At 35.1% G+C, this 261139-nt stretch overlaps 7 protein-coding genes, 1 long non-coding RNA gene and 1 pseudogene across 12 annotated transcripts; 1 reads left to right on the top strand and 8 right to left on the bottom strand.

Moving 5' to 3' along the window:
• Positions 1-4622: 4622 nt before the first annotated feature.
• Positions 4623-10895, bottom strand: LOC123542468 (cell death abnormality protein 1-like). The gene is made up of 7 exons (XM_045328359.2): positions 10849-10895; positions 9569-9646; positions 7352-8568; positions 6521-6659; positions 6108-6136; positions 5714-5800; positions 4623-5494 (listed from the first exon to the last, which is right to left on the bottom strand). Exons 3-7 carry the CDS (start codon positions 8271-8273, stop codon positions 5391-5393), a joined length of 1281 nt encoding a protein of 426 aa, XP_045184294.2. The 5' UTR covers positions 8274-8568; positions 9569-9646; positions 10849-10895; the 3' UTR covers positions 4623-5390.
• A 9291-nt stretch (positions 10896-20186) lies between these two features.
• Positions 20187-30468, bottom strand: LOC128551066 (multiple epidermal growth factor-like domains protein 10). Its single transcript, XM_053531387.1, has 5 exons — positions 29304-30468; positions 28537-28666; positions 22918-22946; positions 22545-22625; positions 20187-22335 (listed from the first exon to the last, which is right to left on the bottom strand). The coding sequence occupies exons 1-5, from the start codon at positions 29785-29787 to the stop codon at positions 22232-22234; spliced, it is 828 nt and encodes a 275-aa protein (XP_053387362.1). The 5' UTR covers positions 29788-30468; the 3' UTR covers positions 20187-22231.
• Positions 30469-34690: 4222 nt separating this feature from the next.
• Positions 34691-39531, bottom strand: LOC128551063 (uncharacterized). Its single transcript, XM_053531378.1, has 2 exons — positions 39430-39531; positions 34691-38682 (listed from the first exon to the last, which is right to left on the bottom strand). Exon 2 carries the CDS (start codon positions 38670-38672, stop codon positions 36540-36542), a length of 2133 nt encoding a protein of 710 aa, XP_053387353.1. The 5' UTR covers positions 38673-38682; positions 39430-39531; the 3' UTR covers positions 34691-36539.
• Positions 39532-65553: 26022 nt separating this feature from the next.
• LOC128551068 (uncharacterized) lies at positions 65554-74725 on the bottom strand. The gene is made up of 2 exons (XR_008368595.1): positions 74570-74725; positions 65554-66282 (listed from the first exon to the last, which is right to left on the bottom strand). It is a non-coding gene; the product is annotated as an uncharacterized LOC128551068 (long non-coding RNA).
• Positions 74726-81804: 7079 nt separating this feature from the next.
• On the top strand, positions 81805-119347 carry LOC123541695 (dymeclin-like; annotated as a pseudogene).
• On the bottom strand, positions 88057-102756 carry LOC123541697 (DNA ligase 1-like). The gene is made up of 2 exons (XM_045327227.2): positions 102631-102756; positions 88057-95541 (listed from the first exon to the last, which is right to left on the bottom strand). The coding sequence occupies exon 2, from the start codon at positions 95531-95533 to the stop codon at positions 94493-94495; it is 1041 nt and encodes a 346-aa protein (XP_045183162.2). The 5' UTR covers positions 95534-95541; positions 102631-102756; the 3' UTR covers positions 88057-94492.
• A 14588-nt stretch (positions 119348-133935) lies between the features above and the next one.
• LOC128551025 (uncharacterized) lies at positions 133936-136566 on the bottom strand. Its single transcript, XM_053531292.1, has 2 exons — positions 136381-136566; positions 133936-134993 (listed from the first exon to the last, which is right to left on the bottom strand). Exon 2 carries the CDS (start codon positions 134983-134985, stop codon positions 133936-133938), a length of 1050 nt encoding a protein of 349 aa, XP_053387267.1. The 5' UTR covers positions 134986-134993; positions 136381-136566.
• An 11004-nt stretch (positions 136567-147570) lies between these two features.
• On the bottom strand, positions 147571-192463 carry LOC123542025 (uncharacterized). Of its 5 annotated transcripts, none has more exons than XM_053531381.1 (4): positions 192252-192463; positions 183510-183597; positions 177318-178261; positions 147571-162182 (listed from the first exon to the last, which is right to left on the bottom strand). In XM_053531381.1, the coding sequence occupies exons 3-4, from the start codon at positions 178251-178253 to the stop codon at positions 162135-162137; spliced, it is 984 nt and encodes a 327-aa protein (XP_053387356.1). In that variant the 5' UTR covers positions 178254-178261; positions 183510-183597; positions 192252-192463; the 3' UTR covers positions 147571-162134. The 5 variants fall into 5 exon arrangements, with proteins under 5 accessions (XP_053387356.1, XP_053387360.1, XP_053387358.1 ...); XM_053531385.1 differs by having other exon boundaries at positions 177470-178261; XM_053531383.1 differs by lacking the exon at positions 192252-192463 and adding an exon at positions 184593-185387.
• A 33090-nt stretch (positions 192464-225553) lies between these two features.
• On the bottom strand, positions 225554-244106 carry LOC128551024 (putative methyltransferase C9orf114 homolog). Its single transcript, XM_053531291.1, has 9 exons — positions 244094-244106; positions 239070-239214; positions 236349-236488; positions 235164-235294; positions 234251-234268; positions 233715-233784; positions 229367-229574; positions 228541-228688; positions 225554-225680 (listed from the first exon to the last, which is right to left on the bottom strand). The coding sequence occupies exons 1-9, from the start codon at positions 244104-244106 to the stop codon at positions 225603-225605; spliced, it is 951 nt and encodes a 316-aa protein (XP_053387266.1). The 3' UTR covers positions 225554-225602.
• Between the last annotated feature and the right edge of the window lie 17033 nt (positions 244107-261139).

Below are 261139 nucleotides of genomic sequence, written 5' to 3'. Positions count from 1 at the left end.
TTTGCATGATTGAAAAAAAAATATTCGTACACACCCTCTTTAAATAAAGGACTTGTAACGAAATCCGGCAATGTACATTCGAAAGAACGCTTTTCATGATTGAAAAAATATATTCGTACGCACCCTCTTTAAGTAAAGGATTCGTAACGAAATCCGCCAATCTACGTTCGAAATAACTCTTTTCATGACTGAAAAAAATCCGGCAATTTATGTTCGATTATGTATGTATTCTCATACTGCTATTTCTGGCATTCTCCGGTTGCTAATATAGTTCATAAGCGCAACAAGCGGAAAATGTTTAATTCGCACATGGGAATGCATAATCATACGGAAATTGGCAAATGTCATTACGGTTCCAGTAAGTGCATCAAATTATACAAATATTCTATCACTCCTAACAAAACAAATATCCAGTGTTTAGTTTGAAGACAGTGTTTTATACCCAATACGATGTGGGTAGCTAATGAAAAAATACGTTAAGGTGCAATATGAAGTTTAATACGGTTGGGACACAGGTTAAGAAACCTCATTCAACTGAACATATTTACTTATTTATTTATTTGGGTTTTACGGCGCACCAACACAGTATATGTTACATGGCGCCAAACAGGACTACAAATTTTGGTTCCACATCGCATTTACAACTGAACTGAAACATGTTTAACAGTTAGAACAGTTAGAACAAGAACATCATCATGTTTAACAGTTACAGTGTTTGTTGAGACGAGTTTACCATCACACATACACAGTTATAACTCATACGATGACTTTCAAGCTTTTGGTTGTCGCGGAACATTATTATACGTATGGGCGAACATCTGGGTAGAATCATCAAACATACGTCGGACTGTTGGATGGCTTCCTTACATGTCAGATTTCTACACTAAAACCCATAAATACATTACAGAAATATAAAAGTGCTACACTTCTCGTGCTTTTAAACGCCAGCTAAAACGTAACTCTGTAACACTAGGATTCTCGTTGACCAGAAAATATAATAAATATAGCAACAATAGCTTAAAAGCAACATAACAGATAAGGGTGGATTTCTAGGATGCACAGAGCACCCCAAATACAGCCATAGAGTGAGGGAATACTTTTTCCAGCCGCTACATTAAACTTAAAGACTGTCGTTGCGATATTTAATAATATATATAAAAGGATCATGCGGGTGGATGACCCTGTTGTTATACTTTCTTGTCCTTTCGGATCATGGAACATGTACATTCATTTATACTATAGTAGAATTCCACTTAGCCGATCTGAAGGGTGTTGCACTTTTCATTACCTCCCATGAATGGTCACGGTCAAACCTAGTCTGCTAATAAATTGCCTGGTTGCGTAGGGTCTTTTTTTTCCCAGATCTTATTTCCTATCATGATGAAATATAACGTTGTTGGTGTGATTTTATTTAAATTTTCATTTTCAAGGAAAGCCAGACGCCCAAACGCACGCATCCATTATAGAGATAACAGCATTTCTTCGGCGTATTTTCTGAGATAACAATTCGAACACTTCCACATTTGATTTATATATTGGTTCAGCGTATAAATTTAAGATTGAATTTACCTGACTTGGTAGGCAAAACCTGAATGCCGAAGTGATGTCACTTGCATTTACACATTTCAATATTATGCGAGCTAAACTGGCTTAAAGTCACACGAGCTACTTGATATTGATTATGCAAGTGTAGGTTTGTATTTTTATGACGTCAACAAACGATATAGGAAGTTTGTAGAGCAGTCACATGCTAATCTTTCGTGACTCCGGAATAGTATCATCTAAACAACTGGGGCCTCCGTGGCCGAGTGGTTAGAGTCGTTGACTTCAAACCATTTGCCCCTCATCGATGTGGGTTCGAAACCTCATTTTGGGAGTAGAATTCTTCACGTGAGGAAGCCATCCAGCTGGCTTACGGAAGGTCGGTGGTTCTACCCAGGTGCCCGCTCGTGATGAAATAGTGCACGGAGGGGCACCTGGGGTCTTCCTCCACCATTAAAGCTGGAAAGTCGCCATATGACCTAAAAATTGTGTCGGTGCGACGTTAAACCCAACAAAAAAAAAAATCTAAACAACTGTTAACAATCGACTTTATTTCAAACTTATACAAATGAATCGGAAATTGAATCTTGTATAGCAATATAACAGAAACTGAATAATTTGACTAAACGCCTATTTTTATACAATAGTATATTCAATGGCGTAATACATAATAATAATAATACTTATTGCTATAACAATATTAATAATGACAAAAATAACAAAAAATGCCTTATTAACAGTCATGACCGCACCCATCCCCTTGAGGTCATTTTACCCCTATTTCGAATACCAGTGCTTAAAGCATCATATGGTACGCCCAGACGAGCTGCATATAGAGGTTCACCCCCACCCCCGATTAATGATGCCACCAGATACTATTTAAGAAAGAAATACTATACACTACCCACCCATAGAGCCTTACCAACAAGTGCGTTTAATTAAAAAAAAAACCTTGGAAATAAAAATGTTGTCAAAATGTAAAAAATTTACAAAAATTTAAGAACTATCACCTGTTGTTTTCGCATAATAAACAGTTATCAAAAATTTAAAACAATGTCGTGAAATCTCTGAAATACAGTGTCTTAAAATTTGTTTTTGAATGTGTCAAGTGATTTACTTTTGCGTAGTTCTAACGGCTATTCATTCCAAAGTTTTGGACCAATAGTACAGAAACGTTTTGCACTTGTTGTATGGAACAACGTAACGAATGTTTTGAACTGTCAAATTTCCTCCTGTTTTGCACACGTTTTTTAATACGTTGTACCTTACGTACCTCACAAATAGCTACACCATACAGTATGACATTGCAATAATCCAGATGCGAAATAACTAGAGACAAAACTAAATTTTAAGTGGCTGCTTTTGTTAAATATGTTCGGATGTTCTGAACACGTAGGTAATTCAACATGATCTTAAAAGTTCAAAGTTTCGTCAAGAAATCCACCGAGAAATCTAATTGTGCTTTCACGTTTGAAATCATCACCAACAATGTTAAAGGAATTTGTAAAACATTTGCTCAGTTGAGATCTGCTACCAAACATAATAAAAATTCAGTTTTAGAAGTGTTCATTTTCAGTTTGTTTCTATGCATCCAGTCATTGGTTATAACTGCGCACCTTACAAGGTCTACAGTCGCTTGTGATTCTAAGGACACAGATGTAGGACGAAAGCATGTATTTGCTATATGATCATCAGCAAAACCGTAGACTGATATGGATTTTGGAATGACATCAAAAAGAGTTCCAGCATAGGTGGGTTACAGCCACGGAATAAGGCAACTGCCCTGGGGCACACTGCATTCAAGATGGCGGTCTGATGAATATACATTGTTGATATTAATCTTACAAGTACGAGGCCTTAAATAGGAGTCTACCCATTGAAGAGTTGTATCACAGACGCCATATTGTGCTTTTAGGACATCTAGAAGAATGCCGTGGTCAACAGTGTCAAATGCCGCTCTTAAGTCATTCGCAATAAGGGCCGTGACTTCCTTTTTCTCCATACCACTAAGAAGATCATTGACCAACTGAAGTAGCGCAGATTCACAGGAGTGGTATTTCCTATATGCAGACTGGTTCTGAGGCAATTTTCTTGTTTGTTTAATCTGTAAAGAACAGCTTTCTCAATATATAATGACAATTAAAAAAATGGATGCAGTGTTTTCCAAAGACTTATTTCAAATTCTTGCCCGAATGATATATCAGATTTTATTCTGACTATATACTCATATCTTCTTTCAGGGGACAAACTCATTGACATTGGTTATATATAGTTCTAGGTCAACAGACATGATAGTTTGCCCTTGAACGGAACAAGGAACATTTTAAATCACGCATTGACTCTAGAGGCATCGCATGTTGTAAACAAAATCTTGATATCTTATTTCCTGAAATAAAGATGCAGAAGAGGTTTGCGGAAGTAAACTAGCTAAGTACTGTAACATCTCATTATATATCTAATTTTAGTTGCAGCTGACACCACTTGATTATTTATAATATAATCTATTTTTGTTTAAATTATTGAGACTCGAAATATATTATATTCTATAACACATATATATATATATATATATATATATATATATATATATATATATATATATATATATATATATTTCGTTTTTTCCATTATTTGAAACTATCTTAACAACGGCCAATGGAATGCTTAATGCCCAAACAATTCGAAAGTGAAATTTTGTCTACAGGGCATAAGTTATCTACATGTACAATGTATATAAGAAGAGAATCTACATGTTTTATAATATCACTTGGAAAACATTCTATGATAACATATTTCATTAATGATAAATCACATGGTATCATTATTTTCGACTTTTTAGTATAACTCTTACTACCATGGCTGATACTAACTTCTTACCATTCAACCAAGCTTTCAATGACACCTTTCAAAGTAATTTGTAAAGAGGCGGTATGGTATGGCTTATCAAAAGCGCTGCCTTTCTAATTTTAAATTAGTAAATTCATTAAAACAGTTTTCCAGATTTGTTGCATAAAAAATATAAATAAGTACTTTCGTTGGTTTGTTATTTAATTATGGAAAATAAAAACAAAATCATCACGGATAGTTAATAGAGGTATATAATTTATAAATCTGATTATAATAAAGGCATGTACAAAGTAAAGTTGTATTCATATCACTCAAAGTGCAAACGTTCATGAAAATGATTTCCTAAAATGAATCAAAAACAATCATTAACAAAACAAATAAAACACTTTCAAACTTTTTTTTGTTTAAACACACGTATTTGTTTTTAATCTAATTCATTTCTGAGACTTTTTTGTTTTGTTGATGTTCATTTTTATGAAACATTACCTACAAATAACACGGAAATAAAACAAATATTTAGCAAACAACATTTTTGTACAATACAATAAACATAATTGCATTTATACGTAGACAGGAAAAGAATCATAAAAATATAACAGATTTTAAATTAATGGCATAATTTCTTTGATGATTGTAAGATCATTGTAAGAGCGTGAAAAAACATTTAATGTAAAATCTGATAACACGAATATTAAGCATATTCACATAGATAATAAAAAATCAACAGGAATGCAATAATAAATTGTAAAATGTGTAACATTTTACAATTTCATGAGTTTGGTGCGACATTTATAATTCTGCCTAGTCTAACATTTATCACACATTATTCATTGTCAATTTAATAGGAATACTTTGTTGCAATAGTATCATATGCACATGATCAGGGAGTAAAATATGATATTTAAGAGATTCGTTACTGATATTATGCAGATATTGAGTTCTGCTGATGTACACAATAGTGACACATACGTTCAATTATTATGAGCATGAAAATGATCTGTCTAGTTGGTGCTGGCTACATCAATACGGCTGTATGTACTTGATTCTTTGTTACTCTCTTTTAATTCTTCGTAAACAGGAACTGGTGTATTTTCATAGTGAGCATCTGAAAACATGAGGAAAATATAGTAGCTATATCAACCACAATATAAGGTTAACATATTGTTAATTTAAGATTAAAGTTATATATTTAATTACCTTTGTAGAACATAAAACATTTAATGTGTACATAAGATGTCAAATTCGCAAACATTGCAAGCAAGTTACATTCGTTGTAATAATTTCCTACAAGAAATATACAAAATACTATGGAATAAATCGGTACCTGTATTTGTTGTTATATTCGCCGAGGCAGGAGTTGTTTTAACGTTATCGTGTGGGGCAGCTGATAACTCAATGGCATGTTCCTGCTCTGTAATTTACAAGCACAGAAAGGTAGAATATCAAAAATATCAAAAAACTTGGAAACTTGAAAATTACATGTTAAATTTTAGTAATGTGATTGCAAAAACAAGAATTACAACGTATATTTACAGTTTCAGTTAGTTGCAAACAAGGGTAAAGTAATAACTTGTAAACAAAATCATATTTCACCATCCATAACTAAGCCTAAGTACGGAGACGAAACATAAGCAATTGTATTGCTGAAATGAAGTCTTGCAAAGATCAAATGAATACCAAAGCTTTATCTATGCAGACAACAGAAAATATTGTCATACCTGGTTTGCGCTTTCTAATATGTCCATGTCTAGAAAAAAATGATATACTGTTTGATATATGTCTTATATTATATAATTCGAATATATCTTAGTATTACTACATTATCATATTTAACCACTCTAAAACAATTCTGTGTATCAACTGCTCTAAAATGTGCAATTTACGCGGTAAACTCTGTAAAAATAAAATAAGTTCAAGCTGATTAAGAAATCTGAATATAGGCAATACGCAATGTTGTAAGCTCAGTTGAAATGAGGTTTCCCATGAACGGTATTGGTAATGCATGTTAATGTCAACACCCTCTTGGCTCAGTCAATAACTGTATACTAAGTAATTGCTGTGGTGAACAGAAAATTCAAGCTACCTGTAACAGGATAACGTTGACGTATTAAATAACATAAATTATTCTGACCTTTGGTATCGTCTTATTATAATGAATATCCCAACAGCAACAAGAGTAACTGCCACAGACCCAACTCCAACTCCAATGAATGCACCGACATTCGAAGAATCATCCGTGTTATCACAATCGGATATGATCTTTGAGATAGCTGTAATATATCCGTTTAAGGGAGAATTATTGAAAACGTGCAGCATCATTTGTTTTAAAGCCATAAAATGCAATTGTGTTGACAATGAATCAAGTATAAATTGGTGAGTTATACACCAGAATATGGCAAAACACAAAATATAATAGTGTGTGGCTGGCTAATTGATCTTAATTTATACTATTTCGCCAGCACGGAAAAATCACTTCTAGAATGTCTTTGCTTTTTGGTGATATTGAATGTTAACAATAGGAAATCCGTTTCAGTGTCTTACCGAATACATATATAATACATATACCGAACATATTCTAAACATTATGTTGTAGAGAATAACCAGTTAGGATCAGAAGATTTGACATTTTTTGCATACTACAGAAAATTTAACTTGAAAGGAAAAAGCTGTCTTCACTTTATTTAATATATAAATCTCTATTTTGGTAATAAATTTTCCAATGTTATGACTTTTAAATTCAAGTAATGTACGCCTGTCTTTTACTTCAGAAATCACGAGTTATCATTTAACAGTTTTCAAATATAAATGTATGGAGTAGAAATGTTTCTCTTTTTTTTTTCAAAGAACTATGAAACAATTATTAAACTATTTAGACAGGATATATTGCCAAATTACTCTTGAAATTTATATGAAAAAAAAATTTAACTTACAGACAAATAAAATGGGAAAGCTATATAGTTACCTTTCATGCAATCATTTCCTTCAAAGTCTCCAACACAGCCGAGTTTACATGCACCATTTGCTCTTGAACAGATAATATTAATGCAGTTTTCACTGCAACGGTCTTGACACATTTCACCATGGTATCCGTTTTGACAATCTTTTACGCAACTTCCATTTGTATGAAAACACCTTCTACCTTCGTCATCTGGTAAACATGTCGTCGCACATGTCTTGTTACACTGCTCACCGTAATAGTTGATTCTACAGCCATCATTACACATCCCAGTTGTGCCATTACAACTTGCCAGCGCACAGGTTTTTGGACAATCATGTTCACAGTTGATTCCATACTTACCGTCGACACATTGATCACATTTACTTCTAGTGAATCCAGCCTTGCAATTGTGACAATCGCCATTATTTTTACAAGTGCCATTGCAACCTGATGGACATGGAATGTTACAATCAGGTCCATATTTACCATACTCACACTGATTACACATTTTGCCAGTAAACCTAATCTTGCAACTGTAACACCCACCATTTCTTTTACATAAATCATATGCGCAACCTGTGGGACAGTCGAAGTCACATGTTATACCGTATTTACCGTTAACACATTGATCACATTTATCACCCTGAAAATTTGATATACAGATACAACTCCCATCATCAAGGTCGCATTGATGATTGTCGCAGCCAAGTCCACAGTCGTGCTGACAGGATGATCCGTATTTGCCAGGTTTACACGAGGTACAGTTGTTATATGATGTGCACGTTTTACATTCTAATTTACAGCTCTGTCTGCAGTCGGTGTAATTGTAGTTATATTTTCTATCTACACATTCAGTGCATGTATTATATGATGTACATAACTTACAATTTTCCTTGCATTTCAGACTACAATCAGAATAAAACGGATAAAGGATGCTGTCATACATCCTTCCATTATAAAATCCATCTTTACAGCTATCACATGTGTTTGAGCTGACACAGCTTAAACAGTTACGTGGACATATTTGACAAAATTTACCATAGTATCCACTGAGACATTTGTACAGGAATGTGCATTTGAACAAGTCTGACAGTTGTTCAAACAAGCGTGAGTGCACCGATTACCATAATACCCATCAATACAGCCGTCTAAACAGTAATCACTGATAGCGTTGTTGTATTGACAAACGGAGAGTCCACCTTAACAACATGTACACCTCGAACATTCATTCAATGCAACACCTGAAATTTATCAAATGTGAAAATATAACATTTATAAATAATTCAATTTATCAATAAGTATTTGTTTAAATTTTTAATGATTTAAACGCTTCACTGGCATGTTACGACACTCTATCCTTATAAACGCGCTATATCAGGGTGGTTAATCTTCGGATTTTATTTACTTCACAACAGCGGGTGTTAAGTGCTGTGTGGCGGCCGTAAAAAGTTCCCACTTCATCTCAGTGTTGTTATATTTTCTGGTCCTTCTGGATCATTGATTTCAACTCATTTAGAGTTGAAGATTGAATACTGCTTAAGCCGGTGCTAGGGAGCGTGGGCAGTGTTGCTTTTTCCATTACTGCCCATGAACAGACTCAATCAAACCGAGTCTGCAATTTTCACTGTTTGCCTTGTTCTACGTGCTTCCGAAGGATCTACTTTCCAGATTTTATTGCTCCCGCTAACATGCGTAAAGTGCTACTAAAGTGTGACTTCGTATAATTTCACACGTGAAGTCCAGAGTAATGGCTCAAAAACTCACCAAACTATTACATCTATTGTGAATTTGGTGGTTGACAATATTTTAATTCTATATCAACACACAAAAAAAATCCTTACAATTAACCCCGGACAGAATAGGAAGTTCTTCTAGATAAAGTTAAATAGTTGAGGAAAAACGGAAATCTTTGTAATTATTTTCGATTCGATATTTCTTCTATTTCACTGATATTATGCTTAATTGATATATATCAATTACATCGATCTTTGACGGCATGAGTATGCAAATGTCATTATTCTAGTAGGGAAACAATTGCATATTGCAATAAAGTTTTATATGTCACTTTTAAATGTGTTCGAACAATTAGTCACATGTTTTGCGATTTGATATATAGTGATTACCATGTGTGAAGATTTAATTTGAAAAAAAAAACTTTCTGTTTTCATGAATCAGAGGAATACTACTATAATTATTAATATTGGATCTATGTGTTGAAAAATAAATTATACATTATCTTACCTTTGCTACAAAAATGTAATAATAATAATAATAGAAATGGCAGCCACTCCATCATGCCAATGCCGTAGTTATCTCACGCTGCAATGATCAATAAAAACTGCTTATGATATATAAGTGAAGACACGTAGGTCATTTCTTATATTTTTTTTAATTTTTGTTGCAAATTGTAATTTATTTATTGATATAGCAAATGATTATGACATTGCTTTCGTCTTCGAGTTGACAAGAAATATGTATGTTTATATTCTATTCATTAATGGATATAAATGAAAAGGCAATAAATATCCGTTAGAATATAATGGAAAAGATAATTATATAAAATGAAACATAGACAAAGACTGAAAAATTCAACGCATGTATACATATGCATCTTGCCAAGTTTTAAAACTATAAACGTGTCTAGTTTACGCTAAATTAATAGATAATGTTTAATGCGGATGTTTAAAATCTGTATTTATGTATTATGCATTGTGCTAATATTTGCACATATTTATCGGTTTCACCTGACTAGGATATCATATTTATAGGTTATTAGCTTTGTATCGGAAAATATGCACGAGTTCTTCAGCGGGAATATTGCGCGACTTTAGGAGCGCAATATTCTTCCGCTGAAGAACGAGTACATATTTCCCGATGCAAAGCTAATAACCTCTTTATTACATACGCATCTACACGTATAAATATTATGTAAATATCATAAATATGTTCAGTAGCCTGAAAAGGATTGACAATACTGAACTAAATAGAAAAAATAGTGCAACAACACACTGAATTTTGTCACGCACCCGATATGAAATTCAGGCGTCAGTGTATGGAAAAATATTGACGTTTCCGGAACCAGTGTAACTTAACGGAGAATAGAAACGAGTATGTAATAATTATATATACAGTTTCCCTTAAAGTCATAACACGATAGGAATAAAAATTGAATTTTCCCTGCAATTAATCGGTTTAAGCACCCTACACATGAATATTCAATGGAATCAAACCAAGTCAATAAGTTGAGTAAGCATTTTGTCAGTAATATTATCAAAAGCCTAATGATAGCCATTTACAAAGTGATTTCGTCATTTACTGTCATATTTTTTGAAGCTTATTTGCTAAACACTTTGTTGGCGCGTAAGACGGAAATGTATGTTAAAAATGAAACTTTATTTTGATATAAACTTATCAATTTGAAATGAAAATTTTAATACCAATAAATACCATGTTATACATTAAAAAATCCATATGAAATTTAAAAGGTAGGTGTAAAAAAGATATTGACAACTGAAAGTTACATCCAAGATTAGGTTTGATTATTCCTATTGCAACTCACGGAATAGACATCACTACCATTGTTTCAAAATTGCAATTGTCTTCAAGTACTATTCACTCGTTGAATGCGGAAGATTTAGTCGTTTAAGATCACACAAAATAAATTATTAGTTCTTCGCATTTTTAAAGAGATTTTTTTCTAAAGAGACGGGATAAATTTATATAAAGCGGGTGATTATGTAACACAATGTTTTTATTATTACCAGTCTGATATTACACGTGATTAGAACAATTATATTTAGTTAGTAGCTGTTATGTTAAAAATGTATATGATTTTTATTGTCATCAAGACTACACCTCACAACCTTATTAACGATTAAACTTTATATATGCATCGTCCAGATAGTGTCGATTGAATGACATAGGCCCCATAACTATTGCTTTTATTGTGATTAAACTATCCTCCGTATTGTGTTTTGCCATTTTTTCTTTTATTTTCAGCAATATTCTGTTTTGCGAATGTAGGCGACTAAAGACAGCACAAGTTGTAGCAAAATCAAACACTTCATTACAAACTTTATGACATACATATAGATTGCTCTTATAAATTGACTGTCACTTTGATAAAAAATATATTCATTTTTACTTAGCCATTTGTTTAAAAAGACTTTGTTTTGTGATTGTTAGGTAGTTAGTATCTCAGCATCTACAAATCATAACTCAAAGAAACTTTACACTTGTATTTGCCACTGAGTATAAACGTTTGGTGTCATTTTGATAAAGGGATCCCCCTTGATATAATACAAATTAGATTTCAAGTTCTGTTTCTTTAGTCACTTTTAAATACATTTTGTTACCCTTACTCTATGAAGTGGAAAGTCTTTCAACTTTTTGTCCGCCCGTTGGCATTCTATCAACAATCCCGTGCAACCAAAAGCAGATATTAATTTTGAAAATTTTTCATGTGTTTCTTGATATAATGTCTTAGTATAATCGACTCTGCTAAGGGTTGATAGGATTAGTTTTGTATCAGCAGTGAAAACGATTTTACATTTTTGAATATTATAAAACTTTCAGAATTGCTTAGTAAACTTAAAAGAAACAATTCCATATGAAGTTCTTTACACATCGAAAAAAAAGGTATTTCTTATTTTGTCATTGTAATTCACAATTTTTACACAAGAAAAAATACATTTCTGACCATGAAATTGACATTTTTAAGCTATTCGAAAAATACAACTATGACTCTTCCGTATTATGCATAGTTCGTATTCCATCTTATAAAACAAAAATGCGATGTTTAGGATTTGGCGGATCAAACAAGTTATAAAAAAAGTTTTCGTGCTTGACCTTGCATTTAAAAGCATATTAGCCATATTCTTTTGTTCTATGGATTAAATGGACAATTAAAGAAACATATGGTTTCAACGTGTGTATTTTTACTTTTGACATTTACCAAACTGGTGTGTATCATATTATTATAGTACGCACGTTATACCTAGGCAAACCTGAATAATAAATAGCATAAGACAACGAATCTAGTAGAAACGATTTTTAAAAAGTTTATATTTGGAACAATTTACATTTGTGGTCATGAAATCTTATTCCTCTACGTGGCTGTTTTAATTTGGGAAATAGAGAAAAGTGAGATTGACTTATAACAGATAAATAGACAGTAAGTGGCAAAATGACGTTCAAGTAAGAAATTAGAAGAAAGCAGTCTGACTGAAGTATATCTCCTATTACGCTACACTTAGGATCTGAGAACGAGCTATCGATGGCCTTGTTCTGACGACCCTTCCGCTAGCCAATCAGAGCTAAACTTACAACATTTTGCAAATCATTAGTTAGCCTTGATATTTGATATTTACAATTCTTATATCGTAATATGTTAGATAGCCAGTTAGTTCAGTCGGTAAGTCACTTGCCCTGTAAACGAAGGGTCCCGGGTTCGAGCCCTGGATTCATTGCACATTTTTCTTACTCTTTGACATTCGAACAAGTCGTCTAATTGGTTAAGATCAAAATAGATTTGCAAAAATATAAATAGCAATATTGGAAAAGTAAGATAATAAGACGTCCTTCTTTGGCTTTCGTACTGTACAAATTAGGAAGAGGTTAATATCTGTCTAGTGTGCATCTTATGGCCATTAAGAAACCTAAAAAAACACAACAAGAATTTAATCATCTTTTATATTATTTATCCTCCTTCATATTGAACTTTCAATTTTTCCAATAATCGGTATTATCGATTTTTTACACATTAAATAAGGAACGATAAATTCGATTTATTCGTTTTATCTTTTAAATGGTTTAAAATAACGAATTTGCTCCGGCGGCAATCTTTGATTTAATCTTTCCTCTAAATGATGATATAATTTTAAGATTTGTAAGTTTATTATTTCACTTACCTTTTAAACCATTTATGTTGCCACCCTTATTTTCCATTGAAGTTAATAGTAAAAGTCTAATTTTGGACAAAATTTAGGGTCATTTTCATTGATATATCGCTCAAAATAAGGAAAAAGGAAAAAATAATCGTTGCTGCAAAGAAAAATTAGTGCTCGACTGAACTGTGTATAAATAAAATTAATATTTTTATTATTTCGCTTACCTTTTGAGCTTTTTACACAATCACTATTACTTTTAAAATTGAGACTCGGGCCGGCTTGGAAATTTCCGTAATTTCCCGAATGCGAGAGGAATATCTAAGCAGACTACTCGTTTAAGTTAAACCTGTAAACTTTGTGATCTAAAAGTAAATGCCTATGTCCGAGTCATTTAATTATTAAATGTTTTAGATCATCATTATTTATCAGTTTTTGCTCCTTTTTTATAGACTGATTTAAACGTGTTAAAAACAAAACGTCTTATCATCACACATTTCGGCTGAACGAAGGAACAATAGATATACACAGGATTTTTAGTGAAAAAAATACACCTACAAGGATGAAGTTGTGTGTTCTTAAAATTAGAAAGTGTCACCTTGATTATTTTATTTGTTTTCTTTAGACCGTCAAAATATCACCCATGGTTATATAATTATATTTGAACCGTTTCATTAGCATGTTCACATGTACACGAGAATCTCCACAACTAGAGAGATCAAAAATGAAAATGTGTATAGCAGACATCTATTTAAATTATCAATTTTAAACCAAAGAGCAATAAAATGATATAATATAACAATGTAATATAATACTGTATTTTATAGTTCTTTGTTTAAACTATTCTTGCTTTCCGAATCGGGCGAATAATTATGCATCTGATGAATTTAAAGATGTTTATCCACTTTTCAAACAATATAGTTGGCAAATCAATAATTTTTCATTTTCAATTTATTGTTTTGTCAAAATTGTTGAAATATTTAGATATTCCAAACAGGTACAATAAATCAAACACAATTTTGTGTAAGCACTGTTTCTTAATTAGTGATCCATTGTTTGTTTCCCGTATTACCTTTTGCGGAAATAATCTAGAAACCATATTAGGGGGTATTAAATTGTAATAATGGGAACTGATAGCGGGTATTTTGCACCTTTATGACACTGTACACAATAAACATGTTTCGTTGAGAGAAAGGAAACATTTAATTGCAGCAATAAATAAAATAAAAATCCTTAAAATAGTAATAGTAATGTTTTATTCCTACTTAAACAAATTATGCTTTTCGCCGGCTACTTCAATTTAAGAGTATACCTCGCAACGAATAAAGATTCTGAAATAATATGCTCATGTTAAATTATATTATGCGAAGCAAAATAATCCTACTGCAAAAGAGTAAATGACATAATTATGTCAAATCTAAAGTCACTGGCTTCCAGATTTAGACTGAAAATGATCTTTCTTTAAAAGTGAATATATTATGAAAATGTAAACACGAGTTCCTGTTTTTCTGGACTATCTCAAAAATGTCAAAAAAGTATTATGATTAAAAGGCAGTTTACCTCCGGTATCCCATTACAAACGCCTTTCAATTCCAAATGCAACTTATTCTTATATGGTTCCATAACTTATGGAAAAAAAATGTAATTTTCTGATATATATAAACAGATTCTCTTTTTTAATTTCGCATCATCCGGATTTAATCATCTCATAATTATACCTACACGTTTTTCTACCACTAGTAGAAACAACTGTCCATTGAGCCATTAATTTGATATAGCTTAAGGCAATAAATATCGATTTTATTGAAAATATGGTTTATGGACCCCCGCTAAATTTCGGAGATGGACGTAAATGTACGGAAGATCACGAACAAAGTTGCAACACGGTTTCATTACAGCTGTCTCAATGACAGCTGTATGTGCCGTCTCAAAAACCTTTTAACCACCTATAGTAAGATATAATAATAAATGGTAATACAAGAGTACGAGAATGATACTTATTTGATAGATTTCACGAATTCACACTAAACACTTTCTTATGAAAAATATAATCTTTTCAAGAATTTACTTAGCTACATGAATTAGCTGACAGCAAGACTTATACTCTAGGGTCATACAACTCACTGTACATATCGAAATAAAAATGCTAATGGCTTTACTGCTGCTTAGTAAGGATTAATTACCCTCAACTAAATCGTAATTAAAGCATACTCACCAGTGGACATCAAATATTTGTCACCGGTCATACCGGGAACCATGATATCATTCAAATATTTTCAAAATTTGCAACTGTGACTGAAAACCATCTTGTTGAAAGTGCTGAATTACTATAAATACGATAACGTATGTACACTAAGGCTGGAAAGGTTTAACTGTTTTCGGCGCTAGGAAGGTAATAGAAGAATCTTTCGAAATTAACGTGAACGAAAATATTAGAAATGTGAAATGGATCGATTGCAGGCAGTTGAAGACATTTCCTCCAGACGTTGTTGTTAAGCGCGTTAGTGCCAAAATTGGTGAGAAAACATGGAACCCATTCTCCAAAAGATCAGATCACCTATGCTTTGATACGATAGTGCAAGAAGACGACGACAGGGATAATCATACTGCACAGAGCAATAAAATAGGCAAAACAAACACCAAGCATAAAAGTTCAGTTTACGTTGGCAAAAAAGAAATACACCTCAGAAGCGATCTACAGGTCGGACATATTGTGAAATATAAGGGACACGTTGGAATTGTTGTTTGTCTAGAAGACATAACTGAAGGTAGTTAACAGAATTTTAAAAATGGTATTAACGTTATTTGGGACTCTTGGGTCATTTGCAAAAGGTTCTCTGTTGACCTGTAAAAGAGAGGTTGCTGATTATAAAATATAACCCTGCACATTGTTGCCCCATGGACGACCGGGTTCAACGGGCGCGCCAGAGAGAAGGCGAACCGTCTGAACTTCGAAAAGAGAAAGACTTTCTCGAAAGCTGCATTCTCAAAAAGGTATAAAAACAGAATAATTGTTACGTTTTGAAATATTAAGCCGTGTAGATGGTTATTTAGTCCAAGTTTTAATATTAAAGTGCCAATTTAGATCAGTTATCATATTACGAAAGTCTGATCCTCGATATGACGTGTTGGCCAACACGACCGAGCTTTGGACTAATATAATTAAACCGATATGGAAGCACATGTACATTAATTTTATATCATTGTAACGCTTAAGAACTACAATGTAGTACGATTATTTATTTCATGGCGTATTAAATTAGGTATTTTTCAAACGGCGTTCTTATTGCATTGATACACTTCCTTCTTTATAAGCTTTTATACAGGGATGATACACTTGTTTTGTAGTACATGTATGTTTCAGATTTATGTTTTGTGTCTTATTAGAAATTGTTTGTATATGAGTAAGCAGTCTTTTGTATAAATAAATATCATGTCATTTTCATTCACAACATTTGTTTGATTTGTTTAGCATGCTTCAGACAAAATTATTTTTTGGATGCACCTTTTTGTATTATTCTAAGAGACTGATTTCTTGATGGTGCATTTCATATTTTTATGTTTTAAATGAAGTGAATGGTTTCTTTATGTAGTCTATGATCTCTAATAACCTTAAGAACAATATCATGAATAGATTGGTTTTTGACATATATGATATAAAAGCGAATGGCAATTTAAAAGTAAACTTTCATGGTAGTTTTGTTTTGGTTTTGTTTGGTTTAAGGTTGCGCCGACGCAATGAGGTCATGAGGCGACTTTGCAGCGTTGATGGTGGAAGAAGACCCCCAGTGCTCCTCCGTGCATTATTTCATCACGAGCGGACACCTGGGTAGAACCAACGACCTTCCGTAAGCAGGCTGGATGGCTTCCTCACATGAAGAATTTAACGCCCCGAGTGAAGCTTGAACCTACATAGGTGAAGGGCAAGTGATTTAAAGTCAGCGAACTTATGTATATACTACTTACGTACAAAAAGGTAAGGGTTGGTTCCCGGAAGCCCAAACATAGCCAAGGAGCAAAGTCAAATTTTAAATAAAGTCACAATCTGTATCTATGTTTAGCGTGCTTCAAAATAATCTGGTAAATGTTTCGACTTGTATGTATGTTTTATACTGACGACAAGTTAATCTGTGCAACCTAGAGCTGTACGAGAAAATTATGTTTTGTTCCCATGCTGAGCATGCTTCAAGCATGTTTGTTTTTCTTGCAAGCTTATTCATAGGCGCCGCAGGTAACCCATACGGGCGACTCCTCCAAAAGTTGGTAATGATAGGATCTTGGGAGGATAGTGTAAGACACAGCAGACGCTCAATTCCAGAAGCTTACCTGTTTCTTTAGCGAGCCAACTGTAAAGCATCCAAACACGTGGCTCTCATGTCATTGTTTCTAATTTTTAGTTGGAGGAGCTCAACACGCCTGGTTTCGTAGTCAGACAGTGTTATCATGCACTGGACCGCTGCGTCCGCTCTTGCTTCAAGCATTTGATTAAAAGTTAAAGTATTAGATCAGTAATGACACTCGGCCATATCCGTGTTAGGTACGTCGGCATTCTTCGGACGTAAATAAAGCTTAACGTGCACAAACCGGAAATTGTCGAAATAAAACATTTAGCTTTCCGTAAAAACCGGAAATTGCCGAAATACCACATGAAACTTGCCGATTGTCATTAAGGGTCTACTACCATAAATGTCTCAAGTTGTTAAGTGCAACCTAGAAGTATGGATGATACAGTTCTCCAATAAAACTTTTATTTTCCTCTGAATGTTTTATCTACACTTTAATCTCTACTTCAACGCAAAGAATCATTGATGTCGCAAAAATCATGTCAAGATTCAGCAGAAAACACTGCGATTACTCATAACATAAGATACATGTACATCAGTGTAACCTATCATATGCTATGTATTATTACATGTTTATCATTGAAAATGTTGAATTTAGGAATTTTGGAATGAAAAGTCACGGTGAAACAAATCCTACTGTGTCAGTATGTTGACCTATCTCTGTAAGACCTTCATGATGCTAAACATTTAAGGCGCAAGTTGAAACAGAAATGGCGCAAATAGAGACTGACAATAGACCATCAGCTTTACAGAGAACAGTGTGCAACAGTAAATAGGTTACCAAAAAAGGCAAAAATGCATTTCTTCTCGGATAAGGTAGAATCTTGCCGAAAAGATTCAAAGACTCTTTTCAAAATCACTAAGCATCTGTTAGGTGCTAGAAATGACATCACTTTACCAAAAGCTGCATCATTCAAACAACTCGCTCAAGACTTTAGTGACTTTTTCATAAGCAAAATAGACAAAATACGGACAGACATAGTATCCTGTTTTGTATCTTAAATAACTGATGACACTGAAATACAACCATCAATGGAGGACTGCCTAAACTGTTTTACTCCATACATCATGTATGTATGTGTATGTATGTGTTCTTTATGTTCATGTATGTATGTATATGTATGTGTTCTTTATGTTTCTGTAAAGCACTTTTGAACGTACATATTTTGTAAGAAAAGAGTGCTATATAAGTTAGGTATATTAATAATAATTATAATAATATTTAGGACGTTCCACGTGCAGTGAGGTTTCAGTAAGATTTATGCTTTTTTGAGAAAAAAAAATCATGTAAACTATTTGTCGAATGATGCGATAGTGGACCTTTTCCTTTGCTTAAGGGCGATAATAACGTAAACGTTGTACATCTGATTACACGGATAGTGTCCCATGGAGCAACGATAATAGTGAATAAGAGCTAGTTGGTGAAAATATCTGGTAAATGACAACCTCTATGGGCGTTCCCGATGAAAACAAAAACATGTGAAGCCGACTAATGGACTGAAAACATATCATGAATATCTTTTTAATATCTTGAGATAATATCCGGCATTCAACAAAAGAAAACAATTGTCGCTTTGCATGATAGCACCCTGTTACATCCCAGAATGGTGAAAGGGGCCTCACTGATCAAATGGTTAAAGTCGCGGAATTTGGATTACTTGCCATCGCTACCCTGGGTCCTACACCTAGCACTAGGTGTAAAATTATTTTGTGTTCCAGATGGAAAGTCGGTAGTTTAATATGTGTCTGAAATAATGCTAGGAGTGGCTACTGAGTTCTTCCTCAACATCAAAAACTGAAAAGTAGTCATTTGACAAACTTTTTGTGGTATCACTTAAACCCGGCAAAACATACATATAATATCAATGGTGTTGTGAAAGATGGATTAAACAAACTAGGTGCGCGAAGTTTGCCTTAGTTGCCATGGATGCTATGTAAATGGCAATTCATTAGAGACGTTCTAAACTTTTACGCTGGATTCATACTTCTCGACGATATATTTTCTCATTTTTCTTGTTAAAGTTAGACGACAATCACACACAAAAATCTGAATCAGATGATCATTAACACCGTTTTGTGACTCGTACAGCAAACTGTTAGTAAACCAGACGTTTATAAAATCAGTAAAAAGATCTTTTTTGAAGCATATTATGTAACCAAGAAGTATAATAGCAGACTCGGTTTTATTGAGTCTGTTCCTGAGAGGTAAAGAAATGTGCAACACCTCTCGCGCTCCCAGCAACCCCCGCCCCCCCCCCCCCCCCCTCCTCCAACCCCTCGCACCTGTGCAACTTTATTACACATAAGTTTAATGGACTCCATAACAAAAAAGTACCAGAAAATCAAGCAACACTGAATCCAGTCGGTCCTAAAGGGCGTCATGGGTGTTTTAAAGTATAAACTGAATCCGCTTTTTTGCATTCTGTGCTTTCAACAGATTTTATAAATCTGGTAGCTATAGCATTACAGAACACAAAATTTATAACCATATAACTATATTTCTGCATTTCAGCACTCCGTACAACTACTATAACTCTCATTAGGGGATTTAATTCGGTTTAACGACCACGTGACTTGTTGTGGCGAACGAATTGCAACCATTAAAATGCAAAACAAAACGGATAATGGTGGAGAGAATATTTATTTACATAAATCCTGGATCGAACATCACTTATTCAACTTTTCTTATAACTGGCAGAATTATATCTGATATAATTAACCCTTAGCCTGCTAAATTTCTATTATGAACTTGTCCATCTTTCAATTCGGACATTACCATTTACTGTTAGAAGAGGTGCTTATCAAAAGGATACTGACTGAATGGTGAACATTGCAGACCATGATCAGACTGCACGGATGTGCAGGCTGATCTTGGTCTGCGCTGGCCGCAATGGCAGAATCACTTGCCGCCAACAGGGTAAGGGTTACACTTAGTACATCAATGCTCTTTACAGACGAAAAGAATATGATTTTATCCAAATAGCTTGAATCTCACAAAACACATTTTTATAGTATGCGATATAGATCCTAAACAGGAACTTTTGTGCTCTTTACAGAACGTTTCCATACATATTCGTACAATTCTCTTTAAGTAAAGGACTCGTAACGAAATCCCGTAATTAACTTTCGAAAGAACGCTTTTCATGACTGAAAAAAAATATTCGTACGCACCCTCTTTAAGTAAAGGATTCGTAACGAAATCCGGCAATCTACGTTCGATTATGTATTCTCATACTGCTTTTTCTGGCATTCTCCGGTGGCTTATATAGTTCATAAGTGCAACCAAACGGAAAATGTTTAATTCGCATATGGGAATACTTAATCATACGGAAATTGACAAACGTCATAACGGTTCCAGTAAGTACATCAAATTATACAAATATTCTATCACTCCTAAGAAAACAATTATTCAGTGTTTAGTTTGAAGACAGTGTTTTATACGCAATACGATGTGAGCAGCTTGTGAAAAGAATACGTTAAGGTGCTATGAGGTTTAATACGGTTGAGACACATGTAAAGAAACCTCATTCAAACTGAACAAGAACATGTTTAACAGATACAGTATTTTTAAGACGGGTTTACCTTCACACAGACATAGTAATAACTCATACGACGACTTTCAAGCTTTTGGTGGTCGCGGAAGACTCAGGTGCCCCATAGAGCATTATTATACGTATGGGTGTATATCTGGATAAAACCATCGAACATACGTCGGACTACTGGATGGCTTCCTTATATGTCAGATTTCTACACTAAAACCCGTAAATACAGTCCAGGAATATTTACTTGATCGCATGTACCTTTAGCTCTCATTGATTTTAACAGTCAATAAAAGAATTTAACCCTAACAAAACTGTTAGAAAATGTCATAAGTACTTTATTCCCTTAAAACTGCATATATCTACGCTTGAATTAATAATTTATGAAAGAGTAACAGTATGAAACTATTGTCTCACAGTTTAAATGAAACATTAGAATTCCTTTATTTATTCAAACTTTACATCCGTCATTGAGATATAGCAATAGAAGGAAGAGGAAACTTATACAATGAAAATGGTTTAAGAATTAAAAACCGTCATTAACAAAACAAATAATATCTGTTTTAATTTGATTAATTTCTTAGACATTTTTTTGTTTTGTAGGTGGTGTTCATTTGTATGAAAAATCACTTATAAATTACACGAAAAAAAAACAAATACTTAGCAAACAACATTGTTGTACAATACAATAACCATAATTACATATATACGTACACAGGAAAAGAATCATAAAATAATAACAGACATAATAGCATAATTTCTTTGATGATCGTAAGAGTGTAAGAGCGTAAAAAACCATCAGTTTACAATCTGATAACACAAATATTAACTTTAGTCACAAAGATAAGAAAAAATCAACAGGAATATAATAATAAATTGTAAAATGTGTAACATACTACAATTTCATGAGTTTGGTGCAATTATAATAATTCTGCCTGTTCTAACATTTATCACACATTATTTATTGTCAATTTAATAGGGATATTTTGTTGCAATAGTATTATATGCACATGATCAGGGAATAAAAAATGATATTTTAGAGATTCTGTACTGATATTATGCAGGTAATGATATCTGCTTATGTACACAAAAGTGACAAACACGTCCAGTTATTATGAGCAACAAAATGTGATCTGTCTAACTGGTGCTGGTATCATCAATACTGTCATACGTACTTGATTCATTTTTACTCTCTTTCAATTCTTCATATGCTGGAAATTGTGTATTTTCATAGCCAGCATCTAAAAACATGAGGAAAATATAGTATCTATATCAACCACATTTATAAGGTTAACATATTGTTAATTTGAAATTAGAGTTAGTATATTTCCTTACATTTGTAGAACATAAAACATTTAATGTCAAATTCGCACAACATTTTAGGCATGTTACATTCGTTGTAATAATTTCCCACAATAAATGTAAAAAATAGTATGGAATAAATCGGTACTTGTATTTGTTTGTACATTCGGCAAGGCAGTGGTTGTTTTGACGTTATCGTGTATGTTATCTGTTAACTCATGTGCGTCTTCTGTAATTTACAAATACAGAATGCTGGAGTATAAAAATATCAGAAAACTTGAATGAATATTACATGTTAAATCATAATGAAGTGATTTTAAAGGCAACAATTACAATGATGTCTACAGTTTAAGTTTGTTGCAAACAAGATATTAACTTGTAAACAAAATCATATTTCACCATAACTATGCATACAGTACGGAGAAGAAGCAACAGCAATTGTATTTGCTGAAATAAAGTCTACAGAAATCAAATAAGTACCAAAGCTTTATCTACGCAGACAACTAAAAATATTGTCATACCTGGTTTGTGCTGTCTTACATGTCCATGTCTGGAAAAAAAATGGTATACGGTTTGATATATGTCTTAAATTATATAATTTGAATATGTCTTTGTAGTACTAACATGTATCAAATTTAACCGCCCTAAAACAATGATTTTACAGTGTGTATCAACTGCTCTTAAATATGCAATTGTCGTTGTAAACTCTGTAAAAAGAAAAAAAGTTCAAGTCGATCAAGAAATCTGAATATAAGCAATACGCACGATTTTGTTCGTTTTGGGGTTTAACACCGTTTTTCAACAGTATTTCAGATATTTAACGGTGAGCAATAAACCTAACCAGTGTACTTGTACAAACCTGTTCTCCACAAGTAACTACTAACTTCCGCGCACGAATCAGGGGGAGTAGAATGACGAATGATTTCAGACACAATATCTTTTATCAAATTGTGACGGAGAACATTAGCCTCGCCCGAGGATTAATCTCACGACCCAGCGATCTATACATCTGCGCTCTCCCTTCTGAGCTATACGGGCGGGCTAAGAATATGCACGAGATACTACGTAATAATATATGATGTCTTAAGGCCTCGTGCAAGCTCTGCGAAGTTAAATTTCATTGGTTTTCGTAGTTACCTTATATATCTTATGGTCTTGATAAAGTCTCATTCATATTCACGAATATGTCATGCTACCATGCTTTTCGAAAAGTCAACTAGTACGTGTATTTCACTTGAACAGATCATCATCAATCGTTTTACGTAAAATTATTTAAAGTAGAACAAGTAGAATGTCCACATGTCAACAAACACGTAAAAAGTTAAGAAATGCTGTTAGATCAATTGAATTGAGGTTTTCCATGAACGGTATTGGTAATGCATGTCAACGCCCTCTACAATAATCTATTTCCATCATCACAGTCCTCGTCTCATTTCTTTTGCTATAGATGAAACTGATATAAGTCAGACAATAATACCAGTTGTTAAATTGTAAGGCACAGAAAAGCAACAGCCAATATCTACGTTTTTGTGAATTAATATATATAAATAACAGTATCACATAATAAGACCACACCCTATAAACGACTGTATTTCCCCTCTTCCTCTTGCGAGTGATCAAAACAATAAACTGACAGCTAAACGTTGAAAAACAACATTTTAAAGTGACTGATTAGCTTTAAAGGTATATATATTTTCATTTTATTAGAACCTGAACATGACTTGTTTCTGTATATAATGTGCTAGTCTGATGACAGGTAGAATTATAGCAAAAACTCGATTGATCACTGATTTTGTCCAGAAATTATACATTGTCGGCGTCACAAGTACTTATTTTCTTGCTGGAAGAATGACCTATATGTAAATTCCACTGTTTCATGGATAAAGAAACAATACTAGTTTGGTAAAATTAAATAAAATCATCGATAAATTCTCGAATTTGTTTATAACCGTAAAGGAAAGAAGATTCAGTGCTATTTCCTGACTGTATGCATGCTTGCTTAATTTCTGTACAAGTGCTTGCGAGTTCGGTAGATAGACTGTACGCCTGTTTGTGAGTGACTTCTTTACAAAATGTCGGCGTTTCCTATGCTCCTGTAATATTTCTTCATATTTAGAACCCGCAAACAATGTTTAAAGGAGGGCGGTATAAAGCAGTCACCATGCGGTCTGTCTGTTCGATCTGTTTGTATATGTGTCCTCATATATTTGGTCGTGCAATTACTTCAATGCTATTGCACCTACCTCTCTCAAAGTTTTCATACAAACATCGGCCATATGTAGTTAATGCCCATCTTTTTACTTTCCTTTTTCTTTTTAAAGTTACACTTAAAGGAGAAACATGGTCTGTGTTTCGTGTCAGTGCCATAACTTCTTTATACATTAAGGGATTTTGAAATAACTTGGCACAAATGTTCACCATCATGAGACCGTAATGCGACGATGTCTCATACAAGACTATATTTTCTAGAATTTCAAACCAACTAAATAATATATAATCGCAACTGCAATTAATAACATGTGAGAAAATGAACAGTAAATGGGGTGAAGCGGCGCCAGATTGAATTCACTAATCCTTTGTAGATCGCTTTCTTGACAGCGTCGCACAGTAATCAGCTTTATTTTAGGTTTGTCTTTGTATTTTGCACTTTAACATGAACCTTGTCTTATTTTACTGAAAATACATTCTGAGAATGAAATAAGTCCCCATTTTACAAGCAGAAGTGCCATTAGAGGAAAAAAATGAGGGTCTATTACCTCACCACCTGAGCAAGAAGTGCTCTAGAAGAGCTTTTGTGATTACCCTGTGTCCGTCGTCTGTCGTTGTCGGGTATTTTTCCCGATATCTGGAGTAATGATGTTATTTACCTTTGTACAAGAACAAGGGTAGCATTAATAACCCCGACAATTACAGGGGCATAACTATATTAAGCTGTTTTGGAAAGTTGTTCACATCTTTATAAAACACTAGGTTAAACACTTTTGAGGTCAATAACATATTGTGTGAAGAACAGGCTGGATTTAGAACACATTATAGCCCTGTTGATCATATATTTTCTTTAAAGTTGTTAATAGATATGTATTTTGTCAATAATACAAAACTCTACTGTGCTTTTTTGGATTAACCGAATTTCCCTCAACTCAGTCAATCGTATTGCTCTGCGGCGAAAGATTCTAAGTTACAATATTGATGGTAAATGTTTTAAAATTATTCTCAACATGTATGATAAAGCGAAGTCTTGTGTAAAATCAAACAATACTCCATCTGAACTTTTTGTGATACAGGAGTTAGACAAGGTGAAAATCTCTTTCCTATTCTATTTTTTTATTCTGGAATGATTAATAGCTTTTTGTCTAGTAAATTTCATGGTCTTCAGTTATTTTCTGATAATGCTAGTCATATGTTAAGTGATAACGATTTTGAAGTTTTCTTCTTCAAGTTATATTTGCTATTGTATGCTGATGACACAGTAACCTTAGCAGAGACCCCTAATGACCTCCAGTCAGCTCTTAATGCTATTTCAGAGTATTGCACCTCATAGGGGCTAAAGTTGTCATATTTTTGAAAAATAAGAGAGGTATACGTAATGCTTCAGTATTTCAATTTGAGAGTGGTAATATTTTAGAAATTGCTGGCTACTTCTCATACCTAGGTATTCAATTTTCATTCAATGGCAAGTTCGGTAGAACTGAGGCTCATTTAGTTGATCAAGCACGCAAAGCTATGTTTGCAGTTATTAGTAAATTCAGGGAGTTTTTGGAGTAAGTTAATAAGCTCCAAGAAAAATAAAATTTGTAATATTTTGTACAGAACTTCTCTCACTGTCTCAGAGGCAAAACAAGAAATTTAACTGGTTATGTTATTTTAAAAAAAAGTCTTGATTCTCTTGGTATATCTAATTAGTCGTTAGATCAGAAGATTCGCTCTTGTAACTCCTTCTAAAATGCTGTTAACACTTGAATTAAAGATCGGTTTATACAAAACTGGAACTATTCAGTTAATAACCCAAGCAAATGTTTAAATTATAGAATGTATAAACACGAATTTGTATTTGAAAAATATTTCAAGCTTTTACCTTTTGACCTTAGCATTTCACTTTGTAAATTCAGATGCATGAATCATGTTGCCAATAGAAAAGGGTAGATTTGAAAACAATGCAGGAGAACAAAGTACTTGTCATTTGTGTAATTGTAACATATTTAGGAGATGAATTTCCTTTTTATTACAAATATATATTTCAAAGTTGATAAAAAATGTAATATATTTTTTTTTCTATCAACATAATATTCATCTATATATTTAATATATAGATGAATATTATTTTAAATATCCAGATACTCTCAAATTGTCTGACCTTATGAACAATTACAATAAGAATACTTTGTTAAAACTGACTGTTTTCTGTAAAAAAAATGATGTCTACTTTTAGATAAATAGTTAGTTCTCATCCTCCACATCATCAGTTACTTCTGCAACGATTTGTCAGATTTTACATGCCAATCTGATTTTGTTACTATGACTTGTTATTGTTACAATTGTTGTCAGAGGCCCTTATGGGCCTTGACTTGATTAATAAACTGTAAACTGTAAAAAGCAATGAAAACGACCAAATCCACAAGGACATATTCCTGGCGTGTGTGCGTTATCACTATCAAATGCAAACTATTTCTAACATCAGAAATAGCGGTAAATCTTGACAGTCAGTAAACATGTCGGCTGTATTTGTAACGATGACATGTTTATCAAAGTTTATTATTGAGAAACGGAGTTAAACCATTAGGCCATTCGGCTATTTTGTGCTGCTTTTGAATCTTGTTGACTGATTCACCATGAAGTTAACTCTGAATTACTAATAAGGACTTAATCGACTTTTCCGATAATATATTCGTTATCCTTTTCTATTTATACGTTCATCCGCAGGATACTTGCGGGTGAAATAGTTTTGTTTGTTGTTTTTAAATCAGAGGATCATTTTCTTGCAGACGGACAGACAGACGGTGGTCAACCTATAGTCCTCTCCTGTCTCATCTCACTGATATTTTGAAATCGTAAGGTAACATTACTTCGTGCGATTTCCATAGGGGATCGACGATTAATTTCTTGCAAGACATGGTAGGGACCTTGTGTATACATTCAGTTTCTAATTCGTATTTTATGATAGTATATAAGTGTAAATCCAACTCTGAACACTTGCATGTAAACGATGCTGAAGCATTCAATTAATTATTTAATTAAGTAGGATAGCGAGTCACAGACACTCGAATCCAACCACCCCAATGGATTAGTTTAAGCATCACATGGGGGGGGAGGGGGGGTCGACATTTAATGGCAGTATAAACATGACGACTGATTAAAAGAAACAATTTTATATGCATATTTTTTTATTTCATTTACGCATTTCAAGGACATAAATCGCCTTTTGTAATCGCAAGATGGAATACAGTATCATTCGCAAATACGAATTCCGATCAAATATCAAAATTGGCAAGCCGGCATACAGTAAATGTTTTTTTACCGACTAGAGAAAAATTAATTTCATTCAAAAACGCAACAGAAACAAAACATTTTATTTACATACGTTTATGGAGTATGCATACTTATTACAGAAAACAAAATGGATAATTGGATTACAAATCAATTTGGCGTGATATTCATCAATTTCTTGACATCGTCGAGAGAATTTTCATGCAATGAGTGTTATCAGTCAACATTTTTTAAACATTACCTGTCAGTTGCATCTATTATATCATCATATACACATATTTATGTTAGACTTACCGTTTAACTTAAATACACATAGAGTGTAAAGCCAAATAATGAATTTAATGACGATTCGTACCTTTTCCGTGTCATTTTATTGTTTTGATCACTCGCAAGAGGAAGCGGGGGATACAGTCGTTTATAGGGTGTGAAGACGGCTGCTGAGTAAAAAGCCGTATAATATGATATGAAACGTATAGGCAAAATTTCATCTTGACATTGGATTCGACTTGGCCTATGTGTCTTTCTGCCTGTGAATACCAGATATATTCTTTGGCTGAGTCAATAACTGTATACTAAGTAATTGCTGGTGAACAGAAAATTAAAGCTACCTTTAGCAGAATAACAATGTCATATTTAATAGCAAAAATGTTTCTGACCTTAGGTACCGTCTTATTATAATGAATATCCCAACAGCGACAAGAGTAACTGCCACAGGTCCAACTCCAACTCCAATGAATGGGCCAACATTCGAAGAATCTGCCGTGTTATCACAATCGGATATGATCTCTGAGATAGGTGTAATATATCGGTTTTAGGTAGAATTATTGAAAACGCTTTATCTTAAAGGCTTTAAAACCATAAAATGCAGTTGTGTGAATAATGAATCAAGTAAAACTAGTAAGTTATACACCAAAAATAGAAAATCACTAAACATAATAAATTGTGGCTGGCTAATAGATCTTAATTTATATTATTTTGCCAGCACGGTAAAATCACTTCTAGAATGTATTTGCCTTTCGGTAATATTGAATGTTAACAATAGGAAATCCGTTTCACTGGGTTACCGTTACAAGGAAAATATTCTAAATATCATGTTTTAGAGAATACCTTGTTATGATAAGATTGTTTGACAATGTTGCATACTGAAGGAAGTCTAAGATATAAATTTCTGTTTTGGCAATAAATTCTACAATTTTATGACTTTAAAGTTCAAGTAAGGTATATTTGCCTTATACTGCAGGAATGACGAGCTATCATTAGATAATTTTCAAATAACGTATGAAGCAGAAATTCTTTTCAAAGAACTATGAAACAATTATAAAAATATTTTTAAAAACATGATCATATTGCCAAATTACTATGGAAATAAATATGAAAAAAATGTAACTTATAGCGAATTGAAAGAGAAAAAAAATATAATTACGTTCTGTGCAATCATTTCCTTTGAATTCTCCAACGCAGCCGAGTTTACATACACCATTTGCTCTTGTACAGATTATATTGATGCAGTTTTCACTGCAACGGTCTTGACACATATCACCATGGTATCCATTTTGACAGTCTTTTACGCAACTTCCATTTGTATAAAAACACCTTGTACCTTCGTCATCTGGTAAGCATGTCGTCGCACACATCATGTTACACTGCTCACCGTAATAGTCAATTCTACAGCCATCATTACACACCCCTGTTGTGCTATCACAAGTTGCGAGCGCACAAGTTTTCGGACAATCGTGTTCACAGTTGATTCCATACTTACCGCCGACACATTGATCACATTTACTTCTAGTGAATCCAGTCTTGTAATTGTGACAATCACCATTATCTTTACAAGTGCCATTGCAACCTGATGGACATGTAATGTTACAATCAGTTCCATATTTACCATACTCACACTGATTATACATATTTCCAGTAAACCCGGGCTTACAACCATAACAATCTCCAGTATTTTTACAAGTGCCACTGCTGCAACCAAGTGGACATCGAATGTTACAATCAGTTCAATATTTACCATACTCACACTGATTACACATACTTCCAGTAAACCCGGGCTTACAACCATAACAATCTCCAGTATTTTTACAAGTGCCATTGCTGCAACCAAGTGGACATCGAATGTTACAATCAGTTCCATATTTACCATACTCACACTAAGTACACATATTTCCTGTAAACCCAGGCTTGCAATTATAACAGTTACCATTTATGTAACATGATTTATTTATGCAACCTGCGGAACAGTTTGTGTCACATATATCACCGTATTTACCGTTTACACATTGATCACAATTATTACCTTGAAAATTAGATAAACATGTGCAACTCCCACTATTAATGTCACATTGATGGTTTTGACAACCAAGCCCACAATCCTGTTGACAGGATGATCCATACTTTCCAAATCGGCAGGCGATGCAGTTGATATACGATGTACACGATTGACAGAGGTTATAACAAGCGTGTACGCAACGGCTGCCAAAATATCTATCAATACAGCCATCTAGGCAGTAAGCAGTTATCGAGCCGTAATATTCACAACGGTTAGCTCCACCTTTACAACATTCACACCTCTTACATTCATTCAATGCAACACCTGAAAATTATCAAATGTGAAAATATGAGATTTATAAATGATTCAATCAATCAATTTGTAATTGTTTAAATTCTTAATGATTTAAATGGTGCAATGGCATGTTACGTCACTCTATCCTAATAAATTCACATTATCAGAGTGGTTAAATTTCGGATAACTTGCTCCCGCTGATTTTCGTAAAGTTCTACAAGTGAGTTCGTATATTTTTACACGTGAAGTCCAGTGTAATGGCTCAAACAACTCACCAAACTATTACATCTATTATGATTTTTGTGGTGGACGATATTTCAATTCTACATCAACACAAAATAATTTCCTTAAACAGGTAAAATAGTGGAGAAAAAACGGAAGTCTTTGTATTTATTTTCAATTCGGTATGACTTATATTTATATCTCATCCATTGAGAGCCAGACGGGCTCATTAGCATATAGAAGAAGAACGTTGATGAGCCCGTCTGACGCTTAACGGACGATATATCAATTACTTCGGTCTTTGATGGCATGCGTACGCAAATGTCATTATTTTGCTGGTAACAGTGTATGTATTCAGTGTTAGAGAAACAATTGCATATTGCAGTAAAGTTTCATAGTTCTCTTTTAAATGTAATTCACTCTTTCTACAAACAAGGCAAGATATTTTATTATGTTTATTGAACGAACAATTTGTTGCATGCTTTGCGAGTTCACATATTGTCATATACTGATTACTATATCGCGAGATTAAATTCAAATAGACTGAATCTGTTTCCATGAACAGATTAATAATATTATAATTACTAATATTGGATCTATGTGATGATAAAAAAATATTATAGATTATCTTACCTTTGCTACAAAAAATGTAATAATAATAATAGAAATGGCAGCCACTCCGTCATGCCGATTGCTGTAGTTGTCGCACACTGCAATGGCCAATAAAAACTGCTAACAATATCTAAGTGAAAACGCGTAGATAATTTCTTATAAAAATTATTAATCTTTTTTAATTTTGTTGCAATATATAGATTGTTTGTTGATACTGCAAATGATTATGACATTGCTTTGGTCTTTATGTTGACAAGAAATATGTATTTCCACATTCTATTTAATAATGGATCTAGATGAAAAGGCAGTTCTACTTCCACAAATATCTATAATATTAAAATGGAAAAGAAAATTATATAAAATTAAACATAGACAAAGACTGAAAGATTCAACGCATGTATACATTGTACGTATGCATCCTACCAAGTATTAAAACTACAAACGTGTCTACTTTATGTTAAACTCACAGGTAATGTTGAATGCGGAAGTTTAAAAGGTGACCTGACAAGTGTTTAAAAATCTGTAATACAATTTTACTTAGTGTGCCTTGTGCTAATGTGCTATTAAAATTTCACACAACATTTTGACCCACCAATCAGTTATAATCAAATAGACCTACTTATCGGTTCCTTACACATTAGGTAAGTTGCACAGGGTAACACACATTCCCAGACCATCGGTGAAGTGGTAAAAACAGTTGGTTGCCAAAAGACCCACTTTCCCACTGCGAGGCCCAATAATTGACAATCGACTTCGGCCTCAGTTGTTAACTTTCCGAATTAAATTTTATATAAATTGTATGATTATATTATATTATATTATATTATATTATATTATATTATATTATATTATATTATATTATATTAATATATAAATATATAATTATTATTATGGCATACAACATATATATGTGTGTAATTATTTGCCATAATGATAATTATCATTATGATTCTAATCGTGTTAGTTGAAAGATGATTTGAATATTTTTCACTTGTGTCAAGCGGAAGTTCTTTTTTTAAAGGGGCGTTTAATCGGAATGAAAGTGTTAACCTATCACGAGTTATTTCTTTGCACATATAAAGCACTAACCATTTCAATGATAAACATACCAGTTAAGACACTTGAAATGAGTGCATTGCATTACAATGCTTCATTAAAATCACGGAGTAAGTGCAAAGAGTGAAAGGTGCAGAAAGGTAAAATGTGAGCTACGGAAATACAGCTTGCATTATAAAGAAGAAGAAAAAAATACAATTTGATATTTATATAGACACATTATTTCTTGTATGCAGTCCCTGTTTTGGCAGTTTTTCCGCTTCACTGGATGTGGGAAATCCATAGTTGGCGGAACATTGAATACTCGTTAATTTTGTACCTCTTCATTATTAAGTGGACCAATTATTCCAGTTATGAAATAATATGAAAATACATTTGTTTTGATGGAATACAAATGGACGGACAAAACGTTGTAAGGACAGCATTTATATATTATATATTAAATAATTCATTTGTCAAAGATGTTTGAACAATAAATATACATGTATTGCTCGTGATTGATGAAGTTTAATTGAACCACATAAAAAAAATTAACGATCATTTTTTCAAACTTAAAGTATCCATTTTATTTATGCGAATATCTCGCACCATTACAGCAAATTATTTTTTTCCACTTAGTTGGCGCGTAACACAGAAATGTATAAGGTATTCAGGAAGTTAAAATTAAAACTGCGTTTAAATATAAACTTACCAACTTCAAATGAAAAATTTAATACCAATAAATACCATGTTATACTTTTAAAAATCCATATTAAGTCTAAAAATTAGGTGAAAAAAAGATTCTGACAATTGAACGTTACATCCAAGATCAGCCTTGTCTATTCCAATTACAGTTTGTGAAATAGACACCACTACTTTTGTTTCAAATTGCAGTTGTCTTCAAATACTTCAAATTATTCAACCAGCGATGAAAATGCATTTTGTTGAATGCGGAAGATATAGTCGTTTAAGGTCACACAAAATAAATTATTTGTTTTTCGCATTTTAAAAGAAGACATTTTTTCTAAAGAGGCGGGATAGATTTATATAAAGCGGATGATTATGTAACATATTCCTTTTATTATTACCAGTCTGACATTACATGTGATGATCTGCTGGGTTTAGGGCATAGCGACCTTATCTAGCTATACATTAGGAAGTATGAATAGAGAATAATCTTCCTCAATTAAAAAAATTACTGTACAGATAGAACAAATGTGGTGTACTATACAAAGGTTAACTGGGTATTTATCAAATAAATTTTGGTCATGTTAAGGTTTGATAGGTGTTGCAAGTAGAGTAGAAAGTATTCAGATACTGATAGTTGATTACTTTAGTGTAGGTCATACAAAACCATTTAAGCATTTTATATGATATGGTCATTAATCAAGTTCTAGGAAAGTATAACGTTGAATACTAATCGTACAGAGTCATTTAATGCATAAATATTTTATGTTTTACTTTTTATCCATGTAAGTTTTAAAATAAATAGTCTATCATATTTCTTTTAGAAAGGGTTTCATTAATATTCTATGACAATGGATGTATATGTAATTTCATGAAAAGTGAAACTTAAATAAAATATTATATTGTGATAAAAACAATTAAATTTAGGAAGTAGCTGTTGTGTTAAAAATATGTTTTCTATTGTCATCAAGACTACACAAGCCGGCATATCCAAAAGCAGATATTAATTTTGATTCATTTTACATTTCATGTGTTTCTTGATATAGTCTCTAAGTATCCCTTCATCAGCTGTGCTAACGATTGATAGGATTAGAGACGTTCCTAGCACTTATATTGGGTTCATACTTTTCTTGACGATAAAATTTCTCGTTTTTTCTTGTTGAAGTTAGACGACAGTTACACATAAAAAATCTTTTTATATGTATCAGATGATCATTGATACCATGTTTGGTTCGTGTAGCAAACTGTAAACCATATGTTACGTTGGTGCTAAAGGGCGTCAGGGATGTTTTAAAGTATAAATTAATCCGCATTTTTTGCGTTCTATACTTTCGAAAAGTCCAACACATCTGGTTTATATAGCAATACAAAAATCTTACGACATTTATATACATGTATATTTCTGCATTTGAACACTCGGTACAACTACTACAAAAAACAAGAAAGAATATCCAACAGGGAAGCCACGTTCAAAACACGCAGCCTCCCCAAAGACACACACGAACAACCCTCGCAGACAACACAGAAAATGAAACACCAAAGGACAAAACAAACAAATATAGGAACACAGTGGGGCACCGCCTCAACTCTCGTTTGTGGTTTTAATTCGTTTTAAGACGTTTTAAGACCTCATGACCACATGTTGCTACGAACGAATTGTAATAACTAGAATGCAAAACAAAAACGGATAATGGTGGAGAGAATATTTATTTACATAATTCCTGGATCAAACATCACTTATTTAACTTTTCAATCACTTGACGCCAATAGGCTAAGGGTCAAATTGAGTGCATCAATACCATTTCAGATGAAAATAACATGTCTTCATCTAAATAGCTGGAATCTCACAAATACACATTTTTATAGCATGCAGATATAGATCCTAAACAACAAAAGCAAGAACTTCATTCTTTACAGAATATTTTCGTACATATCCGCACAAACTCTCTTTAATCCGTCAATTTACGTTCCAAAGAAAGCTTTTCAGGATTGAAAAAATATTCGTATTACTCTCTAATAAAGGACTTGGAACGTAACCCGGCAATCTACGTTCGATTATGTATTCTCATACTGCCATTTCTAGCATTCTTCGGTTGCTCATATAGTTCATAAACGCAACAAGCGGAAAATGTTGAATTCGGATACGGTAATACATAATCATATGGAAATTGTCGTATGTCATTACGGATTCACTACAAAATAAGCATTGAAAAAATAAAAGTTAATACATCAATGCGACTTATACAATATAATATATGGATGGCGGGAAACAAATCTCTTGAATCTCATAAAATGTACACACATTTTACCAGCTTGAGTTCTACATCAAAACACAGTAATGCAGGAATATCAATGCTGTTTCCAGAATGTTGGAAATGTTATGTGGTCATACAAACAACTTTAGCTTCACAAATATACATTTGCTGACTTTGGTCTAAAGGTGTGATTTCAGATATGTTACTTAGGTAAAAGTTAAGATATTGGAAAACCAAGTGTAACGTTAGTTTAATTGTTATGTGTACACTAAGTGCTTGGGGGTGGGGGTCGTGAGGTCCTTTAGACAGGCTCACAAGCACTTGCAAAGTGTTCGAACTTACAATAAGTATAAAGAAAACTGAGGTTATGGCAAAGGACACAGCGATCTCTTCATCAATAACAATCAACGGATACGAACTCTCTGTCGTTGAAAACTTCAAGTATTTAGGCTCAACTATCGTCAGCAATCTGTCTCTCGACCCTGAGATAAACACAAGGATCGGAAAAGCAGCGGCATTACTATCCAAGCTGACCAAAAGAGTATGGAGCAGCAAAAATCTGTCATTGAGCACAAAACTGAAGGTATATCAGGCTTGTGTCCTCAACATGCTGTACGGACAACCTACGCCAAACAAGAGAGCAGGCTTAAAATGCTCCATGTGCGATGCCTTCGGAGAATCTTGCATATCTCAAGAAAGGACAATATCACAAACACTAAGTTTCTCACAAGAACCAGATCCACTACCATCTCCTTTATGCTCACTGAGAGACAGTTTTGCTGGCTTGCACATATACGCCGCATGGAAAAGGACCGTACTGCAGTCAAAGAAAGTGTAAAGATCGCTGAAGACGATAGGAAAGAGATCCATAGAGCGAAAAGGACAAGGAGAAAGGCATCTACAGAACACAGGCACTGCATTTGTTTGCACTGACTGCTTAAAAGAGTGCCATTAAGAATCGACCTTCACAGTCACCGAAGGCGCTGTTCAACCAAGACAGACGTGCGCACCCATCGTTTTCCTAGACGGACGAAGGCCATGAAGAGTGGACGTGCTCGTTTTTTAACACCGCTTGGATCGAACTTATCATTCGCAATTTTTTTGCAGAAAAGGTAAGTAATTTATTAGTTGAAAATACTGAAACAATGGTGGAAGTATACAGATGGATTTTTATTTTGACAAATGTTCCTTTACGAAAGGGTTTACCAACATACACTACCTATTGTTGTAAGTTTAAACACTTTCAGGGTTTATAGTCTTGAAAAGTTACTCGGTGTCTCTTTTACAACTTTTTCAGGATGCAGCTTTCAAGAAAACCATTTGCTGGCCAGAAGTTACATTCTATACCTTGTCTTTCACGCGCACGTTGAACGCGTTCGTTCATGGGGCAACAGTGTGAAGGGTGGTATTTTATGATAAACAACCGTTCTTTTTTAAGATTGACTGTATACGTTTTGGAAATGGCACAATAGTTCTTGTAAACTATCAGTTCCATTTTAAAACTCTGTTCCCCACCTTTCTCTATATCTTCTAGAAGAACGACAATGCCACTTTGTCCCTTATATTCCACAATATGTCCAGTCTGAAGATCATTTCTGAGGTGTATTTCCCTTTTTCCAACGTAAAATGAACTTTTGTGTTTCGATTTTGATTTAGCTATTTCATTTGGTCGCGATTCATGTTTTTCTTGACTGCTGCCTTCTTGTACTTTCGTTTCAAAACAAGGGCAGTTGTCTTCTCGCACTATCGTATCAAAGCATAGGTGATCTGATCTGTTGGAAAAGGACCATGTTTTCTCACCAATTCTTGCTCTAACGCGCTCAACAATAACGTCGGGAGGAAATGTCTTCAATTGTCGGCATTCGATCATTTTAACATTTTTTGTATTTTCTTTCACGTTGAATTCGAATGATTCTTCTAAAACCTCTCGTGTGCCGAACACATTGAAACCTCTCAGGCCATAATGCACACAAGTTATTCTTCCTATTTGTGACTCCTCATTTCCAACGTGCTTTCCAGTTACTATTGCATAATGTGGTATTCTGAAATAATTGAATGATATCATGGTACCTGGTGTGATTTGTGACAAGTGGGTGACTTTGATTTCATCACAAGCGTATGGTGACATTAACCCTTTTACGACTTTCCCGATACCCCACTGTAGATACAGAGACAGGAACACCAAGATGAGCAACAAAGGCATTCCAAAAGGAGAACCGTTAAGTATCGGTGAAACAAAATGGACCAGAAGATATGATAGGCCAGATATAGTGAAATATGCGCCAAAATGGGTCCACAGAGTCACAACTTCTCTTTTGAAACAGGCCTTGCATAGTTTACCTCGTGAATGTTTTCTGTAATATGAAAATGTCATTGCAACAGTATGAATCAGATAGATTACCGCAGTTGATCCGATGAGTATAATCGGAAGGTGTTTTCCAATATCAAAGCCTACAGCAATCTCGTCTGTTGCGTTGTATAAAAATTGCTTAACGAATCGCCTAACTTTGCAACCTGAACCTGAAATTCTGCTAAAAATTCTGGCACAAGATTTTAAAGCGCCTTTCGCTTGAAAACTTTCCCCTTCTCCCAAAACACACCAAGAAGCGAAATGTTCACAATTGCAGGAAACCAAATTATATGATTCAAATTGTTTGCTTTCTTCTGTATTTTGTTGTTTTGTTACCATTGATTCGGCTCTTCTAATGATTTCCTCTCGGCTGTATCTAGGACGCATGTATTCTATTATGTGTATTTCATCATTTTTAAGATTGTATGCGTTTGTTTCCTCAATGATTTTAATCGTTTTATCTACTTTTGAAAAATGAATCAGAACAAGTTCTACCGAATTCCTAAAGATGTTGTTGACACGTTTAATAATTGCATGGTGATGATAAACTTTTACCAGTTTTCTCCCAATATTTAAAGTCAGGTGATCTCCTTGGAATCTTATATGTTGTCCTTTTTCGAACCAAGAAACGTTTTCCACTCTCCTTGATTTGTAACAGTTTGCACAACTCTTGACAGGTTTACCTGCACGTGTTGTCTGAGGCAAATGATCAATAATTTCTTCAATATCGTGTATTCCTATTTCCTTTGACACAGGTCTAGAATAGCTAGAAATGTTTTCTCCTAATTCTGCTCCGTATATTTGTCTAATTTCTTCAAAAACCTCTCCAGTCTCCACATCATTGTCATCCTCATGAAAATCATCATTAGAGTCTGAATCTGGATTATTTTGAGTAAAAACTACTCTATGTGAGAGCTCATTTTCTTTTTCGGGTATACTGTCTGTAAAGGATTCCGGAGTCTTCATGCTATTTATACTAATGCTGTCGAGAATAGCTGATGCATTATTTTCGTTGTCTTCAGTAGGTATTAAAGATGACGTGCTGTTCCAATGTTGCAATGCCATGTTTTACGCCCTGTAAATATGAAATTAAATGCATTTTGCTAGCAAGACTTTCTGAATATTCGAAACCTGAAACCCCCAAAACAACACGAAATATTGAAATTGTCGTTATGTAGGGGTATCGAGCTCAAATCTTGTTTTGGGTGTAAAATGGATACCGTTCGCAAAATATGAAGAGTGTTACTTTGGTTAATTTTAGTTATCTAAATTCAAAGGCACATCTTTCACCGATTTATTGTCATTATTTGCTTCAGTAAAAAGCTAATCAGTAAAAATGTTCCAAATGCAGAACGCTGTTGACAACGTTGTTAAGAGAATTTGATGATAACATAATTAGTAAAGAAATATATTACTATTGAAAATGTTGGTTTCTTCTTAAAGTTTAAATGAATTTGTTCAATAATCCATTGTGTAATAGTCACTGATGATTAATCTTAGGGGAAAAGCAAATAATAAAATATTTTCAAACTCAGTTGAGATAGTATGAATAAAGTTGTATGTTTCAAACCAAACTTTTACGTTTGCAAGAAAAAGAAAACTTCTAAATACATTACAACCGGCAAGTGGAATAATATATGATAAAGGCATATTATGTCAGTGTGTACCTTTGATTTTGAATCAAACGCATATCTAATAAAGCAAGATATTTTCTTTCAAACAAATTACGAATTTCGTCTCGTGATAAAGGTAATTACAAGCATAATATATGCATAATTACAAAGTATATATATTATATGTACAAACAGAAAACAACACTTACCAATATGAAGTACAAAAATGTACACACTTCAGAAAACCCTATCCTCTGCGCTCAAAAGTCTAACACGCATTTGTTTGCATGTCAGATATTTGTATCTATTCGACAGCTTTTGATACGCTTCTCTAAACATAGGCTTTAACTATATTTTTTTGTTTCCCCGTCCACCTTTATTGATTGATCTTACATTATTTTCTTGTACGTAAAATTCAGTTAAAGTATTCATTTTTGTACTTACTTTTGAGAAAAGGATTAGTTTTATTACTTTTGTTTCCATGAATTTTCATTTATAACACTGAAATATCTAAAACATTTCTAAAAAAGAAATTATACATGTAAAATTGCTTAAAACTTTCGTATTTCTATTGTTTACGGTATCCAATGACACTGATGATAACGCTGGGATGAATGTAATGTAGAATGTAGGGGAAGAGGAGAATGATGACGGATGATGATAATGTTCGACCCGTTAATGGCATAACCTCCAATTGTCTTGTTTACGCTCAATCTTGCGATTAGAAAATGTTTCCAATCGCAAGTGTAAACAAGATAATTTTGAGCTATGTCATGTATGCGTTAAAGTCAAATGTTAACATTAAAGTCCCTAACACCATTATTATCATTATTACATGTAAAATATTATTATTAATATATTTATTATTATCATATTTGTTATTATTATTTGTTTTTATAATAATAATTATCATTATTATCAATATCATTATCATGTTACATGTTAATAATTTTTATTATTATAATATTTTTATAATTATATTATGACTATGATTATGATGATGATGATTATTATTACTGTTATTGTTGTTGTTATCATTATTAAATGTATCATTATTATCATCATTATAGTAATTATTATAGTCATTAGTATTATTGTTATTATTATTATTATTATTATTATTATTATTATTATTATTATTAAGGAATGAAAAGCGTATTGTAATATAGGACGGCCTCAGTTGGACTTCCCCCAATATTGTCTTACCCATTTATAGATATGTTATTCATTACTACGCATTGCCTATACAAAATCACAATGTAGTCTTCACAATAGTTGAAATGTAATATGTACACCTGTTGACACTTTGTTAAAGTTACAGTACTATTAGTTGTTTATTTGAAAAGCTATTAACAAATAGTTATCGATGAATTCATAAATTAAACAAATAGAAGTTGTACAACTGTCATACTTATAATATATACACATGTTCAGTAAATTTTAAAAGGCACTTTAAATGTAACATACCTTAGAGGAGAGGAAATTTCTCCATAATTACTTCTGTTGTCACCGGTTCATATCTCAATCATTAGGGGTTTTTTTCAGAGCCGTTTCAAATGTTTGTAGAGAAGTCTAAATTTTAGTTTAAACGCTAATGTTTGAACAGAAAAAACGTACACTGAATTGTAAAATCTTACCATCAGATCATTACACTTACAACAAAGATATGTAATGTCTGAGATCACGGTTACGCCTGTAATATATCGGCAGATTTTTATACAATCTCACCAGCAAGACGTATGTTTATGACAACACAGAAAATGACGTCAGACGATCTACAGCTTTTCCAGGAATTAAAGAAAGTGAAAGCACACAGACTAACTTGAATGCGAAAGTCGTGTTTGCATTGCTCTATTGATCTTGTCAGTATTTTATGCACGAAAAGATATTTGCACTCGCAAAAGGCACAAATCCCACAAGGGTTCGTAACAGAGCAAATGTATATGGAGATTTTTTGAATCGTTACAATGGACCTTTTTGATGATGTCTAAAAGTGATATTACATGTCTCGATGTTTCCAGTATATGAGAGCTGAAGAACATGACATTTCAGAAATATTTTCAAAATGAATTTCGTGTAATAGGCCTAACTATTGATTCTATGGAAGCGTGAAAGGGCCATGGCCATCAGATGCTAAGACAAATATAACGTTACGGTCGCGGAAAGTATATGGGGTATGTTTTTACTCTAGTTAATGTACTTCTCCATACGATCAAGCTCAAATGTACGGAATAGGTCCATACTACAACAAAACAATAACATGAAGGCTGTTACATTACCAATATTCGCCGTTTACACAAAGACTGTTGTTGACCATATAATCAGAACAGTACCATCTGTGCATGATGAGAAGTTAAAATGGAGTTGTTTTATTTTAGTGTTATGACCAAATAACATAACTGATTTATAATTGGTAGGCTAGGAAAGTGATGTTAATGCATTACTGACGGGAAAAATAGGAATAAATTAATGAACTGTTGTGTAACAGGTCCCTGTGGTAATGTCAGCACATTTGTTTGTAAAATAACACTGTATACAACAAATTCGATGTCAAATATTTAACTTTACTTTATGAAATGGGTAAAAAAAGTATACCGGCTGTTTGTTGTGGTAACAATTGAAAACACAAATTAAAAATACATTTTAAAACGTACAGATAGTTGGTTGTGAATTGTAATTTAAATAAACTTGACATTCTTTTGGATATCTATTACAAAAGTATTGACAAATCGCCCAGTTTTAAAGTTTTTTATCTATACGCATTATATAATTAGCTAATGCTTAAATGGCAGGTTTAACATATCTAACTTACCCTGTGCAAATCATACTCGTCTTATATACGGGATTCATTAGAAAGAGAGACAAAACAAGGAGTAAGAGAATGAGATGGTATATTTATAATGCAAAGAAATGTCAAACAGCAAGGAATAACTCTCTAGAAGGAGACGTAAATATATCTATCTACACAGGAAACAGTTTCAAGAAACACTAGAAACTTAAACTTAAAACGTATCTATCTATTCGAGGGAGTTTAGAGGAGTAGGGTATGTTCTTTGAAGGGTTTTATGTTTTTACATATTTCGTCGTTATATCTCTTCTTTCACCCATATAAATCAATTACTCCTTCCAAATATTCATGTTTGTGCGCGGGCGGTGTGGGAGCGTGAGGGGATCGTGAGGGTGCGAGGGCTGTTGATTGGGACTTTAATGTGTTTAAAGTAGTGCGGGCGGGGGAAATGTCGGAAGGAAGGTAAAGATATACTACAAAACACGAAGCTATATCAAGGCCCACATGTAGTTCATGTATGTGTGTATGTGTGCTTAAGAGCGTGCGTGTATGTAAGAGATTGCGTATTTGTGTGCGGGGAAACAAGAAAAAACAAAAACTAATTGTATACAAATCTAAAACAAAACTCAAAGTATTAACATTCATCTCCTTTGATTATGAATTGTGCTATTAATAAGATACATAATATTATAATCTACAATGTATTTGTAACTCTCTATTTTAAATAAAACAAACGCCCGATTATTATAATATACTAGTGGAAAAAAGAAACTGTGCATGAGTATAATATGCTATAACTTAGGAGGTATATAAGAAATCGCAAAACAAAATTCAACAGGGTTTTATCTGACTTTTATTTAACGCCGGCTTAGTTGATATGGTTATTGCATCAGCAGCGTCATGAATAGAGATCAGTTTTCAAAGACGTTCTCTAAACAAAGTTCAGCTCATCGATACCTTGTATGTCTACCATTGGAATCGATGCATGCTTGGAAACGATGCCTCACTGATGCGACAAGTGTGCTGAAAAATGCCTGGGGAATACCATTCCAGATTCAGACGCACGTGACAGGTCGGGTAAAGTCAACGGCTGATTTTGGAGGCCACGTAAGTGACGCTGCATCTCATCCCACACGTGTTCTATAGGCGACAAATCCGGTGACATTGCAGGCCAGGGCAGCACATTCACATTATTCTGTATCAAGAAGTCGGTGACGACCCGCGCGACGTGCGGGCGAGCGTTATCCTGTTGCAGCGTGGCGTTACGTTGCTGCACAAATGGAAGGACGTGAGGCCGTATAATTTCGTCAGGGTAAGTGTGTCGTCCACAACCACAAGAGCTGTTCTGTCACGAGATGAAATGCCACCCCACACCATGACACTACCTCCGCCGAATGGACGTCGTTGAATCATACAGTGTCAAGGAAACGTTCACCTACACGACGGTACACTCTAGAACGACCATCGCTGCTGTCGAGATGTATCCTGGACTCATTCGTGAATAAAACATGTTCCCAGTCCTGTTGCGTGAAGTGTATATGTCGTCTACACCAGGCAAACGTGCTACACGATGACGTTTCTGGAGAACAAGACGTATGGCTGGACGTCCTGGACGTATGCTTTGTTCACGCAATCGTTTACGTACCGTTTGGGCACTAATTATTCTAAGGCCAGGAATACTTCTAGCCGTCAAAGTAGCAGTTCTGAGTCGTTCACGGAGATGAACCACCCGGATGTACGTATCCTGGCGATTAGACGTTATACGTGGACATCCTGACCGAGGCCGGTTTTTGGTGGTCCCAAACTGTTGGTACTGTCTCCACAAGGCGTCTACAGTATTTCGGTGCACACCAAATTGTCTGGCAACGTCAGTATGACGTACACCAGCTTCTATCATGCCTACGGCACGGCATCTGTCCGTTTCATTCAACCTTGGCATTACGTATCAAAGACGTATTTCAAAATTATCCTGGTTTGTGTCTTACAGGTATCAACACTATGCTTTTACACATGTTTAGGCGACAAACGTGTTTGCGAATGACTGCTGCCCGAAAAAAACAACATGAAAACGAAGACATTGGTCAAACAGACAAACTACCCGTGCAACTCATGCACTGACCAGTGCAAATGGCCGGGAAGGATTCACAGCTTAACAGTTTCAAGCTTTAATTCATAAAATTAAGCGATACATGAACATTTACACGTGCACAGTTTCTTTTTTCCGCTAGTATATATGTTTAGGAAACAAATACAAATGTGCCTCAAGTCTAAGAATAACTCGATTTGAGCTCACACGAATAAAAAAATAACGTGTTCTGAATGGTCAGCTTGAATGCAGCAGTATCACTACGGACTGTTTACGACATAGACAAAAATGTTTAAATTTCCGAAACAGTTTTTCTATCTATTTGACCAAAATTAATATTCTCACCTTAGAGAAATATCTGAGAGAGCAATTACTGCAAATAAGGAGTAGCAAGAAACTGATATCATATATATCGTTTTTCAACAGAACAGATTATTATTACATAAGTTATTTATACGATTTAAAATATTTTTATTTGAAAATGTTAGAAAAAGGCACGGGGTTTTACTCCGGTATTAGAAAAGAGGGAGAAAATCTCCCGCGGTGGTATCCCCCGTGGTAGCAAAAGAACCCATGGGAGAAATAAAAAAAAACTCCCATGTGAGGACCAACTTTCAAATTGTCCCAAGTATTCAAGATTTTTGGTATGTAAAAGGAAAAGGCCAATTATTTCTTCATGAGACCCGAACTACTGTTAGATGTTAAAAGGTCAATGAAAAGTAAAAAGAAATGTAGGTGCTTTTGCGAAAATTCCAGATTTGCAAATTAAACCCAGAAACTGTTCAAAACATAAAATAATAAATGCTGCATTTAGGGCGATTTTGAGAAACACTGCATGTTTGTTGCTCAGCCCTTTTACAATAATGTGTCTGATGGAACAGATGAATGACTGACTTCATTATAGATGGCTCTTCAAGACCATAGAAACAGATCTGTTCTAGTCTGTTTCACCAGATATTCAAATGCGATTCTTTTGCTGCTCTGCATTCTGCAAAGGAATAGTGATGTCTTGCCTTCTTAGCAGGATAAGATCGGGGATCACCCAATCTTTTTCGTATGAAAATATGAACTTCACTAGTGCATATTGACATAAAAATTTGACGACATGTAATGATGTCGTAATGTATGTACTGTACTTAGAAGTGTTCAGAAACGAAATCATTTGGACCGTTTTTTATGTTGTTGTGGTTTTATTTATCTAAGGACTTGTTACGAGATCTTCTCAAGTTCTTGAAATACACATTTTAGAAAGCCAGTGAAATAGTGTGAATTTTCAACGCTTGCAAATAAGCTAAAATGCAAAATAATTTTTATTCTAATAAAATTATCTAAAACACAGTTTTATAGAATTGACAGACGTTGCTAAGCTAATCTTCGTATGCTTGGTCAGGATTAAATCTGATTATTATCGTTATCTGCATAGAATTCATATTCACTTTTCTTCTTTAATGCTACTCCTTTCTACTACGGAAACATTCCTTAGAACTTCTCTCATTCCGTACTAGTATATTGCACGCGATATTTACTGATCTTTGAGAATATTTTGCGATGTTTTTTATTTCGCAATTTTAGGTAGGATATAAATGCCTTTTGGCAATTCCGTCTGAAACAAATATGTGTATTTTCACAATTTTAAATTTAAGAGAATTTCTGCATATTTTTGCCATATTATATACAGTTATTTGTTTGTACCTTTTCACAATTGTAGATGAAAAAATGAACCACTTCAGAAAAAAAGATAAAAAAAGCCCTGCTACATACGAAATTAATCAAAACCACATGAAAATATCGTTTGATAAAGGACATCTAAAATACTTTGCTATGAAATTATCAAAAAGGCTTATCTTATCCGCCACATGAGTGTTTGCTGTTCAGATTGCGTAAAAGGTTAAGGTGGAGAAAACATTAGGGGGACTCCGAGTGCATATATAAGGCAATGCTATATTAGTGAAATTTTGTTTCCCTGCAATGAGGAAGCCTTATTCATTATTTATGAAATATTACACGTTATTCCATTATTCAAGCATCATCAAAACCCGGCCATTATGATTTATGCCACCAAAAAATAAATAGTTTCTACTATCTCGAAATGTTTTAGACGACAGAGAGCGTTATGTTATTTTTTTTTTCTTCATGTTATTGCAGTTTCATCAGCCTCAGAGTGAATTTAAAAATGTCCATACAACTGTACTCAGCTCAACAACAATACCCTTATGCAATCCCGTAAATATGAATGTATCTCGATATGGCTTTCAACGAAATATTTAAATAGTGCTATTGAAGTAACTGGATGGGTACAGAATTATGAAATAGGTATAATTTGGTTTAAAATCATTGCACAGACATGAAATGAACAGAAAATGTTTTTTGTAAATACCAAATATTATAATCACAATATTACATCAGGTGTTTTCTATGTAAAAAATATTTTGATCTTAAATCGGAACAAACAAATATGTACAATATTCAAGATTCGGCTAAAGTATGAATTGATAAAAATTTAAAGATAATGTTAATACATAGGAGACGTTTGTTGAATTTACTTGATGTATGATAGGTAAAGAAAGATGAAATTTTGATGTTTCAGCAATGGAAACGTAGACTTATTTAGCTCGATAAATAGAATCCTCCGCAGAGCCTCGCATTTTATCATTTAATTCAACTTGTTTAATACATTCAATAAGAAAAGACGCTCATGTAATATAATCTATGTTTCATGAACAAATAAATCTTTTGTTGCATAAACAGTATGCATTACATTGAAAAGAGTTTAAAATCTTTGCAATATTACAAGATGACTTTATAACTCATGTTAAAAGTTTTTAATGATGTTAACTAAGAAGCACTCTGGCTTCTTTGAATATGAAAATTATAAACGAAACCACTTTTAAGGTAAATTAGACAAAAAGGTGGACGGAGAAACAAAGAAATATTTAATGTCCATATAACATGTTAAGTTTATCAGATGTGTTCCGGCTTGATATACAAAATTAAACTCATAATATAGTAAAGCTTTGGGGCGCATAACAGAAAACTGACTCTCCAGACGCTTGACCCCTCTGTAAATACACTTTTTGATTGTATTTTATACATTTATTTAGGATGGTTTGTTTGTAGTTTTAGAATACCATACTAATCAGTGAATGTGACTTTGATTTACTTGGTTAAAAGAAACTAGAAGAAAAACCAATATTAACGTCTTTGTACATTGTTAAAAAAAAACATCTAAAATTTAAGAACTTTTTTTAGAAATTTTTATGTTGAAAGCTGGTAATAAACATCTAAGGCTTAGAATTACGCTTTGAGAAACAAGAATCAAACATCACAAAATCATAGAAGGAAAGAGTTGTTTAACATGAATGTCCAGAAGTGGGGCACCTTTAGGCAGTCCTTTTCCGGAATTCAATGTTTATGTCAGTATAGTGATACTTGTTTCGAAAAGTAATATACATGTTTTACATGCTGTTCAATTTTCATGTTAAACAACTCTTTCCTTGTATGATTTGGTGTTGTTTGATTTTTGTTTCTCAAAGCGTAATTCTAACCCTTAAGGTGATTTTATTCTTTCCCTACGATGACTTTTATCGTTTATTTTATTCATACAACTTTTTACATGAAAATAAACTTATATATAAATATCAAGCCGGATTTCTCCCAGGCCACTCTACTGTTTACCAGCTTATTGATATATATGATCAGATTTGTAAGGCTTTTGACAATAAGAAATCGACATGTATAGTCTTCTGCGACATAAGCAAAGCATTCGACAGGGTGTGGCATAAAGGTCTTATCTTTAAACTTAAACAATACGGCTTTTCTGGAAATGTATTATACTGGTTCTCAAACTATTTGCTTAATAGGAAACAAAGAGTATTTGTAGGCACTTCATTTTCAGATGAACAATACTTAACAGCCGGCGTGCCACAGGGCTCAGTGTTAGGGCCTTTGCTATTTTTAATTTACGTCAATGATATAGCCGATTCACTAATGAGTATAACACGTTTATTTGCCGATGACAGTTCCCTAGCGATTAGTTCAAATGATAATAACTACATAGAAACGACTATTAATACTGATTTAGAAAATGTATCTATCTGGGCTAAACAATGGTTAGTGCAATTTAATCCGGCTAAAACGGAAGTAATGTATTGTTCTCTGTCAAAAAATAATAGAAATCGTCCTGCTATTTATTTTCAGAACGAACAGCTTCATTTTGTACATTACCATAAACACTTAGGTGTTACATTCAGTGACGACGGTACTTGGCATAAACATATACAAGATATAGCTTTGTCTGCATCAAAAATTTTAGGAACAATGCGTATGCTTAAATTTAAGTTAAAAAGGAACACTCTAAACCAGATTTATATATCATATCTGAGACCAATTATAGAATACGCATCATTGGTATGGGACAGCTGCACTCAATATGAAAAGGAAACGCTCGAAAAAATACAATATGATGCTGCACGTGTTGTCACTGGTTTAACCAGATCCGTCTCAATTAACAGACTTCTTCGTGAAATTGGCTGGATTTCTTTGTCTGATAGAAGAAATATGCAAAAATTGATACTAGTATTTAAATATAATCGTGGCGAATTACCAAGTTATTTGAATGACATATTTCCAGAAACTGTTCTTGATTCTAAGAAATAACGGTTGCTAGACGGTTGGAGATCTATTCAAAATCAGAAATACCATCTTCGATAAAATTGTGGAATAGCCTTGACACTGAATTACGAAATGCTCAGACACGTTCTTCCTTCAAGCAGAAACTTAAAGAAAAATACAAACCCCCACTAAGGATGGTATGGTCGTGTGTTTCTAAACAAATTTCGGCGATGCTCTGAATAAAGAGGACATTTAAAAAAGAAATGTTCTGCGTCTTCATTATAGAAACCACAGTTACAATTTGAATTATTCCGTATATTATTGTAATATAAATCTGAATTTAGATTGCTACATTTATTTCTTATGCGCGCATGGTGTATTTGCGAAAATCTGTTACCAGAAAGAAAATATGAAGGTATTTAAGCGTCTACAAATTACTGTTTGGTATAAATCAGTTATCCGAAAACGATAATAAAACATTATTCCAACATGTACAACACTTCATCAAAACAACAGCACGTTTCGGAAATGATAGAATTTAGGATTGAATTATAGGTATTCTGAACACCGCTGTTTTACAATCAAAAGCAGGTTGTGCTGATTGCACTTTAGGTGGACAGGGAACATTTATTTATGGATTACATATTTTTCTTAATTTAGATTTTTCTTCTTTTTTCATTTTTTTGTGTGTTTCTTTCTTTTTTTGTTTTGAAACACTTTACCTCTTGTATTTATTTAAATTCTCTAAATCATTTACATTACTATGACATACAAAGAAAATAATGCTCATTTTGTTAAATTTAATGTGACAAATGGGACGGGCCAACCTCTAATGTTGGCAAAACTTGTGGCCCAACTCTTTTGCTTTTATGTAAAAAGAAAGAAAAATATCAAACAGGGAATGCCACGCACCAAAAGCGCAGCCTTCTAATCATACTGTTATAATTGATTTGTTAAAATAAGCAATCCTTTTTCATTGTATGATTTGTGTATTTGTATTTGTATTTAAATTAGAAGCAATAAATATGATTAAATCAAATCGTTTATTTTATTTTTATCTGATCTGATCTAAATCATCAAAAATCTTATATACGTCAAGAATGACATTAACTCGCTTAGGCAGAACGACATAGATTAAGTAAATTAAAATAGAATAAAATTGTTATACAGAAACTTTTAAAAGGATAACTGTTTTTGTTGATTTTGGTTCTTGCAACAAAGAAGGAGTAGATCTATTCGTACAAAATATCTCCAAACTAATGCTGTGAACTTGATCCGAAAACAACACGATTTTTAAAGATACATGTATGTCTTGATGAATTATTACTATTGATAAAAAACATCATATGGTATAAATATGCACCAAAGTAGTTTAATTGTGCATTGATACTTGACTCTTTGCAAATCCTATATTTACACTACAGGGCCGTTTCAAGTTTCCCATTTATTTCAAACGTCTCCGAGAAGGTATTAAATGCGTTTGTTGAGAGGCATCTTAATACAAACAAACTTCATGGGGGATTCCAGTCCACATATCTCTCCTCGTATTCACAATGGTTCCTTCTGATGTTTTGTTTCTTTTGTTGTTGTTGTTGCTTTTTCTTTTAGTGGGGGTGTTAAATTTGGCCTTAAAGTTGTCAAATAATAAATCATTTTCTAGACAGGGATGGGACAAAACTGACACAATGTAAATTACAAGTGATCTGAACACAAATTAATGAAAATATTGGAATTATACATGTATTGATTTTGTGTTCAAAATTTTGTTGTTGTTGTGGGGTGAGCAAAATTGCTATTAAATATTCATTATGCTATTATTCATCATATTTTTGATGCATTTTCTACAAAATATATCTCTTTATTGCACAATGAAAGAACATTGATGTATGATAACAAGCTCATATAGACATGTCCCTTCAAATCTCAAAACAAAGTAAATGATATAGGTGACGAATAAAATTTTTGAGGCCTGCATAAAGATAAATGTTTTGAGCCATCAACAATTAGATTAAATAAAAATTCAAATTTAATACAATTTATTTTACCTTTTTGTACTTTGCGGCTTTATAGGCGATGAAACTATCATATGATTGCATATATGATTTTATTTTATTTTAGACATGCTGTAACTCTTAGATTTTGGATATTCAGTATTAAAAATGATATTGGCAAAACTTATTGAGTCTGAAGATTTGTTAAGTTGATATAATAAATAATAAGGAAGATTATCTTATCTAAGGCTGCATTGTGACTTGACCGAATCATGTTTTGAAATTACACCGTTACAAAACCTGAATGTTTCATAGGTATGATAACAAGCACTACTTTAGGTACTAGTAGTTAAGTTATCCCAAAGTTCAAGTTTCAATGTGAGTCATGTCCATGAACTTTAGTGTGAATATATTCAAAGTTATCATATGATACCATATGATCGGCTGTCTTTATACTGGTACAAACAAACGGAGGCCTTTATCAGAGTACTATTACAGTGATTGTATACTAAGATGAAGACTTTTATCAAAACATAAAACAATAAAGCAGCCAGAGAATGGACATACTACCGGTTACTGTCATCACATGTGATACTTTATTATGAGAATAAAGACCCACCACAAACTGTAGAACTCATTTTCCCGCCCGCATAAAGCTCGTGAAAATCATTCTGATGATAAGTTATACAGGTGTACTTTAAGATGACATGTGGACAATTTAATACCGAAGTTAATTAATGTGTTTTCACACATTCTGTAAACTTATTCAGTCCAATACTTTACGTTAGACCACGATAATCCGTAAATAGCCAATCGCAAAGCAGACTTGTACCAGTCTATATTTCATATACAACAGTAGCGTTGTATATATATCGGGGGAAACTTGGGCAAAAAACGCGTGAATTTCGTGTCAGTTTACCATCTAACAATACAGGCTAACGCCGGAGTTAAATGACCTTGCAATATTCTCACCAGTTATCAGTGGGATAAAAAAAGACTGACTTGGAGGTAAATTCAGTTGACAACGTCTAAATATTAGTAGTAAAGTAATTGTTTGTGCGAAAACAGTATAACCTCATTTGACCTTTTGACCCTTGGTCCGGACTGACCAATGCCGGACAATTTAAAATACTTTAAAAACCACAGATTTTAAACCAACTAAAAATTTTTAAACATATATAATATAAGATGAGTTTACAAAATAAAATATATTGTTTGAAAGAAAGAAAATTTACAGATAATGTAAATCCTCACTATGTTACAACAAAAAACAGGAGGTTAATGATAAAAGCAAAATGTAAATCTTGCGGAAAAACGAAATCAAAATTTGTTAAAAGTACTATCAAAGCAGGTAATTTAGATATTCACAAAGCAATGTTACCTTTATTACCTAAGAAAGGTTTAACACTTCCAGGATATAACTATTGTGGACCAGGAAATCCTTTAGATAATGGACCTCCTGTCAACGAACTGGATGCAGTATGTATGGACCATGATTTTTGCTATGACAGTGATGTAAAAAAGGGTACATGTGATAAGCAAATGCTTTCCAATTTAAATAAAACTAAATCAAAAACATTTGGAGAAAAGATTGCAAAACATTTAGTTGTAAAACCAGCCATCAAAACGAAATACACACTTGGTCTCGGACAAAAACAAAAATCAAAAAACGGGAAAAGGGGGTAGAGTATACCCCCGGCATCTATTCACACGCGTCCGTCATCTTTCTGTTTGTTCCCTGTCACTTTTCGTTACATATTTGCCCGCATCATTGAAGCTAAAAGGACCTTTTTTCCATATTTCAAATATTTGAAATTAGTTCCGCGGAATGGTATACAAAACGCCATATGACATGTATGGATTACTTGAATGGATCAATGCGCTAATTTTAGTTCAAACACCGAGTTTTTAAGACAAAGATTGGTTATGAAACAAAGTATAGACCGGGATTTTGTTCCAGTCAAGTCTGTTTTCCCTCAAAATTTCGAAAGACATAACTCTCTGAATTGTCTGCATATATTCAAGATTATTTCAGAATGCCTTCGTTTCATCCACTGTTATGGTCTACGGGGTGTTTCTTTACGAGAAGTTGATCTTAAAAAATGTTATCGTCTGGCAGAAAATTCGACAAAATTGGAGCTTGTGAAAAAGTTATAAATGTTATTATGTTTTAGATTTTCCTGAACATTATTTGTTGTTTTTACGTGAATCATTGTTGCAAGGGAAATAATCCGTACACATCAATAATACACTACATACACAATTACCTCCCTTTACCAACGAACCGCATCAGTCCATATATATGTGCAACTTCAACACGTTTTAACAAATTACACATCCTGCACTAAATACAGTACTAGACTAGTGAAATTTGCCGTCACGGTGGAAACAAACAAAAATGTCTTATATTCATTTGCAATTGATATTGTACATATCTCAACAGTTAGGTATTTTGGCTCATTGTTTTAAAATAAAATTTAGTTTATTTCTAACGTATTTAAAACACGTTTTCAACGTATAAACGACAGAAAATTCAGACTAAAATGTCAGGAAGTGCTATGTATATACAGTTAACTTGACCAATTCTTGAATATCATAAAAAATTAGTATGTTAATGATTTTTCTCGCACTGGTATAAAAGCTCTCCTATGGAACTTTCAACACCGAGATCCTATGTCCCGTATCGTCTGCAGCAGTGGTTCCAAAATTTGGATTTGGGGGAAAGGGGACGGACCTGTGTCTCTCAGAAAATTATTGTAAATACATCTTAGATATCACGTTTATTTTGCATAGTTTGAACGTAAACATTTGACACTATATCTTCTTTTATTGTTTGTAAAATAAACAATTTTATCGAATTAAAGCCTGTTTAATTCGACTGTCGTCCGGTTCAAACGCTTCAGCTATAATAATTTTTGCGAGGGAACCGAGCTGAAGATGTGGAATGAATTGACTGATGTCTCAATTTTATGCTCCAGAATGTATGCTAGCCGGATTCATTTTTTACGTGCTTGAAACATGATGCAAGTCGTGCGTTTCCAACCGTTAATCAAAGCCCCGAAAGGACTGACAGCCAGTGCTATTTGAGTTATATTTCAACAGATACACATGAAGAATCAATATTTCATTGTGCATAGACCGATCGTTATTTTTGAACAATATTAGTAGAGGTCCACTATGCAATGCACATGCCAAATATCTAAGCTCTGTGCATTGTGGTTCAAGACAAGAAGATTTTTAAAGGCTTTCCTTATACAACTCCATGTCAAACTAAGTTCACCCAAGGATGTGACCAATGTCAACCCAAGCCCTAACCCTAACCCTAAACCCTAACCCTAATCCTAGAGCGGAGTGTTTCCGAACATTTCGTATTTGAGTATATAGTTCATACTTATTCTACAATCCCTTGCTGCTTGTTTTGTTGTTGTTTAAAACAGTAGTCATCGGTTGCTAACACACTCATACAATACCAAGATTATAAAAATAAATATGGGACTATTTTGTTACACGTCCAGAATATCTGTGTGATGCGGTCTCATAGAAATAGTTGGAATATATGTGTGATGCGGTCTCATAGAAATAGTTGGAAAACTCAAACGACGGGAGGTTAAAAGCCGATAGTTGATTTAGAGCTAAAGCGAGTTGCTAAAGCACTGGCTTAAAATTGTCGTGTCGTTGTTCGCCAAACAGCTCCACAGCTTGACATGCCAGATATGAGTCACCATAGTTTCAGTTTTACTTAGATGTCAATAGAGAAAGGTAAACTGTACATATAATCTTTTCGAAATGATAATTGAAATAATGGATAAATGTAACATTTGTTATTAACTTATAAGCACTTTAACAAACATCTAGGGTTGTTTTAATTTGACTGAATCGGTAATACTAGAATGCATGTATATGTCATATTTCAGGTAACTATTTTTTATGATTTCGATAGTATATGATGCAACCTTTCTTTCTGAACATTGAATTAAGATTATTCTTGAATGTTCCGAAGAATTAGTAATAATAATGAAATTAATTCTAAATTTCAATACAAGAATTTATCTTCACTTATATGAACTGTTCATAATTCTCCCTCTGATGGATTCATTAGGACTACCTCTAAAATGTTATCCACTTTATTCAAAGAATTTTGCTTATTTATTATGACTATTATATCATGGCAGGGGGTGAGTGGTGGTGGGGCGCTTTTCTTTAAGAAACCATATTCATAATATGATGTTCGATGGCGATGCATGAACAATCTACAGTTAGGGAAAAGCAGATTTTAAACAAGGTCAGCGTCTTATGTCTGAAGATCTTGACATTTTCCTTGGCTTTCCAAGTGTTTATAGGAATGAAATAACTTTCTCACTCCGGGAGAAGTACGTTCCAACGTAAGTCAAGTCTCTGATATCACATGTAAACTAACAAATGCGAAAGTTCATTATTTCAAGTATTAGCATCATGTAAATACCAGTTAAAGTCACTATGATTTATACGCGTTATTTCACAAAAATGTATTAAAACTAACAAGAATAATCCATCGTATTAAAGTAGTCTAAATCAATTCTATAAAACATTTTCACATCGTATCAGTGCCCTTTTCACAAATAATGTATATCACATCTACAGTTTTGTAACTTCCAAAGAGTCGAGTTTTACTATTGGCCTATTAGTAGTACCATTGTGTGTTCTAATTTTCACTGACCGAACCAGTCCATCTCTAACGGGCACGAGTTCTTCGTAACTTCCATTGTGCACGTGGAACTTCATCATAAACTTACCGCCATAGATTGTTTGTTCCGCCCTGATGTCCGATGTTGCTCTCGGATAGCAGTAAGATATTCGTGTCTCCATCGTTTCCGGAAGTCGTTTATCAGCTTTATCTGGATCTTGGCTTGTTTATTAATGTCACGGTGTCCACCAAGGATTGAACTGTTTCATCTTCAGGGTCGTGATACGGTAATGTTGTAATGTTGTAATGCGTCTGCCATAGAGAAGATGTGCTGATGTGAGTGGTTTTGGATTCATACCGGAAGAGACGTATGTTAGAGGCCGGTCATTCATAACGGCTTCCATTTCGGTAACTACCGTCTCTAGCATGTCGAGGTTAACGTAAGATCTTCTTGAGTGCTGTCTCGGTGAGCCCGATTAATCTCTCCCACGAGCCGCCAAACCATAGAGCGCGCTTGGGTATGAACTTCCACGTGGTTGCTTGACTGATAAGGGCGTCTTGTACTTTCCGTGACTTGAACAGACGTCTTATATGGTTAGAAGTAGCCATTAATGTTGAAGTGTTGTCGGAGATCATGACATGTGATAGAAATTTCCGGCTGGTGAATCTCCTAAAATCTTGAAGAAAGGATTCTTCGGATAAATCTCGGACGACTTCTGAGTGAACCGCTCGTGTGGATGCAGATGTAAATAAACAGATATATGCCTTCTCTTCAGTTTCATTCTTACTTTTTGCGTACAGTGCGCCTGTGAAGTCGACACCTGTTACTGTGAACGGTACTGTATCTTCTATTTTACATCTGGTTAAGGGAGATGGATCAGGGGATACATATGACTTCCCAGTTGCCTTCCTGCACGTAACACATTTTCGAATGATTGTCTTTAAACATTGACGAATGGCTGGGACACTTCTGGCGACACTTCAACGTCCGCATGTAGCACTCTCTGGTGGCAATCAAGAAATCTCGAACTCTCGGCCAGCGGCGCGTTGTGAATTCTACCTCCAAAGCGGACTCCACCATCAGTGCCGATGAATGATCTTAACTGCTTGACAAGTTGTGAGCGTGATTTACTGAATCTCATGCTGATGATTTCTTTCTGGTAAATAATGGTTTGACAGTTTATAAGTCATGTTCTCTCTGCGTGTGTAAATTCACTGAAGGTTCGAGTCGTCTGCTAGAATGTCTGCAGTTATGTATAAACCTCATGACGTATGCTGTTACACGTAATGGCTTCTGGTATGTGCTGAATCTGTTGATATCAATAGCTTGATGAATGCCGGTTGTAAACGCTGGTTCCATAGGTGTAGTTGTGGGATTAGCAACGGAAGTGTCGTGCAAAGTTGTGAGTACTGAAGCTTCCTTTGTACTCCATGTAGGCCAATTTGAAGGGTCGTTGATTCACGGTCGCCCGTTCACCCAACTTTCGTTCTCTGCATATTGGTTTGCTGTAATTCCTCGGGAAAATAGATCAGCAGGGGTTTGAGTGGATGGGGGCACTATTTCCATTTGTTTCTTAAGTGGTGCTTTATTATTCTTCGACATGCCTTTTTGCTTCCATTACGTGCGTTAGAGATTCACCTGGCCGGGATTACTTTTATTTACACTGTCCCGTAGCTTTGGAATATGGTTAGGGTAAGAGTGAGGTTGGGTGCACACCATAAACCGGTTTAAGCTCCCCAGTGGCGTTTTTGCCACTGACCGTTCCAAGGCGTACCCTACTGTGTTCCTTTGTTTGTTTGTTTTGACCTGTGTGCGAGTGTGTGTGTGTGTGTGTGTGTGTGTGTGTGTGTGTTTACGAGTGGTGTGCAGGTCTACGTGCTGTGGGTTTCGTTTTGTGGAGACTGCGTTTTTGGTACGTGGCATTCCCTGTTTGATATTTGTCCTGGTTTTTTTATGGTTAGTGATGATTGTTGTCCCTTGCAGAGGTATGCTGCAGCTTCATGTGAAGACTTGCTCGCGTCTACGAACACAGGTAGGGTGAGGGGTCAAGTGTCTGCTCCTTTCTGGGATTTTTCGTCTGCGGCAGGGATTTCAAAGTAACATATACGGTATTCAAGTCATTAACAAGGTTTTCCCATCTATGTTGTATGTCAGCTGGTAACTGAGTATCCCAGTCGAATTTCTCTTGCCAAATGCGTTGTAACATAATTGTAGCACGTACCGTAGCCGGACTAAGCAGACCTAGCGGATCATACAATCTTGACGTTTGTCGTAAAATTTCACGTTTTGTTGTAATGGCTCTGATTGGTATATGTGTTGGTTGAAACATCAGCACATCTGTTTCTGCATTCTATCGCATACCAAGTATCTTTGTGATATTGTCTGTGTCTAAAACATCGTTTGTTGAGGCTAAGTTTCGTAGTCGTTGGCTGTTAAAATTCCATGAGCGTAGATTGAAGTAAGCAGACGACAGCAGATCGCGCGCATCCAGGAAGTAAGCGAACGTCTGGTTCTTATCTTCAAAACTTGACAGGATGTTGTCCACATACAAGTCTCGTTTCAAAATGTTACTGACCCATACATCACTGTGGCTTTCTAGATGTTTCAAGAGTGTCGAATTTTAAATAAATGGGGAACATGTTGTGCAAAATAGAACTGCCTTGAACCTGTATGAGATCAAAGTACTGTCGGGGTCATTGGGATCGCTCAGCCATTAAAACCTCGTGACATCTCTGTCTTCTTCTGCAAGTTGAATCTGGAGAAAGGCTTTTTCTATGTCGGAAGATACGGCGTACTTGTTTAACCGGAAACGCATCAAGATGTGAGTAATAACATTTACCTCAGGTGGGGTCGATTTTAGACAATCATTAAGCCTGGGCTGGCCATGTGACTGACGACAACTACAGTCGTGTACTATGCATATCGATGTAGTAACAGAATCTTTCTTAACTCAGTTGTTTCGAATGTAGTGTATCTGGTGTTGTGGTACGATAGTTTCATTAACCTTCTCAATAAAATCTCTCGTCTCTTGATCATTGATAATTTCTCCATATTTCCGTAAGAATTGTGCGTCTTGATGTAGACACTTGATGATGTTTTCAGTACGTTTTCTCCACATATCATAATTAGTGGGTAAAGTGTTGTGGTCATCTTTCCAAGGTAGTTTTGCTGTATAAAGTCGATTGCTAATGGTTATAGAATCTCCAATGCAATCCTCTTGATAAGATGTATATTTATTTTCTTCATTTTCTTAAATTCCTAGAGACTCAAGCCACGAGAATCTCTCAAGTTCTCGGAGGTCTGTTGGTGGCGTAAGAACGTTAAGCATATGATGCGTGGGTCTTCCTTGTGCGGAAACCAGAAGTTGCTGGTATGTGGATACCAGAAGCGGGCCTGATAGAAGATATCCAATTCTTGATTGTACCGCAGCTGGGCCGTTCCCTCGAAACACTCTATCTTGAACTATTTTCCAATAAGAATCTGCACCAATCAGCAACGATATCTCAAATTCTTTGTCATTTGTAACTGGATGAGCAAGTTTCAAACCGTGTAAATATTGTAGAGATGAATTGTTTTGATTCACATTGCGTAACGGAACAGCTATAATTATTTTTTTGCACACTCAACACTTCTATTTCTAATTTTGCTTTATCGTCTGTAATAAGAGATAATAGTTCCCTTGGTCATGTTTCGAACTCGCTGTCTGGTATCACAGAAAGACACTAAATGTACTACCCCACTTCCGGTCTGGGGAAGATGTAACTTTTCTGCCCACACTTCAGTTATAAAAGAACGCTGAGCTCCCTCATCAAAAAGAATGTTTGTCACTAAGGAAACACTGGAAGTACATACCTGGGCAACAGCTACCTTGAGTAGTATATCCGGTCTGGAATTAGTTGTTGAGAGCAGAGTTGCTGTATTGGGTTGGGATACGACCTCGGGCGTAGCTGGTACTTTAAAACTTTCAGCGTCGGGATTTGATGAATATTGCTCAAAATGTTTATCACATATACTTGAATGATGTTTGTGCTGACAGTGACGGCATCTATTTGTGGAACGGCACGACAATACTTGATGTCTCCGTAAACAGTTAAAACAAAGATGTTCTTTTTACACTATAGCTATGCGCTTCTCGTATGACCTGACCTTTGTGCACTCGTTTGGAGAATGTTCATCATTACAAAAGGGGCACACATTTTTGTCATTTTTCTTGTAATGATCGTTTCTATGTCTGTGGCTGGGTTGTATCGGCTTTGATCTGGTTCCAGCAAAGAATGACACTGTAGGGTTATGTGCTTCCGACACTTCCATTGTTTCACTTGCTTCCATAAAAGATATTTCTTTGGATAAAGACAATCACAAGTCTTGCAATATTTTATCTTATTTTCCTACCATCGCTATGCTGCTTTTCTGATATCGCTATTCTACTATGGGAATCAAAGCATCCTACAATCCTATCATCGCGTTTTAATAAAATGTCGATGAGCGATTGTAGGGAATAAACAAAACAGGATTTTGTAGCTTAATAATTTTTAATACGTGTAAGTATTCCTCATTCTACGAGTCGAGACGCAAAATATTTTATTTCAGTCCGGTATGTTCGTTTTTCAGCATAAGTGAAAGTAAAAGAAGAATAAGTTTCCAGTAGGGAAATCCACCTTCCGAGAATACAGTCTACCAGAATCACAACCGACATAAGTGCATGCGTAGATGTGCAAAGGACAAGCAAACACACAACCAGGAATTTGTAGTTTACTAGTAATTCTTAATACGTGTAAGTATTACACCGCTTACGAGTTGCGATGCAAAATATTGTATTTCAATCCGTTATGTGAATGTAAAAAAACAAGAATAAGTTTCCAATAGGAAAAGCCAATCATTGTTACAAGGGAAATAATCCGTAGACATCAATAATACTCTACGTACAAAATTATCTCCCTTTATCAACGAGTAAACAAGGATCCATATATATATATGTACAAGTATACGTGTTTAAAAAACAACAACAACAAAATTTGCATCCAGCACTACGCACTAGACTAGTGAAATTTGCCGTCAAAAAGTCTTCTCACCGTTTGCAATGAATGCTGTACAGATTTTAACGGTTGGATATTTTGGGGCGATATTTCATAAAATTAAGTACAAGAATTTGTCTATATATGTATGAAATTCGTATATTTCTCCCGCTGACGGTGGATTCGTTTGGATTAGCTCAAAAACTTGACCCGTTTCCTCAAGGAGTTTTGCTTATTTATTATGACTATTATTTTGTGGCGGGAAGGGATGAATTTAGTGGAGGTGGGGGCAGTGGGTGCCTTTCTTTAAGAAGCTATATTGATAATATGATCTCCGATAGCAATGCATGTACAATAAAGAATTAAGCCAAAGCAGGTTTGAGACAAGGTCACTGTCTTAGGTCATAAGGCTGAAGATATTCCTAAAACATTTTTGGTTTGGCATTTCAATTGTTCATGGGGATAAAAAAGCTTTCTTGGTCAACAGCAGTGGCACTTTTAAACCATTCTTGCTCTTCCTGTCTCAGTAGAGCTTAGGGACCAGCATCTTACTATGTGTAATATATTTTGTTACCTTACACATTGACCCCTCCTGGCTGATACACAATAAAATGTTAGGGCCTTACATACGAAACCCCTCCCCCGCCCCCATCCCCCCAAACCCCCCCCCCCCAAAAACAAAACAAAATGTTTGTATGATAGAAGATTAGTAGGATGGCACTATTTCATCTTATCATCCTACCATCGCTATGCTGTCTTTCTGATATCACTATTCTACTATGGCCATCATACCATGCTACTATCCTTTCAGCGCGTTTTGCTAATATGGCGATGAGCGATTGTAGGAAATAAACAAAACAAGATTTTGTAGCTTAGTAATTTTTAATACGTGTAAATATTCCTCCTTCTACGAGTTGCGACGCAAAATATTTTATTTCAGTCCGGTATGTTCGTTTTGAAATCAACATTATTGAATGTAAAAAACAAGAATAAGTTTCCAATAGGAAAAGCCAATCATTGTTGTAAGGGAAATAATCCGTACACATCAAAAATACACTACATACACAATTACCTCGCTTTATCAACGAGTAAACCAGGATCCTTATATATATGTGCAACTTTAACACATTTTTTTAAAAAACAAAATTAAACAAGATTCGCATCCTGCACTAAATACTACACTAGAGAAATTTGCCATCACAGTGGAAACTAAAAATAAATTTATAAGCGTTTGCACTTTATGCTGAACAGATTTCAACAGTTTGGGTATTTTGGGTCATTTTTTCATAAAATTTAATGTACTTTTAAATTATTTTAAAACCTGTTTAAATCGGGTAAACGACAGAAAATTCAGACTAAAATGTCACGAACTGCTATGATTATACAGTTTAGTTGACAATTTTTCGAGGGTATGTTAATGATTTTTCTCGCACTAGTATAAAAGTGCCTTTATGAAACTTTCAATTCTTAGAGTGTTTACAGCAGTGGTTCAAGGATTTCGATTTGGTTGAAGGGGGCGGATTCACAAGTTAGTTCTGAGCATGCCTGTCGGAAAAATATTGTAAGTATATCCTATCCCGGATTCAATGGTTACGTGCTGGAAACATGATGCAAGTCGTGCGTTTCAAACCATTAAAATGGTCGCATCGTTGTTCGCCCATCAGCTCGACAATTTCACATGGCAGATATTAGTCACCATAGTTTCAATCTTACTTGGGTGCCAATAGAGAAAGGTAAACTGAACATTACATCTTTAAAAAATGTTAATCGTCCTATCATCGCTGTGCTTCCTTTCTGATAGCGCAAACTTTTTTAATACAATCCATTATTATGTTAGTATTGAAATCAACAAAGGTACAAGAATAAGTTTCCAATAGGAAAATGCCACCATCCAGGAATACAGTCTCCAAATATAGCAACCCACATCAATACATGAGTAGACGTGCAAGGGCCCAACAAACACACAACCATACATAGACAAACATATAGACAGCGAGTACCTCACATAACGGGACACTGCGTTGAGACGGACAGTAGCAAAATAGAGTACCACTGAGGAATGTAAATCAGTGTATGGTGAGCACCTAATCCGCATTTTTAAAGGGACAAACAAACTTATTTTGTGCGAAAAATAATTTCTCTCAAAAAAAAAACACAAAAAAAAAACAATAAAAAATGAGTACTCTGAAAGCGACTAGTGGTACAAACGTTTTGGCGTAAGGATTTTGCAAGCTATTCTTATAAATACCCGTAACCTAAAATATTGTGCAGAAGGTGGTAAACCGGTGCAACGTTTTTGAAATGATGCGGAAACTGACATTCTTCTTGCATTTTTACCACTATCTAACTTTTATTTTCACCCATTTTTTTTTCATTTTTCAGTGTCATGCATACATTCTTTGCCAAAGTTGGTGGAAATGTATATGTTGAAAAATCTCATTCAAACTGTGTGCAATTTTTCTCTACCAAATGTGTGTTGGAACGCTGATCAGAAATCTGATTCACGCAAAGAATCGACGAAATTGAGTTCTACCCAAATGTGTATACACCAAGATAGATACAGGCTCTTTTACAACCTGTAAAGGTCAACCGACAAAGGTAAAGGAACATTGTATCATAGTTGTCGATGTGATATTACAATCAACAAAACAAATACGCTTATAGACACATATTTATTTATCTATTTACTGATAAAACTCAGAAAATAAAACATAGATGTTTACAGTTATAATATAACTATGTACAAACTCTCAGACGCTCTAAACAATATGACGCTATTGGATAGTTTTCTATTCTTTAATATACCTTGTTGAACTACTTTCATTTGATTGGTTGCTTTACCCTGCTAAATTTCTAAAATGGACTGGTCCATTTTTCATTTTCGGCAGTACCACTTATTATTCAAAGGGGTGTTTACTGATAATTTACTGACTGAATAGCGAACAGCTCGTGCAGGGTGATCTTGGTCTGCACTGGTCGCAAAGATAGAATCACTTACCACCAGCAGGCTAAAGCTTAAAACCCAGGTACGACTCTAAACATTTTGACATTGACTGCCCCGTACATATGTAAGGTGCCGATTATTCTGTTTTTATTTTTATTTGCCAGCTTTTTGCTGTCTTTTCTTTAGTTATTATCTATATGGGGTTCTTTTAAAAAACCTTGATTGAGATTGGAAAATCGCCATAATGACAAATAAATCGTTATCATGAATATATGAGCATTATTTATACATGCATCAAACGATATCTAATATATATATAAACATTTTGAAAATATGATATTGTAAGGATAATAGCTGGATGACTCTGCGACCCTTACTGTACCAGTTACGTTGGTTATAAACGGGGTTACTGTCTAAGGGTCATCAAAAGAAAAAATAAGCATGTAACTGAATAATTTTGAACAATTTCTAAAACTAGCTGCAGAAAAATTTCTCACATGCTGTAACCAATGCTATGTTGCCAGTTATTTCATATACCCGAGAGTTTACGTGTTATAACCTATTTTAGAATGCAACTTCTGAGAAAACCATTCTCTGTCCAGAAATCACCCTTTTTGCCTTCTTTTTGGAGCGCACGATTAACACGATTGTCAAAAGGGCAACAATGAGCAGGGTGGTATTTTCTGATGAACAGCCTGTCTCTTTTAAGATCAACTGAGTACTTTCTACGTATGGCCCAGTAGTCGCGATATACTATTAGGTCCATTTTGAACGCCTGTTCACTACATTTATCTTTGTCTTCCAGCCAAACAACAATTCCATTGGTTGCCCAAAATTTAGTTCCTATCTTAAACTTCACAATGTGTCCGATCTGTAGATCACTTCTAAGGTGTATTTCCTTTTTTCCTATGTAAAATGAACTTTTATGTTTTGATTTTGAATTGTCTATGCTGTCTGATTCCGGCTGATGAATATTTTGTTCGTTCTCTTCTTGCACTAGGGTATCAAAACAAAGGTGGTCGGATCTGTTCGAAAGAACGCTCCATTTTGTTTCCTCAATTCTTGCTTTAGCGCGCGAAACGACAACGTCTGGAGGAAACGTTTTCAGATGCCTGCAATCGATCAGTTTTACATTTCTGATATTTTCGTTCATATTAAGTTCGAAATATTCTTCTAATACCTTTCGGGTACCGAATACATTGAAACTTTTCAAGCCGTAATGCACACACCTTATTACACCTATTTCGGATTCATCGCATTCGAGTTTTCCAGTCACTATTGCATAATGTGAGATACCGAAATATTTAAATGATATCATGGAACCTGGTGTGATCTGTGACAAATGTTTGACCTCGATTTCATCACAAGCGTATGGCGATCTCAATGCTTTGACCACTTTCGTTATTCCCCATTGTAATGTAAGAGATAGCACTACAAGAACAAGTAATAAGGGGATTAATCATCTACACTGGCCGCAAAGGCAAAATCAATCGTGTCTAGCATGATCAGGGTTAAAGATAGCACTTTGACATCTCACTGTCTGTACTTTTGTAAAAATCTTTCTCCTGCACTGACTGTGCATCTGCTAATTATAATAACCAAAAGGGGAGTTAAGCAGTTTTCAAAAACAGATAGCACAGTTTCTAAATTTTGTCAGAAATGAAAATGTATCATTGGAAAGCTTGCAAACTAAACATTCCAAAGTCATACACAGCCAAGTTTGGTATAATTTATCTAATCATAGACATGAATCAGACAGCTGTTAACATCACAAACTATAGATTTTAATGTGTAAGCTGTTTAAAGACATGAGCAGTCAGCATACATCGACTTGATAAAAATCAGCATCAAGTGAGCGTGAAACTGTAAACCTGTGTTTTCAATGACATTTAACTTAAAAATGTATTCTGGTATTTACTGCACATTAGTCATCATAAGGCAGGACTGGTACAAGACCAACACTGTCCCTGATTGTGTCCTAGACATGTCATCTTTTAAAAAAACAATGTTATCGTCAGAAATTGGTATAATTCAAAAATCAAAATGACGGAAAAAAAAAAACTGAGCCACTTTAACAAAGTCATGGCAAATGGCTCAAATGGTAACCATACTGTTACATACAGAACTATAAATTTGGAGACCTAGTTTTAAGAATGTATTTATTTATTTGGGTTTTACGGCGCACCAACACAGTATAGGTTATATGGCGCCAAACAGCACTACTAAGAATAAGATGCATTTAATTTTTTATATTCTAAGTAATATAGATGCACATCAAACGTTCAAACCAAATATACATGTATATTATGACATTAAAAAATCTGGAATGATCATAACCATGTATTAAAAAACCTGAAAACTAACAATATATATTATTTATAATTGTATTTCTGTCTTCAATACTTATGGCTTCAAAACTATATATTCAAAGCTGCATTCCAAAATTTCTTTTCTGTCATTGGTCCAAATTCATCTGTTAGTCTGGATATCTCTTGAAGAGCTGGTGGCAAGTATTAGTTTTTTTCCAATTTTGATTTTTTTTGGTGTCTTATTTCTAATTAATGCACCTTGTGACTACTGTTACTGCAAGACCCTGTGACATGTACTAGTATCTGATCTTTCCATATTTTTCATATAAATTTGTGTATCACTGTAAAATATATTCCTTCACCTTAAGATATTGCCATCATTACCCTCACGTTCATCTTGTCTCTACACCAAGTTCAAAACTAACAGATAACCATTTCAACAAAACTCCTGACAATTTTCAGGGACGCAAGTCTTAAATACTAAATAAACTTTGTTACAATACATGTACATTCACAAACGCATTATTTATGTCTATTTCTTCTTTATCTTTTTTGCATTTTCTTTTTCTTTCCTTTGCTGTTTCAGCTTCTTCTTTTCTTCTTTCAGTCGTTCTTTCTCTCGTAAACTTTTAACAAGTTTATATGTGAAGAAAACTGAAAGTACAGAAACCAAAATGTCAATAAATTCGGTAATGTAGTTACAAATTAGCACGACTAGGGGTGTAACGATAAGCTAGTCTCACAATACAATATATTTTGGGATACAGATTCAACAATATGGTACATATGATACAAACTGAGTACCATAAATACATTCATGTGACAATATGAAAAACAAGAGCTGCCAGAGGACATCAACGCTCGACTATTTAACAGCCTTGTCGCTTGAATGAATACGAGCCGAAAAAGGGGCATAATATAAAAAGTAAAATAGGGTTATGGAACCTGCATAGTGCTTATCAGCTCATGACAGTGGATAAGTGTATGAAGTTTCAATCCATTCCCATTAGTGGGTACTGAGATACCAGCTTACATATAAGAATTTAACCCAAAACTCCTAAGTTGAAAAAGGGGCATAATTTTGTAAAATGCAAAGTTGAGTTATTGACCCTTTGCACTGCATGTCATATCATGACAGTGAACTAGTGTGTGAAGTTTCAATCCTTTCCCATTAGTGGATACTGAGATAACAGCTTACATACAAAAACTTAACCAAAAATTTCTATGTTGAAAAAGGGGCATAATTTTGTAAAAAAGCAAAATAAAGTTATGGGACCTGCTTTGTGCATGTCAGATCATGACAGTGAACAAGTGTGTGAAGTTTCAATCCATTCCCATTAGTGAGTACTGAGATACCAGCTTACATACAAAACCTTAACTAAAAAATTCTAAGTAAAAAAAGGGGCATAATTTTGTAAAAAAGCAAAACAGAGTTATGGAACCTGTGCAATGTAAGTCAGTTTATCACAGTGAGTAAGTGTGTGAAGTTTCAATCCATTCCCACAAGTGGTTGCTGAGATACCAGCTTACATACAAAAACTTAACCAAATCGGGACGCGGACGCCGACACATGGGCGAGTCCAATAGCTCTACTATTCTATGAATAGTCGAGCTAAAAAGTGTTTTTACACTTGGAAAATACTTGAAATTTTGCTTTAAAGTTAAAGAAACTGTTATAAATGATACATTTGTTTAGTTACTATCTTTAACACTTATTGTATGAAAATTTTCATTCAATTTTCTACTTTTCACTACATTTGTATATAGTTTCTGTATCGTGAAACATGCCTACGATACGCTTATCGCCAGACTGATGTATCAGGATATGTACAGTGAATTTCGATATATATATCGTTACATTCTTAAGCATGACATTATTTACATTTTTTAATATTTATACTCCTTCTAGAAAACCGTGTTTTAAATGATTTCATTAATAGCAGCTCTATAAATTGATTTCCTTGAAGGTCCGTCCTTTCCTTATACAGGCATTACCAAATATTGTATTTATGACAAAATTATGTTAAATACAATTAAACATGAAGCTTAAATTTAAGGTATACGCTCTTACACACATACTAAGGTCCACAAAATATGTTTCTCTTAGTTGTTATTCACTGATTTTCCATTGGGTAATGCCTAAAGAGGGAATGAATGATGATGTCACTGTGCCCAAAATGGCTGCCATTTTAGTACATGTACATAGATGGTATTCAAATGGCTATATCTGTTTGGTTTTTAGTATGATTTGGATACTTTTTTGTTAGTGTTAATGTTACACCTAGTTCTTTTTTCTAAGAAATGTTGCCAAATGTTGTGTATTCTTCTTTAATAAAATACACTACCATACCATCAATATTATTCTTGGTCCAATTGATTTGATGCGATCCTAGGAAACATGGAGTTATTTTTCTTATGGTGACAGGTCAATATCTTCACTCGCATCTAACACTCGAAAGATCAAAATAGTGGAAGAAATTTACGATGAAATTTTCATCACTGCCGATCTGGGTTGAAATATGCTGATTTTGTTGCAAATACGAGATAAAGTCAAATAAAACTTACATGTAGTATTTAAAGGAGATTCAATTCCTCACTAATTTATGTAAAATTTATCAAATAATTTCAAACAAGTAGCTGTGTTCAATAAACGCTTGATGCCCCCGGTGGCATCCTTGTCGATATAAAGCAACCTAAGTCCAAAACGAGGTCAAGTTCAAGTTCAAGGTCAAATTGAGGTCAGGTGATGTCTGAAGATGAGGAATGGTCACAGGACACATCTGCATTAGTATAAAGTCATTCTAGTTAGGGGTATTGATGCTAGACGAAACAGTCCCATTTGGTTAACCTCGTACGGATGGACGGACGGACGAACGAACGAACGGACAGGACAATCACTATATGCCTCCCACATCAGTAGATGCCGGCAGCATAAAAATATGAAATTTCTGGTGATTTAAATCTATGTCCAAACAGTACACAATTAACATTTACCATGTCTACACGCTAAAGACACAAGTGATAAAACCAATAACTTTCATGAGGTTGCACTGTGATTTATCCTCCATTATTTTGGTCCTTCGAAGTTTTGAGGTTATAAAACAATCCAATGTCAAATTATTTCGACTATATTAATTCTCAACTGTTTGATTTAAATTCTAAGTTTTTGCTTCTTTTTTCCCTTGGCTCGATTTAAAAAGGTAAAGTTAAAAGGTAAAGGTAAATTTTATTTACTGTCCCTTTGAGAAACAATGAACATAAGCTCTGTAGAGCTTTTGAGTGACCCTATTTTAAGAACAGTTAAAACCGATTATACCTTACCCCCAGCAATTTACTGCTACCCATTTTACATGAGTCGACTAGGGCAATCGTGATAAAGAAGCTTGCACAAGGCCACACTGCAATGGGAGAAGCCAGGAATCGAACCCTGGGCCTTCACCTTCGTAGGAAAGCGTCTCAGCCTATGGCACTAATTTGGCCGTTTTTTGGGGACGCATATTGGACCCATTCCCCATAAAAAAATAATGTTTTTTTCCTTTTCTCAGAAGAAAATTCCCCTGATAAAAGGTTGTTTGACATAACTAGTAGTAGATATGAACTTTCTTTCAAGTTAAATTATACTTTCTCTATGGAAGGTTACTGCTGCAATATAGTTACCATTACTAACCAGAGGCCACCACTTCATACCTGTATTTCAAAATTTTCAAGGGGGAGAGCCCCCTGACCATCCAATCAAGAGGAGAGTAACATGCCTCTGCAATACGTCAAAATTTAGACCTAACAAGAGCACCGCCTTGCGGGTGCTGACGCTCATCTGATTTTTTTTGTGTAATAGAAATATTGTCCTACCCATGATTTTCTAAGTCTAAAAAGGGCCATCATTCTTGCAAAAAGCAGGACAGAGTTATGCTTCTTGATGTACAGTGTCCACTTATGATGGTGAAAAACTGTTGCAAGTTTTAAAGCAATAGCTTTGATAGTTTATGAGAAAAGTTGACTTAAACATAATACTCAACCAAGAAAATGATTTTCTAAGTTCAAAAGGGGCAATAATTATTGCAAAAAGCAGGATGGAGTTATGTTGCTTGCTGTACAGGGTCAGCTTATGATGGTCAACAAGTGTTGCAAGTTTCAAAGCAATAGCTTTGATAGTTTAAGAGAAAAAGTTGACCTAAACATAAAACTTAACCAAGAAATCTGATATTGCAAAAAGCAGGACAGAGTTATGTTTCTTGCTGTACAGGGTCAACTTATGATGGTGAACAAGTGTTGCAAGTTTTAAAGCAATAGCTTTGATAGTTTAGGATAAAAGCTGACCTAAACATAAAACTTAACCAGGCAACTGATTTTCTAAGTCCAAAAGGGGCAATAAATCTTGCAAAAAGCAAGATGGAGTTATGTTTCTTGATGTACAGGGTCTGCTTATTATGGTGAACAAGTATTCCAAGTTTCAAAGCAATAGCTTTGATAGTTCAGGAGAAAAGTTGACCTAAATATAAAACTTAACCAAGAAATCTGATATTTTCTAAGTACAAAAGGGGCCATAAATCTTGCAAAAAGCAAGATGGAGTTATGTTTCTTGCTATACAGGGTCAGCTTATGATGGTGAACAAGTATTCCAAGTTTCAAAGCAATAGCTTTGATAGTTTAGGAGAAAAGCTGACCTAAACATAAAACTTAACCAGGCAACGCCGACGCAGACGCCGACGCTGACAACCGCTCAAGTGATAACAATAACTCATCATTTTTTTTCAAAAAATCAGATGAGTAAAAATGCACCAGAGGCCATCATTTCATGCCTGTATTTCAAAAATTTCCAGGAGAGCCCTATGACCCCCTAGTATGAGGGGAGTACACCCACCAATAAATGCACCTGAGGATACCATTTCATACCTGTATCTCAAAAAAAATTCCAAGGAAAGACCCCCAGAATCCCCTAACAAAACAAAAATTTCTGGATCCGGCCCTGAAGAAATGTTAGATCAATAAGTTGATAATAAATGACTGGAACTGTCAAGTAAAATACAAGAAGCAGCATTCTTAGTATATTAGAGATGACAAACCTAGCCTATCAAAGCACAAAGTATGCCTTATACCCTTGAAGTACATTGAAAGAAATTAAATAAAACATTAGCAGGGCTTCCATTAAGTGGCGTCCCGTCGTAAAATACGCCAGAAATTATGATCCGTACGCCAATACACAATGTCAGCGGCGTACAAAGGTCTTCCGATATTTTCAAAGGACGACAAAATCAATACACCGTGACGTAACTTCACTCGAATGACGTGATTAGCTCCACCCCATAATCAATCAAATCCGTTTAGCTCTTGATGATTGACAGCCTCGTAAAAACTGCTGGCAGTGTTTGAAGTGTGATACTAGTGTGAAAGCATCGTGTTTGGTAGAGATAGTCTGTAAATTTTATGTAAACCGTTTTACAGATCAGCTGACATGTTTAGCAGGCGCTAATTGCCGACAATAAAACATTAGTATATACATATGGCCAAAAACTTCCCTCATTGTCTTAAAATAGTGTTATTTCTAGAGCGACGCAGTGGGGCGCCCCACCCTGCCCCTTTTTACTGCCGCCACGCTGCCCTTAAAATGTGCCCTCTTGCCTTTATCTTCTGCTAAATCCCGCCAATTTCCCTGTTGACATGCCACAACGATTTTTTTATCAGCAAATTACGTCATGGCGAGTGCACACAGGTAATGAGAATCAATGAAGTGTTAAAACTAATTGATAAAGAGTATTATAGATCCTTTGTAATGTCAAAAAGGCGTTCGCAAGTGGCCAGCTGATTACAGAGCATGTGAAAAGTGCCCTAGATTTCTTTGTGCAAAATTTAAATTAGACCATTGTTTAGTATAATAACAAGTATATATCAATGCAGTTTGATTCTACTGTGATTTCAACTAGAAAATGCACCAATTTTAATGAATATTGACAGTAAAAGTAAGTTTAGAATGTCCGTTCACGAGTCTTATTACTCCTGATGTTGTATGCAATTTTTCCATATTTCCTTCAAAAAAGCTGACTGTTGGTGTATTTCTTATGATGAGAAACATCAAAATTTGAGGAACTATCTCTGGTTTACCCTAGCGGGCCATGTAATTTAAACTGAGTAAAAACTACTTTCAGACAGCATTCCAAAAGTGTACCAGTATACGGATAGTATATTTTGGATATGCGTTTTAGTAAAGTTTAACCTGACTGTAGTAGCTCTTTTTCTGTTAATAAAATATTGATGAAAGACCTGATCAATACAACATGACTTTTGATAATTATTAGTTTACAAATTGTCCTGAAACAGGCCTTTTACTATGTTGTTTACAACATGATCTTGGTTTCAAGATTATAAAGCTTATGTTAAGGCCGTCCACTATCATATTCATATGAATAAGTTGACATTCTTTGTGACATTTTTAAGAGAAAGGCTTGAATGGTTTAACCTAAATTATAAAGTAAGTAAAAAGCCTGTGTAAACTATGTTACTGGTTTTGGGAAGATTTACCACTTTATTCTGTGACATTTCTTTTGGTATCAAGTCAACTCGTCCCCTAGTCAACTCGTCCCCAATTTGGTCATTTCATCCCCCTCATGATGAAATTTGGTCAACTCATCCCCATTTTGGTCAACTCATCCCCCTTTTAGACAATTTATCCCCCTTTTGGTAATTTTGCCCCCCTTAATATTTTAGGCATTTTTGCTTTTTTATGATATTTTTGACTTTGAAAACTTGTATTTAAAATCATCGTGAGTTTTGAAGGAGTTATAATATAACTTATATTGGAAATAGTTAACTTTAAATAATTAGGTTTGATAAAATAATAAAAGAAATATACTGAAAATATAAGACAATTAACTGAAATAAAATATATAAACAAGAGCACCACCTTGCGGGTGCTGACGCTCATCTGATTTTTTTTGTGTAATAGAAATATTGTCCTACCCATGATTTTCTAAGTCTAAAAAGGGCATCATTCTTGCAGAAAGCAGGATAGAGTTATGTTTCTTGATGTACAGTGTCCACTTATGATGGTGAAAAACTGTTGCAAGTTTTAAAGCAATAGCTTTGATAGTTTATGAGAAAAGTTGATTTAAACATAATATTCAACCAAGAAAATGATTTTTCTAAGTCCAAAAGGGGCAATAATTATTGCAAAAAGCAGGATGGAGTTATGCTGCTTGCTGTACAGGGTCAGCTTATGATGGTGAACAAGTGTTGCAAGTTTTAAAGGAATAGCTTTGATAGTTTAGGATAAAAGCTGACCTAAACATAAAACTTAACCAAGAAAAATGATTTTCTAAGTCTAAAAGGGGCAATAATTCTTGCAAAAAGCAAGATGGAGTTATGTTTCTTGATGTACAGGGTCTGCTTATGATGGTGAACAAGTATTCCAAGTTTCAAAGCAATAGCTTTGATAGTTTAGGAGAAAAGTTGACCTAAACATAAAACTTAACCAAGAAATCTGATATTTTGCTAAGTACAAAAGGGGCCATAAATCTTGCAAAAAGCAAGATGGAGTTATGTTTCTTGCTATACAGGGTCAGCTTATGATGGTGAACAAGTAGTCCAAGTTTCAAAGCAATAGCTTTGATAGTTTAGGAGAAAAGCTGACCTAAACATAAAACTTAACCAGGCAACGCCGACGCAGACGCAGATGCCGACAACCGCTCAAGTGATGACAATAACTCATCATTTTTTTTCAAAAAATCAGATGAGCTAAAAATAAATACAATGCCCTTTGTATTAAAAATATAATATAATAGAAAATCTTATTAACTTTTTAAAAATCATAGTAAGAAAAGAGAGAGCAATGAATCCTTACCCCTGGTCATAATAAAAGAAAGCTTTAATTAGAAATACAATAACGAATAAATAAACAACTAACATCTGTCACATATGTTTTACTAAAAATAACCAACATGCTTTATATTCATTTTTGTCATTAAAATAAAAAAAGAAATACTTCAAAAGTAGGGAGACAGTGGTTTCTAAAAAAAGGAGAATGAGCATATACCTGCATACGAAAGGTGTTATTAAAAGGTTATTAATCACATTAAAAGTAGTTGATTGGGCTGATTAAAAGGTGTTAATGGTATTTAATTGCATGAGTTGTTGATTGACTGAATGAAATGTGTCAAAATTGGCCCCTAGTAGAATTAAATGTGTTAATAGTTGATTGGAGTGAGGAAATTATTTGTTATAAAAAAGTTTAATAAAAATTTTAAACTTATTCAGGAGTTTGAAAATACGCAGCATCAAATGCGGACATTTAAACAGCAATCATGTTTTCCAACATAGCAGACTTACAAAAACAAGAGAAAAAAAAACCCCAGAAAATCCTCCTTGTTAAAGCGATCATTTTTAAAGTAAAAAGTTCTTAAAACAAACGAAAACCTATGTATATTTTTCGCATGAAATATACTTATTTGAAAGGAAAAAACAACTTAATTTTTCATGCTTTGATTTTTTTTCAAAAAAACTTTTTAAAAAGGGGGGCCGAAAAGACCAATTTGAAATCGCTGAGGGGGACAAAATGACCAAATCGGGGAAGAGTTGACTTTAGATCAACTTTCTTTTAAGTGTACAAAAAGATAAATGGAATACATATTAACTATAGACATCTAGAAATGCAACTACTGCTATGGTAACTTTCATGTCTAAACGAACACCCTGCCCCTTTCGGATAGCACCCTGCCCTTTCTGAGCTCTAGAAATAACACTATAAAACGACGAAAAATTCACTTTTCTGTGGGTACCTGTCCCCATAAGAATCAATATTTCATTTTAGCCCAGACTTGAAATAGTGAATGAGAAATATTTTTGGTCTAGAATAAAAATATTACAGAGTGGCAGTTACTGTATTCTGAAAGTCCGGGGACAGGGGGTGTCTACGTTGCAATATTTCGTTTCAAATTTTGGCGACACTTACTGACAAGAAATCCTATAATTAATCCAGGTATAATAAACACCGTGTTATCTATGCTCTCCTTAATCGGCCCTGATCCTATTTCAACCATTTTCGCTCAAACAGCTGTTGAAATTAGCTGAAAGTTCAACACAACCGGTGAAACTTAGCGGAAGTATGTGGCTGGGGAATGTGGGTAATAAATTATTAATGAGCTCAAAGAAATGAAAATGAACGAAACGGTTGTAAAATGCCAACAAGAAATTGCTATTGACAAGAACGATAATTTCGCTGAAAGAGGGTAAGATGGTAATTTCGTAGAAACAATATAATCAACCCTGTTTTGTTTCATTTTGCTGTGTGAAAAGTGAGATGCGAAATTACAGACTAAATCTGGCACACCTCGTACGCGCCCAGGATTGTTCGATTATATTTTAATTTTTATAAAAAGAATATAATGAGCGCATCACTACAGTTCTGGATTGAGCGTCTGCAAAATTGATGTAAGTATTTAGTCTATTTATCCATGTAAACGTTATGTATTTATATTTTTCATTGTCTATTCAAGGGAAATAATATTTCCACAAATTTATATCACATGCAATTAGATAATGCAGCGCTATTTGATTGTATATCCAGTGCTTCAATCGATACTGTAAAAAAATGGCACGCTCGATTATAACAATACATAATTTGACCGCTTAACAGACAGGTCAGCGCGTAGTCGTATGCCTATAGACGTTACACAGGGGCTTGAGGGGGGCCTACGGCCCATTTGGCCCCTTGACAAGGCTTTGTCATGAATGCACGGGGGATCCCTTGCCAGCACCCGGGCCCCGTCTAAAAGGTTTGCCCCCCCCCCCAAGTTAGACTCGCTCCTCCTTTGTTTTTATGTTAATGAATATACCTTAGCAGCTTCTAATGAGATTGGATTGAAACATTATTTATGTCTTCCATGGTAAGAAATAGTCATGTTAGATAACTCTTGATTGAACGTTTATCTATATGAATATTTTTCTAAACTTTAAAAGGCTTGTACTCTGTATCTTCTACATGCATACTCAGTATACCAATACATGATTACCTCCCCAGATTTTAATCAAAATGGATTCATCTCAGTAAGTATTTATAGGACTCATTTGAAATTTAATTATTGTCATTAGTTGGACTGAGTCAAACGGCAGCATGTCAATACATGCGATCAGCTGTTTAGACGGCATAGAGGCTATGACTAGGATCCAACTAGACCAGCCTGCGCATCTGCGCAGTCTGGTCAGGATCCATGCTGTTCGCTTTTAAAGCCTATTGGAACTGGAGAAACTGTTAGCGAACAGCATGGACCCTAATTCTAAATGGTCAAAAAGCTGTGATCATGCCGCAAACATGCTGCGAACATGCCGCGAACATACCTATTCACAGGAAGTATTCGCGGGATATTTGCTGCTACCGCGATCATGCCGCAATTGGTTTGATACTAGTTCGCGGGATATTCGCAGGAAGACCAATGATCGCGGCATGTTCGCAAGAAGAATTAACTTAGAAGATTATAATCTTTTGGTAAACTGTTACTGAAAAACTTTTATAAGAGCAGGTAATAGTAGATCAATTAATTTGTAACATTATCTGTAAGGTCACAGTACGAGTCTGATAAGTTAATTACAACCAGATATTCTGGACATGTTTAGAAGGAAATCTGTGTGCATTACAGACAGTTTTCATAAGTGATTCTTAGAGGCTGATAGGAATATATACTTTTTTGTGGTAAGTCAGAAAATTTATGTTTAATATATGCTTAACCTTTGCAGAGCTGCATCAGATTATCTAAAAAGAAATATAAAACTAGCTTATTTTGACAATTTCTAAGCTTCAGAAGTCTGATAATTAATAATATTATGTAAAACTATGACAGATTTGTAGTGATACATATAACTTATAAGCAGTGTGAAGAAAAACATTAAGGTGAAATGAATACCTGCACTCTGAGACTGTTATTGAAATGACTAGTAACAGTCAAAATTCAAACATATTTTATCATTAAAACATTGTTTAAAATGCTCCAAATATGATGTGAAAAAGTTCAGACATTGACAATTTGAATTTATTTGTTTTTGCACTTTTTCTGTACATGCTTTTTTTGTACACAATTTCTGTAGAGATGGTTTTCAGCAAGTTCGCGGGATGTTCGCAGCAACTAGTTCGTGGGATGTTCGCAGCAACTAGTTCGCGGGATGATCGCAGCAACTTGTTCGCGGGAAGTTCACAGCTACTTGTTTGCGGGAAGTTCGCGGCAGCTTGTTCGCGGCAAAACTAATTTGCATGTGAAAAGTGAACACCAAACGAACATCCAGTGAACAATTATACCAAATGTATCAAAAGTGTTCGCGGCATGTTCGCCGGATATTCGCGGCATGATCGCAGCAAGTGTTCCCGGCAAACTTTAATATTTCCTTAAGGGGATCCATGATGGTCGCAAAGCCACTATGTTGGTTTTTTCATGGCACGCATTTTTTCATAATGGGAGTCTATGGGAAAAACGCAACTTTCATAACATTTTCGCGAATAGAAATTTTTCTACAGTGTAGATTTTAATGAAACTTCTCACAGTCGTAAATAAACATATGGCCTATAATATGCTGAAAACACGTGTAGGTCCGTTTGCTTATTTTTAAGATATGTGTCTATGATTAAAGTGAGCCGCCTATTTCAAGCTAATTTTAAGACATCATTTTGAATTATTTAACGTGTAAGATGTTTTAATATCATATTTCAACTTTAGAAAGATAGAAACAGTGCCATTTTGATATACTTAATCACAGGTTGCCCTTAATTCATAAACTGGTTTTCGTTTCCATATTATGTAGGCTGAATCCAGGCATTATTCTACGTTTTCCGGATAAATGACGTTTTTCTCAGATATAAATCAGGGCTGTCTGTAAAGGAAATATTTTAGAAGAAAAGTGTTAACTTTTAAAAGAAGTTCAGGCTATAGCCTTTTGATATTGATATGTGTAGGATATGAAATATATGTAGCAATTTGGTGTTTTTTAATTATCTCAGTTGTCACATAAGTTGCAAGGCAACCATATTATTTGTACATACCTATTGTTTTAATTTAGAAATATTCAAAAAATAATGTCAAATTCTATTTTTATATAACAGACCTGTGCTATTTCCAAGTTATATACTTTTTGCAGTGATACAGTTTCACAACAATGATTGTTACAGAAATGGTAAAAGTATCAGTTTCTAAATATAGCTCTGGAATTTATGACAGGCGCTTCCAGGAACTTAGAAAGCAAAAAGGGTCCATGAGTGGATTAAGTTTAATGACTTATTTTTGAGTCCTAGAGCCATAATTATGTAAGAAATCATACTAATATAACTCCCTAGGGAGTAGTTAGAAAGTAGGTCACAGATAAAATGTGTTACTGTGAACTCAACAAAAACAGAATTGTGTATTTTTTAAAGCAAAATGATTAGGAGGGAGTAAAATTTTGAGGAAATGGTGATTTGAAAGATGAGTTTATCTTAATTATTTTTAAAATATGCCTGTTTTTGTTAGACTGTTGAGAACACATGATGCCAGGATACTGATTGGAAATTTCAGTCTTGCCATCAGATAAAGTCTGACAATCAGGGTAGATAACTTTTGACTGAATTTTTGACAAATTACCCCCCTTTATTTTATGTAAATGAATATACCTCAGCAGAATCTAATGAGATTGGTTTTAAATGTTATTTATGTCTTCTAGGGTATTAGAATAGTTTGCTAGTACAAAAATGCAGCATTTGAGCCTAGGAACCTCAAACTTGGTAGGGAGATTGGCCCTGACTAGTATGTGAAATGTGCATGTGCAGTATTTTAAAAACATTTGTTTCTCAAATCCAATTTTTACTAGGATTTTAACCTGTAGCTTCATTGTTTAAAATCTGATAATAGCTAAAGAAGGTAACTAACTAATATTAATTGTGGCAATTAGAAATTTTTGTTTTATGTATTTAACTTAATACTTGTGCCGATAAATCATATGATTTAGAAAATTATTTTTTTGTACACCCCCTTCCCCCCCCACCTTGACTGTCCGACTGTAAGGGTTTGGCGGGGGGGGGGGGGGGGTGTATACTGGTTTCAGGTTGTCTGTCTGTCTGTCCATAGACACAATCTTGTGCGCACCAACCTTCCTCATCCCCTTGACACAATTTAATGGAAAAGACTTAATGCATTGCGCACGTTACTATTAAGAATAAAACAGTCTATAAAAATTACGACCCGTGACATATACATAGACAGCATACCCACAGGATTTTTAAAAAGTGGGTACCTGTACCCACTACTTTTTGAAAAAGTGGGTACAGGCTTAAAAAATCTGGGTACACTGAATTTTCCCAAAACATGAACATATACCTTGATACCTTGATCTTCGGGCCGTAATATTAGCTGTGCTTTCCTGGCCCCTCTTGTGAAGAATCTTCTGAGTATATCTCAAAACTAATTGTTACGTAAGTATTAATGAACTCTGAGTGCGCACTTTATAGTCATACTAAAGTCAATAACAACTTTGCACAAATTTCTTTGGATTCCAATTATCATTGTTCAGCAGCGATTTAAACACATTTACTGACTCAGCATTCACAGTTCTTGCACTTAAAGCATTCCAGTAAAAAATGGATCTTTGACTAAATGAGTTAAGCCTTATGTTATGGCGGCACTTTTTCTTCATGAATTTTAAGTGATGTCCTCGAAGACCACCCACAGATAAATTGAACATTCTGTCCCAATTCATATCGTCAAATTTATGAACTGATTTAAATATCTGTATAACGTCAGCTCGATCACGTCTGTATTCTAATGTTACAAGACCCAGATTCCTCAACCTCTGTTCATATGACAAATGTGAAATATCATAAACCAACCTGGTTGCTCTGCGTTGCACGTCCTCAATTTTTCTAATATCTTTTTTCAAAAATGGTGACCACACACTGGATCCATATTCTAAAACTGGTCTAACTAGAGATTTGTATAATGTGAGAAACATGTCCCTGTCCATATACTCAAATGACCTATGTATAATCCCAAGGGTTCTTTGTGCTTTATTAGTAATGTTGATAATATGTTGTTCAAAGTTCAAGCCCTCATCAAAAGTTACACCTAAATCTTTCTCAGATTGTACTGGATCTACATACACATAATTTCCATCAGTATCAGGCATTGTATATCTGTAATGCTCATTACTATTTCCAATATGCAGAACTTTGCACTTCTTTGCATTAAACGAAAGTTTCCATTCCAAACTCCAATTACATAGACTGTCCAAATCTGACTGTAAACTTTCACAATGTCTCATGTCCGAAACACCAGAATAAATTTTGGTATCATCAGCAAAAATCTTCACAAGATGTACTGGTATGAAAACTAAAAGCAACAGATATTAGATAATGTCTACAGTATTTATTCAGTAAACTCAGTCATACTGTATTTATATAGGCCTAGCCTGTTTACTATATGCTGCTAAGGCATAAAGAACAGTATTTAACTATTACGAATGTCTAAGGCCTAAATGCTTCAGCAGCTTTTTCTCTGGCTTAGGCATTTGCTTACAGTAGTACTCGATGACCATTCTGTTCTGCACATTATCAACAGTACGCCTGCAGGAACTAATGCTGTATGATGCCTATTTTGTAGTGAAAACCCGGCCTTTCATATGGCACTGAGGTCAATTTAATATTTCCACCCAGAATGAAGTTTTTCATGCTCGTCTGCCATTTAACATCAGTACTACATTTAGAGCTAACCTTTTTGTTAGTGACGTAGGCCTAAGACCACAGTTATTTTTACTATATGTTCTATATAGGCACTGGACACTATAGCAATTTTGCATGCATTCCAACCCCTATAAAAATACCTGAACTCAAAAGAACTATCCAAGAGAAAAAATTCCAGCCACAGTAAACATTGGGTTGACCGGCTCTTTTTTCCACCATTTTGAACCAAATCACATGCGTATGAAGAATACTCTCTAGATGGCCGCAAACAGGCAAAACAGGCCCTATCAAAAAGTCATGTTATGCATATTCTGACATTTTTATTCTGTCAAATTGTACATGTACCTACTATTTCATATCTCCTCTATTAAATCATGCCATTTATTGCAGGTCTTTCACTCAAAAATTCACCAATATTCACCATCAAACAGAGGAACTATTTTCCGCGTAACCACTTCCGTATTGTTATTGGTCAACCAAGGGCAAATAACTGTGGTCTTGTGCCATGTATTTGGAGTAATATAGATCGCTGGAAGCTTATTGGTTTTCTGTTCAAAAGCAAGCGTTTCCCGGGTTTTAGGTTAGCGACCACCAATTTTTGAGCCAAATTCGTTTATTTGCCGGCCACAACAAATATGCGTTCCTGCACGCACGGCCATCGAAAAATTTGCGTGCACATTGTGTTTTCTGCGTGAAAAACGCAGGATTCTGCGTGACTGGGCATGCTGCATAGACACAATCTTGTGCACACTAACTCTCCTCATCCCCTTGACACAGTTTAATGAAACTTCACACAAGTGTTCAGTAAAAACAGTAGTTGTGCATGGTGCATGTTAGGTTCTTTCAGAAAAAAATTTGCAGAGTTATGGGACTTTGTTTTTTGTTACTATACTATATACATAGACACAATCTTGTGCGCACCAACTCTCCTCATCCCCTTGTCACAATTTAATGAAACTTAACACAAGTGATCAGTAACAACAGTAGTTGTGCATGGTGCACGTTAGGTTCTTTCAGAAAAAAAATTTGCAGTGTTATGGGACTTTGATTTTTGTAACTATACTATATACATACAGTCTGCATATGCAATCTTGTGCGCGCATAATCTCCTGAACCCATGCACACAATTTAATGAAACTTAACACAAGTAATCAGTATAGTAACCCTAGTTGTGCATTGTGCATGTTAGGTTCTTTCAGAAAAAAAAATCTGCACAGTAATGGGACTTTGTTTTTTGTTAATATACTATATACATACAGTCTGCATATGCAATCTTGTGCGCACCTAATCTCCTGAACCCTTGCACACAATTTAATGAAACTTCACACAAGTGATCAGTACCAACCCTACTTGTGCATGGTGCATGTTATGTTCTTTTTAGTTTTAGATAAATATTCTGCAGAGTTATGGGACTTTGTTTTTTGTTACTATACTATATACAGACTAAGTTTTTATACTTACAGTCTACATAATTATGCAGTCTTGTGTGCGTCAAATTGCAATGTACTGTGTCAGTGCATGCGGGGGATACATTCATCACCTTCAGTGATAGCTCTAGTTGCTTTTAGCTCTGATTGCAAATTGTTAGAAGAATCAACTGCTTTGACGTGTAAAAATCTGGCCATCAACAACTGTAAGACAGGAAACTTTGGTTCTCTGATCAGGACATTCCTCATTAGATGTACAGAACTTGAAGCTTCTACAGAAACCAAGGAGTAAGTCTGATTGTAACATTGATTGTTAAAATGCATTTTAATTCAAAAGTAAGCTGGGTCATAGTACTTTCACCGAGTTCCCAGACACCCCCAAATGGGGGTTTTTCATCCCCAGAATGGTACGTTTCACCCCCAGTTTTGGAGACAACTGTTATATATCTCTTAGTGAGGGGGTGCAAAAGTGCAAGCAAAACTGTTTTCACCCCCAACTTTAAATGCCAGTGGGAAAACTGTCTTTTATTTCAAATGCATTTTGTAGACCCTCATTAATAGCATTTCATTTACCATACAACGGTGAACCTTTGTACCGTAGTAGTAGAGCACCGGCTTCAATAGCAGGAGGTTGTGGGTTAGCACCCTGGTCACATCATACCAAAGGCATGAAAAATAGAAGATTCCTTGCTTGGGTCAGCATTAAGAGAAAAAATTCTAAGACTGGTCAGCCTGGTGTCAGTTTAATGTGACTGGGTGGGGTATCATATCATAATTCATAATTATGTCTGCAGCCTGAGCTTGATATTCCATGGAGGCAGCACTATAAGTTTAGGTACACATGTACTTGGCTCACTGCGTCAAGTAGACATCATCGTTTAGATGACTGAAAAATCTTTTAAAGTTTATTGTCAGAAATACAGCACTTGTATACCTTCATATGTGATGGTACCATTGGTAAATATGCTGAAGCAGTCATGTTGAATTGATTTTAGATCAAATTTCTTTGCAGACATGATTAAGTATGATTTTCTTTCATTTTTTCCAGTAATATTTTCACATGGCAGACATACAATGCGCTGTTCATCATTAGAAGTGTGTGTAAATATCTGGTAGAGCATCTCAGTGAGGATCTACTTATACAGCAGTTTGATGCTGTACCGCCAAAAAAAGATGGTATACCAAATTTTTTACTACTTTGAAAATTAAAAAAGTATTAGTTTGGAAAGCTTGCCCACATGTTTATACTTCATATATTTAAATAAGTAAGTAACTATGTTTTTACTGTCAACCAGATTTGAATTTTTGATTCTTTAAATGAACTAGGTTTTAGACTTACGTATATAATTATATTTCATTTTTTTCCTATTTAAAATTAAAAAACAGTGTTGCACGAGAAAATCTAAAATTTGCAGTTTTTATTGCCATTTTAAAATGGCTGTGTGCTCATTTGGAAATGATTACTTCCAAATACTGTTTGTAGAATTTGTAATTTCATTAAAAGTCAGAGAATAAGAATAAATTATTTGATAACTTGAGTAAGTTTGATCCCCTGGCAAGACATATGATCTTAGTAAAGATTTGGTAGAAGACATTGTGTCTGAAATCAAAATTTTGTCCTCCACCTCTGATTCATGTGGAGAAGTTGGCAGTTATTGCAGAGAACAGATAGGTACTGGACTGGTATGGAATCCAGTTAGGATCACTAAAACTGTCCTGTTTTACATTATTGAAATACTGTTTAAAAATGGTGCTATACCCACCCTTACCAAAGAAAAGGGCCTGCCGTGTACTCTTGCTGCATATATGTGGCGTACTTGTCGCGTACATGATGTGTACTAAATTCTTGGACTTGAAATAGTACGCAGGATATACACCGCATATACACCAGTAGTACGTTTGTAGTACACTTTTGACATGCAGATGAGCTCTGCTGCGTACTACTTGCCGCGTACATGCTGCGAATATATAGTACGCAGGAAGTACACCGGAGAAATTTAGTACGCGGGAAGTACACCGGAGAAATAGTACACAGCATGTACGTGGCACATACACTTTTCACATGCAAATAGGCTCTCCGGTGTACATGCTGTAAACAAGGTGCAAATTATGTATTCTTTTCTTGTATTTTTGCATCGATATATTCTTTACACATTCAGTCAGTATAACTTTGTGCAAAGACATTTAGGCAATGGAATGCAATGTATTTTAAGTAAAGTAACGAACTTAAGTTTTTAAGCCAAATCAAAATGTAAAAGAAAAAAATGTTTATTGATTACTATAATTGAAAGAGAAGTTGAATTACTAATTAATATAGAATAAGTTTTGCTGTGGCAAGTTTGTTACATTTAAAATCATAACCTAAATTATAGTACATAATATTTCCTTTATATATACTGGTATGTAAGTTGTCTTGATCAAGTTGCTAAGGTTTGAAAAGAACAATTATAATTCAAATACAAAAGTCAAACACAGCTAAGTATGAAGTAAATAATTATACTACATGAATATTTTAACTTCAGTTAAAATACAAAAACCAAATTCAACTTACAAAACTTTGATACTGTATGTTAGTCCTTTATTTTAGGATATTTTACTCTATAAGAGACTGTTGTCATTTTAGGTCCAATTTTCAAATAGACAGGAAGTTTAATTACTGGGCATGCTCCAAAGAGGTCACATGATGGGTCTAATCTATAATCAGAGTTGCTAGAAAAATCTGTTTTCTTGCTGTGTATATGAAGTGTACTTCTGAAAATTTCAATCACTGTGCCGCATACATGTTGTGTACTACTGTCTCCTGCGTACATGCTGTGTACTCTGTGAAATAGTACGCAGCATGTACGTAGCATGCGGTGTATGTAAAACGTACTTCTTTGGCGTACTACTGTGTTCGCGACATGTACGCAGCAAGTACACATTATGTTCGCTGCAGATGCTTGCCTCTGTAAGGGCAAACAAAACAAAATTTGAAATTAAAACATTTGAGCCGCACAATGGGAAAACCAACATCGTGGCTTTGCGACCAGTATGGATCCAGACCAGCCTGCGCATCCACGCAGTCTGGTCAGGATCCATGCTGTTCGCTTTCAAAGACTATTATTATTAGAGAAACCATTAGCGAACAGCATGGATCCTGACCAGACTGCGCGAATGCGCAGGCTGGTCTGGATCAATTCTGGTAGCAAACCCACTATGTTTGTTTTCTCATGGCATGGCTCATTTTACACTCAGGATTTGCAGACACAGAGCTGACATGTTCAGTGGGTGAAGAGCTGATGAATGCCTTGGTAGAACTTCTAGTCGATGTCCCAGTATTGTAAGTTGAAAAAAATCTTTTATTACCTACTCAATTTTAAACGTCGTTAAGTGACAGTGAAACCTCAAACATCATATTGTCATATTTTTCCTCTTCTGTGTTGATGTTCAGATTCCATATGATATTGGATGCATGAAGGCGTTTGTGACGGCGGTTTCGTGTGTGTCCTCGCGTTAAAAAGGTTCATTAATGGAAATGTTTATTTTCAATTTTACATAGACTCATAGAAACCAAATTGTACAAAATGAAAGGGTTAAATTAAAATCTTGGTGAGAGCTATGTTTGATCATAGTTTCCACAATCCCATTACTTTGGGGGCAAAAAGAGATCAAAAGTGTAGAAAGCAGTCAAAAAGAGTATTTAACATATTAAATTTTCTGTACATTCAATGTAAAATGAATTAGTTTAAACGTAAATATGTAATCCTATTTCAGGACATTCACGTACAAATTAATTTTCTCTACACTCAATGGAAAACGAATCAGTTTAAACTTGAATATGTTTTACTGTTTCAGGACATTCACGTATGCATTGCACCTGGAAGCATTGAACACACTTCTGACCTTACTGTCAGTACAGATGTACCAACCGCTGCCGGCCAGTAAATTCACTCTGTATAAGTACATGATGGAGGGAAAATGGTAGGTAACAATATCTGTTCAAAAGATAGTATGAGATAATGGTTTTAAAGTAGTGTAATTTATTTAGTTTAAACATTTACTTTAAAGGGACATGCCTTTACACAATAAGATTATACCCCACAATATTAACATATCCAGACAGATAACCTGACTGCAATGGGTTGGAAACCTCGCTTGGTCTATAGAATTCTTTCATTTGAGGAAGCCAACCACATGACTTACAGAAGGTTGGTGGTTCTACCCATGTGCACACCCATTCCTGAAATAATGCCTGGAAGGGCACTTGTGGTCTTCCTGTACCACCAAAAGCTGGAAAGTCGCCATGTGAACTAAAACTGTTGGTGTGATGTTAAAAAATAAAAAAGATAAAACCCAATAGCAGTATCTTGGCTGAATAGTTAAGGTGGCTTACTTTAGTTGGCTTGTGGAAGATCACTGGTTCTATCAAGGCACCCACTGTGCCTGAAATAATGCCAGAGGGGCACCTGGGTTTTTTCCCTCAATCTTCATTGTCTGCATGAAATTTTGTGGTGTGCACCAAAACAGCTACTCTGAACTCATATAATTTTGTGAGCACAACATTTTGTGGTTCTGTCCATAACTATTTCATGGGGATATTAATTTGTTGTTTTCAACTTTGGAAGTAAAAGGGAATGGGAATTTTACTTTGTCATTTGGGATTTAATTTCAAGGATTAACTCAACCATGAAATCCACACTAATTAGCCCACTACGAATATTAATGATTTCACAGTATTACAGGGGAACATGAATATGCAAATATAAAGTGTGAATTTAATGCTATTAAAGATTTCAGAGTATTCATGAATTAGAATTAAATTTTCTTCTGGTTTTCCTATTCAGTTCAATCCATGCATGTTTAATGGTGAAAGCTTTGTTGAGGAATTATTTGAACCAGGAGAAATGTCCAGCAGAATTGTACAAAAATACAGCAGATGGTGTTGGGGCATTGGCCAGCATGACGGCATCATTGGCTTGTAAGTGCAGATACAAAAAATATGATAAACTCTATACAGTCAAACTTTTGTTTGCATGAACTAGGATGATTCGAATACCACCCTTCGCTTAAACTTATCATCAGGTTCTGTCCTTATATAATGTACAGTCAAACCTGTGTTAAGCAGCCAGCCAAGGGAGCAGCATTATCTGGCTGTTTAAAGCAGGTGGCTGCTTAAGAGAGGTTGAAATTAGAACAGAAAGTCCATTTTAGAAGTTAGCTGACTGGCGGTTTATGACAAGTGGCTGCTTAATAGAGGTGATCGCTCAGGCAGGTTCAACTGTATATTGTTCAATGGCTGGAACTACCAGTAACTCGGACAAATTTTGCTGATCCCTTCAAGTTTAAGCGAACAAAATTTGACTGTATAGTGTTAAAATGCATTTTCTCCAGTGAACCCTTTAACAGGAACTGTTTCTTAAGTCAGTATATATGATATAAAGCCAGGTACTTTACATATCATAGAAGATGTACCTGTTTGCATAATGTCACATTATCATGTCAGATTCTTTTACAAGACATAAGTATTATTTTCTTTGGCTGTAGACTACAGACCAGAGTGATTCAAATAAACCTAAGCTTTCTTAATTGAGCCAAAGAAAATAAGTATTGACATACTGTTTCAGAAAATGACCAAAATTTTAAAGCAGTCTGATAAAGAGGATTACTATATTTTTTGCCAAAGTTTTTTCTCTTTAAAAGTTATTAAAGCAGCATGCCTCCAGATTTGGCTAAAAAATAATATTTCTATCAAATTGAAGTTTGGTCATATTATGAACATTAGAATATGAATTTTTGTTTCTAAAGTATTTTAAAAGTTCCAAATCAAGAAGAAGAAAAAATGCGCCGGGAATCGAACCCCGGACCGCCGCGGCAGTAAAGACATTTTCCCATCATCGTAACCAATAGCGCTATAGCTGAAGTATTGAATAATTACTTCAAATATAGATATTTATAATCGAGACAATTTACCTGGAGTAAAAGCGTGACAAACGCTTTTCGATTTTCATCGTAAAAAGTAGTAAAAACAGCAAATTCTCATGTGTTTCCGTAACATAAAGTTTGACAGTAATTAAGTTTTAAAGCCTTCTTAAAAAATATAGCATTTATTTCAAGATATCTAAAAAAAAATTTTTGTTGTTGTCGAACGATCTGGAGGCATGCGGCTTTAAAGTTTGAGTTTTTGCAAGAATAATTTTGGAATGGAATACGATGAAATTAACCCTTTGCAACTACTTTTGATTTTACATTAAATCAGATGAAACTCCTTGTATATTTCAGCCAGTTTATGGTCAGTGGTCACCCTTGGTATGGGATCATCATCAAATGAGAAAAAACCAGAAGAAGAATTTCACGAGACTTTATTAGCCAATCAGAGCCTGCTATTTCTGCTGGTGTTAGCCAATCACTGTACGAGTGACAGAGCTTTGAATAATCCTACAGACAGGCTTTGTTCCAGTTTACAAACTCACAAGGTTAGTTATAATGTCCACTAGACATAATTAATCAAACATAATTTGACATAGGAGAGGCAAAGATTTCAAAATGTTCATTAGTTATGATTATCTCTAGACTTTATTAAACAAAATTCTTACAAACTCACACAAGATCAATATTTGACATAGGAGAGGCAAAGATTTCAAAATGTGCATACCTGTACTAAATTCCTGTACATAATAATAAGCATTTGATAAAAATATTTCAAAATTTATGTGAAAATCATGTTCACAAAAACTAACATAAAAATGAAATAATATTGTCTTGCAGCCCCAAATCTTCATGAATTCTTGTTCATTTCAATGCATTTATCCAGATTTTGTGCTGAGGTGACAAATTTAAACTATGTACAATATCAGATATAATAGAAATGTGTGAGGATGTGATAGTAGGGGAATCTGCGGCTGAGTGGTAAAGGTTGCTGACTTCGAATCACTTGCCCCTCACCAATGTAGGTAGGAGCCTTAATACTGGGGGCGTTGAATTCTTCATGTGAGGAAGCCATCCAGCTGGCTTATTGTAAGGTTGGTGGTTCTGCCCAAATGCCTGTCTGTGATGAAATAATGACCATAGGGGCACTTGGGGTCTTCCTCCACCATCAAAGCTGGAAAGTTGCCATATGACCTGTAATTGTGTCATTGAGACATGAAACTCAATAAAAACAGACAAAGCAAAGAAATGATAGTGATTTTAGAAGTTGTTATTTCATACTGGTTAACTTGAATCTTTATAAGTAATTTTGGCAATGGTTACCTAAGTTAGCATTATAAAATGTAATATTCAAAAGTTACTGTACTAAATTTCTGATTACATAGACCCAAAGAGTGAAAGTGAGTTGTTTTGTTTGTTCCCCTGTCCCCAGTTCTTCCCCAAATATATGGCATAACTCACCCATTTCCAATCAACTTTTATCTATTACCCCTTACATCTATAATTTATTCACCAGAACAATCTTTATAACATCTTTTGCACCATTTGTTATGCCCCCACTTTGGGGGGGGGGCATACAGATTTGCTCTTGTCCGTCCGTCCTTCCGTCCGTCCGTCCTTCCGAAAATGTTGTGTCGTGCGTAGCTCTGAAAGTATTTGACGTAGAGTCACAAAACTTTACAGGAATGTTGGTCAGCATGTGTAGTTGTGCACCTGGGGTTTCGTGTCCGGATTCATTCAGTCATGTAGAAGTTATGGCCCCTGACTTTGTAAAAATTGGTCATTTTAATGTTGTGTCGCGCCTAGCTCCAAAAGTATATGACCTAGAGTCACAAAACTTTACAGGAATGTTGGTCAGCATGTGTAGTTGTGCACCTGGGGTTTCGCGTCCGGATTCATTCAGTCATGTAGAAGTTATGGCCCCTGACTTTGTAAAAATTGGTCGTTTTAATGTTGTGTCGCGCCTAGCTCCAAAAGTATATGACATAGAGTCACAAAACTTTACAGGAATGTTGGTCAGCATGTGTAGTTGTGCACCTGGGGTTTCGGGTCCGGATTCATCCAGTCATGTAGGAGTTATGGCACCTGACTTAGTAAAAAATTGGTCATTTTAATGTTGTGTCGCGCATAGCTCCAAAAGTATTTGACCTAGAGTCACCAAAGTTTACAGGAATGTTGGTCAGCATGTGCAGTTGTGCACCTGGGGTTTCGCGTCCGGATTCATCCAGTAATGTAAGAGTTATGGCCCCTGACTTAGTAAGAAATTGGTTATTTTAATGTTGTGTCGCGCAAAGCTCCAAAAGTATTTGACCTAGAATCATCAAAGTTTACAGGAATGTTGGTCAGCATATGCAGTTGTGCACCTGGGGTTTCGCGTCCGGATTCATTCAGTCATGTAGGAGTTATATCCACTGACTTAGTTAAAAATGGGTCATTTTAATGTTGTGTTGTGCGTAGCTCCAAAAGTATTTGACCTAGAGTTTTTGGTCCCTGACCTGGGAAAAAATTGTCATTTTAATGTCATGTAGTGGGGGCATCTGTGTCCCATGGACACATTTCTAGTTGCAGCAATTATGCAAAATCTATATATTTCAAAACTATGATTTACATGCATCTTAAATCTGACAATATGTTTCCATTAGGTTAGCCATATATTTCAGACCCAAGCATGTACTTTTAAACTGCAATTTGTTTCTTAGATATGGTCAGCATGATATTTTCTTTTACAAGCATTATGCAAATCAACACAATGCTCTCAGTAAAAATGTATGCAAATCAACATTATATTTTCAGAACAAAGCTTAATTATCAAAATCTGTCTAGGACTATTGCTTATTACATTCTCGTTTCCATTTCCCATTAAGTTATAATGGTAGCGGAAATGTCAATATTTTTCCAGATACTGACGCCTGAACTTCATATCGGATGTGTGAATAATTTAATGTGTGTTGTTGCATTAATTCTTTTGTTTAATTCAGTATTGTCAGTCTTATTCAGGCCAGTTAACAAATTCATAATATTTACATTACACTTATACGTGTAGATATGTATGTAATAAAAAGGTTATTATCTTAGCATCGGGAAATATACACTCGTTCTTCAGCGGAAGGATATTGCGCTCCTAAAGTCGTGCAGTATTTCCGATGCAGAACTTGTGCATATTTCCAGATACAAACCTAATAACCTATAAATACAAAACGTCCAAAACAGAATGATATGTTCAATACAAAACATGATATAACAGGGAAAAAATATATGCAAATCTATGTGGCATTTTCAGCACATGCCAACATATGATCAGCACAAGAAATATGCAAATAAGCACACACTTGCAAAGCAAAACCAATATTTTAAATACATGACAGTCTAATCAAAATATTTCAAAAGAAAATAGTCAGAATTTAAACAAAATTCTAAGTACAAAGGATGATGCCAATACGATATTTTACAGAACATACTATGAAATTACAATATTTATGAGGGAACTATTTTTTTATGGATTTCCATATTGCTTCCTTGCAAAAAATTAAATTCCAAAAAATAAATATTATTCCTTATTAATTTATACTTAAAATCAAAATCCATACAGAAATATCTATTTTCTTTATTTACATCACAATATTTCTTGCCCTTGAAATGAAATGACTTAACAATATGCAAATTAGCATCATTTAAAGTAAATAGAATATGCAAATCCAGTTGACTTTTCATAAAACGGAACATGATATGCAAATTGAGATATATTTGTTCAAACTATAATTATGCAAATCAATATGACACTTTCTATACAGTTTTGCAAAACATACAAACAATACTATAACATCCATCCTGTTATTTCATGCTGAACAATGCCTATTTTTTCAAAGTATTTAACCTTTAGCCTGCTGTCAGCAGGTCATTCTGCCTTTGTGACTAGTGCAGACCATGGTCTGCACTGTTTGCTATTCAGTCAGTAAATTTTCAGTGAACACCACTTCGAATGATAAATGGTATTGCCCAAAATGAATGATGGACCAGTCCATTTTAGATATTTAGCAGGCTAAAGGTTAAAGAATTTCAGAACTGTCCCAATTTCAAAACAGTACAAAAAGTTGCAATAATTAAAACTAAATACATGAATTAATATACAGAACACTTACAGTCGGTAGTGTAGATGAATATTAATAAAGATTTTCTGATAACAAATTTCATGTCTTGCCTTTATTTCAGACCAGTCTTCAGGGCCTACGCCAGTAGCACAGCTGACATTTAAAATGGATTTTACAGAACTTTATAAAACATTGTGTACCACATTGAGAGACGATCAAACAACATTGTTACTCTATCTTCTTATTCACAGAAACCCAAACATGAAGGCTTTTATACTGTCACGGACAAATATTGATCAGCTGGTAAGAAAAACTTGAAACAAAAATATTTAGTTTATACTTATTTATTTTAGCTCGACAGTGATGAAAGCTTAAAGCTTATTTGAACCACTCTTGAGTCGGCTTCATGGAAAAGCCAGTACTGGTGACATATGAGAAGTCATGGGCGTGACTGCAATGGGGCTTGAACCCAAGACCCCTGGGTTGAGCAGCTGACACCTTAACCACTATACTATCATTCCTTAAAAATATTTGGATACATGTAATGTGTAGGATTGTTTGGTGAAGGTAAGACACATTGTCTTCTTAATGTTAAGAAGTGACCTTGTGAATGACATGAAAGGTCAGCAGAGTAGTTTTCCAGGCTCTGCAGAGGATTGTATAAACAATACATGGTACAGTGTTAATAAATTTCCCTAAATCAAGTGACTCCGATAATAAACATATCGTTAACTTTTCAAACCTAGGTCCAGTTGTTTGAAACTTACACTGGAAAATTTGGTTAAAGTTTTCCATGCAAGCTGTTGCTATTGCCGTAATAAAGTTTTAATTTGCGATAAAAAATTGTGATGAATTAACACAGTTATGATCGTTTTGCCTGACTATAAGAAAAGAAAGTTATGGCCTCTGTTTGACTAACAAATTGTTGAGTAGTCAAGTGTGCTTTCTTATGCAGTGCTCGTGCTGCCAATCGACATTATCGCCAAATGGCGATTAAAAAATTTTGGTGATAGAAAATGGCGATTAATTTATAAAAATGTTACAAAAAAAATATTGCAAAAAATTGTCCTTAAACTGCTGGAACATAGGTAGTTTTATTGACAAAAACGTGCGAAATCGGTAGCAGGAAGTGTATTTGCCCAGAGGTGTAATTATTCCCTCTAAACGGTGACCTTGACATGCTTAATTGATTTGTTTATCGCCAACACGCGTACGTGGTATACTTCACTATTTGATCCACAGGTGTGCACTATTGATCGTATAGAAGTTTAAAGCAGCACTTATCATCACTTTATCCTTGATCATTTAATCGCCATTAATTACCAAACAAACAAATTAATTAAAGGGAAAGGCAATGTTGTTTTGATGTTAATTCCATCTGCTAGAATGTCTTTAATTATTTAACGAAGTGAAAGAACTTTCAAAATCGACTTAAAAATGAGAAAGTTATGAGCATTTAAATATTTGATAATAAATGGCGGCCATTTTGTTTCCATGGAAACAAAAATCAATATGGCGGATTAATTAAATTTCGTGACACATATTTAAACTGTGTTTACTTATTTCTGTAAAAATAATTTCTCTATTTTTTTCTAGCTATAATGAAAGAAATTACCATGTTTTACATATTACACACAAGAAACATATAAGATTAATCTATTTAAAAAAGTTATTTGCTAAATAAAGAATTCAGCAGTGTGTAAATGACGTCATAAACACACAAAATGGCTGCTCCCATAACCAACAATTTTCTTAAATTTCAAACTGCCATATCTATTTCAATAATGGTCCAATTTTGATAATTCTTTCAGCATTATGAAACGCTTGAGGATGGCTTTCATATTATTTTCAGGCTTTCCTTGTCCTTAAAACATAATTCCTTCAGGTGTGGAATTCCAATGTCCGACTTGAGAGTTTTTGACGGCGGACAAGTGCGTTTTTGCATTCCATTTGTCCACGGACAAGCACAAATTTTCTGGTTTGAAATGAAAAAAGAAAGAATAATTTAGAAACGCTGAACATCGCTTCAAGTTTGTGGAGTTTATAAACAAATTTGACGTACGATACGGATGTTTCACCCGTCGAGGGCCTCTCGATTTCTGCAATTTTGGGAAACCATACTGCGTCTAAATTAAGCTTTAAATCTCTTTTTCTGCATTCTGATTGGTTCCCTGTCGCGGCTTGTGGATTTTTGCATATGGTAACTCGGCATATAGAAACTGGAAACGTAAACAATTATCACGAAGTTTGGACAAATTCGTTGTTACAACTTCGTCTGCCAACAAAAATTGAAGTCAACAGTCAAAGCAGAAAGAGCTCGCTTGTACGAGTCAAAAAGTTTTATGTCAGCTCTATTTTAATTATTTATAATGATTTAGTGTATGTTACTCGGGTAATAACTGTTGCTTTTGACTCAAAATTTCTTCCAACTTTCGTCACAAAAAGTAATGATCATTCTTGACAAACAACTGAAGATATGCATAAATGTATGATTATTCAAAGCCTATGATAAACATGAATAATAATAATTGAAAAATAAAGTGTGTTTAAGTGTTTCATGAATAAAAAAAAGATTAAGTAGTTATAAATACCCCGTTTTATGTTTTTTTTATTGAAATGCGAAAGCGCGCGTTATTCCGTGCGTGCCAGGTTTGTCTATTAATTTTTTCCCTGAAAAAAAAGTGGCTATTAATTTATAATGGCCAGGGCTAGCACTGCTTATGTACAGCTGTTGTTTTCTTTCTGTTCCAGTTATATAACATTGCTCATTTTGTTGGAAGACCATGTGTTTTCAACAATATTAATAACCTGTCTATTAAACGTCTAATGTCATCAAGCCATGAATCTTTTTTTGGGGAGTGGTTTTTTGTTTTAGGGTTATTATCTTTTGCACGTAGTCTGCTATTTTCTGCCTTTAGTCTGTTAAGTTCTGCAGACATTTCATTTACTTGTTCCTGTAATCTATTTTTATCTTCCAATGTCTTATTAATTTCTTCTGTGTGTTTTTTGCTCATTTCTTTCATTTCTTCCACATGTTTTTCTTTTTCTTCCTTAATTTCTTCTTTATGTTTTTGGCTCTTTTCCTTAATTTCTCCACAATGTTTTTGTCTCTCTTTTTTGAGTTCCCCTGCATGTTTTTCCCTCTCTTTATTGATTTCTTTAAAATGTTTTTCCCGCTCTTCATATATTTTTTGTGAGTTTTTAAGTATTTCTGAGTCTACTTTCAACTGATAATGCTCCTTGGCTGAAACAGGTTTTTCCTCTGACTTTATTCTCTGTAACTCCTCACGGTGAGGGGTTGCATTCAGTTTTACTATTTCTAGTGCTTTTATGTGTTCCTCCAGTGACTTTAAAGTCTTTTCAAAATAGTTAGTGTCACAAGCGTCTGTTGTGGAATGAGCAATTTCATTACGAATGTCTTTTATCTTCACAATGTGCTCACTAACTTGCATGCCCGTCTCATCAGTTTGATCTAATGTGAAGAGTTTACAGTCTACCAAAGCATAGACATATTTGCCTGTGTCCCATTCATAGTTTTTCCATTTATCATCTTTGAAAGTGTTTTGGAGTCGATTTCTCTTGTCAGTTTTCCTTCCTTTTTCCCTGTTAGACAATCCTTGCAAGCTTTTTTGAAAGTGCTCATCGTCTTTTTCTTCGAACAGTTCTACACTTTCTGCATTTTTTGCCCATAGAGATTCAGGGTATTTTGCATTCCAAAGGGTTTCAAACAAGTCCTGAAGGGCCGGTTGTGCAACTTTTTTCTCACTCTTTGCAAGTCTGTGGAAGTTAAACTCATCATCCTCCATATTGTAATCTGAAATTAGATCAGCAGTCTTAAGAATTAATGTATTGCAAAAACATGTTTTAATTCATTTAAACACAACAAAGAGGTAATATATTCATTTAAACACAACAAAGAGGTAATATATCAAGCTTGATTGTCTAAATGGGATGTAGCCCAAAAGAATGTGTGTATTTTTATGATCGCCTTTCGTCTGTCGTCCATCCGTCCACAATTTCCTTGTGAACATGACAGAGACCACATTTTGTATTTGATTTTAATCAAACTTGAACTCAACGTGTATGGGTGTAATATCTCGGTTCCTTTTGAAAACTGGCCAGATCCCATCATGGGTTCCAGAGTTATGGCCCCTTAAAGGGCCAAAATTTGCAATTTTTGGCTTGTGAACACAATAGAGACCACATTTTGCAGTCAACTTCAATAAAACTTGCACACAACTTGTATTGGCATAATATCTCAGTTCCTTTTGAAAACGTGCCAGATCCCATTATGGGTTCCAGAGTTATGGCCCCTTAAAGGGCCAAAATTTGCAATTTTTGGCTTGTGAACACAATAGAGACCACATTTTGCAATCAACTTTAATAAAACTTGCACACAACTTGTATTGGCATAATATCTCAGTTCCTTTTGAAAACTGGCCAGATCCCATCATGGGTTTCAGAGAAATGGCCCCTTAAAGGCCCAAAATTTGCTATTTTTGCTTGTGAACACAATTGAGACAACATTTTGTAATCAGCTTTAAGCAAACCTGCACACAACTTGTATTGGCATAATATTTCAGTTCTTTTCGACAACTGGCCATATCCCATCATGGGTTCCAGAGTTATGGCCCCTTAAATGTCCAGAATTTGCTATTTTGGCTTTTGCAGCCATATAGAGACTTGATTTATGGTTTGATTTGATACAAACTTGCTAGATATCTTCAACAACAATAAATCTTGGATTCCATGATGAATCTGTCAGATCCAATCATAGGTTGGTTTAAACATATTTATTTATCAAGATATACATTACATATAACATACATACATATAACATCCATACAATACAAATATCAAGACAAGTGGATTGAATTGAAAGCTGCTAGAGCTTATAGTAATTCTCTCCACTACATAATAAGTATCGGTACAAGGTTATGGCGGTTAAAATTGATTATAATTATAAATCTTGACCAAAGTTGAATATGTCAGTTGATTACTATGATTGTTATAAAAAAAATGAAGCGTAAGTATTGACACGAAACAGTCTAAGGAAAAGATTAGAACATCTAGAAGTAAGTGAGGTTGTTAGAGGAGCGATATTAGAGGTTGAAGTCTGTGAGATAACTGAGAGTTGCAAAACTTCAGTCAGAACGTTTTGATTTCTCTGTGTATGTGTGGACAGCATGGAATATATTTTCATTAGAGTAGTCCGATAAAGATGTATTTCCAAACAGCAAAGTATTTAGAGAGGCAGTACATTGTACGCTAACGGAGTTAATTAGTGGTGCTCTGATTGTATAATATTTTCTGCAGTGAAAAAGGAAATGTGTTGTTGTTTCCTGCTCTCCGCAAGTGCACAGAGGCGATGGAATCATATTTTTTGAAAAGAGGTCATCAGCAAGTGAGCTACAGTTTGTACGGAGACGGGCGTGGAGAATCTGCATTCTCCGCTTACCTGAAAAGAAATACGATGGCACATTGTTGACTGGCATAAAATTTCATTATTGTCATTAGTTGGACTTAGACAATCAGGATAGATAACTTTTTACTGAATTTATGACAAATTACCTCCCTTTATTTTATGTAAATGATTGTTTTTAAATGTTATTCAAGTCTTCCAGGGTAAGAAATAGTCATGCTAGTACAAAAATGCAGCATTTGAGCCTAGGATCCTCAAACTTGATATGGAAATTGGCCCTGACAAGTATGGACCCATAGGTCAAAAGGGACAGTTGCAAGTAAATATTTATCCTGATGATATTTAATGTGAATGCCAATGTGATCTATGTCAAAACTTGATCTTATCATTTAGGGCAGTGGTGCTCAGGTGAGCGATATAGGGCCATCATGGCCCTCTTGTTGAATTGGTGGAGAAACTTTTCTTAAGGGGTTACATTTATCCAAGCAATCTGAAAGCAAAGTATCTCACCACTTGCCAAATGCCTTAAAACCTCACACGTCTTTGGCATCATGAGATGACCTTACTGGGAAACTTACATAACTTAAGTTTTTATTTTGGCAAAATCATGCCCTTTTTAGCTCATGTAGTGCCATAGTTACAAACAAATAGGTCTGTGCCATACATTTATATAACCATCAAAATATAATTATTTTGCCATGATGGTATTTTCAGCTGTCGAAGGTCAATTTAAGTGTATTTTTCAGTCAGTATAGTATGCATTTCTGTTTTTTTCGTTCTGACTGCAGTAACATATTAATGCGTGAAAACTAGGTCACTGGACAAACGCAGAAGATATAAATAGATTTATTGGCAAATATATTTACGACTATTTTGGATTCTGGCTAATTCATTTACGAGGAGAGTAGCATAGCATAGCGAGACACAGGAACATTTTGAGTTGTAAATATTTGTGAATGAGAAATATTTGTTCGATTTTATAGATATTTTGTTTTGGTTTTTCTTAATCATTCATTCTGTCAGTAGTGTTTAAATACAAACGTACATGTATTCCATCAAAATGTTGATACAGTAATGAAATGACGGCACTAGGAACTTACATTACACAGTATTTCACTTTGAACATCATGTTACACTTTTGCTATTGAGTATTCTCTGCGCCTAATTCATAGATGTGTCACTCAGTTTGCATGCCTATATCAGATTGATAGCAGTCAGAATATTGGCGGCGCTTTATCTGCCCGATACAAAAATATGACCCACACTATGTTTTCTTAAGGATAAGGATTAGGCATAGTGTTATGTGTGTAAGATATGTTTAAAATTCCCTCAGTCAGTACTTAACCATTTATACATGTTACACATCAAAAACAACAAAGTCAGGTATTGGCCAGATGTTGTAAGAAATGCAACTTAATTAGATTTAATAGATGTAAACTGTTTCGCCTATTTCAATGTTGATGATTTTTGTTGACAGTAACAGTGAACTGCGTAAAAGATGTAGATAGACAGTTTGATACCTGATCGATATGGGACCTAGACATGAAAACCGGTTCGACTGAAAACCAGTGAGCAAAACTATAAGATCATTTTACGATATCCATCCTATATAAAAGAGATATTGGTCCAAAGATGGTTAGATATGGACTGGTTTAGATAACTTCTATAAAGTACTGAAACGTTTTAAAAACTGAACAGAAATTATTTCTGGGACTATATGTTCCGCTGGCTTTACAGACCTTGACATTTTGGAAATTTGTATAGAAATGTTGTTTTATTTTTTGAAAAATATATTACGTACTAGTAAATCAAACAATAACTTTGTTTCTAAATGCTTAAAAGCGTCAGATTCAGTTAAATGGTCAAAAGTATTCATGAATGCAATTACTGGCCAATACTGATGGTGGATTATGGTTTTATCGGTCATGCAAAATATTGCAAAGGGCTCTTTCTTAACTTAATTGCAGTATTTTAATTCATATGTACACAGAGTATAGCTTACGGATAACTTATCAGAGGCTAATAAATCATATGATTTGAGAATTAATTGATGAGGATTATGTATTAAAGAGTCATATTTTTACATGCAGAGAAGGCAGTGGCTAGGTAGCTGGTTCCGTCAATGTCAGGTAGCTAATATTAATTGATAAATTATTAATGCTAATTGTCAAAATCTTAACACTTGGTTTTGCTGTAACTCTGTGATTCCAGCAGGTATGCAAATTTTGATTCCATACCTCATGTTTTTATTTCGATGTAAATGAGATGTGAAACCAAAACTTGTAGTCCTGTTTGGCGCCATATAACTTGTACTGTGTTGGTGCGCCATAAAACCCAAATAAATAAATAAATAAATATGTACAATCTGTGTCACTCAAAGACAATCGATCCTCCAGTACTTTCAGTCCTTTGATTTCAAATAGTAGAGCTTTTGTAATCACCTTTCATCAGTGTGAGCGTCTGCCTCAATGTCAAACGTTAAAGTTTTGCATGTAAGTAGGTTTCTTAAAAGCTACCAGGTAAAGGCTTACAAACATCATACATCTCTTTGACATCATGAGATGACCTCCATGAACAAGTTTCATAACTCTAGCTTATATTTCGTCAAAGATATGCCCCTTTTTTAACTTACCATTTTAGGTTAAGTTTTGCCTGTAAGCAGGTTTCTCAGAAACTAAGAGGCCAAATGCTTTCAAACTTCAAATATGCCTGTTGCATCATATAATATATCATGTGGGCCACATGATGCGGCAAGTTACATAACTCTAGCTTTTATCTTGTGAAAATGTTGCCCCTTTTTAACACAGTTTTGCATGTAAGCATGTGGCCCAGGAAGTACTTGACCAAATGATTTCATATTCTCCATGCGTCTTTTGCTCTATGAGATGTACTAACATGGCAAGGTTTATAACTCTGGCTTACATTTTAGCAAAATTATGCCCCATTTTCTTCTCAGAAAATTTTGCTAAAGCTCTTGTATGTCAGTTGGTATTAGTTGGGACATTGGAGGGTTCAAGTAGTCGAGCATGAAGTGATCAGACAGTTCTTGTTATCTTAGAAATTCAGAAATTTTGCTTAAAATTTTGTATATAAGCAGGTTTCTCAAAAACTACCTGGCCAAATGCTCTCTAACTTCACACATGAGGTTAACTCACATGACAAGTAACATAACACAAATGGCAAGTTTGATAACTCCGGCTTACAATTTAGCAAAATAATGCCCCTTTTGCAACTTACACAATTTCGTGTAATCTAGTATCAGGTAGAAGAGCTGCACACTGTCATTAGCCCTTTCATTAAGGGACTTTGAATATTAGTCTTTATGGATACTGGAGACAATTAAAAGAACCCCCTTAGATCAATTCTACAACTTGAAAAACACCCCTGCACATCCCATCTCCTAAAAATCCCTTGGGCAGACTAGCGAATATATTTTGTAGCAAAAAAACCTTTTGGACAAACTAGAGAATGACTGTATTTTATAGCAAAAGAACTTTTGGAATCACAAGAGAATGTATTTATAGAAAAAAAAACCAAAAAACTTTTTAGCTTCACTGTTCGAAGACTAGCTTTGAAAGTTATTTTTTTCTTTTTCTAGGTTAATCACCAATCTCACTGGGTCAAGTCCCATAACTCTGACATGTATTTTGAGCAAATTATGCCCCCTTTTGGACTTAGAAAATCCTGATTAAAGTTTGACATGCAAATTATTATCGCCAAAACTAATACAGATATTGAATTGAAACTTCACATGTGTCTTCAGTGTTATAAAACTTGTTGATTGCATTAAATCCCATAGCTCTGACTTGCATTTTGGCCAAATTATTCCCCCTTCTGGACTTAGAAAATCCAGGTTGAAGTTTTGCATGCAAGTACTACAGCTATTTCTTGCATACCAGACTGGGATTTCTGGTGATTTCACCGGTGCTGGAAAACTCCATCTTACACCCCGGGGTGTAAGATGACTCTCTAGCTGTAAGTGACATATAAAGAACTACATATGTACAGAAGATGTGTGATGTAATAATAATGTTTTACATCAAACAGGATAAAAATCAAATACCTTTATAGTTCCTCTTTGTTCCTTACCGTAGATATCCATGTATAATGCGTAGTTTTTTGACCCCCGGGACCACCCCCAAATCGTGGGTGCACATAATACACAAGTATAGACAATTTTCCAACTTCAAAACAAGTTTGTTACCGATGTTCGCTATTTTGGTAAAGGGAAACTACTCCCTGCGCTTACTGTCACCGCTAAAATCTAAGATTGCCGTTACGTTCCGTAAAAGATTGAATGGTTTATTTTTCTTTCAAACAAAATTAATTTCATATGAAATAAAAGTAGTTTTATGAAAGAAATGTTAATAAATCACAAAAATTATGATGCTAAATAAAGGTCGAGAATTATCTTTAACCGAGATCAAACACGTTAATTGCCTGTAATTACTGGCTATTTGATCGTGACTACCACACCTTTTGTTATTGGTTTGAATTGAGAAGCTCATGTCATTTTGAAAGGTACCATTCCGAAATATTGAATCAGCTGCTGTTTATTTATTCAAAATAGTTAATTAAAAAGGTAAAACAACAAATAAAACAATATTTTACTGGTTTTATTTTCGAGAAAACAAAAATTGATAGTACGCGAGACCGATGCCGATAAAATTTATTACCGATGTCGATTTAAACTCTACTTTCATTTTCCACCCACCACAAAATTGACCAAAAATGTTTTTTTCCCAGGATTTTGGGCCAAAATCGGGGGTGCGCATTATACACGGGTGTGCATTATACATGGGTATCTACGGTATAACATATTTCGTGATTCAAAAACGTCATTTTACGGAAATAACATAACATTTCACTGCAGATGATAAAACCGGAACTATTACGTTTTTTTTGTCTTTGTAATGTCATGACGTACTTCCTGTTTACGGATGTAAAGTTCCCAGCACTTTGTTAATACGCTACTATGAGAAAAAAGTGCTATAAGAAAATCATTTGTTTGAATTTATTTTTTACTTTTATTTGTTGAATATGGTATGCAAGAAAAAGATTCTGTCACTGGCTGTAGGTGCAGATGGGAATATCCGGCTCTCGGGTAACTGTTTATGCGGTAATCGGCAGGAGCCTCGTTACCGCCTAAACAGTTACTCTCGAGACTGGAAATTCCCATCTGCACCTACAACCAGTGAAAGAATCTTATATACTAAAAGGCATATAGAATTGAAACTTATTTTTCATGTTTGAATTTTTATTGTTTCTTCAAGAATTGCAGTTTCAATAGAATATTTAATGAAGATGAAAGAAGTAGGTCTAAGATAATCAGTTTTACAAACAGATATTTTGTTGACATTTCACTATCTATTGAAAAATAAAAATAAAATTATATAGTTATCTTGAAACAATAGTATAAATTTATGAAAAATTGATTACAAGTCATTATGTTGTAAAATATTAAGATCAAAAGGTTTTCACCTGCATGCTGTATTTTCTGTTTCAGTTTTTCTATGCATCATATTTGTCTTATGATTATAACACTAAATAGATCCAGTTAATGCGGCGGGTCATGTGATACTTTGCAGTTCTACAATTACTTATGATCAATATACAGGCTTCTTTAAGTTTAAATAATTTTCAATAATTATGCTTTAGTCGGTTCACAAAGTACGGTACATTTATTTAAACAAATTATCAGTTTAATTGATCTATTTCTGTTCAAACAAAAGAATTTGGAAAGAATACTGATGACTTGAACTTGATAAGGATATGGACATTATAATTTTGGAGAACAGTCAAATATGTAATAATGCAGAATATACATGTACAACCAAAATTCTTTTGTTTGTAGCTCACCTAATGAAAATAAAATGCTTTGGGTGAGCTAATGTGATCACACACTTTCCATTTCTGTCCGTCCTCCATTTGCACTTTTCTTCAATAATATTATTGCCCTATCATCTGAAACCATTTAGTGGAAGTTAATGAAACTTAGCCTGAATTTTCCTTTGAAGGTCTTCTACTAAAGTTGTTCAAAGAATTCCGTTCCATGCAGAATTTTGGTTGCCATGGCATCCAAATGGAAAAGGTCAAAAATCCTCTCAGAAATTATTTGTCTGATTTTGAAATAAATGAACACAAAATATTCCTTGGGTAACCCTGTACTAAGATTTTCAAAGTCCTCTGATTCGATAAAAAATACGGCCACCAGGGGATGTTGTCACTTTTCCTTATAAGTATACCGTTGAAACTTGTCACCCTTTTCATGATAAACATGTTCAAACAGTAATTCATTTCTCTCAGGACAGTTGGTCTAAATTATTAAAATGGCCAAAATTTTGCTGGTCATTTATCCTAAATTGCCCCAAAACCTTCAGACAATATATTTTGTTCTAGTAAAAACTGTTTGTAGAAAATGAATGACAGCAAAATTAACTTTTTTAGATAGAACACTGACACTGAATACAATATTTCATGTTGTTTCAGTCAATTAAAACAACTGATGAGAAGTATGACATTATTATCAGTTCAAAACAGCTGGGCGTGTTGTGAATTTGAAGTAACATGGGGTAATTAGGGTTAAAAATATAATAACGCCGACTTTTGCAAAAATGATTCACTACGTTATTATGGAACATTTTCTTTAAATTTGACGAAAAGATTTGGGTACAAATCATACATTATCAGTCTCACTAGGCACTCTTTGTACAACTAATAACACAGAATCACTTGACGCTTATAAATCATTCGAGTGCGGACCACCTTGTGTCTTATCGTTGCGTGTATATCAAAAATGGCATCCAGGAAACGAACTCATGACAACAGACTGTCCAAACACTGCAGAAAATTACTGTGAAATCATTTAATTTCGTGGGCATGAAATTTAGTGGTTTTGGTCAAAACGGCAATTTCGTGGGGATATGAATTCATGGAATTTAAATTTTGAACATAAAATGAATAGGAATTTTACTTTTTCATTGGGATTAAATTTCATGGATTTACTCAACCACGAAATCCACGAAAATTAATCCCCTAGGAATATAAACGATTTCTCAGAAATGCATTATGTAAACCAAAATTTTTCTACCTTGATTATCTCATCCAAGTTATTTTCATAGAAACTAGATAGACAGTATCACAATATTTCTACAGCCTGCCTGCTTATCTTAGTTGGGCGAGTTCAGATCTACATGTAATAGGGATGTTAGTCTTGGGAACAGGAATATATCCTCAATGACGATTTGACAGAACACAATGTGTCCGAAGTCCTCCACCTCTGATTCATGTAGGGAAGTTGGCAGCTACTTTCGGAAAACAGGACTTAATACTGGTACTGAATATAGAACACTGGTTTGGTTAACGGCCCTCCATCGCATAACTAAAATACTGTTGAAAAATATAGCTAAACTTAAAACAAACAATACTGGTTCGAGTCGTAAGTTCGGCCACTTTTTGCGGTTTTTCATAAATATTTCGTTTTTTATACAATTGATTTGTACAAAATTTCTGCCATATGTGCTTTAATTCAAACAAAATTCATTGTTATCATTAACGGCCGTTTACAGTATGGTAAACAATAAAACCGCGCTTAAACGGACAGGTTTAGCCTCCACATTTTAACTTCTAGAGGTTGTAAATATTCGGCCACTTTTTAAACATAAAGTTGGTTATGTTTCAAGATTTTCTTGAAAATAAATTGATGCTACAGCCAATATCATTTCTTTTTCAACAAACTGCAATCAATTTTCAATAGCATACCGCATGGGAAATATCTGCCAACACAGATTTAAAAAGCGCCTGTCATCCATCTCACACCAGCATAACATAGTTTAATTTTTACGTCACTGTTTATTACACAATCTAGCATAAAACTACAGTTCTTGTCAGTTTTCGGGGGTGTTTTAACAGGAGAGTAAACGTGTATTAAAAGAGAGATTAGGCGCGCTCACGTGCTTTTATAACACCTTTTTATACATGCGCGTAACGTGGCAAAGCATAAACATAATACTGTCACAAAACGGATAATTCAAAAGGAAATGATGTCGACGTGAAAAAACAACGTAGACATGGAAATTCAATGACGTTGGGGGGACATTATATCAATTTACTTGGTTTTAACTTGTTTTATGCTAGTTAGCGCATGTTCTTTTCATGTTGTAAAGTTTAGGTTTGAATTAACACTTGCCGGGCCACAGCATAAACGAGCGCATGCGATGACGTCACACGACCCGCGAGACAAGTATTTGCAATTTAGAGTACACAACTTTAGGGAAGGAAAACTTTTTTTCTACCCACCTCAACTTGTTGTTTTTTTCCCAACTTTGTTGCTAATGCAAGTGCTTGTGATGACAGAGATGCATTCTCAAGCATCTGGTTTAAAAAAAGCTTTAAAGTGGGTGGCTGAATATTTACGACCTGGCCAAATTTACGACTCAAACCAGTATTTGTCTAACATTTTAAGCTGTTCGACTTTTACAGGTTTTAACTAGGCTTTTCAAATTAGATTAGTGATGAGAAGGTGGATACTAGTAGATGATAAGCAGCTTCTAGTTTTTCATTTCTGTTCAGAAACTTTAGTTTTATAGGTAGATCTATATTGAAATAAAACTTGGATAGTATGTAGCATACAGAAAAACAAAGGTTGGAATTGCATATGTAGTTAGTGGGTTCAAGTTCAAGATCAGCATAACGTCAATAGTTTCTTTTAAAAATTCCACTGTGGCGTAGTGGTCTAAGGCATTGGTCATGTACCTTAAATGCATTTGGAGACCAGTGGTTCAAATCCTGGATCTGGCTTTTGGTTTTTTAGCTCAACTGTCACAAAGTGACAAGGTGAGCTTTTGTGATCGCGCAGTGTCCGTCGTCCATCCGTGCGACCGTCCGTAAACTTTTGCTTGTGACCACTCTAGAGGTCACATTTTTCATGGGATCTTTATGAAAGTTAGTCAGAATGTTCATCTTGATGATATCTAGGTCAAGTTCAAAACTGGGTCATGTGCCATCAAAAACTAGGTCAGTAGGTCTAAAAATAGAAAAACCTTGTGACCTCTCTAGAGGCCATATATTTCACAAGATCTTCATGAAACTTGGTCAGAATGTTCACCTTGATGATATCTAGGTCAAGTTTGAAACTGGGTCATGTGCCATCAAAAACTAGGTCAGTAGGTCTAAAAATAGAAAAACCTTGTGACCTCTCTAGAGGCCATATATTTCACAAGATCTTCATGAAAATTGGTCAGAATGTTCACCTTGATAATATCTAGGTCAAGTTCGAAACTGGGTCACGTGCCTTCAAAAACTAGGTCAGTAGGTCAAATAATAGAAAAACCTTGTGACCTCTCTAGAGGCCATATTTTTCATGGGATCTGTATGAAAGTTGGTCTGAATGTTTACCTTGATGATATCTAGGTCAAGTTCAAAAGTGGGTCCTGTGCGGTCAAAAACTAGGTCAGTAGGTCAAATAATAGGAAAACATTGTGACCTCTCTAGAGGCCATATTTTTTTTCATGGGATCTGTATGAAAATTGGTCTGAATGTTCATCTTGATGATATCTAGGTCAAGTTTGAAAGTGGGTCACGTGCCATCAAAACTAGGTCAGTAGGTCAAATAATAGAAAAACCTTGTGACCTCTCTAGAGGCCATATTTTTCATGGGATCTGTATGAAAGTTGGTCTGAATGTTTACCTTGATGATATCTAGGTCAAGTTCAAAAGTGGGTCCTGTGCGGTCAAAAACTAGGTCAGTAGGTCAAATAATAGGAAAACATTGTGACCTCTCTAGAGGCCATATTTTTTTTCATGGGATCTGTATGAAAATTGGTCTGAATGTTCATCTTGATGATATCTAGGTCAAGTTTGAAAGTGGGTCACGTGCCATCAAAAACTAGGTCAGTAGGTCAAATAATAGAAAAACCTTGTGACCTCTCTAAAGGCCATATTTTTCATGGGATCTGTATGAAAATTGGACTGAATGTTTATCTTGATGATATCTAGGTCAAGTTCGAAACAGAGTCATGTGCGGTCAAAAACTAGGTCATTAGGTCTAAAAATAGAAAAACCTTGTGACTTCTCTAGAGACCATACTTGTGAATGGATCTCCATAAAAATTGGTCAGAATGTTCATCTTGATGATATCTAGGTCAAGTTTGAAACTGGGTCACGTGCCGTAAAAAACTAGGTCAGTAGGTCAAATAATAAAAAAACCTTGTGGCCTCTCTAGAGGCCATACTTCTCATGGGATCTGTATGAAAGTTGGTCTGAATGTTCATCTTGATGATATCTAGGTCAAATTTGAATTTGGGTCAACTGCGGTCAAAAACTAGGTCAGTAGGTCTAAAATTATTAAAATGTTTTGACCTCTCTAGAGACCATATTTTTCAACGGATCTTCATGAAAATTGGTCAGAATTTTTATCTTGATAATATCTAGGTCAAGTTCAAAACTGGGTCACATGAGCTCAAAAACTAGGTCACTATGTCAAATAATAGAAAAAACGACGTCATACTCAAAACTGGGTCATGTGGGAAGAGGTGAGTGATTCAGGACCATCATTGTCCTCTTGTTTCTGTTGTAATAAAAAGCAGCATATGTTGCAACCACCAAATTACAGGTTGCTGGTAGTGGTAAATGTGTGGGCTAAGAGAAATGATTAAGTACTTCATGTAATTTTTTTTATCTTTTAACCTGTAGCTTGCTTAATTTTTAGAATTGGCAGACTGATCTTGGTCTGCACTGTTTGCAAAGGCAAAAGCACTTGCCGCCAGCAGGCTAAAGGTTAATCAAATAAAACTTTTATCATTTCAGGTGATGCCTTTACTGAAGATACTTTACCACGCCCAGGACAAGAATTCCCACAATATATACATGGCTCTGATTATACTGCTGGTGTTATCTGAGGATGATGTGTTCAATAAGGCCATACATGAAGTGGTAAGTTTTCTCTTAAGTCAGCTGATTCTTGACTTGATCCCATTCTAAATGAAATGTTTTGGCCCTTCTTCCAAGGAAAAGGGGTATATTGTTTTCCGCATGTTTCTGATCAAAAGCTGGAAAACAGTCTTGAGGTTTTTTAGCTCACCTGTCACAAAGTGACAAGGTGAGCTTTTGTGATCGCGCGGTGTCCGTGCGTGCGTGCGTGCGTCCGTAAACTTTTGCTTGTGACCACTCTAGAGGACACATTTTTCATGGGATCTTTATGAAAGTTGGTCAGAATGTTCATCATGATGATATCTAGGTCAAGTTCGAAACTGGGTCACGTGCCTTCAAAAACTAGGTCAGTAGGTCTAAAAATAGAAAAACCTTGTGACCTCTCTAGAGGCCATATATGTCACAAGATCTTCATGAAAATTGGTCAGAATGTTCACCTTGATGATATCTAGGTCAAGTTCGAAACTGGGTCACGTGCCATCAAAAACTAGGTCAGTAGGTCTAAAAATAGAAAAACCTTGTGACCTCTCTAGAGGCCATATATTTCATGAGATCTTCATGAAAATTGGTCAGAATGTTCACCTTGATGATATCTAGGTCAAGTTCAAAAGTGGGTCACGTGCCATCAAAAACTAGGTCAGTAGGTCAGATAATAGAAAAACCTTGTGACCTCTCTACAGGCCATATTTTTCCTGGGATCTGTATGAAAGTTGGTCTGAATGTTCATCTTGATGATATCTAGGTCAAGTTCGAAACGGGGTCATGTGCGGTCAAAAACTAGGTCAGTAGGTCTAAAAATAGAAAAACCTTGTGACCTCTCTAGAGGCCATACTTTTGAATGGATCTCCATAAAAATTGGTCAGAATGTTATCCTTGATGATATCTAGGTCAATTTTGAAACTGGGTCACGTGCCTTAAAAAACTAGGTCAGTAGGTCAAATGATAAAAAAACCTTGTGACCTCTCTAGAGGCCATACTTTTCATGGGATCTGTATGAAAATTGGTCTGAATGTTCATCTTGATGATATCTAGGTCAAGTTTGAAACTGGGTCAACTGCGGTCAAAAACTAGGTCAGTAGGTCTAAAATTATTAAAATCTTTTGACCTCTCTAGAGGCCATATTTTTCAATGGATCGTCATGAAAATTGATCTGAATGTTCACCTTGATGATATCTAGGTCACTTTCGAAACTGGGTCACGTGCCTTCAAAAACTAGGTCAGTAGGTCTAAAAATAGAAAAACCTTGTGACCTCTCTAGAGGCCATATATTTCACAAGATCTTCATGAAAATTGGTCAGAATGTTCACCTTGATGATATCTAGGTCAAGTTCGAAACTGGGTCACGTGCCTTCAAAAACTAGGCCAGTAGGTATAAAAATAGAAAAACCTGGTGACCTCTCTAGAGGCCATATTTTTCATGAGATCTTCATGAAAATTAGTGAGAATGTTCACCTTGATGATATCTAGGTCAGGTTCAAAACTGGGTCACGTACCTTCGAAAACTAGGTCAATAGGTCAGATAATAGAAAAACCTTGTGACCTCTCTAGAGACCAAATTTTTCAATGGATCTTCATGAAAATTGGTCAGAATTTTTATCTTGATAATATCTAGGTCAAGTTCAAAACTGGGTCACATGAGCTCAAAAACTAGGTCACTATGTCAAATAATAGAAAAAACAATGTCATACTCAAAGCTGGGTCATGTGGGAAGAGGTGAGCGATTCAGGACCATCATGGTCCTCTTGTTTGCCATTCTTTACAGTATGGTCGCATGTAACTAGTAAATAACACTATTTTTCTTTTGGCTCAAGTCCATGGACATTTCGAGGGCTGAGTGCGAAACTATTGTATCTTGTTCTTTATTCATATACAGTTACAATAGTTTCGCGCTCAGCCCACGATTTGCATAATGACATTAGCAATTTTCATTTGTTTCGGTATCCTCATGATATTACAGCATTCTTTAACGAACAACCAGCAAGAGAATGCCAAAAGGACGTATGGAGAATATGTAATGGTACAGAAATTGCCAAATATCATTACAATCATATTTAGTAACATGTTTATGTGTGTCTGTTTATAGGCACTAAAGAATGTACCATGGTTCAAGGAGAGATCTATGTCAGAGATATCACTGGGTGGTCTACTTATCTTAGTTGTGATCAGAACTATACAGTATAATATCACCAGGATGAGGGTAAGTTACACATCATCATTGTCATCATCAGCAACAGCAGCATCATTATCGGATTTGTCTTACAATTGATATTATTTTTTCTCTCTTTATTCTTGATTATCATTTACGTAATTATCTTCTTCATTATTTTGTTGATCATCATCATCATCATCAGCAGCAGCAGCAGCAGCAGCAGCAGCAGCAGCAGCAACAACAACAATGACAACATCAACAACAACATCATCATCATCATTATCATCATCATAATCAACAGCATCAAAATCATCCATCCTGTCATATTTACTTTAATCATGCTCTCCACTGTTATTTTCACCATTATGATAATCCTACAAGTCCTTCTACTTATCAGTTTAGATGTCCTCACCTTCAGTGTAAGAGATGTTCCCAATCATTCTTTGCAAGGGCCTCCATAGCCAAGTGAGTAAGGCAGCTGACCTCGAATCATTTGCTCCTTACCAATGTGGGTTCAAACCTTGCTTAGGGTGTAGAACGCTTCGTCTGAGCAAGTCATCCAGATGGTTCACTGAAGGTCAGTGGTTCTACCCAGGTACCTGCCTGTTATGTAACAATGCCCATAGGAGCACCTGGGGGTCTTCTTTCACAGTCAAAAGCTGGAAATTTGCCATATGACCTAAATTGTGTCGGTGTGACTCAAAACACAAAGATTTTTTGAAATTCAGTGACTATTCCATTTTTAGCTCGATTATTCGAAGAATAGAGGAGCTATCCTACCCGCCCTGGCGTCGGCATGAGTGTTAGCGTGAGTGTCACACAAATGTTAAAGTTTGCATACCACCTCAAATATTTCAAAGTCCATTGAGATATTGCTTTCATATTTTGCGTACTTGTTTACCATCATGACCCCAGTCTGTAAAATGGAGGAGGCAATTCTGTCAAGCATTTTGACTGAATTATGGCCCCTTTTCGACTTAGAATAAATGTTAAAGTTTGCGTACCACCCCAAATATTTTCAAAGTCCATTGAGATATTGCTTTCATATTTTGCATACTTGTTTACCATCATGACCCCAGTCTGTAAAAAGGAGGAGGCAACTCTATCAAGCATTTTGACTGATTTGTGGCCCCTTTTCGACTTAGAATAAATGTTAAAGTTTGCGTACCACCCCAAATATTTTCAAAGTCCATTGAGATGTTGCTTTCATATTTTGCATACTTGTTTACTATCATGAACCCAGTCTGTAAAAAGGAGGAGGCAACCCTATCAAGCATTTTGACTGAATTATGGCCCCTTTTCGACTTAGAATATGCTTATTGTAATGTTAAAGTTTTACTCATTGCTTATATTATACTATCAAGCACTGAGAATAGTCGAGCGCGCTGTCCACTGACAGCTCTTATTTGATTCTCTCTAAATGGTTAATCAGGGTTTCAGAAATCTGCAAATTTATTGGTAGCCCATTTTAATCTGGTAGCCCGAACATTTTTGTTTATTTACTATGTGCTTCTATACTACAGTGGATGGTATGATTAAATTATTAGAGGTTTCATAATTTTAGCCATACGCACATTGTTATAAATTTTGGTCTCTTAAATAGCAATTATCATTACTCCTTTTCTTATCATTTTAAAAGACAAAACTACATGTTTTTAAACTGAGAAATATTATCAGGAGTATTCCTGATAGTTATTGCAACATGGCAATAAAAAAAGGAATGCAAATCAATTTTTGTAAACTTGCAAATACCTTAGAACATACTAACTTAGAGCTGTATGAAATGTAATTTATCTCAAAATTATTTAAAGCTGATTCTGTCTGATTCTAAACATCTGTCTGGTTTAATAAACGGACTAGAACCGCATATATAACGTCTCTCAGTTTCTTGGCACTGTGTATTCACTTATCCGAATTTATGTTTGTCCAAAATTCTGTATACCTTCTGATATTTTGCTAAACCGTTAACCTTGTTGAAGGAATTGAGTTATTGCAATGGATGATTACTTTGAGATGTAAGTTCTTCAAAAATTATTTTGATCACTTTCAGGACAAATATTTACACACCAACTGTCTGGCAGCATTAGCAAATATGTCTTCACAGTTCACAAATCTACATCAATATGTGTCACAGAGATTAGTCAGGTAAGAGTTAACTCCCTTCACTAATCTAATTGAATTTTAGAAGCTATATACCACGTGAAGAAATTGGTTTTAATTTCATTCTATGCAGGATGATATTGGCATACTTTACAGAATTTCACTAAGTCATAGACCTGACTGAAGTTCAAAAGAACGTTTGAATGTTGCCACATTTCAGAAGCTGGTCTGCAAAATAAACACCCTTATACATTATGTTGTTTGTTTTGTTTGAACTGGGTTTAACGCCGTTTTTCAACAGTATTTCAGTCATGTAATGGCGGGCAGTTAACCTAACCAGTGTTCCTGGATTCTGTACCAGTACAAACCTGTTCTCCGCAAGTAACTGCCAACTTCCCCACATGAATCAGAGGTGGAGGACTAATGATTTCAGACACAATGTCGTTTATCAAATAGTCACGGAGAACATACGCCCCGCCCGAGGATCGAACTCACGACCCTGCGATCCGTAGACCAACGCTCTTACCTACTGAGCTAAGCGGGCGGGCTTTATACATTATGTAACATAAAAACATTTAAATATAAGCTTGAGAAGTTTAGATACAATGCATGGGTGAAAAAAACGTCCTCTTGGCCTTCAGTTTAAGTGCAAATATGCTTTAAATTTATGGAAAAATTAGGAAATATTCATTGGGGACATATTTTGACTAACCATAGAAGCATATTATTGACCAGATTACTGATATTAGGCTTAAAGATTAAGCATGTAAGAGTTAACTCCCTCAAGTGCAAAATTATAATCAACAGAGGTCAGGAAAGACATGTTTTACCTCGCTTTAATTACATTCAGTTATTGAGAAACATAATTAAATGACTATATCGGTATTTCTTTGCAAAGATCATTTGCCTTTCAGCAGAATCGGATTTGAAACCCTTAGCTTCGGGGATTTTGAGCATTTTAATGTTATATTTATAGCCTGTTTGCTCAGCTGTGTAAAAAGCATACCAAGTTGGTTGATCAGATACGACAGGCAGCCATGAAAGGTCATCAGACAGCAGAGAATGAGGTTCAGGACTCGGACGGAGAAACCCAGGAAGATTATGTATGAACATTTACGTTTATCATGTCAGACAGTGTTTGTGTGTTTTTATGGTATATGTTAAAACCTTTTGTTTCAGTTTTGAACAAATATTATTTATGCGAAGTGGTCGAATTATATTTGATTTGTATGTCGTCCTTCAGACGAGGAGCTCGTGTTGGTAGGTGGATGGGAAGGTCCATCGGTCTGGTAGTAGATAATTTAGTTCCTGTTCAGTTACTTCAGAACACTTGGGACAGTGGCTTTCTAACATTCTGATAAAATGCACATATTTTGTATGCTTTGGCATGGTGGCATACGTAAACTAGTGCTGCCAAACCAAGCATGGTGACCTTTGAGATATTCCATCTTTGGAGTCAGTAGAGTTCATAGGAGCTGGAATGCAATAGCTGTATATAGTTAAATAGAAGGAAATGCATTTGGACTGTAAATATACCTGGTTAGATCAAGTACCAAACCTTGAAGGCAAGGTGTAATATAACAAGAGCTGTCGGATGACAGCGCGCTCGACTATTCGAAGAATTGATTGAAGAATGGGGTCTAAATATTTCCATAGATTTTCAGACTAAACAAAAAAATGGATTAAACAAAAAATGTTCCTGTATTTGTGGATTTCGATTAGTCTTGCACTAAATGGCAATGTGTGACCATGATGGCAAATATGTTAAGTTATATGTTAGGCAAAACATGGACTTATATGAAATTTTTAACTAATTTCCAAGTCAAAAAAGGGCCATAATTCAGTCAAAATAGTTGACAGAGTTATGTACTCTTGCCTACAGATGGAAATCATGTTGATAAACTAGTGTTAAAAGTTTCAAAGCCACAGTTCAAAAAGTTTTGACAAAACGCTGACTTGTAAGAAAAACTGAACAAATTTCGAAGTCCAGAAAGGGCCATAATTCAGTCAAAATGATTGTCAGAGTTATGTACTCTTGCCTACAGATGGAAATCATAATGATAAACAAGTGTTTAAAGTTTAAAAGCCATATGTCAAATAGTCTTGACAAAACATGGACATTTACAAAACAGAACCAATTTCCAAGTTCAAAAAGGGCCATAATTCAGCCAAAAAAGATGAGAGAGTTACGTACTCTTGCCTATTGATAGAGACTATTATACTGAACAAGATATAAAAGTTTCAAAGCCATATGTCAAACACTTTACACAAAATATAAACTGGTACGAAAAACTTAACCAAGATTTCTAAGTCAAAAGGGGCCATAATTCAGTCAAAATGCTTGATGGAGTTATGTACTCTTGCCTACAACTGGACATTGTGATGGTAAACAAGTGTTGAAAGTTTCAAAGCTTTATCTCAAAAGACTTTGTCAGAACGTGGACTGGTACGAAAAACTTAACCAAGATTTCTAAGTCAAAAAGGGGCCATAATTCAACCAGAATGCTTGATGGAGTTATGTACTCTTGCCTACAACTGGACATGGTGATGGTAAACAAGTGTTGAAAGTTTCAAAGCTTTATCTCAAAAGACTTTGTCAAAATATGAACTGGTACGAAAAACTTAACCAAGATTTCTAAGTCAAAAGGGGCCATAATTCAGTCAAAATGCTTGACAGAGTTATGTACTCTTGCCTATAACTGGACATGGTGATGGTAAACAAGTGTTGAAAGTTTCAAAGCTTTATCTCAAAAGACTTTGTCAAAATGTGGACTGGTACGAAAAACTTAACCAGGGTGTGACGCCGACGCCGACGCCGACACCGACACTGACGCCGACGCCGTGGTGAGTAGGATAGCTCTACTTATTCTTCGAATAGTCGAGCTAAAAACTTCAGAATTTTTTTTTTTTGAGAATGTTGAGGCAAGTTTGAAGATGGTTGATGAGCATATCATGCAGTTTTACCTTACACTATTTAAGGGACCTCTGCCTGAGTGGTTAAGGTTGCAGATTTTGAATCACTTGCCCCATACCCTGGGGTTCAAGCTCTGCTTGAGTAGTCATATGAAGAAAACTGGTAAGCCGACTTGCCAAAGGCCGAAGTCTCTACACAGGTGCCATGCCTAAAGATAATATCTGGAGGGGCACCAGGGGCCTTCCCCTACCATGAAAGCTCAAAAGTCATCAAATTGTGACTTATGACAAAAATGGAATTAAAATTGCTATGTTTTAACTTTGATCGTTAATTTTGACAGATGCAGGACTTGGCAGTATTAGAAGAAGTGATTCGAATGGTCCTGGAAATCATAAACTCTTGTTTATCTGCAAATCTGCACCACAATCCTAATCTAGTGTACACGTTACTCTACCAAAAAGACTCGTTTGCAATGTTTCGGACGCATCCGACATTTCAGGACATTATTTCAAACATTGACACTGTGTTAGCGTATTTCTCCGGGAAACTTGAACAAATGGGCGGGAATCCAATGCCAACGGAAGTATTGGAGGTTATAAAACAAGGTTCATTGCAGTTCAGAAGAGATAGATTAAAGGTATTTTACTTATTTTATGAGAGTTAGTGTAAATGGTATTCTATTTTTGTAAGGATTAAAGTAAAAGGTATTATTTGAGTTGGTGAGGATTAGAGTAAAAGGTATTGTTTTAGTTGGTGAGGATTAGAGTAAAAGGTATTATTTTAGTTGGTGAGGATTTGTGTAAAAGGTATTCTTTTAGTTGGTGAGGATTAGAGTAAAAGGTATTGTTTTAGTTGGTGAGGATTAGAGTAAAAGGTATTGTTTTAGTTGGTGAGGATTAGAGTAAAAGGTATTATGTATTTTAGTTGGTGAGGATTTGGGTAAAAGGTATTATGTATTTTAGTTGGTGAGGATTTGGGTAAAGTATTATGTATTTTAGTTGGTGAGGATTTGGGTAAAGTATTATGTATTTTAGTTGGTGAGGATTAGAGTAAAAGGTATTATGTATTTTAGTTGGTGAGGATTTGGGTAAAAGGTATTATGTATTTTAGTTGGTGAGGATTTGGGTAAAGTATTATGTATTTTAGTTGGTGAGGATTTGGGTAAAAGATATTACTTTATTGTTTTTGCCCTGTCCGTCCGTCCGTACGTCACACTTCATTTCCGAGCAATAACTGGAGAACCATTTGACCTAGAACCTTCAAACTTCATAGGGTTGTAGGGCTGCTGGAGTAGACGACCCCTATTGTTTTTGGGGTCACTCCCTCAAAGGTCAAGGTCACAGGGGCCTGAACATTGAAAACCATTTCCGATCAATAACTAGAGAACCACTTGACCCAGAATGTTGAAACTTCATAGGATGATTGGTCATAAAGAGTAGATGACCCCTATTGATTTTGGGGTCACTCTGTCAAAGGTCAAGGTCACAGGGGCCTGAACATTGAAAACCATTTCCGATCAATAACTAGAGAACCACTTGACCCAGAATGTTGAAACTTCATACGATGATTGGTCATAAAGAGTAGATGACCCCTATTGATTTTGGGGTCACTCTATCGAAGGTCAAGGTCACAGGGGCCTGAACATGGAAAACCATTTCCGATCAATAACTAGAGAACCACTTGACCCAGAATGTTGAAACTTCATAGGATGATTGTACATGCAAAGTAGATGACCCCTTTCAATTTTGGGGTCACTCCGTTAAAGGTCAAGGTCACAGGGGCCTGAACATTGAAAACCATTTCCGGTCAGTAACTTGAGAACCACTTGACCCAGAATGTTGAAACTTAATAGGATGATTGGTCATGCAGAGTAGATGACCCCTAACGATTTTGGGGTCACTCTATGAAAGGTCAAGGTCACAGGGGCCTGAACATTGAAAACCATTTCCGGTCAGTAACATGAGAACCACTTGACCCAGAATGATGAAACTTCATAGGATGATTGGTCATGCAGAGTAGACGATCCCTAACAATTTTAGGGTCACTCTGTTAAAGGTTAAGGCTACAGGGGCCTGAACATGGAAAACCATTTCCAATCAGTATCTTGAGAACCTCTCGACCCAGAATGTTGAAACTTCATAGGATGATTGTTCATGCAGAGTAAATGACCCCTATTGTTTTTGGGGTCACTCCGTTAAAGGTCAAGGTCACAGGGGCCTGGTCATTGATAACCAGTTCCGATCAGTAACTTGAGAACCACTTGACCCAGAATGTTGAAACTTCATAGGATGACTGAACATGCAGAGTAGATGACCCCTATTGATTTTGGGGTCAGTCTATTAAAGGTCAAGGTCACAGTGGCCTGTTCATGTAAAATCATTTTTTGGAAATAACTTGAGAACCACTTTACCTACAATGTTGAAACTTAATAGGATGATTGGACATGCAGAGTAGATGACCCCTATTGATTTTGGGGTCGGTCTATTAAAGGTCAAGGTCACAGTGGCCTGTTCATGTAAAATGATTTTTTGGAAATAACTTGAGAACCACTTTACCTACAATGTTGAAACTTAATAGGATGATTGGACATGCAGAGTAGATGACCCCTATTTATTTTGAGGTCACTTGATCAAAGGTCAAGGTCACAGGAGCCTGAACAGTGACTTGAGAACCACTAGGCCGAGAGTGTTGAAATTTAGCGGGATGACTGGACATGCCAAGTAGATGATCCCTATTGCAGCCAACCATCAGTGTCTCTTTGACTTTCGCTCCTGACCCCTATTGACTTCTTGCCTATAGGACTTTGCATTGGGGGAGACATGCGCTTTTTTACAGAAGCATTTTCTAGTTTTATGAGGACTGGTGCAAAATGTGTTATTTATCTATTTAAAATCAAATCCTTAACAATAACTCATGCAGCAGTAAATATTTCTTTAATGCATTATGTATTCTATACATAGATTTAACAATATGTATTATTATTATTACTTTTTTATGAATGTAAATAAGTTTTATGCTTGTTTTAATTTATTAGTGTACAGTGTAAGAAAGTTGTAAACTGTTTAGTAAAATAAGTCAATAACAATAACTCGCATAACAGTAAATGTTATTTTAACAATTGTCATGTTTTTACATAATTTTGGTAAAGTCTTCCATAGTTAATTAATGCTTGACGCGTAAGCATGCTCTTCAAGGTGTCATACTTTTTTATTTCAGAAATTTCCAGATCTGAAGTTCAAGTATGTAGAAGAGGAGTCACCTGAAGAATTCTTCATTCCGTACATCTGGTCCCTGGTTTATCATTCATCCAATCTCTACTTCAACGCATCAAAAATCATTTTATTCTCATTGAGTAGTTGATACTTATGTTGTGTATTGCTACAGTGAAGTGTTTTCATGAATGAAATTCTTCCTTTTTTTACACTTTTCAAGTGTACATATGAAGGGCTAAACAGAAAAATGTTGCAGGTTATTCTAGAAATTAGATATGGCTAGACATTATGCTGTTTTGCCCTAGGTGTTTGCAGCTTGTGAAGAGAAGAAATTGCAAGATCAATTTTGTCAAGAGCAATGTAGCGAACTTATGGAAGGTCGTTGACCCCACCCAGGTACACTTCTATGCCTAGAGGGGCCAACCATAAAGATATCTTTGTTTCCACTCTAATAACCCGGGCCATGATTGGCTGTGTAGGTGAGGGAAAACAAGGACTATCTTGATTTAGGAGCTATGGTATTCTTCCACCTTAAAGGCTGAAAGTTGCTGTATGACTGAAAACCCAACAATAAAAAAAAAGAAATTTGGAGAGCCTTTTTGAATACACATTGTACTGAAATACTTCTTTGCCATTGTAATATATATCACCATTGTAATATATATCTATTGATCTAGTGGGATGGCTTATTGACACACAAACAGAACAAAACCCGAAGGATGTTTGATATATTTAATATGTGTGTTGCATCCAAACTATAAACTCACACTCTCTATAGAAACATGCATATCATCAGTGGTCAAATTTAACAATAGTTTGTACTAGCTGAAATTAGCTAGTGCCCTTTGATCACTAGCTAAAATGAAAAGCTACCGGCTAAAGTTAATAATATTTAATTACTCTATTAATATTTTACTGGCCAAAACTTACTGATTGATCTCTGTTAGAAGCCAGTCACAAACAAAAATAAAATATTTTCTATTAGCTTAAAATAGCTTGTGCCATTTTTGTTGAACAATAAAATATCATAAACATAAATGATAACATTCCTTTCATGAAGAAAAATGTATACCTTCAAAACCATTAAACTTTATTCAAGCTCTGAAGACGTTTGCTTGTTATATTATTGACCAGCTGAAATTAACTAGTACATTTCAAACCCACTAGCTATTTTAAAATTCCACTAGCTTTTAGCTTGTATGCTTGTCTAAATTTGAACCCTGATCATACATACAATAACAATATTATAATGAAATACAATGTATGATATTATAGGCAGAGCTTAATCTATCTTGTAGACTTGCTTACTGCAATGTCCTACACAGAAAGAATTAATCCTGTAGGTAATATATTCCATTCATTAGAATTTGTGGTACTGCATTTCAGCTCTGGCTTTGGAAGTTTTAAAGATGTTGGTTTCTGTACAATTTTTGTCAGTAATGTCCCATGTTATCAATTGGGCAAACTTTCTCTGTTGTTAATAATTATAGATGCAACTGTTTTTTTTTTCAAAGATGTTTGCTTGGATTGCCGTAAAATTCAGTATTTAACACGAACTACCATATTATCTTAAGCGTCAGGCAACCATAGTAGGAACTGACCAGTCACCATTGCAAATATTGTTCAGTCTTACTGTTTGTGGAAGCTTGTTTTCCAAGCCGAAAGATTAGAATAACCAATCCAATGTGCAATTATTCATGTACAAGATATAATCCAATTATTGGTGAACTGATTTCCTGATTGACAACTGGTGACTTGTTAACCAGGTTTTCAACGAAAACCTGAGTTATTAGATTGGGGTAGATGTCGGTTGGGCGGGCGGGCGGCGGCGGCGGCGGCGTCAAACTGGTGTTTCCGGTCAATAACTTTTGTTTCGGTAAAGATATTTGAATAAAACTTGGTATGTATGTAGCTTATATCAAGACAAAGGCTGGGATTGATTTTGGGGTTTCTGGGGGTCAAGGTCAAGGTCACTGTTACTTAAAATAGAAAAAGGGTTTCCGGTCAATAACTTTTGTTTCGGTAAAGATATTTGAATAAAACTTGGTATGTATGTAGCTTATATCAAGACAAAGGCTGGGATTGATTTTGGGGTTTCTGGGGTCAAGGTCAAGGTCACTGTTACTTAAAATAGAAAAAGGGTTTCCGGTCAATAACTTAACTTAGGAATGAGCTATCATGATGAAACTTGGTGTATAGAAAACTTATATAAAGTTGTAGCTTGGGATTGATTTTGGGGTTTCTGGGGTCAAGGTCAAGGTCACTGTTACTTAAAATAGAAAAAGGGTTTCCGGTCAATAACTTAACTTAGGAATGAGCTATCATGATGAAACTTGGTGTATAGAAAACTTATATAAAGTTGTAGCTTGGGATTGATTTTGGGGTTTCTGGGGTCAAGGTCAAGGTCATTGTTACTAAAAATAGGGTTAGGGTTAGGTTAGGGTTAGGGTTAGCGTATCTTCTACATGCATGGAGGGATTTTGATGAAAGTTGGCACAATTGTTCACCATCATGAGACGGAGTGTCATGCGCAAGAACCAGGTCCCTAGGTCTAAGGTCAAGGTCACACTTAGAGGTCAAAGGATACAAGAATGAAAACTTTGTCCGGAGCATATCTTCTTCATGCAAAGAGGGATTTTGATGTAACTTGGCACAATTATACACCATCATGAGACGAAGTGTCTTGCGCAGTTCCCTTCTTTAGAATTACTTCCCTTTGTTGTTACTATAAATAGCTTATATTGTAACTTTTTCATTACTAGACGTAGGGAAAAATCGAGACCACTTTTCTGTAGTACAACATGCATGTTACATCCAATTTTGAGGTGTATTTTGACCAATCTCTACCTGGTAAGGATTTCTGTGTGGAATTTTTTTTTTTTTTTTTTTTTTTTTTTTTTTAAGATTAACTTCCCTTAGTTGTTACTATAAATAACTTATATTGTAACTTTTTTATAATTGACCGTAGGGAAAAACCAAGACCACTTTTCTGTGGTACAACATAGTTGTTACTTTCTAATTTTAGGTGTATTTTAAGGTATCTCTACCTGGTAAGGTGTTTTTTTGTGGACTTAGATAGGTGCTAGAGTAAAGAAATTTGCTGTGACGGGCGTATATTGTGACATTTTGGCACTCTTGTTTATTCTTATGAAAAGTGTTGAAAACCTGGTTTCGTGGCATTGCCGCGTTTCTTGTATTAACTTTCTATTACTATAAAATCATTTAATTTCATGGGCACAAAATTTTGTGGAATTGAGCAAAATTGTTCTTTTGTGGAAACATAAATTCATGGTTCTTGACCTTTGAATATAAAATTAAGGGGGACTTTATGGCTTCGTTAGGATTAAATTTCATGGATTTACTCAACAGTGAAATCCACGATAATTAGTCCCCCACGAAAATTAATAATTTTACAGTATCAGGATATATTTGTGAAGAATGAATAATCAGCATGTTGATTATTACATAACAATAAACTACATAGAACAAAAGAAAATAATGTGGACTTCAATAAAGTCAAGACTTCTTGGTTATACTGTATGTTCCCAACTTAACACTTCCCACATATTTACAAAAATGTTTTTGTTTTTTTAGCTCACCTGAGCACAAAGTGCTCAGGGTGAGGTATTGTGATCGCTCACCGTCCGGCGTCCGTCCGTCTGTCCGTCCGTCCGTCCGTCCGTCCGTCCGTTGTACGTCCGTCCACACTTTCCTTTAAACAACATCTCCTCCTAAACCAACAGGCCAATTTTGATGAAACTTCACAGGGATGTTCCTTGCATGGCCCCCTTTCAAAATTGTTCAAAGAATTGAATTCCATGCAGAACACTGGTTGCCATGGCAACCGAAAGGAAAAACTTTAAAAATCTTCTTCTCAAAAACCAGAAGACCTAGAGCTTAGATATTTGGTGTGAAGCATTGCCTAGTGGACCTCTACCAAGTTTGTTCAAATCATGACCCCGGGGTCAAAATTGACCCCGCCCCAGGGGTCACTTGATTTTACATAAGAAAATCTTAAAAAATCTTCTTCTCAAAAACCAGAAGCCTTAGAGCTTAGATATTTGACATGTAGCATTGCCTAGTGGACCTCTACTAAAATTGTTCAAATCATGACCCCGGGGTCAAAATTGACCCCGCCCCAGGGGTCACTTGATTTTACATAGGAAAATCTTCAAAAAATTTCTAAAAATAAACCAGAAGGCCTAGAGCTTAGATATTTCACTTGTAGCATTGCCTAGTGGACCTCTACAAAATTTGTTCAAATCATGGCCCGGGGGTCAAAATTGACCCCGCCCTAGGGGTCACTTGACTTTACATAGGAAAATCTTCAAAAGTTTTCTAAAAATAAACCAGAAGGCCTAGAGCTTAGATATTTCACATGTAGCATTACCTAGTGGACCTTTACAAAATTTGTTCATATCATGACCCCCTGGGTCAAAATTGACCCCGCCCCAGGGGTCACTTGATTTTACATAGGAAAATCTTCAAAAATTTTCTAAAAATAAACTAGAAGGCCTAGAGACTAGATATTTGACATGCAGCATTGCCTAGTGGACCTCTACAAAATTGTTCACACCTTGTCCCCCGGGGTCAAAATTGACTCCGCCCTAGGGGTCACTTGATTTTACATAGGAAAATCTTTAAAAAAAATTCTAAAAATAAACCAGAAGGCCTAGATCTTAGATATTTGACATGTAGCATTGCCTATTAGACTTTTACAAAGTTTATTCAAATCATGACCCCTGGGGTCAAATTGACCCTGCCCCATGGGGTTACTTGATTGTACATAGAAAAATCTTCAAAATTTTCTAAAAATAAACCAGAAGAGCTTAGATATTTGACATGTAGCATTGCCTAGTGGACCTCTACAAAAAGTTTTCAAATCTTGTTTTTAAAGTTACTTAAAGAAAATTTCAACTATATTTTCTCATAATTCTTTTGATTGATTTCTATTATGATCTTTTGACCTTGAAGACTTGTCCTTAAGTGCAATGATAACAGGTGAGCGATATAGGGCCATCATGGCCCTCTTGTTTAAAACTTAATTTTGGTCATAAGTGAAACCAGCACAGTGACTATGATAATGTTATAATTGTTACAGTTCCTTCTGTATAGTTGAATTTGTTGTTGTAAGTAAAGAAAATGATTTAAAAAAAAATTCAAAATCTTAAAAAATGCCCCTTTTGTTTGCAGTGTTAGGGGGCATTAATAAGGGAAAATACGGTATGTTTCAGAACTGTGATGTTTTGTTAAAAAAAAATGATTTTTTTTATATGGTTTTATTTGTTTATGTTTCGTATAATATGAGAGATTTTGTTAAACAAAATTTACCAAGACAAGATTTTTTAAATACTTGTATATGTTATGCAAAATGTGTAGATAATGGCATTGTACATAGTGGTTCCTTATTTTATATGATTTTATGAGTTACATTTTCCATTGTTTATGCGTAAATGTTGTCAGATTTTATAGATTTTATGCATATGTGTTGTTGAAAATAATTTTGCTTACAAAAGCAACTTATTCACAGTTCCATTTTCATATGTTTTCTTTTCAGCCTGTACAAGTATCTTAGCTCACCAGAAATGCAATTCATAAATGGAGTTTTATTAGAAGTTTGACATTTGTTTTGTTTTGTTTTATTCAATTTATTTGATGTGAAACCATTATAACTGTCATGCCCTCTAAGGTCTAAATAAATTGTTTGTTTCCAGTATCCCGGCCTACCCTAAAAATTTGCCGCACGCTTAATGTTTTTATGGCGGAATTTTTTTTTTGATATTTCCGCTTTTTTTATGCCCCGAACGGAGGCATATTAGTTTTCAACTGTCTGTTCGTTCATTCGTTAGTCACAACGTTAACTTTTTGCATGAAGGCACTTTACTCGTGAACCACTTCACCCAGGATCTTCAAACTTCACATGCTGATAGTACTTATTGAGTACACGACCCCTACTGACTTTGGGGTCACCAGGTCAAAGGTCAAGGCACTGTGGGGGCATTTGTCTCCATTAGTAACAGCTCTTGTTTTAAATACTTTTTGCTTTGTGTTGCTCTTTCTTCATTGTAAAAAAAATTAAAAAAAAAATTCCTATCAGTACCTATTTTTTTGGGGAGGGCATGTTACTGGAAATAAATAAGTTTTTTAGGCCTAATGCATACCTAAGATATGTAATGTGAGATAGACACTCTTGTTACTTTACATAAAAAAAAAAAAAATCATAAATAAGGGGAAATAGTAGATTTAGCTGGTCATGTGAATGTTAGATTTTAGTGTAGAATCAAATTATTTCATTTTTGGGACAAACATAATGTTATTTGAAGCAAAATTATCATTATTTATTGACTTTGTGTAATGAATCTATTTATGAATAAAGAAATGTTAACATAGTTCACAGACTTTTCTTGTTCTTGATTTGGTAAAGAGACAAAAAAATGAGAAATATATATATACATGTATAAGGATACAGTCAAATGTATTTTTACTTGCTAAGTCTCTCTCAAATGCTTGATCACAAAGTTTTAGGCAGTATTGCTTTTCATGGAATTTAATTTTTTCTGCAAAGTCTCACGATGCATGATTCATGAAAAAAAAAATGCTAGAATGGCACTAATTTCTGAATTTTTTTTTTTCGAAATTTTGATGATCGAGGTCTGTACTAGGAATTTCAGTAAGGTCCTAGTTCTTTTAGTGCAGGGCCTCCACTAGGCTTCAGAAAGTTGTAGCCACATTTTGAGAGAAACTGCCAAATTGAAACTGAATTGCTGAAATTTGGCTGCATTTTTTTAAAAATTCTTGTCGCCACTTTCAAAAATCTGTAGCCAGTTCTTTAAATTTGTAGCATTTGGCTACATTGGCGAATGGCAGAGGAGGCCCTGTAGTAATATTGCATGACATGCTAGTGAAACAAGAGAATGGGTCTTGTTAGAGTTTGTTAAATATTTCTGGTTTAAATTTTTGGAAACTGAGCATTAAAACAGGTATAATTTTAGAAATTGTTACCCATTAATCAAATGCCAGTGCATTTTCGAAAAGCTACTGTTATATCATTAATTTCCATGGGGGACTAATTTTCATGTGAGCCGTGCCATGGGAAAACCAACATAGTGGCTTTGCGACCAGCATGGATCCAGACCAGCCTGCGCATCTGCGCAGTCTGGTCAGGATCCATGCTGTTCGCTAACAGTTTCTCTAATAGCAATATGCTTTGAAAGCGAACAGCATAGATCCTGACCAGACTGCGCAGATGCGCATGCTGGTCTGGATCCATGCTGGTCGCAAAGCAACTATGTTGGTTTTCTCATGGCGCGGCTCATGTATTTCTTGGTTATTTAAATCCTTGAAATTAAATCCATGCTGTTATGGCCTTTTGATTTTTACACAAAAGTATTCACAATTTTCTTTATATATTTATCTGTATTAAGTTAACATTTACTTTTGTGTTCTATTTCCTAATAAAAACACTGCCTTTGCAGCCTAGTTGTAGAGTGCCCACTTTGAGTGCAGAAGGTTGTGGGTTCACTCCCTGGCCACAGCGTACCAAAGATGTAAAAAGTGGTACTATTAGCTTACTGGCTTGGTGCTCAGTATTAAGGGTATAGTACTAGGACTGGTCAGCTCACTGTTTGTATAATGTGACTGGGTAGGATACCTTGTCATGTGTTTATGGCTAGATATTCCAGTGAGACAGCAGTATCAAGTTTGGCATTGTGCTCACTGCTACAGGTAGTTACCGTCGTTTATATGACAGAAAAAATGTTGGGAAAAGACGCTGTATCTTGATATACTCACACATACACACTATTTCATAAAAAAGATTGCTTTAACAAGATTAAATGCCCGTGGAAACATTTTGTTTTCAAAACATCTTCATCTTGTTTGAAAGAATTTAAATCTTTTTCTGTGTTGCAATTCTTTAGAATAGTTTGGTATTTCCATTTTATCAAATAATTGAAGGTAATAGAATAGTTTGAGCCTCACTCAGGATGTTGAATTCTTCATGTGAGGAAGGCATCCAGCTGGCTTACAGAAGGTTGGTGGTTCTACCCAGGTGCCCGCTTGAGATGAAATAATGCAGAAAGGGACACCTTGGGTCCTCCTCCACCATCAAAGCTAAAAAGTTGCCATGTGACCTATAATTGTGTCTGTGAGACATTACCCGCACCCCCCCCTCCCCACCACACACACACACACCCAAAAAACTCCAATAGTTTGGGATCTTTGAAAATGTGTGCAAATACCAGCAATATTTTACTTAAATTCCAAAATTTTCCAAAGAAATCGTTTGACTTCTATAGAATTTCTAGACAGTTGCAAAGAATGCTAAGAAACTGAGGTTTTCCAACCCTACCTTGCAAGGGTTATCAGTGATTTCAGCACACCTTAGCCAAATGCTCACATGTGTTGTCAGTTGGTCACCATAATGTGTCTTGTGTACAGCAGCTGTCATTTGCTTTTGAATTATCTATAAAAGTGTAAGGTTAACATGCAAAATATCTACCATGAGTGTTAATGTAAAATTCTTTGCGACAAAATTGGGATGACCTTGATAATTAGAGGAAAGTCTTCTAGTGCAAAGATGCTGAGAGAGTTCCAGTTGGCTCCCAGGGTGTACAAACTGAACCCCAGTGACAGCTTTCATACATGAGAAATACAAGTTTCAGTTTGCTCTCAGATGACATTAAAATGAACCCCAGTGACATGTGTCACAGATCTACAGCGCCTGATCATGATCTCAACCAGTGTTCCATAATAAGGTGCAAAAATTGGCGTCTGGTTTTAGCTGTAAAATAGGGCTGTATCTCCACAATTTGCAACCATGCGGAAAATATATAGGTAAGGTATTTGTTCTCTTTCTTTCTTTTAAATCTGACATTTAAAAAGTATTTTTCATGACAAACCAATTAATTGCTTATGTAGGAACATTTTGTATGTTGTTTGCTCTGTAATATTCTGACTTGAAAACTCGAAATTCTACTAGATTGCTCTTGTTTTGGTGTTGACCTACACTTCTCTTTACAGTCCAAAGTCCATGGAAAATGTCGGCTAGTTTGGGGAAATTGTGCAAAATAAGAGGATTTAAATGCTTGTACTAAAGTGGTAGGTTAGCTGTTTTGATCTGTTTGTAAGCTTTAAATTAGTAGAAATTCATATGAAATAGAGAAAGGCTAAATCTAGACTGGCTCCCGTCTCTATGTTTGTTCTTACTTACATATATCATTTTTCTTCATTAAGAGGGAAGTAACTCCAGAAGGTTGTTTCTACATTGACATTTTTTATTGCCCCTGGCTCCACACAGGGACTGGTGAATGGTTCAGCCATCAGATAAAATTGTGCTAATTAAGAGGCTTAAAATTTTCTAATAAAATGTTTCCTGTATTTATATAAAAAATAACCATGCAGCCAGTTAACCAGGCTAGGCTAAATCTTGAAATAAAGAATTTTTCTTTAATATCCTAGCATTCACTATATTCAAGTTCACTGTCATCATGTTTTACTGTATTCTATATTTTCCATTTTTATAGGCCAGTCTTTAGCTGGTGGATACACTAGATATGGGTGCAATTAGAAAGAAAAAAACAATAGAAGAGTTCAACAAGACTTTATTAGCCAATCAGAGTCTGCTATTTCTGCCAGTAACAAATTGATACCAAGTGCTGAGCTGTAAAAACTATAAAGACCAAGCCTTTTTCCGATGGAAGCTCACAAGGTTAGTAGAATAATTCATTGAGTCATATGGTTTTGGACCTGGGTCCATTTTCATCAATGCATAAATTCTGAAACTTGGACTTGAGAAGGGCAAACAATAAAATTGCAGTATCTTTATTTCTAGCAAATATACACCCGTGAAATTTGACTGAGCTGTTTGTAGTTACAGAATACATGTTCATGCAAAGTTTCATTTTAATGTGGTCTAATATAACAATGACAGAGCAATTTTTTTTTCAATTCAGACACAAAACTGATGAATACAGGTCCATTAGTGACAATGTGCAATTTCTTTAGACTGCTATGTTCTCAGTACTTGGTATTTCATGGCTGGCACTGAAATTAATTTGCTCCGTATAATCAACAATTATGATTGAAGAGTGACAAAACGCTATACCAGGATATATAATCAGAAATTGCAGATTTTCTTTACTGGCCCACTACCTTCATTTACACATCAGAGCTTGGTAGATTTCTTAAGTATCCAGAATAATCAAAAGTTTTCCTATATACAAATTAACAAATATGAGCCGTGCCATGAACCAACATAGTGGCTTTGTGACCAGCATGGATCCAGACCAGCCTGTGCATCCTCACAGTCTGGTCAGGATCCATGCTGTTCACTAAAGGTTTCTCTAATTGCAGTAGGCTTTAAAAGCAAACAGCATGGATCCTGACCAGACTGCGCAGATGCGCAGGCTGGTCTGGATCCATGCTGGTCGTAAAGCCACCATGTTGGTTTTCCCATGGCGCGGCTCAGTTATACAAATTTTGATTTAAGCAACTGAAAATCAAAAGGAAAAGAAAAACATTATTTTTGTTTTTCATGTAAGATCAAAATACCTGTACTCATGAACACCAAATATGACAATTTCACTAGAGGCCTACACCATTAATGAAGTTATTGCATTTTGTGTTCACTCATTGAACAGTATTTTGATCTAACACTGAACTAAACAAATACAAATCTATAATCATAATATTATCATTCTATTGATACCCTCAATATCTATGATTATTACAGGTTATTAGCTTTGTATTGTGAAATATGTACGAGTTCCTTAGTGGAAATATTGCGCGTCTTGAAGGAGCGCAGTATTTTTCCATAAAAGAGCGAATGCATACTTCATAATGGAAAGATAATAACCTTTATATTACATAGGTATCTACAGATGTAAATGTAATTTAAATATTATGACTTTGTTCAATAGCCTGAATAAAATTGACAATATTAAACATAATAAAAGAATTAATGAAACAACACACATTAAATTACAACACACATTATGAAATTAAGGTGTCAGTGTATGGAAAAATATTGACATTTCCAGTACCATTGTAACTTAACAGGGAATAGAAAGGAGTATATAATAATAATTATTATTATACCCCCACAAAACGAACTTTGGGGGCTATATAGGAGTGAGCTTGTCCGTCGGTCTGTCTGTCGGTCGGTCCATTGGTTTTCATGGTTTACGGACAATAACTCATGAAAGGCTTGACGGATTTAAATAATTTTTGGTACACAGGTGTAACATTGTAAAATACAGGTCAAGTTCGGCTTTGAGGTCAGTAGGTCAAAGGTCAAGGTCACAATGACCTGGAACAGTTAAATGGTTTCCGGATGATAACTTGAGAACGCTTGGGCCAAGGGTAATAAATTTTGGTATAAAGGTGTAACATCATTAAATACAGGTCAAGTTCAGCTTTGAGGTCAGTAGGTCAAGGGTCAAGGTCACAATTACCTGGAAAAGTTAAGTGGTTTCTGGATGATAACTTGAGAATGCTTGGGCCTAGGATGATAAATTATGGTACACAGGTGTAACATCATAAAATACAGGTCATGTTCGACTTTGAGGTCAGTAGGTCAAGGGTCAAGGTCACAATGACCCGGAACAGTTATTTATTTATTTATTTGGGTTTTATGGTGCACCAACACAGTATAGGTTATATGGTGCCAAATAGGACTACAAATTTTGGTTCCACATCTCATTTACGGTACATCGAAATAAAAACATGAGGTATGGAATCAAAACTTGCATACCTGCTGGAATCACAGAGTTACTGCAAAATCAAGTGTTAAGACCCTATTAGTCGCCTCTTACGATCATGCAAGGGTAAGGCAGTGGTTCCAAATCTTTTCATACACAGATTGTCCCAGAACCACATGGGGCAGTTAAACGATTTCCAGATGGTAACTTAAGAAGGCTTGGGCCTAGGATCACTAAACTTAATAGGGAGGTTGATCATGACCAGCAGATGACCCCTATTGATTTTGAGGTTCGGCTTTGACATGGGCTTACTTCTGTGACAAGGCCATATTGTGGGGGTATAATTCGTTACTCCTGTGACAGCTTTAGTTTAGTAACCTCTGTAACTATGAAAGCCTCATCACATTATAACACATATTATAATAAAATGAAAACAAACAACAGTGCCAAACTGTCAAAAAATATGCCCGTCATCGAACTTGGCCTAATTCAAGGGCCATAATCCAGGAGTGCCTGGGGCGATTTGGGTGGTTATCGAACTTGGCCAAGGGCTGCCACGGGAATAAAACTCTGCCCCTGTCTTTACCAATACATCACAGAGGAATATGTAATTAACCCTTAGCCTGCTGCAGGCGAATTTAACAGCCTTTGCAAATAGCTTGGAACCAGATTGAATCGGCGTCTGATCAGGTTCCAGGCTGTTTGCTACTCTGACAATATTTCTTCCAATTTTGGAGCAAATTGAATGAACTTTACAATTTTAGCAGACGACATTTCCAGCAGACGACAATTTATCTAGCATGCTAAAGGTTAATGATCATTGAATAAAGATATTTATGATTAAGGCAGTTTACTTTGAGTAAAGTGTTACAAATGATATTGTCATTGTAAAACTTAGTAAAAAATAACTAATTCTCATGTGTTTCTATAACATATAGTCTGTCAGTAATTAAGTTTCAAAGCTTTCCTAAGAAACATAGCATTGATTTCCTAATACCTAAAAATTTTCTCTTTTTTTGTTGTCGTACTATCTGGAGGCAAGTGCTTTTTAAGGATTATGTCACATGCTAAGTAATATTCTTTTAATGTTTCCTAGGTCAAGTACTTTTTGAGATAACATGAAACACACATTTTGAGGCCATTTTTATGCATATTTGACTAAGTAAAAAGTCATAACTCTGGTCTGGCTGTGTGAAATCCCAATTAAGAAACCAGATGCACAACTTCACATGCTGAATGACAGCCTTCTGAGGTTTGACGACTCTGGATCAAATACTTTTTGAGATATGCACAAAATGTTTTACAGTATGATATAATATGAAAATCATTATGTAAGTTTTCGGATGAAAATATTTACAAAATCAACATGATGCTGTCATAACATGATATACACTAAGTCCTTTACAGTTATTATAAATAAATAATTTTTTACAGTTATGTACACCCATAAATAGATAAAATACTTTCAACAGTTATATATACCCATGTCACAATTCCGAAAGACATGATTTTCAGCAAACATTGATACAATGTATTCCAATAAATTTCAGGATACTGGCAAACCCTTTTTCATTCTGTTATTTTGAGCCAGCTTTGTATCAAGTATTTTCATATTGCTTTAATTTGTTTTCTTTATAATTGCCCAATTCTCAAAAACAAATTAAGCCGCAAATTATGGAACTTCCTGAAAATTGAAAATTTGCTACTGAAACAACACAACTTAATGTAAATATAACTAAATCAACATGACACTTTTTGTCCTAATTTATGCAAATCAATATGGCATTATTAGTACAATATGTTTTACAGTACAATTTAATATGCAATACATTATGTAACTTTTCAGATGAAAATATTTGCAAATCAGCATGATTCTCTCATAACATAATGTATGCTTTTAAATTTTTCAACTTCCATTATAAATAAATATATTATACTTTTTACAGTTATATACACCAATAGCACATTCATAAAGTGGTGATTTTCAGCAAATGTTTGTGTATTTACAATGTATTCCAATACACCAAGTCTTGCTATCTCCAGGAAACAAGGCCAACTCCCACTCAGTCTGTTAATGTGAGGCAAATTTGTACTAAAGTATTTTCAATTTGCCTTTGTTTTAATTGTAATTGCCTAATTCTAAAACAAATTTAGTGACAAAATACAGAATTTCCCCAAAAATGCAGTCTGGTACTGCTACAGTACAGTGAGGTGGAATAAACTGATTATGTAGTAATACTCTGATCATAATGTCATTCCTATTTCAGCTGATGCTTCAGATGGATTTCACAGAACTTTACTAAACATTGTGTACCGCGTTTAGAAATGACCAGAGCTGACCATGTTGTTAATACATCTGCTTAATACACAGATACAATAATTTGAAGGAAGGACAAATATTGATCAGCTGGTAAGAAAACTTGATATTAATAGCGGCATACATGATAATGTTAGTTTAGCTTGGTTTAAAAATGTTTTATATAATAATTATTATGTTTCTTGTGTTACTACCTACCAAGTGTGATCAAATGTATACTCAGCGTCACTGAAAAGTTACCACCTAATATATACCTCTACTATTTTATACAATATCGACATCACTTTTTCATGGCCTGTGCGTGCTCTATTACTCATAGACCCTGTCTGATCATGTCTCCTAACCCATTTCATGACTGTCAGGTGAGAACAGCACATACGACGTGCAATTTCGTGACATGAAAGTTCGGCGTCAACCATGCTAATGGCCTGATGGAGTTGATCGTGCCTTAAAAAAGGCATTCTTAGCAAGGATATTCTGGTTTTTTTTAAGGTATTCCTTTTAGTCTGTCGACTAACTTTCAAGTGCGATGAATGATTTGCGATAGAAAATTCGTACATGTCGACATTGCTGGAAAAAGTCATTTTGCACGTGCAGCCCGTGCCTCAAATGGAGTTAATCGAATTTGACAAATCTTTACACCAGTGACGTCTCAGCTGCGTCAAAAATGTAGTCGTGTTATGCATTTAACACGGTCCAATGCGATTTTTAAAATATAAGGGCCATTAGGGTGGTAACTTTTCAGTGACGCTGAGTATAATTGACTCATAAAAACATCATTTCAGCAAGAGCTAAGAAAACAGCAACAACAGTTCAAATATTAAGATATTTATACAATGGCTTGTCTGACTTTAAGATAATTTCACAGAAATATTCTTTGGGTGACTTTTCAAAAACTATTCTGAATCGTCAAAATCATCATTGAAATCCAGAGGGCATGGTCACATAGTATTACCTTAATTTGTAAAAAATTTAAAAAACCTTTTTGTTACAAATTGCAAGCATTATTTCAAAGTAATTTGCCAGAAATATTTCTTGGTTGAATTTCTACAAAAATAGTTACCTCTGTAAGCTGTGAAAGAGAGATGAGCAATTTAAGGTTCTCATATCTTTCTTGTTCTCATCTGTGTTCAACTTGTAAAATTCGTTTTGAAAAGAATTGGTGATTAGAATTGGTGATTTAGCTCATAATTTTTCTTATCATTTCCCATTTTTCCTGAACTGTGTTAGAATTTTCAGTAATTTGCTTTCCAGAACTCTATTTTTTTATGTTTAATTGACTTTAGTAAAACTGTTGTGCATTTTTAGTTGTGCACATTTAGTTGTACTTAATTTTAGTTGTGCACATTTAGTTGTACTTATTTTTAATTGTGCACATTAATTTTAGTTGTACTTATTTTTAGTTATGCACATTTAGTTGTACTTATTTTTAGTTGTGCACATTTAGTTGTACTTATTTTGTACTCTCAAGCTGAATGTCTTTGTTTCTGAAACTGAGTTTCAGGTTGAGATTTTATTACAATTCCATGTCTAAATCTTGAGATGTTATGTTTTTCAGAAAGTCTTGGTTCCTGTAATTGTTCCTGTAATACATCAATTAGTTTTAGTGCCATAAGTTTCTGTAATGCATTTTCTGATCGGAGGCGTTTAAGTTCTTCAGAATGGGTCTGTTTCAGCAATTCATTTTCTGAACGGAGGTGTTTAAGTTCTTCAGAATAGGTCTGTTTCAGCGAGTCATTTTCTGATTGAAGTTTTTGAAGTTCCTTTGAACATGTTGAATGTGTATGCTTCTGTAATTCAGATGTATACTGAAGTCTCTGCATTTCTTCAGTGTGTTTTTTACTCTCTGCATTCATTTTTTCCAGCAATGCGTATCTCTTTTCTCTTTCTTCATAGACCTGTTGTGACATTTTTAAATGTTCGAACTGTGTTCGTATCTCCCAAAATTCTCGAGCAGAGACAGGTTTTTCTTGTGATTTTATTCTATGTAATTCTTCAATGTATGGGGATACATTTAGTTTTACTAGTTCTAATGCTTTGATATGGGCTTCTATTGACTTGAATGTCTTTTCAAAATATTCGGTGTTACAGTAAGTTGTTCTAAAATGAGCAATTTCATTACGAATGTCTTTTATCTTGACAACATGCTCGCTAACTGGCATACCTGTCTCATCAGTTTCATCTAAATCAAAGAGTTTTGAGTCTACTAAAGCATATATGAACTTGCTGATATCCCAATCATAATTTTTCCAATTGTTGTCTCTGAAAGTGTTTTGAAGTTGATTTCTTTTGTTATTTTTTTTTCTCTTTTCGCTGTTCGGTAACTCTTCTAAGCTTTTGTGAAAGTGCTCATCTTCTTTTTGTTCAAACAATTTGATACTTTCTGCATTTTGTGCCCATGGAGTTTCAGGGTATATTCTGTCCCAAAGGGTTTCAAACAAATTCTGAAGGGCCAGTTGAGCAACATTTTTTTCACATTTTACAGTTCTGTGGAAGTTGAATTCATCTTCTTCCATATTGAGATCTGAAAATATATTTTCCCTTCATTTGCTTGATTTTTTCATTACGTCAGAATTTTGTTTCATTGTTCCTATCCTCGAAGTACCAGTTTCAGTGACCCTAAGAATACCAATGACAGAATTAGATAAATTCTTAGAGAAGAACTAGTCTCATTTATGGATTACTATAGTGTAGCCTTTCCCCAATTCAGATGGTGTAAAATAGAGTGGAAAATCTTTCAGCAAAAATAATTGGTACTGTTTATCACAACCAACCCTGATCTGCCTTACAGATTTTCTGTGGGACCTGTTTCAGTGACCCCTACCTTATTTCTAAACTAGTCAAGGTAGCCAGTAATTGGCCTTTTGTCAATGTTAACTTTCACAAACTGAACAACAAACCAAGTAAAAACAATGTTAGGCATTGTTCATAATAAAGTACAGAGCAAAACTGTTATACTGGTTATGTGGCATAAAAGTTCTATAAATTATAAGGGGGTGGGGTTGGAAGAATGGGCATTATATGCACATTTGTTGGTAATATTCAAATATGCTGTGTTGTGTTATTCAACAAGATGCTGTTTATCTCATTTGATAAAATATGGAAACACTGGCCACCTCCTGTCAACAGTATCAGAAGCCAAAGTTAGTTGTCATTTTTCTGATTTGCTATAATTTCTGGTAGATATAATTAAGCTAATCATGGATTTCAAAGCTGTATATTTCCTAAAAGTAATTGTTGGACTGTTCTATCTGCATAAAAATCAGACAGAAAACAAGATGACATTTGCATCAAAACAGAAAATAAATCAAAATATTCCTTATAACCAAAGAGCTAGATCAGAATTTGAGAGCATAAAAAAAAGTAATAAGAAAAATGTCTCATAATTGGTGTTACCATGGAAATAGTAATGCCACCAAACTGTCATTGTTAGCAACATTTTCTTTGAGCGTAACAAAAGCTGAAATGTTACTGTTAACAACCGGCTACTATAATCAGTTGCCTAAAATAATGCACTTGGAAATGGCAGCAGATTTTCAGAAGGTCACTGAAACAGGTCAGTCACTGAAACAGGTCCTCCTATGATAGAAAACCTTGTGTCTCAGTTTTAGTAATTTTGCATTTCATAGGCTATACTGCCTTAATTTTCAATATCAGTGAAAAAATAACAAATCAGAAAGTTGCTAGATGATTGTGTGGGAAAATTTTGAATTTATAGTTATTTGCATTTTACTCTTCAAAAAAAAAAACCTTGTACTTGGCCTAAATTTTCTCCTATATCAAATGGACAAACAGTAAAGATAGGTAATACAAAACATTATCAATGCAAAATTAATGCATCATGAATTATGAAAAATGCAACGTTACCAGTCCAGTAGTGATTTATAAAGAAAAAGATCAAAATGATTTACCTATTTATTCAATATTTCCAAAGTCTGCAGGTGCCTGTCCAAATCTATTTGTATTCCTTTCATAGAAAAAAATTGTGTATTTGTGTTTACTTTGATTGTGAGGGGTTGTTCATTAAATCTATTTGAAGTGTTTTGATTTTTTTTTGAGAAAATAAATTATGTAACAATGGAATCTTCACAGTGCATGGTTTCTGTGGGTAACATGCAGTAAAATGTACAAACCACCCTTGCACTATCACATACAGTTGCTCTAGCTGTAGTAACGTAACTGGATAAAGACTTATTCAGTCCATATTTCTTTTCTGTATATCTTACACTGTAGAAACAAAGTGTGGTCTTAACTAAATACATAGAAGACCTGCTCCAGTCCTACCTTTAACCTTTAATTGTCACTGAAAAAGCATGAAAATCCTGACTATAAACAATTACTCCTTTCAAAATAGAGTCTATTTTGTATGAAATTCTATATAAAATACCTGTGGTTTTTCGTGCTAAAGTGTGGCGCATAGCCGTTAACTGTTACCTATTGTAATCATGGGTTGCATACACACAATAGAATTTGAATAGCCGTGGAGCAAGGCTTTAAGTGCTGTGCATACTGCTACATTTATTCCATAACATATTTAGACATTAACCACATTGTTTTGGCCTCATATATGCCATTGCCAGATACTTACATTTCTCAGTTTGTTTGTGCAACTATCATAGAAACACGAAATAATAGTTATTCTTCAGTGGGTCTTTAAGAAATGAAAAATGGCATGAAGGTATGATTTTGATTGATTTCAAGTGAAATTGAACACCTGCCAAAATTAACCAAAACAAGGCAGCATAGCATGTTTATATAATCCCATATTTGCTGGGAGATAATGCTTAAAGACATGTTCAAACGGTTAGTATGAAAGTGCACTTGACCTGTAAAATGCTGGTTTGCTGTTTTTTTACCAAAATTGCTGATTTTCATCTCAAAGCTTTTGATACTATTTTCTTACGGTTTTGATATTATACAGATGACAGAAAATTTTGAAATTCAAGTTCTTTTCATAAGTAATTTTTAAAGACCTGCTCCAGTCCTACCTTTTAACCTTAAATTGTCACAGAAAAGCATGAAAATCCTGCCTATGAACAGTGACGCCTGTCAAAATAGAATTTATTTTATATAAAATTCTATATGAAATACCTGTGGTTTTGCATGCTAAAGTGTGACCATTAAGTGTTACCTATTGTAATCATGGGTTGCATACACACAATAGAATTTGAATAGCCATGGATCAGGGCTTTAAGCATGTTTCAAGACAAACACCATTTTCATTGACTTATTAAGACAGCCCTCCAATTTCAAGGACATGTACTTGAACCCTCCTATCAGTAAAATAATGGTTAGATAGATCATTTACTTTTTATTAATGGGACTCCAGTACCAGTAACATAAAATATGAATCTCAGAAAAAAAAATTTGTATGAATTTACTGATCAACCCTTGCATACAGAACAGGTTTGACAAGTTTGCTATTAATATTGATTTGAATGATTTTGAATTAAGGTCACATAAAGCATTCTTCTATCACAAGGCACTTTTTATTGCAATTCTATCAAGATAGCAGTAGATAAAGAACTGTGTACTTGCTTTAAGTTCCATTTTAGTGTAACTGATATCATTCATTATAAATCTTAATTTCATATTATGTGTAATCCACACACATTCTATAAAAAATTCAAGATCAGTTTGTAAACCCAAAAGTTTTTAAGTGGGTTACCAGTGGCAGTTATAAATAACAAACACTATGAACTATTAACTTTATGAATCTTAATATGTGGTATTTTTCAATACCAAATGGAAACATACAATAAACACACTAGAAATGCTCATTTTTTTTGTTTTTCACTCTGTTAAGATACTGCAAGCCTCTTGATGGATTACTATTATTATGGTTTTACGAGGGGTGTTCAATAAATACCCGGAAAAGTGCTCTCAATTCTTCATGTATCATCAAAAATAAATGAAAATGCTACAAAATGTAGACTAGGGAATACTGAGTTGATATGTCAAAATTAGATTGTCTTTGGATATATAATAAGTAAATGCGAGTCCCCATGGCAACGTCATGTGACGTCATCAGGCCCAATTTTGTCTCTTTTTCTATTTTTACATGTGTTAAAACATTACTTGCCACATACCTATTTTTCAAGCTACCTTTTCTTAAATTGGGTGAATATTGATATGAAAAGTAAGCGTTACGCCAATAACGTCAAATTATAAATGTGACATCATTAAAATATTTGACAGGCATATTGAGTTGGTCGTCGCTTGAAAATCAGTGTTGAACGGAGATGTGAGATAACATTTTGTTTTGAATCGAAAATCAAGGAAAGAGACAAATGCTATGCTGAAAATGGTTTAAGGGACAATGCCCTGAAGAAAACAAATTTTTATTAGTGAGACGCGACGTTTAAAATGGTCAGGAGAATACTGCTGCCGACTTACAGACATGAAAAATAACGTTCAGTCACATTTAATAAATTAAAGAGCTCCTTGATAGGGCATCAGTTCAGTTTCCAGATTCTTCCATCCGACAGGAACATCATATGAACAGTATTTATTTATTCTTAGGAAGGTGTAAATTGCATTTAATGGTGATAAACATTTAATCAGTAGTAATCACGAGTAGTATTGATTAACTGAGTGTGATATGACAGCATCATAATGACGTTGGGCCGCTTTTGAGGTGATGGCGTTGCCTAGGAGACGACAAATAAATATTGTGCATGTTCTGAAATCTGTAATTTAGGTATTTGTATTCAGTATGTTCATATCCGTCATATTTTCATATTTTAGCAAAATAAGACTAGAAATAAAGAAATAAGAGCACTTTTCCGGGTATTTTTTGAACACCCCTCGTATGTAATTGTTCTGTTTGCTTTGCTTTGGGTTTAATGCCATTTTTAGCTCGACTTTTGGAAGAAAATGTAGAGCTATTGCACTCGCGTCGGCATCGGCGTTGCCGTCGCCGTTGGTTAAAGTTTTTGATAAAGTCAGATATCTCTGCTACTATCAAAGCTATTGACTTGAAACTTAAAATAGTTATTTCCTATCAAAGTCTACACCAGGAGAAACAATCTTCATAACTCTGATTTGAATTTTAGCAGAATTATGCCCCTTTTTAACTTAGAATTTTTTGTTAAAGTTTTTGATAAAGTCAAATATCTCTGTTACTATCAAAGCTATTGACTTGAAACTTAAAATACTTATTAACCATCAAAGTCTACACCAGGAGAAACAATCCCTATAACTCTGTTTGAATTTTGACAGAATTATGCCCCTTTTTAACTTATAATTTTTTGTTAAAATGTTTGATAAAGTCAAATATCTGTTACTATTAAAGCTTTTGACTTGAAACTTAAAATAGTTATTTACTATCAAAGTCTACACCAGCAGACACAATTCCCATAACTCTGATTTGAATTTTGACAGAATTATGCCCCTTTTTAACTTAGAAATTTTGGTTAAAGTTTTTGATAAAGTCAAATATCTCTGTTACTGTCAAAGCTTTTGACTTTAAACTTAAAATACTTATTTACCATCAAAGTCTACACCAGGAGAAACAATCCACATAACTCTGATTTGAATTTTGACAGAATTATGCCCCTTTTTAACTTAGAATTTTTTGTTAAAATTTTTGATAAAGTCAAATATCTCTGTTACTATTAAAGCTTTTGACTTGAAACTCAACATAGTTATTTACTGTCAATGTCTACACCAGGAGACACAATTCCCATAACTCTGTTTGAATTTTGACAGAATTATGCCTCTTTTTAATTTAGAATTTTTGGTTAAAGTTTTTGATAAAGTCAAATATCTCTGTTACTATCAAAGCTTTTGACTTTAAACTTAAAATACTTATTTACCATCAAAGTCTACACCAGGAGAAACAATCCACATAACTCTGATTTGAATTTTGACAGAATTATGCCCCTTTTTAACTTAGAATTTTTTGTTAAAATTTTTGATAAAGTCAAATGTCTCTCTTACTATTAAAGCTTTTGACTTGAAACTCAACATAGTTATTTACTATCAAAGTCTACACCAGCAGACACAATTCCCATAACTCTGATTTGAATTTTGACAGAGTTATGTCCCTTTTTAACTTGGAATTTTTTTACTGGCAAAGCTCTAATTCAGAGTCAAGCACTGAGAAAAGTCGAGTGCGCTGTCTTACAGACAGCTCTTGTTCAACAGTATTTCAGGCAGTTAATCTAACCAGTGTTCCTGGATTCTGTACCGGTACAAACCTGTTCTCTGTAAGTAACTGCCAACTTCCCCACATGAATCAGAGGTGGAGGACAAATGATTTCAGACACAATGTCTAAGTCTATCAAATCGTCACGGAGAACATACGCCCCGCATGGGGATCGAACTCATGACCCCTCGATCTGTAGACCAATGCTCTCCCTATTGAGCTAAGCGGGTGGGCTAATTGAGAAAATGTTCAGCTAGCTTTTTATGCCCCCAGCATCTACTGATGCGGGAGGCATATAGTGATTGTCCTGTCCGTCCATTCGTTCGTCCGTTCGTCCGTCCGTACGAGGTTAACCAAATGGGACTGTTTCGTCTAGCATCAATACCCCTTACTAGAATGACTTGATACTAAAGCAGATGAAACCTTTGACCATTCCTTATCTTCAGACATCACCTGACCTCAGTTTGACCTCGACCTTGACATCATTTTGGACTTAGGTTGCTTTATATGGGCCATCTCTTGGTTAACCAAATGGGACCGTTTCGTCTAGCATCAATACCCCTTACTAGAATGACTTTATACTAATGCAGATATAACCTGTGACCATTCCTCATCTTCAGACATCACCTGACCTCAGTTTGACCTTGAACTTGACCTCGTTTTGGACTTAGGTTGCTTTGTATCGACAAGGATGCTACCAGGGGCATCAAGCGTTTATTGAACGCAGCTTCTTGTTTATATAAAAAAATCACACAAACTGAGTTTTCAGTGATATCCCATGCAAAATCACTCGGCAAAAATTTCCATAAAGTTTATATAATCAGAGTTTGTCTTACTGAGTTTATTCCCATTTCGCATTTATACCCTGTTATTTTTGATATAAACCCGAATGAAAGTGCTTTCCCACAATACTTAGCTCCTGAACATTTCAAGCCAACGCTCTACCAACTGAGCTACTTAGGACACCCGATACTACTGTTTGCAGATCAATTTGCCCTTTCGCCTTTTCTTAAATTGATAGACTTGTACCTATACGTCACAAAAGAAGCTATTTTTGGATCTCGTCTATACAGGTAACTCCGCCTTTCCGATACGAGTAAAAATACTGAATGAACTTGTTTACATTGGCTGCATCAACGAGAAATGATGATTTAAATACTCATAAATACTGTTGGAATGGGTGTTTAACCGGATTGTAACAGATGTACCAAATTAAATCTGCATTGAATCTTGCCATAATGCAGTAGCTGGATGTGAAAAAAAGACACCTTCTTATACATTACAGGCCTTTTTCTGCCTAAATTTCAGTACCTTGCAGAATTTTCTTTTAAATAATGTATCTCGTGTTTAGTTTTCACTATAGTCATAAAATGTGCCTGACTCGAGTTGTTTTTTTCAACTCGAAAGAAATTGTCATCGCTAGATTTGGGTTTAAATGCTGATTTTGTTGCGAATATGAGATAAATTCAAATAAAACTTACACATATCAAAAGGTAGTCCAAATAATTGTACTCAAGAGTAGAATATCGTTTATTTTTTTACTGGTCGATATCCCCTTTATAGGTAGACAACGTCAAATATCAAAATTTAAAATCGGTCTTCCCAAGGTCTCATTATTTAGAGTAATCAAAAGTGGGGTTCCTCGTAACACGATTAACATTACACATAAAGTGCAAGTGATAAAACCAATAAGTTTACAATGACGGTGTGTTGTTATTTATCCTCAATTATTTTGGTCATTTTAGAGTGACTGTCACAAATATCAAACAAACTTAACATCGAATTATTTTGACTTATGTGAGTCTATAACTGGTTCTTTCCATGAACGAAGGCAGGGCTTACAACTGCCTGTATGTAAATAACTGAAATAGTGTTTAAACGACTTCAAATAAATAGTAGATAAATTCACATAGATATCTACACGTAAACCCCACCAAAAAAAAACAAAAAAAAAAAAAAAAAAAACTAGATCTATAATGGAGATAGATTTGCGATAGTTAAGCTACAGAAGACTCTGCAAAAGTTTGAATATCAAATAAATCAGTTTTTATGGATATGACAATTAGATCTACAAGTGTTACGTAGCTTGAAGGTTCAATGATACCTTTCTATAAAACCTTGTACACCTTGCGTGGTTGGAAATTTCGTCGATAATAATTGTCATAACAAACAAAAAACGCTGTTTTCATTTGAACGTAGTTGAAAAATTCTATATTCTACTTTTTAAAACAAATCCATTATCACCTTATTGCACTTTACAATGTATGCAAGTACGGCGATACTTCAAAGATAGAGTCAGAGCGCGCGCTTTGTGTGACGTCAAGATAAAGAAAAAAAGTTTCACGATAAGGTGAATGGATAATTTACTGTGGATGAGGAGGGGTTAACCTGTCAGGGTTACTCCAAATATAGCTTCAGCTTCACAGTTTTTGTGATGTAAACGTGCAACTCTATCAATTTGAAAAAAGTTGAAGGGGCTATTTGATCTGCAAACAGTTGTAATAGAACTTATACAGTGTAACTTCCGAAAACCGAACGACCTCCGGACCAGCCTAGAAGTTCAGTATTTGGAAGTTTCCGGAATTCAGAAGTTTGGACATTGGCAAAGCGGACAGGGTGCACTAGAGTTATCTTTTCTTACACATAGGATGAAGAGATTATTATCCTTTATGATAATTGTACAAGTTTGTATATAGTAATTAACTAATATATTAATGAATTAATTACAAACATTAAGGATAATCTAGTATGTATAAAAAATACATACATAAGAAATATCAAAACATATCTTTAATAATAGCATTTACTCAAATATTATCTACACAGTCACAAGTTCGTCAATATTTAATTGATGTTTATAACGCATAGTTTACTCGATGTTACTAAATCAGTTAAAACATCGATTTTTCTTTCATTCAAACATATAGAAGATATTTTACACTTAAGCTATTTAATTCATCAAGTTTTCATAAACTGAAAACAAATTAAAGTAATCGCCGATTACTTTACTTTTGCATGAAATGATCATTGTTATTATAATGCGTGTCAAAATAAACGCGTGCCGCTAATAGATGCACAAAAGAACATGTTGGCAACTTGTCATGGATGTTTTTGGATTTACAGTGACACTTTCAATCCGGCAAATATTTTGATGTTCGGTTTTCGGAAGTCAATTAAAGTGTTAAAATATAAACGGTCCTACAAAAACCGTCCGGTTTTCAGAATTCTGAAGTTCTGGTTTTCAGAAGTTAAAAGTATATAGAAATAAGAACAAGAAAAACGGGACTTTAAGTTTTGTGCGGTTTTCAGAAGGTCCGGTTTTCGGAAATTACACTGTACATATGTGATTGAATGACAAATCGATTGTTCGTTTGACCATAAAATGTATAAGTGATAAAGATTTATAGAGTGTTAATTCATGTTCTAGCTTTTGACACAAAACACACGTGCAAAACTTTTTTTCTGCTACATATATTTGATTAATTTTAAATTCAATATGACTTGTTAATCTACAAGAAAAAGGAAGATTTCCATTATAAGCTCCTTTAGTGGCTATATGCAGTCATTCAATAAAAAAAAGATGAAAATGAAATTTTAGTCCCATTCAAATACAGTGTAGTCAGTAGGCTCTAACAGTGTATAATTTCCAGTCTGTGCACTTTCCCATCTTTAAAATCTTTAAGATGTACATGCAACAAAATAAGCAAGGTTTAAAAAATGAAAGCAAGCATTCGAATCTGCAATTATAAGTTACGGATTAAGGTGTAATCAAGTCACGACAAGTGTTGCTGAACGGCGAACGTTACACTTTACGAACCTTTTCTACTATAACTTCGGTTTATCTCCATGGTTAGGTAATCCACATTCAAGCCAGAGTTTCAGCTCAAATACCGAATGCTCATTTATATCATTTGAGCGAAACTTTGCCCTTGGAATACGGTTTCCATCAAGTTTTTATTTGGAATAATTTCTCAGAAGCAATCGTGTTTGTTGTGTGTATCAACCTAATCAAGCGGTATACTTGACATATATCGATGACGTCACTGGCGACTGCATTCCAAAAATAGCCGTTAATATAAAAATAGCCGTAAATAGTCCTGATAATATTCATGCGCTTTGTTATACTGCACTAATTTTTGTTATTTGCCGTTTTGCACTAACAAGTGTAGTAGTTTTCATTTACCGTCTATTATTCCGTTGAGTCGGAGCAAAGCCCCGACCCAGAAATGAAGTATGTGAAGAGCTCTGGTAAGGTCTCTATATAGCTGCACTTTCAACCAGGGAGCTATACACAAACACATGCTCCGAGTTCACCTGTGGAGCAATATTAGAAGGGAGCCATATACTATGAGATAACCGTAATGTGCAGCAGCAGTGACATATTACTATCATTAACTGTGTGACGTTGGAATATGGCATTTTAGAACATTTAGCGGGCCAAACGCAGCCAGAACATTACAGTACAAACCAGTTATAAACGTATCCACTATTTTCATATTTTCTTTGTTTTGTTTGTTACAAATTTTTAAGCAACTTTAAACAGTAAGTATCATTATTTTATTTCAGAGCAGTCATGGCCTACACCAGTAGCTCAGCTTACATTTGAGATGGATTACATAGAACTTTACGGGACGGTCAGACTTCATTGTTACTGTATCTACTTGTACACAGGAAGCTATATATAAAGGCACCGATAATGTCACAAACTTGTAAGTCAGATTAATTGTTTTCAATCCTTGAAGGCCAGAATATTTTTTTTAAGAGAAAATCAAAGACATTTTCTTTTCTTTCCTAAATATTTATCATCCCCTGCGAAAAGGAAAGAGATATAGTTTAAGAGTTGTCAGTGCATCCATATCTGTGCAAGGATAAGTCACATTGAGTTGATATTTTGGTGTGTGAGTTTTTGTATTCACTCCTAGCTAGCTGCTACCCTGTGATCTGTCCATCCATCTGGCTGTTTGGTTTCTGCTCGGTAACTTAAGGTACTGCACCTGTAATGACAAATCAGCAATTTCCATGCGTATCCTCTGTATGCTATTACGGCAACTTTCATCCATAACAGAAAATTATTTTTCATAGCTGGAAAATGCCGAAAGCACATACGGACAATATGTGGACAAACGGAAATTGCCAAAATCACATACAGACAATATGTGGACCAGCGGAAATTGCCGAAATCACATACGGACAATATGACTGTGGACAAACGGAAATTGCCGAAATCACATATGGACAATATGACTGTGGACAAATGGAAATTGCCGAAATCACATACGGACAATATGTGGACAAACGGAAATTGCCGAAATCACATACGGACAATATGACTGTGGACAAACGGAAATTGCCGAAATCACATACGGACAATATGACTGTGGACAAATGGAAATTGCCGAAATCACATACGGACAATATGTGGACAAACGGAAATTGCCGAAAGCACATACAGACAATATGACTGTGGACAAACGGAAATTGCCGAAAGCACATACGGACAATATGACTGTGGACAAATGGAAATTGCCGAAATCACATACGGACAATATGTGGACAAACGGAAATTGCCGAAAGCACATACAGACAATATGACTGTGGACAAACGGAAATTGCCGAAAGCACATATGGACAATATGACTGTGGACAAACGGAAATTGCTGAAATCACATACGGACAATATGTGGACAAACGGAAATTGCCAAAATCACATACGGACAATATGACTGTGGACAAACGGAAATTGCCGAAATCACATACGGACAATATGACTGTGGACAAATGGAAATTGCCGAAATCACATACGGACAATATGTGGACAAACGGAAATTGCCGAAAGCACATACAGACAATATGACTGTGGACAAATGGAAATTGCCGAAATCACATACGGACAATATGACTGTGGACAAATGGAAATTGCCGAAATCACATACGGACAATATGTGGACAAATGGAAATTGACGAAATCACTTACGGACAATATGTGGACAAACGGAAATTGCTGAAATCACATACGGACAATATGTGGACAAACGGAAATTGCCGAAAGCACATACAGACAATATGACTGTGGACAAATGGAAATTGCCGAAATCACATACGGACAATATGACTGTGGACAAATGGAAATTGCCGAAATCACATACGGACAATATGTGGACAAATGGAAATTGACGAAATCACATACGGACAATATGTGGACAAACGGAAATTGCTGAAATCACATACGGACAATATGTGGACAAACGGAAATTGCCGAAATCACATACGGACAATATGTGGACAAACGGAAATTGCCGAAATCACATACGGACAATATGTGGACAAACAGAAATTGCCGAATGTCACTGCGAGTCCACTACCTTAAGAAGACTTTAACTGATAATCACTGTTAGTACAACACACATTTTCACCCATTTTCTTGGGAATGCCTTGACCTACAATACACAGTCTTAAAAGGCACATTGCCCATTAGCATTTATTGACCCTGTTGATGTTGAGGTCTGTGGATCTAAGGTCAGAGTTTGGCCAAAGTTGACGCATTTTGGTAAATCAAAAATTGTAATTTTGGTCAATTTCCACAGTCATACCCTGGTAATGGTTAGTCACTTTGTGTTGGAAAATGGTGTGAATGGTGTGTTTGATTGTATTTGTAGTTATTCTGAAATATTGTGAAAATCATTGGAAGCCACCAGGAGGTGGCTTCCAGTAGGTATGCTTAAAGATTTCTCACATGGAGATGACGTCATTGATTTAGGATCAGCTGTTGTATTACAAAAATTGTACATAAGACAAACTGATTTAATCAAATTTCATAGTAAATAAATCAGTTGATACTTTTAGATCATTCAGTTTCTTTTTAATGCAGGTATATAATCATATATATAACAATAAATTGTCAGCAACAATCGTATAAGAACTTTTCCCCATTTTTGTAGACTAATAATAATAATAATAATAATGACGACTTTATTTATAGTGGATAACATATTTGGCTGTGCCAATTTACAATATGGTCCACTTATACATGTCTATATACAAAAACAATGAACATGAATAAAATTATGTCAGAATAAAACACAGAGTTATATGTTATCAGAAAAATAATATGAGAATGAAATATATACAATACAGGACACTATATTTGCTAACTGGAGTATTTACATTGAAAATGGTGAGAGATGGTAGAGACAGTATTTCCTGACACTTAATTACAATTATGAATTATTGTACTGTCAGAGTATTGCCACTGAAGGTATGATCTTTTAAATTTTTCCAGGGTGTCTAAAGAATGTATGTATTTAGGTATGTTATTCCAGAATAACTGGTCCAGAGTAGTGCAAGGATTTGTGAAAAAATTCCTTTTTTGGCATAGGTACTACTAGTTCATCATTTTGTCTAGATCTAAGTTCATGATCAGATGTATGCTTTTGAGTAAATTTTGAAGTAAGGTAATTAGGACATTGATCATTAGTTGATTTATATACTAGAATTGCTTTTTTGTATTTAATTCGGTCAGAAAAAGTCATCCATTTCAATTCTGTAAATAACTCAGCAGATGGGGCATCAAATTTTTTGTCAAGAATGATTCTTGCAGCACGTTTTTGGAATTTCAAAACAGTTTCTAGAAGCTCGTCACTGCAGTTTCCCCATATAGTGCAGCAATAATCAAGATGTGGCAAAATATAAGCATTGAAAAACAGCTTTCGGGAGTGTAAGTTCAGGAAAGATTTTATTCGTAAGAGAAGAATGATATAAATATGTATTGCATTTTTTCATGGTTTGTTCAACCTGATTCTTCCAGTTTAGATGTTTATCTACATGTACTCCTAAAAGTTTCTCAATGGATGAGTATGAAAGTGCTTGACCCTGCATTTCAATGGTATTACAGGTTATGTGATTTGTTATTTTATTGTTGTTATATGAGGCAGTGATGTACATAGCTTTTGTTTTAGATGTATTAGGAAGCATTGAGTTATCAGTGCACCATTTTTCAACAGTATTTATGTCAGCCTGTAGTGTATTGTGTACTTCTGCTACTGATTTACCCAGGCAGATATTGTTGTATCATCTGCAAACATGTCAATTGATGATTTGCCTGTGTGTAGTGGAAGGTCATTGATATACAGTATGAACAGTATTAGCCCTAGAACAGAGCCCTGGGGTACACCAGCAGAAATATCTTGGGCAGAAGATAGCTGACCTGCTACACAAACTTTTTGGGAATGGTTCTCTAAATATGATGATAACCATGCTATAGAAGATTCACTAAAGTTGTACAATTTTAATTTGTCTATTAATAGAGAGTGATTTACTAGATCAAAAGCTTTGGTCAGGTCTAAGAAAATCGTTCCAACATAGGAGTTATCATTATAGACTGGTTGAGGGTCCCCTATCACTTTATGTTAGTATGGTATGTTAACTTAGTTAATATTTCATGTAACTGTTTGTATTTCTTGAAGGATAATTTCCAATATATGCAATCCGAATATACAAAATAGTTTCGGTATTATTGCCCTACAATGTAGAATTTGATTAAACCCTGCTTCTTATTAAAACCTCAAAATATACATAGACAATTTGACAAATAAAAATGAAAGGCTTGATTTTTATGCTGCACCCTCATAGGATGATTGCTTGAGGTCAATAAATGACCCCTATTGTTTTGAAGATACAGTAGAATTCCGCTATTAAGACCACCCATGGTTCTTTGTAAAACTGGTCTTATTAGCGGTCTGGTCTGATTAGTGGACAAGGCTATACGGGGAAGGTCTGGCAGATAATAACACATTGGAATACAATCAAGACGCAATAATGGCAAACACAGTGTTAAATTTATATGTAGCTTTATTTTCTTTAATTTCTTTAGCCTTAAATACTCAAACTGTGTATTAATTAAGGACGCACTTAACTGATAATGATTTGAATTTTGTTCAATTAAAGACAATTACAACAATATCAAACAATTTCAAACTTCATTCTCCGCTGAAATCCCAAACGTATTTACATTAATAATAACAAACAAACACCGTTTAGATCTAATTAAATCCGTTTTAATCCAGTCAATTCGATCAGCGGGCATTCGTCTAATTACAAACAAATTAATTATTTCAACAATTTCTTATGTTAAAAAAGCGATGTAAAACACCAAACATCTTTAAATAACAATTTCAGACAATCAAACAGTTTGATATGTTGTTTTGATAACGTTTAAAAGACTTGTTAGCAATTAACGGATAAATACACAATGTACACGCTTAACGTGTTAACACGATGTCGCACGTGTTAATTCGCGTGGCGATTCGCGGTAACATACAGAAAAATTTGAGTGGTCGTAATTGCGGTGATTAATTAAGTGTGAAAAAATCAAACAGTTCTGAAATTGGTGGTCGCATTAGTGGATCAGCGGTCTGGTCGCATTTTCGGACAAACGACCATTGGTTTTAAGAAGGAAATATTCTGTTCTTTGCAAAATCGGTCGTATTAGCGGTGCGGTCGTAATTTCGGCGTGGTCGTAAGTAGGAATTTTACTGTAGTAGGTCAAAGATCTAGGTCACAGTGACCTTGAGACTGAAAACGGTCTCCACTCAATCACTTAAGAATGCTTTGGTCTACAGCATGCAGTCGTAAAACTTTATAGGATGATTGATGATTGCCTTGGGAGTTGGCTTCTTCTACAGACCAAACTGCCCTTAAGGTGCTGCCCCCACCCCCCATGAAAAATCATTCTTTATTTACCCTCGATTTGAAGGTCACCTGTCCAGCACAGCCAACGGCCAGTTTATTTCATCACAAATGCTAAATTTTACCCGATTAAACGGTCACTTGGAAATCTCCCAGTCAGGTGATAAAGTTCACTAAACATAGCTGGAAAATCCAGTATGTTGAAATTGCAAAAACTAGAAAACCTTTGTCCTCATGCGCACTGGAGATTGAGAATCAAAGAGCAAAGCTCTCAGTGTAAGGAATTAGACAAATGGACATAACCTGTGGATTATGAAAGAAATAATGTAGAAAAATATAGGTGGGGGCCAATAAGGTCTACCATGCATCCCCGCAAGACTTTTTTTCATAGGTACCAAATTGTTCGGCAGGACCAACTCTTTCAAAATAAAAAATGTTCCCATGAAAAAACTCTTTTGAACTATATGTGATTTCACTGTTTCCGTGGCAACCGTTCATTTTTTAAAAGGACAGCCATATATAGATGATAAACAGTCATATCTTGGTCAGTTTAGGTGATAAAACAGTAATAATGGTGTCAAAATGGAGCTAAGACATTGGCCTTTAAATAGCAGCATTTTGATGTTTTATTTACTAATTTGCATATTCATGAATATTAATGAGAATGTTACAAAAATGACAAAATTTTGTTAAAAAATAATATTTTCTAAATTTCAAATCAATTTAAATGTACCAAACAGCTTTGATCTAGCCTTAAAGTCTCTCGGCGTGTTTTAATATATTATTTTGTTACTCTTACATTATTTTCTTTTAAAACTGGATGTGCTCAGCTAATTTGCATAAAATGAACCAGGGTCACAAACAAAGAATAAAATTCTGAGACCACTAAAACTTAATAAAATGATATCATTAATTGTTATCAATGAAATAACAAGTTTTATGTGGTCTATAATGTTTGTAGACATCGCGTTAACATTATATTGAAGGAAGAATAAAAATGTAACATACATTACACATGTTACGTTACCATTTCAACAACCTTGTTGTATTGCATCAGTTATTTAGAAAATATTCTAGAATCATAATTAATATTACTTATTTTGTACTATAATAATACAATATGCTTCTTTATTTATCAGACAGTGTGAATTTTTTCGGTAACACACTTTAAAATATGTTACCACTACCATTGCTTTTTAAAAAGATATTTAAGAAGAAATTGAAGCCCAAATTGTGATACTGATTTATTTAAACTGTTAGTGGTAAGTTTTAAGAAGGTTTTCTTCTGTTATTTCAGAAATTGCCTAAGATATATATTGCAACAACCATGTATCTATAATTTTAGATAGAATTTTAATAAAATATACAATGATATCCATCTGTGCCTTCATAATATTATGATCATACAGGTGAAATGTGGAGTCGTCCTGTGAGTAAAAACCAAGTTTTATAAAATTTATTTATTTTTTTAGCTCACCTGTCACAAAGTGACAAGGTGAGCTTTTGTGATCGCGTGGCGTCCGTCGTCCATGCATCTGTCCGTAAACTTTTGCTTGTGACCACTCCAGAGGTCACATTTTTAATGGGATCTTTATGAAAGTTGGTCAGAATGTTCATCTTGATGATATCTAGGTCAAGTTCGAAACTGGGTCACGTGCGATCTAAAACTAGGTCAGTAGGTCTAAAAATAGAAAAAACCTTGTGACCTCTCTAGAGGCCATACTTTTCAATGGATCTTCATGAAAATTGGTCAGAATATCCAATTGATGATATCTAGGTCAAGTTCTAAACTGGGTCACGTGCCTTCAAAAACTAGGTCAGTAGGTCAAATAATAAAAAAACCTTGTGACCTCTCTAGAGGCCATATTTTTCATGGGATCTGCATGAAAATTGGTCAGAATGTTCATCTTGATGATATCTAGATCAAGTTCGAAACTGGGTCATGTCGGATCAAAACTAGGTCAGTAGGTCAAATAATAGAAAAACCTTGTGACCTCTGTAGAGGCCATATGTTTCATGGGATCTGCATGAAAATTGATCAGAATGTTCATCTTGATGATATCTAGGTCAAGTTCGAAACTGGGTCAACTGCGGTCGAAAACTAGGTCAGTAGGTCAAATAATAGAAAATCCTTGTGACCTCACTAGAGGTCATATTTTTCATGGGATCTGCATGAAAATTGGTCAGAATGTTTATCTTGATGATATCTAGGTCAAATTTGAAACTGGGTCACATTTGGTCAAAAACTAGGTCAGTAGGTCAAATAATAGAAAAACCTTGTGACCACTCTAGAGGCCATATTTTTCATGGGATCTGTATGAAAGTTGGTCTGAATGTTCGTCTTGATGATATCTAGGTCATGTTTGAAACTGGGTCAACTGCGGTCAAAAACTAGGTCACTAGGTCTAAACATAGAAAAACCTTTTGACCTCTCTAGAGGCCATATTTTTCAATGGAACTTCATGAAAATTGGTGAGAATGTTCTCCTTGATGATATCTAGGTCAAGTTCAAAACTGGGTCAGGTGCGGTCAAAAACTAGGTCAGTAGGTCTAAAAATAGAAAAACATTGTGACCTCTCAGGAGGCCATATTTTTCATGAGATCTTCCTGAAAATTGGTGAGAATGTTCACCTTGATGATATCTAGGTCAAGTACAAAACTGGGTCACATGCCTTTAAAAACTAGGTCATTATGTAAAATAATAGCAAAACCTTGTGACCTCTCTAGAGGCCATATTTTTCAATGGATCTTCATGAAAATTGGTCAGAATTTTTATCTTGAAATCTAGGTCAAGTTCAGAACTAGGTCACATGAGCTCAAAAACTAGGTCACTATGTCAAATAATAGAAAAAACGACGTCATACTCAGTTCATGTGGGGACAGGTGAGCGATTCAGGACCATCATGGTCCTCTTGTTTAGAAATAGTAGCATTATAAGAACATATACAAAACCAACCCTAGCTCGATAGGACAAATCATAGGGTCTTGAGTCATCTAGATGAGGCCTTTGCTCTCCAAGACGATTCAATAAAGATATTGTGTCTGAAGTCAACAGACTTACACCTGTATAATTATAATACGGAGATCTGGACAAGGACTAAATTGTATTATGTGATGGATTATTACTGGATACACCGGAACATTAAGAGAAACACTACTAAGAGAAGCTATGCATCAATCATAACAAATAAGGTTTGATTATCAATTAAGTTACATACCAAAGGTTATGACAAAGGCATGACCTGTCTTTGTCAAAAGTTCAAACTGTAGCAAGAAACTATCCAGCACAACACAAATTGCTTCAGAATCAAAGTGTAATCAAATGTCATTCATAAAAATAAAGCGATTTTTGAGAGCCTATGATCTTCTGTCAGCTGCTTTCTATTTTATAAAAAATATGTTATAAAACAACATATTAGAGAGCAAATATGCTATATTAGGTAACATTAAAGGGAAAATATCGTAAGTCACATCTTAATCAAGACATGCAGAATGTGATTTTCTTGTAACACTGCTGTTTCAAATTGTGTACAGTTCATATTTTTCAGACATTTCATCTAATTTTAGATTCAGATTTTAACTAATCCATACAATTTTACTATTACAAAATGCTGTTTAAGCTAGTGCTAAGGGTGTGAGGGCAATTTCACATTTCATTACATCTAACGATCAGACACAATCAAATCAAATCAGCGGTTATTTTGCTTGGTTGTGTTGTTATGCTTCACAAAAAAGTCTTTAAGTGCCATGTGATGTTTATAAAAGTCTCATCGTCCTCGGTTTCAGTGTTGTTAGATTTTCTGGCCCTTTTGGACCATGTTTACTAAAACAGAATTCCTCTTAAGCCAGTGCTGGGGTGAGGGTCGTAAGGTGTGTTTCACACTTCATTACCTCTCATAAACAGACTTGATCCAACTGAGTTTGCTATTCATTTGCTTGACTGCGTTCTTTGCTTCTAAAGGATGTTGGTAAAGTCAATAGCAACATGTTTTCATCAACTCTGAAGTGTCGTTCAGAAGGCACTCAGTATCTTCCTAGAAGTTTTGAATAGCATTATGTAATTGTTTTCTTAACAAATTTGGTTTTCAAGCACTTACTATTGTTCACATTCTTGACAGCTTTTTGCAATTTCATCAGTTTAAATCTAAAGATTACTTTAAAGTACCTGAATATTTTATTTTGTTTTTTAGTTTTTTGTTCAGTGCTGCTTTTCAACAGTGAATAATTTATTAATAAGCCCATAGATATCTCAATACAATACATGTTTTTCTCAAACTCAAAAACAAAATGCTTTATTTCTCACATAAATAACTGTATAGATACACTTCACAATCACACAAAACAAGATAAATATTCTATTATAAAAACATTTTTCAAGATAGACAGCCCCAAATTGTAACCTTATTATCAGTGTATGGATGTTAGCAGGGATTTATACATTATTAATATAAATTATACCGAATACATAAAAATACATAATCAATGTAAAATGTTATTATTGACAACAATATTGAAACCATCAAATAAAAGAACATCATGATTAAGGAACTGATATTAGTATAATTAAACTGATAGATGCATTAATTCAAAATGAAAAAGGAACATTGAATGTGTAATGAATGTTTCAGATGATAACAAAAGTAAAGAAATGATGTTAGAATAAATACTTTAAAGTTTTAACAAATCAACGATATCATAATATTGATAACAATGATTGAAATTTCTTCCTACTTATTTGTAAATACACAGCAAAACACAGTGGTAACGTATTTTAAAGTGCAGTTATGGAAAATCCATTGCTTGAGAAGTATGAAACTATACTATTTTGTAAGAGTATTTAATAACTTGATAACTAAATATCCCTCAACTATTTTCTAAGAAAATAACGATACAATAAAACAAGATTCCTGGAATGGTAACGTAACATATGTAAAGTATGTAACAAACAGATTCCTCCTTCAAATAAGTATTTACACTATATTTTCAAATGATATAGCTCAAATAACACAAGTTTATTGATACATTTCATTTCATCATGTTGTTCAGTTTTAGTTATATCTTGTTTCCAGAGATGTCTGTTTTAGCATAGATTAATTTATGCAAATTAGCTAAAATAGCTAATGTAGAAAAAATTATTTACCTTCAGAGTAACAAAATACTATTCTAGAAAACACTGAGATACATTAAGACCAGATGAAAACTGTCTGATCTTTATTTTCTAAATAATTGATGTAATAAAACAAGGTTATTGAAATGGTAACATAACATGTGTAAAGTATGTTACATACTGATTTCTCCTTCAGAAATGAGTTTAAACTACATTTCCAAACAATATAGCTCACATAATTGTTATTTTATTGACAACAATTAATTATATCATTTTATTAAATTTTAGTGGTATCTTGTTCCCTGAGACGTTGGTTGTGGTAGTGGTTAATTTTATGCAAAATAGCTAAACATACCTATTTTGGAGTAAACAATTTACCATCAGTGTTACAAAATACTATTTTAAAAACCACTGAGAGACTTTCAGAACAGATCAAAACTGTTTGGTACATTTAAATTGATTTGAAACTTAGAAAATATTATTTTCTAATAAAATTTTGTCGTTTTGTAACATTCTCATTAATATTCATGAATATGCAAATTAGATAATTAAAATAAAAATACTGCTATTTTAAGACCAAGATTCTATCTTTATTCTCATTTATATACATTCATCATATAAAGCATTATAACACATTTACAAATATCACATGTATATAACTGCTGAAATTTTGAGCTATATGAGATTAATATTTCAGTCAATAGTACATGAATTCTGACCATTAAGAATATTGAATATATCATTTAAATAAATGAATAAAAATTACTTCTATATTGAGTCTAACTATTTACAGACTTAAAAGATAGAAAACCAGTGCTAATCCATATTTAAAAACTGCCATAAAAGAACCATATGTAAAACACTGAAGACTGTAAATCGGGGCCCTAACGCGCATATAAAAAATAGTTTTCAAAAATCGAATATCACTCTTGACCAGGTCAAGAATGAACTGATTAGCACTGATTGTCTACACAAGTATAAAATGGACATGACACATATTACCAAGAAAATACAATACATTATTTACAAAGTAAAAATTGTCGTCTTCGTAAAATTGAAAAACAGGTTTTGGCACATTGTCTAATCAAGTCTTTATGGGAAAACAACAATATAAACTGATCGGTTTTCGATAAGTTTGGAAACTCAGAATTACACTTGGTTGCTTTTGTGAACAATATATCTCTCAAATCACTGTAAACATGGCATTCAAGGATAACATGGAATTCATTTTCAACAGTATTACTTTGACAGAATGGACATGTTCTATTTTCCTCCCTGAGTCCTTCATATCGTCCAGTTTCAATACGAATGGGTGCAACACCCAGTCTAAATTTACTGAAAGCAATTTACTGTGACAAAGGCATTGTAAGAGTACAATATTCTTCTACACTGTAGTTAGACTTTAACAATTTATACAATCTAAGTTTATTGCAACCACGACCTGATGGACCGATATCATTATTAATTCTGTTTAACCAGCTGTTCATATAATATTCATATGTCGCCTCTTCAACCATAAGGGCGAATGAACGAGGTATACTATTTTCTTAAAGAGCAATACATATTCATATCATTTTCTTCAAAATAAGAAGTTACATTATATATCCAACTTTTACATGAACGACCAGATTTGCCGTATGACCAAAGTGCCACCCATTTGTTGAACCTCGACCCCTTCCATACATGCTAACTTAGGCCAGTATAGGGAGACACTTTTCCATTGTCGGACTAATGGCGGCTTCCAGGCCATTTCACCAGAAATTCCATCATTCAGTGAATATTTTCCAACACCAAGGAAGAAACGAACAGCCCGGTGATGAACAGCATCGATGCAAGAGTAAGATCGATATCCCCATAGCGGTGTGCTATAGCTAATATCAGGCCATACAACTGTGTCATAAAGTTTGGTGTACACATGATATGGAAGACCTCCAATAGATTTACATTTGGCAGTCAACAAACCCAAGGCTCGACTGGCACTCTGAGCAACAGACTTTACAGTTATATTTAGATCAAGATGTTCTTGTAAAACAACACCTAGATAAGTATATCTATCAACAATAGAAAGTTGATTTAAACCACACATAAAAGTAAACGATGTGCATGGCGTTGAATTAGGTCTAAAGTGAACTATATTACTTTTATTACAATTTACAACCATATCATTTGTTTTACACCAATCGTTTAAACCATTAATTAAAATTTGTAAATCTTCAGCAGTTTCAGATAACAAAACAATATCATCGGCGTACAACATTATACATACTTTTTCGTTTTCTAAAGACACACCAATGTCAAGTGACTTAAGATATAATGTCAAATCATCAATAAACAAATTAAAAAGTAAAGGGGACAGTATACAACCTTGGCGAAGGCCACATTTTACATCAAACCATTCAGTTTCAAAAGCATTTACTCGTACACATGACATAACACATGAATACAGTGATTTAATAGCTTTTAACATTTTACCAGCAATACCAATATTCTCCAGAAGTTTTCATAAAATGATTCTATTTATAGTATCATATGCCTTTCTAAAATCAATAAAGGCGCAAAAAGTATCTTTATGTATTTTCTTTCTGCTATCAATTATATTTGTTAAAGATAAAATTTGGTCTGTTGTGCTTCTGCCTTTTCTAAAGCCATTTTGTTCATCGCTCACCTTTAGGTTTTCCTCAGACCATTTACTTAATCTGTTGTTTAAAACATTGCAATATACTTTATACATGGATGAAGATAACGAAATACTCTATATGATAAAGGATCTCTTTTATCCGATGACGATGATTTGGGGATAGGTTTTATAATGCATTTACCCCATAAAGAGGGATATATCGAATTATACCGTTATCAAAACATATATTGAATAAAACATAAAGGAAAGAAACACATGCATCATTGTTTAATACTTCGACTGGAATATTGTCGATACCATTAGCCTTACCCTTCTTAACAGATAACAATGCATTTTTAACATCCAACAAACTTATGTGACTATTAAAACTAATATCATCAGCATTCAAATCCACATTAACATTACTATTGTCAATGTGATCTAGTGAGGCCTTTGATGTTTGGAAAAGAGAGCTAAAGTCATGTTTCCACTTTTTTAAAATGGTATCCACATCATGTGAAACAGATCCATCTGATGTTACGACTTCCATTGGTATCCCGTTACTTGTAGAGCAATTGACCCCAATCTTTCCGATAGATTTCCAAAAATTGGACGAATCAACGTTACACTCCTGTAACAATTGTGTTTGTATTGAATACCAATGGAAACGCTTAGCTCTCTGTACCATTCGGTCAAAATCCCTGCGTTTTACAATATAAGATGACTTTAAAACTTTCTTACTGCTAACATTATCACAAGATAACCAAGCCTTTTCTGCTAAACAAACTTCATTCCATATATCTGTCAGTTTATCAGACCACCAAGGCTTTCCTGGTAGTCGTTTTTTATTATTAGAACCGTATTTAACAATCTTACACGGTAATCTATCAGACATACTTCGTTGGACTAGGTTACACCAATCATTGTAAACATCATCAATATCTGACTGTGTTCTAAAGCTACATTCAAGTTTAGATATAGTATATAATTTACATATTGCAAAGTACTAAAATCTAACATAAAATCATTTGGCACATTACTAACATCAACCTTTTTAAAACTAGACACATAACGGGTGTTCATATTATTCGATTCAATATAAGTATCCACAACAACATTCCAAAGTAATAAAAGAACTAGATGCAACATCTGAGACAAAACCAGCTTCATTGATTAAATCAGACACTCACTTAACATTAAAATGTTCAAATGATGATAACTTATTATGACTGACAAAACAATAGTCCACAACAGAATTACCTTTTGAAGATACTGATGTAAAGTCATTACACACATTATTTCGACCATTAAGCATGCACATGTTAACATTTATTAGAAAGTCTAAAAATATTTCACCATATCTGTTTATATTAAAATCAATAATTTCTCGGTGAATAATATCATCTACACCTCTTATGAAGTCGTCATTGTCGCCACATCTACCGTTAAAATCGCCACATACATACATAATACCATCATCCTTATACTGATAAATCGAAGATAATAGAGTATCATAGAACTTATTAACGTCAAACCATCTAGATGAGTGTTCCGGCGGCAAGTAACATACGCAGGGCAAAATTGAAAAATTACTGTATTTGTGTCGTAACTTTAACAATAGGATACCTTCACCCGAATTGTCACAGACTGTTATATTAAAATCATCAGCTAAAGAGTTTGATACGAAGAAACCAACTCCACCGGAACCAGTTCTGGCATTTCTGTGGATCTGTGTTCTGTTATGCCCGAACCAAGTGAAACTATTAAGATGTAACACTTCGCTTCCAGTTAGATGACTTTCGGCTATACCTAAAATATCTATATTAGAGTTAAAAACACATGACGATCTTAAAACATAGTTATCTGAATTAGAGTCTGTTTTCCATCCTCTCACATTCCAAAACCCGGCTCTTATCTATCTGCGGCCACGGTTATAGCCACCAGAGCGTCCCTGATAAGAGCCGTGCCTTGGACTATCGCGATCCCTGTGACCATGATAATCCGTATGATGAGAATCATCCCAGCTATCACGACGGTCATCGTGATCACTTCTCCCGTTTACACGACGATCCCTGTTGTGCAAGCGGTAACGGTTCGAGTTCTGATTGTCATGACCCAAGTCACGATTGTCACGGCTAGAGTCATGACACTCATCGCTATTGCGATTGACTATTCGGGATCCCCTCATTGTAAGCTGATCCGACTTAAGCACATTAAGAATAGTGGCAAAGTTTCGACTACTCTTTCGTTGTTCTGGGGCAAGATCATGATTGACATAAACTTTTGAGTACAGACTGACATGCCTAAGATCTGGTTTAGCTTTCATAACAGTCTGTTTGTCCTCCTTAGACTTAAACGTTGCTATAACGACACCAGGTTTAAACTCGGTATGTGATTTCTTATGCTCGGCCCTTGACCCCATGATACTTGACAATTTCAAACCGTCTCTCACTAGGGCATTCACTTTCGATGCCGTGCCCTCACTCGCAGTCTCAGGTAAGTTTCGAATCACTACATTTAAAGTCCTATCTGTGGTAGCATGTTGAGTATCAGGAAGAACAGGGAGGCCCATGGAAGACAAACTGTTTATCTGCCCCCGTATTGCAGCTAAGTCATCTGCTAAATCAGATTTGATAGTCTCTGAGAATTGCTAAAACTTGGTGTCCAACTTCTGATCAACATTACATTTAACTCTCTCCAGCTCACTGTTCACCCATTTGTCAAGAAGTTGTGAGACCTTGTTAGCAATCCGGGAATCAAGAGTTTTCTCAAACTGATCAAACCGGTCATTAAGCCCTAAGTACATCATATTAACATCCGACGAAAGTTTATCGAACATCTGTTGGAGTGTAGGTGTGGCGCTGACATGCACATCTGCCTTGTCGACTACAATCTTCCTGTGATCGGGTTCAGGTGAAGATTCTCGGGAATCCTTATACAAAGTTCTCCTGGCTTTAATAGCAGAGCGATCCTCTAGAACAAGAAAAGGTGAGTCTCCTCTCACCTTCTTGGCTGTTGTATCACAGGTGCCGGACACGGAAAGGTTACGTTTGCGACTACCGATGGCTGGTGTTGCCACTTTAGTAATACCCTGAGAGGACATGATGGAATCCACATAGTCAGCTGCCTCTGAAACCATCTTTTCAGCCATTTTATGCTTAGTCATTTATATGGTTAGGCGAGCTAAATATGACGAGCGAATAATACACAAATACCACAGTGAACTCTGTTTTACAAAGCACGTCAATTGCCCGTAACGCCTTGCGATAATTTTCCAATATTGAACAGCTGATCAACTGTCAAACAATTACTGTCTCTTCTCATGCGTGACGAAATTTTGGCTATACCGGGTTTTTACACTATGTCCACGGGTAATTAATATTCAAAGTACTTGATCGATACTATAAATAGTATCAATCGATTCACAAAATGTGATAAATCAGCTCAAAACCAGCTGGCTAATACGACAAAGTTCAAAATTTCACAGTTTAAAATAGTACCTCTATATATAATTCACATATATTCCAATACAATTTATTACAAAATCCCTATCCAACACTATATAAATCCAAATTTTATCTCTCACTGATTGTCAACAAACTATCCACCATTGACCGGAAGCGAAAAAAAAAGACCAATGTCTTAGCTCCATTTTGATACCATTTTTATTGTTTTATCACCAAAATTGACCAAGATCTGACTAATTATCATCTATATGGTTGATCTTTCCAAAAATGAACGGTTGCCATGGAAACAGTGAAATCATATATAGTTCAAAAGAGTTTTTTCATGGGAACATTTTTTATTTTGAAAGAGTTGGTCCTGCCGAACAATTTGGTACCTATGAAAAAAAGTCTAGTGGGGATGCATGGTAGACTTTAATGGCCCCCCACCTATATTTTTCTACATTATTTCTTTCATAATCCACAGGTTATGTCCATTTGTCTAATTCCTTACACTGAGAGCTTTGCTCTTTGATTCTCTTGTCTTTTTTCCATATCTTCATTGTTACTTTAATTTACAACACTGCTTCTTTCCCTGTGGAATTTCTTTTCCCAGATGGTTTCAGACAACTCTTTTAGGGCTAAATGTTCTGCAGCAGTTTTCACTATTTTCTTTTCACTTGATGCCAAACCATTGATATCACAAACACACCCTGAAAATATTGTTAAATCTGATTAATACATTTTCTTTCATAAAGTAAAATATGGACCTTAAACTGTCAAATATTAACACTATTTGTTTCTTGTCTGCTTCATTACCTGACCATCCATCAAGGTATTTCAATATTTTGTGGCACAAATGCCATAAGATGATGTGTCATGCGCAACTGTCATGCAGACCTCTAGCCTTAAGGTCAAGTTCACACTTAAAAAGGAGGTAAAAGGTTAATAGGGTCTGTGTTATATCCGCTACATAGAGGCTGGAAAGAAACCATCAGTTTTACAATTAAGATCAGGACCGAGTCTTAGAAGCACTCTACCTAATTGGCAATTTCTCTGGTCATCTGATTTTTGTGGGGGGCTTTCTGAATATTATGGTAAATGTCAGAAGAAAATAATTATTGTTTTGAACGTCCAAACATGTCATTTGATTAAAAGTATAAATATATCTATTATACATAGGCAGTAAAACTCTATATTCCTTACTATTCTAAACTGAAAAACATAATTATGCTCCACTTTGATACACCATGTAAATGCTCAAATCTATTGAACAATTGACTTAATATATTCACACACCTTCAGTGACCTTGGGTGTAAGTAAAAGCCACTCACCTTGGGATAATGTAAAAACTAAGAAGCAGTCATTTTGGTCATTTGTTTTTGTACTGTGCCTAATTGTTACAACTTTGGTAAGGCCAAAAAACAAATTCTTTGTTTCCGGTAACATGCTTAAAAAATTAGGGTAGGTAGGTCGGAAAATGTTTTTTTTTTAAAAAAATTTTATTAAATGAGACTTTTCAGAAATTATTTTTGTGTCCAAAAAAATGAATACAAATAAGGGGGTTTATGCCTTTAGAGCATCAGTAAGTTGATTTCTAACATCACTGACTAAGTGTAAAGCATAAAAAGTGCAGTTTTGCAACTTTGTGTAAAAAGTTGAAAAAAAAAATTCTCCAAGGCTATAAAAACATTTATGATTGGGCCAAAAATTTAGGGTAGGTCAGGATAACGGAAACAAACATTTTTTTTTTTACGCCTAAGGATACAGAACCAGTTTGGACACTGATATTCATTCCACAACTTTGGTAAGGATACAGAACCATGGCAGTTTGGACACTGATATTCATTCCACAACTTTGGTAAGGATACAGAACCAGTTTGGACACTGATATTCATTATACAACTTTGGTAAGGATACATAACCAGTTTGGACACTGATATTCATTACACAACTTTTGTAAGGATACAGAACCAGTTTGGACACTGATATTCATTCCACAACTTTGGTAAGGATACAGAACCAGTTTGGACACTGATATTCATTATACAACTTTGGTAAGGATACAGAACCAGTTTGGACACTGATATTCATTCCACAACTTTGGTAAGGATACAGAACCAGTTTGGACACGGATATTCATTCCACAACTTTGGTAAGGATACAGAACCAGTTTGGACACTGATATTCATTACACAACTTTTGTAAGGATACAGAACCAGTTTGGACACTGATATTCATTCCACAACTTTGGTAAGGATACAGAACCAGTTTGGACACTGATATTCATTATACAACTTTGGTAAGGATACATAACCAGTTTGGACACTGATATTCATTACACAACTTTTGTAAGGATACAGAACCAGTTTGGACACTGATATTCATTACACAACTTTGAAGGGACAAGCTGATATATGTTATTACAAAATATACTTGATAGTGATATGTGTGTTTATCCAAACAGAAACTATATATATTAATGCAATCATTGTTTGCATTTTTTCGGCAGGAAAACGATGCCGAAAATTCGGCAATTTTCGTAGATTACTAGGTCTGCATTAATATAACATCTTGACAGCTATGACGCAAATTTAAGTTTAAACTTACACATTTTAAAGTTGTTACAACTTGCTGGAAAAGCTATGGGAAGTACTAACTGGAATTTTTCTCTAGCCCGGAAATGTTCGTAAACCTTCGGAAGTACACGATTCCGATCTGTCTTTTCCGTGAGAATTCCGTTTCTATTTTTAGCCATGGATTATTGCTTTCAGAAGTTATCGTTCTTTATTAAACACCCGCATATTTTGGGTGTAATGTAGGTGGCTCTGCGATCGGAAAACAGGTTTCCCCAGGCTGTCAATTTGCAGGTAAATAAAAGGTTAGAAATTGTCAGACTGGATTCCCAGGCTAGTATTTATACAGTGATATTCTGAAATGATGAGATTGATGGACAATGTCACAGAGTACTTGAGACTGAAAATTACATACCAAGTTACCTCCAACAGATTTAAACCGGGGCATATATGTTTTACAAACAGCTCTTTTTATGCCCTCGAAGGTCACACTGGATAAATGGCTATCTTGACGCCCAATGGAAATGTAACCCAGCTGGAAATAAAACCCAGCTGGAAATCGGTAGGTAAAGTTTTTCATTTATTTTTATTGAAACGAAGTTAATTCTTGCAAATCAACTTGACAGTTTTGTCAAGGAATGAACATGGCTTACATTTACAATTTCTGGGCCAGAAACGATCGTTATGTTTTTAGATATCTGCTAACAATTTCTTCAGTTTGAAAAATCGAGCAAAAATCCAAAGTTTTGCGCAAATTGTTTTGTTTATGAACAATCTGTGACAACTTTTATCAACTGGTTTAACAGATGTGTCCTTTCTGAACACCTGTGTGAAGTTTCCGGGTTCTATGTTATTCCTGAAAAAATATATTAGCAGTTAAATAGACATAGTCGAAAAAAATGACTGTCGAAAACGGCCGCTGTATTTGCAATAGGCAGTCGTTGAAGTCAGCTGCCGGCTATCGAGAATACAGCTGTATAAAAGTAAAAAACTGTCTTGTAGACATGTTATATGCCCCGTAGTGTCATTTCTTCATGTATATTTTGTATCTGTTTAATCTGCCTGCGTTTTTGCGATTTCTTTCGTCTTTCATTTGTGTAAAATGTGTATTCTTGCAGTCAGTAAGCAGTTTATATTATATTATACTTATGTATGGTCCTTACTGCCATGTCGAGTAATTCTGGTTGATTTCATTATCATTGTCCTTTTAGTTTAGGGTCTAAAAGTTGCTTAATTCCTTTCATCCGTCCGTCTGTCCATCCGCAGTGTCTTGTCCGGGCTGTGATTCTACATGGCATTGCATGAACTGATTTTTTATGCATTGATTTTTAACCTTCAAACATATTATGTTACAATGATACAAGTATATGTGAGGCCCAATCACGGATGACCCCTTACAGAAGAAAAAGACCTGCTGCGTACTCTTGCTGTGTACATACAGCGTATATGATGCGTACATGATGTGTACTGAAATCAAGGGCTTTAAATAGTACGCAGGATATACACCGCACATACACCGATAGTACGTTTGTAGTACACTTTTGACATGCAAATGAGCTCTGCCGCGTACTACTTGCTGCGTACATGCTGTGGACTACATAGTACACAGGATGTACGCTGGAGGAATTTAGTATGTGGGAAATAGTACGCAGCATGTACGCGGCACATACACCTTTCACATGCAAATGAGCCTGCGGTGTACTACCCCTGCGGCGTACATGCTGTGTACTCCTGCGGCGTACATGCTGTGTACTCCTGGCCCGAGTCCTGCGGCGTACATGCTGTGTACTCCTGCTGCATACATGCTGTGTACTCTTGTGGCGAAACTGCTGTGATAATGTAAACTCCTTACTCCACCAACTTTCGTATGCAAATGCTGATCATTTGGACAGAAAAAAAAACAGAAAAAAGATAAGTGACATGCATCAATAAGTATTTACCCTTACCAAATTAATGTAGATTGATGTTATCAAATAAATTAGTATGCTTTTCTTCATCCACTTTTCAATGAAATAAATCAATTTTTGTAGCATGTAATTTGGTAAACATTTGAAGAAAATGGCGTAACTGCATCAAGGGGAAACAACTTTAATGCAACTAAATATAAGTGTTATGATTTATTATAGACGATGTGTGCGTAGTATGTATTTATTTTGATTAAAATCCATCTGAGAACAATCTAGGACTGGAATTATATAAGCATTTATACACATTTACGTCCGTAAAAAGTAGCGCACCAACAAATTTTGGATTGATTTTTTCCAATGGGGCGAGCGCAATTAGCCAAAAACGTTCTGAAAATATACGAGCAGCAAATCCGATGAACAACTTTTTAATTTGGTGAGGCCTTAATGAGTTAACATAATGAGCATTAAAGCCTTTATAAAACATGATAGAATGGTGTTTTGCTTAAGAGTATTCAAATAACAGTGAGAGCTATTAATTCTTCTCATTCGGGCACTGTTGAGGCATTATCTTGGTAATTATTTCATGTATTACTAAATGTAATGCAATGAATTTCAAATAAGGCTTTTCAATTATCCAAGTTAGAAAGCTCCAGGATTAATTCAAAATGAAAAAGAATATATTTTTACACTGCATGCAAGGTGCAGCTCAGAAATCACTAAGATGTAAGCTTCACAAATGAACATTGCAAATAGTTTGGCAAATTTTCATTGTTCAGAATACCGGTAATCTGACCTATTCTATGCTATTAAGATAAAAGTTACTCGGAAATCAAGTTCTTGCTTCAAAAAAAAAAAAAAATGTACAAATCCTTCCTGCATGAAGTGTACTTCAGACTTTTACCTAAAAAAATTCAAAGTATAAACACCAAAAGAAAATGAACAAGTCCCTCCCGCGTATATGAAGTTTACTTCAGACTTTAACTTATAAAAAAAAAAACTAAGTATAAATGCCAAAAGAAATTGTACAAGTCTTTCCCACGTATATGAAGTGTACTGCACAAATTTCAAAGTATCTGCGGTGTACATGCAGTGTACTATTTTCTTGTACAAGTCCCTCCTGCGTACATGCAGTGTACTCCTTAAATTTTCAGAGTCTGTGCTGCGTACTTGAAGTGTACTAGTGACCTCCTGCGTACATGCTGTGTACTCGTCGAAATAGTACGCGGCATGTACGCGGCATGCGGTGTATGTAAAATGTACTCCTCTGGCGTACTACTGCGTTCGCGGCATATACACAGCAAATACGCAGCATGTACGCCACAGAGGCTTGCTTCTGTAAGGGACCACCTCCAATGTCAGTATCACAAAAAAATCTTTAACACAGAGCTATATTTAAGTATTTTGTGTCGGACTGGCAATTTCTACATAGACCAATTTTCAAATATATTCATGTTTTCCATAGGTTTATAAAGCAACATTTCTTGTCCGGCATATGACTTTATTATTCCTCGAGAGATTTTGAAATATGTTACACAAATGTTAACTACAGCCAAATGATCTTAGACATGCAAGAGTCATTACCCTTGCTTGAACATTAGGGCCGCACTTTCGGGTCCGGTCTCTAAAGCATTTATTTTTTATACAAAAAGACATTATGTATGTGAAACAATGCACAATGTCTAGCGATGTAAAACATGACAGTGTATCTTGTTGACAGAAAGAGCAAATGCGTGAACTGCACAAAAGGGGAGTAACTCTTGTGAAATAAATTCTGGGATCCGGGATCGTAAACAAGCAAAGAAGAGTTCCGATCTACGTACTTGTTATATGTTGATTAAAGCTACATGTGGCTGGCATGTTAAGAAATAACTGAGTTGATAAATGAACACTATTCTTTAAAACAGTCATGTGAGATTTTGCAATGTTCTGCTTATTTAGATTTGAAACAATTGTTTACAACCGTTTGCCTGTATACATCAACAGCTTGCAGTTATAGACCATGAATAATCTGCTATTTGTTGAAAAGGTATTTATGAATAATTAATTAATTTATTTATTAGGGTTTTACGGCGCACCAACACAGTATAGGTTATATGGCGCCAAACAGGACTACAAATTTTGGTTTCACATCTCATTTACTTCGAAATAAAAACAGGAGGTATGGAATCAAAATTTGCATACCTGCTGGAATCACAGGTCGCCTCTTACGATCATGCAAGGGTAAGGCAGTGGTTCCAATTCTTTTCATACACAGATCGTCCCAGAACCACATGGGGCATTTATGAATAAAACAAAATAGCAGATTAACATAAGGAGCAATTCAATAATTATGTATGAGCAAATAAGATTGTACACGTATCTAGCACTGCACTAAGAACACTTTTCAAAACAAGAACGGGCATTTGAAGATACTGAATTCTTCAAACGAAATTCAAAGGACTGACGACCAGAAGCAATCATTTGCACTTGCAAAACCCGAGGTAGCCCGGAAGCACCTGTAGTGGTTTTCCTCCACCATCAAAAACTGGCAAAGTGGTAATCTGTACTGTATTGTTTTGGTGTCACTGCAAAAAACTATATGGTTGACTTTCACATGGCTGAAAAATGGCAAGAACGCGTGTACTAGGTTAAAATTCAGCCTGGGTGTGAAGGAACATAGTCATAAAGCCTCTTGAAATGAAAGTGCCGTTTTATAAAATAATTACGTTTTCGTCAAATCACTGACAGTAATACTTTTTACATACAAAAGTATTCAAAATCATCGGAGTTAATGGATAGTCTATAAATGTTAACATCCGAGTTCAGCGACAGCACTAGCGGCCGTTTTCGACAGTCCTTTTTTTTCGACCATGCCTATTTAACGGCTAATATATTTTTTCAGGAATAACGTAGAACCCGGAAACTTCACACAGGTGTTCCGTAAGGACACATCCGTTAAACCAGATGATAAAACTTTTCACAGGTTGTTCATAAATAAAACAATTAGCGCAAAACTTTGGATTTTTGCTCGATTTTTCAAACTGGAGAAATTGTTAACGAATATCTAAAAACATAACCATCGTTTTTGGCCCAGCAATTGTAAATGTAAGCCATGTTCATTCCTTGACAAAACTGTCAAGTTGATTTGCAAGAATTGGCTTCGTTTTATTAGAATTAAATGAAAAACTTTACCTACCAATTTACAGCTTGGTTACATTTCCAGCTGGGTTACATTTCCAGCGGGCGTCAGGATGGCCGGTTATCCAGTGTGAAGGTGGGCATATTAAAATCGCACTGTCGGTCAGTCTGTGTAAATTCTTGTCCAGGTTGAACTCTGCCATCCATAAAGGGATTTTGAAATAACTTTGCATAAATGTTTACCATAATGAGTTGATTTGTCATGCTCAAGACCCATCTCCTAGCTCCAAGGTCAAGGTCACACTTAGAAGTCAAAGATTAACAGGGTCTGTTTCATGTCCAGTCCATTACTCTGTCATTCATCAAGGGATTTTGAAATTACTTGGCATAAATGTTTCCCATAATAAGGTGACATGTCATGTGCAAGGTCCAGACCCCTAGCTCCAAGGTCAAATTCACACTTAGACGTTAAAGGTTAACATGGTCTGTTTCTTGTCCGGTCCATAACTCTGCCATTGATGAAGAAATTTTAAAATTACATGGTATAAAGAGGTGATGTGTCATGCACAAGACCCAGACTTCTAGCTCCAAGGTCAAGGTCACACTTAGAAGTCAAAGGTGAACATGGTCTGTTTTTAACTCACCGGTGAGTTTTTGTGATCCCTCGATGTCTGGCGTCTGTCTGTCTGTCTGTCGTCTGTCTGTCAACATTTAGCTTGTGTATGCGATAGAGGCTGTATTTTTAGCTCACCTGTCACGTAGTGACAGAGTGAGCTTTTGTTATCACCCTTCGTCCGTCGTCAGGACGTCCGTCCGTCCGTCCACAATTTCTTGTGAACAAGATAGAGACCACATTTTGTAAGCAGTTTTGATCAAACTTGTACAAAACTTGTATTGGCATGATATCTCAGTTCCTTTCAAAAACTGGCCAGATCCCATCATGGGTTCTAGAGTAATTGCCCCTTAAAGGGCCAGAATTTGCTATTTTTGTGCATCAACAATTTCTTGTCTGCACGATAGTGGTTTCATTTATGATTTTATTTTAACCAAACTTGCACATAACTTGTATCACCATAAGATCTTGGTTCCTTTGTTGAACCGGCCAGATCCCATTATGGGTTCCAGAGTTATGGCCCCTGAAGGGCCAAAATTAGCTATTTTGACCTTGTCTGCACAATAGCAGCTTCATTTATGATTTGATTTTTACCAAACTTGCACACAACTTGTATCACCATGAGATCTTGGTTCCTTCCTTGAACTGGTCAGATTCCTTCATGGGTTCCAGAGTTATGGCCCCTGAAAGGGTCAGAATTAGCTATTTTTACCTTGTCTGCACAATAGCAGCTTCATTTATGATTTGAATTTAACCAAACTTGCAGAAAACTTTTATCACCATAAGATCTTGGTTCCTTTCTTCAGCTGGCCAGATTACATTATGGGTTTCAGAGTTATGGCCCCTGAAAGGGCCAAAATTAGCTATTTTGACCTTGTCTGCACAATAGCAGCGTCATTTATGATTTGAATTTAATTAAACTTGCAGAAAACTTGTGTCACCATAAGATCTCAGTTCCTTTCTTGAACCGACCAGATCCCATTATGTGTTCCAGAGTTATGGCCCCTGAAAGGGCCACAATTAGCTTTTTTGACCTTGTCTGCACCATAGCAGCTTCATTTATGATTTGATTTTAATCAAACTTCCACATAACTTGTGTCACCATAAGATCTCTATTCCTTTCTGGAACTGACCAGATCCCATAACGGTTTCCAGAGTTATGGCCCCTGAAAGGGCCTAAATTAGCTTTTTGACCTTGTCTGCACAATAGCAGCTTCGTTTATGATTTGAATTTAATCAAACTTGCACAAAACTTGTGTCACCGTAAGATCTCGGTTCCTTTCATGAACCGGCCAGATCCCATAATGGGTTCCAGAGTAATGGCCCCTGAAAGAGTCAAAATTAGCTATTTTGACCTTGTCTGCACAATAGCAGCTTCATTTTTGATTGGATTTTAACCAAACTTGCACACAACTTGTATCACCACAAGATCTTGTTTCCTTCCTTGAACTGGCCAGATTCCTTCATGGGTTCCAGAGTTATGGCCCCTTAAAGGTCCAAAATTGGCTATTTTGGCTTTTGCAGCCATATAGAGACTTCATTTATGGTTTTATTTGATACAAAATTCCAAAATATCTTCAACAACAATAAATCTTGGATTCCATGACAAATCAGATCCAATCGTAGGTTCCAGAGTTATTTAATATCTGATTACCTCCCCTGATTGTAATCAAAATGGATTTATATCCGTAAGTACTTATAGGACTTATTTGAAATTTCATTATTGTCATTAGTTGGACTGAGCCAATCAGGGTAGATAACTATGGACTGATTTTATGTCAAATTACCTCCCTTTATTTCAAATTAAAATGGGTATATCTCTGTAACTAATGAAGATACTGATCTGAAATTTCATTTATGTCAACAGATTTATTTGGCAGATCCTTCTTTTGTTCACTTACAATAATTTTTTTTTAATTACTTCCCTTTTACGTTACTATAAATAGCTTATTTTTAGTAACTTTTTTATTATTGGCCGTAGGGAAAAACCAAGACCACTTTTCTGTGGTACAACATGGATGGTACCTCCAATTTTTAGGTGTATTTTTACATGTCTGTACCTTGTAAGAATTTTTTTTCTTTTCGGTTAAATTTCTTCCCTTTGTTGTTCCTGTCCTTTGGACTTAGATATTTTTTCTGAGGACCTTCTTGTCCTCAAGTGCAGTGATAACAGCTGAGCGATATAGGGCCATGATGGCCCTCTTGTATGTGTATATTGCTCTGCATTTGCGTCGATTGCAGTGCTCTTGTTTTTATTTGGCAGATCCTTCTTTTGTTGACCTACAATAATTTTTTTCAGTAACTTCCCTTTTATGTTACTATAAATAGCTTATTAAGTAACTTTATTATTATTGGCCGTAGGGAAAAACCGAGACCACTTTCCTGTGGTACAACATGGATGGTACCTCAAATTTTTAGGTGTATTTTGACATATCTGTACCTTGTAAGAATTTTTTATTATCCCCCGACGAAAGTCGGAGGGATATAGTTTTGGTGTTGTCCGTCCATCCTTCCGTCCGTCTTTCCGTCCGTCCGTCTTTCTGTCCTTCCGTCCGTCCGTATCTAGGAAATGGTTGGGAATATTTATTTAAAACTTCATATACATGTTTACCACTATGAGTTCTTGCAGCCCGTAAAGTTTCAGTCAGATTGCCCAAGTAACACCAGAGTTTTGGCCCTTAGAAGTTTCTAGTGTTAACTATATAGGGTACTATAAATATGGCAATTTCTGCATCATAACTTTTGATATACTTCACCTAGAACTATGAAACTTAAACAGAATTTAGATCACCATAATGTGGTTGTGTACACACAATTTCGTTTGGATTTATTTGTAAATTTAGAGTTATTGCCCTTTAGTTGTATAAAAATCCACATATTTGTACATAACAAACTTACCATTTGGTAGAATTTCATTAAATTTCTTTCATTCTTTTCCATGAACATTTATTGTAAACATGTGAAGTTGTGTACCCACACCTGGTCACCCCCTTACCTTGATCACCCCCCCCCCCCGACCCCCCCCCCCCTCAAAAAAAAAAAAAAATTTTTTTCAGACAAACTTCATAAACATGTTCACCACTATGAGGTTATGGGGCCCATCAAGTTTCAGACAGATTGCCTAAGTAACACCAGAGTTATGGCCCTTAGAAGTTTCTAGTGTTAACTATAATATAGGGTACTTTAGATCTATAGATATGGCAATTTCTGCATCATAACTTTTGATATATTTGACCTTGAACTATGAAACTTTAACAGAATTTAGAGCACTATAATGTGGTTGTGCACACACAATTTTGTACGGATTTTGGAGTTATTGCCCTTTAATTGTCTAAAAATCCACATATTTGTACATAACAAACTTACCATTTGGCAGAATTTCATTAAATTTCTTTCATTCTTTTCTGTGAACATTTATTATAAACATGTGAAGTTACGCACCCACACCTCATCACCTACTTGCCTTGATCACACTCTCTCCCCATCCGAACCCCCCCCCCCCCCCCCCAAACCCCCCCAAAAGAAATCCACATATTTGTACAAAACAAACTTACCATTCGGCAGAATTTCATTAAATTTATTTCATTCTTTTCTGTGAACATTTATTAGAAACATGTGAAGTTGCGCACCTACACCTGGTCACCCACTTGCCTTGGTCACACCCCCTCCCCCTCCCAACCCCACTTCCCCCCCAAAAAAAAGAAATAATAATTATTTTTTTTTTCATTTCTTATTTTAGATTTTTTTTCAAACCTTCCATGATTATTTATCAACATGCAAGTTCCCCCACCTCACTCCTCCATACAGTCATGCCCACCACTAATCATGCATCCTCTGCCCCCCAACTTCACCCTTTTTTTTTTTTTTCATTTTTAATTTTCCATCAATATTATGTGAAATTTTGTTTCCTCTCCCGTTCCCCTGCACCCCCACCCCCTAAAAAAATAAATATATACATATATAATTATATTTCCATTCCTTTTTTTTTTTTTTTTTTTTAAATGTTCAAACCTTCAACATGTTAAGTTGTGACTGCACAAACCTTGCCCTCAGCCATGTTCAAGATATCTTACCTGTGTTCTCTTAAGGACATCTGTTCTTTTAAGTTCAAATGTACATGTTAATCAGCAACACCTGGCGCCAAACCACTCAAAGACAATATTTCGTTCCAGTTAAACTTCAAGCTCACATTTCAATTAACTGCATTTAATTTTTGAAAGCTAAGCTTATTACAATAAGCATATCCCATTCAAAATAAAATCATAATCAAGATCAGTCAAAAGAATTATGAGAAAAATATAGTTGAAAATTTCTTAGTTACTTTAAATAAAATTATTTTCAAATCAGGCCAGTAGTTTTATGCCCAAAGGATTACATCCAGCAAACTTTTGACCTCAAAAACTAGGTCAAATCAAAGAAATATCTTGTGTATACGATAGAGGCTGTAATTGATCTTCATGAAATTTTGTCAGAATGATTACCTTGATTAAATCTAGGCCGAGTTCAAAAATGGGTCATCTGGGGTCAAAAACTAGGCGACTAGGTCAAATCAAAGAAAAACCTTGTGTATGCAGTAGAGGCTGTATTTTTCAACTGGTCTTCATGAAATTTTGTCAGAATGATAACCTTGATGAAATCTAGGCCAAGTTTGAAAATGGGTCATCTTGGGTCAAAAACTAGGTCACAAGGTCAAATCAAAGAAAAACCTTGTGTATGTGATAGAGACTGTATTTTTAGCTTACCTCAGGTGATTTTTTGTGATCGCTCGGTGTCTGGCGTCTGTCTGTCGTCCGACGTCTGTCATCTGTCAACATTTAGCTTGTGTATGCCATAGAGGCTGTATTTTTATGCCCCCCAAGGGAGGCATATAGTTTTTGAACCGTCTGTCCGTCTGTCGGTCTGTCGGTCTGTCGGTCTGTCAGTCTGTCGGTCTGTCAGTCTGTCAGTCTGTCCGCAATTTTCGTGTCCGGTCCATATCTTTGTCATCGATGGATGGATTTTCAAATAACTTGGCATGAATGTGTACCACAGTAAGACGACGTGTCGCGCGCAAGACCCAGGTCCGTAGCTCAAAGGTCAAGGTCACACTTAGACATTAAAAGATAGTGCATTGATGGGCGTGTCCGGTCCATATCTTTGTCATTGATGGATGGATTTTCAAATAACTTGGCATGAATGTGTACCACAGTAAGATGACGTGTCGCGCGCAAGACCCAGGTCCGTAGCTCAAAGGTCAAGGTCACACTTAGACATTAAAGGATAGTGCATTGATGGGCGTGTCCGGTCCATATCTTTGTCATCGATGGATGGATTTTCAAATAACTTGGCATGAATGTGTACCAAAGTAAGACGACTTGTCGCGCGCAAGACCCAGGTCCGTAGCTCAAAGGTCAAGGTCACACTTAGACTTTAAAGGATAGTGCATTGATGGGCATGTCCGGTCCATATCTTTGTCATCGATGAATGGATTTTCAAATAACTTGGCACGAATGTGTACCACAGTAAGACGACGTGTCGCGCACAAGACCCAGGTCAGTAGCTCAAAGGTCAAGGGCACACTTGGACATTTTTCATGATAGTGCATTGATGGGCGTGTCCGGTCCATATCTTTGTCATTCATGCATGGATTTTAAAATAACTACGCATGAATGTGTGACACAGTAAGACGACGTGTTGCGCCCAAGTCCCAGCTCCGTAGGTCAAAGGTCCTAAACTCTAACATCGGCCATAACTATTCATTCAAAGTGCCATCGGGGGCATGTGTCATCCTATGGAGACAGCTCTTGTTCAACTTATCTTCATGAAATTTTGTCAGAATGATAACCTTGATGAAATCTAGGCCGAATTTGAAAAAGGGTCATCTGGGGTCAAAAACTATGCCACTAGGGGAAATTAAAGAAAAACATTGTGTATGCGATAGAGGCTGTATTTTTCAACTGATCTTCATGAAATTTGGTCGGAATGATTACCTTGATAAAATCAAGGCCAAGTTCGAAAATGTGTCAAAAACTAGGTCACTAGGTTAAATGAAAGAAAAGCCTTGTGTATGCGATAGAGGCTGTCTTTTTCAATTGATCTTTATGAATTTTGGTCAGAATGATTGCTTTGATAAAATCTAGGGCAGGTTAGAATATGGGTCATCTGGGGTCAAAAACTAGGTCACTAGGTCAAATCAAAGAAAAACCTTGTGTATGTGATAGAGGCTGTATTTTTCAATTGATCATCATGAAATTTGGTCAGAATGATTGCATTGATGAAATCTAGGTCAGGTTAGAATATGGGTCATATGGGGTCAAAAACTAGGTCACTAGGTCAAATCAAAGAAAAACCTTGTGTATGTGATAGAGGCTGTATTTTTCAATTTATCTTTATGAATTTTGGTCAGATTGATTGCCTTGATAAAATCTAGGTCGAGTGAGAATATGGGTCATCTGTGGTCAAAAAGAAGGTCACTAGGTCAACTGAAAGAAAAACCCTGTGTATGCGATAGAAGCTGTATTTTTCAATTGATCTTCATGGAAATTTGGTCAGAATGATTGCCTTAGTGAAATCTAAGTCAGATTTGAATATGGGTCATCTTGGGTCAAAAACTAGGTCATATCAAATAAAATACTTGTTTAAACTCAAGAGACCACATTTTTGGTCCAATTCTAATGAAAATTGGCCAGAATATTTGTTTCCATGAAATCCCTAAGTCAAACATGTTTACACTGTTATGGTGTGTTTCTCAGGTGAGCGACCTAGGGCCATCTTGGCCCTCTTGTTCAATTGATCTTCATGAAATTTGGTCAGAATGATTGCCTTGATGGAATCTAGGTCAGGTTTGAATATGGGTCATCTTGGTTAAAAAACTAGGTCACTAGGTCAAATCAAAGAAAAATCTTGTGTATGCAATAGAGGCTGTATTTTTCAATTGATCTTCATAAATTTATATCAGAATGATTGCCCTGATGAAATCTAGGTCGAGCTTGAATATGGGTCATCTGGAGTCAAAAAGTAGATCACTAGGTCAAATCAAAGAAAAACCTTGTGTATGCGATAGAGACTTTATTCAATTGATCTTCATGGAAATTGGTCAGAATGATTGCCTTGATAAAATCTAGGTCAAGTTTGAATATGGGTCATCTTTGATAAAAAAAACTAGGTCACTAGGTCATATCTGAAAAAATAATTGTTTAAACTCAAGAGACCACATTTTTGGTCCAATTTTAATGAAAATTAGCCAGAATATTTGTTTCCTTGAAATCACCAGGTCAAACATGTTTACACTGTTATGGTGTGTTTCTCAGGTGGATGACCTAGGGCCATCTTGGCCCTCTTGTTTGTCTGGTCATGTTACTTGGCATGTTAACCATATTGAAATGTGTCGCGCTTATGACCCGGGTCTTTCAGGTCAAGGTCAAGGTCACAATATGATTCATATCTAATCTATTTTGGCATATTTTGTGCAGACAATTGTAGCATTCTTTGGCTTGCTTTGGGGGCATTTGTCACTAGTAGTGACAGTGTAGTGACAGCTCTTGTTTCTTTTGAAATTGCAAGGAGAGATTTAAAGCAATTTAGAAATAGGTAAATTAAGCCTAATGGTTGAAATTCAGTGCAGTCCCAAATGTCCTCAAGAAATAAGCTTTTACCTTCATAATCCCATTGCGTTTACATCTTAGGCTATTAAAATTCGTCTGTTCTGTACTTTTTTTAACTCTGTTATATAAGTCCAGTTTTTCAGATTTTAGTTTCTGAAATTCTTCCAGATTTTCAGAATGCTTACGTTTCCGTAGAGTAATACCTGACTCTCGTTTGTGCAGTCTTTGCTTCAGTAATGCATTTTCAGACTGAAGTCTCCCAACTTCCTGCTTCAGTAATGCATTCTCTAATTCCTTGGAATGCTTTTCTCTTTCTGCTACAGTCAGTTTTTCTTGCGCTAAGTATCTCTTCTCCCTTTCTTCATAGACCTGTTGTGAGCATTTCAACTTTTCAAACTCTGTTCTCATTTCAAAGCATACTTGGGCTGAAACAGGTTTTTCCTCTGTTTTTATTGCCTGTAATTTTTCTATGTATGGAGATACATTCAGTTTTACTAGTTCTAATGCTTTGATGTGGTCTTCTATTGACTTTAAAGTTTTTTCAAAGTAAATGGTGTCACAGTTAGTTTTTGTAAAATGAGCAATTCCATTACGAATGTCTTTTATCTTGACAATGTGCTCACTGACTGGCATACCTGTCTCATCGGTTACATCTAGTTCAAAGAGTTTTGAGTCTACTAAAGCATATGCAAACTTGCTGATATCCCAGTCATAGCTTTTCCACTCATTGTCTCTGAAAGTGCTTTGGATTCCGTTTCTATTCTGAATTTTTCTCCACTTTTCTTTGAGAGACAATCCGTGCAAGCTGTTTTGAAAGTGCTCATCTTCTTTTTCTTCAAACAGTTTTACACTTGCTGCATTTTTGGCCCATGGAGTTTCAGGGTATTTTAGATTCCAAAGGAACTCAAACAACTCCTGAAGGGCCAGTTGGACCACTTCTTTCTCACACTTCACAAGTCTGTAGAATTTAAACTCATCATCTTTCATGTTGAAATCTGAAAATATCATTTTACTAGATTAACAAACTAAAAAATATGTTTAGCAAAATAGTTTCATAACGGTATTGTCCAGGTGAATTTTTGTACCCCCCGACAACAAAGTTGTAAGAGGGGGTATACTGGTTTCAGGTTGTCTGTCTGTCTGTCTGTCCGTCTGTCTGTCTGTTTGTCTGTCCGTCCGTAGACACAATCTTGTGCGCACCATCTCTCCTCATCCCCTTGACACAGTTTAATGAAACTTCACACAAGTGATCAGTAACAACAGTAGTTGTGCATGGGGCATGTTAGGTTCTTTCAGAAAAAAAAATTGCAGAGTTATGGGACTTTGTTTTTTGTTACTATACTATATACATAGACACAATCTTGTGCGCACCATCTCTCCTCATCCACTTGACACAATTTAATGAAACTTCACACAAGTGATCAGTAACAACAGTAGTTGTGCATGGGTCATGTTAGGTTCTTTCAGAAAAAAAAATTGCAGAGTTATGGGACTTTGTTTTTTGTTACTATACTATATACATAGACACAATCTTGTGCGCACCATCTCTCCTCATCCACTTGACACAAGTGACCAGTAACAACAGTAGTTGTGCATGGGGCATGTTAGGTTCTTTCAGAAAAATTTTTTGCAGAGTTACGGGACTTTGTTTTTTGTTACTAAACTATATACATAGACACAATCTCTCCTCATCCCCTTGACACAATTTAACGAAACTTCACACAAGTGATTAGTAACAACAATAGTTGTGCATGGGGCATGTTAGGTTCTTTCAGTGACAAAAATTGCAGAGTTATGGGACTTTGTTTCTTGTTAACATACTATGTACATACAGTCTGCATATGCAGTCTTGTGCGTGCCTAATCTTCCGAACCCTTGCACACAATTTAATGAAACTTCACACAAGTGATCAGTACCAACCCTAGTTGTGCATGGTGTATGTTATTTTCTTTTAGATAAATATTCTGCATAGTTATGGGACTTTGTTTTTTGTTACTAAACTGTATACATACAGTCTATATACATACAGTCCACATAATTATGCATTCTTGTGTGCGTCAGATTGCAATGTACTGTGTCAGTGCATGCGGGGGGTACATTCATCACCTTTAGTGATAGCTCTAGTTCCACATGGATTATAACAAGTTGAGTGTAATCATGGCTTGTTTGAAATCGTTAAAACAGATAAGGAGGCAGGACTTCAAACTGTACTCTACCTAAGATAAGAGTATGGAATTTGGACCAGTCTACACATTGAAATTTTGTTGTTTTTATTATTATTATAAACGGATGTTTCAGAAACTACTAAGGCAAAATTAATGCTTTGAACTCCTCACAAGTCTTTTACATTATGAAGTGACCTCACAGGGCAAAAAGGGAATAGTAGAAATTATATTCAGTTCTATCTTACATAGAGTATGGATTTTAGGCTAAGTCTATACACTGAAAATATAAATGAATGGCAGAAATTATACTGTATCTTAGGAGTATGAATTTTAGGATCTGCCTAAATATTGAAAATATAAATGATAGCAGAAAATACTGTATCTTAGGAGTATGAATTTTAGGATCTGTCTAAATATTGAAAAAAGAAGCTAGTGAATAGCAGAAATTATACTCTGTTTTAGCCCCATCTACACATTAAAAATATAAAGGAATAGCAGAAAATATACTGTATCTTAAGAGTACTGATTTAAGGTCCAGTCTACAGATTGAAAATACATGTAGAAGGGAATAGCAAAAATTATACTCTTTTTATGGATTTAAAGCCCCATCTACACATTGTAAATAGGATCAAATAACAGAAGTAATACACTGTCTTAGATTGAGAATAGATTTTAGGCCCGGTCTATACATTTAAAATAGAAGATAGCAGAAATTATACTCCTTGAAACTTCACAGGTATGTTGGTCTTGATACTTAAGATCACTGGATCAAAGGTCAAGGTCACAGTGACCTGAACATTTGAAAATCGTTTCTGCACGATATCTGGACAAGTATTCCACCTAGGACTTCATAAATATGTTTGTCTTGATGTGTACATTAACCCTCTTGATTTTAAGGTCACTAAATTAAAGGTCAAGGTCACAGGGACCTGAACATGTTAACCCTTTTGTTCACTCAATATCTGGACAAATATTTCACCTAGGACCTTGAAACTTCATAGATATGTTGGTCTTGATGTGTATATGACCCCAATCGATTTCAGGGTCACTAGGTTAAAGGTCAAGGTCACAGTGACCTGAACATGTTAACCCTTTTGTTCACTCAATATCTGGACAAATATTTCACCTAGGACCTTGAAACTTATGTAACTAAAGGTATGTTATACTTGACCTGTACATAACCCCTATTGATTTCGGGGTCACTGGGTCAAAGGTCAAGGTCAAACATCGAAAATGGTTTCCGCTCAATATTTGGACAAGTATTTCACCTAGGACCTTGAAACTTCATAGGTATGTTGGTCTTGATGTGTACCTGACCCCCTTTGATTTCAGGGTCAAAGGTTAACGTCACAGGGATATAAACATTGAAAATGTTTTTTTTTTGTTTTTTTCACTTTTATTTTTTTACCCCAAATTTTTCTTTAATGAGTTATTAGATTGGGGTATGTCGTTGGTCGGGCGGGCGGGCAGGTGGGCGGGCGGGCGGATGGGTGGCGGCGTCAAACTGGTGTTTCCGGTCAATAACTTTTGTTTCGGTAAAGATATTTGAATAAAACTTGGTTTGTATGTAGCTTATATCAAGACAAAGGCTGGGATTGATTTTGGGGTTTCTAGGGTCAAGGTTAAGATCACTGTTACTTAAAATAAAAAAAGGGTTTCGGGTCAATAACTTAACTTAGGAATGAGCTATCATGATGAAACTTGGTGTATAGAAAACTTATATAAAGTTGTAGCTTGGGATTGATTTTGGGGTTTCTGGGATCAAGGTCAAGGTCATTGTTACTAAAAATAGGGTTAGGGTTAGGTTAGGGTTAGCATATCTTCTACATGCATGGAGGGATTTTGATGAAAGTTGGCACAATTGTTCACCATCATGAGACGGAGTGTCATGCGCAAGAACCAGGTCCCTAGGTTTAAGGTCAAGGTCACACTTAGAGGTCAAAGGATACAAGAATGAAAGCTTTGTCCGGAGCATATCTTCTTCATGCATAGAGGGATTTTGATGTAACTTGGCACAGTTATACACCATCATGAGACGAAGTGTCTTGCGCAGTTCCCTTCTGTAGAATTACTTCCCTTTGTTGTTACTATAAATAGCTTATATTGTAACTTTTTCATTACTAGACGTAGGGAAAAATCGAGTCTGTGGATGCCGCCCGCCCGCCTGGCAGGGGCGTTCCCATAATAAATTATAAAAAAAATGGCAAGAGATGTGTTTGGTTACTTTGGTTAAACTCTATATACTAGTATTTCTTTGGTTACACTCTAACAGTTCAAATAGAAACATTTCTTTATGAATATTTGAGAATGAATACTCTGAATAAAATTTGGGGAAAATATGTTATTAATTCCCTTTCAATGTAATAATGTGGAAGGAAAGAAAGAAAATTAGATCGCACAATTTCATTATCAAACTCTGAATTTTATTGAAATAATTTTTCTCTGAGAAAATTTTACCAAATAAAAAATATATATTGTAACTTTTTCGTTACTAGTTGTTGGGAAAAATCAAGACCACTTTTCTTTAGTACAACATGCATGTTACATCCAATTTTGAGGTGTATTTTGACCTATCTCTACCTGGTAAGGATTTCTGTGTGGACCTACATTTTTTTTTCTAAAGATTAACTTCCCTTAGTTGTTACTATAAATAACTTATATTGTAACTTTTTATTATTGACCGTAGGGAAAAACCAAGACCACTTTTCTGTGGTACAACATAGATGTTACTTTCAAATTTTAGGTGTATTTTAATTTAAGGTATCTCTACCTGGTAAGGAGTTGTTTTGTTGTGGACTTAGAAAAACAAAAGAATTACAATAATTACTATAAAACAACCACAAAATTAAAATTTCATTTACAAATACAGGTGCTTGTGTGAAGAAATTTTCTGTGACGAGCATATATAATAATGTGACATTCTGGCACTCTTGTTTCAACTTTTTGAAGGAGAGGCCCCAAAAACCCAATCCGCCTCCTCCTTCACCAGCATCTCTACTTGGTTCGTAGCTATGCTGCTCATATCTGGCATACAGCTCAAAATCACCCCAGGTACGCCCATGGAATATCAGGCTCGTAGTCTGCCATTTTGTTTTGCTTAAACTGAGTGTGATCGTCTTATGCTATATGGCTTTAAAATTTGATATACATTTTGTGGCCTAGGACTTGACACATAAGAGTTAAAAAGGATTTTCCTTTGAAAAACTTTAGGCCTACCTTGGATTATATTTCAATAAAACATTTACTGCATGAAGATGAAAAAATACAAACAGATATGTACTGATATTTTGTAGAAAGAACATCACTATCATGTAGAAAACCAAGATGGCAAATGGTAAACCTATGAAAAGGTATGTATTTATCTAATTAGGCCTGAAAACAAATTCTTTGTTTCTGGTAACATGCTCAAAAACATTAGGGTAGGTAGGTTAGAAAATATATTTTTTTTATATGTTATTTTTTTCGGAAATCAATTTTGCGTCAAAAATGAATACAAATAAGGGGGGTTATGTCTTCAGAGCATCAGTAAGTTGATTTCTAACATCACTTATCATGTTTAAAGCATAAAAAGTGCAGTTTTGCAACTTTCTGTTAAAAAGTTGGAAAAAATTTTCTCCAAATGTATAAAAACATTTAGGGTCAGGCCAAAAATTTAGTGTAGGTCGGGATACCGGAAACAAAAAAAATTTTTTTACGCCTTAGACTTTCGTTTGTAACCCCGCAGAACCATGTGCAATACTGGTTGTTAACAAATCAAATATAGTTATACTTTTGATTGCATGTACTCGCCCGATCTTGCATTTAGTATTTTAGGTGTAAATGGGTTTTGAAATCGATCTGGGGCTGGTCCTTTTTTAACTATTTTCTCACTTCTTACAACCATTTCCTTCCATCTAACATTTTCAGCAAAAAATAATCAAGCTAAACAGACTTGCATCTTTTACAGAAGTTTAATGGCATTTAAGTGTTTTAACACTGTCTTTGATGGAAAGTAAGAAGCGGGAAAACGGTAAGAAAAGGACAAACTTCCGATTCAAAATTCAGCCAGACACTCTGGAGGCATATAGTACCTTCAAACCTGAATTCCGGAAAATCTGTGCCTTATCTCGATCAGGACAGTGAACATGGTCTGATCAGATTGTACAGAATGAATGCCACTTCACAGTCTGTAAAAAGAATTAAATTTCTTGACTGATTTATAGAGGAATTTTTAGTGCGTCGTCCGTCGTCCGTCAACAATTTGTAAAAAAGTGTTCTTCTTGAAAACCACTGGGCAGAATTACACCAAACTTCACAGGAATGATCCTTGGGTGGCCCCCTTTCAAAGTTGTTCAAAGAATTGAATTCCATGCAGAACTCTGGTTGCCATGGCAACCTAAAGGAAAAACTTTAAAAATCTTCTCAAAAACCAGAAGCCCTAGAGCTTAGATATTTGGTGTGAAGCATTGCCTAGTGGACCTCTACCAAATTTGTTCAAATCATGACCCCGGGGTCAAAATTGACCCCGCCCCAGGGGTCACTTGATTTTACATAAGAAAATCTTAAAAAATCTTCTTCTCAAAAACCAGAAGCCCTAGAGCTTAGATATTTGACATGTAGCATTGCCTAGTGGACCTCTACTAAAATTGTTCAAATCATGACCCCGGGGGTCAAAATTGACCCCGCCCTAGGGGTCACTTGATTTTACATAGGAAAATCTTGAAAATTTTTCTAAAAATAAACCAGAAGGCCTAGATCTTAGATATTTGACATGTAGCATTGCCTAGTAGACTTCTACAAAATTTGTTCAAATCATGACCCCAGGGGTCAAATTGACCCCGCTCCATGGGGTTACTTGATTGTTCATAGAAAAATCTTCAAAATTTTCTAAAAATAAACCAGAAGGCCTAGATCTTAGATATTTGATATGTAACATTGCCTAGTAGACTTTTACAAACTTTGTTCAAATCATGACCCCCGGGGTAAAATTGGCCCCGCCCCAGTGGTTACTTGAATGTACATAGGAAAATCTTCCAAAAAATTTCTAAAAATCATCAGTTTGACATTTGAAACATGTAGCTCATATTACTCAGGTGAGCGATCCAGGGTCATCATGACCCTCTTGTTTTCACTTCCAAGCAGTGTTTCATTTATATGATGATGTAATAAAAAATGTTTTTACCTGTATTTTATATTTTCTTTTCCAATTTTTGTACATGTGATATTTGACTTTATTATAGGCACACTAAATAGATCCAGTTCTAAGGAAGGTTTGATGAAAAAAGTGTAAATTCTCAGAATCATTTAAATTTCATCTTCAAAATTTTGAGTTGTTTGCAACACTTTCAATAAAAATATTGAAGTTCAATATTTGACACAGAAACCGTTTATGTTGACACTATTTGATCAAAACCTGAACATGTCATAAATACTTTACATTTAATTTTAATTTATTGTTATATTGCTATGTTTACAGTTGATATTCTTAACATACTATGATTATAGTGATAATTTTCAACTTCCATCCCTCAGTTTAACTTCCTCTCAGCAATATGTGGCCTTTTTTGTGTTGATTTGCTGTAAAATCCAACTCAGTTATTCATTACATCAAATTTCAAGTTTATGTCTAAAGTTCGAGAAAGCTTTTCTAGATATTTTACCGACTGCAAAAACTCTTTTTAAATAAATGCTGTCTGCACCTTGCTGAATCACTATGTCTTCAATGAATACATATACACTCTTTGTGAGAATAGTCCTTATATTGTAAGTTTTAAATCATTCATTCAGTGAGCTATTCTTTAATAAATTTGGATTTTAGATCTACTTGTCAAACATTGTATTGAAATGATAATAATTAAAGTTTATGTTTTTCCTAGTGCATGCGCAGTTCCCTCTATGGTTCATAAAGACTTATATATGGCCTTCCTCCAGGCCAGTCAAGCACAAAAATATTTGTATGAAAAGAAATAATATATATTCAAAACTTGTTTATAAGTAATGTGATATGGATCGACCTAAATTTGAAAGAGGAGTGTTTTATACTTTAATTCTCCTTTCAAAGGTGTTTTTCACAATTTTTTCTAGCGGACAGATTTTTTTCTAATTTTGCATATTATTTATAGATTGGTCTACCACAAGTCAAGACAGAAAATAAAAACAATAGATACCCGAGCTTTTTTTTTTCAATAATCACAGTTTATTAGTACCACCAAAGTTGAAATATCATAATAAAATAAATAAAAAGAACTTTTTACTAAAAAATTAATTCTTATGTTATAGTTTTTATTTAACAATGAATGAATGCTCTATAACTATGCATAAAAAGTCAACACATTGTTTTGCCAACACATAAAAATTGCATTTGAAAAATGTCGGAAACAGCTGATAATGAAAAAAAAAAAACGGAAGTATTTCCTTACGGAAAGCTCAGTGGTTTGCACACTGGCCTTCCAATCCTGAGGTTGGGGTTCGATCCCCGGCAGCTACTCGGGAATTTTCAGAAACGCTTTTCTGTGTTTCCCACACAACTAGAGGTGTACTGGTCAGGAACCCAGGCAATCCTTGCGTGTATCAGTACTGGGCACGTTAAAGAATCAGGCTGTCTATTCGAAACGAGCTAGGCTAAGTTAGCCGGATAGGCCTGTATCTGATTTCTGATCCCTCTGTCGTGGGGGCTTTGTCGCACTCTGTCCCTCTGGTCAGATTGCTCTGTGTCTGTACTAGTAGAGGATGAATTATGCGCCCTGTGTGGCTGCATTTGAACTATGTAAAGCGCCTTGGTCACTATATAAATCTGGTATAATTCAATGTACAACGCCAGTGAATATACTATGTGTAAAATTAGGCATTTAATCAAATAAAGCAGTTTCAGTTTCAGTTTCTTACGATACGAAAATTCTAGTGGACAGAATTTTTCTAAATTTTCTATTATGTAAACTGGAACTACGACCAAAAATATGAAACAAAAAAAACGATATCTACCCGTGCTCGTTTTTTTAATAAAATGAAAAAACTTCGACTCACCCTCAAAATTAATTTTTTCATACCCCACCCACCTAATATATTATGCACTTTTTTTTTTGCTTTCTTAACCAACAAATTGCATAATGTTATAAACATTTTCATAATTAATTTTCTTACAATTTAATGATTCATAATCTGTTAGAATCTGTTCAGATACCAGCAATGTTTAAGATAAATACAATTTAAACTCTGAACACTGGTGCCTCCACCTTCAGTCACCGACCGGTCATATGTTACTAGTTGGCAATGCAAGACTGATAAATCTGTATGAATGTTTTATGTTTAGAGACACTTTAAAATATCATCAAATATAAAAGAAAAAGAGCTGAGAAATAAAAAAAAAACATTTTAGGGGGTGAGGGAGTGGGGGTAGTTTTTCAACGGCCAAAAGCTTATGTAAAGCGCCTGGTGTTATAATAAACTTCATCTATGAAAGAACCCAGTCAAAAGAGTATACTACGATGTCAGAAATGTCTTAAAACTTCGGCTGTAGTCCTGCTTCCTGTTAATTCCATCATATTGCAGATAGATTAAATGATCCTACAAAAAACGGCTGTCTTACAAATTTGTTAATTCCTTTGCTTTACGATGATTTAACTAAAAAAACATTCCCACCTGCCAATCGCAGCCGTTCAGAGTTACTGTTCTTCTATATAACTTTCACTAACTCCATGAACATAAATTAGATAGGAAAAATGACAGCGGCAACAAAACACTAAATTTTTTTATCTCATAAATGATATCTATATATAGCTGTTTTAGTTACCCTAGCGATGCAGTAGCCATTTGAGCCGTGCCATGAGAAAACCAACATAGTGGGTTTGCGACCAGCATGGATCCAGAACAGCCTGCGCATCCGCGAAGTCTGGTCAGGATCCATGTTGTTCGCTTTCAAAGACTATTGTTATTAGAGAAACCATTAGCGACCAGCATGGATCCTGACCAGACTGTGCGGATGCACAGGCTGGTCTGGGTCCATGCTGGTCGCAAACCCACTATGTTGGTTTTCTCATGGCACGGCTCATTTATGTTTTTAATCAAAATTTATATCTGTAATGTAACTAGCAGGATATGGAATATATTCTGTCTCTACCTGACATCTATTGAGCAATAGAAATGCAAGAATCTTGTAGGAGATGAGATAAAATTTGTTAACTTTGAAAAATGCCAATAATTTCACACCTTCAGTATTGAGCACCGATGCGGCAGTGTAGAATAAAAGACAAAATTTCAAAAATATAAGTAAACATTGAGAATATTTTTGCTACATCTTAATTACAACAATGATAATTTGCAATACTTTTTTATTCATTTTCTCTGTTTAAAACCTTGAAAAAAGAATAATCTAAACATTACTGCTATGATACCCCCTCACTGTAAAACCTGGAACAGGTCTTTATTATTGGTAGCTATTACTGGAAAATGGGATTTATCCTATAATGTGGGTATCAAGAATACCTTAAACTGCCTAATACAAAACATTTATTTCCGACAGCCTGGAACCTAAATAAAAATCACTATCTAGTTTATATCCCTGACATTATTTAGAAATGTGGGTATACCATATTAGTAATAACTTTTTTTCACATACATTTCATTTCATTATTTACAATTCTAGGTTCCCCCTAGGGGTTTGATGTCAAGGGCAGATAGATATTAATTTCAATACACATTCCCATAAAAACCTTTCCAATGGCAGCCTTAGTGTTCACATCAAATACCGGTAAACCTTGTGTGTGTGTATGATGGGCTTTGTTAGTGGTTACTTGGTTTAGCTGGCCACATTTGCATGTCACATATAAAATTGATCCAAAGCCCCGTCGTGTTTCCGAGATTGTGTTAGCCAGATCAAGTGTCTGTTTACAATCCTCACATTTCATCTGAGAGGCAAAGTGTCCAAGTTCAACAACTCGTCTTCCTTGACATGCCATTTGGTGGCGAGTTTACCGGGAACTATCTTATTTGAAGTTGAAGAAGTATCATTACATGTATCATTAAATGTATCATCCGAAATTGACAGCGAATCCTGTGGTGTGACTGAAGAAGTACTGTGTCACTTAATTGTTCAAAACGCTTGTGATTCGTGGTTGTGGATTTGTTGGAGAGAAACTTACCACGGTTATTCCTGCCATAAAATACCATTGCACTACGAGTTGAAGAACCCTTACAGAAGAAAATGGCCTTCCGCGTACTCTTGCTGTGTACATACAGCGTATTTGACGCGTACATGATGTGTACTGAAATCAAGGGCTTTAAATAGTACGCAGGATATACACCGCACATACACAGATAGTACGTTTGTAGTACACTTTTGACATGCAAATGAGCTCTGCCGCGTACTACTTGCTGCGTACATGCTGTGGACTACATAGTACACAGGATGTACGCTGGAGGAATCTAGTAGGCGGGAAGTACACCGGAGAAATAGTACACAGCATGTACGCGGCACATACACTTTTCTCATGCAAATGAGCCTGCGGCGTACATGCTGTGTACTCCTGCGGCGTACATGCTGTGTACTCCTGCTGCATACATGCTGTATACTCCTGTGGCGTACATGCTGTGTACTTTTGTGGCAAAACTGCTGTGATAATGTAAATTCCTTACCCCACCAACTTTCGTATGCAAATGCTGATCATTTGGACAGAAAAAAACAGAAAACAGATAAGTGACATGCATCAATAAGTATTTACCCTTACCAAAATAATGTAGATTGATGTTATCAAATAAATTAGTATGCTTTTCTTCATCCATTTTTCAATGAAATAAATCGATTTTTGTGGCATGTAATTTGGTAAACATTTGAAGAAAATGGCGTAACTGCATCAAGGGGAAACAACTTTAATGCAACTAAATATAAGTGTTATGATTTATTATAGACGATGTGTGCGTAGTATGTATTCATTTTGATTAAAATCCATCTGAGAACAATCTAGGACCGGAATTATATAAGCATTTATACACTTTTACGTCCGCAAAAAGTAGCGCACCAAAAAATTTTGGATTGATTTTTTCCAATGTGGCGAGCGCAATTAGCCAAAAACATTCTGAAAATATATGAGCGGCAAATCCGATGAACAACTTTTTAATTTGGTGAGGCCTTAATGAGTTAACATAATGAGCATTAAAGCCTTTATAAAACATGATAGAATGGTGTTTTGCTTAAGAGTATTCAAATAACAGTGAGAGCTATTAATTCTTCTCATTCGGGCGCTGTTGAGGCATTATCTTGGTAATTATTTCATGTATTACAAAATGTAATGCAACGAAGTTCAAATAAGGCTTTTTAATTATCCAAGTTAGAAAGCTCCAGGATTAATTCAAAATGAAAAAGAATATATATTTATACTGCATGCAAGGTGCAGCTCAGAAATCACTAAGATGTAAGCTTCACAAATGAACATTGCAAATAGTTTGGCAAATTTTCATTGTTCAGAATAATCTGAACTATTCTATGCTATTAAGATAAAAGTTACTCGGAAATCCAGTTCTTGCTTCCAAAAAAAAAAATGTACAAATCCTTCCTGCATGAAGTGTACTTCAGACTTTTACCTAAAAAAATTAAAAGTATAAACACCAAAAGAAAATGAACAAGTCCCTCCCGTGTATATGAAGTTTACTTCAGACTTTAACTTATAAAAAAAACCCAAAGTATAAATGCCAAAAGAAATTGTACAAGTCTTTCCCGCGTATATGAAGTGTACTGCACAAATTTCAAAGTATCTGCGGTGTACATGCAGTGTACTATTTTCTTGTACAAGTCCCTCCTGCATACATGCAGTGTACTCCTTAAATTTTCAGAGTCTGTGAAGCGTACTTGAAGTGTACTAGTGACCTCCTGCGTACATGCTGTGTACTCTTCGAAATAGTACGCGGCATGCGGTGTATGTAAAATGTACTCCTCTGGCGTACTACTGTGTTCGCGGCATATACACAGCAAATACGCAGCATGTACGCCGCAGAGGCTTGCTTCTGTAAGGGAAGTGTCATTACATGTATCATTACATGTATCATCCAAAATTGAGAGCGAATCCTGTGGTGTGACTGAAGAAGTACTGTGTCACTTATGAATTGTCCAAAACACTTGCGATTCATGATTGTGGATTTCTTGGAGAGAAACTTACCACGGTTATTTCTGCCATAAAAAACCATTACTCTACGATTTCAACATGGTAAAATTTGAAAGATAAAATTGTGAACGCATGAACGCTGCAGGAATATATATCCGATAACTGGGCACATCTGCGGCGAGTCGTGAATATTGCTTATCGTGGTTATCGCTTGATGCGCGATTTAGATGCGCACAAAATATTGTGATGAACTCCTTTCAAAGTCCTATAAAAATTTTAACAGAGTTAAATTGCAGAAGCTTGCATGTCACTTAAAAAAAAACAATGTTTGAAATAAATGTTTAACATAACTCCAATTACCATAAAAATGTGAGCAAGTTACTTAAATAAATGCAGTTTAGGGGAGACATTGATACAGAACAATATTGATTTAGTGCTGTCTGTCTGTTTGTTCATCCCTGTCAGTCCATCCATCTGTCTGTCTGTCACAAACTTTGACGACACCACTGGATGGGTTAACGCCAGACTTTTCAGGAGTGATCATGCCTGGTTGTGTATATTTTTGGCATTTTCTGATTTGATGATTTTCCGTGGAGATAATGGTCCTTGATACGGCACATTTTATGATATTTTGGCAACTTAATATTCTTTTATATATAAATGCATTTGAACGTGCTTGTGTCATGAAGTCACAGCGGCTCTGATATTTGTACAAAGTATATTTTATTTACTGGTACGTACAAACAAACTGGCCGTGTCCTCAACGAAAAGCAATTAAGGTATCATTATAATTATTCAGATATGTAAAATCATAATCTGAATGTAATATAGTGTAATATGTAGTGTAAACAAGTTTCAGAGCCACTTCCACTAAAGCGACATGACTACCTCTTTCATGACAGAGCTATCTCTCGCAATAAAAAGTGAATAATTTTACTCCCGAACCATTTTCGGTACATATTTTATTTTCAAAAACATTGTATATTTTACAGCTATCTCATGTCTACTGGGTTTGATTCTTTATATTAGTTAAAATGTAAATATTTGACAATAAAAGTGTTTTCATGACGAAATGGCCAAATTTACTGCAAAATCAGCTTGTTGGTAAACATCACCACAACTACAAATTAAGAATGAAGTAGCGAACTTAAAGTTCTCTGTAAAGTTAAATCATATCTACATTGCCTACCATTCCCCGATTTTTAATATTCGATACAGTGCTTGTAAAAATGCAAAAAATATGATGACCCTCACCTTTGTTGATGTTCTTTTATCGCGACAATTTACCGTGTACCTCTTAAAGAGGTAGCTCTGTAGTTTACTAGGCGTGATGCTGGTTTTGATTAAATGTTTTAGTAAGAATTCAGCCTTATTTGACTCGAAGCATCCTCAAATGATTTTATTATAATAAATGTATACCTTTTGGGATCTGGGACAAGGTTCATTAGTTGAAAGAAGGATTTTCTTACAAAGAATTTTATGCTGGATTTCTTCTTCAACAATTCCTGCAGTTTCAATGAAACTTTTGTATTGATGATGAAGGACATAGGTTTAAAAAATTGATTTTACAAACAAAAAAAAAATTACAGAAAGAACATTTTCTGATCAGAATACAAAATGACTGCCACTTAATAAGAGCTGTAGAAAAATGAAAATTATATAGTTACATGTATATTGGAACGGTAGAATATTTATGAGAAATCAGTTACAAGCCATGTGTTGTAAAATGTTAAAATCAAATGGTTTACCTGTAGTTTGTGTTTTCTTTTCCAATTTTTCATATTTGACACAATAATTGTCACACTAAATAGAGTTCATTTAAAACTTTTCAGTTCTCAAAATTATTTGTATTTCTTCTTTAAAAGCAACACTTTAGAATTACACTTGCAGTCAATATAACAGACCTTCAATGAATATGACTGTATACACCCTTCCCTAAGTTGAATTAGTTTTAAGTGACTATGCTTTGATCAGACCGCTAAGTATATATATATATATACTAGTATATTTTTAGAATTAAGATATTGTCTGTAAGTATTGATCTGGCAGTCATTAATATTCGCCAATATTTTTGGGTGTTTTTGGGTATACAGTAGTAAATAAATTTGCTATTACAGTAGTAAATAAATTTGCTATATGCACATGTTCTATATAAAACTCGCAAAGCTGTAACACATAACTAGGCCCATTTTTAAAATGCCTTGTGTTCTTAAATGACCTATAAACCACAAAAGAACACCAAGAAAAGTAGAGGTCATTTATCTTTACGTTTATGACCCTATCTTCATGAAACTTGGTCAGAATGTTTATCTTGATGATTTCAAGGCCAAGTTTAACCGGTGAGCGATATAGGATCATCATGACCCTCTTGTTTAAATGTATTGTAATGTTATCAATTTTTCCTTTTTTTATTACATTATTTTATGTAACATAATTATTTCACGACTTTATTTTCTTTTCGTGAAGTATTTATTTTCCGGAAACACTGGTACAAGTAATTTGTCTTTTTATCACAGAATGTCTGATACTTCTAAAGATGTTTATTCAACATTTTCTATAATGGTTAACTTGAAAAAAAAAAACAGTTGTATTTCTTTCAGTAAATGAAACATAAAAATCAGTGTATGTGTGAGCTGTATTTCTTTCAATAAATGAAACATAAAAATCATGATAAGTGTGAGCTGTATCTCTTTCAATAAATGAAACATAAAAATCATGAAATGTGTGAGCTGTATCTCTTTCAATAAATGAAACATAAAAATCATGTGAGCTGTATCTCTTTCAATAAATGAAACATAAAAATCATGATAAGTGTGAGCTGTATCTCTTTCAATAAATGAAACAAAAAAATCATGATAAGTGTGAGCTGTATCTCTTTCAATAAATGAAACATAAAAATCATGAAAAGTGTGAGCTGTATCTCTTTCAATAAATGAAACATAAAAATCATGAAAAGTGTGAGCTGTATCTCTTTCAATATATGAAACATAAAAATCATGATAAGTGTGAGCAACTTCCCTAAAGTAAAATTTGAAGAAAAAGAAAATTTATGGTTAGAGATTGGACTTGAACCCATAACTCCGAGATTGGCAGCTAAACGCTTTGTTTGCACAGCTACCTGCACATACAACATTACGGATGTCAGTTAAAAAGTATATATGAAATAGTTACATTGCTATTCAGGTTCTGACACCGAAAATGAATTTATGGAAATACACAGAATATTTATGATTGCCAGTTCAATACTAACAGACAATATAATTATATCAGTTTGACTTATTGCCCTTCACATGAATACATGACTTGCAGTAATTTACATAATAAATTCTGAAACTTCCATTTTGTCAAATATATGACCCTCTATTGTAGTAATATGATCTGTTCTATTTAAAATTGACAAAGAAGTATATTATCTTTTTTGTTTGTGATATATGTTTGCAAAAGATCTTATAGATTCTATTTATATATGGTTATATGCTGAAATATGATAGGCCTTTATATGTCTTAACCTTAAGCCTTCTGTTGGCAAGTGATCAGTGCATTCAAGACCAAGTATTGGACTGTTTGAAATAGCAATATATTATATCATTGTGTTGGTTTACCCAAATTTGTATAGCATTCTTTTCATGATAAACATGTTCACAGGCGCTTTACATATTAGTGCAGCCACTTAGTGCAGGGCTTTTTTCCCCTATAAATCTACCTCCAGTAAAAAAAAAAAGGTAATCCCAATGCAAAAAGGTATGTTTTTTCCCAAAGTTGAATTTAAAATTCCCAAATGATTATACCTTTTAGGGTTTTTGCTGTTTTAAGATAGTTTTGCTAATTTGTATGTATATTTAGGTAAATTATAATACTGTTAACAATTATTGAAATGCAATTCATTAATATTTCACACAAAAACACATTTATCAGGGGCGTAGCATGAGTTAAATTTGAGTTACTCAAGGGGGAGGGTGTGGGAGGGGAATTCCCATTTTCCTGGTGGGGGTCCGGGGTGTCTCCCCCGTGAAAATTTTGAAATAAAGACGACAAATGGTGGCCTGGTTTGAGTTTTAAGCAATATTTAAAACATTTTCCTTTCAGAAAAGTCAGTCCTTATTTTACTTAATCGTTTTATAAATGATGGTGGGAAAAGTAAGTGTACGTGGCAGACATTTTGAAAGATTCCTCGTATATTTAGGATTTGGCAATTAGCATATGGCGCACCGACTTTCCATATAGCCTTCCATAGTACTAAATGGCATTTCGTTTTCAAAACATTTTGCATAAGGAGTTTGGCATTTAGCATTGATATCTGATATTTAACAATTGACAATTAACATGGTGCACCAGGTTTCATGAAACATGAAAAAGAAGACATGACCATTTGCATCTCTTTGTTAGATTCGCTCTACACACACTCGAATTTGTTACTGTAGGTCTATTTACTTCCATTATTTTACAGCTGAATTATAGAAAGATAGACAGATCTTTATCTTTCCTCCAATATTGAAGATTTTATGCATGCATTACGTATATATTAAACATATCTGTACAATACTGACAAATAACAGTGCCACAAAAACATAATCTATCCACACGTTTTCCAAAAATTAATTTAATAAACATTTTTTCATATAATATACATTAAATTTTCCAAGCCGATATCTAAAGAGTTATTCCTTCATTGTCCATTTGTATTGAACAGGGCTGTCGCCGGCTTCGTAATAGTGGTCCGGCCTTCGGCATCACGTGGGTTCCCCTTCCCTATCCTCTCTCTCTTCAGGGCGGTTCGGGGGTTCTCCCTGGAGAAAATTTTAAGATTTAGGATGCCAGTAAGTGCATTTTTCTTGCATATTGAAAGCATTTTCTGTTAAGATTATCAGTCAGTTTCATGACATTTTTCAAGGATAACTTTCCAACATTTGCCAATTTTAGCAGATCGCTATACATATTGATGTATTGTTTTATAGTTGAGATGTATGTCGGCATTTCATTTGATTAAAAGCATTTTTAAGATGAATAATCATATCTTGAAAAAAAAAAAAAAAAATGGCGTCCCGTGAGAGCCGAAGGCAGGAAAGTGGGGTGGAGGTGAGAGCACAAAAGGTGGATCTCCACTCCAACCCTATCTATATTTTAAAAGGGATTCAGGAGTTCTCCCCCGAAAAAATTTTAACATTTGAGATGCCAGTAAGTGCGTTTTTCTTGCATCTCGAAAGAAGTTTCTGTTAAGATTTTCAGCCAATTTCATGTTATTTTTCAAGGATAACTATCCAGCATTTGGCCAATTTTAGCAGATTGCTATAAACGTTGATGTATTTAAACGTGTGCTTACAAGGGATTCTCGCGCTCACGTGCTGTTAAAACACTTTTTGTATGCGTTTTACGATGCAAAGCGTAAACGTTTAACGTCCCCAAAATGGATGATTCAAAAGGAAATGATGTAAACGTGAATAGCAACTCATTTATAGTGACCTTGAGGCAGAATGTATTCATTTATAAGTTTTATTCGCATTTTATACTAGAATACTTTTAGCGCATGTCTATTCTATGCCCTACCAGGCTTGGTCACCAACCAATATCATCGAGATTCTGCAGATGTTATAACACAAAAACATGCTTTATCTCTACATAAACTGCCACAATTATAGGTACAAGTAGTGTACTGGTAAAGACAGCTGGTAGTTATCAATTGCGTGGCGGCCCAGGTTCAATTCCAGACTAGGGCATATTTTTTTTGATTTGGCATTTATAAGATACTTTAATGACCAAATTTAATAGAAACATACATATTTCAGCCAAAATCTGACGCCTTTACTGAAAACCCACCAAAGAATAACTGTATTTTATTGTATGGTGAATTTGAATAAAGCATATGTATTGCAAACTTTGCATTTACAGTTATAAACTCATTGTGACTTTTAATTCAGAGGCCATGACTTTTCTTGTAAAATTTCTGCAGTGAGGATGAATCTTAAATCGTCCATCAACCATTTTCGAAGTAAAGCTGCAATATTAACATGATTTTTATCAAAATGTAGGTCATTAGGTCTTGGTATGTCTTTAAAAATTAATCCCGTAAAAACAGACATTCATGAAATAATAAAAGATCAATGAATATCAAACATTTCTGAGTGAAATATCCGCTTTAAATATTGTGGACGAACTTTTCATCAAATGGTGTTGATTATTATTTCAAAGTCAGGATAAAGTCGCTACCATCTAAAAGCAACGAACTGCCTTCAGTTTATCTTTTAGTGCGTATATACTGTCATTAGGCATAATAGATCTACTGCAAACATGACCTCCTGATTTTGGGTTAAAATATCTTTCTTTAAATTTAAAGTTGGGTCATATTATTAACATTCGAATATGAGTTTGTGTTTGTAAACCATCTAAAATGCCAAATAAAGAAGAGAAATGGGGAAAAAAGATGACCGCGTCTAGAGTCGAACCCGGACTTGATATCATACCGATTGCGCCATGGAAAAGTCTGTATATATGCTTATTCAAATTTAGATATTTATAGTTAGGACAATTTACCTCGAGTAAAGCGTACTAAACGAAATAATTTTTGTAAAGTTAGTAAAAACAAACCATTTGCATGTCAGTGATCTGTCAATCAGTAATCAAGTTTCAAATATTTCTTTAAAAATAGATCTAGCCCGTATGAAAAAATAAGGCGGAATCCGCTCTGAATTAAAGCGTATTAAGGGCGTAATCCTGCTAAAATGGATATTCAAAGGCGGACTATTGGCGGACATGGATTATTCTAAAAACTACGCCTAACAGGAAGGCGGAATTTTCCTAAATTCTGGTTAATGCTTTTCAGAAAAAGGTGCATTCTCACTAGGCGGAATTTTCAGATAAAATAAGGGGAAATTTTGAACTTAGAAAAAATGGCTTTATTAAGATAAGGCGGAATTTTGGAAGGTGGTAATTGTATATCAATTAATTTGAAATAGGATCACTGTAAGGGTCCAGTGAGTTTATTACATCCAGATGTTGTGACTCCTGTTTAGAGAGAAAGCTCTTTCTGAAGGCATTTATACATGGGATGTTGTTAGTTAAGTAGACTAGACTAAGGAGTACATTATATATTTGTGGTGAGTTAGAATTTAATTAATTTACATCTGTAAACCTTTAGAAATAGCAAATTAAGGTGTAGACTAGCCACTAGACTGATAATAATATATTTCTACATTTTTCCTTTTTTGACGAATTTAATTTCATAGAGACAAAAGCCAGTCTATTTTAGAGATTTTCACAGAGGAATGATGTTGAAATTATCAGTCTAGTACGATCCGAAATGCTCTCAGAGGGATGATTGCACCTATGGCTATTAGATTACCCGTGGATAATTTGGTACATCATGCTAGTGGTCAAGTGTTATGCTGCTGATCATAAATCTGTTTACCTAACTGATTTTTAATGGTGATAACTGAAGAACCATTCTCATCTAGAATAAACCATTTTGCTTTTTTGAAATCTTGATGGTTCCTCTTGCAAATATTTTTATTAACAATAATATGTTTATTTTACTGAAAGGATTATTATAATCAGTATATTTCTGAAACTGAATAATGGATTTTAAAAGTTTCTTACAGCATGTCATTATCAAAAGCACATTTTGAAAGATATGTGGAGTTCAAGTTTATTCAAACAATAAAGAAACTGCTTTGAGTAATACAACTGTTCAAAGGTGTTTATAAAACCGAGACTTGTTGTCCCGTCGGAAAGCCAGTTAATAGTTTGTGTAGGAATTTCCACAGACATTTTTGTATTAAGTAGTCTAAACTCATGTGTATAGACAAAATTATGAGAAAGCTGTACCAAAATTTAAAGAAACACAAGTGTCAGCAAAAATGATTTCTATTCAGTGACCAAGCACCGTACTGCAGTCACTGCAGCACCAAACAAAAAAAAAGATGGTTAATGTTCTTAACAAAGATTGATAAATAACGAAACTATTCAAGATCGATGCATATATGGTGCACCGTTCTAATTGCCAGATATCTAATGCTAATAGCTAAATACGATATTCTCTCTTTTACAATAAATGCGAAAATTTCAAATACCTAATGTTTATTGCTGAAAGATAATGCTAATTGCCCATTGATTTTATGAAATAAAGATCATGTCTTTTGAGTTTGATTTGAAGCACTTGCATGTTCTACCATGTCATGCTAACATCGGACAATACATGTAATCATTCCGCTTTGAATGGAGGGCCGGTGCGCCATGCTAATTGCCGAATGTCAATTTTAATGCTAAATGCCAATATCTTAATGCTAAATACCAATTATTTAATGCTAAATGCTAATATCTTAGTAACTTATTTGTCATTTAGCATTTGGTAATTAGCATTGCGCACCGTCCTTCCATAGTACTGTTTTGCGATCGCATTTGACAAGTATGACTCAATGTTTAAGATTTAGCATTTGGCATTAAATATTTTGCATTTGGCATGTGGCATTTTTCAAATGAAAGGGCAGAGGTAAAAAGATAACTTCCAAATGCTATATATTTTATGCCAAATATCAAATGCTTACTTGTAATTAGAGTATTAAGCATTTTTGAAGTTAAAATGAAGTATCTGGTAAATTGAACAAGCCTTCCAAGAAACTGTACTTTTATCAACTACATAGCAAAAAGACTGGCGATTAATCGAACAAATGCATGTACCTTATAAGAGATATGTAATTGAATGTTAATATGTAGAGTTACCTTTTCAACACCATAAACATTTTGAAACCAAATGTCTCTATTTAACATTATATTTTTTTACAGATCAATTAATTTTTCATTTTAAAAACATTTAGGTCTGCTAATCTTTACCAAAGTTTATACAAGTCTGGGGCTTTCTTGAATTGTAAAGAAGTACATAACTTTTTGGAGTTAATTGAAGAATATAGTACGCAACGTGCGAAATTGCACAAATAAGAAACTTATTAGAATTATAAGCTTAAATGTATTTCTAACTTTGAGACTTTTCTATCTTCTGCAGAAATACCAATTCTGATGAACAAAATGTGCTTTCATGTATTAACATACAGATTTTTAAAGCTAAAAACTTCAAATACAACACTTTAATATGCATTTATTCAGCCCTGAACCTGGATATTCATTTATGCATCAAGATGTGATACCACTATATTATATGTGCATTCCGTCTTTTAACTTACAAATATCGCCAATGCTAACAATTCAGGGTGGGGGCATCTGTTCTACTCCTTTATTGTTCAGTTACAGTTTAATTCCATATGTCCATTTTATCCATTTTATTACAAGACATAGGAAATGTGTATCTTTCAGACTTTCCAATCTAACTTCAAGTACCAAGTACAGACAAATGAAATTCATTTCTGATAAAATTTCAACTCAGCTGACCCCTGCAGTTGTAAATCCCTGCTACCAAATGGTACCAATGAGTTACATAAACATGTGGCAGTAAACCACTGATCTCTATCAGTTAGGCTGTGGTCAGTTCTTGACATTGATTGATAACAAACCTAAAAAGAGGTTTGTGAATTTTCGGATTGTACTAGACTATGATATTGGACATAGAATATAGACTGGCTCAGTTCACTACATTTAATCATAAAAATGTAAAAAAGATATATCATAGTCTAGGAGCTAGTCTAATTAAGGTGTAGAGGATTTAATGAACATCTTTTCTGTTTTAACCAAATGACTATCTGTTAATTACTTACATTTCAGAAGTACATGTATAATGCATAGCAGTTACAAGGTAGCAAACAATTTAAATAAGATTTCAAGTCTAAGTTAGTATTTAATTGTTATTATCTTAGTATCATAATTATTGCCATAATTATAGATATTTTATCACAATAGTATGGCACTGGCACCAAACAGTAATGATAATTCCAGTAATAATCAGTAGTTCATGACATGTCCATGCTAGTTTATAATTAGTGAAGGTTTAATAACTTTTAATTTTTTCAAGAAATGTTCATGATATTTAGTCAGTATTGTTATGCATTTGCTTCAGTAATTTTGTTATTAAGCCACAGCTGATATATTTGTAAAATTGAGGCTGTCTTATTAATAAATTGTATTTGGCAAAGCAAAATGTGAAAAGCTTCATGCTCAAGATAAATACCTAAGGGTACTTTTTTATGTTTTACATAAGGCGGATTTTATTTCGGTCAAGCTTTTCTGGGTATTTTTTCCCGCCTAAGCAGAAAATATCCTTAGACGGAATTTTTTCCTGCTTAAACATTTTTACGCCAATTTAGGCGGTTTCCGCCTTACTAACAGGAAAAAATTTGCATATTTCGAGCCCTGTTCTCCCTAAGGTCTCCCTAAGGCTGATATTACGCTTAATAGCAACATAAGATGGAAACCGCCTTATTTTTCTGGGCGGTTTCCGCCTAAAGTATGGGCGTACTTTTTCGTACGGGAGACTCTAGATCTATTCTGAAATTTGTAAACAAAACGAATCAATAAAACCATTATAATGTTTAATTATATATTTAGATCTAGATTGGTAGAAGTGTGTGTGTGTTTGGGTTTAACGTCTTTTTCAACAACTTTTCAGTCATATAAATGATGGTGTCTCTTGTAACAGTGAGCACAATGCCCAACTTTATAGTGCTGCCTCACTGGAATATCACGCCTCAGAAACGTGGCATGATACCCCACCCAGTCACATTATACTGACACCGGGCTGACCAGTCCTAGCACTATCCTCTTAATGCTGAGCGCCAAGCGAGGAAGCTACTAGTACCATTTTTTACGTCTTTGGTATGACGCGGCCGGGGATCGAACCCACGACCTCAAGCACTCGATGTGGACGTTCTACCACTAGGCTACCAAGGCGGTTAGATTGGTAGAAGTAGATCTATACACTAAGAATACATTTTATGACATTCGGTAAGATGTTTTTACCAGGAGAACTAAGTCAGAATAGGGTACATGATCGATTTAGGCTGTAAGTACATGTTTATTTGTAGAAATTCTAGAATACGTGACATTACCTGCTGGGGAATGTGTATTTGTGTGCAGATTCCGATTTTGTTGTCAACATATGAGTTTTCACTCCATCGTTCTTTTCAACGCGTGGATCAAAAAAAGGTCTTAGTATGGAGGATCATTAGCGTTCGCCATTTTGAATTTCGTGGCATGTAAACATTCCATTCGGATACTCAGCACTGAATGTGAATCTATTTTTTGAATAGAGCGCAAAGACAATGCTATGACTGAATTACGAACATGGGGTGTTTCAGTTTGTATACAACTTTAACTGAATTTTCTGATTTGTTATTATACTCTGATGAAGTCCAGTGGACAAAACATGTTAGTTTTGAAGTAAAAAGTATATTTCTGGAGTAAGTTCTTCACTTTATCTATTTCTTAATAAAAAAACAATAACACTAATGTAGACCTAGTGAGTGCCTAACCCCCCTTAGCCTTTAATTTTTATTGTCTTTTTCCAAAAATTAGCTTTTTTCGTTTTTTGGTTTTAATTTTAAAGTTTACTCAAGTGAGTAATTGAGTATGCCACGCTACGTGCCTGTTTATGTAGATTTTGGTAATTTTCAAATTGTCCCAATTAAGACAATTTCCGAGAGCATTTTCCAAATTCCACCAGTGTCGGTGGCATTCCCAAATTGATGAAAAAAAGGCCTGCAGTGTGCCATATTTATCCTCTTCCTGTACAGACTACAGTGGTGTGACCAGAGGGACAGAAAGAGAAAATTAATTAAAGCCCCTAGAACCCACACTCCATTGTCTCTCATAAATTTCCATTGTGATTCAAATCTATACCTGTAGATTGACAGTCAAGCATGTTACCATAAAGACCAGCAGGTCACCCCAAGTATTAACTAAATTTCATAATGGAAAAACAGCATTTTGTTTTCTTAGCTCAACTTTACAAAGTACATAGAGAGATATCGTACTCAGCCCAATATTTCATGAATTTTTCCTCCTTTTTACTTGGAATTTCAGGTTAAAGTTTTGGTCCACTTTCCATACTTGAAATAGTTGTTCCATTTCATCACCTACATCATGTGACACAAGGTCCATATCTGGCATCAATTTTTAGCTCACCAGAGCACGAAGTGCTCAAGGTGAGCTGTTGTGACCAGTCATTGTCCAGCTCCGTCATCGTCAGTCGTGCGTTGTGCGTCGTCCGTCAACATTTGCCTTGTTAACACTCTAGAGGCCACATTTGTTAACCAATCGTTATGAAACTTTATCAGAATGTTTGTCTTGATGATCTCTAGGTCAAGTTCGAAATTGGGTCATGTAAGGTCAAAAACTAGGTCAGTAGGCCAGATCAAAGGAAAATCTTGTAAACACTCGAGTCAACACTTTAAGTTTGAAATTCATGAGAATTAGTCAGAGTGTTTATCTTGATGACCTCTATGTCATGTTCGAAACTGGGTCATTTGGGTCAAAAACTAGGTCACCTGGTCAAGTCAAAGCTACAGTTGTAACCCATCTTTATGAAACTTGGTCAAGATGTTTGTATAGACGGGTCCTGTGGGGTCAAAAACTAGGTCACCCGGTCAAATCAAAGGAAAAGCTTGTTAACACTCTAGAGGCCACAATTTTAACCCAACCTTTATGAAACTTAGTCAGAATGTTTGTATAGATGATCTGTAGGCCAAGTTTGAAACTGGGTCATGTAGGGTCAAAAACAAGGTCAGTAGGCCAGATCAAAGGAAAATCTTATTAACACTCTTAGAGTCCACAGTTTAAGTTTGAAACTCATGAGAATTGGTCAAAATATTTTTCTTGATGACCTCTAGGTCAAGTTTGAAACTGGGTCATGTGGGGTCAAAAACTAGGTCACCAGGTCAAATCAAAGGAAAAGCTTGTTAACACGCTAGAGGTCACAATTTTGGCCCAATCTTTATGAAACTTGGTCAGAATGTTACCCTCATAAAAATCTTGGACGAGTTTGATATTGGGTCATCTGGGGTCAAAAACTAGGTCACCAGGTCAAGAAAAGCTTGTTAACCAGGGTTCGCACAGGCCTTGAAAAGTCCTTGAATTCGATGGTAGTCCTTGAAAACTCCTTGAAAATGACAAAAACCCTAAAAAACCTGGAAAAGTATTTGAATTTTGATAAAAACTCCTTGAATTTGACCTTTCACTCCTTGAAAATATTCTTTCCGTAACTTTGCTTTGCAAAAAGAATTTAAAGCTTAAAATAAATTGGAGAAAATGAAAATAAATTCGTGAAATTGCATGATCGGGTCACTCGTATGCTATTATAGTGGTCTACGGCCACACTTTATCGATATTTACAGAGTGCTATTTCTACTGTATCACCGTTCGCATGTTTCCGTTTCCGTTTAAAAAAAATACGGGAATAATAACTCGCAATTTTTAGCTATTTGCGAGTGTTTTCAGTGAATTAAAATGAGTATGAAAAATAAACATGTTTACTCAAGTAAGCGGGAGACAAAAGACGAATATAAACAGTGGCTGAAGCCCTACAGAGCCGACAGAACGAAGTGTATTTGCACGTCGTGTGACAAAATTTTTAGGTATATCATTTAATTTAGTAGGAGTGCGCTAAAAAAATCAGAAGAAAAGCGTTAAACCTCAGCAAAATAGTGAATCACATCAATCTAATAATCGAATTACGTCATTTCCAAAGGCGTGACAAGTTATGGTTGTGTTATTTTTGCATTACATAATAAAAGTTGTTCGGATTAGGTCGTGGTTTTGAAAAAAAATAGTGCTTGAAAAATTGTAAAAAGTCCTTGAAAAGTACTTGAATTTTGTCTCTGATATTCTGTATGAACCATGTTGACACTCTGGAGGTCACAGTTTTGGCCAAGTCCTAATGAAACTTGGTCAGAATGTTAATCTTGATGATCTCAAGATCTACTTTGAATCTGGGTCATGTAGGATCAAAACTAGGTCACTAGGTTAAATCAAAGGAAAAGCTAGTTAACACTCTAGAGGCCACATTTATGACCATATCTTAATGCAACTTGGTCAGAATGTTAATCTTGATGATCCATAGGTCAAGTTTAAATCTGGGTCAGGTGGTGTTAACACTCTAGAGGTCACAATTTTGGCCCAATCTTAATGACACTTGGTCAGAATGTTACCCTCAATAAAATCTTGGATGAGTTTGATATTAGGTCATCTGGGGTCAAACTAGGTCACCAGGTCAGATCAAGGGAAAAGCTTGTTAACACTGTTGTGGCCACATTTATGACCATATCTTAATGAAACTAAGTCAGAATGTTAATCTTGATGATATATAGATCAAGTTTAAATCTGGGTCAGGTGGGGTCAAAAACTAGGTCACTAGGTCAAATCAAAGGAAAAGTTTGTTAACACTCTAGAGGCCACATTTATGACTGTATCTTCATGAGACTTAATCAGAATGTTAATCTTGATGATCTTTAGGTCAAGTTTGAGTCTAGGTCATGTGGGGTCAAAAACTAGGTCACTGGGTCAAATCAAAGGAAAAGCTAGTTAACACTGTAGAGGCTACATTTATGACCATATCTTAATAAAACTTGGTCAGAATGTTGATATTGATGATCTTTAGGTCAGTAGATCAGGTGAGCGATACAGGGCCTTCATGACCCTCTTGTTAGCTCACATGTCACTTTGTGACAAGGTGAGCTTTTGTGATCGCGTAGCGTCCGTCGTCCGTCCGTGCGTAAACTTTTGCTTGTGACCACTCTAGAGGTCACATTTTTCATGGGATCTTTATGAAAGTTGGTCAGAATGTTCATCTTGATGATATCTAGGTCAAGTTCGAAACTGGGTCACGTGCGGTCCAAAACTAGGTCAGTAGGTCTAAAAATAGAAAAACCTTGTGACCTCTCTAGAGGCCATACTTTTCAATGGATCTTTATGAAAGTTAGAATGTTCAACTTGATGATATCTAGGTCAAGTTTGAAACTGGGTCACGTGCCATCAAAAACTAGGTCAGTAGGTCAAATGATAAAAAACCTTGTGACCTCTCTAGAGGCCATATTTTTCATGGGATCTTTATGAAAGTTGGTCAGAATGTTCATCTTGATGATATCTAGGTCAAGTTCGAAACTGGGTCACGTGCGGTCCAAAACTAGGTCAGTAGGTCTAAAAATAGAAAAACCTTGTGACCTCTCTAGAGGCCATATTTTTCAATGGATCTTCATGAAAGTTAGTCAGAATGTTCACGTTGATGATATCTAGGTGAAGTTCGAAACTGGGTCACGTGCCATAAAAAACTAGGTCAGTAGGTCAAATAATAAAAAACCTTGTGACCTCTCTAGAGGCCATATTTTTTATGCGATCTGTATGAAATGTGGTCTGAATGTCCATCTTGATGATATCTAGGTAAAATTTGAAACTGGGTCAGCTGCGGTCCAAAACTAGGTCAGTAGGTCTAAAAATAGAAAAACATTGTGACCTCTCTAGAGGCCATACTTTTGCATGGATCTTCATGAAAATTGGTCAGAATGTTCAACTTGATGATATGTAGGTCTAGTTTGAAACTGGGTCACGTGCCTTCAAAAACTAGGTCAGTAGTATAAATAATAAAAAAAAACTTGTGACCTCTCTAGAGGCCATATTTTTCATGGGATCTGTATGAAAGTTGGTCAGAATATTCATCTTGATGATATCTAGATGAAGTTTAAAACTGGGTTAACTGCGATTAAAAACTAGGTCAGTAGATCTAAAAATAGAAAAAACTTTTGACCTCTCTAGAGGCCATATTTTTCAATGGATCTTCATGAAAATTGGTCTGAATGTTCACCTTGATGATATCTAGATAAAGTTTGAAACTGGGTCGCGTGTGGTCAAAAACAAGGTCATTAGGTCAAATAATAGAAAAACTTTGTGCCCTCTCTATAGGCCATATTTTTCATGAGATCTTCATGAAAAGTGGTGAGAATTTTCACCTTGATGATATCTAGGTCAAGTTCAAAACTGGATCACGTGCTTTCAAAAACTAGGTCATTAGGTCAAATAATAGAAAAACATTGTGACCTCTCTAGAGGCCATATTTTTCAATGGATCTTCATGAAAATTGGTCAGAATTTTTATCTTGATGATATCTAGGTCAAGTTCAAAACTGGATCACATAAGCTCAAAAACTAGGTCACTGTGTCAAATAATAGAAAAAACGATGTCATACTCAGTTCAAAACTGGGTCACGTGGGGACAGGTGAGCGATTCAGGACCATCATGGTCCCCTTGTTTTGATTAGGCATGGGAAAAAAATTGCTGGGTTATATGGTTGCTGACTTTGAATCTCTTGCCGCTCACTGCTGTGGGTTTGCAAGCCTCATTGCCTTGTAATGGAAGGTCAGTGAGCCCACCAAGATGCTCACTCATGTCTGCCTCGTAATGGAAGGTCAGTGAGCCCACCAAGATGCTCACTCATGTCTGCGTCGTAATGGAAGGTCAGTGAGCCCACCAAGATGCTCACTCATGTCTGCCTCGTAATGGAAGGTCAGTGAGCCCAACAAGATGCTCCCTCATGTCTGCGTCGTATTGGAAGGTCAGTGAGCCCAACAAGATGCCCACTCATGTCTGCCTCGTAATGGAAGGTCAGTGAGCCCACCAAGATGCCCACTCATGTCTGCCTCGTAATGGAAGGTCAGTGAGCCCACCAAGATGCCCACTCATGTCTGCCTCGTAATGGAAGGTCAGTGAGCCCACCAAGATGCTCACTCATGTCTGCCTCATAATGGAAGGTCAGTGAGCCCAACAAGATGCTCACTCATGTCTGAAATAATACCAGAAGAGGCATCTGATCTTGTGCAAAATGATGTAACATAAAATCATTGTTGTGGTGGTAGTATTTTTGCTTCAAACAAAATTTGTAAGATTAGACACAGTTTCAGTTGCTTTGTTTGCAGTTTCTCAGTGAAGCTTTTGTGTGTGAAGATGTCTTCTGCTTTTAATTTCTAGTAAAATATGTTTTTGTTTATTTTCAGTATTACATGACATTGTATCATCTATGTTTCACAAAAGGTTTGTGGAAGAGTTGTTCAAACCACAGCCATTATACTCGAAGAAGGCACTGCGTACAGTGTTTGACACTGGCTAGCCTATGCCTCCATAATGCGACTCAATGCAGCAAGCATGGATAAGGTATATATCACATTTTGCTGTTTGGAATAAACACAATTGTTCTCATTAAACATGTTGAAAGGTGTGATCTGGTAAATTTTTGTGGTTACGAAAGTGTTAATCAGATCTATTTTTACATTTTCGGCATTATAAATTAGGACATGAAATAAGAATGAATGCATTTTTTAAAAACAAATTATTGATTTAAAAATACGAGATATTTAATACAGTACATCTTTCATGTGCTTTGAAGGTCATTTCACAATAAAATATAATTATGCAAGATACTCCCTTTTTTACATCACACGACAAAGATAAAAAAAAAACACCCGGAAAATTGCAGTTTGACATGCACATAATCATAAAAAAATGCAGGCCAAACATTTTTGTGAATGGTTATAGTAAAGCATATTGTGAAATCTAATTTTTTACAAACACATTTTTCATACCCCCTGCATTTGATAGCATATTCATAAAACAAATTAAGGAAGAACGAAACTTTGACACACAATTCATTTTATCCGTAAATAAAGTCATAAAAATAGTTGTTTCGTCCATTTATGCCAGCGAAATAAATGCATTCACAGTATAAACATGTTGAGTTTTAAACAAGAATAAAATATTATAGAATTTAGCCATATAGCTATGGTATATTAGAATGTTTGCAATTTGTCCTAATGTAAAGTTCAAAGGATGTTTTCCAGATTCCCTTTGAACCAACATTTTGCATTTTGCTTTATAGAACTATTTCATACTGGTGTGACCAGTTCTATATTTTAGATATATTTTTATTATGAAATTCATTAAAATAACATTAAGTCATTATTTTAGCAGAGTGCCCTTACCTTTCTACAGTTTATTACTTATCTAGAAATAATTATAGCTAAACATATGTGCATTTGATTTGGTCTGCTACTTCAAAAGATATTCCAGACAGAATTTGATATGGTAATAATTTAATTAGTAAGTGTTAATTAGTATCAGAAGTAATAAGCCACTGGAGTAGACAAGTACTGGTCAGGTTTTAATATATGCATGTGTGATATGATTGGTTGAAGTATGAGGTATGTGTGATGTGATTGGTTCAAGTATGAAGTGGGCGTGAATAAATAGGGTGCAGAGTTTGGAGGGAAACTTGAAAGAAGTCAGTTTGGAGTTTGAGTTAGAATTTGGGTTTTGTTTTAGGCACCACAGTCAAAATTAGTCAAAATTGATATTTAATATTTTAGGCAAGAAACACTTTGGAAACTGAGAATAATAAATTATTGATAAATTGGAATTATTGAAAAGTGATACAACATATTATCTAGAATGGAATAAAGAATATTAGAACTCTACCACTTGTTCAATAATATCTAATTTCCCCCGAGAAAAATGGACCCGGTTACATAATGGTGTGAGAATCAAAAGGGTATAAAATTTAAACGTGTGGAAATTAAAAGTGCAAAGATGACAGTGACCAGGCAAGTGATAATGTGCAAGTAAATAGATACAGGGAGAGCAGACAGCCCTATAGAAGGGACAATCAGAACCCACAGTACAGGAGAAGATTCCATGAGCGAGAGGAGCCAGACAGACAGAAGTGCAGACATTGTGGTAGGTGTGGTTATTTGTCTTTAAGGTGTAGGTTCAAAAATGCCAGGTGTTACAAATGTGATCAAATTGGTCATATTGCTAGTGCTCATTCTGTTTTTAGTGAATATTAAGGTACAGAGTAACAGTAATGCTGGAAGAAAGCAATAATTACACCTGTAGAGTAAGAAAAAAAAAATATGAAATTCAGTGTAAATATGAAATAAAGCATTCTTAAGCCAGAGAAGAGAAAGTAACTTTTGGGTTCTAAGTTAAGATTATGTTGATGCCCTGATCACTGCGATTACTAAATAAGGCATTGCGTTAAATAATTTAAGTTAATTGGTTGTAAAGAATTTTGTATGTCATGTATGACAAAATGCAAAATTGCAAGTGTACCGGTACTCATTTTTTTTATCATTTGGCTATTTTTTTTTGTTTGGAACTTACTATACAGGCATATCTAAATTAAACTATGACCTTTCTTGTTATTTTCAGCTTTGTTTCCTTGTTAGTGTAAGCATAATGTGATACCCAAGATATTGTTATAGGCTACAAATTTTGAGAAACCAAAGGAAGGTTTATAAGAAAATATGAGAAATAGGTACCTACATATTGAGAAATGAGAGGGGATAATTGTTTAAAGCAAAATTTTATATGTGCTATCTTAACATTCTATCTAAAAGGGAGATTTTTAGATTTATGCTTGGGAATAGGAATGGGGTAAAGAGACAGTAGTGAGTTGAAGTTAGTTGGAATATAAGAACCAGGTTACAGGGAATGATTTAAGAAGTAAGTCTATAGTATGTACTGAATCATAATTCCCCAAACGAAAAAAAAGGGGAAACAAAACACTAATACTACACTGTGTTTTGATGATGTTTTATTAGTATAGCAAATGACATGCAAATGAGGTAACAAAACACTAACAAAACACTAACAAAACATTGCAAACGAAATACCAACAAAACATGATATGCAAATTAGGCTTATACAAAACACTAACAGAATACTTTATGTTTTATTAGTGTTTCATTTCAATGGAATTGTACTGGAGCATTCTAGAACAGACAATCTTTTCTTTTGGATATCCTTTCAGAATAGACTATTATTGGCTGGAGATATAGAAATGAATCCCAGGCCGATTAATGACGAACGAGAAGATAAAATATTAAAAGCAATAAAAGATACTGAAAATAGACTCCTTGGGCGTATGGATAACATAGATATTGAAATAAATAACATCAAAACAGAAATTGGTAATGTCAAGAGGGAATTAAACGAATCACAAAAAGATATGAAATTACTGAAAGAAAACCACACCAAACATGCTCTAGAACTGGTAAATTTACAAAAAGAAAATGAAAAGGTGAATGATATATGTGAGTCTTTGCAGTTAGACAACGAATATTTAAACGCCGAAATAGATAGAAAATTAGATAAAATAGATAAACTGGAAAAAGATGTTGACCTTTTGGAACGCGAAACACGAAAAGGCAATATGAGGATATTTGGTTTAAAACAGCTACCTGAAGAAACAGAATCAGAGTTAAAACAAATGATAGTAAAACATGTATTAAAGGTTGCGTGTGAAGATGAAGACTGGGCGACAGATGACATCGCACAGGCATACAGAGTAGGTAGACTCAGTGATAATAACGAGAGACTTATTATTATGACGTTCCGATTCTATGACGACAAAACAAAAGTTTATAAAGGAAGAGAGAAGTTAAGACAGAAAAGTATAAGAATTGCCGATGACTTAACACAACGACAGAGGCACCAACTACAAATAACAAAGGAACAAGGAAAGATAGGATATTTTTATAAAGGAAAACTGGTAGTAAAAGACCAATCAGAATTGAAGTTAAATGACAAAAAAATGACCAGTAATAATTCAGAAACCGAAACGGCTGATGCAGAAAGAGGGCGTACATTCTTAAAGGCGGCAAGAAAAAGTACACCAAGAGAAGAGGTGCGTTACTTATCTACATATAACCAAAATCAAGACATGGCAATAGATATAGGTGAACAAACAGAACTGGAACAAAAAATTGACGTAGACTAGGAAACAGGCCGAGGCCCATCAACATTTACTACAACATGGGAGTTGGAACATTGAAGGTTTAAAAAAATAAACAAAACGATATAGATTTTGAAACATACCTATAAACTTTTGACTTTATATCGTTAATTGAAACATGGGTAGAGGACGAAAACGAGTTGAAAATTTTTCTTCCACAGTACTACCGTCATTTTTTACCTGCAGTAAGAAATTCGCGATTTGGAAGGGCAATGGGTGGAATTACCATTTATATAAAAAAACATTTAACAGAATATGTGACACGAATAAATAGGCAATGTGAATTTGGGATATTTTTGAAAATAGATAAAATGTTTCTTGGGACAAATAAAGACATAGTTTTAGTTTGTGTATATATACCGCCGGAGCAATCGCCGTTTTACAATAATAAAGATACAAAAGGTATTGATATGATGGAAGAAGCCATTTTAGATGTTGATATTAATAGTCAGTATGAGCTTGTAATATTTGGAGATCTAAATGCGAGAACTGGCCTTAAAAGTGATGTTCTTAAGATAAATTAACACATTCCAGAGCTAGAACAATACGATGAGATACTGAGTGACAATGATATCATAGAAAGAAATTCACAAGACAGAGTGGTTAATAATTACGGGAGAAAACTTATTGATTTTTGTATTGCAAATAGCCTATATATTATCAATGGTAGAAAATATACAGATGAAAACGGCGACTTTACCTTTATCGGACCAACAGGTTGTAGTGTCATAGACTATTTGATAGTTAGTAAAAGTATGCTTTATGATATAAAATCCTTTTCCGTTGAGGATAGGACCGACAGCCAACATTTCCCAATTAGTTTTAAACTACATTCATTAAGCTCAAATGAAAATGAAATAGGTATTGAAGAGAAAGAAACTCTTAGAGAGAAATACATATTTAACAATGAAAATACAGCAAATTACATAGCAAACTTGGAGGCCCTAATGACAACTGATTGGCTGAATGAATTTACAAAAGAAGTAAAAAATACTAACATTAATATAAGCATAGTAGTTGAAAAATTGAACAATTTATTTTATGAAAGTGGTCAGTGTTGTAAGAAAACTATAAAAACATCTTCAAATAAACAACAGAAGTGGTTCGACAAGACTTGCAAGAAATTAAAAGCAGAAAAATATCGCTTACTTCGTATATATAGACGTAATAGGTGTGATAGAAATTTACAACTGTACATAGAGGCTAAACATACATTTAAAAAGCATTGTGATAAAGTTAAAAATGAATTTTACCACCGAGAGTTAGATGATCTTATAGAAAAATCAAATGATGCCAAAGCGTTTTGGAATAAACTGAAATATATGACTCAAAGCAGAAAGAAAACAGCAAACAATATCAGTAAAGAGCAGTGGTTGAGTCATTTTGAAGGCCTTTTTGAAAGCATAGACGATAATGACAATGTTTTATTACAAGATGACCAGTTCGGTTTAGATGAAAATCTAGATGACCTTGAAGATTGCATCTTCAACTCCGAAATTTCAGATGAAGAAGTGTTAAGAGCTGTTAAGCATTTGAAAAAGGGCAAAAGTGGTGGGGAAGACAACTTTATTCCGGAATTTTTTATAAGTAGTATTGATAAAATATTGCCATTATTAACTGTACTGTATAATAGACTTTTTGAAACTGGAGAATTTCCTGATACATGGAGTAAAGCTAACATTGTGGTTCTACACAAGAAAGGAGATATCAATGACCCAAACAATTATCGTGGGATTTCATTATTAGACATCCTTGGAAAACTTTACACGGGCATATTAACTAGACGATTAAACTTTTATATTAATATATACGACAAGATTGCCGAAGAACAGGCAGGGTTTCGTGAAGGATATAGTACCATCGATAATGCTTTCATACTAAACTCTATAATACAAAAGCAGTTAACAAAAAAAGGGGCAAAGTTGTATGTAGCATTTGTGGACTTTGAAAAGGCTTTCGACTGTGTCAGTAGACAGAAATTATGGTCTGTACTAAGAAGGTGTGGAATACGTGGTAAACTATTTAAATCTTTACAAAGTATATACAAAAATGTAAAGGCATGTGTTATAACAAACGCTGGACATTCAGATACATTCAATTGCCCAAATGGTTTAAAACAGGGATGTTTAGGGAGTACAACACTTTTTATACTTTATATAAACGAATTAATAGAACGAATAAATTCTTCAGGATATACTGGTATACAGCTATTTCCAGACGTAACGCAAATTTTATCATTACTATTCGCAGATGACTTAGCACTGCTTGCAGATACAGTTACAGGTTTACAGAGACTTTTAAATCTTTTGAGTGATTTCTGCAAAGAAAAGGGTCTGAAATGTAATATCAAAAAGACTAAAAATTTTGTTTTTAAAAATGGAGGAAAATTAGCACGTACTGAACGTTGGACTTACGACAACAGGCCAATTGAAATAGTGTCATGTTTTTCATATGTAGGTTTAAACTTTACTAAAAGAAATTCTTTGTGTAATATGGCCAAGGAACAGGCACTGAAAGGAAAGAGAATTCTTATATCTGTACTAAACAAACTTTATCAATACGGTCAACTGTCAAAAAGTGTTTATTTTAATATATTTGACACCAAAGTTACACCAGTGCTCTTGTACGGTGCTGAAATTTGGGGAACACAATCACAGGACTCAATTGAAACTGTACATCACTATGCGTGTAAGCGCTATATGTGCGTCAAACAAAGAGCATCTAATATGGCCGTACTTGGCGATTGTGGAAGACACCCTCTGTATATTACAGCAACAAAACGGTGCTTGAAATATTGGCTCAAAATCCTTAACATGAAAGATCATAGATTAGTAAAAAACTGTTACCATATGTTACTACATATGGACGATCAAGGACATAACAACTGGGCATCTGAAATCAAAAACCTACTTACCAAAAATGGATTTGGCTATGTTTGGCACAATCAGTATGTAAGTGATGAAAAGCAATTCATACAAGTATTTATGCAAAGACTAAAAGACCAATTTCTCCAAGTTTGGACAGCAAATATAACAAGCAGCTCTAAACTTCTGTGTTACAGCAGTTTCAAAACAAATTTTGAACATGAAGAATATCTTAATATGTTAACTATAAGAAAATTTCGAAGTGCATTAGCCAAATTAAGAATATCAAACCATGATCTTGGTATAGAAAGAGGAAGATATAGAAATATCCCTAGAGAGGAAAGACTTTGTGAAATATGTCAGGAGGAGAACTGTATTGAGTCCGAATTTCATTTTGTTTTAATTTGTAAAGCTTATACAACTTTAAGAGAACAGTATATACCACGTAAATATTGGGTTTCGCCAAATATAAATAAATTTAATATATTGCTTAGCTCAAGATCAGAAAATGTATTGAAAAATTTAGCATTCTTTGTATACTATGCATTTAAGCACAGATCGGAGTTAAGAAATTAGCTAAAATTATAAACATGTGACTGCACATGTAGTGAGTACGGCTAATAACTTAACATACCATGATGTTACTGTATGTATATAATTACATTAATTGCTTGTAGAATTATGCAATTACCAGTGAATTTTCACAATATTGTTCAAATGTAAAAAAGCTTACCATACCAGATGATGTTGCTGTATGTATATTTTTACATGTAAATTACTTTCTTGTAAAATTATGTATTTACTAGTTATACAATTGTTAAACAAATGACACACATGTACATATTTGTACCCTTTTCCATTAAAGGGAACCATGCAGTATCTAAAGATATAAAACGATATTATCTATTTTTTGAATATGTACACACTTTACCAACTACATTTTGTGTTATGATTAGTTAGTATGCCTTTCTGTTTCGTTTCATTTAAGGCTACTGGTTAAAATTTCACAACGGTTGAATTAAAACACAGATATATACAGAACTTTCAAATATCTTTTTTCGACCACGGTAAAATTATAAATAAATACTTAAAATTGTACTACAAATTACCTGCAGTTTAAAAAAGTTTAATATTATAGAAAATATGGTTATTAAGTTACAATTCATAAACAGTTCACAGATCATACTTAAAGATGGTAAGGATATGACTATGAAGTGAAATTATGTATATATGTTTGATATTACATTGTTTGAAACCGACTTGTAAAATTTACACTGCTCTGTACATTAGCATAATAATACTTGTGTAAACATTATGTTGTTTTGGACCGGTGGCCTATATATCAATAAAGAAATTGTCATTGTCATTGTCATTGCTAAAGAAATTTAAACACTAACAAAACACTGCTAACAAAATACCAACAAAACATATGATATGCAAAAGAGCAAGGTCACAAATTTAAACAAAACACTAACAAAATATTTTATGTTTTTTTAGTATTTCATTACCTGTGCTGACAAAATACCATAAGCAAAACATTATTTACATACATGAATTTATATATGAGCCGTGCCAGGAGAAAACCAACATAGAGGCTTTGCGATCAGCATGGCTACAGACCAGCCTGCGCATCAGCTCGATTTGGTTAGGATCCATGCTGCTCGCTTTCAAATGCTATTGCAACCATAGAAACCATTAGTGAACAGCATGGATCCTGGCCGGACTGTGCGGATGCAAGAAAAAGTATACACACAATACGGTGCTAAAATATCACCATTTTCTACTCCAAAGTCATTGAAGTATATTGATCAGTATTTTCCACTTTTTGCCATGGCTTTTTTCAACAACATTCTGATGTATAGTCGGTGTAAGATATGCTATTACTTTCAATTGAATGTCACTATTGGTTGAGAAATTTTCTGTAAATGGTAGCCATCATCAGTGTAAAATGCCACAGTTTTCACTAACTGCCACAAAGCCATTGTCACCATTCGTCTCACTGCAAAACCTGAAGATGTAATAAACCAAGAGATATTAAATCATAAAAGCAGTTTCTTCATTAGTTTTTTCCTTTGTTTATAGTTTCAAAATTAAATTATCATAGTCATGGTAATATTTGGTATTCAAAATAGTGCATCTTTATGATACAGGCAACACTGCAGATTTAATCCAGTAACAACTGTAACATTACTTGTTATATTTTCAAGAAACTTATTTTTTTAAATTTGATTTCAAATGTTGATAAGGTTCCAGCGATGGCAGACATATATTTAATGATTAGGGAAAATGATTAATAGATTGGACTTATGCATTGCTATTACCCTTACCATATTGTTATAATAAATAGTAACTTAGTTTGATTTCTGCCAGTTACCTGCACTTACACCTCAAGTGACCTGATAAATTTAGTAGTTTGTAACCTAAGAAATTAAGTGGTGTCTGACCTGATAAATTAAGTAGTCTTTGACTTAGGAAATTTAGTGGTCTCTGACCTGATAAATTTAGTAGTCTCTGACCTAGGAAATTTACTAGTCTCTGACCTGATAAATTTAGTAGTCTTTGACCTAGGAAATTTAGTAGTCTATGACCTGATAAATTTAGTAGTCTATGACCTAGGAAATTTAGTGGTCTCTGACCTGATAAATTTAGTGGTCTTTGACCTAAGAAATTTAGTAGTCTTTGACCTTGGAAATTTAGTAGTCTCTGACCTGATAAATTTAGTAGTCTTTGACTTAGGAAATTTAGTGGTCTCTGACCTGATAAATTTAGTAGTCTCTGACCTAGGAAATTTACTAGTCTCTGACCTGATAAATTTAGTAGTCTTTGACCTAGGAAATTTAGTAGTCTATGACCTAGGAAATTTAGTGGTCTCTGACCTGATAAATTTAGTGGTCTTTGACCTAAGAAATTTAGTAGTCTTTGACCTTGGAAATTAAGTAGTCTCTGACCTGATAAATTTAGAAGTCTTTGACCTAGGAAATTTAGTGGCCTCTGACCTGATAAATTTAGTAGTCTATGACCCGATAAATTTAGTGGTCTATGACCTAGGAAATTTAGTAGTCCTTGACCTGATAAATTTAGTACTCTTTGACCTAGGAAATTTAGTAGTCATTGACCTTGGAAATTTAATAGTCTTTGACCTGATAAATTTAGTAGTCTTTGACCTAGGAAATTTAGTGGTCTCTGACCTGATAAATTTAGTGGTCTTTGACCTAGGAAATTTAGTAGTCATTGACCTTGGAAATTTAATAGTCTTTGACCTAGGAAATTTAGTGGTCTCTGACCTGATAAATTTAGTGGTCTCTGACCTGATAAATTTAGTGGTCTTTGACCTAGGAAATTTAGTAGTCATTGACCTTGGAAATATAATAGTTTTTGACCTGATAAATTTAGTAGTCTTTGACCTAGGAAATTTAGTGGTCTCTGACCTGATAAATTTAGTGGTCTCTGACCTGATAAATTTAGTGGTCTTTGACCTAGGAAATTTAGTAGTCTTTGACCTTGGAAATTTAGTAGTCTCTGACCTGATAAATTTAGTAGTCTTTGACCTTGGAAATTTTGTAGTCTCTGACCTGATAAATTTAGTAGTCTTTGACCTAGGAAATTTAGTGGCCTCTGACCTGATAAATTTAGTAGTCTATAACCCGATAAATTTAGTGGTCTATGACCTAGGAAATTTAGTAGTCCTTGACCTGATAAATTTAGTAGTCTTTGACCTAGGAAATTTAGTAGTCATTGACCTTGGAAATTTAATAGTCTTTGACCTGATAAATTTAGAAGTCTTTGACCTAGGAAATTTAGTGGTCTCTGACCTGATAAATTTAGTGGTCTTTGACCTAGGAAATTTAGTAGTCATTGACCTTGGAAATTTAATAGTCTTTGACCTGATAAATTTAGTAGTCTTTGACCTAGGAAATTTAGTGGTCTCTGACCTGATAAATTTAGTGGTTTCTGACCTGATAAATTTAGTTGTCTTTGACCTAGGAAATTTAGTAATCTTTGACCTTGGAAATTTAGTAGTCTCTGACCTGATAAATTTAGTAGTCTTTGACCTAGGAAATTTAGTGGTCTCTGACCTGATAAATTTAGTAGTCTATGACCCGATAAATTTAGTGGTCTCTGACCTAGGAAATTTAGTAGTCTCTGACCTGATAAATTTAGTGGTCTCTGACCTAGGAAATTTAGTAGTCTCTGACCTGATAAATTTAGTGGTCTCTGACCTGATAAATTTAGTGGTCTCTGACCTTTTAAATTTAGTAGTCGCTGACCTAGGAAATTTAGTAGTCTCTGACCTGATAAATTTAGTGGTCTCTGACCTGATAAATTTAGTGGCCTCTGACCTAGGAAATTTAGTAGTCTCTGACCTGATAAATTTAGTAGTCTATGACCTAGGAAATTTAGTAGTTTTTTACCTGTTAAATTTAGTGGTCTTTGACCTAGGAAATTTAGTGGTCTCTGACCTGATAAATTTAGTAGTCTCTGACCTGTTAAATTTAGTGGTCTGTGACCTAGGAAATTTAGTAGTCTCTGACCTGATAAATTTAGTGGTCTCTGACCCAAGAAATTTAACAGTCTGTGACCTAAGAAATTTAGTAGTCTTTGACCTAGGAAATTTAGTGGTGTCTGACCTGATAAATTTAGTAGTCTGTGACCCAAGGAATTTGGTAGTTATTTAGTGGTCTTTCAAAAAACTTAGTTGGTCACTCACCAGATCTGTAAAGCATGTAGAATATTTCGAAGTACATCACATCTGGATAACCTGCAAGCACGCCTAATAGGCTGTGACTAAATACAGAGTTGGTGCACCTGTGATATATTACAGACTCCGGTATATACCGGATTAACTAAATTTGAAAGAAAATATCTTAAATGTATATATTTTGTAACCATGGTGATACTAACCCTAACCTCTAGTCAGTATATTATGCATTTGATACTCTGCATGCATGCGGACATGCAAAAAAATGAGTAATTTTGCCGTGCGCTCCAATGGATAATAATTCCGCGCAGGCGCAGAACGGCTGCACCAACTCTGCAATGAGAAACATTCCGCCTAATATGGTCCATTTAGCTGTTTTTACTGGCCTCCACAACAACAAAAAATTTGAGAAATATTTGAATTTTTCATTAATGTTACAAAACACACGAGTTAGTTGTTTTTACAGTTTTTTATTCAAAAGCCTTTGCGTTTGAAGTAAACTGCCTTAATTTATTGTCTCCCACCACATGGTTGTCTAGCTGTCACAAATCTTGTCTCCAAAGTCGAACTTTCAAATCCGATCTTCACCAAACTTGATCAGTGTTTGCCAATAAGTCCTCAGCCAAGTGCAGGCCCAGGCACTTTATGACTAGCAAACAAAGGCAGGATCACTCGCCACCAGCAGGTTAAAGGTTAAGATGCCAACACAAGGGCAAAGCCAGTATGATATAATACTCATCTGAAGTACAATTTTTTATTTGAGATCAAATTTTATTCAAGATCTTTATTTAGGATTATAAACTACATCCTTCGAAATATCCACAAAGTATTTGCCAGTTTTGTGTGGGTTTCATTTCCATCCGGCTGTTACAATAAAAAATTGTGACGTACAACACTTAATGTTTGGATGACAACACAGCTTCAGTCTTCTTCCTTCAATTGGGAAATTTTGGAGATCAACTGAGCCTCCTCATACTACATCAGCACTGGGTTTGTTTCCAGGAAGCATACTCGAGCGGTTCAAATAAGCTTGAAACTTTCATCATAATCGCGCTAAAATAAATTTGTATAAAGTAAATAAGTTGTGTGTTAAAAGAAATACTCATTTACACTAACGTTATACATTCAAACCTGCAGTAAGCACAATGTGACTGCTTACTTCAGATGACTGTAAAAGCCCACCCGCTTAGCTCAGTAGGGGCAGCTTTGGTCTGTGGATCGTGGGGTCACAAGTTTGATCCTCGGGCTGGGCGTATATTCTCCATGACAATTTGATAAAAGACATTGTGTCTGAAATCATTCATCCTCCACCTCTGGTAATTCATGTGGGGAAGTTGGCAGTTGCGAAGAACAGGTTTGTACTGGTACAGAATCCAGGAACACTGCATGGTTAGGTTAACTGCCCGCTGTTACATGACTGAAATACTGTTGAAAAACGGCGTTAAACCCAAAACAAACAAAAAGATAACTGCTAAAGAGAACAAGAAATTTGAAGAAAAATCAATGACTGACTGCTTAGGCCAAGTGGCTGCTTTTTGCACATGGCCACTATGGCATGTTCCACTGTGTATGTGTCCAGCACGCCAGCTTAGATTTATCGGTTACAGGTTCAATTTCAGTGGAAGTTGTGTACACATTCTCGATGATTCAACTGAAGAATATAGCGTCAGGACTTCATTTGTCCTCCATTTCTTGATTCTTGTAGAGAAGTTGGCAGATTCTTGTTGATAACATAGTTACACTAATACAGCACTAATACAGAATCTAGGAACACTGTTCAGGTTAACCCTTAGCCTGCTAAATTTCTAAAATGGACTGGTCCATCATTCAATTTGGGCGATACCATTTATTGTTCGAAGGGGTGTTCACTGAAAATTTACTGACTGAATAGCGAACAGTGCAGCCATGACTCTAAAAATAGGGGGCGGAGTCAGACGTAAAGTAAGTGTTGCACAACTTCATAATATTATCATGATAAACACTCATCCAAGGTTTCATCAATTTATATCAAATACTTTTTGAGCTAGACCCATCACAAACTTTTTTCAGACAGACCTATATCAGTGGAGGGGGCACAAAAATTTAACAATTTAACACAGAGTTAAGAACAAGAGCTGTCTGTTGACTATTTGAAGCATTGATAGAAGTATAGGGTCAAAATATTACCCGAGATTTTCAGACAAAAGAAAAGGAACAGACAAGACAAACAATGTATCTGCACCTGTGAATTTGGATAAGTTTTGCACTATAATGCAATGTGTGACCATGTTGGTAAGCAAGTGTTGAAAGTGTCAAAGCCATATGACAAACAGGTTAGGCATAAAATAGATTGGTACGAAAAACTTTACTGATTTCCAAGTCCAAAAATGGCCATAATTTAGCCAAAATAGTTGACCGAGTTATGTACTCTTGCCTACAGATGGGAATCATGGTGATAAACAAGTGTCGAGTGGTGGTCTAGTGGATAAGGTGTCGGCCGCTCAATCCAGGTTCGTGGGTTCGAGCCCCACTGGGGTCACGACCATGACTTCTCATATGACACCAGTACTGGTTTTTCCAGGAAGCGGACTCGAGAGTGGTTCAAATAAGCTTGAAGCTTTCATCACAATCGAGCTAAAACAAATTAGTGTAAACTAAACTAGAAAATGCTTTTGGAAAAAAGCGCATGCCTCCCCCAATGCAAAGTCCTATAGGCAAGAAGTCAATAGGGGTCAGGAGCGAAAGTCAAAGAGACACTGATGGTTGGCTGCAATAGGGATCATCTACTTGGCATGTCCAGTCATCCCGCTAAATTTCAACACTCTTGGCCTAGTGGTTCTCAAGTCACTGTTCAGGCTCCTGTGACCTTGACCTTTGATCAAGTGACCTCAAAATAAATAGGGGTCATCTACTCTGCATGTCCAATCATCCTATTAAATTTCAACATTGTAGGTCAAGTGGTTCTCAAGTTATTTCCAAAAAATGATTTACATGAACAGGCCACTGTGACCTTGACCTTTAATAGACTGACCCCAAAATCAATAGGGGTCATCTACTCTGCATGTTCAATCATCCTATGAAGTTTCAACATTCTGGGTCAAGTGGTTCTCAAGTTATTGATCGGAACTGGTTATCAATGTTCAGGCCTCTGTGACCTTGACCTTTAACGGAGTGACCCCAAAATCGATAGGGGTCATTTACTCTGCATGAACAATCATCCTATGAAGTTTCAACATTCTGGGTCGAGAGGTTCTCAAGTTATTGATTGGAAATGGTTTTCCATGTTCAGGCCCCTGTGGCCTTGACCTTTAACAGAGTGACCCTAAAATCGTTAGGGGTCATCTACTCTGCATGACCAATCATCCTATAAAGTTTCATCATTCTGGGTCAAGTGGTTCTCAAGTTACTGACCGGAAATGGTTTTCAATGTTCAGGCCCCTGTGACCTTGACCTTTCACAGAGTGACCCCAAAATCGTTAGGGGTCATCTACTCTGCATGACCAATCATCCTATTAAGTTTCAACATTCTGGGTCAAGTGGTTCTCAAGTTACTGACCGGAAATGGTTTTCAATGTACAGGCCCCTGTGACCTTGACCTTTAATGGAGTGACCCCAAAATCGATAGGGGTCATCGACTTTGCATGTACAATCATCCTATGAAGTTTCAACATTCTGGGTCAAGTGTTTCTCTAGTTATTGATCGGAAATGGTTTTCCATGTTCAGGCCCCTGTGACCTTGACCTTTGACGGAGTGACCCCAAAATCAATAGGGGTCATCTACTCTTCATGACCAATCATCCTATGAAGTTTCAACATTCTGGGTCAAGTGGTTCTCTAGTTATTGATCGGAAATGGTTTTCAATGTTCAGGCCCCTGTGACCTTGACCTTTGACGGAGTGACCCCAAAATCAATAGGGTCATCTACTCTTCATGACCAATCATCCTATGAAGTTTCAACATTCTGGGTCAAGTGGTTCTCTAGTTATTGATCGGAAATGGTTTTCAATGTTCAGGCCCCTGTGACCTTGACCTTTGACGGAGTGACCCCAAAAACAATAGGGGTCGTCTACTCCAGCAGCCCTACAACCCTATGAAGTTTGAAGGTTCTAGGTCAAATGGTTCTCCAGTTATTACTCGGAAATGAAGTGTGACGTACGGATGGACAGGGCAAAAACAATATGTCTCCTGGGGGAGACATAACAAGTGTTAAAAGTTTCAAAGTCATATGTCAAATAGCTTTGACAAAACATTGACTTGTATGAAAACTAAACCAATTTCCAAGTCCAAAAGGGGCCATAATTCAGCCAAAATAGTTGACAGAGTTATGTACTCTTGCCTACAGATCGAAATCATGATGATAAAGAAGTGTTCAAAGTTTCAAAGCCATATGTCAAAAAGTTTTGACAAAACATGGACTTGTACGAAAACTGAACCAATTTTCAAGTCAAAAAAGGGCCATAATTCAGCCAAAATAGTTGACAGAGTTATGTACTCTTGACAATTGTTCCAAGTTTCAAAGCCATATGTCAAATTGTTTTGACAAAACATGGACTTGTACAAAAAAACTGAACCAATTTCCAAGTCCAAAAAGGGCCATAATTCAGCCAAAATAGTTGACAGAGTTATATACTCTTGCCTAAAGATATAAATCATGATGACGAACAATTGTTCAAACTTTCAAAGCCACCTCTAAAATAGTTTTGACAAAACCTGGACTTGTACACAAACTGTACCAATTTCCAAGTCCAAAAAGGACCATAATTGAGTCAAAATAAATGACAGAGTTATGTACTCTTGCCTACAGATTGAGACTGTTATAATAAACAAGTGTTGAAAGTTTCAAAGCCTTATCTCAAAAGACTTTGTCAAAAAGTGGACTGGTACGAAAAACTTAACCAAGGTGTGACGCTGACGCCGTAGGATAGCTCTACTTATTCTTCGAATAGTCGAGGTAAAAATGTATTTAAGAAATGAAATGATTTTTTTCGGTGTTCATGCGGAACATGTCAGTGATAAACACCTTAATTGATCAATTTGCTAGTGCGATTCATGGATTTGCCGATCCTATTCTGTCGTTCATTTCGCATGAACACCGAAAAAAAAAGTTTCATTTATTATATTTATATTATACTTCCTTTCAATTTGTAAACTGTTTTATGAATTGCATTTAATTTGTAGCATTTAACATTAAAATCAGCTTCCTGGCCATTCTGTTCACCAGATGGAATAACTGCGACGTCAACTAAGGAACGTTCTCCCCGACTTTATGCGTACATCGTCAAAACAGCGGTTGGTTATCACTAAGAAGCAATGACATAACTTTCATGCCTTTCCTTTTGCTGTTCATAGGAAATGAATGTCAAGTTTCAATGGAAAAGAATAGGGCAAATGTAAATATGTAATAATGAACAATACAGCTTAAGCAAATTAGCCGCACCACGAGAAAACCAACATACTGGCTTTGCGACTAGCATAGATCCAGACCAGCATGTGCATTCGTGCAGTATGGTCAAGATCCATGCTGTTTGCTTTCAAAGCCTATTGCAATTAGAGAAACCGTTAGCGAACAGCATGGATCCTGACCAGACTGTGCTGGCTGGTCGCAAATGCACTATGTTGGTTTTCTCATGGCACATCACAAGTTCAGAAAGCAACAGCTTCCTAGACAAAATGATCGTTTTCTGGAAATTTCTACTTCTGCTGTAGATGGAAGTAGGATCACAAGACGCTGCAAGTATAGTTCCATTATGATGAAAATGTTGTCAAAGTGATGAGTCCTCCACCTGGCCAGTCCTCCACCTGGTTGTTCATGAGAGGAAATCCAAGATCACTGGGTAGGTTAACAATTACCGTTACGTAACTGAAATCCTGTTGAAAATAAAGATGGCAATAAACACAGCAGTATATCAAAGAAACAAGCAAACAATCTTATTTAACTCTTAAGATTAGGCTTTAAAAAGAAATTAAACCAGAGTTTTGGGATCAGTCTTGGAATGCAGTATTGCTATTGGTCCATTTTCAAATTATCATCAGAATTAACCAATCAGGTACTCGGTATTGTCCTTGAGTATTGACCTACACTCGTCAATCTTTACCATTGTTTTCAGACATTTTCATTAATGTACGCAATATCTGTATCCTGAAAGTATCTCTACTACTAAAGTAACATAAGAAGTTAACCAATGACACGGTGGCGTAGATGTAAGGTGTCTGACTTCCACGCACGTTACCACAGGTTCAAAATCACTTAGGTCATTTTTTTATTTAATGTATTGTAATGTTATCTAGACCCGTTTTATTTTTACTATATTTTATGAATTATATTTCATAAATTTTAATTGTTTTCTCTTGTATTTATTCTCTCAAATGCTGGTAACAGGTAATTTGTCTTCTTCCACTTTTTTACTACAGGTAAATATGATTACTGTTAATAAATGAACCATAAATATCACGATACATTTGATCAAATAAGTCTGCATATAAAATTTTGATACAAAAAAAGATATGGTCAGACTTGAACCTACAACCCTGATATTGGCATCTAAATGCTTTGTTCGGACAGCTACCTGCACATGCAACAGTATACCAATTAAGAAATATACGGAATATTCAGGAGTGCCAGGTCAATACTTATGGACAATGCTAGACTTCTGAGACTGATCTCCTAATTCATTTTCTAAATCTTGTGGCAATAAACTGACAACAACCACATCTCGAAACCTTTCAAAGCGGGGTACAAGGAACAAGAATAATGGTGGTACAAGGAACAAGAATAATGGTGGTACAAGGAACAAGAATAACGGTATTTCAAAATAATTTTGTTGCGTAAAATGGACATTAAAAGCTAATGTCAGGACTCTGTGTTGCTGTGTGTTTGTTTGATGAACAACTTGGGTCTCAGTGCAGACATTGTGATTAAAATGGCCTCCTGAAAAAGACAACACAACATATCATAACACTCTAAGTGTAGAAAGATATAAATTTTTAAACTATGTACTTTGAAAAAAATTATCTTAAAAATCTCATTTAAATAAGGTATTTCTTGGCGACATGAAATGTCACAGATTTCAAGCTTTAGAGCATTTAATTTAAAGTACAAAATGTAAAAATGCATAGTTGTATATGCAAGAAGTCAATAGGGGACAGGAGCGAAAGTCAAAGAGACACTGATGGTTGGCTGCAATAGGGATAATCTACTTGGCATTCCAATCGTCCCACTTAGTTTCAACATTCTAAGTCTAGTGGTTCTCAAGTTATGAACTGGATACGGTTTTCCATGTTCATACCCCTGTGACCTTGACCTTTGATCAAGTGGCCCCAAAATCATTAGGACTGCATGTCCAATCATCCTATTAAGTTTCAATATTCTGGGTCAAGTAGTTCTCTCAAGTTACTGATTGGAAAGAGTTTTCTTTGTTCAGCCCCCTGCGACCTCGACTTTTAATGGAGTGGCCCTAAAAACAACTGTGGTCACCTACTCCATAATTACTATCACCCTATGAAGTGTGAAGGTTATAGGTCAAATGGTTGTCAAGTTATTAACCGGAAATGGATTTCCATTTTCTATCGACTGCGCTCTTGACCTTTAACAGTGACCCCTAAACTGAAAGGGGTCATCTCTGCATGACCAATCATTCTATGAAGTTTCAACATTCTGGGTCTAGTGGTTCTCAAGTTATTGATCGTAAATGGTTTTCCATGTTTATGCCCCTGTGACCTTGACCGTTGATGGAGTTACCCAAAAACCAGTAAAGGTCGTCTACTCCATAAGACCTGCCCTCTTATGAAGTTCGAAGATTCTAGGTCACATGGTTCTCCAATTATTGATCGGAAATGAAGTGTGACAGAAGGACTGATGGACAGGGCAGAAACAATATATAACAAGGCAGTCTGAAAGACAGCTAAATCCCCCGCCACTGCTATGGATAGTAAAAGGGTAAACCTTTGATTTTAGCTGTGACCTTGACCTTGAACTGACATGGCTGACTCATGAATTCTGCACAACGTCTCGATGAGGTGATCATTTGACCAAAGTTTCATGAAAATCCTTCAAGGGGTTTAGGAGATACAGAGCTGAAACCTTTGACCTTCAGTTGTGACCTTGACCTTGAGTTGACATGGCTGACTCATGAGGTGATCATTTGACCCAAGTTTGATGAAAATCCTTTAAGGGGTTTAGGAGATACAGAGTGGACACCAAATGGAAGGTTCAAACCTTCGACCCTTAGCTGTGACCTTGAGCTGGCATGGTTGACTCATAATTTCTGCACATCGTTCTGATGAGGTAATCATTTGACCCAAGTTTTATAAAATTCCTTCAAGGGGTTTAGGAGATATAGAGCGGACACGAAATGGAAGGCTCAAACCTTTGACCTTCAGTTGTGACCTTGACCTTGAGCCGACATGGCTGACTCATAAGTTCTGCACATCGCCTTGATGAGGTGATCGTTTGACCCAAGTTTTATAAAATTCCTTCAAGGGGTTTAAGAGATATAGAGCGGACACAAAATGGAAGGCTCAAACCTTTGACCCCCGAGTTGTGACCTTGAACTTGAGCTGGCATGGCTGACTCATGGATTCTGCACATCGTCTTGATGAGGTGATCATTTGACCCAAGTTTTATAAAATTCCTTCAAGGGGTTTAAGAGATATAGAGCGGACACAAAATGGAAGGCTCAAACCTTTGACCCTGAGTTGTGACCTTGACCTTGAGCTGGCATGGCTGACTCATGGGTTCTGCACATCGTCTTGATGAGGTGATCATTTGACCCAAGTTTTATAAAATTCCTTCAAGGGGTTTAGGAGATATAGAGCGGACACAAAATGGCAGGCGCAAACCTTTGACCTTGAGTTGTGACCTTGACCTTGAACTGACAAGGCTGACTCATAGGTTCTGCACATTGTCTTGATGAGGTGATCATTTGACCCAAGTTTGATGAAAATCCTTCAAGGGGTTTAGGAGATATGGAGCGGACACGGAAGTGTTACGGACGGAAGGACGGACGCAGACCATTCCTATAATCCCTCCGCCACGGTGGGGGATTAACTACATGTATTTGTTCACTGGATTTTTTTTTATTTAAACTGATATTTTACAAAAAAAGGTATCATAAAAACCCTAAACCCTTAAATACATTGACAAGGAAGATTTTAAGTAGTTTTTATGCCCCAAAAGGTGAGCGGATAAAAATCATATTCGCTGTACGTTCTGTGTGTCCGTGTTGATTTGTCCAAGCTGTAACTCTGCTATCCATAAAGGGATTTTGAAATAACTTGGCACAAATGGTTCACCATAATGAGACAGTGTTGCATTACCCAAACCCCTAGCTCCAAAGTCAAGGTCACACTTAGAGGTCAATTGTTAACAGGGTCTGTTTCGTGTCCGGTCCACAACTCTGCCATCCGTGAAGGATTTTGAAATAACTTGGCTTATGTTTACCATAATGAGATGATGTAACAAGTGCAAGACCCAGACCGCTAGCCCAAAGGTCAAGCTCAGACTAAGAGGTCAAAGGTTATAACATGGTCTGTTCCCTGTTTGGTTTGTAAGTCTGCCATTCATCAAGGGATTTTGAAATTACTTGGCATAAATGTTACATTTTATTTGTTAACTGGATTTTATTATTTTTACTGAAATAAGAAGAGTATCATAAAAGTAGACCCTAATAGATCATTAAATACATTGAAAAGGAAGATTTTTAGCAGTTTTTCAGTAAAGAAAATCCTTTGGATGATAATCAAGCAATTACTTTATAATGACATGGAACAAGAGGCCACTGAAACATTACCTCTGTTCTGATAGTCCTGCTACCCTGATGAGGACATGTGTTGAGGTAATGTTGAAACAACAGACTTGGATCATCTACTGCTAAATTTTCATCCGCTTCTAAACTCGTCTCCAGTCCCTGAACACCACCAAATACAACTAAAGCATGTCTGAAATTGAGAATTTTGGATTTAATCACAGATTCTATCACTGGTTGTAGGGAAAGATGGGAGTACAGATGGGAGTATCTGGCTCAAGCTACAAATTTAACGTATACTAACAGTTACCCAAGAGGCGGATATTCCCATCTGCATCCTATAACCTGTGAAAGAACATAATATGTTAACTGTTCAAATCTCACTATTTAAATGAGATATACTAGAAATAGCAATGGAGAATAAGTGGACTGATTATATTTTATTCGGTTTAACATTGCACCGACCATATTGCCACTTTCAAGCTTTGATAGAGGAGGAAAAAACCAGGTGCCCCTTCGTGCATTATTTCATCACAAGCGGGCACTTGGGTAGGACCACCGACCTTCCGTAAGCCAACTGGATGGCTTCCTCACATGAAGAATTCAATGCCTCCAGTGAGGCTAAAACTGGCATTGATGAGGGGCAAGTGACCTTAACCACTCAGCCATGGCGGCCCCTTCTGATTAAATATACTTGCACTTATTTACCCAACATAAGATGTAACAAACCATTGTCCCAGCAATAATATTCCTCTATATTTTTGAAAAGTTTAACCAAAATTTTTTTTTTCATACTGAAATAGGCTTCAACAAGGAATGTTTACTTTAAATACTATGTTGACAAACTATTACAATCAGTTTTCAAACTTACTTAAAATCCTTTTTATCGAGTTCAAATTCATCAATATCAGATCCTCGTTCAGACGTTCCTATAGTTAAATCATACATTTCCTTATATGGGCATTCTGTAAACACAGCTCCTATACTGCTAGCCAGTCTGACGCTGTAACCCCAGTAGAGGCCTGCGTGTGTTCGAGGCTCCGAAGGGGACACAGCTGTTCCCTTTGGTTTCTTTCTGTCTGCAAAAATCAAAGAATGGATATCAGTGCATGTAGTCAGAAGTACTGTGAAAATCAATAAATTTTGTGGTTTAGGTTAAAACAGCCATTTTATGTTGAGATAAGAGTTTTGGAATTCAATTTTTAAACACAACATGAATGGCAATTTTACTTGTTCGTTGGGACCAAATTTTGTGAAATCTACAAATATTCACAGTTACTGTACTTATATTGGAAGGAAATTATTCTAACAAACAAGTTCTCCTGCAAAAGGAATGCGTGGAAATTCAAGTTCAGACCTTTGAGATTCAAATCCAATCTTCAGCAGACATTCCTAGCATTGTCAAAGGCTCAAGTTCTTGTAAAAAAAATCTAGGAGTACATGTATATACAGATAACGTGAGTTACTGTAAAATCATTTAAAGTGGAATTATATGCATTTTTTAAGTAAAGATCAAGCTTAAATAGGTAAGTATGTGAAGGAAATTATAGCTTTTAACCCAACATACTAAACTCTTCCTGTTACCAGTACGAAATAATAAGTTTCCAAATATGACTTTTCTTATTTTGAGTGGGGCAGTCTTTTTACAAAACGTCAAACTGCAAGCAATGAGTTGCTTCCCTTCTACTTCAGAAATTTCCATTTTCGGGTAAGGGAGATCATTGTGCAGAAGACTGAAAAAATATCTATAATAAATAATTATTTTATCCCTCCGATTTCTTTATTTTTAAAGCATCAACTTGAAATACTAATTACATTATGGTTAATTTAACACATCTAAATGCACAGCAACCAAAAGTTGCTTTTATAGAACACTCATCCAAAACACACTATATGCTGTATTAGATGCGCATAATGCCACTCTAATTTCATGGGCATGAAATTTCGTTGATTTGGGTCAAAACTCCAATTTTGTGGGTATACATATGAATTTGTGAAATTTAACTTTTGAACATAAAATGAATGGGAATTTTACTTTTGTTGGAATTAAATTTTGTGGACTGACTGTAACAATATCCATTAAACACGATAACCACAAAAACTAGTCCCCCACGAATATCAATAATTTCACAGTATTACATGATCAAGTATCTATTTATTAATCAGAAATGAAATATCTTAACAAGAGGATCATGATGACCCTGAATCGTCCACCTGAGTAATATGAGCCACCCATTTCAAATGGCAAATTGATGCTAAAATATAAGGAAAGTAGGTCGGTAGGTCATATTCATGGTCACTGAAAGTTTTAAGATCGGGGTGCAAAACTGTACATGTCCTCCAAATTTCAAGACTATCTTAAGAAACCAGAAAGTAGGTCAGTAGGTCAAGGTCACAGTCAGGTGACCCCTAATCACTTGAGGTCATCTGATAATTATAATTAAACAGTCTAGGAACTATGATCTAATAGTTTTAAGTACTTTTTCCTATATAAGTCATATAAGAAGTGACCGCAAGGCGGCCTCTTTTCATCCCAAAGGTATAACTTGAACAATCTTATAAGAAATTCAGTAGGCAATGCTACATACCAAATATCAAAGGCCTAGACCTTGAACTTTTGGACAAGATTCTTAATTTTTTCCTATAAAAGTCTATTTTAAATTTTGGACCCCCAGGGCAGGACCTCTTTTCATCCCAGGGGCATAATTTGAACAACATACCAAATATCAAAAGCCTATGCAATGCAGTTCCAAGCAAGAAGATTTTTTTTAAAAATTCCTATATGTCAATGTAAAATTTCAGACCCCAAACCCCCAGGCAGGGCCTCTTTTCACCCCAGGGTATTAATTTGAATAACTTTGGTAGAGCACCAAAAGACAAGAAGATTTTTTCAGTTTTTTCCTATATAAGTCTATGCAAAACTTGGGACCCCCTAGCGGGGCCTCTTTTCACCCCAGGGCCATAATTTGAACAATTTCATAGAGGACCATTAGGTTATGTCACATGCCAAATATCAAGGCTCTTGGCCTTGCGGTTTGGACAAGAAGATTTTTAAAGTTTCGGTTGCCACGGCAATCAGAGTTCTGCATGGAATTTAATTCTTTGAACAATTTTGGAAGAGACCACCCAAGGATCATTCCTGTGAAGTTTGGTGTAATTCTGCCCAGTGGTTTTCAAAAAATTTTTTTTTAAATTGTTGACGGAACTGAGGACGCAAAACGGACATTGAGCAGTCACAAAAGCTCACCATGAGCCTTTGGCTCAGGTGAGCTAAAAATGAAAAACATTCAAAGAAAAAGATTTTCTGATCAGAATAAAAACAAGAGGACCATGATGGTCCTGAATCGCTCACCTCTTCCCACATGATCCAGTTTTGAGTATGACGTCGTTTTTTCTATTATTTGACATAGTGACCTAGTTTTTGAGCTCATGTGACCCAGTTTTGAACTTGACCTAGATATTATCAAGATAAAAATTCTGACCAATTTTGATGAAGATCCATTGAAAAATATGGTCACTAGAGAGGTCACAAGGTTTTTCTATTATTTGACCTATTGACCTAGTTTTTTAAGGCTAGTGACCCAGTTTCAAACTTGACCTAGATATCATCAAGGTGAACATTCAGACCAATTTTCATGAAGATCCATTCAAGTGTATGGCCTCTAGAGAGGTCACAAGGTTTTTCTATTTCAAGACCTACTGACCTAGTTTTTGATCGCAGTTGACCCAGTTTCAAACTTGACCTAGATATCATCAAGATAAACATTCAGACCAACTTTCATACAGATCCCATGAAAAATATAGCCTCTAGAGAGGTCACAACGTTTTTTCATTATTTGACCTACTGACCTATTTTTTGAAGGCACGTGACCCACTTTCGAACTTGACCTAGATATCATCAAGATGAACATTCTGACCAATTTTTATGGAGATCCATTCACAAGTATGGCCTCTAGAGAGGTCACAAGGTTTTTCTATTTTTAGACCTACTGACCTAGTTTTTGACCGCACATGACCCTGTTTCGAATTTCACCTAGATATCATCAAGATGAACATTCAGACCAACTTTCATGAAGATCCATTTCGAACTTGACCTAGATATCATCAAGATGAACATTCAGACCAACTTTCATACAGATCCCATGGAAAATATGGCCTCTAGAGAGGTCACAAGGTTTTTCTATTATTTGACCTACTGACCTAGTTTTTGAAGGCACGTGACCCACTTTCGAACTTGACTTAGGTATCATCAAGGTGAACATTCTGACCAATTTTCATGAAGATTTCATGAAATATATGGCCTCTAGAGAGGTCACAAGGTTTTTCTATTTTTAGACCTACTGACCTAGTTTTTGACAGCACATGACCCAGTTTCGAACTTGACCTAGATATCATCAAGATGAACATTCAGACCAACTTTCATACAGATCCCATGAAAAATATGGCCTTTAGAGAGGTCACAAGGTTTTTCTATTATTTGACCTACTGACCTAGTTTTTGAAGGCACATGACCCAGTTTCGAACTTCACCTAGATATCATCAAGGTGAACGTTCTGACCAATTTTCATGAAGATCTTGTGAAATATATGGCCTCTAGAAAGGTCACAAGGTTTTTCTATTTTTAGACCTACTGACCTACTTTTTGACCGCACGTGACCCAGTTTCGAACCTGACCTAGATATCATCAAGATGAACATTCAGACCAACTTTCATACAGATCCCATGAAAAATATGGCCTTTAGAGAGGTCACAAGGTTTTTCTATTATTTGACCTACTGACCTAGTTTTTGAAGGCACGTGACCCAGTTTCGAACTTGACCTAGATATCATCAAGGTGAACGTTCTGACCAATTTATATGAAGATCCTGTGAAATATATGGCCTCTAGAGAGGTCACAAGGTTTTTCTATTTTTAGACCTACTGACCTAGTTTTTGACGGCACGTGACCCAGTTTCGAACCTGACCTAGATATCATCAAGGTGAACATTCTGACCAAATTTCATAAAGATCCCATGAAAAATGTGACCTCTAGAGTGGTCACAAGCAAAAGTTTACGGACGCATGGACGGACGACGGACACCGTGCGATCACAAAAGCTCACCTTGTCACTTTGTGACAGGTGAGCTAAAAATTTACAAAAGAATTTTGTCCAGTTTGAAAAATTTAAATGCGGCTTTCCATCTGACAGTGGTTTGTCTTGCACACAAAACTATATCTACCTAGAGATGTGAAGTCCATCTTTACAGTGACTCTGATACCAGGAACCAACTGTTTGTCCACCTGTATGTCCTGAAAAAAGATGAGCCATGCCATGAGAAAACCAACATAGTGCATTTGCGATCAGCATTGATCCAGACCAGCCTGCGCATCTGCACAATCTGGTCAGGATCCATACTGTTACTAACGGTCTCTCTAATTGCAGTAGGCTTTGAAAGCGAACAGCATGGATCCTGACCAGACTGCACGGATCACAAATGTACTATCTTGGTTTTCTCATGATAATCTTATGCCATGAACTTATACTGGTACATTCTTTCCTGTAAATCAGTTTTTGAACTGAGTATTACTGAGGTACTGAAGTTTTAGCTTTAATAACAAAGACACAAGCCTGCATATGGGTAAAACCAACCCTCTGAATAGGGGCTGGATGCAATTCAAGTTGGCAAGGGTTTAAGCCACACTGGTAAGGGTGTAGAAATAATATATTTGCCCACTTTGCCTGAAATAATACAGGTCTCTGCTGTGCTGAACTTACTCTTAATGACTTCTGTACCTGAAAGAATACGGGTGGTCCTACGACTGAAATAATACGGGTGGTCCTACGACTGAAATAATACGGGTGGTCCTATGACTGAAATAATACGGGTGGTCCTATGACTGAAATAATACGGGTGGTCCTACGACTGAAATAATACAACTGATTACATATCTTTAAATGTTCTGTCTGAAATAAAGCCTGTATTTCACTAATGAATACAAAACCTTGTATTCTACTCCCATCGGATATGGGCAGTATTCCATGGTACCTGCTTTAGTTGAGATGTCAAATATGATGTAATGATGGTGGCTAGACATTCCATGTGTCAACAAGTTCACCATTTCAAACAAGTTTTCAGCTTTAATTGTCAAAAATTATAGTCTATTTCGGCTGATTAAGTACTATAAACAGAAACAGGTATATTATAGACAGATTATTATCTGCAATGATGCATTTGGCTCTCATGGATTTTACCAGACCAGGTCACATTGTGCAAGTCTCTCATGGGGCCGAGCCTGGCAAAATCCACTTGAGCCGAATACAACACTGAAGATCAACATACTGTTGTAATAACCAAATTACCATATATTTCCGTGTGTGAGACGCACTGGCATATAAGATGCACTTCAACATCAGACATGCAATCTGAGATTTCTTTTTCTTATAATTTCCTTGTAGTACTCGCATGTACGATGCCCCCCACTCTTTAAACTGAAAACATGACACCTAGTAATGCGTCTTATAAGCAAAAATATACGGTATAATCCGCATCTATTTCATTACGTATTTCTACTGTCAACAGACTTATAAATATTTGAGTCTCATTGCCAGAAAACATTATTCTCTGTAATTTTGTTTTTCAGCCCATCAAGAATATTAGGAAAAACATCTCATTTACACTTTATCTTACCTTGGTTAGACCAACGTTAACATACGAGCCTTTCCCTTCTTTAGAATGTTTCTTTACAATAACACCTTCCCTATACAGGGCCTCATCATTAGCTCTCATGTGGTGAGGGGAATCGAGGGGATTTAATACACCTGAAACATCAAAATATTGAATTGTTTAAGCTATGCTGCTTCCTGTACAAATGGTACAGTATGAACTTTTGTAGAGGGAGAATCAAATGAACAAGTAAAAATTTAAACCAATAGTCTTTATCAAATATGCTGATACTTGTATTTACAATAATTGTACAAAGTAAAGTATTCAACAAAATAGAGTTGTTTAAAAAAAAACATATTTGCTTCAGCTCCATCCTCCCTATGTTTGTTTTTGTTTTGTTGGAATTAACATCACACCAACATGTTTATAGGTCATATTGTGACTTGTCAGCTTTTAATGGTGGAGGAAGATCCCAAGAGCCTCTTCATACACTAACTCATTATGGGTGGGCACCTGGGTAGAACCACCAACCTTTCATAAGCCAAGCTACACATGAAGAATTCAACGTGTTGAGTAAGGCTCAAAATCAACATTGGTGAGAGGCGAATTGAAGCCAACGACCTTAGCCACAGAGGACCCCACCCCTCTTTGGCCTGTTGTAGGTAATTTTGTAATCTTTTGTCTTGACACTGCAGGACCTTTGACCCTAAAACAATAGGGGTCATCCACTGCTCAAGAGACAATTGTGCTATAGTTACAGGTCCAATTTTTCTCCAGCTACTGGACAGAAACCATTTTAGGCCCAAGGTCAATGTGACCTTGATCACATACTGACTCCTTGAACAATGGTGGTCATCTACTGATACCAGACAATCATCCTAAGAAGACTGGCCACTGTAAGAAATTGTAATCTCAAGTAATTTTCAGTCTCAAAGCCAGTATGACATTGACCTTTGCCAAACTGCATTCCAATATGATACAGAACATCTTCTGACCAAAGGCAAAAATTCTATAAAAATTGACTAATGTAGGCCGAAGTGTGTACTGAAGGACTGAGGTACAAACTCTGACATGACCAGACATGAGCACCTCTTCTTTAAAGGTGATTAGAGTTTTTTTCAAAGGATGTTCCTTCAGGTGTATATGTACCAGTGAATGCAACAACCAATATATTTCTCCTAACTGAGTCATATCTAACCACATACAAACCTGCATACTGTAGATCTTTGTGCTGTGGGAAGAAGCATTTTCTAAGGTATTGTGGACATTCTAAGTATTGTAAGATCCGTGCAAGCTGAACGTTTCCATGTCCATGCTTGCCTACACCAGAAAATTCCCCTTCAGTTGTTCTGAAAGTGGAAATATTAATTTTTTCTACACAGTAAAATACAGATTGCTCAAGGTCACAAGGACTAATGCAAAATGCTTGAGATATCTAGTAAAACAGCCATAAATTGCTCAATAGAGACATGGTGCCTGAGTAATTGATGCTACAGTAAGCAGTTTTTCACTAAGTATCTTTAACAAGTGGATGATAGATATGATATACTTATAATGTGCAAATAGCCAAACCTATAAATGGGTAAGTCACCCCGTCACAAGTATACCGAGTGAATGATGAAACTAGAGCTATCACTAAAGGTGATGAATGTACCCCCCGTATGATCTGACACAGTACATTGCAATTTGACGCACACAAGATTGCATAATTATGTGGACTGTATGTATATAGACTGTACGTATACAGTATAGTAACAAAAAACAAAGTCCCATAACTATGCAGAATATTTAACTAAAAGAATATAACATGCACCATGCACAACTAGGGTTGGTACTGATCACTTGTGTGAAGTTTCATTAAATTGTGTGCAAGGGTTTGGTTGATTAGGCACGCACAAGATTGCATATGCAGACTGTATGTACATAGTACGTTAACAAGAAACGAAGTCCCATAACTCTGCAATTTTTGTCGCTGAAAGAACCTAACATGCCCCATGCACAACTACTGTTGTTACTGATCACTTGTGTGAAGTTTCATTAAATTGTGTCAAGGGGATGAGGAGAAATGGTGCGCACAAGATTGTGTCTATGTATATAGTATAGTAACAAAAAACCAAAGTCCCATAACTCTGCAAATTTTTTTTCTGAAAAAACCTAACATGCCCCATGCACAACTACTGTTGTTACTGATCACTTGTGTGAAGTTTCATTAAATTGTATCAAGGGGATGAGGAGAGATGGTGCGCACAAGATTGTGTCTATGTATATAGTATAGTAACAAAAAAAACAAAGTCCCATAACTCTGCAAATTTTTTTTCTAAAAGAACCTAACATGCCCCATGCACAACTACTGTTGGTACTGATCACTTGTGTGAAGTTTCATTAAATTCTGTCAAGGGGATAAGGAGAGATGGTGCGCACAAGATTGCGTCTACGGACAGACGGCCAGACAGACAGACGGACAGACAGACAACCTGAAACCAGTATACCCCCCCTTACAACTTTGTTGTCGGGGGGTACAACAATTGAAAACACAACTTTACAGTGGTCTGTGGCATTTATCACAACTATACGATAGGTGACCTAAACTATACACTGCAGAAAGTATTAACAGAGCACACTACCTATACAACTATACAAGTATAAAGTTTCTGGTACTCGGGTAGTGTTTTCTGTCAATATTCTCAGCAGTGCATACCATGATGTCTTAAAACAACAATTTAAGATTTGAAAGGAAAAGAGCAGATGTCCCAATGGAATCTTCAAGTTATAAATAACACATTTACAAATTAAAACTTATTCTAACACAAACTGAATCATTTTCCTATTAAACAAAGAAGGCTGAAAATTTTGTGTTATTATACAACAATTAATTTTTCTGACGTCATAAATTATTACGTCATTGCGTCAAATGGCATAGAGGCGCGCTGGAAAAGAAACCAACAGAAAGCAGTCAAATATTTAATGGATGTCGTCAAGGATGTACTTCAAAATCCTTGGTAACGTGTTAGAATCGATATAATGTATCTCTTTTAGTGATATGCTCTTGAATAAAATTCTCATTTAGTGATATGCTCTTGAATAAAATTATTGTTTGTCATTCAGATTCATATTATGAATCTGTGGCCTCTTGATATAATTCCTTCGCATCTGAACTCCAAACAATGATTTTAATCAGCGAAAAATCACAAATATGAGATATATTATTTCTTAAACAACGTTACTGTTTTTAGCTTTATTATTTATGCTTTTCGTAATACCACAAAAAACAAGGCTCATTTGCTCTCAAATTACATTTCCCAGGATACATATATTCCTGGTGACATTAGTTTGTTTGTTTTGGGTATAACGCTGTTTTTCAACAGTATTTCAGTTATGTAATGGCAGGCAGTTATAACATTCCTAGATTCTGTACCAGCACAAACCTGTTCTCCGCAAGTAACTGACAACTTCACCACATGAATCAGAGGTGGAGGACGAATCATTATGGAGAACATATGGCCCGCCTGAGGATCAAACTTATGACCCGCAATCCATAGATCAACGCTCTCCCTATTGAGCTAAGCGGGCAAGTTATTCCCTTAATAGCAGAATATGAACATAAACCCTTAAATTCCTACTTTCAGTTGAAAATATTGAGTTTGGAGACCAGTCTGTGAATGCAGCCTTGCTATTGGTCATTTTTAAATCTGTGCTCAGTAACAATCAATCAGATGATGCCATTTCAAGAGTGGTCTCCAAATTTAGTTTCATAAACCTGAGTTTTGGTATGAAGTTCAAGATTCAGTAATACCTAACACAAGTCATCAAACATCTCTCAACAATATAAAATAAATAAATTTAAACTTTCGGTAAACTAAACTTAACGAAAAATGTTTCAATCATTATTGCTACTGAAATTCCTGGTATACTAAAGGTCTTTGGTCTTACTTTTCTGTGGATCCCGTCTCGTCAAATACAATGATTTCATCAACATTGAACACAACAGCGGCTCTGGCAATCTGAAACGAGAGAAAGCAAAATAAATTAAATCTGGGAAGTACTGCCAACTTCTCCACATAAATCAAAGGTAAAACTTGAATGATTTACAATGACTCCTATCAAATCACCACGGAGAACACACGCCATGCATGGGCATCCAAGTCACAACACTATGATATTTAATTCTGCAATATCCCTACTAACCCTAAACATAAGCAGCCCAAATTAATTAACAACTTATCTAATGGGTGAAGAACTATGTGTCTTTGTAGAGAGGAGATGGCCCTTTAGAGGTGCAATTAGTAAAGTTAACAAAGTGTAATACATGTAATTTGAAATTGAATAGTTTCAATAACACATATGGTTAAAACAAAATTAAACTAGAGATGCTTTTGAGAAAAGCGCATGTCTCCCACAACTGCCCCTACGAAAAATGTTAGTTTCTCTAGATGTTTTAGACGAGTGGATCCAATTAGATGGTCTGGATAAGTGGATCCAATCAGTAATTCAAGGGCCATAAATCAAAAGTGCCTGGGCCGATTTGGCTAGTTATCGAACTTGGCCGAGGTCTGATGGTCAAACATATTTTGTTCAAGTTTGGTGAAGATTGGATGAGAAATGTTTGATTAAGAGTGCGGACATGAGTAAAAAGGCCAATTTTTCGATAATTCAAGGGCCGTAACTCCAAAATACCTGGACCGATTTGGCTAGTTATCGAACTTGGCCGAGGTCTCATGGTCAAACACATTTTGTTTAAGTTTGGTGAAGATTGGATGAGAAATATTCGAATTAGAGTGCGGACAAGGGTAAAAAGACCGATTTTTGGTAATTCAAGGGCCATAACTCCAAGACGCCTGGACCGATTTGGCTAGTTATCGAACTTGGCCGAGGTCTTATGGTCAAACACATTTTGTTCAAGTTTGGTGAAAATCGGATGAGAAATGTTCGACTTAGAGTGCGGACAAGCTTTGTGACAGACACACGGACACACAGACAGACTGGAGTAAATCAATATGTCTCCCACACCACTGTGTGGTGGGAGACATAACAAGAGCTCGTAGAACACAAAATGCCCCCCTTGATGCATTCAGTAATTGCACAAGGAACAGAAATTATTTGGTCACTGTGCACAAAAGTTCTACTGTTCTTGGTCAAAGTGACCTTCACCTTTGACCTAATGATCTCAAAATCAATAGGGATCATCTGCTGGTCATGATCAACCTCCCTATTAAGTTTTGTGATCCTAGGCCCAAGCATTCACAAGTTATCGTCCGGAAACGGTTTTACTGTTCTGGGTCACTGTGACCTTGACCTTTGACCGAACTGATCACAAAATCAATAGGGGTCATCTGCTGGTCATGACCAACCATCTTATCAACTTTCATTAGCCTAGGCCCAAGCATTCTTGAGTTATCATCCGGAAACCATTTAACTGTTCTAGGTCACTGTGACCTTGACCTTTGACCTACTGATCTCAAAACCAATAGAGGTCATCTGCTGGTCATGACCAACCATCCTATCAACTTTCATTATCCTAGGCCCAAGCGTTCTTGAGTTATCATCTGGAAACCATTTAACTATTCTAGGTCACTGTGACCTTGACCTTTGACCGAACTGATCTCAAAATAAATAGGGGTCATCTGCTGGTTATGACCAATCGCCCTATCAACTTTCATGACCCTAGGCTCAAGCATTCTTGAGTTATCATCCGAAAACCGTTTAATTGTTCTAGGTCACTGTGACCTTGGCCTTTGACCAACTGACCTCAAAATCAATAGAGGTCATCTGCTGGTCATGACCAACCATCCAATCAACTTTCATGATCCTAGGCCCGAGCATTCTTGAGTTATCATCCGGAAACTGTTCAACTGTTCAAGGTCACTGTAACCTTGACCTTTGACCTACTGATCTCAAAATCAATAGGAGTCATCTGCTGGTTATGACCAACCAACCTATCAACTTTCATGATCCTAGGCCCAAGCATTCTTGAGTTATCATCCAGAAACCGTTTAACTGTTCTGGGTCACTGTGACCTTGACCTTTGACATACTGATCTCAAAATCAATAGGGGTCATCTGCTGGTTATGACCATGGCAACCACCCTATTAACTTTTATGATCCTAGGCCCACGCATTCTTGAGTTATCATCTGGAAACCGTTTAATTGTTCTGGGTCAATGTTACCTTGACCTTTGACCTTCTGATCTCAAAATCTATAGGGGTCATCTGCTGGTTATGACCAACCACCTTATCAACTTTGATGATCCTAAGCCCAAGCGTTCTTGAGTTATCATCCGGAAATGGATTGGTCTACATACCGACCGACCGACAGATGGACCGACATCTGCAAAACAATATACCCCTCCTTCTTCCAAGGGGGGCATAATCAATCTGTTTTGTTATAACTATCTATTGTCAATCAGATGCCCATTATCTATCAATCTAACATGAACAAGAGGACCATGATGGTCCCGAATCGCTCACCTCTTCCCACATGATCCAGTTCTGAGTATGACGTCGTTTTTTCTATTATTTGACATAGTGACCTAGTTTTTGAGCTCATGTGACCCAGTTTTGAACTTGACCTAGATATTATCAAGATAAAAATTCTGACCAATTTTCATGAAGATCCATTGAAAAATATGGTCTCTAGAGAGGTCACAAGGTTTTTCTATTATTTGACCTATTGACCTAGTTTTTAAGGCACGTGACCCAGTTTCAAACTTGACCTAGATATCATCAAGGTGAACATTCTGACCAATTTTCATGAAGATCCATTCAAGGGTATGGCCTCTAGAGAGGTCACAAGGTTTTTCTATTTCAAGACCTACTGACCTAGTTTTTGAGCGCAGTTGACCCAGTTTCAAACTTGACCGAGATATCATCAAGATAAACATTCAGACCAACTTTCATACAGATCCCATGAAAAATATGGCCTCTAGAGAGGTCACAACGTTTTTTCATTACTTGACCTACTGACCTACTTTTTGATGGCACGTGACCCACTTTCGAACTTGACCTAGACATCATCAAGGTGAACATTCAGACCAACTTTCATACAGATCCCATGAAAAATATGGCCTCTAGAGAGGTCACAACGTTTTTTCATTATTTGACCTACTGACCTACTTTTTGATGGCACGTGACCCACTTTCGAACTTGACCTAGACATCATCAAGGTGAACATTCTGACCAATTTTCATGAAGATTTCTATTATTTGACCTATTGACCTAGTTTTTAAGGCACGTGACCCTGTCTCGAACTTGACCTAGATATCATCAAGATGAACATTCAGACCAACTTTCATGAAGATCCATTGAAAAATATGGTCTTTAGAGAGGTCACAAGGTTTTTCTATTATTTGACCTACTGACCTAGTTTTTGAAGGCATGTACCCACTTTCGAACTTGACCTAGATATCATCAAGATGAACATTCAGACCAACTTTCATACAGATCCCATGGAAAATATAGCCTCTAGAGAGGTCACAAGGTTTTTCTATTATTTGACCTACTGACCTAGTTTTTGAAGGTATGTGACCCACTTTCGAACTTGACCTAGACATCATCAAGGTGAACATTCTGACCAATTTTCATGAAGATTTCATGAAATATATGGCCTCTAGCGAGGTCACAAGGCTTTTCTATTTTTAAACCTACTGACCTAGTTTTTGAACGCACGTGACCCAGTTTCAAACTTGACCTAGATATCATCAAGATGAACATTCAGACCAACTTTCATACAGATCCCATGAAAAATATGGCCTTATGAGAGGTCACAAGGTTTTTCTATTATTTGACCTATTGACCTAGTTTTTGACGGCACATGACCCAGTCTCGAACTTGGCCTAGATATCATCAAGGTGAACGTTCTGACCAATTTTCATGAAGATCTTGTGAAATATATGGCCTCTAGAAAAGTCACAAGGTTTTTCTATTTTTAGACCTACTGACCTAGTTTTTGACCGCATGTGACCCAGTTTCGAACTTGACCTAGATATCATCAAGGTGAACATTCTGACCAATTTTCATGAAGATCTTGTGTAATATATGGCCTCTAGAGAGGTCACAAGGTTTTTCTATTTTTAGACCTCCTGACCTAGTTTTTGATGGCACATGACCCAGTTTCGAACTTGACCTAGATATCATCAAGGTGAACATTCTGACCAATTTTCATGAAGATTCTATGAAATATATGGCCTCTAGAGAGGTCACAAGGTTTTTCTATTTTTAGACCTCCTGACCTAGTTTTTGACGGCACATGATCCAGATTCGAACTTGACCTAGATATCATCAAGGTGAACATTCTGACCAATTTTCATGAAGATCCATTGAAAATTATGGCCTCTAGAGAGGTCACAAGGTTTTTCTATTTTTAGACCTACTGACCTAGTTTTTGAAGGCACGTGACCCAGTTTCGAACTTGACCTAGAATTTACCAAGATGAACATTCTGACCCATTTTCATAAAGATCCCATGAAAAATGTGACCTCTAGAGATGTCACAAGGAAAAGTTTACGCACGGACGCACGCACGCACGGATGACGGACACCGTGCGATCACAAAAGCTCACTTTGTCACTTTGTGACAGGTGAGCTAAAAATCCATGCACAGCTTCATTGATAGATGGCAATACTGATGTTACACTGACATATCATTTGGCACCATACAGGTGCAAAAAAAAAGAGTGCTACATCATTTGACCTGCTATTTCATAAGAAAGACTTTTCAGAATCAAAATTATACGAGCCGTGCCATGAGAAAACCAACATAGTGGGTTTGCATCTGCGCAGTCTGGTCAGGATCCATGCTGTTCGCTTTTAAAGCCTATTGAAATTGGAGAAACTGTTAGCAAACAGCATGGATCCTGACCAGACTGCGCGGATGTGCAGGCTGGTCTGGATCAATGCTGGTCGCAAACCCATTATGTTGGTTTTCTCATGGCACGGCTCAATTACAACAGAACGATATTACACTTAATATCCATTATTAAGCATGTGTAATAATCCACTAGATGTCTAAGCACTCTGAAGTTATTCCGCAGGATGTGATACTTCAAGTATTTTAACACGATAAAACATGCATGTTATGCGTTGACATCACGTCAACCTACTATATATGGCACCATACATGCACCATGCAATAGTACTTCCCAAATCAGGGCTTTCCATCTATATATATTAGAGGACTATATAAGGCCATTTCCCAATCCAAAAATATAGTATTTTTTCCCAACTGTGGCAGACACACTTCCCAACAAGAGCTGTCACTAATGGTGACAAATGCCCCCGCAGCGCCTTGACCTTTGACCTGATGACCTTGACCTTTGACCTGGTGACCCCAAAGTCAGTAGGGGTTGTGTACAGAATAAGTACTATCAGCAGGTGAAGTTTGAAGATCCTGGGTGCAGTGGTTCGTGAGTAAAGTGCCTTCATGCAAAAAGTTAACATTGTGACAAACGAACGGACGGACAGTTGAAAACTAATATGCCTCCCTTCGGGAGCATAAAAATGAAAGATAAGATTTCCTCAAATCATTGCCCGAGATGACACAGAACTGAATTTGCTGGTTGACAAAATTAATTTAAAGATTTCAAACATATGATTAGATTTTGAAATAACTGAACTGAGAATTTTGAAGTTGAAAAATAAAGTGCTGTAAAAATTTAATTAAGTATTTAAGTTGAAAATACTTATCATTATTTCATGACTGTATTCTATTGTTTCTCTGATTGGCTGAAAACGGTTCAAAAAGTAATGAGTACATACCATATTAACTTATCTTGTGTTATAAATAGTATGAAAATAAAAATAGATCGAAGTAGGTGCTTGGAAAACCAATATCAACCTGATTTGATCTAAATTTATTCCTTATTTCTTTATTAAAGATACATTTGTAATAACAAGACTGACTACATATTTATTCATGTAATAAAACAATTATTGACTTTTTCATAGGTTGATATCAGGATTTATCAACCCTTAAAAAGTTATTTTCACCTTGCCTGCAGCTCGGTGAATGTAACTCTTTTTGGGTTGATAAATCCTAATATCAACCTATGAAAAAGTCAATAACTGTATATTATTCAATTTATACATAAGTACTAATCTATCAATATGAAAAAAGCCTTTTTTCTAAAATATTCAATTATCGCACAAAAAGTTCCCAATTTGAAAGGTCAGTGCCTCTTCCCAATTTCCTAATGAAAAGCCCTGCAAATTCATCTACTTGTTTACAGTAGGGAAATATTAGAATCAAAGTAATCTGTAGACAAATAATATGCTTTAACCTTTACTGATTCTGCCTTTGCGACCAGTGCAGACCAAGATCAGCCTGCACATCCGTGCAGTCTGATCATGCTCTGCACTGTTCGCTATTCAGTCAGTAAATTTTCAGTGAACACCACTTTGAATAATTAGTGGTACTACCCAAATTGAATGATGGACCATTCCATTTTAGACCTTCAGGGTGCTAAGGGTTAAATTTAGCCGAATCATGTTTTAATATATCTATACAACACAAGTTGGTTATTTTGAGAGCAGGGGGTAGGAGCAAAAAATGCTGCTTGTCAAAATATCCAATATTTGTCCACAGCGTGACCTAAGCTAGTTATCTTAATAAAATGTTTTGAGATGCTCCCTAAAATAACTGTAAGGATACTGAATTACAATCAATATTAATTTGATTGAGATTAATATCGAACTACAATATTAACATAACATTATTAGTATACGAACATATAGCAAGGATGGAACAAAGGGTGTAGACTAATGATAATGTGTCCTTTCTCTTTAAAAACATAAGTTTCTTTCAAAAAGCGATTATAAAAATGGGGTTACCAAATAATTTTAACTGTTTTACAAAATAAGTATTAATAATAAACAGCCAACAGCTGAATAAATAATTACGGATCCCTGACGTGACAGCAACAGAAAATATCATCATCTCTTCTAAGCAATCTAACCTGAAAAAAATCAACAATTAGTCTAGAGTCAGGAGATTTGATGCCATTTCTCTGATGTTTTATTTTTACATTGCTGCATATGATCAGTTTGCATTTAACGTGTTTTCATTATATGTTATAAAGGATGTTTTCCATTATCCAGTATGGGTAGGATACAAGTACTTAGAGTTCTACATACTTAAACTCGTTACCTGTAATAAAACCAGCCCCTAGTTGCTGGTTTAAAACATTAATTAGACTTAAATGAACAGATGGACGTAGGCTTTAACATAATTGTATAATATACAAGAGCTATGTGTTACATATGACGTGGTTTAGGCCGTATATGTTTTCCAAGACGAGAAGGAGATGCATGTCTAGCACATTCCTGGTCCAAGTTTTATGCTTAGGATTAAACATCTTATACCGTTCATAAGGAAAGCAGACAATGGCCCAGCCGCTTCGTGTCGTTTTTCGGTATTTTTGGTGTAGCTGGAACAACAGCATTCATTTTATTTTTCATTTGCAGGTATGTTATTTTTTTTGGAAAGATATCACTTACGTTTGCAACATAAACTTGCTAAAACTACAGGAATGGGTTAAAAGTTTTTGTAACAAACCGTACGTAAATGCTCGTAAAGAACCATTTAACGCATGTATCTAATGCCGTTACGTAAAACAGGCCATTAAATGCGCGGTGAAATAGATCAGATCACTGGTGTTCAATAGTTTGTTTACTTAACACATGTCGGGTTTGGGTTATGGAACCACTTAACTGAATAGCAAGATAAATGGCCATCCCTTGCAATTCGACTTTATGAACATAACGAAAATGTTATTTTAGTTCAGAGGATATCAGCCTTGCACAAGTAGTTAATTACTATATTAAATTTGTTATTATCGGAGTACATGTACCAGGAAAAGACGATCAGCTGATGACAAATACGCCTGTATTCATAAAAACCAAGAACTGGTTACTGTCACCTCTAATAATTTTACGACTTCAATAGTGTAAAGATGAAGAAGGTTTCAAGTGCAGCACCGACGAATTACTACTTAAGTACATCAGGCAGGACTAGTTTCATTTGTGGCCAGGATGGTCAATCTCCTCGTGAATATGTCTTGAACCGGATGAACACTATATTGTACATCGATGAGATAGCCCTAGGATATCTGATATACTGTTAATATGAGAAAGTCTGACGTCAAAATGAAGGAAAAAATTCGGAAAGAAGTCTAATTGCAGATAAGCTGGACATTTACCTATTTAATACTATGAGTACTTTTTATTCATTGTCAATGAGAGTGAACCATAATGTTTCCCAAGAAAACTTATGTGGCTATTGTATATAATTATGTTTAATATTTTACAAATAAATTATTTATCTTTTATCTATTTGTTTTGGGTTTAACCTTATTTCCGACGGTATTTCAGTTATGTAACGGCAAACAGACAGTCTTACCTGGACTCTGTACCACATGAATTAGTGGTGAAGGACAAATGATTTCAGACGTAATGTCTGTAATAAAATCGTCACAGAGAACAAACACCTCGCCCCGGGACTGAAGTCTCGACCCCGCAAACCGTATGACAAACTTCGAATGTGTGGCAAACAGACAGTCTTACCTGGATTCTGTACCACATGAATCAGTGGTGAAGGACAAATAATTTTTGACGTAATGTCTGTAATCAAATCGTCACAGAGAACATACACCTCGCCCCGGGACTGAAGTCTCGACCCCGCAAACCGTATGACAAACTTCGAGTGTGTGGCAAACAGACAGTCTTACCTGGATTCTGTACCACATGATTCAGTGGTGAAGGACAAATAATTTCAGACGTAATGTCTGTAATCAAATCGTCATAGAGAGCATACACCTCGCCCCGGGACTGAAGTCTCGACCCCGCAAACCGTATGACAAACTTCGAGTGTGTGGCAATCAGACAGTCTTACCTGGATTCTGTACCACATGAATCAGTGGTGAAGGGCAAATGCTTTCAGACGTAATGTCTGTAATCAAATCGTCACAGAGAACATACACCTCGCCCCGGGACTGAAGTCTCGACCCCGCAAACCGTATGACAAACTTCGAGTGTGTGTGTGTAAATTAAGTAATTTATTGCTTGCATGACTATGTATTATAATACACTAGTGTAATAAAGCTTTGACGTCGACGTCTATGTTATAGGAGACGTTGGTTGAATTAATTAGTTTATATAGTAAAAAGGTAGAATGTGTGATCCTTCGACAGGAAAGGCTAACATGTGATAAAAAGAATATTACATTTGTGACTTTCCACATTGAATTTATTAAACTCGTTGAATAAAATTTATAATTTTGTATCGTCAAAATTACTTTTCATACGATCTAGAATGTTAAGTCTAGAGAGGTTTTAATAGAATAACAATTTTCCAGCTTTTCAACTTGAATGAGTACATGCATAATACATGACACATGAAAGTACACGGCCATAGAAACAAATGCGTTACAAAATGACTCATTTATAACAATATAGTTTCAAACAACATACCTTTTATAACTAATGTGCATCCATACACTGCATGGTGAAATATATTCGCGGGGCTAATTATTCGCGTTTTTTTTTCTAAGTTTTGAAATCACGGTGTCTTAATTTCGGGGAAACTACTTCGACCGCGAAATATAAACCTTGATTGTTAACAACAGAAAGGGAGGTCACTCTTACTGGACATGCAAACGACATGCAAATGATAATAACCACGAGGATAAGTCTGTCGTTGTCGCTGGAATAGAGACGCATATAGCCTATAATAATTTAATAATTCAACACGTGTGCGAAATTTAGTCCTGTAATGCATTGAAATTAAAATCTCACCACTGTTTTATTAATATTTAATCACGTATCGAAACACATGTTAAACAGTTTCTTTTGACGTACTCATACAAATCCCCGTGTTGATATTTAATTGAGCAATTAACATATAGAAATAAAGTTATCTCAGCGCGTCGGCTAAGATATTACTTGACTGATTATTAATCATGTATCAATACACCTGACAAGTTGTACTCGTACATTTTCAGTGTTTTCACATTTTGTTATTGTGTTCTTGGTGTTAGACCCTACGTCTATTCTAGTTTACGAAAATGTCTGATATTATGGGGAAATGGTTGCGGTATTAAAAGGCCACCTTTCATAATTTTGCCAGATCCAACGAAATTAAATGATGATTAAAAGGTGACTGCGATTACTGCTGCGAACAACGTTGTTTATGAAGAAGTTTAGTATGGAAAAATTGTTATTAAATCAAAACAATCTACACCATCTACCAGCCGAAAACGGACTAGGTCTTAGTTCAAATTCCCCCGAAGTTCGCCTGCAGATAGCAAAATACTGCATTGACAACGGTCCTGCAAAAACAGCCCGGCATTTCACTGGAAAACTTGGACAATCCAGACAATTTAGTGGAATCATTTAATAAAGCTGGACTGTAGTTATCTAATCTATTTACCTATGTGTGTTCAAATGAAAATACCAAGAGATATTGACTTGTACTAGTATTATATATTGATGTGCTATTCAATAAAATCAACGGTTCATCATCTGTGAGAATTGTTTTTGTTTGTCAGGAGAAGTAACAATGTAAGAATGAGTAACGTTTGTAAGAGTGGTCTCCCTTGGGGAAATGTATATGTTTGCTGTAACAAAAAGTCAGATTTCGCGCTGTCAATGTTGACCGCGAATATAGCGGAAATTAAACATTCACGAATTATCCCACTATACAGTATCTACTTTTATTTAACTTCCTTACTGTATCATAACATGCCAGTTTTGAGATAGAAACATTGAATTGTTTCAGTTCATTCCTTTATCTATTGTGCCTGATTTCTTATAAAAAAACATTTATTTCATATTTTCTTGTTATTGAAATCGTTGGTGCTAGCAAGACCTTCAAGTACAAACCAATCAGAGACGTTAGAGTTAAGAAAAAATACAGTCCAAAGCGGTGCTTGTTTCAGAAATGAAATGCCTTCTATTTCATTTGTTTGTTACTCCACAGCGGTAATTTAATTCAGTGAAAGCCTTTTCACAAATACTGTAGATGAACAAATTACAAAAAAGAACAAAAAAACTTCATGTAACGAAGTCATGCAGCTTGCAAATTAGACACGGTTGGTTTTACCTTTGATTTCACCCGTGCCTTACATTTTGAACCGGGGGACACTTAAAGTCTTGTGTAACCCAGAAATTCTGTTCGTAATCAGAAATTGCAATTAATAGACAAAATAAGATTTTGGATGAAAGTCTGCTCTGTAATATTAAGAGAAATATTTTGAAAAATATCAAGTACATGAACAAGGCAAACCCAACAATAATCAGTGCAATTAATGTCAGTGTTGAAATACATATTTGATAATGTTTATAAGCATGTGTATTTACAGCAGATGTGCAGGCAACTATTCCATCTACGACACCAAACAGTACCATGAAAACTACATCTGAAATTATGTCTGCTGAACAGATCGATCACAATACAGGTAAAAACGGAAGGATAAATATTCAGTAGAAACAGTAGTTAGCCATTGTAAACGTTGTGTTTAGATAGAGTGGTACATATACCAAAACTATTTATAGTCTTGCGTACCCCGGCAATGCTGTTTGTTTTCCGAAATTATAATGAATAGATAAATCAGGTTTTGAATAAAAGTCTGATCAGTAGTGTTAAGAGAAATATTTTTAAAATGTCAAATTCAAGGCAAATCCAAAAATAATGAGTACATTTAATGTCATTGCTTTTATACTAATTTGATAATTTTAACAAGCATGTGTATTTACAGCAGCTGTACAGACAACATTTCGATCTACTACATCAAACGGTACCATGGAAATAACATTTAAAAGTGCAAGTATATCTACTGAACAGGCTGATCTCAATACAGGTAAAAACGGAAGGATAGATATCCAGTAGGAAGTAATAATCAACCATTGTAAATTTGTGTTTCCATTGAATGGTACATATACCAAAACTAGGTTGATGTAAAACACGTACTTTTATCACATTGTACATTTTAAACTGTTTACATAAGAACACAAATATGACATTTTAAAGCAATTTTCAGTTAGTATTCCAGCCTTGCAAACGTACATTTTAAGTAGTTAAAATCATAGCAACTACACATTAACATTTTCTAAAATAAAGTATCTTTCTTAACTATATCGATGGGTTAAAGCCATAGGAAGTTATCTGCAATTTTCATTATTTTGAGAAAACGAAAGTTATAGTTTGAATGACTCTATATTATCAAATTAGCATTTAATTTGTTTGTAATGGAATTATTATGATTAAATATAATTAACCTTATTTGTTCTAGCGGTAAATGTTGCAAAATCATCTTAAATTTAAAAGTTATTAGCACCTTTTTCTAGCGATAAGTTATAGCTCCACAAATTAACTTGTTTTGTCAATATATCAAAATGCCAGTACTGATTAAATACAGATAAGCAATTGTGGCAGCCTGGTATAATCTTCAAACGACACTTATCTATTTAGCCAACTTTATTCTCTTATTGCAGTTATTATTTAAAAGGTTGGTCAAGAGACCAGAATGCCAGAATTGCCTACCTGAAAATAACTGCAAATGGTTTTCATTTATATGTCCTTTTTTATAAGTTTTTAAAGAAATATCATGCCATACGCAAATAGCTTCGAATGTACATTTATGGTTTTGTCAATATCCTATAAATCAACGGTGCAAGTGTGCTAAAAGTGTATAACTTATATTATAACAGAGATTTGAACAAAATTCTTTAAAATGTTTGAAGAAAACCTTCAGTATAGAATAATAATATGATAATTAAATTGGGAAAATTATCAGTTTTAAACAGATTGTATAATGTTAGGACGAAAAATATGTCATTTTAAAGCATGTTGATTCACTGTTAACCAACATAACTTATTTTATGTGTGTATATAAAATCATAACATAATTTCGTTTTAATTGCTATTACTTAAATGATTGAATGTTTCCAAACTTTTCTAATGGGACAGTTTTATTTGAAACAAATTAAACAAAACACCAGTGCCACAACTGTAGATGTCAAACAAATACTTAAGATATCATGAAAAAATCATTTAAGGGTTTTACATTTTATTTAAGAAAACCTAGGACAAATAATGGCACCACATGACGCACATGTCAAATTCTTTATTAACACAGATTAGCTTGACAAATATTTTTGCTCTTTTTAATTAATCCGATCTATAACAAAATCATTGCACTGTTGTCTTCTGTATCATGTTTGGCAGTCTTGTCTAGAATAGTCCTATTTTTAATGTGCAGTTGTTGCATTAACTATTTTGTTGTCACTATTTAAGATATCGGTTCAAAATTGAAAGTTCTATATTCTTACTTTAAAGTAGGAAATACAGACTACTATGAAAGAACTTCTATAAATTAAATGTTTTATAAAATCCTTTTTTGAAAGCGTACAAATTCTAGACATGTAAATATTTACAATAAAATACATTTAAAAGGGGAACCTTTATATATTATGTATTAAGAATTTTATATACGGTTTAGTTTTGCCTTCCTTGCATAATGACACACCTAGTACCAGAACTGTTACGGGTTATTATAAAACTTAGTGCCATTATGACAAGAAGGCACAAATCCCTGTATAGACATTTTCTTTCTGGACATATATGTTTTCATTTATTTTTAACCTGTATTTAGCATTTATTAATATTTTCCACAAACTTACAATGATAAATCTATTATTTTTTTTATCCGCACCACCAATATTTAAGAATTTATCTGAAAGGAAATCCGTTATGATACAACGCCGGCGCTAGAACTACGTGAACATTACGCATAGACAGGGCCCGTATGATTATGATGAATAAGGTATACTGACCTCTTATGGATCAGCCAGCATCAGCTGTAAAGACCATTTGTTACTTTTAATAGTTACTTATATAATAATGTAAAATGAAATGTGTGAAGTTGAATGCAAAATTATCTGTTATGAAACATCATTATAAACTATACCGGAAATGTTATAATATTTTAAAGTTTCCATGTAAACAACTTTCATAACCGTAACAGAATCAGCTATTATACTATTTAAAGTTATATATAGCTTTTTGCAAAATTCAAATAATGCAGCTGATTTATGCATGTTTTATCTTTTTGTGAAATTTCTATCTATTTGATTTGATTAAGATTCTCAGCATACAAACAAAGTGCAGGTTATATGATACCAAACTGGATGAGAAATGTTTGTTTCATATCTCATTATAATCGAAATAGAAAATGTGGTATAGAAGAAAACATTTTATATCTGTTGGAAAAACAGGGAAACAGAAAAAGAAAGTTTTCGGAATCAATTAGTTGTCTCCTACTATGAATCAAGGGTAAAACGGTCGTTCCAGTTGTTTTTATTCGTTTCGCTTATAAAATATAACTAGGTAAAACATTGTGTTACAACATATTTTCTAGTTATTTGGTATCATGGAATTTATTCACTGTCTTTGAATTAGAGAGTCTCACTTTAAACGGTGCTATTGGGTATGAGAGTTGCTGCACATTACGTTACCTCTCATAGACAGAATCAGTCAAACAGGTTCTGCTATTGTAATTCTTATGATTTGTTGCGTTCTACGCCAAGGGACCTACTTCTAGACTTTCCTTAATGTTTTTCACATAGGCGAAAGAGATCGATTTTCTGCTATGTACGCCAATATATTCATACTTGGGATAACGTGAAGACTTCTTGGGTCATATTAAAGCCTTAATTGTCATGTTTAGTCATTTACAGACACTTAGATATGCAGTTTAATATCCAATCAACATGAAATGCCTCTTTGACTTGTTTTTTCCTATTTGAAAAATGTTTGATTTAGATCAAAGTTACGCATACATTTGTTCTTCCAGTATATGTATTCCATGCGCCATGCCAAAACAGTTTGTATCATTACTGGCGAAAAAGAAAATAACTGATCTTTTATGAATTTATTTTAAGGATGTAGTCTACAAGCATTTTCAGGATATCTACCATTGTGTAAAATGTTTCTTTGAATGTTTATTTTCAAATTTTATGAAAAAAGTAAATTCAAAATCATCAAACGAGGCGATGACCTATGCGTTTTTCTCTTATATGGTTTATAAACAAATGTTGTCCAAGCTTCAAAAGTATGAACAAAAGCTTAACTGCAGAAGAATATTCGATAATATATCCTCAAGTTATTTTGATAACATTACAGTTGAATGTAATTTTAGTTTATTCGTTACTGGTAATTCGTCAGCACTTGTGGACTTTCAAATGTCTTACGCGAACTTACACTGCCCAGTAATGTAACAACGCGTAATACTTTCATTTAGTGTCTCTGCTACTCTTGTTCTGTCAACATTGTGTACAATTTTATTGTAAGTGCTACATTTGTTCTGTATATTTTATGAAGTTTTATCTTTGCTTAATTTGTGCCCGTGATCCCTTTTCTTCAGCAGTGTATTTGTAAATTTTAGGAATGTAAGCACTTTTCTTTAAATAGATTATTTCTTTATATAGTATTTCTATAGTATACAGTAGCCGTAGAGATCATTGTTTAGGATTGTTTTTAATGTTTACGTATAAAACAGAACGAAATGTATACATATATCTATGTTTAGCTCTCGCTTTATAGATATAAATCTGATAACAGTATATATTAACGTAAGATGTAGATGTATGGCCCTAAATTCTTGCAACCAAATTGTGTTTGACTTGAAGCTTAAATGTTGATATTCGGGTATGACAGGAATAAAATGAAACAAGATCTTTCATATTACAGTGCCACAGCTTATCAACGGTAGCTTTGGCTAAGCAGATTGGCAAACAAATGAGAAATCTTAACTCGCCAAAATTAAACATGGTAGAAAAGATCGGTTTAGCACACTAAGAAAACAAACAAACTGCACGAGTAATTCTGCTATGCATGTTTAGGTCAAATGTTGTTATTATTTGCCGGCTTCGAATTTGTTGAAAAATGTGTAGGGAAACCCGTAGCATTCAATAAGTCTTCAGCTGATTGGTTAAAAATGTGTTGCTTTGAATCATAAAAATATCCCTAAAATCTGGACATGTAATGTTTTCTGTGCATTTTGAAGAATTTTATAGCTGCCTGGCTATATATTTAACCCTGAAATTAGCAATTTAGTGAAATAAGTACTTGTTGGAATTCACCACTAAATTCATGCACAGTATAGGGTGGTTGTCTTTGAATGGAAATAGAAAAAAATGGATCGCGCATGCCCATGTAAATATGTTATTTTTTTGTGTCTGGAAGTCTATTTGACAGAGTCAACAAAAGTTTTGAAGGGGTCGTACAGAGTCAATTCTTACAATATAAGCCTATGGAAAAATTAATAGCAATGTCTGACCTAAAGAAGGTTTCATTTTAACTGTGACTTAACTGGAGTAACAGGTACAGAAAATAGATTTTGCTATTTAACATGCTTCTGCTGGTGTTTTTAGCAGAATTAAAGCTTTCAACGTTGTTCAATACTATAACTGCAGGAATTTAAACAAGTAAGTAGAAATTTATAACCAATATCAAGACCAGAGATGCTCAAACTTTGTATTATCAATATTTCAAATATGTGTTTTCATTTGATCCAAGTGATATTTCAAGTTTTTGGTGTCTGCATGGATTCAGAATTTTCTCATAGAGCAGGATATTAACGAGGGGTAGAGTGTTGGATGACTGCATTGTTATTTTCTTGTAAATCTTTTATTTAGGTCTCAAAACATACTCAACTGGCTGAGGCACCATGAAGATTTTTAACAAGATTGTAGGAAAACCATGTACTGACAGTGACAGAATGCTTACTGATAAATAAATGTAGAGGTATGACATTAAAATACATAGTTATAGGCAGACTTAATTTAAGTTTTGCCCCTAAAACCTTCAAAATTATATAAATAATATTTTTCTCTTTTCCTTGAAACAACGAAAGTCTCCGGGGCGCCATTTTTGTCATTTTTATTTCTCTTTTGTGTGAAGAAAGATTATGTATCACTTATTTCAGAATTTTTACCAATTCAGATGCTCAAAAGCTCAATTGGAAGCAGAAATAACACTGAAAGTAGAATATTAAAATATCTGTAAGCTTGCTGCTTACAATATTTTATTAAAACAGTACATTAAAGGACACATGAATATTGTGTAAAGACTCAGCTAGATAGACATTGCTCTAGAATTACTTATTCAGTGACATGTGTTGTTTGTGGGGTTCAGCTGGAAGTTATATTACAAAAATTAGTTATTTTACTTGTACTGTTGAAGTGGCCAGTCTTCAGTTACATTATATAGGCATTCTTAGGATCAAACAGTAGTCTGTTGTGTTCTGTCTTGTTGGATAGAGCAGGAGAGGTATTTGTCATTTGAACACATTTCTTTGGTGATAATTTGATACAGATTTTAGTTGCTTTCCAGCATGATGTACAGCTTTTATAACTCATTTTTAGTCTTGTTGTTAGTCAGGTTGACAGAAAAATGCCAAAATTGAGCCAAGGAGTTATCAGAAATGAAAAAGTAATACATATTTTAAGTGAATTTTCTCCCTTTAATTGTTTGTTATTCTTATATTTCTGCTTTTAACTGTTTCAGTGAAGTATTTTGGGCTCTACAATAATTCTTTCCATGCAAGAGCAGTTTGTCAGGCATTCTAAATTGCAAAACTATGCTCTAAAATATGTAATTTCCATTTCCATGGTCAAAATATGTGTGAAAATAACCTTAAAATGGCATTTCAGAGGTAGTTGACTGTCATTTATTTGAGAGTTCAGCACTTTTCAACAGCAAAATTGATATACCTGGCAAGATTATGCCTCCTTTTGTTATCTTTCAATGGGAAAAATGCTTATATCTATGGCATAGTGGCCAAAAACTGATGAAAAGAATATGCAGCAGAGGTCTGTTTGAAAGACATTTAAGGTGCAAAATGCTCTAATGACAGTGTCAATAGTGTGTTATCTTTATGTTAATATCAGCTAGTGTTTATTTATTGTATTTTGAATGCTTAAGTCACTTTCAGTAATCCCCTAGGATGAGAAATGTGTTGATTATGCAGAAAAGCACTGTTTTGTAATGGGTGGGGTATGAAAACAGCTCTTTGCAGTAGCATTTATGCTTGAAAGTGTATGTAAGTAGTATTTGGTTGAAGGGGACTATATTCATTCAATACAGGAGGAGTTTCGTGTATATTGCCTCAACATCTACTCTCCATGGTGATCATTTAAATAAAAAAATGCAGTTTTACTCCATATTTCTATATACGAGCGTAGCTGATTTAAGACACTGTGACACACTATAGATAAAAGGGGACAAGGGCATGGATTTTGGCTGAGAGTAAAAATAACACATTTGTTACTTTGGTAAGTGTTTACTTTAAAATTATAATAGCTGAATTCATGTATACTGAAATTTCCACAGTTGCACAGTTGAGGGTGGTTGTCTTTGAATGGAAATAGAAAAAAAATTGGTCGCGCATGCCCATGTAAAAATGTTAATTTTTTTGTGTCTGGAAGGCTATTTGACAGGGTAAATGGCACCTCATGTGTCAACAAAAGTTTTGAGGGGGTTCTACAGAGTCATTTCTTACAATGTAAGCCTATGGAAAAATTAATAGCAGTGTCTGACCTTTATCTGGATTTATTCATATCTGGCTCGCAAGACTTTGTGAGATACGCGTTAACTTGTTTGCGTTCCGGTAGATATCTAAAAATGAAATATGAACATAAAATTTTAACATAATAAAATATGATACAAGACAAAGTGAAATATACAAAAAGTGAAAATTGGAATTGGAGTGAACTTATGGCTCTAACCCAATGAAATATTAAGCAAAATAAGATGAATAACGTTTTATTTTTAAACATTAAATGTACTGGAAACAATTTAAGTTTTCGTTCATTATACCACCACGGTATCGCTTTAAGTACTGCAGCATAAATAAGTTTCTTCTGTAACCTTGTTTCATTTGTACATGTATACGTACTATTGGGACCATATTTTTCTCCCACGTGTAGTGGAGGAGATATTGTTTAATGTGATGTCCGTCTGTTTGCAGTCTGTCCATCTAAGTGTCAAAAAAGATTGTCCACACAACTCCTTTGACACCACTAAGCGGATCTGCACCTTGCTTCACAAAAAGTGAACATTAAAAAGCCTAGTTTTCGGCTATTTTTGTTCTATTCATAGGCGGATTTCCACAAAACATTACAGGAGTGATCAGTACCAAGTCTCAATGTGAATATTATTGGCATGTTCCGGATCATTGATTTTCATTATATGAATTGTCTTATTTTACCTTTTCCGCACGAATTCTCATATATCAAGAGTAAGAATTAAGCCGAATTTCACAAAAGTAATCAATGCCGAGCGTAAAAGTGTATATCATCGCCATGTTCAGTGATTTTCAGTGAAGTTATGGATCTCGATAAGGTGTGCTTTACGCTGTTTACACTACTTGACGTATATCTATTGGCCGAAGGTTACCAAAAGTCATAAGTTGTCAGTGGAAGACGTAGTTGTGCAAATCATCATCATGTTTTAATTTAATAAATTTCGGCGGACTTGACCCTTGAGTTGACAATTTCTATAATATGTGTGCTTCTTCCCATTGGAATTTAACAAATATTGACCTGCTTAGTGTGTGATCATAGCCAAGCCTAGTTGTGTATATCGTTGATATATGGTTGATAATTTTCACTTGAGACGTTACCCTTCATTTGTGGCATTTTAAGTCTCTGTGTGTATATGTGAGATATATTTTCCGTTCGGTAGCTGGATGGCTCCCACACATGAACAATTCAACGCCCCTAGCGAGGCTCAAACCCACATCGGTGAGGTACAAGTGATTCTTAGCCCGACCTTAAAAACTCTATCACGGAACATCCTGCGCCGTCCCTTGAGGAAAGTGCGGTATTGTTTTAGTATGAAATTTGTCTACAAATGACAGAAAGAGAACAACCTCTGCTACCTACATCGATGCGTCAGATTTTCGGAAAAAAATATTTAGAAATATCAGAAATACAAAGAATTTGGTGTAAATCTATATATATTGCTTCCTGAGATTGATAAATTTTAGGAAGAAGAACAGATGACCTCGTTTCCGTTTACATCTCAGTTCCAGTTTTGATCACGCCTGTTGCTGCCCTTACAGGAGTCATTGTCTTCTGTCTTAAGCGGTAACTCATTTGAGAATCTGTATCATCGATAAAACTAACTGTATGACATTATATCTGGGCAAAGGTCGTGTGCTTCTTTGTAACGTCTCAAGACGTCTGACATCAGTTTTGTTTACGCGCTATCGTGTCCTCAATGCAAATAAAACTGGTTGCAATTTAAGGTAACTAGATATATAAATCATTTCATTTCTCGGTGAGGAATATTGCATATTATCACATACACATTTATAAACTCTGTTGAAAAACAGTGGGATCTGAAAAGTCAATATCATTTTTCATATCGGGTTCGTGACGTCATTTTGACGTCAGTTTCCTAAATTTCGCCGCGTTTAAAAGTTCTTTAACCACAATATTTTCAATTTTACTCAAGCCTAAGAAAAATGATATCATTTATATAATAGTTATAATTGTAGTATGTGTATATAATTGAAAGGTTCTTAGATCTGCAGCGAGCAATATGCACGAGTTCTGCAGCGTACATCGGTCTTTTGAGGAATGATATTGCGCTCCTACTGTCGCGCAATATTTCCACTGCAGAACTCATGCACTTTTCTCGATACAAATCTAATTACCTATAACTAGTGTTTAACAAAAACAAACAAATATTTTGTTTGCATTTAAACTTGGTCAGAGATAAATGTCACATGATTCAATGACTGCAGAACACAGTGAGAATGGCTAGGGCACACTCATGTGTATGTGTTTCTTAAGGGTCAATGTTGCGTAATTACTTTGAGGGTAATAATTCGTTCACTAGATTCTTTTGCTTTTTATATGTTTCAAAAATTTTCTAAATTTTTCCCAAAGATTTGTTTTTCTTCACTTTTTAAAACTTTTATGTTTTTTCAAAAAAAACCCGCCCATAAGGAGACGATTGTATTGCCCCGCGAAAGATGGTTACAAGAAAATCATCTTTTTAATACGGGCAGCAAAAAAAACTTTACAAGGGCCCAACCCACTTCCAACAAACGACAGAAATTTGTTCAATTTTCCCTTCCCAAAGGGCCGTGGAACTCGAGTGCCATTTTAAAATTGCTGAAATGGGGTTTTTTAGTACAAAAGTTTTTTAAAAAAATCTGAGAAGGGGTTTTTAAGCAAAGTCTCCATTGCCCAAATTAAGGGGAAAAACAAAAAAAGACGAAAACCAAAATCTAGTGACCCCTTTTGCCCACTCTACATACTGGTTCAAAAGCAAATGCTATCAAAACTTTTCTGCCCTGTTTTAAACCCGTTATGACCCATGGATTTTTGGGAAACCATAAAAACCCAAAGGGGAAAATGTTTCTGATAAATATTCCCATTGCAAAAACCTTTTCAAAAAAAAAACTCCAAAAAAACAATTCCAAAATTATAGAAAACCCATCATATCGATAAGAAAAAACTTTGGGATACAAATAGTGCCCAAATTGGGGGGCGGGAATTAAAAATCTTAACACGATAGACAAACTGTATGTTTTGGGGGATGCCCTATCGTACAAAATAAAAAAAACTTTTGAACTGGGTTTCCCCTTTCAGTGCACCCCCCCATTTTTATGGAAATAAAACAACATCATCATGAAAACTTTTTCAATACACAGACTTTAGATATAAAATAAAAAATTATCGTTTTAAAAAATTTTTTTAAATGGGAAACCCTTTACATTGTGCTTAAACGGGAAAGTAAAGAAGGAAAAAAAAAATTTCTAAAAATTTTAACATTCCGATATTTCCCGCCCTAACCCCCTTTTACAAAACGATTTTTAAAATTTTTACGGGACTTGAAGGTAAAAATTTCCGTATTAGGAGCTAAAAAAAATTAAACAAACTTTTTAAGAAAATCAACATGTTTTAGAAATGTTTTAAGTTATGATTTGGGTCTTAAATTTTGA

This window comes from Mercenaria mercenaria, chromosome 19, assembly GCF_021730395.1.
Source record: "Mercenaria mercenaria strain notata chromosome 19, MADL_Memer_1, whole genome shotgun sequence".
NCBI classification, from domain to species: Eukaryota; Metazoa; Mollusca; class Bivalvia; order Venerida; family Veneridae; genus Mercenaria; species Mercenaria mercenaria.
The sequence above is the reverse complement of the archived record's forward strand: the minus strand, read 5'-3'. Positions and strand labels throughout refer to the sequence as shown.

Coding starts and splice junctions, on each gene's coding strand:
- LOC123542468 (XM_045328359.2), bottom strand. CDS start 8,273: ATGTATGACAGCATCCTTTATCCGTTTTATTCTGATTGTAGTCTGAAA. Junction 6,137..6,520: donor ATAATAAGACGATACCAAAG/GTCAGAATAATT, acceptor ATTTTTTTCTAG/ACATGGACATATTAGAAAGC. Junction 5,495..5,713: donor GAATATAACAACAAATACAG/GTACCGATTTAT, acceptor TCATGTTTTCAG/ATGCTCACTATGAAAATACA.
- LOC128551066 (XM_053531387.1), bottom strand. CDS start 29,787: ATGTATAATCAGTGTGAGTATGGTAAATATGGAACTGATTGTAACATT. Junction 28,667..29,303: donor AGGAAATGATTGCACAGAAC/GTAATTATATTT, acceptor CACCTATCTCAG/AGATCATATCCGATTGTGAT. Junction 22,626..22,917: donor TGTAAGACAGCACAAACCAG/GTATGACAATAT, acceptor TGTAAATTACAG/AAGACGCACATGAGTTAACA.
- LOC128551063 (XM_053531378.1), bottom strand. CDS start 38,672: ATGGCATTGCAACATTGGAACAGCACGTCATCTTTAATACCTACTGAA.
- LOC123541697 (XM_045327227.2), bottom strand. CDS start 95,533: ATGGAGGATGATGAGTTTAACTTCCACAGACTTGCAAAGAGTGAGAAA.
- LOC128551025 (XM_053531292.1), bottom strand. CDS start 134,985: ATGGAAGAAGATGAATTCAACTTCCACAGAACTGTAAAATGTGAAAAA.
- LOC123542025 (XM_053531381.1), bottom strand. CDS start 178,253: ATGAAAGATGATGAGTTTAAATTCTACAGACTTGTGAAGTGTGAGAAA. Junction 162,183..177,317: donor AACGCAATGGGATTATGAAG/GTAAAAGCTTAT, acceptor CAATATTTTCAG/GGTGTGTTTGTGATATCAAT.
- LOC128551024 (XM_053531291.1), bottom strand. Junction 235,295..236,348: donor CAAAGATCTACAGTATGCAG/GTTTGTATGTGG, acceptor TTGATGTTTCAG/GTGTATTAAATCCCCTCGAT. Junction 229,575..233,714: donor GATGGACTTCACATCTCTAG/GTAGATATAGTT, acceptor TGATTTTTGCAG/ACAGAAAGAAACCAAAGGGA.